At 39.0% G+C, this 288,358-nt stretch overlaps 2 protein-coding genes across 7 annotated transcripts in view; both read right to left on the bottom strand.

Moving 5' to 3' along the window:
* Nucleotides 1–92,759, bottom strand: part of SMC5 (structural maintenance of chromosomes 5) — a 97,380-nt gene extending 4,621 nt beyond the window's left edge. Inside the window, exons 1-22 of one of the 3 annotated variants that reach the window (XM_059924879.1) lie at nucleotides 92,491–92,759; nucleotides 87,618–87,759; nucleotides 78,842–78,894; nucleotides 60,492–60,654; nucleotides 59,345–59,479; nucleotides 57,644–57,784; nucleotides 56,079–56,240; nucleotides 55,226–55,297; nucleotides 42,526–42,781; nucleotides 40,545–40,699; nucleotides 35,446–35,559; nucleotides 26,137–26,231; nucleotides 25,359–25,491; nucleotides 22,507–22,680; nucleotides 21,052–21,221; nucleotides 18,525–18,648; nucleotides 18,060–18,182; nucleotides 4,691–4,816; nucleotides 2,174–2,218; nucleotides 1,636–1,731; nucleotides 1,067–1,171; nucleotides 735–854 (exon numbers count right to left, since the gene is read on the bottom strand). In XM_059924879.1, coding sequence (XP_059780862.1) covers nucleotides 735–854; nucleotides 1,067–1,171; nucleotides 1,636–1,731; nucleotides 2,174–2,218; nucleotides 4,691–4,816; nucleotides 18,060–18,182; nucleotides 18,525–18,648; nucleotides 21,052–21,221; nucleotides 22,507–22,680; nucleotides 25,359–25,491; nucleotides 26,137–26,231; nucleotides 35,446–35,559; nucleotides 40,545–40,699; nucleotides 42,526–42,781; nucleotides 55,226–55,297; nucleotides 56,079–56,240; nucleotides 57,644–57,784; nucleotides 59,345–59,479; nucleotides 60,492–60,654; nucleotides 78,842–78,894; nucleotides 87,618–87,759; nucleotides 92,491–92,690 — 2,904 coding nt within the window. In that variant the 5' untranslated portion in view covers nucleotides 92,691–92,759. Of the gene's footprint in view, nucleotides 1–734; nucleotides 855–1,066; nucleotides 1,172–1,635; nucleotides 1,732–2,173; nucleotides 2,254–4,690; nucleotides 4,817–18,059; nucleotides 18,183–18,524; nucleotides 18,649–21,051; nucleotides 21,222–22,506; nucleotides 22,681–25,358; nucleotides 25,492–26,136; nucleotides 26,232–35,445; nucleotides 35,560–40,544; nucleotides 40,700–42,525; nucleotides 42,782–55,225; nucleotides 55,298–56,078; nucleotides 56,241–57,643; nucleotides 57,785–59,344; nucleotides 59,480–60,491; nucleotides 60,655–78,841; nucleotides 78,895–87,617; nucleotides 87,760–92,490 lie in introns of those variants that run through there. The other 2 variants (XM_059924880.1, XM_059924881.1) reach the window with 2 other exon arrangements.
* An 11,832-nt stretch (nucleotides 92,760–104,591) lies between these two features.
* Nucleotides 104,592–273,174, bottom strand: MAMDC2 (MAM domain containing 2). 4 transcript variants are annotated; one of them, XM_059924875.1, is made up of 15 exons: nucleotides 273,163–273,174; nucleotides 271,436–271,559; nucleotides 270,977–271,093; nucleotides 192,415–192,686; nucleotides 190,832–190,916; nucleotides 187,578–187,715; nucleotides 173,146–173,402; nucleotides 169,456–169,549; nucleotides 163,566–163,709; nucleotides 160,479–160,744; nucleotides 141,059–141,152; nucleotides 139,219–139,371; nucleotides 110,530–110,789; nucleotides 104,976–105,060; nucleotides 104,592–104,836 (listed from the first exon to the last, which is right to left on the bottom strand). In XM_059924875.1, the coding sequence occupies exons 2-15, from the start codon at nucleotides 271,467–271,469 to the stop codon at nucleotides 104,772–104,774; spliced, it is 2,064 nt and encodes a 687-aa protein (XP_059780858.1). In that variant the 5' UTR covers nucleotides 271,470–271,559; nucleotides 273,163–273,174; the 3' UTR covers nucleotides 104,592–104,771. The 4 variants fall into 4 exon arrangements, with proteins under 4 accessions (XP_059780858.1, XP_059780857.1, XP_059780856.1 ...); XM_059924874.1 differs by lacking the exon at nucleotides 273,163–273,174 and having other exon boundaries at nucleotides 271,436–271,931; XM_059924873.1 differs by lacking the exon at nucleotides 273,163–273,174 and having other exon boundaries at nucleotides 270,977–271,090; nucleotides 271,436–271,552.
* Between the last annotated feature and the right edge of the window lie 15,184 nt (nucleotides 273,175–288,358).

The raw sequence follows: 288,358 nt of genomic DNA, 5'->3' as shown, positions 1-288,358 counted from the left end.
CACTCCTCTTTCCCAATTATTTTGAAGCACATCCCAGTTCATCTCTTTACACATTTTTTTTTTTAATATATATATATTTTTTGATGTGGACCATTTTTGAAGTCTTTATTGAGTCTGTTACAATATTGCTTCTATGTTTTGGCTTTTTGGCCGAGAGGCATGTGGGATCTTAGCTCCCCGACCAGGGATTGAACCCATACCCCCTGCACTGGAAGGCGAAGTCTTAACCACTGGATTGCCAGGGAAGTCCCTCTTTACACATGTCTTAATGGAAATCTTATTTTACCCACAACTGCAATGCATGAACGTATAGCTCAAGAAATTAGTACCAAATTTCTAAATATTTTTATTCTTGTGAACTCAAATTTTTGATCAAAAGGAAACCACTGATACTATACTATATTTTAGTTATGTTTGCCAATTTGTTTATGACTCTTCAAACTTGAGTAGTAGATTCAAAAAGCAATGCATTTGCTTACCACACCTGAATAACCATTACTTAGACTGGCTATGAAAAGACTTTGTAAGGTATTAGTCACTAATCTCAAATGTCACCAAAAAAAAAAAAAAGTGAGCCTGATGGAATCCCATATATGGTCTTTTCCTTCCTTTGGACAATTTTTTTGTAAGCAAAATTTTCACAGATATAACTTTAGAGTAAATAAGCAATTTACATGTACTTTTAGCATATAATTAAAATTACTTGCCAGGAAACATTTCAAATGCAATTTTACCTCATTTTCTGTATGGAGATCAATTTCACCAGCACACTGCATGGAACTAAAAAAATTGCTAAATTTTTCATTAATTTTTTCTACCAGCTCTTTTAAAGGATTCAGCCACCTTTCTTTTACCTGCAAGTAAAGGCAATATAAAAACACGATTTAACAGAAGTGTTATTGCATTGATACAAAACTTTATATAAAACAAATTTAATATCAATATCAATCTGGTCATGAGAACATATGCTTCTAAGAAAAAAGCAATGTATCATTTCATTTTGCATTATTCTACATTCCCATATGATTAATGGTAAGCACATGAGAAAAAGAAAACGGTTGATTACCTGTGAAATGTTTTCCCTATATTTATCCAGTTCAACTTTCTTTATCTTTAGTTCCTCAGTTAATTGCTCTATTTCTTCTTCTCTTTTTGTGTACTCCTCAACAACCTGGCAGAAGAAAAAATCTTTAAGATTAATCTACCAAAGGATAAAATTATAGAAAATTTTGCATCAATTAAAACACTAACTGAAAATGCCACTTTTGTTGCATTGTTTGTATGCAGTTAATTTATGTTCTTGTAACATACTGAAAATGCCATTTTTTTATCCTTGAAAAAAATAGACATTGCAGTATTTCAGGTTAGCCCAAGTATTCTTTTTATAAAGAAAAGGCACAGAACGCTGTGTTCCTTAGGAAGAATCTATTTAAAATTCTAATAGATTCAGAATCTGGCATTTAAAAGCACATTGTTCCTGCTGTCTAGCTTATTATTACCAAGAGCTCCAGTACAGAGTGGGAGGCAAGTACTGGAGGGAACTGTGTGTGTGTGTGTGTGCGCGCATGCGTTTGTGTCTGGGGGCGGGTGTGGTGACGCTGGTGGCTGCAGTGGGCATTAGGGAAAGAGGCATACTGTAGGATTCAGTCCTGTGAAGCAAGAAGCTCTTGATCTTTCTTCAGTTAATAAAGCATCAATTTCATCCAAGGTGTTTGGAAGATCTTGGAAAGCCTAAAGAAGAAAAAAATTGTCCATTATTATATATAGTACAGTGAAAATAGTTCAATTCAAATAGTTAAAAGAAAAATATTCTGCTAAGTATCTACTATGTGTTGAACAGCATGCTAGCACACAATAAGGAATCAAAGGAATTATAAACACGGCTTTTTGCTTTCAAAAAGCTTATGCTTTAAAAGAAAACAAAACGTATATACTTAATAACACGGGCTAACACCTTAAGGCAATGTATTGATGTTGAGTATTAAAATAAGCAGTACATATCATACAGGTTATGGAATTCAGAGAAAGGAAGTATCAGTTCATGCTACAGGAGCTACAAGAGAGTAAGAGAATTCAGGCCCAGATTCCATCTCTGGGCCTTAAAGCAAATGGCTAGGGAAAAGTAAGGCAGAGGGGAGACAGGAGCTTGGAAAAAAGAATGAGCACTGCATACCATGGGGGGTGAGGAGTTGTGTCCATTTGGAATGGTGGGTACTTGCTGAATTGGTAGAATGGGTCCAGAATATGTGGGGCATTGAAAGAGAGCAAGAAGTTAGAACTTTATACTGTACTTGTGAAGAACTACAAAAGCATCCTAAGAATCCAATTACTTTGACAGTAGAATTTCACCACAGTACTATCTTCTGAGACCATGCCACAGAGACAAATTAGAAGAGATACTTTACTGTGGGGCAAGGCAAAGCAGTACATTGTTTTTTCACCACAACCTGCAAAAGTTTATGTACTACAATGTACAAAATGAATATTGAAACCTTGAAAAAGATCCTAACAAACACACTGCATTAATCTAATATCTTAACCTGTCTTTTTTTCCTTAACCTTTTGGAAAGCAGTTCAACTTCTATAGGCCTTCAGATATTTGTTAAGTATATTTTGCTGAATCTGACCTGTCCATTGAGATTTGAACTCATGTGCCAAACACTTGGTATCCTCATTTGACTCTTTAATAGACAAATTTAAGATGGTGAAACACAAATCTTCAACTTCCTCACCTTCCCCACCAATTTGAGCAAACTGATTTGTCCTTCAATCTTTTCCATCTCAGTAAATGACCAAATTTAGGGGTTCTCTCTCTTACCCTTCAACTCAAATCCATTAGCAAGTCCTGCTGGTTCTGTCATTAAAAGATACCTCAAGTCTGTAAACTGCTCTGTCTCTAATGCTGCCACCCTAATCCATGCCACAAAAATCTCTTGCCTGGTCCAAAGCAATAATCTTCTAAATGGTCTTCTCGCTTCCACTCTGGTGTCCCTACTTTATTCTCCACATAGCAGTTGCGGTGCTCTTTTACAAACTGAAGTTGTCCTCCCTCTACAACTCTTCTGTTTAAAATTCTCCAGTGGATTCCATCTCAAAATAGAGCCCAAATTCCTTCTATGGTCTATAAGGCCCTACAGGATCTGGCTTCTGCCCTCCTTTCTGCTTGGATTATAAATTGTAGCCCCACTGAGATTCTTTCTATTCTGAAACAGGCAATGTATACTTCTGCCTCAGGAGCTTTGTATGAGCTGTTTCCTCTGCCTGGAATGCTTTTCCCTCAAACCTTCACTTGACTGATTTCTTCTCTTCATTCAGGACTCATCTAAAATAGTATCTTCTCAAAGGAGCCTTCCCTGACACTCTAGCCTCTTACCTTGTTTTATTCTTCTTCTTAGTACCTCTCGCTATCCCCGACATAAGCTGTGTGCTTTTTGATTTGTCTTCCCCACCCTCCAGACTAGAATACAAATTTCAAGAGAGAAGGAAGTATGTGTGTTTTGTTCTGTACATGATATATAGAAGGTAATCAATACATTTTTAATGAACACATGAACTATGTTCTAATCTTGTTTCTTTCAAAAATAGTACCACGTATCAAGGATAGAATCATGCTACTTTCTGAAAGAAAAAATTAGTACAGATATTGTACTAATATTATTTTATAACACAATGTATTCTGGAGAAGTTTTATTTTTAGAAACAATAGCCCCTCAATTGTCTTACAAATATCTACTAAATTCCTACTATGTAGCCAAACAGATCCATTCTCCCTAGTTTCTGGGTCTGATAGCATAAAGCACAATCTTTGAGGATATGAAAATTATAATCCAAATAAGTTTTATTTCCAGTTCTATTTATATCTTTAGCAGACATTTCATTATCTACTGAAATAGGTAACATTCGAAATTAAAAATTAAAAAAGCCACACAAATAGCAGATATTTAAAATTTTATTTCTAATTTTACTTTGACATTATTCTGAGAGAGTAGGTATGTAGGCAAGGTATTATTCCTACCTGTCAGATAAAGCTTTGGGTCACAGGGCTACCTAATTAATGGTGGAACTTGGAAGAAAGGGCAGCATCTTCTCATTTTACTAACTGAATGATATGTCAGAATATAAAATACGCATAATGTAAAGAAAGAAAGGCTCTTTTTTCCCTTTCCTTAGCAACAGATGTCAGCCATAAAGATTCAGCTCCCACTCAACCGTAAGTAAACACCCTAATTTCCAGGAAAACATTTTCATTTTGCCTTCGTTTGTCTAAATATCACCTCTATTTACTGTTCCTTATATATCGATTACTGGTACTATGTTTCCATGAAAAGCTATAACCCATCTCCTGACCCTACCTCTTAAAAGGGTGCTTGGGGAAAAAAGCATTTTACTGGAAGAATGAATGTTACGGTATTAATAATTTTGCAAAATAATACCCATGTTTTAATAACTTTAGTACGAAGCAATAAGACTGACTGGTGTCCAAGTCTGAGTATAGTGAAGAAAATTCGTTGAGCAAAATTACTTTACATACATACTCAGTTTAAAAATGGTGGCAGGGGGGTGGGGGGATCTCATATTTTATGGCACATTGTGTTTTTCATGGCCCAGTACAATGCCTAACACACTTAAAGCTTAAAAATAACTGTCTTAAATATGTTAGCTTGTGGCGTTATATACTTTTTATACTTACTGTCTGATATTCTTGAGGAATGGTCTGCTCTGCACCCAGGTTACATACTTGCCTGGCTCTCTTCATAAGTTCCTTGCATTTCTGCAATAATCTCTGTCTATTTTCATCCAACTCGATGAAATGTTGCTAATACAAGAAAAAGAAATATTTTGAAAATTTGTATGTTACTGTTAAATCACAGGGCTATTTTATTAAACCACCACATTATATCAAATATATTATTGAATTTTGATTGTGATAAGCAAATCATCTGAAAACATATCTCAAACCATGACTGATTTTATTGTAAAGGTTAAATTTGAACTTAAACTTCAAAATATATCAGGACATTAATAATATGGCATTTCTTGACTCCATTAAGAGCTCTGAAATTTAAACTTAACTGCCTTTTTCTGAAAGTTTAATTTAGCTATGTATAATTATACTCTAACAAAATTTGATATATACAGTATGTAGGCTTCATATCCAAACACTCAGCATTCAAATGTAAGCAGAACCTTTAAATAATGTTTGATAGTTTCCCAAGCGCCTTTCATGTAGCTATCATTTATTCATGGACCCATTCGTTCCTTCACCAAATAATTACTGAGAACCTATCAAATGTCAGTATTTTATTATGCACTGAGCATAGAAAGGTGAATAAGAAGAAAGATACACAAAGTCATTACCATACAAGAAACAGCTACTATTTACTGAAAGCTTATGTGCTAGGTGCTTCACACACATTCCCTTATTTCTCACAGCACTGTACAGTATTATTATCACCCCCATTTTGCACATTAAAAAAGAAAGAGGAATTACGCAAGGAGAGTATGTGTGTGGTGCGGGCAAGGGATGGAGGAAGGTCAGAGCGGCCACAGAAGCTATGACAAGTGAATGATCTTAAAGGACAAATAAGAAATTACTAAAGAGGGAGCAGCAGAAGGCATTCCCAGGATAGGTGATTTAACACATACAGGCCATGGAAGCCTCCAGGGCCTGCTTATTTAGGGAACAAGAAATTCAACGTGGCTGGAGGAGAGGTAAGGATGTAAAAGATGAGAGTGGCAAGGTGGGCAAGAGCCAGGTGGCAAAAGTTTCATGTGTAACAAGAAGGGCATCGTGGAGGACATGGAAGCAACCTAAGTGTCCATCGACAGATGAATGGATGAAGAAGATGTGGCACATATATAAAATGGAATATTACTCAGCCATAAAAAGAAACGAAATTGAGTTATTTGTAGTGAGGTGGATGGACCTAGAGACTGTCATACAGAGTGAAGTAAGTCAGAAAGAGAAAAACAAATACCGTATGCTAACAAATACATATGGAATCTAAAAAAAAAAAAAAAAAAAAAAGGTTCTGAAGAACCTAGGGGCAGGACAGGAATTAAGACACAGACGTAGAGAATGGACTTGAGGACACGGGGAGGGGGAAGGGTAAGCTGGGACGAAGTGAGAGAGTGACATGGACATATATACACTACCAAATGTAAAATAGATAGCTAGTGGGAAGCAGCCACATATCACTGGGAGATCAGCTTGGTGCTTTGTGACCACCTAGAGGAGTGGGATAGGGAGGGTGGGAGGGAGACGCAAGAGGGAGGAGATATGGGGATATATCTGTATGTATAGCTGATTCACTTTGTTATAAGGCAGAAACTAACACACCATTGTAAAGCAATTATACTCCAATGAAGATGTTAAAAAAAAAAAAAAGAAAAAGAAAAAAAAACAAAGGGCATCATGGGATGCCTTCTGTGTGCCAACCATGGTTATCACCCCCATCCTATACGGTAATTAATATAATCCTCATTACCATCTTAAAGAAATGTATTACCTCCTTTTTTATATGTGGTTCAGAGATATTAAGATGGAAATAGCAAATGATTAGGTTTCTGAAAAAGAAAACAGGTCTTAGCTTGCTCTTTCCATCAAACTTTGGTCTGCACAAAAAGTACCAGGGCAGGTGTGAGGTAGAGGGAAGATTTGTTAAACAGTATTGATGTCCCAGCCACAAGCCAGATCTATTTAATTAAGACCTCTGGGGCCAAGGCCTGGACGTTTGTATTATTAATAAAGTCCTGAGATAGTTTTTATGCACACAAGTTTGACAGCAAAGAGAGTAAACTAAGACACAAGTTATAAAAAGTAAAAGTATATATATACTGGACTGATCTGAAAATGCAAGCAAGCCTTTATACTGATCAGTTAGTATCAATATAAAGTTTCCTTGAATGGATTCCTTGGCCCCTACACACCAAGAGAAATAAAAGAAAATTAAAGACTCCCAGTCACCCTTACTCTGCTCTCTAGAGCCTATTATACTCAGGCAAATGCAAAACACGGGACGGCTAGACAGAACTAAACACTCCTAAAGTCTTCTCTTCCTGCTTCCTATTCCTCTGGATCTTGCTAAAATGAAGTATTAGAACATTATGGGAAAGAAATATTCCCAAGCTGAATATCTGGGGCTCTGGGCTTAGGACAAAAGCTCATTCAATAGTTTCCTTCTGTTTGGTGGCATATGTCTACTAAAAATCTTTATCAGAGGGCTTCCCTGGTGGTGCAGTGGTTAAGAATCTGCCTGCCGATGTAGGGGACACGGGTTCATGCCCTGGTCCGGGAAGATCCCACATGCCGCAGAGCAACTAAGCCCATGCACCACAACTACTGAGCCTGTGCTCTAGAGCCCGCGAGCCACAACTACTGAGCCTGCAAGCCACAACTACTGAAGCCCTTGCACCTAGAGCCCGTGCTTCGCAACAAGAGAAGCCACCACAATGAGAAGCTCGCGCACCACAACGAAGAGTAGCCCCCGCTCACCGCAACGAGAGAAAAGCCTGCGTGCAGCAATGAAGACCCAATGCAGCCAAAAATTAAAAAAGAAAAAAAAAATCAGAGAAAATGTTTCTATACATACATGTTTGTGACAATCTTCACATAGCACCTGTTCTTCCCCCACCCCATAATTCTTACTGAGTTTTTCTGTGGGGGTGGGGTGCAGAAAGAGTCCAATTATATAAGATAACACTGTAAATTCAGGCTAGTGAAAAGGGCTTATTTACATTCCTTCATAGAATCTAGCCTTTAACAGTTAAAAGGCCATAGAAATAGTTCATCTGTGTAAAACATAAGGGGAGAAACTGGCGAACTTACAAAATATCCCCCACCAACATCTCAGAAAAGATTACTCTGTAGGTACATACCCTGAAAGAAATGAATAAGTATTATCTTTTCTCTGAAAGTCTTTTGATTAAGTTCAATTGTTATGAAAGTTGTACAGAAATACCTTGACACTAAACAAGAAAAACCTTCTCTAAGAGGGCCCTCTAGTGGAAAAAATCAGACTGTTGACAGAATTTCTTACTAAATATATGTTGCACAGAAACTTAACACAGTAAATATTCTACTTAATTTATTAAAATAAGAGTGAAACAAAATGAAAGCCATTTTGGTGTGAAAGGAATTAAACTACGTTCTAGGTAGCATAAACTTTTACTTAAAAACTGGTTGTAGATCAAAACATTTCTTCCTCAATTTTCCTTTCATATAAATACAAGAATCAAACTTCATTCCAATTTAATTGATTTCAAATTCAAATGTTAACCATAAGTTTTCGTTCATGTTGGACTGCATATATATTTTAGAAATATGAAAAGTATTTAATCTTTTTGTTTTAAGCAACTTAAAATTTTAACGTCGAATTTGAAGTTTAGAAATCAGTGGTCTTCACTGACGTTTTAATATATAAGCTTACAAATTCTATTTCAATCAATCTAATAGTAAACAGTGAAGCAGTGACAATAATACTATTTACTTGGGAAAGGATTTTTTCCCGCCAAATACATATATATCATTTAAATTGGAAAAAAAAAGTCTCCTCTGAAGTTCAGTTTTTTGTGGGAGAGTAGTAAGCAGGCAGGCAGAGGAAAGAACATTAGATGAAAGCACAGAATTTCTAAATTTAGTATTAGGATAAATAAATTTAACAACTTCCAATTCTTGATGTAAATCTATACTTCTTAAGGAAATATGGGCTTCATGCTAGGCACACACTAAGCATCATGATGTATATTATTAAATTTACTATCACAAATATCCCTGCAAGTTAGGTATCATAATACCTATGGCTGAAGACAATAGGCTTGGAGTGGTTAGGAACGCTGCCCAAAGTAAAAAACCAAGTAACATGTACATCCATCTGTCCACCTCTGTATCTGGATTCATGTACAGTCAGCTTATTAACTTGTCATAAAAATATTCCAGAAGGTAATGACATACCTCTGGAGATGTTTTATGGGTCTGGAACCCTTTTCCCCTATTTGCCTTCCAATAATTTGAGGAAGTTTCAAACTCAGTGGTGGTTAGTTATCCCTAAGTTCCTTCACAAATACAATCCCTACTGAATTTTTGTGTCAGTCTTCTTTTGTGAACTTGTTTTCATGATCAGGGTAAAAGACAAACCCTGAAGTGGCAGTAATGGTTCCTTAGTACAACCTGCAGTGTGTCCAAAGGAGGAGGGGAGGGAGGGAAGGAAGGAAGGAAATGATTTCTTTTTGTTTCAAATGCAGTAGGACAGCAGAAGAACAGGTAAGAGCAAATATGGGTAAGTGACAGCAAACATGAGAAGGAAAAAGAGCAAATGAAAGAGAAAATGAACTACCATACACTTACTCTTCTCTGTATCTTTTACTCACCATTCTTGACTGTTTAAAATGTGTGGTTGGTGACTCGGATCAGTCAGTAACAAAACTTATCAAAACATAGTGTAAGAAATAAAAGAACCTTACAAAAGGGTTGGTAAGACAATTATGAATAAAAAGCATTTAATAACTTTCAGATCAACATATAAAAAAGGGAAACTATGCTGCAAAATATTGTTGAGGAAATACAAAATAAAGCCGGGGGGTAGTATCAAGTAAGCTTAGTATGGAAAAACCTGACAAGATGTGTGTGTGAGTATGGTAAGAGGCTGACAACTGAGTGGGTATTATTTCCAGGTAACAAAATCTAGAGTGACACGCAGCTAATCAGATTATTTCTCTATACAGTATAATGTGGCCATCTTTGTAAAAAATTAGTGACTCAAAGATTGAGAACAAAACCTCCTCACAAGAACTTTCCTACTCTCCAGAGTAGTCAGCTCAACTCAAAATATTACTATTTCTGCTACTACTAACAAAATGGATGAGTCACAGTTTGCACCTAATCTTAGTACATCTACGTGAACTGAGGCTGCTGAAGAGTATCTCTAACCATGTCAACAGCGGCTGAAGTCTGGGAGAGGGCTTACTCCAAAGCTAACATGATTTTGTGATACTTCTATAACACGACACCCATAATTTTCTTAAGTTCTCACTGACACTTAATTCAAAAACAAAACTTCAGGCAGCAGGATCAAATGCTGTCTTGTGTGACTGGACGGAAAGCTCCATATATCTGCATAAGGGGTCAATTCCTTCATGAAATCTCTTCTATAACACCATACTCAACAACCAGGTTCACAGGCTCAATCAATGAAGAAACATCGGCATGGGCTCTATCATTATTTACCAAGAGAACACACGGTCTGCAGATGACTTCCCTTATGCTTCCACAAAGTATGATGAGCTCTCCGTTGGAAACTTGTTCCACATCCAGCACCTCCCCCCACCCCCACCCCCACCCAAGTTTCTTTGCCGGATCTCTTCTACGTGTTCAGAGTGACTACTGCTACACCCGCTGCCTTCCTGTCTTCCTCCACTCCTTTTCTTTGGGTGGCGTAGGGAGAGGGAAGGAACTTTCCCATCTTCCAACCCTCCGGTTTTTGCTCAAAGTGAACTACCCAACCCTAGGATATGGAACCTGACCTTCAGAACCTGACCTTCAGCTCCTTTTGGCTAGGTGTGTTCATGCTTGCGTACTTTAAGATGCTTACCTGCTAGCAAAATTCTTGTTTTTTTCCCATTTCTTCTAGCCATAAGCTTTTTCAAGAAGCCAGAGAGTTTGAAGAAGCTGGCTTCAGAATAATGAAGCTGTTCTTCTACTCTGATTTAATCTTTCCATTCATCTATGCAATCCTATGGCTACCCAGCCTCTAAAGACTCTTTCCACTGCAAGATACTACTGTAGTTCACTTTTATACAACACGTTAGTTTCTGGTAAGTGTAAAGTGAATCATGTACAGACCACTGCCAGAAAGGAGTATATTCTAGCAAAGTAGAAGAACGGATAGGAAAGGGTACAAGGGGACTCTGAATACATGAACAGTCTTAAAAACCTGCAACAAATATGGCGAAGTGTTACATCTGTTAAAAGGGACAGTGGACACATGGATGTTATATTACTCTTTTTACTCTTGTATATAAAATTTCATACTTGAAAAAAGACTTCAGTGAAACAAATGATAAAATCCTGTTTTTTTCCTTAAATTTTTCAGTTCTGAAGTGTAACTAATGAATAAATAACCTGCACATATATAAAGTGTACAACTTGATGAATTTTGACAAATATGTACATCAGTGAAACCATCACCACCAATAATGAACATATCTGTTGCCTTCAACAACTGTGTATCCCTCTGTAATCCATCCCACTGTACCCTTTGCAGGCAACCACTGATTTATTTCAGTCACTAAGCATTCTGCATTTTGTAGAATTTCATATTTTTTAGCTATTACAGAGACAGTTGCTACACATTTGTGTACCAGTCTTTCATGGACGTATGCTTTTATTTCTCTTGGGTAAATACTGGGAGAGGAATGGCTGGATCACATGGCAGGTATATGTTTAGTATTTAAGAATCTCTCAAATGGTCTTCCAAAGTGGTTATTCACTTTAAATCTCTGCTAGAAATGTATGCAAGTTCCAGATGCTCCACACCCTCACCAGCACTTTGGTCAGTCTTAAAATTTTAAATCATTCCAGTAGGTCTGTGGTGATAGCTCATTATGGCTTTAATTCACATTTCCCTACTGACTAATAAGGTTGGGCACCTATTCATGTGCTCATTTGCTCTCTGTATACTTTAGTGAAGAATATGTTTAAATCTTTGGCCTGTTTTTTTGACTGAATTGTCTTCCTTATATTGATGATTGTTAAGAGTTCTTTTTATACTATCTATCGGGGGTCAGCAAACTTTTCCTATACAGAGCCACTAAGTAAATATTTTAGCTTTTGAGGGCCACATACAGTCTGTCACATATTCTTCTTTTTTTTGGGTGGAGGCTTTTAAAAATGCAGAAACTATTCTTAGCTAGCAGGGACTTCACATAAACAGACCTGAGGCTAGATTTGGCCCAGAGTAAGAGCCCTTCATCTAAATACAAGTCCTCTGTCAGATGTATGTTTTGCAAATACATTTCCCCAGTGTGTAGCCTGCCTTTTCTTAATAGTGTCTACTGAAAAAATTTTTAATTTTGAGGAAGTACAACTTCTGATTTCTTTCCCTTTATAATTCATGCTTTTAGTGTTCTATTTATTCTATTTTGTCAAAACTAAGATCACTAAGATTTTCTCTTATGTTTTCTTCAAGAAGTTTTATAGCTTTAGTTCTTACATTTAAGTCTATGATCCATTATGGTATGAGGTAAGGGTTGTGGTTCATTTTTTTGTATGTGACTATTCAACTGTCCCAGCACTATTTGTTAAGCTATTCTTTCTACATTAAATTTCCTCAGTATCTTTGCCAAAAAACAACTGACTGTATATATGTGTATCTATTTCTGGATTCTCTGTTCCACTGATCCATATGTCTATTTTTACACCAATACAATGGTGTCTTCATTACTGTAGCTTTGTAATAAGTCTTAAAATTAGGTAGTTTCTGTCATACAATTTGTTCTTTTTCAAAGTTCTTCTAAGCCCACTGCATTCTAGAATAAGCTTGTCAACTTCCAAAAACTAAAACCCTTCCAAAAACTCTGCTAGGAATTTTACTGTATCTACAGATTTGGAGGAGCACTGACATTCTAACAAATCTTGAATCATGAACACAATCAATTTCGTTTACTTTTGTAGTTTTTAGCATATAGGTCATATATATTGGGATGGCCAAAAAGTTCGTTCGGGTTTTTGTAACATCTTACAAATCCGAATGAACTTTTTGGCCAACCCAATATATATACATTCCCTACGTACTTAATATTTTTGATGCTATTGTACACAGTATTCTTAAATTTCAGTTTCAAATTGTTCATTGCTAACAGACGGAACCATAACTGATTTCTACATATTGAACTTGTATCCTGCAACCTTGCTAAATTCAACTAGAAGCATTTCTGTACATTCCTTAATATTTTCCACAGAAATGATCATACTTGTCTGAAATAGGCAAGTTTCTTCTCCCTTTTCAATATGTAAGCCTCCTCTTTTTCTTTCTTTATTGCACTGGCTAGAACCTCCAGCACAATGTGAAATAAAATTGGCGAGAGTGAGCATTTTCCTTGTTTCCACCACTGAATATGATATGAGCTATTGGTTTTTGGTAGATGCCCTTTGTCAGGAGGATGAAGTTTCCTTCTATTTCTAGATGCAGAAAGTTTTTATCATACAAGGATACTGGATTTTGTCAAATATTTTTTCTGCATATATTGAGATGAGATGATATGGTTTTTCTCTAGTTAATGTGGTGAATTTACACTTACGAATTTCCACATGTTAAATCAACCTTCTATTTCTGGGATAAACTCATTTGGTTAGGATATACTACTCTTATATATTGCTGAATTTGATTTGCTAACATTTTATTAAGAATTTCTTCATCTATGTTCATGAGAGATACTGGTCTGTAGTCTTCTTTTGTCTGGTTTTGATATCTAAGGCTGGCCTCATATAATGTGTCAAGTATTCCTTTCCTTTTCACCTTTTCTAGACTTTAGGTAGAATTGATATTAATTCTTTTAAATGCTTGGTAGAATTCACCAGTGAAGCCTCTGGGCCTGTAGTTTTCTTTATGGGAAGGCTTTTAACTACAAATATGATTTCTTTAGTAAATATAGGGCTATTCTAATTAGCTCCTTCTTCAGTGATCTTTGATAGCTTGTATCTTTTAAGAAATTTGTTCATTTCAATGAACAAATCCTTTTAATGTCTGTAGGATTTGTACTGTTATGCTCTCTCCTATTAAATTCCTCTTCCCTACATCGTGGCCTGGAAACTCTCCAGGCAATAAGCTAAGGCAATTGTAGACCTCACCTGGTTCTGTTTTCCCTTCTCTTAGGGAATCACTGTCCTGTGCTGCCTGTTATTCAATGTCTGAAAATCTCTGTTTTATATACTTTGTCCCATCTTGTAGTGGTTTAAAATAAGAGCGTAAACTGAGCCCCTGTTTCATGATGGCCAAGAATGGAAGCATTTACTTTTTATTATGGGAAATGTAGAAATATATGAAACAGGAGAGAGAACAGTATAATAAACCTTTATGTATCTACCATCCAGCTTCTTCAAAAATTCTCAACTCATGACCATCATAGTTTCATCTACACTCCCTCCCCACACGGCCCCCTCCCTGGATTATTTTGAAGCAATTCCAAACATTAGTTTCTTTGTAAATATTACAGCAATGTATTTCTAAAAGATAAATCCATAACCACATTATCAAACTTAAAAAATACTATCAGTAAACTCTAATATTATCAAATATTGAGTCAATATTCAAAATTCCATTTCTTAGAACTTCTTAAAGTAGTTGCCTCGTTCAAATCAGGATCAAAATAATGTCCACACATAGTATTTGGTTAGTACGTTTTTTAAGTCCCTTTTAGCTTATACATTTCCTCTCCCCTTTTTATCTTAGTTATACAGTACTGCACTGCCCAATAAAGTAAGGCACAAGTCATATGTGACTAGAGTTCTGAGAAACTAAATTTTTAATTTAAAATAATTTAAAATTTAAAATCAATATTCACTTTAGCCACCGGAAAATGTTTAGAATAATCTGAGAATATGAATTTACTTTTGCAACTCTTAAAGTTTTTATAAAATCTAATATTTCTGATGGAAATTTATCATCTGAATTCACATGTGTTGTAAGTATTTATTACAGTATTTTGAAGGCTTATTATAAAATTGTAAAATATCTCAATAAATTTCCAATATTGATTACATGTTGAAATAACATTTTAATTTATTGAGTTAAATACACTATTAAATGGATAGATAATTTTACCTATTTCTTTTTACTTTTTAAAATTTGGTCACCAGAGACTTTATAATGACATACAGCTTGCACTATATTCCTATTGGACAGTGCTAAAGTAAATGATTGATTTGTCCCTATACAGTCCCTTAACGTTCTACATTTTGCTTACTGTATTCCTGTGGAGTCATTTAGCATATTTTTTGTTCCCCTGTATTTCCTGTAAACTGGTAGTTTTAGAGCAATGGTTCTGAAATGGGGGCAATTCTGCTCCCCAGGGCAGTGTCTGGAAATATTTTTGGTTGTCACAGCTGAGGGAACAGTGTACTACTGGCATCTAGCAAATAGAGGCCAGGGATGCTGGTAAAGACAGCCCCCCACAAAAAGAATTATCCAGTTCAAAATATTCATAGTGCTGAGATTGAGAAACCTTGTTCTAGAGGCTTAATCAGATTGAAATTTGATTTTTTCACAAGATTAGTTCATAGGTGGTGTTGTGTTATGTCCTTCCATCAGGATACACATAAATAAATATCTGGCTATCTTTTTGTGATGTTAGCAGCTAATGTGATCCACTGATTCATTAGCAGCTACAAGGTGGTGATATTCTAACAGTATAATTCCTTCTGCATTTATTAACTGAAATACTTCTGTAAAGAAAAACTTCCCCATCTCATTTGTTTATCCTAAATAGTTCACATAAAAAAGCCAGCATAAATGCTAGATTCTTTCTTTGCCATTTTTCAAAATCATGAGCTTGTTCCCTAATATCCTCCAAAGGTGACCATTATTATTTTAAGCATCAATTATGAAATTCATAGGTTTATCATATTTTTGATAAATATTTTGAGTCTTTTTGACCCCAAAAGATCCCTTGTGCTCATTGTCCTTTCATTTTAAACCTTTTTGAATCTCTTTCTTTTAGATGTACCTCTCATATTATGCATAGTATTGGAATTTACTTCAAAAAACTTTTTAAAAAGATAAATTGTCTCCATTTATATTTAATGATATGACTGATTGATGTTTGGCCTAAGTTCTGCCATTGTTTTGTCTTAATATGTATATAAATTAAATATCTAATCTTCAGTGATGGTATCTGTTTTATACTGTCCCCTTCTCCCTTTTTCGTCTATTTCTGGAATTTAGGAAAGCTATTTTTATTTGAAAGATTATGTGCAAAATATCTTATACAATATCCTTATGGCCTTAATATCTTTTTTGAGATACTGGTTCCTACTATAAACAATATTGAAATTCTCCCTCATTTCCCTCTCCCAAAGCATCTAATCTGAAGTAGTACCCCCTTTTATTTCCTGATAGTACCTATAGGACAATCAGCAAATATATTCCATTTTACTTACACTGTCTCCCTTCTCCCATGTTCAGAGTGTTGTGCCTTTAGCTACTGTGTCAGCCTTATAATCACATGATACATGCTTACTATCTCCTTAGTCTATCCTGTAGTTCTAGTTCTCCTCAGTAAGCAGCTTTGTTCTGCAAAGCAGTTTCGGTTAATTTGAGAGTTCACAGGGCCTGAACCACCACCCCAGCACCACCTGACCTTTCTTGAGTCTACAGTCACCTCCCAGTTTCAGCTGCTCTCAAATTGGTCTGCTGAACTTTCCACACCAAATGGGGCCTCTTTTCTTTAGAGATGAGTACCTGTTGGTGACTTGATTTTTGGATTCTTGGAGCCTTCCCTCTGCTTCTTACCACATACTTTTGGATACCATACCAGTCTTGATGCTGCTGCTGATTTGATCTTACCCACCTATATTTTGGAGTTCATGGGTGTTGTAAAATATAGAATTTGACTGATGTTTGTCCCTGGTTCTTGGGAGGAAGACTCTAAAACCCTAGGAATTGTCTGAGTGATAGGAGTGTCTGTCTTTGTTATTCACGGGCCCCTACTAGGATCACACCTGACTTTACTACGCTAAGGAGTGACTGACCCAGGATGGGGGAAGGCAATGCCAGAAAGACAAATCATGTGACTAGAGGGCTGGGGCTTTGAGTCTTATTATTGTCCTCCCAATCTCTTGAATTCCAGGGAGGAGGGCTGGAGATTGAGTTCAACCACACAGCCAATGATCCAATCAATCATGCCTAGGTAATGCAACCCCAATAAAAATCGTGAACACTGAAGCTCCATAGAGCTTCTTGGTTAGTGAACACACTGATGCTAGGAGGGTGACACATCCTGATTTCACCAGAAAAGTGTACAGAAACTGTGTTCAGGACCCTCCCAGACCTCACCCTACATGTCTCTTCATTTGACTAGTAGGGATTTGTATCGTTTATAATAAAACTGTAATTGTTAAATATAGCCTTTTCTTCAGTTCTGAGTCATTCTAGTTAATTACAGAACATGGGGGAGTCATAAGAACCCTTGAATTTGTAGTCATTTGGTCAGAAGTGCAAGTGGCCTGGGGACCTCTGAACTTGCAGCTAGCATTTGAAGTAAGGGTAGTTTTATTGGAGACTAAGCCCTTAACTAGCCTGATGTTAACCCTGGGTGGTTAAGTGTGAGAATATACTGCAGTACACCTATAGGGATACCTTAAAGCTTGGTTTGTTGTATATGTTGTCCATGGGTTGTTAACTGTTATGTTATCCTAGTTGCTCTTCTATTTTTGGGAAAGGATTTGGAAGACTCAAAAACTATGCCACTGTTATACTAACTCATTTTGTTGCTAGTTCTTCCTTGGAATTTATGTTAACTTAGTACATCACCCCCGACCCCCCACTATTTCAATATTTATCATCGTTTCACAGATATTAACAGACGGTTAAATCACCAAGATTACACACTAAGGCCACTCTTAGTGTTGATTAGAACTCATCTGCAGTTTACTTTATGGGATACAAACTGCAATAAAAGCTACTGGTTGCTGCTTGGTAACAGTAACAACTATAATTTATATTGGTTAAGAAAGCAGACATGAGACTTTGGTTTTCAAGTGACTAAATCGGGGACTCTAATTCTCTTTTTTGATTATTACCACCCCTCCCCCAATCAAATAACATAAAATGCAGAATACATACAAAGGGTTTAAAATATTGCTTCCTCATCAGCAGGATGCATTAAATTTGTAAATTAAAGAGCATAAAAAACCTGCATATTGCAAGGCATGATATATATATATATATATATATATATATATATATATATATATACACACATATACGTATATACACACACACACACACACACATTTTCAAACTGGTCTGAAGCCCCAAAATAAAAAATAAAAGCAAACATTTTACCTCTGTGAGACGTAGCTGTGATGAAGCAGCCATATAATCTGATTCTAATTTGTTCTTCTCGGAGATCACTGTAGTATTTTGAAGAATTAAATCTACTTTTTGTATATGCAAAGAAGTACAAATCTAGGAATAAAAACCCCTATGAGTTTGTTTTACAACTAAGAAAAACAATACAGTTTCTTTTAAAAAACAAAATTATAAACCATGAAAAAAATAACATTTTTCTAATGTGACTGATACCTCTCTCAAATAATTATTCTAAGAGAATTTTAAAGTTTTCTTGTATATTTGAGTCATCTGGAATAAAATAATTTAGCTTAATGAGTGCTTTAAACCAATTTACTGATCTATAATGAGAAATGTCAAACAACAGAGAGCTGAAATTACTGTTGAAAATCTCTTGCTAAGATTTTGCTGTCGACCTGCAACAAAAAAAATATGACTAAAATTAAGAAAATGGCTTACCTTTATCAGGTTTGTTAATTCAGTAACAAGTTTGGCTTTTTGAACATTTATTTCTTTGATTTTGGTACTTGCTTTTCGCTCTTCCTCTTCAAGGTTGCAAGTATCCTGTTCCATCAGCTTTAAACTGTATGAAATGCATAATGATGTGGAAATCAGAGAAAACACAAGGATTGAGCCCAAATTCTTAGGTCCCCTGCTGCTTTACGGGTGAGCTATTTAGCAATGCTACTCAGATGTTAACTGCTAGCTTCTAGATTAAACAATCGTTTTATGCAACCACTCAAGATTGAAAAGTATTTTTTGAGATAGAGTGTGTGCCCAGCATAGTCTAGGTAATGCTAGTGGCTAATGGTATAGGATCTGGAATCAGAGAGATGGATTTAAATTTCCTCTTTGCCACTAATGAGCAATATAACTGAACAAGTTACTCTTCTGAGCTTCAGTTTCCTCATCTATAAACTGTAAATAATAATAGTACTTCTCCTGCAGGGCTCTGGTGAATACTAAAAAAAGGCAAATTATGCAACACAGTATAGTGTCTGGCCCATAACTGATAAACACTGTTTATAAATATAGTCCCTTCCCTTACGGAGCTTAACTGTGGAGATCTGATTAACAGGTAAAAAAAATATAATGAAAAGGCAAATACAACAATCCTAAAAGTTAATACTTCGCTCTTTAAGATGAAGAAACTAAGGCTCAGAAGTTGTTACCTAAGATCCCAGCTACTAAGCTGTAAGATGTGTTTGACATCAAAGTCCAGGTCTTTCCACTACATCATGTTGCCTCAAGGGAAAAATCAAGAACAAACGATGGAAGCAATAATAAACAAGAATGAATAAGTTCAGTGGATGCTGTAGAGAGTGGACTGAATGGTACATGAAGAGACTGGGGAAGACAGGGAGGAAATAGAATGGGTGGAGTGAAATAAGATTTTGAAAAACTTGAAAGCCAATCTAAAGGAAAGCAGTATTTAATTAAATTTCATGTAGTAAAGGTAGGACGCTATAACAGATATTCTTGAAGGGGGTAGGAACATGAAAAGAAGATAAACTGGATGACAGTATTCTGGATGCACTGAATGGAGAAGGAGACTAGTCAAGTAGAGACCACTAACCATGTCACCACTGCAGTATTCCAAAGTGAGTAACTGGAGGTATGAGACAGCAGGATGACAATGGATATGAAAGGTTACTGCACTACAAAAATCAACATTACTTTATGAGGAGAAAGTTTAGCTTTAGACAATGAGTTCAATACAGCAGTCCAACAGTAAACGTCTTGTAGATGACTGAAGATAGAAATGAAGAGTTAAAGTAGAAAAAAATTCTAGGCAGTTAGACTAAATAGTTATATCTTGCTTTAAGCAACCAAGGTACATTATTTAAACAAAAGTTAATGGGCAATTGTTTGCTTAAAATTTTTTTTTTCTTAAAGCATTTTAAATATGATTTAATTTATGAATGTGTTTAGAAACACTATTATATTAGATCAAGGTAAACTTTTACCTTATTCAAGGCAATGAGCTGTCATTTATTATGTTATTAATATCTATATCTTTATTCTATAGCAAAGAAGCATAAAAGAACAATCACAACAAAAAGGTCTGTGCTGTGTCATGACTGACAGGACATGGGAAAAGCCTTGAAACTGGAAGCCACAGTTCCTTTCCCCTAGACTGAACACCCTAATAGCTTTTATCCCATCTTATATATTCCAAGTTTCTACAAAATATCTAAATTCAAAATAAAACAATAAGTTCTGAGAACAATTGCCTGGGATCTCACAGTAAGCTAGCATAATGTAACAAAGTCATTCATGGGTGAATGATGCACTTAAAGTAATGTAAGAGTGCACAACTTCACTGATGAGTTCACATTCCATGTTGCAATTAAATTTTCACAAACCACACCTTGGCAAGTTTTGATGTACCATTAAAGAATACATACACTGAAAAGTCTATTAAAGCACTTCTCCCTTTTCCAGCTGCATATCTATGTGAGGCCAGATTTTCTTCATATACTTCAACCAAAACATCTCACAACCAAGTGAATGCAGAAGCACATATGAAAAACAACTGACTTCATCTAAAGAGATTTACAAAAATGTAAAAACAATGTCATTCTTCTTGCTAAATATATTTTGTTTGGAAAACTGTTTCATAAATATGTTAATGTATGACTTTATTATCATTTTAATGAATTATTTAATTTCTAATTTGGTAAATATCAATAGATATAATCCATAGAAACAAAACTTCCTCAAGGTCCTCAATAATTTTTAAGAATAGAAAGGGGTCCAGGGATGAGAACAGCAGATCAGGGAACAGAAAAACTCACACCACTTAAGATTCACCTCCCTTTGTCCCATGTTTTGGGTAGGAGGAGGGTGTAAGTTTGAGAGAGAAACTGTACACAGAGTGCTGGTGGGAATTGTGTCATCATTACAATGTATAACTAATAATATCCTTATAGTGCTTTTGTACCACCCACCCAACCCCCTTACCCCAAAACAGGCTGAAAGATACCTTCCTAGTTTGGAACTAATTTTTTGTTCCAGTTGTCTTTTCTTGGTGTTCCTTTCAAGAAGCTCCTTCTTCTTTTGTCTAAGTTCATTATCTTTGTGTTCTAGATGTTTGTTTGTCTCACGTAAGGCAGTCAACGCTGATTCTACTGCTTGCAATTTTCTATTAATTTCCTATGGAATATGCAATATTGTTAGTATATTTAAAAAACAGGCTAAAGTATTATAACTCCAGTTAATATTCTTTATTAATACTCAAATCGAAATAACCAATCTTTAACTTAAATATAAGACATAACACCATACATTCTCCCGACATAAATCATACCAATGTTTTCTTAGGTCAGTCTCCCAAGGCAATAAGAAATAAAAGCAAAAATAAACAAATGGGACTTAAAACTTACAAGCTTTCGCACATGAAAGGAAACAAACCATAAACAAAGTGAAAAGACAACCTACGGACTAGGGGAAAATATCTGCAAAGGATGCAACTGACAAGGGCTTAATTTCCAAAATATACAAACAGCTCATATAACTCAAAAACAATCCAATCAAAAAATGGGCAGAAGACCTAGATAGATATTCTCCAAAGAAGATAAAGATTGTCAACATTGCTAATTATTAGAGAACTGCAAATTTAAACCACAACAAGGTACCACCACATACCAGTCAGAATGGTCATCATTAAAAAGTCTACAAATAACAAATGCTGGAGAGGGTGTGGATAAAAGGGAACCCTCCTACACTGTTGGTGGGAATGTAACTTGGTGCAGCCACCATGGAAAACAGTATGGAGGTTCTTCAAAAAACTAAAAATAGAGTTACCATATGATACAGCAATCCCATTCCTGGGCATATATCCAGACAAAACTATAATTTGAAAAGATACATGCACCTCAATGTTCATAGGAGCACTATTTACAATAGCCAAGACATGGAAACAACCTAAATGTCCATCAACAGATGAATGGATAAGGAAGATGTGGTACATACATACAATGGAATACTACTCAGCCATAAAAAGAACAAAATAATGCCATTTGCAGCAACATGGATAGACCTAGAGATTATAAGTGAAGTAAGTCAGAAAGAGAAAGATAAATACCATATATCACTTATATGTGGAATCTAAAATATGACACAAATTTATTTACAAAACACACTCACAGACATAGAGAATAGATATGCGATTGCCAAGGGAAAGGGGGAGGCAGGGGATGGATGGATTGGGAGTCTGGGATTAACAGATGCAAACTATTATATATAGAATGTATAAACAACAAGGTCCTACTGTATAGCACAGGGAACTATATTCAATATCTTGTAATAAACCACAATGGAAAAGAATATGAAAAAGTATATATCTATAATGAATCACTTTGCTGTACCCCAGAAACTAATGCAACATTGTAAATCAACTGTACTTCAATAAAAAAAAATTTTTTTTTAAATGACCAACCTTTAGCTGTTCTTCTAAGTGTCGTCTTTGCTCTAGATCCACAGTGACTGTGAGAAACTGGGCTACCTTTAGGGATGTGTTACTAGAAATAACTTTGTTTGAATAAAAAGAAGTTTTCACCACAAACTTTTCTTCTGCTGTATAAATTTGTTTTAATCGGGTTTCTTGTATTACCTATAATGTAAAATAAGCATTCAGTGCACATCTAAGAATAATTATGATATATTTTTAAAAGGACTAAAGAATTAAAAATACAGATCTCATGAACTTTAGAAGATCAAAATATACTAGATATACTTTCATTTATTTTTTAAAAAATGTACCCAACATCTCTAAAAAGGTGAGTGATAAAATTCAGGTTATTATTTTGGAAAACAACACTAAGGAAGAGAGAACTGGGAGAAAACCAAAACAACAACCAAAGTTGGCTATACTTCTACTTCACTATACAATCTCTCCCAAGTAAGTGTACTTTTGGGACTTTGTTTTATCTACAGAAGAGATACCAGGAGTCAGCTTCCCAGTAGATTGAACTGTGTTATCTCAACTAACACATTTACTCTCCCCTCCCCTCAGTTATATTGTTCAAAATAATCTTATATTTAATTCCTGTATATTTGGGGAATACTGAACGCACACACTTTTCAAGGACTTCAAAGACTTCTTTTCGCATTTTTTGGAGATCTCTTCTCTCAAGAATTTATTTAAGGAGTTTCATAAACTAATGCACATTCTAAACACCCTAACATTGGATTTGTTACTGTTATTTATAAAGAATAGGCTGTTGTAGTTTTTTCCAGTCTCTAAAGGTTTATTACCAGTATTCTTGTGGCTTGTTTCTCTCTAGAAGTTTAAGTGAAGAGATAAGACATATTTAAGCATACTTAGTTTAATAGGGTATAAACTGGCATCCACAAATGCTGAATAATTTGAAATGAAGGGAAAGCCTAGATGAGGTTAGCCTACCCACGTTTCATGAAAATAAGTTTTAAGCACACTGAAACTGACAGAGATGGTGGGAGTGCTCTCAGAAAAAAGAACATTGTTAAGCTAAGGAGGTCAGCAGACAATTTAACCAAAGAGACCAGTCTTGGAAATTAATGAGAACAACTGCATAAATAGAGTATAATCATTTACAGAATCCAAAATGTCAGGACTTGATAATAAAGCAAAACTTACACTAAAGAATGTTATTTTTATTCTAAGGAAGAAATATAGCCATTATTGTCATTAGGTAGACATGAAACATTAAGACAGTGAATTTTCTCAATGAAGGTTTGTATCTTCTGAAAGATGGCTAAGACAATGTCAAGGGCTTTATTAGGTGTCTGACTTTGCTTTACTCTATACAATGTTATTTTTCTAGTACAGACAGTAGAGTTAAAGCTCTCTAGATGACTCAACCAAAATGTTAAAAAGTAAAGTACATAAAAATAATTCAACTTGAAGCACTGTTCAAAAAGTGAAAGGATTTTCCAAGTGCAGTACTGTTCCTTTCTGCCCCAAAGTAAAGCTATGAAAGTCCTTACCAAATTTTCTATAGTCTTTCTGCAATAGTAAAGAATGCCTACTCTCCTAACCTTCAGAGATAGCGCCCTACCTACCCCTGAAGTTATGACAGAAATTGGATTGGTCTATGTATATAGTCTTGTCCTCTTTTTTTTAAACCCCATCTATGAAGACCGAAGAGAGAGGTACACCCACATGGAGAGTTGTAGTTTTGCTTTCCCCAAATGGTCACCATAATACAATTTTTAATCAAAGACACAGGCAACTTACCATAATTAATAATTTGCTTGTCTGTGCAAAATGGGTTAGTAATGAGCCCGCATTTCTATCTTCTGTTAATGAGGTATATAGAGGCCCCGAAATTACAAATGAATATCCTAGGGATACTTGTGGAATGCTTGTTAAAAAATGTAAAACACATTCGCTAATAAATTCACTATTATAAATAGCACTTAGGTCTGTAATTGGGTCCTACAAGCAGTATTAATATGGCAACTTGGTATTATGGAAAAATCTGTTCTAGAAGAGACTTCTTCCCTGTTTCTCCCTTTGATAAAAGCAATGAAGGTGGTTTGGAGTCTTAGAGATTACTTGTAAGGAGAAGAAAACTCCAAGCAGCATTAGCAGAATATAGGAACTTAAGAGTTTATGTAGCTGTACTAGACAGGAAAATGAAATCCTATTAAGGGTGGTCATTCACATGAGATAATCTTAAATGGAAACTTTAAGGGGAGGGCTTACCAAAGCAGTTCCATATCCTAGCCTACCAGCCTAAAGTATAATTTGTCTGAAAAATAGAATACAGGAATTTAAATGATTAAACCATTAATGTTTGAACAAATGTTTGTCAAGCAAGGCAGAATCACGTAAGAGAGCCAGGTGTCTCTTCAGGTTTTAACTTAACTACCCTACAGGTATTAAGTTATTTATTTACTCTAGGTCAGCGGTCCCCAACCTTTTTGGCACCAGGGACCAGTTTCGTGGAAGACAATTTTTCACAGACCCGGGTTGGGTGGGTTGGGGGGATGGTTCAGGCAGTAATGCAAGAGATGGGGAGAAATGGGGAGCAGCAGATGAAGCTTCGCTCAGTTGCCCACCGCTCACCTCCTGCTGTGTGGTCAGCCTCGGGGTTGGGGACCCCTGCTCTAGGTAACTCCACACCACTCCTGTCGTAAAGTATTAGTCAACATTCACCGTCCTATGTCATATTAAAAATGGAAAATACCAAGATAATTTCTGTATGGTTAAAAACAATGACATGTTTCTTTAAATTACAAGTTTTCCTTGACTTTAAGCTAAGAAGTTTTAACTACATTTTTGGTACTGATTCAGTACTTTCTTACCCGTTCAATTCTTTCTCTGGTTCTTTCAGTTCCTACAGGAACTTCATGAATGTGATACTGGCAGCAAAGGTAACTCATGACAGGATCAGGTGCATCAAATAACTCTCGCAAATAAGAGAAAAATCCATATTGTCTGAAAGGAAAAGCAACTATTAGGTTTTTCTTCTTAAAATATCATTAAAAAAAAAAATCTCCTAGTTGACATGTGGTGACTAAACAATAAATAAAATATAAATTAACGATGGTACAGAAAGTATTTTCTTTGTATAGTTTAGTCACTTAATATTAAGTGATTAATATTCAGATTTATTTCCTTGTCAGAAAAATTTAATATTTATAATTACGAACTATTAATCTCTTCTTTTGTTGTTTCTACCATTGCTTTTATACAGAATTAAGACTTTATTTACTTATAGCTGTTTTATAATTGCAGTTTTTCCATTTGATCCTTCTGGAAATTATTTTTATATTATGAAGTGATGATTTACCCTTTTATTTTCCCAATAACTAACCAACTATTTTAGTAACTTTTACTAAGTAGTCCAGTATTATTCCACTGATTTAAAAAATCACCATCATATACTAACTGATACCATGGTCTGTTCCTGGGCCTAGATTTTTCCTTATTTTAGACTTAAGTAGAGATCCTAAAAAGGAATAATACAGCCTATAAGAAACATACGTATGTGACAAAGAAATAATTAAAATATATTTGAGAGAAATGATTATTCAATATTCAAAGTAACAGCTTAGTTCTAATAATATTTTCAAGACTTACTTGAGTTCATTCAATGGTCTTGAAGGTGCTTTGTCTGCATATGAACTCTTAGGAGCAATAACAGCATTCACTCTTAATTTTTTATGGTCATGAACCTTAATATAAGGAAAAGAAAATATTACTTTAATTACCATATACTATCAATCAAAATGATTTTTATAGTTATGGTATTCTTTTTTTTTTTTTTTAAATTTTTATTTATTTTTTTAAAAGTATTTATTTATCTATTTATGGCTGTGTTGGGTGGGTCTTCGTTTCTGTGCGAGGGCCCCCTCCAGCCGCGGCAAGTGGGGGCCACTCCCCACCGCGGCCCCTCCCGTTGCGGAGCACAGGCTCCAGACGCGCAGGCCCAGCAACCGTGGCTCACGGGCCCACCCGCTCCGCGGCATGCGGGATCCTCCCAGACCAGGGCCCGAACCCGTGTCCCCCGCACCGGCAGGCAGACTCCCAACCACTGCGCCACCAGGGAAGCCCTAGTTATGGTATTCTTACTGGCATTCATGGGATGATCAGAAATTTGAACACTGACTAGCTATTTAATGGTACTTATAAGAAAATTTTTTAGTGTGATGATATTGTAGCTATGTGTTTTCACTAAGAGTACATTTCTTCTATTATTTCCACTGATAAATTCTATCAAACAGATAAGGAAGCAGTAATACCAAAAACCCTTTTCAGAACAAGAAGGAAGGGACATTTCCCAAGTCATTTTATGATTCCAGTATAATCCTGACAAAAGTATTACAGTATCCCTCATGAACACATATACAAAAATCCTTAACAAAATATTAGTAAACAGAATCCAGCAATATACACGACCAAGTAGAATTTATCCCAGGAATGTGAGATTGGTTGATTTTGAATGCTACATCACTCCAAGTTATTGTATTATCAGAATAAAGTACAAAAGCCATATGATTTTCAGCAAACTAGGAATAGAAAGAAATTTCCTCCACCTGGTAAAGGGCATCTATGATAAGTATACAGCAGACATAATACTTAATTGTGGAATATTGAGTGCCTTCCCCCTAAGCCTGGGAACAAGCAGGGGTATCAAATCACAGCACTTCTTTTCAACATTGTCCTAGAGGTACTAGACAATGTAGTGAAGCGTAATAAAGAGGTAAAAGATTAAAAAGGAACAGGTAAAAAGATCTATTTGCAAGGGTATGATTTTCTACACAGAAAGTCCTGTGGAATCTATAAAGCAACTACTAGAATTCAAGAAGTGAATTCAATAGTGTCACAAGATACAGATCAAATGAAAAAAAATCAAATTATATCTATGTACTAGCAGTTAACAACTGAAAAATGAATTTGAGAAATCCATTTCTAAGAGTGTCAAAAATCCATAAAATACTTAGGAACACATTTAACAAAAGATGTGCAAGACATAAACACAGAAAAAATAAAACACTGCTGAGAGACAAGATGGGATGGCGGAATGGAGGAATTTCATGGTGGCACAGATTAGCAATGTTGAAACTACTTTCACAGCCTAGAATGCTGTGACTACTTTCACAGCATTCTACACTTGAACAAATTAGTAAATAAATTGATGATAAGGGGGAGAAGGAGGTGTTTTTCACTGCTACAGTAGGAAATTACAGATATGCAAAGGAGAAAGAGTAGAAGGTACCCTGTTGTGTTCGACTGTAATTGGAAGCATCAGTGTGAATTCATGGTGCCCTTATGCACTCTTGTTCTCCAGATAAATACAGAAATAAATATAGATATAAGGGTTAGCATGCAAGGGCTAAGAAGCAATGAGACACTAGCAGCAATGCATACATCTAGCACACAGATCTTGGTTTCTAAAAACTAGGGTTCTTTGGGGAAAAGCCTGATTGTAAGGCCCAGACACAGCAAGGTAAAGGTATAAGTCAACACCTTGCTCTCCCCAAAAGTAAGCAGTGCTCAAAATATGTTGGCAAAATAACATACAGCGGTCAAGCTGAAGGTCTCACTGGCCAAATGTGGGACAATTTGAGCATTAAAATAAATAATGATAGTAATGGATTAAAATCCATAAAACATAAAATTCTATGAATTTTATATGATATAATAAATGAGTAAATAAATGGAGAAGAAAGGGCTCTTCCTTACAGAATACCAACTAATAAATATAGAAAGAATGATGAGAATCATTAATGGTTCTTAAACCTACTAGGCAGTTACATGAGCAACAGGATATTTTTAAAGGCTCAAAGTATTTCCTCACACATAATTACAAACAGAAAAATAGTTTTACTGTAATGCTTGTTTTGAGGACAAATTTATTCCAAGCAATTTATATATTAGGGGACAATTTAAACATTATGTGACTCTCACATTTGCTTACGTACAATTACATCCATAACAAATATAAGGTTTTCTCTAGGTGAATGCAAAAAAATTGCACCCAACTGAATGGAGCTGTGTAGGAATAGACATAATTTGTGCACAAATACACAGACACACATACACCTCTCTCAAACATCTACCAGCTACCTGAGTTCACTACATATTATGAGCCACCCCTCAACCACATCTGGTGTTATAACTTTCCATCCAATTTTAGATAAGTGCTTTATAACTGTTTTACCTACTACACAATTCACATACGGAACCCTTCCAACGCCTACTTCCACAAGCCAACTTCAGGTCTTTCAATAAGGCACAGGGTTGTAACGTACAGTACAGGGAATATAGTCAATATTTTATACTAATTTTGTACAGTGTGTAATCCATAAAAACATTGAATTACTATCTGTACACCTGAAACTTATAAGTCAACCATACTTCAATAAACAAATAAAAATGAAAAAGCACATTTATTGTATCTGCATATTTCTTAATAATTTAACATATGTAAAACTGTGCTTCCCCCTACCACCAGAGCCCCTGTGGGTTATTATACAATTTTGCATAGTACAGTAATTTTTAGGAATTATATATTGGTTATAGCAAAACCACCTGTACTTTGCTATGGAGAAATAATAAAGCAGGAGGAGACAAGACAGAGGAGTAGAAGGATGTGAGCTCACCCCCTCTTACGGAAATACCAAAATCACAACTAACTGCTGAACTACCTCTGACAAAAAAAAATGCTGCTACCTACCAAAAAAGATACCCTGTATGCAAAGACAAAGAAGAGCCACAACAAGATGGTAGGAGCAGTGCAATGGCAATAAAATCAAATCCCATACATGCCGGGTGGGCGACCCACAAACTGGAAAATAATTATACCACAGAAGTTCTCCCACAGGAGTGAAAGTTCTGAGCCCCACGTCAGACTCCCCAGCCTGGGGGTCTGGCAACAGGAGGAGGAACCCCCAGAGAATGTGGCTTTGAAGGCCAGCGGGGTTTGATTGCAGGAATTCCACAGCACTGGGGGAAACAAACACCATTCTTGGAGGGCACACACAGGGCCTTGCGTGCACCAGGACCCAGGTAAAAAAGCAGTGACCCTCATAAGAAACTTACCTGCTCGTATTGGAGGGTCTCCTGTGGAGGTGGGGGGGGGGTGTCTGTGGCTCATCGTGTTGACGAGGACACTGGTGATGGTAGTTATGGGGAGTACCCATTGGCATGAGTCCTCTTGGAGGCTGCCATTTTCTCACCAAGACCTGGCTCCACCCAACAGCCTGTAGGCTCCAGTGCTGGGATGCCTCAGGCCAAACAAACAACAGGGTGGGAACACAGCCCCACCAATCAGCAGACCAGCTGCTTAAAGCCTTCCTGAGTAAACAGCTGCCCGATAAACACACACACCCCTTGACACAGCCCTGCCCACCAGAGGGGCAAGACCCAGCTCTACCCACCAGTGGGCAGGTACCAGTCCCTCCCACCAGGAAGCCTGCACAAGCCTCTTAGACAGCCTCATCCACCAGAGGGCAGACAGCAGAAGCAAGAAGAACTATAATCCTGCAGCCTGCAGAATGGAAACTGTAATCACAGAAAGTTAGACAAAATGAGACAGCAGAGGAATATGTCTCAGATGAAGGAACAAGATAAAACCCCAGAAGAACAACTAAGTAAAGTGGAGACAGGCAATCTACCTGAAAAAGAATTCAGAGTAATGACAATAAAGACGACACAAGATCCTGGAAGAAGAATGGAGGCACAGATCGAGAAGACACAAGAAATGTTTAACAAAGACCTAGAAGAACTAAACAACAAACAGAGATGAACAATACAATAACTGAAATGAAAAATACACTAGAAGGAATCAATAGAGTAACTGTGGTAGAACTGATAAGTGAGCTGGAAGACAGAATGGTGGAAATCACTGCTGTGGAACAGAATAAAGAATGAAAAGAAATGAGGACAGTCTACGAGACCTCTGGGGCAACATTAAACACACCAACAGTCACATTACAGGGGTCCCAGAAGGAGACAAGAGATGAAAAGGACCTGAGAAAATATTAGAAGAGATAATGGCTGAAAACTTCCCTAATATGTGAAAGGAAACAGTCACCCAAGTCCAGGAAGCACAGAGTCCCAGGCAGGATAAACATGCCAAGGAGGAACATGCCAAGATACATGGTATCAAAATGACAAAAATTAAAGACAAAGAAAAAATATTAAAAGCAATAAGGGAAAAGTAACAAATAATGTACAAGGGAACTCCCATAAGGTTATCAGCTAACTTCTCAGCAGAAACTCTGCAGGCCAGAAGGGAGTAGCACAATATATTTAAAGTGATGAAAAGGAAGAACCTACAACCAAGGATACTCTACCCAGCAAGGCTCTCATTCAGATTCGATGGAGAAATCAAAAACTTTACAGACAAGAAAAAGCTAAGAGAATTCAGCACCACCAGACCAGCTTTGCAACAAATGCTAAAGGAACTTCTCTAGGTGGAAAAGAAAAGGCCACAACTAGAAACAAGAAAATTATGAATGGAAAAGCTCACTGGTAAAGGCAAACATACAGTAAAGGTAGGAAATCATCTGCATACAAATATGATATCAAAACCAACAATTATGAGGAGAGCACAAAGGCAGGATACTGGAAATGCATTTTAAATTAAAAGATCAGCAACTGAAAACGATCTTGTTTATATATAGAATGCTATACCAAAACCTCGTGGTAACTGCACACTGAAAATCTACAATAGATACACACGCAGAAAAGAATAAGGAATCCAAACACAACACTACAGTTAGTCATCAAATCACAAAAGAAAAAAAGAGGAAGGGAAGAAAAAACACCTACAAAAACAAATCCAAAACAATTAACAAAATGGCAATAAGAAGCTACAGTCATCAAAACAGTATGGTACTGGCACAAAAACAGAAATATAGATCAATGGAACAGGATAGAAAGCCCAGAAATAAACCCATGCACATATGGTCAATGAAACTACAACAAAGGAGGCAAGACTATACAATGGAGAAAAGACAGTCTCTTCAATAAATGGTGCTGGGAAAACTGGACAGCTACACATGAAAAAATGAAATTAGAACATTCTTTAACAAGATACATATAAATAAACTCAAAATGGATTAAAGACCTAAATATAAGACCAGATACTATAAAACTCTTAGAGGAAAATACCAGCAGATCACTCTTTGACATAAATCGCAGCAATATCTTTTTCAATCTGTCTCCTAGAGTAATGGAAATAAAAACAAAAATAAGCATGGGACCTAATCAAACTCAAAATCTTTTGCACAGCAAAAGAAACCATAAACAAAATGAAAAGACAACCCACAGAATGGGAGAAAATATTTGCAAACAAAGAGACTAACAAGGGATTAATTTCTAAAATTTACAAACAGCTCATGTGGCTCAATTTCAAAAAAAACAAACAACCCAATCAAAAAATGGGCAGAAAACCTAAATAGACATTTCTCCAAAGAAGACTTGCAGATGGCCAAGAGGCACACGAAAAGATGCTCAACATCGCTCATTATTAGAGAAATGCAAATCAAAACTACAATGAAATATCACCTCAAAAAAAAAAAAGAAAAAAAAAAAAGGACTTCCTTGGTGCCACAGTGGTTAAGAATCTGCCTGCCAATGCAGGGGACCTGGGTTCAAGCCCTGGTCCAGGAAGATCCCACATGCTGCGGAGCAACTAAGCCCATGTGCCACAACTACTGAGCCTGTGCTCTAGAGCCCGCGAGCCACAACTACTGAGCCTGCGTGCCATAAGTACTGAAGCCTGCGTGCCTACAGCCCATGCTCCACAACAAGAGAAGCCACTGCAATGAGAAGCCCATGCACTGCAACAAAGAGTAGCCCCTGCTTGCCGCAACTAGAGAAAAGCCCGCACGCAGCAACAAAGACCCAATGCAGCCAAAAATAAACAAATAAACAAATAAATATATTTTAAAAAAAGAAACATCACCTCACACCAGTCAGAATGGCCATCATCAAAAAGTCAACAAACAATAAATGCTGGAGAGGGGGTGGAAAAAAGGGAACCCTTTTGCACTGTTGGTGGGAATGTAAATTGGTATAGCCACTATGGAGAACAGTACGGAGGTTCCTTAAGAAACTAAAATTAGAGCTATCATATGATTCAGCAATCCCACTCCTGGGCATATATCCAGAGAAAACCATGGTTTGAAAGGATACATGCACCCCAATGTTCACTGCAGCACTACTTACAATAGCCAAGACATGGAAGCAAGCTAAATGTCCATCGACAGATGAATGGATAAAGAAGATGTGGTACATATATACAATGGAATATTACTCAGCCCTTAAAAAGAATGAAATAATGCCATTTGCAGCAACATGGATGGACCTGGAGATTATCATACTAAGTGAATTAAGTCAGACAGAGAAAGACAAATATCATATGACATGGCTTTATGCGGAATCTAAAAAAATTGATACATATGAACTTATTTACAAAACAGAAACAGACTTACAGACTTAGAGAATGAATTTATGGTTACCAGGGGGGAAGGGCGGGGGGGAGGGATAGATTAGCAGTTTGGGATTGACATGTACACACTGCTATATTTAAAATACACAACCAACAAGGACCTACTGTATAGCCCAGGGAACTCTACTCAATACTCTGTGATAACCTAAATGGGAAAAGAATTTGAAAAAGAATAGATACATGTGTATGCATAACCGAACCACTTTGCTGTATACCTGAAACTAACACCACATTGTTAATCAACTATACTCCAATATAAATTAAAAATTAAAAAAATTAAAAAATAAAGCAAATAGGGCAAAATGTAAATAATTATTGTAAATCTGGGTAAAAGGTATATAGGATTCATATGTATGACTCTTGCAACTTTTCTATAAGTTTGACGTTATATCAAAATAAGTTATTAAAAAAAATAGAGGAGTGGAGGTATAGATGAAACAATATTGGCCATGAGTCAATGTATCAATGATACTAGTATGCAGAATTCATTTAAGTTTTAAAAATCTATTGTTTTAGTGGTGGCTACACTAAATAAAATTGAATTACACAATGAGAAAGTAATTTCCTTTTCAATTCCCTTTCAATATTTCTAATCATACCAATGAGTAAGTTACATATGGTGTTATCATGTCTTTAACTCCTTATTACCTCCTTTTAAAAAAATCATATCATCTGCTTTCGAGAAGCAACAGTACAGATCTCGGATTTACTAATACTGCTTTTATTGTCTTTACTGTAATGTAAATTATGTTTTTCTAATTTGGTAATGACATTATACTTCCTTTCAGAATATTTCATTTCAGTAACAAGAAGTGAAGTGATTTAAAGAAAAATTTTAAATAATAATATAGTTAGTACCCAGATATGGCAAAAATTGTGATGGTAGTACATGGTAGTATGCAGAAATGGCAAACACCATGAAGAAGGTTTGTAAGTTACTAAAGGATGGGAAATGGTACTCTAGTAGATATAATTACAGGAGGAGGTTATATACAATATATTTCAAAATTTAAAATATACACACAAAAAGTGATACATGTAAGAGGAAGTTCTAGTCCTAATGATGAGCCCCTATGGAAAGTTGTCACAGTATAAGAAAAAAAAAAAAAAGTCAAATTTCCAGGAACCTGTCATATTATTAATATATGGTTCAAATTCTTAGCACAGAGGAAGAAGCATGAGTTTTTGAGGCAAATCCAGTTACTCAGTGTAGGCTAAGCTGGCCATTTGCAAAATAGAAATCATCTAATTACACCTGACTCCAGGCCCTTCACACTATGCCATGTCTCATAGACTTGTAATCCAAGTAACCTACTTCTTCAGTGACATCAGTTCAAGAACTCACTGTTTAGGCTTAAATAGTTCTGAATAACACAAATGCTTAACTTTTTGGAGACCATTTTATAATTCTGTAGATTCAACTTTTTTATCCAGTCATCTTTTATTCACATTCCCTGTCAACTCCCAAACCAGAAGGAGGGCAATACAGTAAAAGTCAAAGAAAGTAAAGATTCTTTCCAATCACTTGTGTACCAGAGAAATAGAGGACTACTTAAGCTGATTCATGGTCCTGTCCTCACTTAAGACTTACTAGAAAAAGTTTAAACAAAACAAAATCTAAACCTCATCTTTCCAGGGCTTTTTAAAAAGTAGAAGGCGTATTGCAAAAGGAAAAAGTAACCTTACTGGCAAGGATAGTAACATACATAGCTAACAACATATATTATATAGATATATAACAATATATAATAAAAACAATAGTGCCCAACGCTGTTCTAAACTTTTTCATTTAATAAATTATTTAATCATCACAACCATCTTTTGAAGTAGATATTATCTCCATTTTATAGTGAAGAAATTAAGACACAAAACATTTAGTCAACTTGCTGAAATCAGCAGTAAAGTCGGAATTCAAAGCCTGGTAGCCTATCTGTAGAATCTATACTCTTAACTAAGCCATGCTGTCTTCCAGTGGCTTATATTCTTGGTCAGTGGTGTTTTTCTAGTCAGATATAGAATTCTCATTCTTTTTAAAGTTTTTTATTTATAATAAGCTACAACATTATATTCCCCTCCAAAGAAAAACTGAGTTCATTCCAATACATTTCCAAAAAGGATGTCCAAGACCAAAGTCTCATCATTATGATGTTTCTCTTAAAACAATGTGACAGAATTACTCTTCACATTAATTCCCAATGGTAATTTCAAAAAATGTTAAAGATGGAATTATAGGCTGTTGTTCCTCTTATAAAACTAATTCAATCCTCAGTGGTATAGACAGAAAAGAAATTAGCAAATTTGAATGATTTTACACAAGAGTTACTGCTGGTAAAATAGGTCATTATCATTTTTTGCTCTAGAATGAGGTTGAAAACTCAAGCACTGGAAGCTAAGTGTGAAGTGAGTTAAAATATTACAGTACTTGCCTCTTTGAGGAAAACCTCCATATCTTCTTGACTTTCAAACACAAAAGCTCTCAAGTCATTTGATGGAATATGATTTTCAATATATTTGGCATTTTTGTTATCTTTCATATTGATCTAAACAAAACAAAAGGAAAATAAAAGTTGATTTTCATGAAATCCAAACTGACTACTAGAACATAATTATACTTAACTTAGATTTATTTAATTAGGTTAAATAAATCCTCAAGAAAAAAGCAGACCAAAAAAGAACAGTTTGGTATTGAAGAGTCAACATTTTAAAACGGCTATTTAATTTACTGTCCAAGACATAGTAAAACAAAAGCCAAGACTTTAACAGCACCTAACGCATATTGATTTTGATACTGTCTAAGAAATAAAAAGTTCCTTTCTGGTCAACTCACTGAAAACATTTGAAATAGGGTTAGATTGTAACCTGAGTATAAACATTTCTCATCTGTCCCCAAACTTTTAATATTTTTCTTCTTAATCTTTAAGAGGAATTCATGCTATACATGGCAAAAACTAATTAGTATAAAAATACAAAGGCCTAAATAAAACTTTATGAAACTAATGAAAAAAACTTGCTATGGATTAATTATAACTATGGGTGCTTTCAAGAGAAACCCTAGGTTTGTACTACTAGAGCATAAACTTAATTACTTAATCAAATTAGACATTTGATTAGACATTTAATTAGACATTTTTGCACTTGAGGCTCAGTGCTATGTAAGATACTAAGACAGTTCAAGATCTAGGGCTCTGGGATCAGACAGATGTCACTTCCATTCCTATGTATGACCTTAATCAAGTACCACCTAATCTCTGAAAGCTTTAGTTACTTCATCCTAAAATAGGTAGAGTAAAACAGTCTATATCTCAAAGGACTAAATGTGGATTAAAAGAAATAATACAACAAAAAAAATCAGTAGACTGCTTGTCATAAATGTTGGTATTATTTTAAATTACAGAATATTGATCAGTATAGAAAGATGGGAAAACTAATAAACAAGCAAACAAATGAAAAAATCAAAGCCATATAAAATACCATCCCCCAGACATAAACACTACAGACATTAGATGTCTACTGTTTCACAATTTTTTTGGTAACAAGTTATTGGGTTGGCCAAAAAGTTCATTTGGTTTTTCCATAAGATGGCTCTAGCGCTTAGTTGTCTTTAACTTCGAAACAACTTTGTTAGACTATATTGTGACAGCTGTCATACCAGCATGTATTTTTAAAAAAAAATCAAAATTGGTGAATCTTTGTGTAGCCATTTTAATATTGAAGATGGAAGAAAAAAAGCAACATTTTCGGCATATTATGCTTTATTATTTTAAGAAAGGTAGAAACGCAACTGAAACGCCAAAAAGATTTGTGCAGCATATGGAGAAGGTGCTATGACTGATTGAATGTGTCAAAAATGGTGTGCGAAGTTTCGTGCTGGAGATTTCTCGCTGGACAATGCTCCACAGTGGGGTAGACCAGTTGAAGTTGACAGCTATCAAATCGAGACATTAATTGAGAACTGACTTTATACCAAGCAAGAGATAGCCGACATACTCAAAGTATCCAAATCAAGTGTTGAAAATCATTTGCATCAGCTTGGTTATGTTAATTGCTTTGATGTCTGGGTTCCACTTAAGTGAAAAAAACCTTCTTGACCGTATTTCTGCATGTGATTCTCTACTTAAACGTGATGAAAACGTTCCATGTTTTTAAAAAATTGTGATGGGCCATGAAAAGTGGATACTGTACAATAATGTGGAACAGGAGACACTGTGGGGCAAGTGAAATGAACCACCACCAACCACACGAAAGGCCAGTCTTCATCCAAAGAAGGTGATGTTGTGTATATGGTGGGATTGGAAGGGAGTACTCTATTATGAGCTCCTTCCGGAAAACCAAATGATTAACTCCAGCAAGTACTGCCCCCAATTCAACCAACTGATAGCGGCACTTGACGAAAAGTGTCCGGAATTAGTCAACAGAAAATGCATAATCTTCCATCAGGATAACGCAAGACGGCATGTTTCTTTGATGACCAGGCAAAAATGCTTATTGCTTGGCTGGGAAGTTCTGATTCATCCGCCATATTCACCAGACATTGCACCTTTGGATTTCCATTTATTTCAGTCTTTACAAAATTCTCTTAATGGAAAAAATTTCAATTCCCTGGAAGACTGTAAAAGGCACCTAGAACAGTTCTTCGCTCAAAAAGATATAAAGTTTTGGGAAGACGGAATTATGAAGTCGCCTGAAAAGTGGCAGAAGGTAGTGGAACAAAAGGGTGAATACGTTGTTCAATAATGTTATTGGTGAAAATGAAAAATGTGTCTTTTATCTTTACTTAAAACCCAAAGGAGGGCTTCCCTGGTGGCGCAGTGGTTGAGAATCTGCCTGCCAATGCAGGGGACGCGGGTTCAAGCCCTGGTCTGGGAAGATCCCACATGCCGCGGAGCGACTGGGCCCGTGAGCCACAATTACTGAGCCTGCGCGTCTGGAGCGTGTGCTCCGCAACAAGAAGAGGCCACGATAGTGAGAGGCCCGCGCACTGCGATGAAGAATGGCCCCCACTTGCCGCAAATGGAGAAAGCCCTCACACAGAAACGAAGACCCAACACAGCCATAAATAAATAAATAAATAAATAAAATATTAAAAAAAAAAAAAAAAAAAAAACAAAACCCAAAGGAACTTTTTGGCCAACCCAATACTTTGTTGTAAGGAATGGTACAAATGAAAAAAAAAATAAAGTGGGTGTTTGCTACAACTTACGGAAAGGGTAAAGTAACCCCAATATCACCATAGGAAGTCATCTTTTTTTATAGTTATGGATAAGCCAGCATAGGACTTAGCTCTCATTATCACTCTCCCCCAGGGTGCATTTATCAGAGACATTCTGCCATATCAGATTCTGGGGCCCACATCTTGTATAAGTTGGTTACCCGGTCATCTAATTTTTTGATGAATTTCACCTGCTCGTTTAGGTAATGAGTCTCAGAGAAGTCACACAAGTAGGGGTCATTTTTGTCATTGGTCAGTTTGTGCATTTACAGTAGTGACTGATTCACAATTTTTTCCAAGTGTAATACACACTCCATTGCATTCATTGTCTGGTTTCCTGATATCCTGAAGGAAGATTTGGCCACCTTGTTGGTTCTGAACCTTCATCAGCTTCTTAGCGAGCTCCTTCTCCTCATGAGATTGGTGAAGAGAATATCTGGCAAAGTTCTTCAGAGCCACGTCTTTACAAAGTAGTAAGACACAGACAGGTAGACATAGGAGGTGTAGCTTTCCAAGATGTTCTGGTGGTTGATGGCAGATTCCTGTTTCACAATTTTTTTTTTTTTTTAGAAATTCACGTTCTTTTATTTATTTATGACTGTGTTGAGTCTTCGTTTCTGTGCAAGGGCTTTCTCTAGTTGCGGCAAGTGGGGACCACTCTTCATCGCGGTGCGCGGGCCTCTCACCATCGCGGCCTCTCTTGTTGCGGAGCACAGGCTCCAGACGCGCAGGCTCAGTAATTGTGGCTCACGGGCCCAGTCGCTCCGTGGCATGTGGGATCTTCCCAGACCAGGGCTCGAACCCGTGTCCCCTGCATTGGCAGGCAGATTCTCAACCACTGTGCCACCAGGGAAGCCCCCACAATTTTTAAAAATGAAATCTTTCTATATATCCTATCCTGTAATCTGTTTTATAAGTCATTAACATATCATAAATGTCCCTTTATATTAGTAAATAGAGACCTATGGCAACATTTTAAAGGCCTATGGAGGTGGTACAACGCATTTCAACTAGATTTTGAAGGGTTAGGTAAGTGTATGGGCAGGATACAGTTGGAAGAAGGTGGTCGGAAAAGTAAAAGGTTGTTCCAGGAAGGGTAAAATAACAGAGTATCTCCCTTTATCTCAGACTCAAATGTAATTCAAAAAGTAAATATATGCCAGCTAGTAATCTGACTTGGTGATAGGCTACTATCAGGAAATCAAGTGACAAGAGGATGACAAATCAAATAAAGACTAGAAGTACTGTTTTGAGGTTAGCATTTTAATGAAAGTCTGTTGAAAAATTACACTTGCATTCTAATTTATAATACTAAGGGTCACAGTATTTCTTCTTTACTGAATTAATCAAAACAGTAATATCTGCATCCAAAATAGGTATTCCCTTCTTGATCAAGCAAAAATATTCTAATAATTCATACCTGAGCAAGGAGAGAATACAGTATTATGCACACTAATTTTGCTAATATAATGCAAACTATATGAAATGATTTTGAATAAAGCATAATATAAACAGGAGTTACAGAATATAGAACTTTTCATGAATCCTACAAGGATCTACAGTGAATTCTTTCCAAAAAAAAAAAAAAAAAAATCATCTAGCAAAAATAATCCTTTTATTATTTTGGAGTTTTAAGTGTGTGTATGTGTGTGTATGTGTGCGTGTGCGTGTGTATAAAACATGTCATTAGCAAAGAATGTGGTTTTTACTTTTTCATTCCTTCTCATGGCCCAACTTACCATTTAAAATATTTTAGATGGAAATCCTCCTAGTAAATCCACACCCACATTTCATTAAATGATTTACTAAATACAGCTTGCCCTATTCTTGATGACTCATGATCATTAATAAGACTTATCAAATGTTTATAAGGTCAATAAATTGTTGGTTTCATTCTCAGAATCCTCAGAATGCTTTATTTTTGTAGCAGATGATTTTGTTGTCTATCCTGTCAGGTGTTCCATATCAAATGCATTTATTTATAGCAGTTTTCTACCCCTTTGGCAGCATTTAATATATTGCCTGTTGTAACCGAAGAATAGCAATTGCCAGAAGGAAACCAGCTAACCAAGTTTACACATGATTCTTGGTCAATAAGTTGCCAGTTTCATACTTCTATCAAGAAAAAGTTCATAGGTTTATTATCAAGGACCCTTTAAAAAGCACATGTATGGATTCAGCAGCATACCAGATGTCACAAGTCTACTAATGGAAAAGCAGGGTGTTAATAAGACTAAGAATTCTTAAAACAACAAAACCTACAATGATTACAATAATAAAACTAACAGATACTACTAAGATGAACAAATTTCTTACCGTGAGCATTATGGGTTCACAGACTCTTTGCTTAAATTTGTCTGTGTTATTTCTCAGCCATAAAACAGCATCATATGTATCACGGTATCTCTGTCTCAGCTTATCTTCCTTTTGATTCATAAGATTGTCAAAACGCACAATATGATCATCCACACCTAAAATTGGAAAATAAAGCATTATTCCTCTGAAAACTTTAATTAGCGAAATAATCTATTAATAACATAAAAGAATATCTTAGATCTAAAGGTTATAAACACCACTCAGCAAGTACCCAACACAGTGAAAAAGACCCACCCTGGACAAATCATTCTTAAATTTGTAAACACCTGGGATAAAAGATGATATTTAAACTATCAAAAATAAATAGGTCACATACAAAATAATGAGAAAACACTAGATTTCCTATCAAAAGACAATGGCAATAGGCCTTCAGAATTCTGAAAGAAAAATTATTTTCAAGCTAGATTTTTATAAAATGAAAACGAAAAAAGGGGATAATGAAGTAAAGGTTTTTCAGGGATGCAAAGACTCAAATTAATTCCCAAATATCTCTTCTTAGGAGGTTATGTGAATATGTACTCTTACAGAACAAGGAAGTAATTTAAGAAAAATGAAGACACAGAATTCAGGAATAGCTTTTTATCCAACACAGAAAAGGTGTGAGACAAGTCCCAGGTAACAGCCATACAGGAGACCTTGAGAACAATCAGTTTAGATGGGAGGAGGATGGAAGGTCTCAGAACTCAAGAGAATGCCTGATAATTTTTTTTCCCAATTTAAGGAAATGCTAAAGTAAATGGTGTTTCTAAAAAATGGTAAATTAAAATCCTAAAAAAAAATTATCAATGAACAGAAATTAGATCATAATGCACTACTCGGCTCTGCTGTGAACAAGTTTTATTGTTGTAATAACATAAATAATACTTAATATTTCTAGCTATTAGAATTAACCCATAAACAGACCATATAAAACTTAATTATGGTTCTCAATAAAATATGTTTTCAGCCTTTAAACTATAAAACCCAGAGTACATATTAAAGAATTAAAGGGAGGAAAGTAAAAAGGAAGGCTAGGAGTACCAGTATTTTTAGCTTATAAGTGTGCATTCAAGCATTATCAACAAATGTTAAATGACAAAAAAAAGTAAGAATATTATTGGTAATAAATCAACATTAATAAATGTTAATGATTACTAATATTAATATAATAATCCCATTTGAGGAATTACCATAATAGGTAGGGGAGCTATCATGAGTTGAAATCCACATCTAAAGCAACAAAATATTAAAAGATGATATCTAAAGTTGATTAACCAAGCCATGGTGAAATAAAAATATGATTAAGATATATGAAAGACTATTAGAAAAAATTACTGAAATAGTTAAGAGTGCTTACTCTTGACAGTGGGTCTGGAAGTTGGAAAGGCACTGGGCTACCCTTCTTGTCTAGTGTTATTATTTTTTTTAAACCATACATGTAGCATTTTGCTAAACATATAAACAAATTTGTTTAATAACTGACCTTAGTCATATATACTGAGCAGACAGAATGTAAGATCTCCTCTAACTAAATAATGCTATAGATCTAGCCACATGGTCTGCAGCAGAGAAAAAAAAAGATGAAATTGGACAGGCTTCAAGGAGCAAAGCTAATGGAAGGTTATGAAGGCTAGAATGAAGAGCTTAAATTTGACCTGAGAAATAACAGAAAAGTGAGTGACTGTAAAGAAAATAAAATAAAGTAGTTTTAGATAATTAAATCAACTGCCATAATCTGACATAAGACAACGGTCTGCTCGTGGCAAATCATTACACAATAGATATAGGTAATTAAGACACTAAAATGGAAGAACTGAACTGAGCTTCCTCAACAAGCAGACATGAACACTTAGACACATGATCAGGGAAGAAGAAAGCCCATCAGCAGAGACATATCTCCATTTTATAAACATGTCTTTACTATAAGTTTAAAAAAACTTACTCTTCTTCTCCTTCTCTAGAGTTTCCCTCTCTCTATGCTTATCAATTATCTCGCCTTCACATAATGCCTTTTCATCTTGAACTCGTCTCAGATCATTTGTAATGGCATCAATTTGGGGTTGAAGGTTCTCACAGTTTTCTGTGGTCTTCAGTTCACTTTGCAAATCTTCTATCATTTTGCGGGTATTACTTATTCTCCTCTGTCGATCATGCTCTTCATTTTGTTTTACTGTTAAAGCCTGCTGAAGCGCCTCAATCTAATAAAACAAAAGCAGGTTAGCACTGGAGATTGTTTTTTCTCCTGGTTTATTAGGCTTTTATAGTAAAACAGTTTTAAAAATGCAAACAATCTAAGAACATGGGTTTTTTCCCTCATTAAAAGGTATCCTATTAGAATTAAACTGTTACTCCTACCAGACTACCTGTCTCTTTATTTGTTCAGCAATACATTCCAAGTACCTAGAGCAGTGGTTAGCATATAGTTAGCATTCAGTAAATATTTGCTAAATAAATAAAATATTTATAAAGCCAATCAGTAGATTTCTAAATATTTATAGGAAGATTTCACATACTATACATCATAAAACTGAAAACAGTCACATGGTATACCACAGACTTTCAATAAAGCAGCAATAGAAATGATGATGAAGATTATGTCACTCTACTAATTTAAAACCACAATAAACTATTTTCTTTCAATTAAATTATTTTCTACTAGCACTTCAAATTAGTATTTTAAGATTTTAATCCTCAATCTGTATGTTTATATTCAGGGTAAATCATTAAAAAAAAAACCAGATCATGCAACTTGCCAGTGGAATTTTTATCAAAACCATACATGGTCTACCTAAAACAGAGTTATGATTTTCTTCAAGACACAGATGCATACACCCAATTTATTTTTTGCAAAAATAGAATTTTGTGTTAAATGAGATAAGGTTAACATATCACATAATTTGCTTATTAGTTACCTTTCTTTCCAAGTCAAATTTACTCCCTCTTCCTCCCCATTATAAATGTATATTTACAACATATCCATTATAGAAAATATAGAAACTTAAAACAAATAAAAAACACCTAAAATCTTAAGGTCCTTAAACATTTACATTTCAATGCCAGCCTATATCCATCAATAGAACATATACGTTTTAGCAAATGGCATCACTAAAAATTTATTGAGAGCAGTTGCTCATTACCTCCATGTCCTTGCAAAACAAAAATTTAATACCTGCATAATGTTCTTTTATATGGATATACCACATTTTATCCCATTCCCTACTGCTGGAAATTTGGGTTGTAATCAATTTTCTTTTCTAAAAGTTTAGCTTTGACAGCATCAAGATAATGAACTGAACACATGCCAAAATCCCCTCTCCTATAACAAACATGCAGAAGTGAAAGGTAAAATATTATGTTTGAAAAAATTAAGATTGTGTGTGTGTGTGTGTGTGTGTGTGTGTGTGACTGAAAATTAACAATGTTCAATGGGCCCAGAAGAAGGAAGCAGACAAGAAGCCACAGTGTTCAGCCAGGAAACCCATGAAGTCCAAGGCTTTTAGAAGAATAAACTGGCATGTCATGGGAGACAGAGAGAGAATTAAGAATCACCAAACACATGAGGAAGTCCAAGTCCATAAAAAAGGGACAAGAAATTTAACAGATATAACCTCTACAATCCCAGCAAAATAGAGACCACCAAGCTACCAAAAATCACTGGGCTGCTGAAGAAATTTTATACCAAGAGGTCTTTGTCTGATGTTGACCTGAAAAACTGAAAAGCAGCCTGATGGTCCCATGTCCTTCTAGCTAAATTTTCTGAGTTCTAACTTTAACTCATTTGCCACCTTCATCCAAGAAACTACCATAACTAACTAATTCCATCACACCCATGTTTAGCTCAGGCACAGTAAGTCCAAGCCTCCTGGATCATGCATGTTCGCTAGGATACCATCCCCATTACTGCTCTCTATCTTCAATTTCTCTGAATGTTCTCTCTTCTTGTTCTACCTAAAACTTGGCTATTGGAAGATACTTCTCCCTAGAGACCTTTCAAATGGTGACCTTTTCCTGCCATAATTCTTCAGAGCACTTCAGGACTCAGAAGTGGGGAGGGTATCCTCATCAATCTCCGCTGTACTACTTCCTCCGTTAATTGAGCCTCACTTCAGATCTTTGAAGATCATATGATCAGACTTTACCACCCATTACCTTTGCTATGTTAACTACCCTCCTCAAAGTCTTTCCTCACCCTCTTCATTCATTGATGCCTTTAGCACCTGACTCACTGTCTTTCTCTCCATCATTATGCTGGCCATAATGGAACTCCAACATACATACAGAAAACCAGTCTAACTCTTTGGCCTCTGTGTTCCTTGACTTCTTCAACTGTCTTTTCCTAAACACCACCTCAGCCACCTTCTCCTACAGTTATGTTAGATTATATCTATAGTTATATCTCTGACTAGATCATGTAGATCACCAAAAATCATACCACCTCTGAAAACTATTTCCACAATCCTCCTCTTTGATCACCATCTCCTTTCCTTACATTTTACTTACTATGGTCTTCCTACTCCAACTATCCTTTGACTGCATAGGGTCCTGTAATCCACTGACCCTACTACCTTTTCACAATCCACCATCCCCCTCATTTCTTTCCTTAACTGGCTGAGGTTCCACAACTCTAGAATCACTCCCTTGCAAAAGCCTCTTGAACTTCCACCATTCCTATGTCACATTAGCAAGGAAAAAGCTTAGTCCTTATTAAACCTAAATATATACTTTCTATTTATCTGTATCTAAACAACTGAACTAATTGGAGAAACTCTTGAAAACAGGTCTTACTTCAAATTTATGGCCACAAAACTTAAACAGGCACTCAGAACTCTCAGAAAAACCTACTACATTTTTCTAATAAATGTATGCTCTCATTCTGAGATGAATTCACATCTTTTCCTCCTTCCTCAATCTTATATTGCTAAAGGCTCTCTACTCACCCAGCTAATGACCCTGTCTCATATTTCATTAACAGCAGTGTTAAAATCAGAGTACTCTGATCAGAGTACTTTTCCTCCTTTCAAAACCATCAACCTACCTCCATCTGTACTCACTCTGCTTTATCTTATACAATGTAAGGAGAGTTCTTGTAGCTACCTAAATCTACCCCTCCAGGGCTACTCCAAGCAGTGTTTCTCAAATTATTTATGGTGAAGAATCATTAAAATAATTCTAAGTAATCACAAGTCAACTTTTATCAATTACAACTACAAAAAATTGCTAATAATCATTTTGGTCAATTAGCAATAATCAATTGCTAATAAAACAGTTTGGCAATTCCTTCAAAAGTTATATGTACACCTATGATAGTCACTTCTAGGAAATTATCCAAAAGAAATGAGAGCATATGTTATATTACATAAGAACTTGTACAAGACTACTCACGGCATTTTTTGGTAATAGCCCTAAACCAGAAACAACCTAAACGTCCATCAACAGATGAATGGATAAACAAATTGTGATCTCAAGAAAAGTGGAAAAAAAAAATCAAAGTGAACAGAGATAAAAATACAACATATCCAAATTTGCAGGACACAGGTAAAGCAGTGATGAGAGGAAAACTTATAGCATTAAGTGCATACACACAAGAAAAGAGGAAAAGTCTCAAATCAATAATCTGAGCAGAACCTGGAAAAAGAGCAAAACAAACCCACATCAAGCAGAAGAAAGGAAGTAATAAAAATATGAATGACCTTAATGAAATTAGAAAAATAACAGAGAAAAGCCAATGAAACAAAGAGCTGGTTCTTTGTAAAAAACAATAAAATTAACACACCTCTAGCAAGAATGATCCCCACCCTCATACCCCACCAAAAAAAAAAAAAAAAAAAAAAAAAAAGACAAAGTAGACACAAATTACCAACATCAGGAATGAAACAGGGTTAACAGTATCACTATAGAACCTACTGACATCCAAAGGATAATAAGAGAATTTATGCACACATAAATTTAACAATTTAGACAAAATGGACCAATTCCTTAAAAAACCCACTAATTACCACAATTCAACCAATACGAAATAGATTATTTGAATTGCCCTGTAACTATTAAGTAAATTGAATTCATAATTTCAAAACTCCAAAAACAAATCTCCAGACCCTGATAGTGTTATTTGAGAATTATTCAGAATATATAAAGAAGAATTAACACAAATTCTACACAATCTCTTCCAAAACTGAGAATAGGAGGGAACACTTCCCAGTTCATTTTAAAAAGCTACTTATTATCTTGATACCAAAAGCAGACAAGTATGAAAAGAAAACCATAGAATATCACTTCTGAAGATAGACACAAAAATCCTTTAAATGTTCGCTAACAGAATTCAACAATACGGAAAAGGAGTTATAAACTTATATACCATAACCAGGCAGAGTTTATTTCAGAAATGCAAGGTTGATCTGATATTCAAAAATAAACGTAATCCATCATTTTAACAAGCTAAAAATGAACATGTGCATGATCATATCAATAGATATGGAGAAAAAGCATCTGACAAAATCCAACACTCACTCATGATATTCTCAGAAACACAGGAATAGAGCAGAACTTCCTGAACTTCCTCATCTATAAAAAACCCTACAGCTAACATTATACTCAATAGTGAAAAAATGAATGCTTTCCTCCTAAGACCAGGAACAAGGCAAGGATGTCCACTCTAACCATTCTTATTCAACACAGTGCTGGAACTTCTAGCCAGTGCAATAGGCAAGAAAGGAAATAAAGGGCATAAAAATCAGAATGGGAGAAATAAAGCTGTCTCCATTTGTAGATGACATGACTGCTTATAAAGAAACACCCCAAGTAAACCATTAAAAAAATAAGGAACAGAGAAAAAGAAAAATCAAAAGAAAAACTTGGGTATAATCCAACAAAACATAAGAGAACTTATATGCTGAAAACTACAAAATGTTGATGGAAAAAAATCAAAGATCTAAATAAATGGAGACATACCGTGTTCATAGTTTGGAAGATTCAACATAGTAAAGATTTCAATTCTCCCCAAATTGACATACGTTTAATGCAAGTCCCATTAAAATCCTAGCAACATTTTTCTGTAGATATAGAAGAGATTTGGCTGTCAACAGGAATGGCAAAGGAACTCTGAAAATCCTCTCCTCCAGAAAAGTAATGAAAACATTGACAAAAATTATCAAAATTAACTCTTTCAGAACTCTGGAATTTAACCAAAGGCTTTTCAACAAGCCGGAGGGCATTTACTCAAGAAAAATGCTCGAATCTTGGTAAAAACAACAAGCTTTGTGGTGTTTTGAACATGCCCTATTCCTATTCCCCTCTCCTCAGTTCCTTGGCAGCCTTGAAAACCAACAGCCCACAGTCATAGTGAAATCAGCAGCCTAGGAGCTATGGGAGAGATCACAAAGTTAGAGAACTTTCACATTCTCAGTCTCAGAGAACTATCGTTATCTGATCTGTCTGGCAGTTTCCAGGAAAACCTTACTTGCAAGCCTTGTCTTCATTTGACCTGACTCCATAGCTTGCACACTGCAAAAGACCCTTTTCCTTGGAGGAAGCTGCCAAAAACAATCAGTGGCAATTGTTTAACAACAGAGCTGCCTGGTGTGAGATAAGTGTGGCAAACAATAAGCTAACCAAAAAATTTAAAAAGAAAAAGCTGGAGAATACGATGCCCATAGGAAGTTTTGGTAGCTCCTGGGAATCTAGAAGGCCATATGCATGCTTGAGTTCGGACTGTGCATGGCCAAGGCTGTATGCATGCCCTAGAAAGACCTGAGGAGGCCCTTATCTCTCACAACATTCTGTGCAAACAGGAAGTGAAAGCTGAAACAGAGTTGTAAACTAGCACTGGAAGTTAACCAAAGCTTTCAACAATTCAGGGAGTATTTGAGGACAGAATCTTGGTGGAAAGTGAAAACAATGCCTGGCTGAGTGTTGAAGGTGTGAACCAACATGCAATCAGAGACCCTCAACAAAGACTGGGAGACATACTAGATTGGGAGACATTATAGTCATTTGAGAAAATGCTTATCCAATAATTAGCTGACCACTAACTAACTGAGCAGAGACTTTAGTAGTCACATATGACAAAGAATACAGAATTCACAGCGTTAGGAAAGTAATTAAAAAAAAAAAACAGCAACAACATCATCAGCAAACAAAAATAACACAAGCCTGGGTGAAAGGAGGACAACTGATTTCAGAGTTGCCACATCCTGCTATTTAAACTTTACAGTTTCAACAAAAAATTAAAACACAGTCAACAAAACAAGAAAGTATAACCCATACACAGGAAAAAAAGCAGTCAACAAAAAATGTCCCTGAGGAAGCCCAGAAATAGTTACAAAATAATGACTTTAAGACAGCTATTTTAAATATGTTCAATGAACTAAAGGAAAACATGTCTAAGGAAAAGAAAGTAAAAGAACAATGTCTTATTGAATAGAGAATATCAATAGAGAGAGAAATTATAAAAAAAGAGTCAAGTAGAAATTCTCAGTTGAAAAGTTCAGTAACTGAAATAAAAGATTCACTAGTGGAGCTCAATGGCAGATTTGAACATGCAAAGCAAAGATTAAGTGAGCTTGAAGATAGCTCAATTGAAAGTATTCAGTCTGAGGAACAGAAAAAAAGAAAAAGAAAAAGAAATAGAATGTAGGACACCATTAAATATATCAAAATATGTGTAATAGGAGTCTCAGGAGGAGAGAAGAAAAAGAAAGAAGCAGGAAGAATATCTGAAGAATAATGACCCTAAGCTTCCCAATTGTGATGAAAAACATTAATCTACACATCCAAGAAGCTCCATTAATTCCAAGCAGGATAAACCAAAGGTGACTCACATCTAGAAATTTCATAGTTTACTGCTGAAAGAAAAGGAGAGAATTTTGAAAGCAAGAAAAAAGTAACTCATCATGTACAAGGGATCCTCAATAAGATTAACAGCTGATTCCTCATCAAAAACCATGGAGGTCAGAAGGCAGTGGGATGTTATATTCAAAGTACTGAAAGAAAACCAAGAATTCTATACCCAGCAAAACTATCCCTCCGAAACAAAGAAAAACTTAACACATTCCCAGATAAACAAATATTGGTAGAATTCATCATTAGCAGACCTGCCCTACAAGAAATACTAATGCAAGTCTTCCAGAATGAAATGAAAGGACACTAGACAGTAACTTGAATCTACACAAAGAAATAAAGAGCACCAGTAAACGTAACTACATATGTAAATAAGAGATAGTAAAAATGTATCTGTTGTTTGTAACTCTTCTTTTCTCCTATCTGATATAAAAGACAACTGTTGTGGTATAATAAAAAATATATACTTGGTCTTTGTCCCCAGTTCCTGACTCAGAGGTCTTAAAAACCTTAGAATTTCCTGAGTGACAGAAGTGTCTTTTGTTATTCACACTAAGCCCCTTTTGCAGATACCTGATTTTATGCTAATAAGATGACTCTTGGCAGGGCCCCTATACAGCTTCAGAATAGAGACTGATTGCCAGAAGAACAAACCACATGATTAAGGGGTTGGAACTTTCAGCCTCACCCCCTGCCCTCAAGGAGTAGAGAGAGGCTGCAGATTGACCTCACTCACCAGCAGCCAATAATTTAATCAATCATATCCAGGTAATGAAACTCAATAAAACTCTTGAACAACATGGTTATGGAGCTTCTGGGTTAGTGAACATGTCCATATGGTGGGAAGGTGGTGCACCCAGAAAGGGATTAGAAGCTCTGCACCACTATAACCCCCCATACCCTTGTGCTATGCACCTCTTTCATTTGGCTGTTCCTGAGTTGTATCCTTTATGGTAAACTGGTAATTGTTAAGCATAACATTTTCCTGAGTTCTGTGAGTCGTTCTAGCAAATACTGAACCTGAAGTTGGCGGTGGAGGGGGGTTGTGGGAATCCCTGAATTTGTAGTGAAGTCAGAGAGAAGAGTAGGAAATCTGAGGTCTGGGGAATTGAGACTGGCATGTAAAGCCAGGACTGTCTTGTGAGACTGAGCCATGAAATTGTAGAATCTGCTTTAATTCCAAGTAGTTAGTATCAGAACTGAAATGAATTATAGGACACAAAGTTGGCGTCAGAGAATCACACAATTATTGCCACAAAAATGAAACTATATAAAGAGATAATTATAAAACTACGTTGATAGGCTTATAATGATTAAAAATGTAACTGGTATGACAATAACACAAAGGAAGGAGAAGGGAATGGAGCTATATTGGAGCAAAGTTTGTATACTACTCAAGTTCATATTAATATGAAATAGATTATCATAAATTAAGATGTTATTTGTAATTCTAAAGGCAGCCACTAAGAAAATAGCTCAAAAAATACACAGCAAAAGAACAAGGGAATTAAAATGGTACAATAGAAAATATTTAACACAAGAGTAGCCCCTGCTCGCTGCAATTAGAGAAAGCCTACACACAGCAACGAACACCCAACACAGCCAAAAATAAATAAATGTACAAATAAATAGAATATATGAAATACTGTTTCTCTATGGCTTAAAAACTTTCAAAGCCTTCTTATAGTTTCTCACTGCATTTACAATCAAATTCAAATTGCTTTCTTTTTTCTTCAAGGGTCTACCTAACATAGTCTCTGCCTACTTCTCATATCTGCTACTTTTCAGGAACAATACACTTGTCCCCTGGTATCCTCAGAGGATTAGTTCCAGCACCTCTCCATTCCCCCCACCCTCTACAGCTACCAATATCCACAGATGCTCAAGTCTCTTACATAAAATGGCATAGTATTTGCATACAACCTACACACATCATTATGGGATGCAAAGGTACATCATTATTGTAGTTTTAAAGCTGTACATAAGACATACTTTGTTTTTACTGTATGCTTTTACGGAGTGATCTATTCCCCATCCCAAAGCAAACATAAACAAAATTAGATTAAATGTAAAAAATTTTTTAAAAATCATCTCTAGTATAATGTAAATGCTATGTAAAAAGTTGCTGGTGTATAACAAATTCAAGTTTTGCTTTTTGGAACTTTCTGGAATATTTTTTTTTCCCAAATATTTTTGCTCAGTGGTTGAATCCACGAATGCAAAATCCATGGACATGGAGGGCCAACTATATTAGACCCAGGAAGACACTGAGGCAGACTGTCAAAGTGCTAAGGAAAAAAAAATTTGTAATTTAGAATCCAATATCCAGCCATATTAATATTCCATAGTAACTGCAAAAAAGATAGTTTGCAACATACAGGGACTCAGAAAGTTTATCACCCAAAGAACGTCTCTAAAACACCTACAGAAGATAGCCAGTAAGAAAAAAACCCCCCAAATTCCTACCTCTTCAAAAGAAAGAATCATAAGAAGTGTGATATAAGCAGTAACATGATCAAATAAGTCAATAAATATATTATTAAGTCTAAATAAATACAGATAGTAGAAAATAACATCTTAAAAAACTGACAAGTAAAATTTCTGATGACACTGGCATGAAGTGGAGAAAAAAAGAAATAAAAGCCTGCTAAGATTCTGATCTTAATTAAGTAGAATGAAAATACTGATTAACTTTTTTTATTAAGAAAAATATGTTATTTAAACTTTAAGAGTAATCAGTAGAATAGGCTTAGAATATATAACTTTAGGGGAAAAAAATGGAATAAGAAAACCTTAATCAACAGCAACAGAAAGTAGAAAGGGCAATAGGAAGAATCAAACAAAAAGCATAGGAAGTAGAAAACAATGGTAAATGTGAACTGGTTAAACTCCTTTACTGTATGAAAAAGTGTCTCTCACACCAAATTGAAAAAATTACAAAGCAAAACCCAGTATATGTTATTTTAAGCAGATAAAATAAAAACATGATGCAGAAAGAACAAACAATAAAGCTTTAAAATCTAGAAAGCAAGAACTAATACAATCACAAGGAAAAATAGACAAATCTACATTCACAGAAGAAGGTATTGATACTTTAAAATGGATGTCAGGTTGGTAAGAAAAAGAACTAAGTAGAACATTTGCATAATTATAGTAGGCCTGATATATATATAGCTATATATCTATATTTACAGGTATAAAAAACCACCCCTAAAGACAGAATACATTCTTTTTGAATATATGAAGAATACCTACAAAACCAAATATAAAAGTCCAAGAGAGGTTTCCAAAAATTCTAAAATAAAGTCATAAAGGCCACATTTATTAACCATAAAGCAATATAACTGGAACTACACATTTTTTAAAAAGCTTAAAAATTCCATATCCATGTAAATTGAAACAGTAAGAACTCCTATGTAAGCTTAAACAAAAACATTTAAATGAGAATTATAAAATCTTAAACAGATAAAATTATGATTGAAACCATAGGCCAAAGTTTTCATAGTACTTAATGAAAAACTGAAAAATTTTGAGTGTAAAAGTTGATGAGAGATAAGGGAAAATATTAGCAAATATTTATATTCTAGTTACAATGAAATTTAAGTTGAAATTTTACTTTGTTTTAGTCTGTATCTTTTCATCATAAAACTGAATTTCTCTGTAGGTTTGCTTATTGAAAGGGACAAAGAGCTTTCTTATAATGTATAGAGCTTTGCTTTCACGGCTTTCTTCTAAGAACTAGTAACCAGTTACCTTGAACCTAGTATGTTTGTTACAGAAAACTACATTTGTTAGCATGCTTTTTTTCGGTAGTAAATTGTGTTTGTTCATTTAAATTTGATAGCTATTTTGTCATAGGAGATTGAGTTGCTCACCAAGCTTATCTGTGATAACTAATTGCTGTCTATGGCCTCCTTGATCTTATAATGAACCCAACCAGAACATAAAAAAGGTAAAGTATCTGAAATCTATCCTCTTTGTAAAATTAATTTTAGTAAGTAGAGTTAATGAATGATTCTAACAGATTAACTTTAAAAATAAACCAAAAAATCTCAAAAAAAAAAAAAAAAATCTTAAACAGAAAAACAGTACATATCACACATATGAGATGTATAACCAAATGATAACCAGAAAAAAAATTTATACCCTAAAATGTATTAAAAATTAAGAAAGGCTAAAAATTCAAGAACTTACAAAAGTGACAAACTGGCAATTATGATAAGGGAAAAAAAGAAAACATTGGTTTCAGGAGTACTAAACTACTTAAAAGGTTGGCATAACACTAAAAAAAAAACCAGTTAAGGATGGAATAAAATAAAATTTTAGGTCAATCTCAGATGGTGCAAAACAATCCTAAAAACAAGATTTTCTATTTGAATCCAGGAACGTATTAAAATACCAAGTAAGATTTATGACAAAATGCAAGGATGGTTCAATGTTAGACAACCTATCAACTTAGTATTCCCGTTTGGGGTTTTAAAGGTGAATCTTTGTGCCTTTTTCCTTCTAAACTCTAACTAAATAACAGAAATGGAGCAAAAAGGGCTCAATCTCACAAGGACAAAAGGAGTAAGGGAGGAGACATCAATAACTGGAGATTTCAATAAATATTCAGAAGAGTAAAGGTAGTAGAGGGACAACTAATTTAGCAGCCTATTATAGGAACCACAGTGTAAAGGGTGAGTGAAAGAGAAAGAAACAAGAAAAGAACTGACTCTTCTTTAAAAAAAAATATCCTGGAGACTCTTAGAACTAGGAAATTTCAAGTATAAAGACATTACATATTAAGTAAGATTTTTATGGAAAATGTTATTTTATATTGGGGAAAGTAGAGTGCGGCACTGGGAGCCACTTCTGAGTTCTGCAAGTCGTTTAATTTTGTGGAGTCTCTATTTCTCCACCAGCTATTTGTATACAATGGTGACTGCCCTGTACATACTTTAGAGGGATTTAGAGAAAGGAGATTTTGCTATAAATACATTATTGTTGAGCCTTCCAAAGTAAATTAAAAAAAAAAAAAAAGAGAGAGACACACACACACCCCACATAGAGAATTACCCCTACCAACCCTACACTAGCCTCCTACCGCAATGCCTTCACACCACCTCTATGCACACACCTTGAGCACTAATGCTAGCAAGCAAGCTTCTGTCATGAAAATGTGAGGTTTATTCTCTGGAGAAGTTAAATGAAAGCGGATTGGAACTTGAAGATAAAGGCATAGGAAAAGGGGTGAGGCTGAAAACTGAGAGATTAACGTCATGCTTTAAACACCAGGAATGCTTCAAGACATGCATCTATCCCTAAGAAAGGTAATTCAAACTTTAGTTTCTGAATGGTCCTGGAGAACAGAACTCCAGATAGATTTGGGGATCCGTTAGCTAAAAAGCCCACTTTCTTGCCCAATTATCCTAAAATAATTTTGTCATCAAGTCCCATCCATGCACAATGAATTTATAATCAGCTTTTTAAATACCCAACTCTTAATATAAACAAACAACAGAATAAATCCCTTATAATTTAATTTCTGCTATTAAGATAACTAAATCCAATTTTACCATCACCCTATTAAATACATATCTATTGCACCCTATAATGCATACCTATGAGTAGTTTAGAGCCATTTTCCCCATTTATCCTCTGTGCAAGTGCTATACTTCCAAAGCTTAGTTCCCCTCACAGATTAAGAAATAGAGAATGAGGAGGATCTCAGACAATTCCCAAACAAGAAGGTGTCTCATAATCTACACCTGAACACAAAAGTTAGGGCAAATTAACATAACAAAAATTTCAATACAAGATCTTACATGTTTATCTTTCCTTTCTATAACATCTTGCTTTTGTTTGCATTTTTGAGATGTCTCCTTAATATCTGTTGCCTGTAAGATTGAACCAGAAGAGGGGAAGTTAGTTAAAAATTCAAGCAAGGCAATTATGTGATCCCACTCATCCAAATATTAAGTTGCTATGTAAGTTTACCCACAATGATTTTCCATTATTTCTTTCAAACTAAATTCACAATTATCACCCAAAATACCAACAATTATTTGAAAATCTATGAAAGGTTATTCATATAGATATTAAAAACAGCTGCAGCAATATGCATACATATGTTTCTGTATCTCTTCACATTTATTTCCTCATGTTATTTTATCCTAGAAACGATTATATAGAATTGCAGGGTCCATTCTCAAAACAATATCTGACTCCAAAATCTCACCTAAACGTTAAAAGCCATGATCACAAAAAATTTAAATTTACATTTTCAAAATATCGGGAAAATTCCATATGCCATTATATTATTTATTCCAAGAAACATCAGGATTTTTATATTACATTCCTCCAAATGGGTATATAGTTACAAAGCATGTATAATAAATTCACAAAAGGAGTTAAATGTTTCTAGGAATACTACTCTGATCCTCCTGTTATTAAAAACAATCACATTTCATTTTTCTCTTTTTATATCTTGGAATTTCTATAGAGTAGCAAGCGATGATTAGGACCTTGAAAGACCTGTGGTAGTAGAATTCCTAGTAAAAGAACTTAAGGAACTAAAGTTAACAAGTAAATCTACAAAACATTTTAAAAGACCTGCAAAATATTTTTGTATTTGCTAAAATAAAATACAGGAAATCCAAAATTGAGCCAGAAAAGTACCTTCTCTTTGATTCGAGCCTCCAAATTGTGACGCTGCCTTTCAGTTTCTTCAATACGTTGTGTTATAGGAATCTGCCCTTCTTTAAGTTTTCTGACCTCATCCTTTGCTCGGTCCCGAGCTAATTTTACTTCTTCATATTCCTGACGAACATTTTCATATTCCTTGTAACGAATTCAAGAAAGAGAAGTTAATGCACTCCTAGCTTAAAGTAACACAAATACTAAAATCAAGGTACAAGCAGAAACCAAATCTATGAAAAAGACAGTTTTGAATCCCTTTGGCAGGTCTATTAATAAAAAATTTGCCCTCTGAAACAACTTCAGAAATAGTAAATACCAACATAATGATTAACTCAGTGATACTCACTGAGCACTTATCTCTATCACTAGGGCAGACTCTCTGTCTTCCATCCCTTCCTGTTATTGAAACTTACATCCTAACGGCTTCTAACACTAGGATCTCCTCTAGTCTCTCAATAAAGAAGGGATTCAAAAACATATAAAGAACCAAAAGAAACTCAGTTATGAAAAATAAAAATGAAAAAACAAAAGTAAAATGGCTCAAGAGAAAAACAAAATATAGCATCCAGGTGAAAATGATGCTTGTCACGTCACAGGAATTAATAAATATTTGCTAAAAAAATTAAGTGGAGTGCTAAGAGAGCATATAGTAAGAATGAATGGGATGAAGAAAGGTAAGAAAAGAATACAAATAAACATTACAGTAAATCAAAAAAAGGAAAAAATGAAAAAAGATTGAAATCAATCTTGAAAGAAAAGGGAGAAATCAAAAGACTTCAAAAGACAAACATAAAGCAGGTGCAAGAATAATAATGGACATAGGATAAACCTAATCAAAATGAGCTGAAGAAAGAAAAAAGTTTAAGAAAATGGAATTACGGAAAAGGATAGGGTGAAGCAGGGGTGGTGGGGTTAGGGTGGGTGGGAGAAGGTTCACAAATAAAGCCACATATTTCTCCAATCTAGTAATTATTTCCATCCTAGCCTTAAAAACATTATTAAACTTTCTTATTTTGTTCCACCCACTGAAAAGTAATGTACTGAGGGAAATGAATCTTTGGCCCAAACTGGTTTTAAACAGTATACATCACAGAGTGACTAAAAACAGGAGCCTCAGTAAGCTTATGAAGCATAATGAGCAGAAGATTACAATTAATATCCTTCAACTTTGTCTGTAGCTGAAGCTGATATTAGTAGCACACTCAAAGTAAATTCTGTGACCTGAGGACACTCAAAGATTTAATTTTTACATATGTAAACATTTTTAGCTCATTAACATTTTATAAAACAAAACTATCTGTTGACTCAAATCTGGAAAAATTAAGGGCACAGACTTAATCAACTGTTATCTGTTATGCAATAACAACAACATAGAACACAGTTATATAATAACACAAAGAAAGAGATAAGTGTTACTATGTATGATATACAAAGCAAAAATGAACAAAAGCACCTAATTTGAATACACAGTAATTAATGCCTTCTTTATAACTTTTCTGCTAATTAAAGAATCACTATTTTCACCTTTAATAACTCACACTTACCACCCATGGCCTTTTTGCTTCAAGCATCTCAATCAAATCTAAATGTCGCTTACGTTCATAAAACCTCTCCACATCTTGTTTATATCTTTCATTCCTCTGAACCATCTTCTCTAGATATTCAGTTTTCTCTTTGCATGAGGTCTAAAATAAATATTTATTTAACAATTAGTTTAACTGAAGAAAGACAAAAGGTCAAAGCTTTTAATAATGAAAAATGTACAGTGCTAGCAAAATTTCACAATAAATGATTCCATAGGAGTTCTTAAGAACTGTGTGAAACTAATGTGCACACCTGAATTCTGGTCTAGGTTCTACTATTTATTAATTATGGGACTGTGAGGAAGCCCTGACACAACTCTAAGCCTGGACTCTTCTTGCCTAAAGAGAAGAGAGGTATCTGCCCCATTCACCTCAAGGGTAGAAGCAACTCAACTTACTATAGGTGAAAGCTCAACAAAAGCTCTAACATCACATACAAATGAAGAGTGGTATTATTATGATTACTATGTTATAAATACCAATGACTGAAGGACTTAGAAATGAGATAAAGGAAAGCTAAAATTCAGCCTTTATATTGTGAATTAACAAATGCCAAAAATGTACTCAGAGCTTAGTAGAATACGTTTGTTTTCTTTCAGCGTTTGGTAGGTAGTTTCAGTGAGTGTTTCAGAGGGGTGTGTTAAGATTGTTTGACGTGGGGAAAAGTAAAAGGACCGACAGAGTATATAAAGTAGGATAAAATAATTATGACTCCTTTGGCCATTCACTCTGAATAAGTATAACAATAAAAATAGTATTAAATTATAATAAAACTCATTATCAAGTATAGGCAGTTACAGTTTAAGAGCATTTGTTTACAAGACTTCTCATTACAAAAATTTACTGAATTTATTTTAGCTGCTGAGATATGGAAAATGATTCATTAAATAAAACACCTTTTCAAATGATATGATATAAAAGAACATTTTAATTTATTTATTAAAGGTGAAAATAAAAAATCAAACACTGCAACTAAATGTACAGTTCTTTTACAAAGTCCATCCTCACACAACTGAAAAAAATATGAGAACTGGCTCAACAGAGACACTATATTAAAAGCTACATATCTGCTGTATTACCCAAAGCCTTACACAGTGCCTGGCATACAGCAGGTGTTTAGTAAATACTGAATGAATAAAAGAATAACACTGAAACTTACTGAGAGAAAAAAAATACTTTATAATACTATTATTGGTTCTTTAGAACAGGGGTCCCCAATCCCCAGTCTGTGGACCGGTAGCGGTCTGCGGCCTGTTAAGAACCAGGCCGCACAGCAGGAGGCAAGCGAGTGAAGCTTCATCTGCTGCTCCCCAACGCTCGTATTACTGCCTGAACCATCTCCCACCCCTCACCCCGTCCATAGAAAAACTGCCTTCCATGAATCCGGTCCCTGGTGCCAAAAAGGTTGGGGACTGCTGCTTTAGAAATTCAATTAATAACATATATTTGATGAAATGATAGTCAAAAATGTCAAACTTTATATAAAATCCATTCCCACTTTTTGTCACCTAACTTAATTAATGTTAGCAACAAAATCCTAGGTGAAAAAAAATCACAAATATATGAATACACTCAATGAATCAGAACTACTATTTACTTTCCCACATTTTGAGACATAGAAGTCAATGACAGACACAAAATGAGTTGTCTATTTATAAATACCTCTAGTTGTTTTTCTTTCTCCCTGAAGTTTTTGAGTTCACAGTGGTATTTGTGCATTTCTGGAGGACCAATTGACTTCTCAGTAGCTTCAAGGAGTTCAATTTTACTGAGTTTAGCAAATTCTCCAACTTTATCCTAGAGCAAAAACCTTAAATATCAGTTAATATTATCGTTTATAAATATCTTCAAAACATTTTTCACTCAGTGATACTTGTCAAGAAGAAACTCATTTAAAAGAAAAAAACCCTTTATTTTGAGATGTGAATCTTAATATAAACCCTGTCCTTCATATATCATTCTTTAAAATAATAAACTTAGGGTATAAACTGTCATCTTTTTGAGAACCTTAAAAAATTTCGATGTCAATATTTCCAGGTTGAAAGTTCTATACACATTTAACAAATAGTTTGGAAATAAAAGAAAAAATACTCCCCTGGACTGAAATGATTATCTACTACACATAATTTGGAATGCAATACTAGAAGTTAAAAAAAAAAACACAGAGCAATTTTAAACATCTACTTCTGTAGATAGTCTTATATCAGCTGATAAATACTTGCAAATTTTAACTTCTCTTTCACTTGGACATAGTAATCAAATCATCATTGTTTCTGAAGAAAAAAATGAACTATAATTCAGTCACTAGACTGCATTCAAAGACAAATTTAAAAGATCTGATTTTAACATATAACATGCAATATCAGGATGTTTTATTTTTACTAAACAAACTTAAAATATGAAAGGTTTTTAGAAGGCACACCTATAGATTTAAAAGTCTTAGTATATAAAATATTTTATACAAATACACTGATTAAGAAGTTGTTTATTAACAAAATTTTACGAGTCTATGAATGGGAGCACACAGCTGTTCAAGTTACTCTCTGTACTTAAAAATAATACCTTTATTTCCTTTACAATACTTTAACAGACTTATTAATTGATTATTTCCAAATTACTACAAATTAGTAAGATTATACTGTAAGAGATGAGATGCTACCTTTTACAAAGAACTGTTAGTATTAAGACCACTATGCTCATTTTAAATAGTAAACATTACAATACTCTTAAAAAGTATTTACATTCTTATATGACATAAAGAGGAAACATACACAAAATTTTCCCACCTTTACATTTAATTCTCTCATACCTGAGGTAGAAACTGGCAAAGATTGCCCACTTGAATATTTAAGGCTGCAACCTGCTCTTCTACTACTTTCTGAGTTGTAGATTTTTTGTTGATGAACCAAAAGGACTGATTTTTTGCCACATCAATCTCACGAGTGATTACAAGATTTCCAGATGTCCTGAACCTAGTTAAAAAATAAATTAAAAACCTTTATACTCAAAATACATACATTATTTTAGAAATAAAATTTCTAAAATTCTCTTGCATCAAAGATTGCCACATAGGATTATTATTATAATTTTTACTCCTTTTGACATTTTGGCCCCTCCAAAGAAGGAAAGCCTGACATTTTATTAGTGATAATACGTAACTGACCACCTGCAGGTTATTACTCTTTCAACATTTGAAATTATTTAAACTGTTAAAATAAAAACAAATGCCAATACTAATTCCCAAACACTGCCAGAGGAGTTATTTATCCTTTAATCATTATGCTACACTCCAATCACGTGTGTTGACTACAATTTTAAATGGGTTGGTATATAAAAACATGTAACAGTTAAACCTCGAAACTCTCTCTACTTGGAAAATGTATGAATGAAAACTAACTCTTACATATGCATTTCCAGACATCAAAATCAGCCTGCCCATACAGGTGGCCCATGGTTTCCTCATCTTACACTCCACCACTCTGAATTCAGAGGAGACTGTACCACATGACTATAAGGAACATTAAACAACAGAAAATCTGAAAGAAGGGTATTTACTTATTTCTTGCTTTTAAAAGTACTACTGCTTCACACCTCCTATCTATTCATCCATCTTCTTCACTGGCAATCAGCAGCATGGGAAGAAGCCTGGGACCACCAGAGAGACAAGGTGCCATTGTTGGGGTGTGTGTGAGGAGAGGGGTGGGACTGCCATAGAAGTTCCTTTCTCTGCACGCGTGCTTTCAGGCGGCAGGGCACCACCTACAAGAGCTCCAGGGATGGGTGTGAGCTACCACTGCCATCTAGGACTCCACAGATGGGTATGGAGTGCTGCCGCTGCCAAGGGTCCCATGAGTGGGTGCTGGTTGCTTCCCCCACCTCCTGGAAGCGTGCACGGGCAGTGCACCTGCATAGCCCCTATCAAGGGATAACAGCCAGTACATGCTGAGGAAAGAGACGGCAAGCATCCAAACCAAAAGCAACCCTCACACCAAAAAAATATTAAATGCACACAAGCTACACAGGGACACTCCTGCATATAATTAGCCCTCCAAGACTACGGTACATAATTGTTTCTCCTAAACACACAGAGTAAGAGAGATATAAGAGGAACCATTCCCAGTGAAAAGACCGAGAGAATTCCCCTGAAGGAACAATGAAACAGACCTCTTCAGTCTAACAGACACCAAGTTCAAAAAGAAGGTAACAAAAATACTGAAGGAATTAAGAAAGGCTATCAACAGAAATGCAAATTACTGTAAAAAGGAAGTAGAAACTATAAGGAAGAGACAAGAAAAATTAGAAAATTCACTTGCCGAGACAAAAGTTGAGCTAAAGGCAATGAATAGCAGAATGAATAATGCAGAAGAAAGAGTAAGTGATCTGGAAGATAGAATAATGGAAATTACCTGATCAAAACAGCAGACAGAAAGCCAAATGGGAAAAAAAAAAAAGAAAGCAATATAAGAGACCTATGGGATAATACAAAGCATGCCAATCTACACATAACAAGGATTCCAGAAGGAGAAGAAAGAGAAAAGGGAATTGAAAATGTATTTGAAGAAACTAATGAAAACTTCTCAAACCTAAAGAAGGAAACAGATATCCAGATACAGGAAACAGAAGGTCCCAAACAAGATGAACCCAAACAGACCTACATCAAGACATATTATAATAAAAATGGCAAAAGTTAAAAATAAAGAGAAGATTCTAAAAGCAGCAAGAGAAAAGCAAAGAGTTAATATCAAGGGAACCCCCATAAGACTATCAGCCGATTTCTCTACAGAAACACTGCAGGCCAGAAGGGAGTGGCAAAATATATTCAAAGTCTTAAAACGGAAAAATCTGCAACCTAGAATACTCTACCTAGCAAGATTATCGTTTAGAATAGAAGGGGAGAGAAAGAATTTCTCAGACAATCAAAAACTAAAAGAATAAAGCGATACTAAACCTATCCTAAAAGAAATATTGAAAGGTCTTCTCTAAATAGAAAAAAGCAAGAAGATATAGGAAGGAGGAAATCACAATTGGAAAGTAAACCACTTAAATAAGCCAGTATACAGATCAAAAAGAAAAACAATAAAAGACCTATTTGTGAAAGCTACGATAAAGACAAGGAACAGCAAAAGTATAAACATGAAGATGTAAAAAAAGGACATCAAAATCATAAAATGTGGGGAAGAAGAGTAAGAAAATGTAGATTCTTTTTTTTTTTAGACTGTGTTTGAGCCTGTATGACTATCAGTCTAAAGCAAGCAGATATAAGAAGGGGTTAACATACTTGAAAAACAGGGCAACCATAAATCAAAAACATACAATAGATTCACAAAAACCAAAAAGAAGAGAACACAAGCATAAAATAAAAGAAAGTAATCAAATCACAAAAACAAAAAAGGAAAGGAAGAAAGAAGAAACATACAATCAACTGGAAAACAAGGTTTAAAGTGGCAATAAATATATATGTATCAATAATTACCTTAAATGTCAATGGACTAAATGCTCCAAAAAAAGACACAGAGTGGCCGACTAGATGAAAAAACAAGAGCCTACAATATGCTGCCTACAAGAGATCCACCTTAGGGCAAAGGACACAAACAGACTGAAAGCAAGGGGATGGAAAAAGATATTTCATGCAAACGGAAATGACAAGAAAGCGGGAGTCACAATAAGCGTATCAGACAAAATAGATTTTAAAACAGAGGCCATAAAGAAAGATAAAGAAGGATACTATATAATGATAAAAAGGTCAATACAAGAAGAGGATTTTACACTCTTCAACATATATGCACCTAATATAGGAGAATACAAATACATAAAACATACTAGCAGACATAAAGGCAGAAATTGATGGGAATACAATAATAGGAGACTTTAACACCCCACTCACATCAACAAACAGATCTTCTAGACAGAAAATCAATAAGGTAACAGAGATCCTGAATGATACAACAGAACAGTTAGACTTAATTGATATTTTCAGAACATTACATCCAAAAAAAACCCAGAATACACATTCTTTTCAAGTGTACATGGAATATTCTCTAGGACTGACCACATACTAGGGCACAAAACTAACCTCAACAAATTTAAGAGTACAGAAATTATTTCAAGGATCTTCTCCAACCACAATGGCATGAAACAAGAAATCAACCACAGGAAAAGAAATGAGAAAAAAAAATTACATGGAGACTAAATAACATGCTACTAAAAAATCAATGGGTCAATGAGGAAATCAAAAGGGAAATTAAAAATACCTGGAGACAAATGGCAATGAAAACACAACCATACAAAATCTATGAGAGGCAGCAAAAGCAGCTCTTAGAGGGAAGTTCACAGCGATACAGGCCTTCCTCAAAAAATAAGAAAAACCTCAAATAAACAACCTAACCTACCACCTAAAAGAATTAGAAAAAGAAGAATAAACAAAACCTAAAGTCAGCAGAAGGAAGGAAATAATAAAGAACAGAGAGGAAATAAATAAAATAGACATTAAAAACACAACAGAAAAAAATTAGTAAAACCAAGAGCTGGTTCTTTGAAAGGGTAAACAAAATTGACATGTCTCTGGCCAGGCTCACCAAGAAGAAAAAAGAGAGAATCCACATAAACAAAATAAGAAATGAAAAAGGAGAAATCTCAACCGATACTGCAGAAATACAAAAAACCATAAGAGAATACTATGAATAATTATATGCCAACAAAGTTGACAACCTGTAAGAAATGGACAACTTTCTAGAAACACAGAGCCCACCAAAACTGAATCAAGAAGAAAGATAATTTGAACAGATCTATCACTAGAGGTGAAATAGAATCTGTAATTAAAAAATAAAACAAAACAAAAAAACTCCCTACAAACAAAAGTCCAGGACCAGATGGCTTCACAGGCGAATTCTACCAAACATACAAAGATCATACTTATACTGATCCTTCTAAAACTCTTTCAAAAGACTGACGAGGAGGGAACACTCTCAAAGACATTCTATGAAGCCACCGTCACCCTAATACCAAAACCAGACAAAGACATCACCAAAAAAGAAAATTATAACATCTTTGATTAGTATAGATGCAAAAGTTCTCAACAAAATATTAGCAAACCAAATCCAACAATACATAAAAAAGATCATACACCATGACCAAGTGGGATTCATCTCAAGTTCACAAGGATGATTCAATATATGCAAATCAATCAATGTTAATACACCACATTAACAAAACAAAAGTCGAAAACCACATCATCATCTCAATAGATACAGAAAAAGGATTTGACGAAATTCAACATCCATTCATGAGGAAAACTCTTACCAAAGTGGGTATAGAGGGCACATATCTCGACATAATAGTCATTTATGACAAACCCACAGCCAATATAATACTCAGTGGTGAAAAGCGGAAAGCCTTCTCACTAAAACCTGGAAGAAGACAAGGATCACCACTCTCAACTCTTCTATTCAACCTAGTATTGCAAGTCCTAGCCACAGCACTCAGAAAAGAAAAAGAAATAAAAAGTATCCAAATTGGAAGGGAAGAGGTAAAATATTTACTATATGTAGATGACATGATAGTATACATAGAAAACCCTAAGGACACCACACAAAAGCCACTAGATCTGATAAATGAATTCAGCAAAGTAGCAGAATACAAGATTAACATTCAGAAATCAGTTGCATTTCTTTATATTAACAATGAAATATTAGAAAGGGAATGTAAAAAAACAATCCCTTTAAAAATTGCACCAAAAAAAACCCTTAGGAATAAACCTGACCAAGGAGGTGAAAGACTTATATGCTGAGAACTATAAAACATTAATAAAGGAAATCAAAGAGGATTCAAAGAAATGAAAAGATATCCCATGCTCTTGGAGAGGAAGAATTAATATTGTTAAAACGGCCATCCTATCCAAAGCAATCTACAGATTTAATGCGATCCCTAGCAAGTCACCCATGACATTTTTCACATAACTAGAACAAATAATACAAAAATTTATACGGAACCATAGAAGACCCAGAATTGCTAAAGGAATCCTGAGGAAAAAAAACAAAGCAGGAGGTATAACCCTCCCAGACTTCAGACAATACTACAAAGCTACAATAATCAAAACAGTGTGGTATTGGTACAAAAACAGACATATGGATCAGTGGAATAAAATAGAGAGCCCAGAAATAAACCCACACACCTATGGTCAATCTTTGACAAAGGAGGCAAGAATATAAAATGGGAAAAAGACAATCTCTTCAGCAAGTGGTACTGGAAAAGTTGGACAGTTGCATGTAAATCAATGAAGTTAGAACACACCCTCACACTATGCACAAAAACAAACTCAAAATAGCTTAAAGACTTAAATATAAGACATGACACCATAAAACTACTAGAAGAGAGCATAGGCAAAACATTCTCTGACGTAAATCGTACAAGTGTTTTCTTAGGTCAGCCTCCCAAGGCAATAGAAATAAAAACAAAAATAAACAAATGGGACCTAATCAAACTTACAAGCTTTTGCACAACAAAGGAAACCATAAACAAAATGAAAAGACAACCCACAGAATGAGAAAATATTTGCAAACAATGTGACTGACAAGGCCTTAACTTCCAAAATATACAAACAACTCATACAGCTCAATAACAAAAAGACAAACAACCCAATTGAAAAATGGACAGGAGACCTAAATAGATATTTCTCCAAAGAAGACATACAGATGGCCAGTAGGCACATGAAAAGATGTTCAACATCACTAATTATTAGAGTAAATGCAAACCAAAAGCACAACAAGGTACCACCTCATGCCGATCACAATGGCCATCATTAAAAAGTCTACAAATAAATGCTGGAGAGGGTGTGAAGAAAAGGGAACCCTCCTACACTGTTGGTGGGAATGTAATTTGGTACAGCCACTAAGGAAAACAGTATGGAGGTTCCTCAGAAAACTAAAAATAGAATTACCATATGATCCAGCAAGCCACTGCTGGGCATATGTCTGGAGAAAACTATAATTCAAAAAGATATATGCACCCCAATGTTCAGAGCACTACCATTCATGATAGCTAAGACATGGAAACAACCTAAATGTCCATCAACAGATGAATGGATAAAGAAGATGTGGTATATATATACACAATGGAATACTACTCAGCCATAAAAAAGAACAGAATAATGTCATTTGCAGCAACATGGATGCAACTAGAGATTATCACACTAAGTAAGTCAGAAAGAGAAAGACAAATACCATATGATATCACTTATATGTGGAATCTAAAATATGGCACAAATGAACCTATCTACAAAACAGAAACAGACTCACAGTCATAGAGAACAGACCTGTGGTTGCCAAGGGGGAGGAGGGGTGGGAGAAGGATTGGCTGGGAATTTGGGGATAGTAGATGCAAACTATTACATCTAGAATGGATAAACAACAAGGTCCTACTGTATAGCACAGGGAACTATATCCAATCTCCTGGGATAATCCATAATGGAAAAGAATATAAAAAAGAAGGTATATATGTGTATAACTGAGTCACTTTGCTGTACAGCAGAAATTAGCACAACATTGTAAATCAACTATACTTTAATTAAAAAAAAAAAAAAGAAACAAAAAGGAAAAAAGAAACCATCCCCAAAAGGCTATACTGTCACTGTGAGGGTAAACTAGAATTACTCCATTACCTCCACCACCACCATCACCCACAGCAAGGCAAACTTGCCTGTATCAAACTATGACTCGAACTGGAAATGAAGAAAAATTTTACCCTGAGAGTTACTAACCCCAAGTCACTCTCAAACAGATTTGTATCTTGAAGTTACATGACAGACGTAAGGAGGTTCAAAAACCCTCAAACTGAGAATTCTGTGTATTGAGATACTGGTTTAAAAGTATCCAATGATCTCTAACAGAAGTTAACAAAAATTCTCTCTGCAGGAATCTACCTTTATCATCAAAGAGTTTAACACAGATAAAGTTCCAAGAGAAAGGAGAAGCTCGCTGGAAACACACACGCAAGAAAACAAAGCTTCAAGAGTAAGAACTAGCAGAAATAGAAAGTAAAATCATATTGGAATCAAAGGACTCAAGTATAAATACGTTTATTATATTTTAAGAAATAAAAGATTGAAAATATAAATAAATGATATGAAAAAGAACCAAAGAGAAATGGATCTAGAATGCAACGTAGACATAAAAAGATGAAAAATATGAAAGATGTTAAGAGACATGGATGACTAAGAAAGCCTAACATCTGTCTTGTAAGAGTTCTGGAAGGAAGGGAGGCCAAGAATGGGTCAGTGGCAGTATTTGGAGAAATAACAGATAAGAATTTTCCAAACTACAGATTTAAGAAGAAATCACAGCAAAATAAATAAAAAATAAATCCACACATAAATATATGTGAAACTATAAAACACCAAAAACAATTACTAACAAAGAAACTAAGATTAGATTCACAACAGAAGACAATAGAATACTTTGCATGTGCTGAGAAAAGATCTATCAGTGTAGAATTTTATATAAAGCAAGTACATTTTTCAAGATTTAGAGCAAGATATTTACAGACAAAAACCGAGTGTTAGAAGAGCTTCATTAAAGGAAACTTTAAAGAATGTCCTCTGGCAGAAAGTGATCCCAGAGGGAAGAAAACAAATGCAAGAAAGAATGAAAAGCAAGGCAAACAGAAAATATGTGGTGTAATTCTAAACAAACATTACAGTTTAAGTTAATAATAGTTATTATGTCTTGAAGAGTTTAAGAAACAAGACAGAATTAAAGTAGCATATAAATTCAGAAAAAAAGTTATAAAAAGCACTCTAAGATATTTATTCAGTAGAAGATGAAAATTTAATTAAGTCTAGACTCTATTAAAGTATTTGTTAAAAATTCTAATAACCATTAAAACAAGAGAACAATGCATAATTTCCAAAACAATAAAAAAAGAAAAATTAACCAAACAAAAAAATCCAAATGAAGGCAAGAGAGGAAACAAATACTGAAAAGTGGGCCAAATTAAAGGCACAGAATAAGGCAGTAAAAATAAGTCCAGATGTATAAGTAATTACAATAAATGAACTGTATGTATTATTTAAAAGACTATATGAAAAACACCACCCAGCTATCCTTGTTTAAATAAGATAAAAAAGATATTAAAAACTTGAAATTAATGAAAGATAACCAGGAAAATATTTAAAGAGAAAGCTGCTAAGTACATTCATTAATAGCAAATTAAACAGATTCTAAAGCAAGAAGCCTCGAAAGATGAAGAAATCAGCACATAACAATAAAGAATTCAATAATGTCCTGAAAATATATAAAGCAAAAATTGACAGAGAACAAGGGTAACTGATGAATCTACATAAAGGGATAGTGTAATACACTTTTCTCAGTAATTAAGGAATTGATCTGACAACTGCAATCAGCTAAAATACAGAAGATTTAGCAATATAACTAATAAGCTTGAACTAATGGACAAATACTGAACATTGCACATACAACAGCAGAATTCTCATTCTTTCAACCAAACAAGTAACAATTACAAAAGCTCAGTACAAGTAATAAGTCTCAACAAATTTCAAAGGATTGAGAACATAGAGACCATCTCTCTCTCTCTCTCTCTCTCTCTTTTACCACACTACTATCAAAGTGGAAATCAATACTAAAATATAACAGGAAAATCACTACATTAGAATCTGAAACAACTTTTAATTTATGAACTCAAAAAGAAAATGAAAAAAAACATTCACAACTGAAAAGTACGAAAACACAATATACCAAAATTTGGGAGATGGAACTAAAGCAATACTGAGAGGGAAATTTTTAACCTTAACTATTTATATCAGGGAAAAAACAAAAGACTGAAAATTAGTACAATAAATATCCATTTCAAGAAATTAGAACAAAAGAAACCAAAAGTTTAAAGAAAAATTAGTAAAGGTAAGAGTAAAAATTAATGAAATAGAAAGCAATGATGTAAGACAGAAATAACAATGCAAAAAGTTAATTCATTAAAAAAGACTAATAAAACTAACAAATCAATTTTTTCCAAATCATGAAAAAAACATGAATGAAAGAGGGGAATACAACTACAGAAGACACTTAGATAATATATATTATATATGAGACAACATAACACAAATTTAATAAAGTTACATAAGAAGCTATTATTCAGCCCAATAAAATTAAAAGCTAAGACGAAAAATTCTTTTAGGAAAGTATAAACTACCATGATGATTCAAGAAATAGAAAAACTAAATAATCCATTATCATTAATTAAATTAAATCAATAGTTAAAAAATTAAAAAACAAAAAAACTCGAGGCCCAGATGATTTTATCAGTAAGTTTAACCAAACAACAAATATTTCACAAACAAAATACAGATGTAAAAATCCTAAATAAAACATTAGAAAAGCAAATCTAGCAATGCAAAAATTATGACTATACTGCATTTATTCTAAGAATGCAAAACTGGGTGAATATCAGGAAATTAACTGAATTTAACAATTAAAATAATATGATCAATTCAATAGATGCTGATAAAATTCATTAGCTAGTCATAATTAAAAGAACACCAAATCAGGAACAAAAAGTAAATGGTATCAAGGAACCAAGTAAGTGGTATCTTCCAAAGTCCTACAACAAATACCTCATTTCACTCCAGCCACACTACCATTTTTCTGTTCCTCAGAAACAACAAATTTAATTCTGCCCTAGATCCTGAGCACAAACTATTCCATCTGCCTGGAATACTCTACTCCCAGTTCTTATGGTTCTCATTTAGTTCTCAACTCATGAATATTCTCAACAGGCCTTTCCTGAACATTCAACAGAAATAAATAAAAGCACCACCTCCCCTAAACCTTGCCAAGGCCTACAATGAGCTAAATCTAATTTAAGTTCTTTGTCTTCATTTTACTCGACCTATCAGCAACACTGGACACATATCACTCCCTCCTCCTCAAGCCATCGAGCCATTCAAAGTACTGCTTTCCAGGTACTATATTCTTCTGACTCACTAGCATTCCTCCCAGTTTCCTTTCCCTATATTCAGCCTCTAAATGCTGCAGTACAACAGGGTCTAGCTCTTAGACTTCTTTGCTTTGTATCTTCTCCCTTGGAGATTTCAATCACCCTACTGCCAACTCCCCAAATGCATTATCTTTGGCCCAGACTTCTCGCCAAACGACAGGTTAAAAAATCCAATTGCCCATTCAACATTTCTACCTGAATGGCTATATAGGCATCTCAAACTTTACTCTGTATTTTACTGACCCTGAAAAGCATCGGTTTTTGTTATTGTTCTTTTCCATCTTAACATTTCTGAAACTGGGTTGCGCATTTCAAACCGTGTCATAGTTCAATTGGAAGCTGCATTTTACAAATACTGCCATCTTAATTTGATGAAATATAATTTACTCCAAAATGAGCTTCTGATCTTACCCTAAAACATACTGATGCAGGTTTCATTACCTCAGCTAACAGAAACTCCACTCTTAAGCATGCCAGATTATCTATATATGTACATGTCCTCTTTGATGCCTCTCTTTCACACCCTATATTCAATTTGTGAGCAAATCCCAAGCTATTTTAATTTCTCTTAAGGTTATTATATTCATCACTACATTGGTATCCTTGCTTTTGCCTCTGTTTTCTATTTTTCACACAGCAACCTAAATGGTCTGGTTAAAATTTAAGTTAGATTATGTCACCTCTCTGCTCAAATCCTGGTGGCTTCCCATCTTATTCAAAATAAATGCAAATTCCTTACATTGGTCCACAAGGCCTTATGAGCTGGCTCCCTCCCTGATATTTTCAGAACTTACCTTTTCCTGTTCAATGCAATCCAGTGACTCTAGGTACCACTTCAGAGTCTTAGCATTAACAGATTCCTCTACCTGAAATGCTGTTTCTCCAAATATCTCCATGCTCATCCCCTTATTCTCTTCAAGTCTTTGTTCAAATACTTTCTCAGTGAGAACTTTCCTGATCACCTTATTCAATACTGTAATTTCCACTCTAGCATTCCCTATGTTCTCTTCCTGCCTCTACTTTTCTACATAGTGCTTATCACCATCTAACATATTTTATTATCTATTTGTTTATGTCTCCTCTTCGCCTCTAACCATAAATTCCATGATGGCAGAATGCTGTATCCCCCAATGAACTAATAAATATTTGAAAAATGATTGCATAAATGCATGTCAGAGACTATTCTATCCACCGTTGCCTTCAATGGATATGTGGTCAGTTAATGCATCCGTTCAACAGCAATGACAATTCCAACAACTAATAATGAGCCATTTTATGTCTGGTACTCTCAAAGCCACATGGACCCTAATGGAACAAGAGAGCACAACATAACCATGTTGAGTATGGGGAAAGGGAAACCTCCCCTTGTGCCAGACTTGGTAACAGAACTCTGGTTAATAGTCACTGGTTAGATTATTAGAGCAAGTAGCTACTGCACACCAAGTAGTTAACCTCTTTAGATAACTAAGAAGACAACTGGGCTTTGGTGATTCAGAGTAGAAAGTCAGGAGTGCTTAAGATCTGCAGCCATCCATAATGGACTTTTGAAACTTAAATATTAATACTTCCTCTGTATTTTATAAATATACCTGGCTTAGTATACTTTTTCAGTTTCAATATCTAAGAAACCATTGTGATTCATCAATGGTACCAAGGCTAACCCAGGAGTATCTTTGGCAACAGGCATACCTCAGAGACATTGCGGGTTTGGTTCCAGACCACCACAATAGAGTGAATACTGCGATAAAGTGCGTCACACGAATTTTTCGGTTTCCTAGTACTTATAAAAGTTGTTTATACTATACTGTAGTCTACTAAGTGTGCAACAGCATTACATATAAAACAACAATGTACCTACCTTAATTAAGAATACTTTATTCCTAAAAAATGTTAACCATCATTTGAAAATGCGGGGTTGCCACAAATCTTCAATTTGTAAAAAAACAAAAACAAAAACAAAACACAGTATCTGCAAAGCACAATGAAATGAGGTATGCTTGTATTTTTTAAAATTGAGATATAATTCACATATCATACAATCTACCATTTTAAAGTGTACAATTTGATGGTTTTTAAAAAAATGGTGGTAAAATGTATAAAATTTACTAGTTTAACCATTTTCAGGTATACAGTTGAAAGACTGTGTGTATCAACAATGGTTTTTAAATGCATTCACAAGGTTGTGCAACCATCACCACCATCTAATTCCAGAATATTTTCATCTCCCAAAAGAGGAGCCCATACCTGTTAAACCAATCACTCCCCATTCTTTCCTCCCCTCATACCCCAGCTACCACTAATCTATTTTCTGTCTCTATGGATTTGCTTATTCTGGACATTTCATATAAATGGAATCATGCAATATGTATTCTTTTGTGTCTGGCTTCTTTCACCAAGCATTATCTTCTCAAGGTTTACCCATGTTATAGGGTCTATCAGTACTTCAATCCTTTTTACGGCTCAATAAAATGTCATTGTATGGATATATCACATTCTGTTTACCCATTTATCAGGTGATATACATTTGAGTTATTCATAATTTTCATTATTAAAATTAGGAAAAAGCTACTTTTGTGTCAATGAGCAATCAATCTCTACAATAATGACTGGACCAAAGAATATTTGTATTTAATATTTGATAGATGCTGCCGAATAGGATATAGTGCCTATACTCCCACAAACAGTGCACAACAGGATTCACTTTCCTATACCTTCATATGACTGAATTTTATTTTAAAAATTTTCTAAGCTGAGAAGAAAAGAATCCTCACCTTGATTTCCTTGCTAACTAGTTAGGTGTAGCCTCTTTTTATACTTACTGGCCATTTACTTTGTATTAAATTTCTTTGCTTATTTTCTATTAAGTTGTTTATAATTTTTACTGACTTGATGAAACATTGGTATTTTGGTAATTTTGAGACATGTACATGCTATCTGTACTGAAAATGTTTCCTCCCATCTGTCACTCATTTTTAACTATGGCACCATTATATTTAGCTAGATTTCTATGGAGCCTAAATTTCTTATTTTCCTTTATTTGTTTATTTTTTTCGAGGCAAGGCTTTATTGGGTCTAATGCTGCAGCATAAGGGGGTGAAAACAAGAGTCAGGTGCCCATGCTCACTCCACAAGAGGAAGTGCTTGGGTCCTTAAAATGGGTAACAACAGGGGCAGGTACGTGGGTTGGGCAGGAGGTACAGCTTAGGTAACCTGCCCACTGCCTTGGTGGTGCTTTGTGCAGGGATTATGCACAGTGCCCTGCTTTTGCTCCTGGCAACTCAACTGGTTTGTGGCTTTTTTGTATCTTATTGTTCATAACTGCCCCAACTGCCATGTGTGCAGTTATTTTTAGTCCCTTACAGTTTCTTTGTATTCTGTTGTTTCAGGGGAAGTTTGTCCAGGTTCAAGTGCTCTGGTAAAGGGTCCCAGGTCCCAGCCTATCTCAAGTGGAGACCTGCTGTTCTCAGCCTAGCTTTCCATGTGGTTTGGCAGAGGCCATGTAGTTCCAGTCACCAAAGCCTTCTCTTCCTTAGAGCTCTTCCTATCTTCCTTTATATGGTTATTGGCTATCCTGTTCTACTTAGAAAGGCCTCTCCCTTTCCTGAGATTTAAAAAATATTCTACATTTTTTCCTATCATTTTCAAAGTTACATATTTTTTTCACTCAGCCTTTAACACATCGAGATTCTATTTATGTACAGGGTGCCTGATAAAGCTCTATATTTATCCATTTTAAAAATTAACAGCTAATTATTTCAACTCAATTTGAGTAATTTATACCCGATGCTTAAATTGCCACCTTTACAATAAATTAAATTTTTATGAGGAAAACATAGGAAGAACACTCTTTGACATAAATCACAGCAAGATCTTTTTTGATCTACCTCCTAGAGTAATGGAAATAAAAAGAAAAATAAACAAATGGGACCTAATGAAACTTAAAAGTTTTTGCACAGCAAAGGAAACTACAAACAAGACAAAAAGACAACCCTCAGAATGGGAGAAAATATTTGCAAATGAATGAATGGACAAAGGATTAATCTCCAAAATATATAAACAGCTCATGCAGCTCAATATTAAAAAAACAAACAACCCAACCAAAAATGGGCAGAAGACCTAAATAGACATTTCTCCAAAGAAGTCATATAGATGACCAAGAAGCACATGAAAAGCTGCTCAACATCACTGATCATTAGAGAAATGCAAATCAACACTACAATGAGGTATCACCTCACACCAGTTAGAATGGGCATCATCAGAAAATCTACAAACAACAAATGCTGGAGAGGGTGTGGAGAAAAGGGAACCCTCTTGCACTGTTGGTGGGAATGTAAATTGATACAGCCACTATGGAGAACAGTATGGAGGTTCCTTAGAAAACTAAAAATAGAATTACCATATGACCCAGCAATCCCACTACTGGGCATATACCCAGAGAAAATCATAATTCAAGAAGACCCATGCACCCCAATGTTCATTGCAGCACTATTTACAATAGCCAGGACATGGAAGCAACCTAAATGCCCATTGACAGATGAATGGATAAAGAAGACGTGGTACATATACACAATGGAGTATTACTCAGCCACAAAAAGGAACGAAATTGGGTCATTTGTAGAGACGTGGATGGATCTAGAGACTGTCATACAGAGTGAAGTAAGTCAGAAAGAGAAAAACAAATATCGTATATTAACGCATGTATGTGGAACCTAGAAAATGGTACAGATGAACCGGTTTGCAGGGCAGAAATTGAGACAGATGTAGAGAACAAACGTATGGACACCAAGGAGGGGAAAGTGGTGGTGGGGTGGGGGTGGTGGTGTGATGAATTGGGAGATTGGGATTGACATGTATACACTAATATGTATAAAATGGATAACTAATAAGAACCTGCTGTATAAAAAAATAAATAAAATTCAAAAAAAAATTCTTATATACATTTAGAACTGTTCCTATTTTCTCCATTCTGCTCCTCTAATTTTCTGTACGAATACCATACTATCAACAGCTTTATTAACTAGACAGCCACATGTAAAAGAATGAAATCAGAACATTCTCTAACACCATATATAAAAATAAACTCAAAATGGATTAAAGACCTAAATGTAAGGCCGGATACTATAAAACTCTTAGAGGAAACCATAGGCAGAAGAACACTCTTTGACATAAATCACAGCAGTATCTCTTTTGGACCCACCTCCTAAAGTAATGAAAATAAAAACAAAAATAAACAAACGGGACCTAATGAAACTTAAAAGCTTTTGCACAGCAAAGGAAACCATAAACAAAACGCAAGGACAACACACAGAATGGGAGAAAATATCTGCAAACAAAGCGACCAACAAGGGATTAATCTCCAAAAATACACAAACAGCTCATGCAGTTCTGTATCAAAAAAACAACCAACCCAATCAAAAAATGGGCAGAAGATCCAAATAGACATTTCTCCAAAGAAGACATACAGATGGCCAAAAAGCATATGAAAAGAGCTCAACATCACTAATTATTAGAGAAATGCAAATCAAAACTACATGAGGTATCACTTCACACGGGTCAGAATGGCCATCATCAAAAAGTCAACAAACAATAAATGCTGGAGAGGGTGTGGAGAAAAGGGAACCCTCCTACACTGTTGGTGGGAATGTAAATTGGCACAGCCACTATAGAGAACAGTAAGTAGGTTCCTTAAGAAACTAAAAATAGAATTACCATATGCTCCAACAATTACCATACATCCCACTCCTGGGCATATATCCAGAGAAAACCATACATGCACATTTGAAAAGATACATGCACCCCAATGTTCACTGCAGCACTATTTACAATAGCCAAAACATGGAAGCAACCTAAATGTCCATTGACAGAGAAATGGATAAAGACGATGTGGTACCTATATGCAATGGAACATTACTCAGCCATAAAAAAGAATAAAATAATGCCATTTGCAGCAACATGGATGGACCTAGAGATAATCATACTAAGTGAAGTAAGTCAGACAGAGAAAGACAAATATCATATATCACTTTTATGTGGAATCTAAAAAAAATGATACAAATGAACTTATTTGCAAAACAGAAACAGACTCACAGATTTCGAAAGCAGACTTGGGATTGTGGGGTGGGGGTGGGGGACTTGGAAAGAGATAAATTAGGAGTTTGGGATTAACATATACACACTACTATATATAAAACAGATAATCAACAGGGACCTACTGTACAGCACAGGGAAATCTACTCAATATTTTGTAATAACCTGTATGGGAAAAGAATCTGAAAAAGAATGGATATATGTATATGTATAACTGAATGACTTCCCTATACACCTGAAACTAACACAACATTGTAAATCAACTATACTCCAATATAAAATAAAAATTAAATTTTAAAAAAAGCCTTATTTTACACTTTAACATCTGTTACATAAATGTCTTATTCATGATTCTACTTTTCAAGACCTCTTGGGTTTATTCTTCCCGATGAACTTTATAATCAACTTATAAATTTACCTGTTGAGACTCTTATTGGAATTATATCAAATTTATACATTAGCTTGGAAAGGACTGACATGTTAATGGTGACTACAAATTTATATATATATATATATATATTTTTTTTTTAATAGCTACTTTATTTATTTATTTATTTATTTTTAGCTGTGTTGGGTCTTTGTTTCGTGCGAGGGCTTCCTCTAGTTGCGGCAAGTGGGGGCCACTCTTCATCGTGGTGCGGGGGCCACTCTTCATCGCGGTGCGCGGGCCTCTCACTATCGCGGCCCCTCCCGTTGCGGGGCACAGGCTCCAGACGCGCAGGCTCAGCAGTTGTGGCTCACGGGCCCAGTTGCTCCGCGGCATGTGGGATCTTCCCAGACCAGGGCTCGAACCCGTGTCCCCTGCATTAGCAGGCAGATTCTCAACCACTGCGCCACCAGGGAAGCCCTAAATTTATATTTTTAGAACATAATATGCTTCTCCATTTATTCAGGTCTCGGTTTTGTATCCTTCAGTAAAATACCACCATTATATTTTAATAAGTTGAGTATAACCTCTTTAACTGTTTTCTTCCATGTGTGCCTATTTCTCATCTCTACATAAATTCTAAAATTTTCAACAATTTTTGAATAAAGATCACTTCCTCATTTCCTATAAAATAAGGCTATTAGATAATCTTTAAGAGCTATTTCAGCTAAGAAAATTCAATAACTTTCTATAAACTCTCCAAAAAACAACACTCTAAAAACCACCTAAGGGATGTGCATATTCATATATAAAAGACAAAGTATCTGCACCAAGGATGGTCAACTGGTTTCATCTTGAAGAGTAACTCTCATCCATCAGAAATGACTACCAAGAGTGGTAAACTGAGAACATCTAGGTTTAAGGGAAAAGAACACCATAATGAATTATCAATTTCTACCATGAGGGAGGGAATGGAAAATGGTGACATAAATGCCCAGTATCTGCCATACATGAAGTTCACCAAACTACTAACAGTGGTCGTTTCTGCAAGTGGAATTATGGCAAGAAGGCTTTCATCTTTTTACACTCCTACACTGTTTGCATTTTTTTTTTTTTAAACAAGTGAATATTTTGCTTTCAAAATCAGAAAAAAGAAAGCTTAAGTTTGTAAAAAATACTGCAACTTCTTAATGAATATTTAATAGTGGTATATTTCTATTTCATTATCTCCCATAAATTTCTAATTTCCTTAAGAATTTTTCCAGAAGAAAGTTCTTACAATTCAGGCTTTAAAAGATGCATTAAGGGACTTCCCTGGTGACGCAGTGGCTAACGCTCCATGCTCCCAATGCAGGGGGCCAGGATTCAACCCCCGGTTGGGGAACTAGATCCCACATGCACACCGCAACTAAGAGCCCATATGCCACAACTAAGGAACCCGCCTGCCGCAACTAAGACCTGGCACAACCCAAATAAATAATAAATAAATAAATATTTTTAAAAAAAGATGCATTAAAAAAACCAAAAACAAAACAAAAAACCAACAAAACTTACTTGTCTGGATAAAGTATCCCTTAAATATTATTCCCAATACCTATGCCATAATACTGTATTATTACTCTTGACTAAAGTCATCAGGAAAGCATGAACATAAACGAAGAAATTATGTAGGAAAATGTGGTTTTAGCGCTTTTAACACTTACAATTCAATTTCAACCATGCCTTTGGAACATCCTCTCTTCACAAAAAAGCCAACCTAAGATATAAGAAAGACAAAGTGAGCTGTGTGGTGACATTCCCAGGTTAACAATGAGCAATTTAGCAAAGTCATTATTATTTGTCAGATTCTTTCAATAACTACTCTATTCATGCCCATCACTTTCTAATTGTACCCTTCCCAGATTTAGACTCCTCCATTGGTTCACTCACAGATAGTAATCATCTAAGTTACCATTTACTGAACCTTCTATGTGCCTAATAGGCTCTTAACAAAGTTCATGACAGAGCCAGTAAGTAGTGCAGAGCAAGGATCTGAGCCCAGGTAGCCCAGCTCCAGACTCTGGGTACTTCTATGGAGTTGCATAGATTAAATATTATTAACCATCACTCTAAAAGTACTCATCCTGTTATTAATTACGATACACCTACCACCAAGCACTTAAAAAAAAGAGCAATACACACAGTAAATACAATTTAGGTAAGTACAATTTACATAGTATAATAGACATATTTAAGCTAGTTCCTATATATTTGAGCATAAGTATGAAAAAAGACCCTGGGCCTAAAAAAATCAGATTGGATCTTAAATTAGACTATAAGTAAGTAAAGCTAAAAAAAGGCAGAAAATGCACCTTGCAAATAATTGTCTTTTTAATAGTGGCAATGACAGTGATGATGACAATTATAACCACAACAGTTAACATTTATTAAGCATTACTAAATGTTTCTGTGGTAAGCACTTTATATACAATTTTCTCATTTAATACTTATGAGCAAAGTTATGAGCTATATGTTATATCCATTTTATAGATTATGAAACTGAAACCCAGAAATATGAAAAAGCCTGTTCCTGTAACAAGAAAGTACAGCTAAATGATCAAGAGTACAGGCTTTACCATGTCTAGTTCAAATCTCAAGTCTGCCATATACAAGCTGTTTGACCTTAACCAGGTTACTTAACTTCTGTTTCAGTTTCTTCACAGATAGGGAAAACAATGGCATTTTTGTAGGAGTGGGTCGACTGCTCATTAGCTTGCAACAATTAAAATACTTGGTACCAAATGGAAGAAAAGATCAGGAGGAAGTTTTTATTATAAAGTATCCGTACAGGTGGTACAGAACATGCTTGTACTAAATTTTTATGTTAGCATTTAAATAGAAATACAACACTAAAAAGTTTTGCTAAGAACTTGGACATCCCCTAAACACATCTATGGATACACAAAGGTCTGCAATCTGTCATCTAAGAAACACTGCACTGCACTCCACAGCTTCCTTTAAAAAGCCTACCACTCAAGGGTGAGGAGAAATGTGTCTTCTTTATGACACAAATAAATAGAAGATTGGTGAATATTGTTACAGCCCAATCCATTCTGACCATACAGCCCTTGGAGTACAATCCAGCAGACCATTACACAGAGATAAGGATTTAATAAATGATTTCTGAAAATTACATATCAGGAATTCCCTGGCGGTCCAGTGGTTAGGACTCTGTGCGTTCACTGCCAGCGGCCGGGGTTCGATCCCTGGTCAGGGAACTAAAATCCCACAAGCCGAGCAGTGGGCGGTGCGGTCACAAAACAGACAAAACTACGTATCAATATTTATAAAAATCTGAGTCGGTCCTTGGAAATTATCTACTCCAACCCCTGTTCTTTGAAATAAAGAAAAACTGAGTTCCAGACAAGTGACTAAGGTTACAAAGCCAATCATTAATATAACAGTATCTTTTCTACCTCATAAATGCCTCCCACAGAGCATTAAAAAAATCATATTTTGAATAGGTTATTTATAATCATAAGGGGTATATAACTCAATCTTGTAACCTACATTAAATTTTAAGCCTGGCTAAGAAACCTGTAATATCATTTTGATAATATTGCAATATTTACAACAGTTTTAGAAAAATGAATCATTTCAAGTTTTAAAAATATTTTACAGTGAAGTAACAACTCAACTTTTAGACTTTTTAAAAAAAATTTGTTTTATTTATTTTTGGCTGCTTTGGGTCTTCGTTGCTGCGCATGGGCTTTCTCTAGTTGCAGTGAGCAGAGGCTACTCTTTGTTGCGGTGTGTGGGCTTCTCATTGCGGTGGCTTCTCTCGTTGTGGAGCACGGGCCCTAGGTGCGTGGGCTTCAGTAATTGTGGCACGCAGGCTCAGTAGTTGTGGCGCACGGGCTTAGTTGCTCTGCGGCATGTGGGATCTTCCCAGACCAGGGATCGAACCCATGTCCCTTGCATTGGCAGGTGGATTCTTAACTACCGCGCCACCAGGGAAGCCAAGCCCCTAGACTTTCTTCTTAAAACATTTTTTATGTGAAATACATACCAAACAGTAAATACGAACTTCATGCACTGTTTAAGAAATAACAAAACAACCATGTATCTACCTATTTAAGGAACTGATCACTACCAGTGTATCTGACATTCCTTAACTCACGCCAATTACGGCCTTCTCTCTCGACAAATGTAATCTCTAAATTGATTTGCTGATAATTCTTTCGCTTTTATTTTTACTGTATAAATCTCCAAATATTAAATATATATTTGACCATTCCAGAAACAAATTCACATTACATGTATTTTTCTGTGATGGCATTTTTCCTTAAAATTATGTTTTTGAGGGGCTTCCCTGGTGGCGCAGTGGTTGAGAATCTGCCTGCCAATGCAGGGGACACGGGTTCGAGCCCTGGTCTGGGAAGATCCCACATGCCGCGGAGCAACTGGGCCCGTGAGCCACAACTACTGAGCCTGCGCGTCTGGAGCCTGTGCTCCGCAACAAGAGAGGCCGCGACACTGAGAGGCCCGTGCACCGCGATGAAGAGTGGCCCCCACTTGCCGCAACTAGAGAAAGCCCTCGCACAGAAACGAAGACCCAACACAGCCAAAAATAAAATAAATTAAAAAAAAAAAATTATGTTTTTGAGATTTAACCAATGAGCCAAAGTTTGCTTTTACTGTCATATAATATTCAATTTTATTTGACTATACTAGAATTTATTGCAAACAATACTTCTATAAATATTTCCATAATTTCACCTAGTATAAATGGACACAAGCTTACTAAGGTACCTAGAAGTAGAATTTTTGAGGGACTGGATATAGGCATTTACAGATTTACTAGGTAATGCCATATTTTCCAAGGGGGTGTACAAATTCATATTCCCACCAAGAATGCATCAGAGTTCCCACTGCTTTATATCCTTATAAGCCACATGGCACCACAAGAGTTTTTGTGAGTCTAATGGATATACCATGCCAGGGTTAATTCGTGTTTCTCTGATAATTAATGAAGCTGAGCATATTTTCATGTATTTACTGGCTGTTTGGGGTGCCTCTTCTGTGAGACATCTGAGCATATCTTTTGCTCATTTATCTTGAGTTGCCATTATTTTGATTATGTAGTCTGGATACCAATCTTGTTATATGTGCTATATATACCTTCTCTCATTTGTGACTAGTCTTTTCTCTACAAGGTGTCTTCTGATGAACAAAAAAGTTCCTTAATTTTACTGTAGTTGAATTTATCAACCTTTCCTTTGCAGTCTATATTTTTGTTTAAGAAATTCTTCTTTAACCTGAAGTCACAAAGGTATTTTCTTCTACTACCAATCTTTTCTAGAAACTTTCTGGTCAATCACATTTAGATCTTTAATCTATCTGGAACTGATTTTTGTTAAAGTGTGAGGAAAGGACTCAATTTCATTTTTTCCTATACCGATAACCAATTGTCTCAGTACTATTTATTCATCTCTTCTCCACTCATCCACAATGTCAGTTCTGTCATAAATCAAGTTTTTACTAATCATGGCTTTGTATCTCGGCTCTTTATTCTGTCACATCACACTAGTCTATCCTACACCAATACCACCATGTCTTAATTTACTGTAATTTTGTATTGTCTTGATATCTGATAGGCAAGTTTTTCCATTTTGTCCTATTTCTTTAGAAGTATCTTAACTATTTTTGGCCCTTTGTTCTTCCACCTAAATTTTAGAGTCAGCTTGTAATTTGTATAGACAGTATAGGGATTTTGACTGGAATGACAATGAATATGTAGAAGAATGACATTTTTATATTAGATCTTCTTGTCCATTAATATAGTGCATCTCTCTAAACTTCAATGTTTTTAAATAAAAATTGTAATTTCTGCATATAGGTCTTACACGTCTTTTATTAATTTACTGCTATGAAACTTGTACTTTTGTGGCTATAATGTCCATTTTTAATTGCATTTTCTGTTCTTTGTTAGTATATAGAAATGCAATTGATTTTTGTTATACAACTTTTTTCGGGGGGGGGTCTCAGTTTTTATTTCTAATCTGATAATTATTTTTAAGTTTATTATTAATTCTAATCAATAGATATAACTCACAGAAACAAAAGGCTTTGGACTCCTCAGTAAGTTAAAGAATGTAAAAAGGTCCTTGCCTTAGTCTGGGCTTCTATAACAAAAATACCACAGACTGGGTGGCTTTAACATTTATTTCTCACAAATCTGAAGGTTAGGATGTCCAAGATCAAGGTGGCTACAGATTCAGTGTCTGTGTTATACAATCTTATATCTAGTAATCCTGATAAATTTGCATATTGATCCATCAGGAGGCTTATCTGGAGTTTCTCTGTGGTTTTTATGCAGACACTCATATAATCTGTGAATGACAGTTTTCTTTCTTTCCAACATGTATCTTTTCTGTTCTACCTAGAGCTGCCAGTACAATGTTCAATAGTAATGGTAGTAGGTAACCTTGACTTGCTCCTGAACTTGCTGTACATTTTCAGAGATATCTTTTGTGAAATTAATAAAGGTCCCTTCTATTCCTAGTTTGCTAAGAGCTTTTAATCATACATTACTGTGGAATTTAACTGAATGCTTTTTCTCTGTCTACTAAGATGACCATGGAGTTCTTCTCCTTTAAAATGTGGTTGATTATTAGGAAAAAATTAACATAGCACAACTCTCACTCCTTGAATAAATTCAATTTGGTCATGATATGTTATGTATTATTAAATTCAAAATGCTAAAGTTTCTTTTTTGTGTGTGATTTTTGCTTCTAGATTCATGAGCGAGACGGGCTTGTAATTTTTTCATTCTATCCTTGATTGATTTGGGTACCTAGGGTCACATTCTCTGTGTAAAACAGAAACTTACTGCTATTAGGACTAATCCACAATTGTCTTTGTCTTTCTCTCTGAGAAAAAATTTACCAGCTTATTTATCTTTTCTACTTAGTCAGCTTTGATAATTTAAGTAGTTGTAGAAACATTTATAGTTACAACTTTTTAAAAATTTAAACTTGAGTGGCATAATGATTCTCATAATATTCTTTTTTTTTTTTTTTTTTAAAGATTGATTGATTGATTGATTGCTATGTTGGGTCTTCGTTTCTGTGCTAGGGCTTTCTCTAGTTACGGCAAGCGGGGGCCACTCTTCATCGCGGTGCGCGGGCCTCTCACTATCGTGGCCTCTCTTGTTGCGGAGCACAGGCTCCAGACGCGCAGGCTCAGTAGTTGTGACTCACGGGCCTAGTTGCTCCGCAGCATGTGGAATCTTCCCAGACCAGGGCTTGAACCCGTGTCCCCTGCATTGGCAGGCAGATTCTCAACCACTGCGCTACCAGGGAAGCCATCTCATAATATTCTTATATAATCTTTCAAACCTCTGCTGCATTCTTGTAACGCCCTTGTGGTAGTCATCAGGGCAGTTCGTGAATATTCTGATTCTCCTTTCAAGCAAAGGACTGCACTTGCTCTTTCTCTCTGATCCAAGTTATGGCTTCATGACATGCTTTGTCCAATGAAATATGAGCTGAACATACATATTTACTATTGAAAAATATTCACATATAAGTGGACCTGCGCAGTTCAAACCTGCATTCTCCAAGGGTAAACTGTATATACTGAAATGAAGATTCTATAAGGCTAAAGTACCTAAGTGGCCACAAAGGGCCTACACTGGATAAGCAGCAAGAATTAACCTTTTGCGTATTTAAACCACTTAAATTTGGGGGTTTTCTGGATCACAATATAACATATCTTAACGATTACTTTTTGCCATTCCTTATATTTTTTTCTTCCTTTCTCTCCCTGTCCCCAGAAGTTACTGATTTAAATAGTACTTTTGAAAAGTTTAGTTTTGTGGTTCCTACTGAATCATTGTTTATTATTTTATTAATTTCTGCTCTTACTTTTCAGTTTCTATTAAAATTTCTTCTTTGACCTGTGTATAATATAGAAGTACATGTTTCATTCTGAACAAATGGGAAAATTTTAGTTATCTTCTTTATTATTTCTATCTTAATAGCACTGTGGTCAGAGAACATAGTCTATGTGGTAGCAATTCTTTGAAATTTTTGATATTGCTTTATGGCTCAGTTTATGGTTAATTTTAAGAAATATTCCATTTTTGCTTAAAAAGAATGCGTGCTCTACCAATTGTTGAGTGCAGTGTTTACAACATGTCCATCAGTTCAATCTAACTGTTGTTCATACCTTCTATACTCTTATTAATTTTTTATCTGATTGGATCTATTGATTACCACTAGCTCTTCCACTATAATTCTGGAGCTGTTAACTTGTCTTTAAGAACTCTGTGATTGTGCTTATATATTTTGTAACTAGATAATGTGAATTTAAGTTGGTAGGTGAATTATCTTCCTGCTGAACTGAAACTTTCATCAATATTTAATGACCATCTTTATCTCTAAAAGTTCTTTTTTCCTGTACATTCTATTTTGCCTGGTATAAGTTCAGCTACACCTACTTTCTTTTGTATAATATTTGCCTGGTATGTATTTTTTCATCCTTTTACTTTCAATTTCTCCGTAGTTTTTTATTTTAGATATGCTTATTGTCAACAAAACAGAACTGAACTTTGTTTTATTTATCTACTCTGACTTTCTCATTTAACAAGAATGTAGAGCATTTATTATTATTGTGAATGTATTTCCACTATCTTTTTTATGTTTTTTAATAATATCCTTTTCTATATTTCTCTTTTCTCTTCCTCCTCCTTTCTTGAGACTCCTTCTGGGTTGTTTGGGCAGTGGTTATTTTTTCTCTACTTCTCTCTTCCTACTTTAACCTTTCTTGTTTGGAGGTTATATATTTCAATTTTTTTACTGGCTTACCCTAGAAATTTTAACATGCATATTTAGCTTAATAAACTCTGAAGCTAACCAATTATCTTAACTTCCTCCCAACAATACAAATTCAAAGAATACTTCAACTGTGATCACTTCCTTCCTGTTGTCCAGGAAGGACAACATTTAGTACAATCTTCTTTGATTTAAAAACTTGACAAATGAGACATTAGTATTATTTTACACAGTTTACTTCCCTACATGTTTACCATTTTTTTGCTCACCATTTCTTCTTACCTCTCAGACTTCCTTCTGGTATCATTTTCCTTCTTCCTAAATTATATACTTTCAAAGTTTCTTTATGAGCATCTCAAACTGTTCTTTTCTTTCCCCCTCTGTTCCCATTCTGAGACCATATTACTACTATGTTTGGTATTCTGGAATTTACTACCATGTGTCTATTTGTGTATTTCTTTCATTTACCCTGTCTGGGATACATTAGGTATCTTGAATCTGAGGATTCAAGTTTTTCAACATTTCTGGAAAATTCTTAGTCATTCTTTCTTGAATATTGCCTCTTCCTTAGTCCATTAACTATCAGGTCACAATCTTTATTTCATATTTTCTCACTTTATCTCTATATTGCATTTTTAGAAAAACTGTCAAGTATTTTGGTTCACAAATTCTCAAATATGTCTGCTTTGTTGTTTTACCTGTCCATCAAGTTTCTCTCCCATGTACTGTTATTTCTTTATGTTCTATTTGATTCAAATTTACCTGATCTTTTTTGTTACTTATTCCTTTTTTATACTTGCAACCTTCTTTCAGTTCCTTAAATAAATTAAGTATTCCTAGTTTACATTCTGTATCTACAAGTTTTGTAGGTCTGATTGTATAGTCTGTTGTTTTTGTTAGCTCTCATTTTTGGTGATTCATTTCCTCCTATGCTTTGTCATTTTTTTTAAGGTATGGATTCATGAATTTCTTAGAGCTTTATGTTGAGGACTGGATTGAAGGTATTTTCCCTCAGAGGATTTGCATTTGCTTCTGCCAGAAGAGAGATGTTACTAACTGGGACCACTTTAAACTAAAATTACAATGTATGTGTTATGACTTGTTTGGAAGATTTTCTTTTTTTATCTACTGTATTCACAGCTAACAATGAGATAAGTAACCTCACTGTCCCACTTTGTGATTTTTTTTTCTTCTGCTACATGAAGTGCTTGGCTTCTAGTTTTATCTACTAACCCTTCTGCACCTTCAGGACCCCCAATCCTATGCAACCAATTCAAAGCCAGGCTTTAGGGTGCAAGGTAAAGCAAATACCCCTGGGTAAACAACGCCAGAGCTTGCAGAAATCTTTAGATCCAAACTACTTTGTTTGTGCCCTTTGTAAACTTACTTCGCCTTTCCACAAGCCCAGCAATACATTTAAAAAGATAGATTTTACACTATTTCTAAGGTTGCAGGTGTTACATACTTGGAGAATTCTCTAGGTATATAGTGCACACTACTTCTGGAAATGGAAATCTCCCCACAGTGTCCCTGCCAACTTCATTATTTATATTCAAGCACAACACATTTGCTATACTCAAGGAACGGAGATATAGAAATTGATTTGTGACTAAAAGCAATTCATGGCTTTGAATTCTGTTAAAACGTACATATGTTAACTCACCTTATCTGCCCGTCCCATGAAAGCAGGTTTGCCTGCTAATCCAAGGCAAATGGCACACACGATGCTGGACTTCCCTGTTCCATTGGCTCCAATAATCATATTCAAGTGGGGCCCAGGAGATACTTCACAGATATCATATGTTCTAAATTATAAAGAGGTGACATTACTAAGCAGAGATAAGAAGTGAAGAATATTTTCTTACCAAAGCACATTTTCTTCTTTTACCCTTATCATTATCTACAGGCTTCCTCAAATTCTTTTAAAAACCACCTAACCTTACAAATTTAATGTAAGGTTAATTTATAGGTTGTTAATAAACTAGAGGGAAAAAAATCTGTCAGTGGGAGAAATGAAGAAGTGATAATGTATATCTAAAATAAGAACATTCATGGGAAAATAAGACTTCATGTGCTTTTTTTCAAATATTAAGTCTGCTGAATAAAGCAAAGTTTGATACTATTTACTCTTTAATAATTACAATACATGAGAGAGTACATCAAAGTTACTATACAAATAAGATAATTTTTATCCAAATTATATGTAAGTGAAGCCATGGCTCATACTAAATCTGTGGATTTTACGTTTATATTTCTCTTGAATTAAAATGCTTACTAGCAACTTCTCATAGTCAACCAAATTATTTTTATTCTAATTAGAAAACTGAAGATATATCAAGCCAATAGTTTAATTTTTATTATTACTTAAAAAATAACATCCAATTCCTTTAATATGCTGCCATTCACCAAATGATCTATTTTTAGTACAAATTCAAGTAAATTTTATTCCTATGGGAGGAAACAAGAGTGAATCATCACCAAGCACTTCTGTAACATTCCCTCATACTAGAAAGCAGCATGCTGTCCTGCACTCTACATGCAACAGTAGCATGTAACCCGTATTAGTACTCAGGGACAGCTACGGCAAAATGTGAAGCGGACTCTGACTCACATATCCTTCTACCTTGTCTTTGAGTACTCTGAATTGGAACCCATAAATAATGTCCTGTTCCCACAGGGTTTCAGTTAGCTGCCAACTAATTCCCCAAGAGTAAAAAAAAACCTTAGCCTGCTACTAACCTGCTAAGTATTTAAATAATTTAACCAAGCACACTTTAACTTTAATACTCAAACAAATTAACAATTCTGAAATGCCAGGTGGTAATAAAATAAATACAGGTGGTAAAGAGAGGTATTTTCTGGCAGGTTTCCAACCCCACATCTCTGTACAGCACCTATCTATCTTTTCAGAAGCTTTATTCTAGTAACAGCTGAGTTTTAAAGCAACCCTTTACATAGGCTAAAATAAAACTAGTTTGGGAATTTCAGACATCTGGAAAAGTATCTGACTTGGAACTTCTTAATCCCAACACATGAAGCCCCATTCTATTAATACTGGAATTTCCTGCTGTGAAATCTCTGTGTGACTGTCTTACTAAAACAGTGATGCAACTGGTATTTAAGCAAACAATAAATACAACGGGAAAAAGCATGAGAACTTCTGGCCTATACTATACACACAAATATTATAAACAGGAAAAATTGCCAAAAACAAAATAAAGCCTCTGCATTTTAAGAAACCTTTCTAATATGTTTACTGGGAATGCCCTTTTTGTGAGTTCCCTTTGCTCTGAGTTCGCTCTGAAAGAGCTAACGTCAGAGGCCCACCCTCTTCTCAGTCTACATACTTTGCCTAGTACCTCATGTATTCTCCATGGCCTCAGGTAGCATCTACATGCTTAAAGTCAGTCCAGATGACCTATATAAATGAAATTCCCACCTCAAGAACTCTATTTGGATAGAGTCACCTCAAACTTAACACATTCAAAATTAAACCCACCATCTTTCCCATCTAAAACCACTCTTATAGTCTCTTAGTGAAGGATATCATCATTCATCCCACTGCCCAAGTCAGAAACCTAGGCATTAGTTTTGCATCATCTTTGATTCTTACCATCTCCTTCACCTCTATCTGCACTACCCACCCACCCATCATCCAATCAATCACCAAATCATGTTGGTAGACAAGCAAATCTGAAATAACTTGTTTTAAAGAAAAAGAAGGACTTTCCTGGTGGCGCAGTGGTTAAGAATCTGCCTGCCAATGCAGGGGACATGGGTTTGAGCCCTGGTCTGGGAAGATCTCACATGCCGTGGAGCAACGAAGCCTGTGAACCACAACTACCGAGCCTGCGCTCTAGAGCCCGCGAGCCACAACTACTGAGCCCATGTGCCACGCTACTGAAGCCCACACTCCTAGAGGCTGTGCTCCGTAACAAAGACAGGCCACCACAATGAGAAGCATGTGCACTGCAACGAAGAGTAGACCCCGCTCGCTGCAACTAAAGAAAGCTCGCACGCAGCAACGAAGACCAAACACAGCCAGATGTTCATACATACATACATACATACATAAAGTTTAAAAAAAAAGAAAAAAAAATAGGACCCTTCATAACTTAGCTCTAGCTCATTGTTTTCTACTTTCTATCTCCTTCCCCTATTCTCTAATAAGGCCTCTAAATTCTAACTATAATGAATTTCTTTCAGTTTCTTGACTATCTTATGCTTCCTTCTCCAAGCCTTTTCACATGCTATTCCTTCTGCCTAGGAATCTCTCCCCCCACTCTCGATCCCATTCGACTTGGTTAACTACCAGGAATCCTTCCCTTGGCTACCCTCTTCCAGGCCATTTCGGTTCTCTAAGCCTACTCTTCCTACTTCATTCCTAAAATTCAAAGTCCTCTCATTGTAAAAATAAACAAAACCTCCCCTAGTTCTGCACTTTCCAGCTACCTTTTCTTTCTCCTCTTCACATCCAAGCTTTACTTCCTCACACTCATTCATTCTTCTATGACTGCAAAGTTTTCTGCTTCCACTACTTCAAAGTGTCAAAGACTTCCTAACTGCTAAATGCAGCAGGTTCTTTTCTGTCCTGTTATCTGACTTCAATGTAGCAGATGATATTTTTGAAGCGCTCTTTTTCCTTGGCTTCTTTGATAATACTCTCCCACGGTTCTCCTCTTACTTCCCTGAACAGTTCCTTCTTAGTCTGTGAGTTCTTCTGCTCGCCCTTAAATGTTGGCATTCCTTCAGGACACTGTACTCAGCCTTCTATTCCTATTTATATTCCCTTTTGGGCAATCTCAACCATTTCTGCAATTTCAACAATCACCTATATGCATGATTCTCAAGTCTCTCACCTCTCACATTTTCCTGTAAGCTCCAAACCCTTAAAACTACTGACTATAAAAGATCTTTAAGATGTCCCACAGGAAACTTCAATTCACAGGATCCAAAAGGTATTTATTATTATCCTCCCCAAATTGCTCCTTCTTCTGCATAGCACTATATATGACCAATTAGCCAAGGCAGAGACTTGAGAAAAATGCTCCATTCCTCCCTTACCCTCATGCCTCACAATTAATCTGCAGCCAAATCCTGTCAAGTCTCTTCTTTCTGATCCTACTTCCCACTGCTAGGTTCAAACCCTAATCAATCATCTCTGCCTTCATATTGTAAAAGCCTTCTTGCCTCCAATCTTGCACCCTTTCTAAATCATCCTTCGCACTGCTTCCAAAGTAATATAAATCACATGTCATGCCCTGCTTAAAATGCATCCTGGCTGCCTACAGGATAAAGTTGGAATTCCTCAGCAAAGGAAACACAGACCCTCAACATCTGTCTACATCTTCAGTATCTACTCTGTCCACATACTAGCTCACATCCTATGTCCTAGCCATACTAAAATACTGGAAATTTCCCAAATATAGCAAACTGTTTCAGGCAGTTCCTTGCTCTTCCCTTCTTTTAAGACTTTCATAACCCCCAGTACAAAGCCCTTCTCACAACTGTGGACGAAATTAATCATTTCATCCTTTGTGCCCACACGGCATCATGATGCATATACATTATTATGGCAGGTACTTCATTTAATTATACTTATCTTTCCTGATGTGGATTCAAACAGCAATTCAGCTACTTATTAGCTGTGTAAACGTCGGCAAATTAACCTGTCTAAGCTTATCTATGGAGGTGATATAAAGAGTTGTTATGAGGAATGAATGAGGGCACTGTGTAAATAAAGCACCTACTTCTATACCTGGCACATGACAGATTCTTGGGAAAAAAAAAATGTCCCTATTGTTACTGCAATTCTGTTTTCCCTACACCACTCTGTGCAAGCTTTAAAAAAAAAACCAAAAAACAAAACAGACCTTGATCAAACGAACAGCAAGGTACTAAACGGATACACGGTATTTGTGTTAGAACATATTTACTCAATTCTGAAGTATTATGGTTAGTTGTCTGAAGGGTAAGAAAGGAACCAGGGAAGAAACCCAGATTTCAAGGAGTCAAGGGTCTGTTGGGAGGCGCAACAACTGAGAGTAAGGCTCAATGTTCCTGTATATTTCAACCTCCATCCAGAACAACCTTCACCATCTTTGTCCACCTGGCAACTGCCTACTCCTCACGTATCTGCCGCAGCATCACTGCCGCTCTGATTTAACTGTTGCAGCCTCTAAGTTCCCAGAACGCATAGTTTTGTGAATTACAGATTATGTCCTACTTCTCTAGGCCGTGACTCCCAGCGGGCGAAGATCTAATTCCTACTACTTCCACGGCCCGCCATATGACGCCTTCAAACAACGTTGGCATTAAGAATTTAAAAACCGCAACACACACCTACCGCATCAACACACACGTCGATCTCCACGGCCCACAAGTAAATATCCTCACGGCAATCCCGGCAAGAATTTACTGTCAGACGCACAAGCCAAGCACACATCCACCCACCCGCCCCCGCACGCACTCAGCCCGCGGCCCAGTGTGCGGGCCCGCTCGCCTCCTCCGCCGCGGCACGGCCTCCGGCCACTCACAGGAAGTTCTCCATCGCGATGCGGACGATAGAGCCTTCCACGAAAGGCCCGGACGACTGCAGCGGCAGTGGCGGCGGCGGCGCCGCCGGTGGGGCCGAACTCTTTTTCTTGTTCGGGACTTCCGACGAGGGGTCTCTCGGGAAAGCTCTCTTGGGGGCCAGGGGACTTGGGGTGGACGTTTTCCTGCTCGGTGTCGCCATCCCGGCTGCCTCTCTTCCTGGCTGTGGATTCCGTTCCCACAGACCTGCAGCTCCAACGCTCCGGCGCCCCACTCCCGCGCGAAGTGAGCGGCGCGCGACTCCCTCGCGAGCCCGCCCCGCGCCTGCGCAGTCCAGCCCCGTAGCGTCAGCGGGCATACGCCGCCCCTCCCACCGCCCTGTGCAGGGCCTAACTTGAGCCGGCGAGAACGTGGGGGTGGGGCTTGGGAACTCGCGGGAAGCGGTTACGGGATTTTCTGCTCTGTATTTTCAGAGGTTTTGTTTGTTTTCAACTCAGGAAAAGATGTCAGTTGCATTTAGTATTTTGAAAGCCTTTTCAGCGCTCCCAGGAAACAGATCCGCGAGGGGACGGAGGGCGGCGTTTGCGGTGGCACCTGGGTGGGCCGGGGTCCCGAGTGCGCCGGGACTCGCCGGTTTGGAGTCCGGCGAGTCTTCTTACCTTGCTTTCAATCAGGTCCCCGAGTCCAAAAAAAAAAAAAAACACAAAAGAAAAAAAAAAGACTTTCAAATGGCTCTATGCCTGCTTCTCCCCTAAAACATCACGCGAGGGTCTCCTGCGCTCTCCAACAGATGGAAAGAGTACACCGCAAAGGTTCTCCTCACTGACTCTCCACCCCCTCGCTCCCTAATTCTCTATTAAGACTTCTTCCCCTGAGGTTTCTAGAAATCCCCGCTGGCGTCATTGAGAGGGTGTTTCCACTTAAACCTACTCACATTCATCTAGTTAACTCCCTTACTGAAGATGAGGTTCCCTGAGGCCTACGTAGGTCTTCACTCACTCAACTAATAATGTCTAATCTACGAGAGGCTGGGCTGCGGCAGTAAGTGATCCAGTCAATGCTGCATGCCTCAGAGCTTACGTTCTGGTGTGTGAGACAGGAACAGAACAAGATAAGCTACATATGATCAGGATAATTTCAGGCGGTGATAGGTCCCAGGAAGAAAAAACAGAATGAATGTGATGGAGAGGCAGGAAAGGCCTGTCAGAGGAAGTGCTATTTAAGCTAAACCCTGAAGGAGAAGAAGCCAGGTGCAGGTGTGGAAATGAGAAAGGAGCATTCCAGGCAAGGACAGAGACTCTGAGGTGGGAACCAGTGGAATGACGAACAAAGGGAAGGCAGCGAGGTTGCAGTGAAGTGAGCAAGGTTGCTTAGGGGAGCCTTGCCCATCGTGCATTTTATTTTGAAAGCAGTGGGAAGCCATTGGATGGTTTTAAGCAGGAGAGGGACGTGATCTGATTAAAGTTTTTAAGTGAGCACTCTGCTGATTCGACGGGGTCAAGCATGGGAGTGGGGAGGCCATTGAGAAAGCTATTGCAGTAGAACCCTGATTCCTGACTTCTGGACAAATGCTCCTTTCCCAGGCTCCTGCTTCTTCCTCTCACACAACTGAAATCTGCGCTCTCTAAAAGAAAAGTAAAAAGAAAGTAGAATAAAAGAAAAAGAAAGTAGAAATAAGTTTAAAAAAAAAAGTGAACTTGTTATTAGAAAATTTTTAAAGTTTAATGCAAATTAAAATAAAGTAGAATACCTTTATAACTGTTCGAAAGGCAGGAAATAAAAAAATAGTGTTTAGGAGGGCACTGTACTGTCATTTGCTACATTACTAGTACAAATTTTTTGAAAAGTGACTTGCTACCCTGCTTCAAGAGCCTTAGAAGAGTCAAATTCTTTGAGGAAATGATTACATTTAGGGAAACCTATCCTAATGGAAAAATAATGTAGGCGTAATGGGAGTTGAGAGCAAGGAACATATCTAATCATTTTATATCATCATTAGTTCTTTAGTGAACTACTCAAATTGTGCTCATAAACTTGAAAGTTGGGAAAGAGCCCCTGAACTTGTGATGACCCCACGAATGCACACACATTATGAGTTCTTGTCTAGACAGTCAGCCAGTCATACTCTACCATCATCCTTTTTAAAGGAAAATGTTACTGGGTTTCACAAATGCAATTTGTGTTAAATGCAGAAATTTGGGGAACACAGAGAAAAACATACACAAAGGGGAAAATTACTCATAATTCCTTTACCCAGACTAATCATTGTTAAGATTTTGGTGTATGTTTTGACATCTTTTTTCCTTGTATATGTATGTTATGGCCCTTTTGTTAAAAAAAAAATAGGATTATACTGCACAAATTATATATACTGTTATTTAACCCCCTTTTTCTCACTTATTATTATCTTTCTATGCCATTAAATATTTTTCTGTAACACAGTTTTAAGTAACTATATAGTATAGTGTAGTATATAGTATTCCATCAAACAGATTTAAATACTCCTCTTTTGTTGGACTCTATGACTGGAAGTTAGCATGAACCAGAGAGACACTGGCAGGTTATACTAGCTCAGTGCTTCCTAATATTCTTTAACAATTTCATACACCCATAAAGGTATACACATTTATTTATTAACCAGCCACGTCTGGTTTCTTTAATTCCACTGGTGAAAACTGTCTTGAAAGGGGTTGTGTTAAAGAGGCAGAAGGAGGTCTTTGGAAATAGAATATCAATTAACCAGAATCTGATGCTAAAAAATGAGTGACTGAGCCAAAACAGTTAATCTTACACATCCATGATTTAAAGTCCAGTCGTCAGCTCAATTCATCGTGCCATCCTTGCTAGGTAATAGACGTGGCAAGGCAACTGTATTTAACTTTTTATTGACCAAGGAATAAGTGACCATCGAGTCATCAGCTCAATTCATCGTGCCATCCTTGCTAGGTAATAGATGTGGCAAGGCAACTGTATTTAACTTTTTATTGACCAAGGAATAAGTGACCAGGGGCCATTTTAAGTGATGACCTTCCAATTCTGCAGAAACTTTAAAACTGACACAAACAAAAACCTGGCAGACAGGGGCAGGGTCAAGGATTATAAATATATTTCACCTCACCATTAGAATATCATATTCTATGTTCTCTTTCTTGGCTTCACTCCAAGCTTTGGATAATGATACTGCAATAGCAAGAAGGTGGGGGCACGATGCATGGAATGGGACGCCGCTGAGGCCATCTCTGACTGAGACAGCTTTCTCTTCCAGTTCTAACAAGAACCCTCACAGGTTAACAGGAATACTCTCCTCTGGTTTATATACCAAGTGAGAGGGAATATTCCTTTTGCTTTTGGTAAATTCATAAAGTAGAAAAGTGAACCCTCATGGCTTGAAAGGGAGGGAAGAAGTCAGATACTAAAACCTAAGTCCTTGGCTCCCAGGAACAACGCTCCCCCCTCTCCCCGCTCCCAGCACACACGCACACACACACGCACACACACATGCACACACACATGCACACACACACGCACACACACATGCACACACATATATACACACTTTCTCATCAACCTAGTTAAGGAACTGATGGGAAAGATCTAGGCAGGGATGAGGGTTTCTGAAGAGAATGAGCACCCTTCCCACAGGGAAGTGAAACCCCATGAAACAAGTTCTGCTAGAGGTAAGAATACCTTATCTCTACAGTTCTTAATTTTTAAAAATTTGTTTCTAACATCATACAAAAGTTGAAAACAATCAAAATGTCTGCTGCTTCTTGGTGTAGCAATATTAGTATTGGAATTGGTTGTAATAATAGCTATCGTATTAGTAGTAATAGCTAATACTAACAGCATTTACCATATACCATATACCAGCTGCTGCTCTAAGCACTCTTTCATAACTCATTTTTATATTCTGGATCAATGTCTCAACAGATTTGTCTCTTTCTCAAATTTCCATTTATTGAATACAAAAACCAACTGAAAGATTAAAAAAATCATTAGGAATTAATATTAGGTTTCAGGTGTTGTTTGTGATGTGTCATGCTAGAAAGCCTAGAGCTAAACAGGCCTTCCTTCATTTCTTTGGAGGATATAAATTGGGAAAACAATATTAAACCACTCCAGAAGGAATTTACGCTCAACTTCAAGTCTTTGTCGAATGAATTGATGGTCCTCCTTGCCCAGGCTGGGTTGGGAGCCTCTGGGGGGGAGAGCAAGCATTTCCCCTAACACCCTGTTACTTCCTAAAGGAAAGAAAGTTGGTAATTGTCAGCATGGTGCTAAATCTGTTGAAATCAGCTTCATAAATTATAAAATGAATCCTTTGGTATCAGGAACCGAGAGTGACATTTCATCCCAATATCTCCACAAGCTGGGGTGCTGAACTCTCCCATAACTTGTTAGTTTTAAGTTCAATTATATTTCAAAAACAATAAACTCATAGAGAAAAAAATTCAAATTTGTGGTTACCAGAGGCAGGGGGTGGGGAGAGGGGGAATTGGATGAAGGTGATCAAAAGGTACAAACTTCTGGTTATAAGATAAATAAGTAGTAGGGATATAATGTACAACATGATAAATATAATTAACACTGCTGTGTGTTATATATGAAAGTTTTTAAGAGTGAGTCGAGTTCTCATCACAAGGAAAAAATTTTTTTTCTTTCTTTTATAGTTTGTATTTATATGAGATGGTGGATGTTCACTACACTTTTTGTGGTCATCATTTCACGATGTATGTAAGTCAGATCATTGTGCTATACACCTTAAACTTATACAGTGCTGTATGTCAATTATATCTCAATAAAACTGGAAGGAAAAAAAGAAATTAACCCTGAACAATTTGGCATGATTTCATTGTCTTTTTTTAATCTATTTAAAAAAATTACATATGAAACATTTGAACAGATTCTTCTCTTAAAAATTAGAACAATACAGATAAAATTAGTATGCACTTGACATTTTTTTCTTCAATCTTGTTGCTGTACTCCTTATCCCTCAGAGTTAACTACTCTTATACACTAGTTCAGTGTGTAATGTAATGCCTTTTAAGGCCATTTCAATATTTTTTTTTTTAAGTTTTTAAAATTATTTATTTATTTTTGGCTGTGTTGGGTCTTCGTTTCTATGCGAGGGCTTTCTCCAGTTGCGGCAAGCGGGGGCCACTCTTCATCGCGGTGCGCAGGCCTCTCACCATCGCGGCCTCTCTTGTTGCGGAGCACAGGCTCCAGACGCGCAGGCTCAGTAGTTGTGGCTCACGGGCCCAGTTGCTCCGCGGCATATGGGATCTTCCCAGACCAGGGCACGAACCCGTGTCCCCTGCATTGGCAGGCAGATTCTCAACCACTGCGCCACCAAGGAAGCCTGCCATTTCAATATTTACATGCATTTTATCTACAGAAAATATGTAATAATATTTTGAGTGTGAATGCATTATGAAAATGTATTATATAAACACACAATGTAGTACATGCATACATATGTAAATGTATTAACATAAAAATATGGTAAGAATAGTTATGCAACGGCTTTTTTGTTTAAAAAATATATTCCTGTGATATATCCATGTTGACAGATATAAATCTGGCTCCTTTTTAACTGCTGTAGAGTTTTTGTATGAATATATCACACTTCATCCATTACTCTACTGATTTGAAATGTAGATTGCTTCCAGTTTTTCATTTTTACAAACATTGCTTCAGGGAACATCCTCAGACATGTCTTTATGTATGTGTACTAGCATTTCTCTAGGACAGATACCAAAAATTAGAATTGCTAGACCATATACCACACTAACTACTTTCCTTCAGTTTCTTGGAATTGTTGCTTGTGGCCAATTTCTTAGTCACTGTGATTATTTGAAAATTATGTCTAGACAAATTTTTCTCTTTTTCCCCCTCTCTCTAGCATTGGCTTTGACTCAATGATCTCTCTCTCTCTCTGTCTCACACACACACACACACACACACACACACACACACACACATACACACCCCTCTCCTCTACATGGTGCCCTCTCTTTCTCCCACCAGGTCCAGGTTCTGTGGGGCCTGAAGCTTATATAAATTTTGAAGCCCTCTCTGAAAAAGTACCAAATTACACATACAAAATGAGGAGAGTGATCATTTCTTCAGCATGAGAAAATAAACCACAGCCTCAGCACCACTGACCATTGACATGCTGGGTACAGTTCTTTGCTGGCGGGAGAGGAGGCAGCTGTCCTGTGCATTGCAGGATGGTCAGCAGTATCCTCGGCCTCTACCCACTAGATGCCAGTAACACCTCCCCAGTTTTGATAACCAAAAATGTCTCCAGACATTGGCAAATGTCCTGTGAGGGATAAAATTGCCCCCAGTTGAGAACCACTGCTCTAATCCTACCCACTCTTTCAGAGAATAGAAAAAGAAGGAAGATTTTTCATTCAGCTCATCTTATGAGTCTAACCTTGTCTAAATCCCCTAATTTCTAAGGAAATTGAAGAAAATTTTCTGTCATTCTTTCTCATGAACATATTTGCACATATGTAGCAATGTTCAAAAAAGTAAATGTCGGGCTTCCCTGGTGGCGCAGTGGTTGAGAGTCTGCCTGCTAATGCAGGGGACACGGGTTCGAGCCCTGGTCTGGGAAGATCCCACATGCCACGGAGTGGCTGGGCCCGTGAGCCACAACTACTGAGCCTGCGCGTCTGGAGCCTGTGCCCCGCAACGGGAGGGGCCGCGATAGTGAAAGGCCCGCGCACCGCGATGAAGAGCGGTCCCCGCACCGCGATGAAGAGCGGTCCCCGCACCGCGATGAAGAGTGGCCCCCGCTTGCCGCAACTGGAGAAAGCCCTCGCATGAACCGAAGACCCAACACAGCCAAAAATAAAAATAAAATAAATAAAGTAGCTATAGAACGCAGCTTTAAAAAAAAAAAAAAAAAAAAAAAAAAAAAAGTAAATGTCATTACTTAATTGGGTTTACTACAGGAATTCAAGGGTGATTAAATATTAGCAAGTCAAATCAATTAATATGATTCTTCATATTGAAAGATTTCAGGAGAAAGATTGAAGCAGGAAAAAAAAGTATTCTCAACACACATTCATGGTTAAAATTTCTAGAAAACTGTGAGTAGAAGAAAACTTCATTTAACTAATAAAAGGCAACACCAGAAACCTTCAGCAAACTCATATTTAATGATGAAATGTTTAGAAATGTTCTCAGGTTCTGGAACAAGTCAAGGATGATACTATCACTGCTTCTATTTAGCACTATATTGGATGTCTTAGCCTGCCAGATAAGAAAATAAAGCAGATAGAGGAGTTGAAAAGGAAAAATGAAAACAGGCCTTTTAAAGAGATCTGACCTAATAGCAAAAGAAAATTGTGGTAGGCAGAAAAATGGCTCCCCAAAAATGCCCACATCCTAATCTCTGGAATTTGTGAATATATTACCTTCCATGGCAAAAGGGAATTTGCAGATGTGATTAAATTAAAGATCTTGAAATGGGGTGATCATCATGGACCATCCAGGTAGGCCCAATATAATCACAAAGGTCCTTATAAGAGGGAGGCAAGAGGGTCAGAGATGTTAGAGTGATGGCACAGCTGGATGGGGGCCATGAAGTCTTGGGTATCTAATTATGCTGTTTGTTGGCAGCTGATTTGTGCTTCTTGCGGACTGTTTCACTAAATGTTTTGTGCTTTTGGGTTGTGAGTCCTTCCGTGCAGTTTTATACATGGGAAACTTGTACAGCCTGGGTTGAATGCATGGCCTTCCAAAGAAGCTTTATATTTGTTTTTACCAGGTGCCCCAGGTGGCCAGTGACATATTTTTAAGTTAAATTTTTAGTGTGTGGATTCCCAGACCATGAAATTTTGATGGACCAAAGAGAATCTTTATATCCTTCGTGATTTTTGGAATCCACATACATATTTGTACTAAACTAAGTGTCTTTATTGAGAATTTGTTTATTTAGTTCAGCAATATTTGTTGAGTATGCTAGGCAGAGTGGGTACATAATTGAATATGCAACCATTCTTGAGGAGATGGACGTAAAAGCAAGAATTTAGGTTTAGCATGATAAATCTTGCAAGGGGTATGAATACAGGTAAGCAGCAAAGAAGAACCATTAACAATGGCTGGAGTGGGAAGGGCAAACTGGGCATTGCCCAGGTGCTGGTTAAAATGAGCCTTGTATTGCGAGTAATAAAAAAAAAAAAGATGATAAAATGACAAAATCATATGGTTGCTTTATCCTTAAGATGGCACTATAAACTCACAATTCCTTTGTAGAGAAAGGATACATAAAAATAACTGTGATTTATCCAAAAATTTCACTCAACCCTTATAATATAAACTAGAAAGGCTTTTGTGTGTCAGACACTAAGGGCTTGTATGTATTATTTTCATTTAATCTTTACAGCACCCTTAAGAAGTAGAGACAAGTATTTGCCCCATTTTGCAGATTAGTAATAGGAGTCAGAGATGGTGTGACTTGCTTTCAGTCACAAAGCCTATAAGTGGCAAAGCCAGGATTTAAACTGAGACAGCCTGAATCTGGAAACCGTGCACTTAATCACTATGTTTCCCCTCTTTATAGTAATCTACGTGTTGAAAATGCCACAATATTAGAATGACCAGTACAAAAACCCTCCCCCCACCTCCACCGGCCCCCGTTCTGGTTAAATCACACAGGAAAACAAGTCCCTTGCATGAGAAGAAGTCAAAGAACCCATGCCTTAGCCCCCAGAGAGTGACAGAAGACATCGGGCACCCGGAACACTGTGTTAGTGCTGGTTCTCACCGCTCTGCCCAGACTGCAGTTGGAGGCTTGTCCTGCCCTCCCTTGTCAGATGCCCCTCCTAAGCCCTCCCTGGGCATCTGGTCTCATCGAACTTAGCGCTCTGATTGTGCTGACAGGTTTACATCTCTATTTTCCTCACTAACATGTAATCTCCATGCTTAGTATAATGCCTGGAGCATACATTTCTCAACAAATCTTTGCTAAACATTTTCTTCTTCCACATTAAGCCAGACCTTGCATCAGAGTCACTATTTTCCCAGTAGCCTCTCCTTTGCACCCTTCTATACATAATCTCCAACCCAGACAGCAAATTATAGGAGAAAAGGCAATTTGTGTGAAAAAGTAGTTTCCATCTGAAGGACCTGTGTGTTTAGGTGAGAATTGGAATAAATGCTAACCCTGGGTTTAAATGGTTAAGCAGTATTTATTAGCTGGTATGCCTTCCCCTGGGGCATTTCTAAACCTGAGAAAACTATACTGTGCTTACCGTTCTTGCATATTTTCATCCAGGTGAAGTACAGTTAAAATGAAGCCCAAGGCAACCTGGAAAAGGAAGAGAAGCATCCAATCAGCGAATCCTGCAAAAGGGAAATGAGGAAGGGAGGGTAAGTTCATCTGCTCACCTTCCACTTCCTCTCTTCTCTTCTATGAACTTCAGGTTGTTTCTCAGCAACAATTGGTAATAGTTACCTCCTTCCTTTTTGCCCTAAGTCAATAATTAGCCCCCAACCCCTACTCCCCACCCCACTTCCCAAAGCTAGTGCTCCAAGTAGTATCTCTGGTTTGGCAACCTTCAGAGCAATTTTGGTAGCCAATAAATCCTCTTGAGTGAGGGAAACTTGGAACCTTTGGTATTGGGGATGGAGTTGGTAGGAGAGCTAGGAGGTTCAGGAGACAGTCTTGTGAGGATTAGAACACAGGTTTGGCAGTGTTGAGTAAAAATTCAAACGAGTCGATTGTAAAGATCTAATTGGCTCTATTGAACAATTCATGAATTGGGCAGCAACCCATCTAGCAAGTGGAGAAGAGCTCCAAGGAGTTGTATGAAGTGGAAGGCTTTTATAGACAGGAGGGGAAAGGGAAAAGGAGAGAGTGGATTACTTCATCTTCCTGTGAGGGATGGGAAGGGCCTATGTGGCTGATTACCTCATTGGTGCTGACCAGAAAATTCCAGACTGACCTGTTAAGACTACAATCCTAGGGGAGGTTATAACTGCAGTTAGGTTACCTACTAAGTCTTGGTTTGCTGATGTGGGGCTTAGCACAAGTGACTCTGTTTTGGGTCTGTTGTTTCTTTTTTTCAAGAACAGTGAAGCAGACCAAGGTACAAAGCCAAGCCCTACACTAGCTGCTGAACTTGGACAGATTTAGTTTTCCTACTTACAAAATGGAAATATCACTAGCTCTACCTCACGGATTGTTGTAGGATTAAATGAGCAAATACATGTAAAGGTCTTTGAACAATGTCTGAAAATAATAAGTATTCAATAAATGTTAGCAATGATTATTACCATGGACTTATGTAATCTGTAAGCAAGGAGTCTGGTGAATGACTTCATTCCTTCACCACATATTATAAATCCCTTATTATGCACTACATACTGTGTTAGGTCCTGACACAATCTTCAGTTCTTTATTCAGCAAATATAACTAAGCTCTGGACAGGAATAATGCTTTGAAGAAATTATAATGTCTAATATGCTGATGAATTAGTCAACATCTTGAAATCTTCCTTCCCCAGTGTTTCAACTCTGTTTAGGGATGTCCCCCCATAGGTAATTAATCATCATAAATAGAAAGGATTTGAGTTACAAAATTTTGCTTTACTATAAAAGTTTCTTTTATTTTCTCCATGAACTTCAGGATGTTTATTTTGTATAATGGAGTATTTTTTGTTTTCTAAGTAATGTGGCATTTGAGGAGCTATAATGCTTTTTACAGATTAATTTACGGGTTTTGACATTCTTGAGTGGGAAAACCTCCCAAATCCATGAGCACAGTGGATTTTTGGCCACACAAAGCAATTAAGAGGTTTGGGCTTTAGGGTCAGAGAGACCTGACTGTTAAATTTCTCCACTTAACAGTGGTAAAATCTTAAGTAATTTTTTCACTCTTCTGCACCTTGGCTTCCTTATCTATAAAAAGGGATAATAATATATCCTCTTTGGGGGATGTTTGGTGGGTTAAATTCATTCATTCATTCATTCAAGTATTTATTTGTTGAATACCTACTATATACCAAGACATTCTTCTGGGTACTGAAACTGCAATAGTAAATAAAACAAGAAAGAGTTGTTGTCTTCACAGAGTTTACATTCTAATAAGATAAAATTTGGGAGAAAATTGAGATTATGTGAAATAAAACACTCCTTAAAAATTAATTATTGCATCCATGTTTGCAATGCTTATGTCACAAATAAAAAGGCTTAAGAAGCATTTAAGTGTGGCAGAGTAGAGATTCAAATTAGAATTGGCAGTTATACAGTGAAGATATTCTGATAAAGAAAAATAATGTTGAAAAAAGTTAATTGCTAGTGAAGAGATTTTCAAATTATTTTTTATTAGGTAATCGTAATTTCACAACAGCTGTTTGGGTATACAAATATGTATATACAATTTTCTAAACATGTAAATAAAAGGCAGTAGTCTAGTATATCTGCTTGAATTCATATTACTCAAAATATTACCAAAACATTTATTTAAAAAATCAGTAAAATTGTTTAACACGTTATTAAAATCTGAGGGTATGTGTACATAAACATTTTTAAGCTTGCTTTACAAAAAAAGAGTGCAATTTCTATCCAAGTGTTCAGAGTGACTTTCAAAAGTAGTTTAAAGGGGGAAAAAAGAAGGTAGCATTGCCTTGTAATACAGCATTAATTAATACTGACTTATACCTTGGGACATTCATGAAAGATCCTTTGTTATCACATATGGTAAAAACATTTAAAAATTAATACTCCATTTCTATGAATAAAACATAGAAAATAAGACTTTATTTTCTTAGATTAACTTGTTACTGTGAAAAGCTGCATTCATTCTGCAGATATTACTGACACCTCACATTATTACTTCAAAAATATTTATGATACTTGAACTTCAAAAGGAAACCCACAAGACCTATTCTCCTCCCAGTACATTCACTGAATGCAGATTTAAGTGAGCACATCTCATTTTGATTGTGCCCTTTATTTGCATACTTTAAAATGACTGCAATATAGTACATTTGTATTTTTAACTGGCACCAAAATTAAGATGAATGATCTAGGCAAAACCAGCAGCCTGTACTTCTAGTAACAGTTGTCATATGCAAAAAAAAAAAAAAAAAAAAAAAGCCCTGAGTCAGTATTTTTTGCAAAAGTAATGAAAAAGAGTGCTCTGAAGTCATTTTATAACTTATGAAACGGTTAAGACTGTCCAGTATTCATTCATTTTTTGTTTTTTTTTTCATTTTGATTGAAGAGAGGTATGGCTTTGTTTAGTTAATCCGATTCAGATCATTCCTTAATACTCAATTTCATTTAAATCCTCAGAATATCCTGATGATTGCTGAGTTATAGCTTCCATTTCTGTCAGGAAAGACAAATAGACAATAATAGTTTTCTCTATTTTTATTGCAGAAAATACTTAATTTGCATTCTTATGATTTGAGACTATTGCAAAATCCCTTTTCAGTCAAACTTATATAATTTGTAAAAATATTGTTACCCGCACAGGATCCTGCTTGAAATTTAACATCATCAATGGCAATATCACTTCTTATTGACACTCCCCGAATGGCTTCAAAAATTATCTGAAAAATAATGAAGTTTGAATTTAGAAATAGAGTCATCCTGATAAAACAATGCTGGTCAAGGGCAAATCCAGGCTGTATGGGTCTGGAAACCTAGATTGTTCTCAGGGGCCCCCTTTCAGGAAAAGAATACAAAATCACCAATTCAAATTTAGGTACAAAAGGGAATATTTATTTGAAATTTAAAGAAATTCACAAAAATTACTAGAGCCTTGGAGTTTCAATTTCCTTTCTTCTGAGACCTTTTAAGGCAATTTCCCAGAAATGCCCACCTAGAAATGCCTCCTGGGGGGCTTCCCTGGTGGCACAGTGGTTGAGAATCTGCCTGCTAATGCAGGGGACACGGGTTCGAGCCCTGGTCTGGGAAGATCCCACATGCCGCGGAGCAACTAGGCCCGTGAGCCACAACTACTGAGCCTGCGCGTCTGGAGCCTGTGCTCTGCAACAAGAGAGGCCGCCATAGTGAGAGGCCTGCGCACCGCGATGAAGAGTGGCCCCCGCTTGCTGCAACTAGAGAAAGCCCTCGCACAGAAATGAAGACCCAACACAGACAAAAAAAAAAACAAAAAACCCAACAACAACAACAAAAAATTACTTTAAAAAAAAGAAATGTCTCCTGGTGGTGACCTGGTTTCCCTCCCCACCTAGAATATTCTACCCCCGGTACTCACAGGGTCTATGAGAGTGAGGGGCCCAGAGCCTAATCTTCCTTAGGCTCTCCCTAAATCTACCTTCGTACTAGTACTAGGTGGGAGAATTAAAATGACGGATGAGACCCAAGTATGAACAGCAACGTATAATAATTAAATTTACCAAAAAGACAATGGGTCACTTATCATGTTAAATACCATAACATCCAAGACACAGCCCAAGAAAAAGAGGAAACCAGTTTCATGACTTTAGATCCTAGAAGAAAATAACTGATCAAATATTCAGGTTCTAAGGAAAATAGATCATATTACCAGCTCTAAGGCTGCTCTGATAATGGTTAATAAACCACCGAATACTCCAGGGAGGCTTGTAGGTAATGAAAATCGTCCAGAAGACACATTTGCTCTACTCATTTTATGAGCAAATTACTCCCCATTGGACTAGTTTATGATTTAAACTAAATCAAAGACTATAAAGTGGATAATTAATAAGCATATGAAACTATCTTGAAATTAATGACTCAAAGAAGCTTTAATAATGGAAATGTTGCAAAATAACATTAATAGAAATTCTAAAGATATCACCCTAAACAAGAATCCAAATAAATGGCAAAAAGAGGAAAAAATGTCCTAGCACATCTAGATAGGAGGATATATGAGTGTAGTTAATGTGTTTTGGTTTTCTGGAAAACAGTAAAATCTGTTTTTTGACCTCTACCTCTGCAATGGAAGCATAATAGGAAAATCACCTGATGGAATTATATCCTGAATTGTCTTTGGTTGGGCCAAACACTTGATTTCATACAATCCTCTCCTTTGAATTTCCTTCATATTTGAGTGATCACCATTTTATAGCATTATGATTGCCCCTTTGTATTATTCCCCTATTTGTAGCTGTAGAAATTCTATTAAATAATTGTGGTTATTTTAGAATTAGATAAAAATATTATTTTTTCTTTCAGTTTAAATATATTATTTTTTTCAAATGGTTACTAAGTCATTAGCACATAAATACTTATTGTTGGGACTCCACTACTTGATAAATGGAACATTAGCTATCTTTTGGTCTAGGGTCACCAGGAAAAAAATTACTGAGATTAAGGGTACCATGAATAAGAAAATTTGAAGACCTGGTCTTAGCTCAGTACCCAGCACATAATAATTCCTACTAAATGTTAGGCAGTATAATGAACAATATAAATGATATAAATATTTCATTGAGCTGAGAATTTGTCTAACACTCTCTTTCAATGGTATCAAAATATAAGAAATCAGGGAGGAAAACACCTGAGAGCAGAGGAGGAAAGGTAAGCAAGGAATCCAAAGGAAATAAAATCATTTTGTGTTTGTGATCAATGGCGAGTCAGGTTCTGCTTAGCACTTTAATAAATCCCTTAGGAAAGGACATGATTGAAATTTTGCCACTTAATGCATTTTTTTCTACAAAGAAAAAATTCTGATGACTGGAATATCATCCAGAGGCCACCCAGGTATTTCCCCTATAGGATAAATGTCAAATGACAGCAGTACTACAGCATTCTAAAAATCACCTACACCTGCCCACCACCACTGACAATGTACACATTTACTTCTCTAGTTGTGTGCATTTTCCTGATCTCCAGTCTCATAGCCTATTTTTTACATGACACACCCACTTGGATGTCTGATAGACATCAAAAGTTTTGCGCATCAAAAACCAAACCAGACCAAACCAACTGTTAATTTCCCTCCTGCACATACCGCCCTCACTCCTCCAGATCTGCTCCACCTAAGGTCTTCCTCATCTCAACAAAGAGCGACTCCACTCTAGCAGTTGCTCAGGTCAAAAACTTTGGAGTCATCTTGACTCTTTCTCTCAAAACCCACATTCCACACGGAAGGAAGTCCTGTGGGCTTCTGATGACAACTCACCTCTGCTGCACAGCCCAACCCACCACTCCTACTCCTCCTGCAGGAGCCCCCAGAGTCTACTCCACCGCAGCCTACGTCCATGTAGTACCCAGAGTGATTGTTTTAAAATATAAATCAGACCGTATTACCTTAAAGCCATCTGATGGTTTCTCATTGCTTTTGGAATAAATTTCAAACTCTACCATGTCACCCAAGGCCTTACATGAGTATTCCCTGATACTTCTTTGACCTCATTACCTGATCAGCTTGACTTATTCTTTTTCATAGCACTTATTAACACCTGATGTTACATTGTATATTTTTGTTTCACATTTTCTACCTCTCCGCCACTAAAACGTAAACTCAAAAAGAGTAGGAACTCTATGCTATGTGCATTGCAGTATCCTCTGCACTTAAAAATAGTAAATGGTCAATAAATATTTATTAAAAGGAGATATTTTGGCCTCATACTATAGGATCTCAGTCTGGATGCCTGATGTAGCTATTGAGATTACCAGGTCTGCCATGGTTATAAAGACCAGAGAGATTTGGGAGAGAATATATTTTTAGAAACAATAATATTATCTTTTTATAGTTTGGTACTTTAAAGTTTATAAACCCTTTCACAAACATAATCTCATTGGACCCTCACTCTAACTCTGGTGATATCAGCACGGCAGGCATTATTACCCCATTTTGAAAATGTATAAACAGTCTCAGAGAGGATAACATTTCTCCAAGATCACTCAGTGCTTGTGGCACCCAGGGCAATGAGTGTATTTTGGGACTTCTGTGGTGGGAGGGAACGTAGAACAGTGGCTTAGGGACACAAACTTTGGAACCAGTCAGATCTGGGATTGAGTTCTCACTCTGCCACTCACCAGCTGGACATTTGGTTTTCCCCATCTTTAAAGAGGAGCTATGATATCAATTGGAAGAACTCATGCACAGCTCTCAGCCCTGTAGGTACCTGGTACATAGAAGTGGCCATTTGCACATGAGTGTCTCTGTGTTTTATTAGACACTAGGATGTTTTGGAGAACCTAGTTCATCGTGGTCTCCAGACAGTCCTGAGGGAATCACAACATCAAGAAGAAAATTCCTCATGGCAGATTCATATCTGTTCCATTCTGAGCCAAAGGGAATGGTCTGGAATCTTCTTTCCAAATTGAGAGCTGAAAGTCTCTCAGGTCATTCCTCACCTTTGAACTTGAACACCCCAAGATGCCACCCCAGGTGCCTCACTACTTTGTGCTCAAAAATATTTTCAAACAACAAGCCACCTAGCAAGTCTAGTATATGCAAGGACCTGTACCTGGCCCCCAGGTTAGATGCTGGGAAGTCACCTGTTCCATAGAACTCAAATTCTAGAGCTCTTCTGCATCAGCATCATTTGGGGGTTTTAAAAAACATCAGTGCTCAGGCTCTACCTGAGAGACTCAGATTCGTTTCGTCCAATAACAGAGATTCTTCATCTTTAGAGTGCATCAGAATCACCAGGAGGCTTGTTAAAACATAGATTTCAGGGCCCTAATCCCCAGAGTTTCTGGTTCAGTAGTTCTGAGGTGGGGCCTGAGAATGTGTATTTCAGGTGAAGTTCATATCAGGTGCATATGCATTTCAGGTGTTGCTGCTGGTCTCAGGACCACACTTTGAGGACATTTGAATAGGGTAGGAGTATGAGTGCCCTGATAGCCTAAAAAATTAATTCATCATCTCTGAATGATGATCAATGATATCAATAAGTTCCTCAGTGATCCATTTTCCTTCTGTAAGCAGATATTAAATCACTATCAAAATTATTCCTGGGGCTTTTTTTCTTTGCTAAAGTTTTAGATAATTTTATCCATGCCGAGATAATGGGCCAACCGTAAATAATGGCACATCTTCCCTCTGTCATTTGTTCTTAGCAATCCAGCACCCTAGATGGCACTGTAACCTGGTCACCTGAGCTTCTGCAATTCATTCCCATTTAGGTCTGCAGAAAATTAATTTTGGTTAAGGGGTGGTGTAAAATAATGTCTTTCTTTTGGATACTTCTTCCTTAAATCTTCCTTTAAGATTTGCTTAAACCAAGCGGCCGGTGGTTAAAGTTGAGGGGTCCTGGTCCAGAAGCAAGGATGAGGAGGAAGTAGGGCTTTTAGCTGAAGGTCACACCTGGAATTCTATAGAGCAATTTCAGGAATAGTCAGGGGTCTAATATTATCTCCCCAGAGCTTTCTGGAGCCTTGGCTCACGGTAGGCAGGTGAAGTCAGTGGCTTTCAGGAGGCTGCTGCTGATTTCTAGACTAACTGGCTGCTCAATCTCACCCATTGGAATTGAAAAGGCTCTTTCTTACTGCTGTCCAGATTCCCTTATCATTGGGATCCTGTAGGATGGAGGTCTTCTACCGCCCATGAGAAGACCCAAGGGGAGACCCAGGACATAGGATCAAGACTAGTTTCTTCTGCATCAGTGCAGACAGAGGCTTAAAAATTTACTCTGGACCACATACTCTGTTAAATAGAAGCTTACAACAAAAGCCCTTGCGTGTGGCTAATGATGAGTGAAAGATGCAGCTGCAACAACTAATTAGGTAACGCCATGTTTAGAAGAAAGAGAGACTCTATTTTGGAGGTTTGCAGGATACACAGAATATACTTGACACTCATAATGCACCAAGACAAAAATAGATACACTTTCATCACTGAGTTGCAAAAATCACTTGATGCATAAATACCCAAAGCTTTCTCTTTCTGCCTAATTTCCCATTCACTGGTTAGGTTCAGTCAATATAGACTAATTATTTTTACTCTTAAACAAGTACTACCTTTATCTATGACCCTGAAAAAGAACAAAACATGCTTGATGGTAGCAAGAAAAAGAAGAGAGTATCAGAAGGTTAAAGGAATATTTCCCATCACTTGATTCTTATCTCTTTTGGCTTACCTGGTGTCGCCTCTCACAGGTGTATTCAATCAGCGCTCGTAGCCAGGAGATGCTCTGCTCACCTCTTCTTCGCCATAAGAGGGCCTCTTCACTGTCACCTTCCTTTTTCAAATAAACATTCAGGAGGCCAGTCCCTGCTCCATACATGTGGTAGAAAAAAGTCAAGCAGTGTTTTCCAGTGACTCCTCGTAGAGGCCTGGACAAGAGTCGTGCTTTTTGTCCGTACACCATGTGGGAAGCCTCGATGTACATGTAGTAGCCTTGAGAGCAATGCAACGTCAGGTATTGTTAAAAAGGACACTAATTATATTCGCTTCTTTCTCTTATATATACATGTATATTTTTTCAGATTATTTTCCATTATAGGTTATTACAAGATATTAAATATCGTTCCCTGTGTTGTACAGTAAATCCTTGTTGCTTATCTATTTTATGTATAGCAGTTTGTATCTCTTAATCCCATACTCCTAATTTATCCCTCCCCTCTTCTTTCTCTTTTGAGTAGTGTTCTTGGAAACAAATCAGAGTCAATGGATGACTTGACTACAGTACTGATAAAGGATTTTATAATTTTGGAGAATATGTATAATCCAAGGAGGATAAATATGCTACAAAATTTAGACCATCAAAATAAGTGTTTTCATGTAATAATTTATAATTCAGTTTAATATACAGGAGGTAATAAATATACTAGTATTGTGCCACTGAGGTGGCAATTAACATATCAGAATTTATCCTACTAATTCGTGGACAATATTCTGAGCTTCTAGACATTAGTTTAGGGGAATAGTCAGGTAGATCTGGGTTCAAGTCTTGGCTCTAACATTTGTTGTCTGTGTGACTGTGGTCTAATGGATTATCCTCTCTGAACCTATTTTCAATTTAAAAATAAGGATTAATAAACCTGTGCTACAGAGTTGTGAGAATTAAATAATGTGTGCGACATATGCTCACATGCAATACATATTCAAATATGAGTTTCCTGTCCTGCCCTCTTTCCTGAGGTTTTCTGTGACACTTCTTGAAAATATAATTATATAATATTTAATATAATTATATATGACATTTTATATATTATATATCTTATACTATATACTATACATCATATACTACATGTTAATTATATAACACTTTACATTTCCATTTTCCTTTCCTAATTTTAGTTTGCTTTTGAATTTGCTGGTTTCAGGCAGAAGCAGAATTAGTTCGCATGTAAATAAGGCAGTGGTGTGTTGGGGCCTGTTTCCACTGGCTCCCAGCAGTCAATTGTGTGATTTCTGTTGGTAGGTCCAAATGGCTTCACATTGGTAGTTTGAAATGGGCCATGATGGAAGTATTTACACCACAGAAATGGGACATAACTACAGATCAGCCCCCCCACAAAATACAGCTGGTTGGTGTTAAATAATTACCATGAAGCTACTGAAACAGGCAATATATTAATAGTAATTTCTAGAATAATACAGCCATAATATAATTCTGTGCACCTGTGGCTCATTTTAAAAAAAGCCTTGCACTCTACATAAGTAGCTCTTAATCTTTGCTCATTTGATGAAAAGTTTATATCTTTTCTACCTGAAAAAATATGCACAGGTTTTTGTACGTGATTTCATTGTCTTCTTTGCCAATATTGATTTTTTTACATACACAATGTAAAAATAATTTTTACATAGTGTTATCTATTATTTCATGCAGAAATTAACGGCCTCATTGAGGGAAAAAAGATGTCCTAAATAATGCATGCAAATGAAATGGCTTCTAGAGCATCTTTATAGTTTGAAGCTTAATCAATGAGGTCTATTCATTTCCCAAAAGGCAGTGCTTGAGATAGCCCAACCAGAATTGATCAGAAGCTCCACCTATGCTCCTTCAAGGAGCATTCCTTTCCCTCATTTCCATAAAGACCTGAGAATCCTACATGCTATTAAAAGGGTGGGAGAAGGAGTCCTGCCCAATTTGGTCTTATCAAATAGTGTGCACTGTGCAACCCCTTCCCCCAGCGTTTCACTCAGTAAAGTTATCACCCTGAAAAACTGGGCAATCAGAGTCATGGGGTGTGGGCTTCGTCAACCAGTCATCCCCATGATCAGCTCTAAAATATTGTGAAAGTACTGTCATGTTTCTGGTGTGCTCACCAATGACATCCTCATTACTAAAGCCAGTGGTCAATTTTCAGTCCTTGATGACAATTCTTGTCATCAGTAGCATTGGACAGAGTAGATCACTCCTGCCTCCTAGAAGGACTTTCTTATCTTGGTCTGTGGGACTCTGACCTCTCCTGGTTTTTCCCCCACCTCACTGCTTACTCCTTTGCTAGTTCACCCTTTCTTCTCTGACTTCTTGACCCTGGAGTGCTCCAAGGCCCAGTTTTTGAACTTCTCTATTCTCACTCACTCCTTTGGTGATCTCATCTTGTTTCATGGCTTTAAATGCTCTGTGTTGTCATATCTCAAATTTAAATTTCCAACCTCTTTTCTGAAATCCAGACTTGTTTATTTAAAGTGCCTAATAGACATCTTCACATATTGTCAAGTAGACATCTCAAACCGAACATGGTCAAAACGAGGCTCCTAACAGCCTTGCCCTAAAGCCTATCCTACCCTTTGTAGTTGACCAGGCCCCAAACCTGGCCATCATATGCCACTCTTCGCCTCCTCTCACTCTTCACATCCAGATGGTCAGGAATTCCTGTTGGTTCTACCTTCAAAATATGTCCAGAATCCAGTCATTTTTCTCCTCACCACCTTCATTGCTACCCCCTGGTCTGAGCCAGTATCATTTCTCAGTTGGATTAATACAACACTTCCCAACTAGTCTGCCTGCTTTTACCCTTGTTCTCTGCAATCTAATCTCAACATAGCATCCACAGTAAACCTTCTAAAACAAAAGCTAAATTTTACCATTCCTCTGTTCAAAACCTTCCATTGGCACAGCATTTCACTCAGAGTGAGAGCTGAATGCCTGAAAATGTTTAGGGCCCCATGCGATCTCCGGCTCATTCTCTTAGCTCTCTGATTCCTATCACCTTTCTGCTCACTCACTCTGGGTTGTGTGGTCACACTGAGTTCCCTACTGTTCCTGGAATACAGTAGGTATACTATCACCTCAGGGCCTTTGTGTGTGCTAAGCTCTGCTTAGAATGGCTTTTCTCTCATATAATCTCAGGTCTCACTCTCTCACCTCTAACTCTTTGCTCAGCTATTACCTTTTCTATTAGGCCTATTCTGACTACACCATTTCAAATAGCAATTCCCTTGCTCTGGCACCCCTCTTTCTCTATACCCTAATTTATTACTTTCCATACCATTTAATTGCCTCTTAACATACTGTATGATTTTCCTATTTTTTATGTTTGTCTCCTTCCTCTGGAACACACAAAGGCAGAGATATTTCCTTGTTTACTTCACTATGCCCCCAGGTCCTAGAACAGTGCCTGGAACATAGTAGATGCTCAATAAATATTTGTTGAATGAACAAATGAATTTTTTCCACAGCTCTAAGCCACATACCAGTTTGACCATTTCCAAAGCACATGGCTCTACCAAGGTCCCTCCAGTTGCATGAGGATCTTGGCAATGAGACATGTACTTGACTAGGATGCTCCAAGGCAAAGCTGGAACAAGTCCAAGCTTTGATAAAATTAAAGTCATATCAAAGCAAGTGTTCTCAAGCTAGTTCCACACCATCTGATGTATTTTTTAACCAAACACACATTCTTAACTTCATTATCTTCATTCTTTCACTGGCAATAAAATTGCTACACAAGAAGCACTGGGGTTTTTACACCTTTAGCAATGAGAGGAAATTTTATTGTTCTTTTCTCTAATATTTTCTAACTTAAGCGAGGCTAGATATAAACAAATACAGATACACAAAATCCTTACAGAAGGGTGTATTTAATTTAAGTCCATGGAAAATAAGGTCAAAGCATGAAATGACCATGGTTTATCACCTACTATGCACAAAGGTATTCCATACTATCCTGTACATAAGTTAGTATAGCACAGTGAACTGAAACCCTACTTTAATGCATGTTTAAATTAAAAAATATTTCCTCCAGAGATAATTCTTAGGTAAATAAGAAGAAAGTCAAAGAATAATAACTTTGGTGCCTGGCTTTGGGGCTCTCATAAGCCTACTTGAATCCTAAGAAAAGGACCTTGGCTAAAGATGAAACACTCAGTTGTGGGGCGGGGAGGGCTCCTCTGAAAGATGCTGTCACTGGGAAACTGGAAAGTAGAGACTATTGTGGGTCTAAAACATGAAGTCTTTTCAGAGTGGAAAGGAAGCAATAGATCCATCATAAGTGAGAGATGACCCAGGAGGTATCTTCCGTCTAGTGATGATAGTGTGCATGCCAGTGATAACGACATGAGTCCTGGCCAAAATAGTCTGAGGTCCTGGAAGAGAGGTAAACCTCTAATCACCTCCAGGATTATCTAACTGAATTTTTTCTTTCGTGAGTACTGTGCACTAATCATTTAGCCTCAACTGGATGAAGCATTACTCTGGTAATGCTTTCAGCTCATGCGTCTCTGGGTCTTGGGTATCAGACTGAAGCCGTTACCTAAGGTTTCCAGTTCCAGAGATTGTTGTGTTTAGTACCATGAAAGATGAAAGGAAAGCTCCTAAGGTGTTTGACATGTGTAATTGTGCTGCTTTTGGAAGAGAGGGGTAACATCCAGGGGAATGTCAGTATAACTGTGCCTTTCTGGGGCACTGGCACCAGTCTGCTTTTCTTGAGTAATGCTGACCATTGCAAAAATCCTTCAGGTTTTTGTTTTTTTCAACGGTTTCTATTTTAAGCACATATGCATATTCCATAAGGCAATACTGATTTAGACTAATCTAGATCAACATCTATACCTAAAAATAATTGTAACATATTCGTCAACTGATCAGAATTTGTCCCTTTGATGCCCAGACCAATTATTCCTCTTGATTCCAAGTATGTTTTTTTTCTTGACTTGCATGTGACATTTCCTTTCCCCAGAAAAGATCACAGCTTCATGGAGAGCCAGTCTGCCTCACATGTGTTTGGAAAGCAGAGAAAAGCCCAGTGTGTTGACAAGCTTTGCCACATTCCAACTCCAAATGCTGTCTGTCTCAGCAAACAAAAGCTATGGATTGGAGCCAGGAGCCCCAGTGCTGAAACCTCAGACTGGCTCACGTGTTCCTGCACATGAAGGATTCCAGTCTGCGGAAGGGATTATTAACTAGAGAAAACAAATCACTTTCTCTCTGTTGATCACTGTTTAACATTCAAGACAGTGGTTCCAGTGGGTCTACTGGGAGATCAGGGTCCCATCTGTTCTTTGCTCAGCAGCTGTGATGTGTTGAGACACACCATATTTGTAATTTGGAGCAGTGAAGCAGCTGTTCCTCTAGTCCTGCAGCCTCCTCTCACCAGGGCCAGGAAGGAGTTGGGGGCCGTGTGGAATGAATAGCTAGCTGCTTCATTAAGCTGAAAGAGGATTCTTAACAATCAGGGAAAAAAGATATCAATGCTTTGGGAAGAACAACTGCTAAATGCGTCTCTCTAAAATTGTTCTTTACTATATCTTTTAAATGATTTTTAAAGCTCTGTCATAAATGAGGAGTTATTATTTATTGGGTACAGAGTTTCAGTTTGGGAAAATGAAAAAAATTTCTGGAGATGGATGGTGGTGATGGTTACACAACAAGGTGTATGTATTTAATGCCACTGAATTATATATGTAAAAATGACTAAAATGGTAAATTTTATGTTATGTATATTTTACCACTATTTTTTTTAAAAGCTTGTCATAGAAGCTTTCTCTTGTGTAAGTAGGGTCTGACAATATCAGAAACTAGTGTGATAAGTTATGAAAAGATTGAGGGAGATTGGAGATTTTAATAATCTGGAGCTAATTGCCCTGATAGTTACAGCCTAGTTGGGTAGCATCATTACATGTCTGGATATTAGTACCAAAATTCTTAAAAGACAAGGACTTGAATGAGATTGCTATTAAATTTCAGCTATATAACCAACACATTAAATATATAATTTTGAATTTCTTTCATCTGACAGCACACTTTTATAAATAAATGTCATTATTTGGTATTTTAATGTATCATTGATATTTCTACCACACAAGAAGGGGGTGTTCTTAGAAGTGAATAAGACTCCTACGTTTAGTAAGTAGCGTGTTGGAAGAGAATTTAATTGTCAGAAGTACAGAAGATGTATTGAAACACTGAACAGTACCACAAAAGAAACTGATGGTGTCTCTTTCTTTGGAAATTAAGAAAATGATGAATAGCTACTTTTCTAGGATTTGGTGGTAGGGAGAAGAGAGGGAGGACTGGATGACTTTTAATCTATTCACTGGTAGACTCAGTGAGCTAGGAAATGTTACAGTTGAAGGCGTTTTCTCACTAAACTGGATAGCTATCTGTTGCTTTATTTATTCTACTATCTTTTGGCCACAAAAATCCATGTAAACTCCAGGGCAACTAAAACAATTGTTTAAAAAGAATTCTGACAGCATGGCATCATATAAATGTTAAAAAAATTTCAATAGCCAATAAAACCCTTGGAACTTTGTTAAGACTTGTCTTTATTATCTTGTAAAGAAATAGCATTGGTGGCAGGTAACTTTCTGATTCTGCCAGGATAGAGCTACTCAAGTAGATGGTGACAAGAAATGGATAGACAAATCCGCCAGAGTCCATCCCAGCTCAATGCAAGTCAAGATTTATCTGTCACAAGTGCCTTTATTATTTTATTAAATAAGGAACCAAATGGTGGAGCTAGAATTTTTTTTGTCTTTGTTGTTGTTCTAGTAGAATGACATATTCTATGAGATGACTGACTTAAACATTGGAAATGTTTCCCCAACTTTAGTCACACAAATACCACCATCATGATATATGTATTTACTTATCCACATACTACCTGCACTGTTATTCATTTAATATTTTTCTTTAAATAGATTCCAGTTTTGCTACTTAAATCCATTTATTCAAATAGGAAACTGCATGTTAGCATGAAAACAGAAAACAAGCTATAAATGGTTTTGCTGTACTGATTGTATATTTTTCTTATACATATTACTATCAAAAATATTCATCCACTTACCCCTTAAATTACCCAGTGGTACTTCGGAAAACATTGGTTTAAGGTCTACCAAACCTTCTGGTTTCTACTAAGTCATTTTATTTGTAAGCATAGGCCATGATTTTCTACTTATAAAAGCACAAATGACACAAAACACCGAGTCCAAGTAAGTATCCCAGAGATGAACATCAGATTTTGTAAACTAGTCACTCATTATAAAAATAGTAATACTGTTCACTTCAGTGGAGCTTATATAGTATCAAGCCTTTCAGAAATATAACCTCAGTTAATCATCACAGCAGCCCTAAGAGATTAGCAGGGCATCCACTGTTATATTTATTTTACACATGAGGAAACTGAGGCTCAGAGAAGTTATGTGACCATTTTCCAGGTTATGCAGGTAGCAAGTGGCAGAGTCAGCTCACTGTGTACCCCTTGGTCTTTCCACTAGACCACATACACCATGCTACACCCTAGAATTGCAAACTGCATCAGCAGTTAGTGAGTCAGGAACTACGGCTCCCTTGGAATTGCTATGTAGGATGATGTATTGATTCTGATAGACACACAATAAACTATATCGTAGCCTTTCTGAACTTCTTTTTTTATTTAATGAACCTATATTTACTGACCATCTAATGTAGTTGTCTGTAAAATAGCTTTGTATGCCTCTCCTCTTTCTATTTTCTCTTGTATATGTTCTTCCAAGTGTACATTGACAGGCTTTAAGGATGGGAAGTAAAAAGGCAGAATGCAGTATATGAGTACAGGTATATCCTCTGAAAGTCCCAGAACGCATTGCATTCAAAAAAGATTCTGCTGTCACTAACACCTAACAAATACCCTCCAGTCATCAAAGAGAAAGATACTGTTGCTGGTCCAGCATTTGAGCCTATCACTTTATTAAAGTATAGAATAAGAAATTCAGCCATTTTTGTACCCTGCCATTATTTTACTGCCTGTATTTGAAAAAAGATACATAGAAAAGATTGTTAGGACTAAATGTAAAAAAAGCAAAAACTCAACAATGCAGGCAATAGAAGACCTTTTTGGATGTAATTTCATTATTGTTTAAATTGTACATCTAATCACAGGCAGGTTTGTTATTGCTCTCCCAGGAACCAAGCAGACAATAATTAAAATTACTTTGAATGAGTTTCAGTGCTTTAATATTTAAAATGTGTATGTTGTCTTAACTGATCTATAAGATCTTGTCTACCTCCAGCACCCTAGAAATCTATGAACTGTTACTAAGCCAATTAAATTTTCTTATTACTTCAGACCATATCCCTGTTGAAGAGAAATTCTAGTGACATTCATCTAAGCAACAGTAAGTACATTTACTATGTAAGTCACTTCTTTAAAAAAAATAGAAGGTGGACTTCCCTGGTGGCACAGTGGTTAAGAATCCGCCTGCCAATGCAGGGGACATGGGTTCGAGCCCTGGTCTGGGAAGATCCCACATGCCGCGGAGCAACTAAGCCCGTGCACCACAACTACTGAGCCTGTGCTCCAGAGCCCACAAGCCACAACTACTGAGCTCGCGTGCTGCAACTACTGAAGCCCACGCACCTAGAGCCCATGCTCCGCAACGAGAGAAACCACTGCAGTGAGAAGCCTGCACAGCACAATGAAGAGTAGCCCCTGCTCACCGCAATTAGAGAAAGCCTGCCTGCATGCGGCAGCGAAGACCCAACGCAGCCAAAAATAAATAAAATAAAATGAAAAAATAAAAAATAAAAAAGTAGGAGGTAATTGTTAAGTGGTTTCTACCATAATTAAATTTAAAAGGCATTTGCAGTATTTTTTTTACTATGATAGTTGTCCCCAATATTTATTACTCAAGATTGAGAGTTATAAAGGGAAAGAAGTAGAATAGTCTCTCAGACAGTTCATAGCCAAAGGCAGTATAAATGTAAATTTTAATATTCTGCTTCTACTACTCCTTGCCAAAGACAGAACACCGTGTAATAACATAATATCAGATACAGCAAGACCTTGGGTAGAACAGCCAGGAAATATCAACAAAAGAATACAGTTGAAAGAGACCAGAGACACATAGAGCTCATTCAAAAACATTATGATGGGTTGGTTTGTAGTGCAGAAGAAAACAGCAAATGTCTTCAAATTTTGAGTATAACAATCATGCTCTTAAATATACGATGCTAAAAAATGAAATACCAGGGACATCCCCTTGTGGATATGTTGAGTAACTTGTAGCTGACCTACACTTCTGCTGAGAAAAATTATTTTAAAAATGGATAAATTTTTTTTAGAAAACATCTGTTTTGAAGTTGTCAGAGAGCTTCCCAAGCAGCAAGAACTTGAGGGGCCAAGATCCCTGAGACAAGGGAAGGTCAGTGAAGTGAACTCAACATTCTTCAAGCTGCTTTCCCCGCTGGGGCATTTGCCTATTCAGTTTAGAAGTTAAGCAGAGGGCAGCTAAGAGGCAGAGAAACCAACAGTTCTCACTGTGGGATGATAAAAACTGGAGTTCAGGGCTGCAAAAGCAGCCGGGGCTTGAGGATCAAGTTTTGTGAGAAAAGATACACACAGCAGAGTGAGCAATCTTCCCTTGAGGCATGTGCCAAATTCTTTTTATTTATTTATTTCTTATACAGCAGGTTCTTATTAGTTATCTACTTTATACATATTAGTGTATACATGTCAATCCCAATCTCCCAATTCATCCCAACACCCACCCCCCAACTTTCCCCCCTTGGTGTCCATACATTTGTTCTCTACATCTGTGTCTCAATTTCTGCCCTGCAAACCGGTTCATCTGTACCATTTTTCTAGGCTCCACATATGTGCGTTAATATACGATATTTGTTTTTCTCTTTCTGACTTACTTCACTCTGTATGACAGTCTCTAGATCCATCCACGTCTCTACAAATGACCCAGTTTCGTTCCTTTTTATGGTTGAATAATACTCCGTTGTATATATGTACCACATCTTTTTTATCCATTCATCTGTCGATAGGCATTTAGGTTGCTTCCATGTCCTGGCTATTGTAAATAGTGCTGCAATGAACATTAGAGTGCATGTGTCTTTTTGAATTATGGTTTTCTCTGGGTATATGCCCAGTAGTGGGATTGCTGGATCATATGGTAATTCTATTTGTAGTTTTCTAAGGAACCTCCACACTGTTCTCCATAGTGGCTGTATCAATTTACATTCCCACAAACAGTGCAAGAGTGTTCCCTTTCCTCCACACCCTCTCCAGCATTTATTGTTTCTAGATTTTTTGATGATGGCCATTCTGACCGGTGTGAGATGATATCTCATTGTAGTTTTGATTTGCATTTCTCTAATGATTAATGATGTTGAGCATTCTTTCATGTGTCTGTAGGCCATCTGTATATCTTCTTTGGAGAAATGTCTATTTAGGTCTTCTGCCCATTTTTGGATTGGGTTGTTCGTTTTTTTGTTATTGAGCTGCATGAGCTGCTTGTAAATCTTGGAGATTAATCCTTTGTCAATTGCTTCATTTGCAAATATTTTCTCCCATTCTGAGGGTTGTCTTTTGGTCTTGTTTATGGTTTCCTTTGCTGTGCAAAAGCTTTTAAGTTTCATTAGGTCCCATTTGTTTATTTGTGTTCTTATTTCCATTTCTCTGGGAGCTGGGTCAAAAAGAATCTTGCTGTGATGTATGTCATAGAGTGTTCTGCCTATGTTTTCCTCTAAGAGTTTGATAGTGTCTGCCCTTACACTTAGGTCTTTAATCCATTTTGAGTTTATTTTTGTGCATGGTGTCAGGGAGTGTTCTAATTTCATACTTTTACATGTACCTGTCCAATTTTCCCAGCACCACTTATTGAAGAGGCTGTCTTTTCTCCACTGTATATGCTTGCCTCCTTTATCAAAGATAAGGTGACCATATGTGTGTGGGTTTATCTCTGGGCTTTCTATCCTGTTCCATTGATCTATATTTCTGTTTTTGTGCCAGTACCAAACTGTCTTGATTACTGAAGCTTTGTAATATAGTCTGAAGTCAGGGAGCCTGATTCCCCCAGCTCCATTTTTCGTTCTCAAGATTGCTTTGGCTATTCGGGGTCTTTTGTGTTTCCATACAAATTGTGAAATGTTTTGTTCTAGTTCTGTGAAAAATGCCAGTGGTAGTTTGATAGGGATTGCATTGAATCTGTAGATTGCTTTGGGTAGTAGAGTCATTTTCACAATGTTGATTCTTCCAATCCAGGAACATGTTATATCTCTCCATCTATTTGTATCATCTTTAATATTCTTTCATCAGTGTCTTATAATTTTCTGCATACAGGTCTTTTGTCTCCTTAGGTAGGTTTATTCCTAGATATTTTATTCTTTTTGTTGCAATGGTAAATGGGAGTGTTTTCTTAATTTCACTTTCAGATTTTTCGTCATTAGTGTATAGAAATGCAAGAGATTCCTGTGCATTAATTTTGTATCCTGCTACTTTACCAAATTCATTGATTAGCTCTAGGAGTTTTCTGGTAGCATCTTTAGGATTCTCTATGTATAGTATCATGTCATCTGCAAATAGTGACAGCTTTACTTCTTCTTTTCCGATTTGGATTCCTTTTATTTCTTTGTCTTCTCTGATTGCTGTGGCTAACACTTCCAAAACTATGTTGAATAATAGTGGTGAGAGTGGGCAACCTTGTCTTGTTCCTGATCTTAGTGGAAATGGTTTCAGTTTTTCACCATTGAGGACAATGTTGGCTGTGGGTTTGTCATATATGGCCTTTTTTATGTTGAGGAAAATTCCCTCTATGCCTACTTTCTGCAGGGCTTTTATCGTAAATGGGTGTTGAATTTTGTCGAAAGCTTTCTCTGCATCTATTGAGATGATCATATGGTTTTTCTCCTTCAATTTGTTAATAAGGTGTATCACATTGATTGATTTGCGTATATTGAAGAATCCTTGCATTCCTGGGATAAACCCCACTTGATCATGGTGTATGATCCTTTTAATGTGCTGTTGGATTCTGTTTGCTAGTATTTTGTTGAGGATTTTTGCATCTATGTTCATCAGTGATATTGGCCTGTAGTTTTCTTTCTTTGTGACATCATTGTCTGGTTTTGGTATCAGGGTGATGGTGGCCTCATAGAATGAGTTTGGGAGTGTTCCTCCCTCTGCAATATTTTGGAAGGGTTTGAGAAGGATAGGTGTTAGCTCTTCTCTAAATGTTTGATAGAATTCACCTGTGAAGCCATCTGGTCCTGGACTTTTGTTTGTTGGAAGATTTTTAATCACAGTTTCAATTTCATTACTTGTGATTGGTCTGTTCCTATTTTCTATTTCTTCCTGGTTCAGTCTTGGAAGGTTATACCTTTCTAAGAATTTGTCCATTTCTTCCAGGTTGTCCATTTTATTGGCATAGAGTTGCCTGTAGTAATCTCTCATGATGCTTTGTATTTCTGCGGTGTCCATTTTAACTTCTCCTTTTTCATTTCTAATTTTATTGATTTGAGTCCTCTCCCTCTTTTTCTTTTTTAATTATTATTTTTTTATTTTTTAATGCTATTCTTGTCTGCTTACATTCTTTTTTTTTTATGTATGTATGTATGTATGTATGGTATGGCTGTGCTGGGTCTTCATTTCTGTGCGAGGGCTTTCTCTAGTTGTGGCAAGCGGGGGCCACTCTTCATCGCGGTGCGCGGGCCTCTCACTATCGCGGCCTCCCGCTGCCGAGCACAGGCTCCAGACGCGCAGGCTCAGTAATTGTGGCTCACGGGCCGAGTTGCTCCGTGGCATGTGGGATCCTCCCAGACCAGGGCTCGAACCCGCGTCCCCTGCATTGGCAGGCAGATTCTCAAGCACTGCGCCACCAGGGAAGCCCTCCCTCTTTTTCTTGATGAGTCTGGCTAAAGGTTTATCAATTTTGTTTATCTTCTCAAAGAACCAGCTTTTTATTGATCTTTGCTATTTATTTTATTGATCTTTGCTATTGTTTTCTTTGTTTCTATTTCATTTATTTCTGCTCTGATGTTTATGATTTCTTTCCTTCTACTAACTTTGGGTTTTGTTTGTTCTTCTTTCTCTAGTTTCTTTAGGTGTAAGGTTAGATTGTTTACTTGAGATTTTTCTTGTTTCTTTAGGTAGGCTTGTATAGCTATAAACTTCCCTCTTAGAACTGCTTTTGCTGCATCCCATAGGTTTTGGATCATCGTGTTTTCATTGTCATTTGTTGCTAGGTACTTTTTGATTTCCTCTTTGATTTCTTCAGTGATCTCTTGGTTATTTAGTAATGTATTGTTTAGCCTCCATATCTTTGTGTTTTTTGTCTTTTTTCCCCTGTAATTGATTTCTAATCTCATAGCATTGTGGTCAGAAAAGATGCTTGATATGATTTCAATTTTCTTAAATTTATCAAGGCTTGATTTGTGACCCAAGATGTGATCTATCCTGGAGAATGTTGCATGTGCACTTGAGAAGAAAGTGTAATCTGCTGTTTTTGGATGGAATGTCCTATAAATATCAATTATCTCTATCTGGTCTTTTGTGTCATTTAAAGCTTGTGTTTCCTTATTATTTTTCTGTCTGGATGATCTGTCCCTTGGTGTAAGTGAGGTGTTAAATTTCCTCACTATTATTGTGTTACTGTCAATTTCCTCTTTTATAGCTGTTAGCATTTGCCTTATGTATTGAGGTGCTCCTATGCTGAGTGCATATATATTTATAAATTGTTATATCTTTATTCTTGGATTGATCCCTTGATCATTATGTAGTATCCTTCCTTGTCTCTGGTAACAGTCTTTATTTTAAAGTCTATTTTATCTGATACGAGTATTGCTACTCCAGCTTTCTTTTGATTTCCATTTGCATGGAATATTTTTTCCATCCCCTCACTTTCAGTCTGTATGTGTCCCTAGGTCTGAAGTGGGTCTCCTGTAGACAGCATATATATGGGTCTCATTTTTGTATCCATTCAGCAAGCCTGTGTCTTTTGGTTGGAGCATTTAATCCATTCACATTTAAGGTAATTATCGATATGTATTTTCCTATTACCATTTTCTTAATTGCTATGTTTCTTTTTGTAGGTCCTTTTTTTCTCTTGTGTTTCCTACTTAGAGAAGTTCAGTTAGCATTTGTTGTAGAGCTGGTTTGGTGGTGCTGAATTCTCTTAGCTTTTGCTTGTCTGTAAAGCTTTTGATTTCTCCCTTGAATCTGAATGAGATCCTTGCCAGGTAGAGTAATCTTGGTTGTAGGTTCTTCCCTTTCATCACTTTAAATGTATCATGCCACTCCCTTCTGGCTTGTAGAGTTTCTGCTGAGAAATCAGCTGTTAACCTTATGGGAGTTCCCTTGTATGTTATTTGTCATTTTTCCCTTGTTGCTTTCAATAATTTTTCTTTGCCTTTAATTTTTGTCCATTTGCTTACTATGTGTCTCGGCATGTTTCTCCTTGGGTTTATACTGCCTGGGACTCTCTGTGCTTCCTGGGCTTGGTGGCTATTTCCTTTCCTTGTTAGGGAAGTTTTCAACTATAATCTCTTCAAATATTTTCTCGGGTCCTTTCTCTCTCTCCTCCTTCTGGGACCTCTATAATGTGAATGTTGTTGCATTTAATGTTGTCCCAGAGGTCTCTTAGGCTGTCTTCATTTCTTTTCATTCTTTTTTCTTTATTCTGTTCTGCAGCAGTGAATTCCACCATTCTGTCTTCCAGGTCACTTATCCGTTCTTCTGCCTCAGTTATTCTGCTATTGATTCCTTCTTGTGTATTTTTCATTTCAGTTATTGTACTGTTCATCTCTGTTTTTTTGTTCTTTAATTCTTCTAGGTCTTCATTAAACATTTCTTGCATCTTCTTGATCTTGCCTCCATTCTTTTTCCGAGGTCCTGGATCATCTTCACTATCATTATTCTGAATTCTTTTTCTGGAAGATTGCCTATCTCCACCTCATTTAGTTGTTTTTCTGGGGTTTTATCTTGTTCCTTCATCTCGTGCATAGTCCTCTGCCTTTTCATTTTGTCTATTTTTCTGTGAATGTGGTTTTTGTTCCACAGGCTGCAGAACTGTAGTTTTTTCTTGCTTCTGCTGTCTGCCCTCTGGTGGATGAGGCTATCTAAGAGGCTTGTGCAAGCTTCCTGATGGGAGGGACTGGTGGTGGGTAGAGCTGGCTGTTGCTCTGGTGGGCAGAGCTCAGTAAAACTTTAATCCGCTTGTCTGCTGATGGGTGGGGCTGGGTTCCCTTCCTGTTGGTTGTTTGGCCTGAGGCGACCCAGCACTGGAGCCTACCCGGCTCTTTGGTGGGGCTAATGATGGACTCTTGGAGGGCTCATGCGAAGGTGTACTTCCCAGAACTTCTGCTGCCAGTGTCCTTGTCCCCGTGGTGAGCCACAGCCACCCCCTGCCTCTGCAGGAGACCCTCCAACACTAGCAGATAGGTCTGGTTCAGTCTCCTATGGGGTTGCAGCTCTTTCCTCTGGGTCCCAATGTGCACACTACTTTGTGTGTGCCCTCCAAGAGTGGAGTCTCTGTTTCTCTCAGTCCTGCCGAAGTCCTGCAATCAAATCCCTCTAGCCTTCAAACTCTGATTCTCTAGGAATTCCTCCTCCTGTTGCCAGTCCCCCAGGTTGGGAAGCCTGATGTGGGGCTCAGAACCTTTACTCCAGTGGGTGGACTTCTGTGGCATAAGTATTCTCCAGTTTGTGAATCACCCCCCCAGTGGTTATGGGATTTGATTTCATTGTGATTGCGCCCCTGCTACCATCTCATTGCTGCTTCTCCTTTGTCTTTGGATGTGGGGTATCTTTTTTGGTGAGTTCCAGTGTCTTTCTGACGATGATTGTTCAGCAGTTGGTTGTGATTCCGGTGCTCTCGCAAGAGGGAGTCTCTCATCCGCCAGGATGGAAGTTCTTCTGGACTCTGCTGTGTACCTTCTACTCTCTCCTCTTCAGAAATAGAACAGCCAGTAGTCCTCCCTCCAAGGAAATGGCGAGCTAAGTCGTGACTATACAACAAAGTCTTTTTTACTCCATTGGAATTGCTGTTTAAAATTTCATTTTGAGGTTTTACATTTCCTTACTGGTCTCAACAATAGAGGATAGATTGAAAAGATAAGGCAAAACATTTAAAGTTATCCACATTTAGCAAAGCAATACCCTTCCTCTCCTCTGCCTTCCCAAGACTAAGACTACCCCAAATTCTTTTTTTCCTTTTTTTAAAATTGAGATACAACTGTCAATAAACATTATATTAGTTTCAGGTGTACAACATAATGATTCGATATTTGTATATATTTAAAAATGATCACCCCAGCAAGTCTAGTTAACATCCATCACCACACACAGTTACAAACTATGTATGTGTGTTTTGTGATGAGGACTTTTAAGACCTATTCTCTTAACAACTTTCAAACATGCAATACAGCATTACTAACTATAGTCACCATACTGTACATTACATATCCATGACTTTATTTTATAGCTGGAAGTTGATAACTTTTGACCACTTCACCCATTTCACCCACCCCCCCACACCCCACCTCTGGCAAACATCAATCTATCTATATATCTATGAATTTGGCGTTTTGTTTTGTTTTTAGATTCCACATGTAAGTGAGCGCATATGGCATTTGTCTCTCTTTCTCTAACCTATTTCACTTCGCAAAATGCAACCAATGTCCACCCATGTTGTCGCAAATGGCAAGATTTCATTCTTTTTTATGCTGAACAGCATTCCAGTGCCATATCTATATATCTATATACTATATAGATATATATTCACACATACATACATACATACAGAAAACTGTCATTACTTGACCTGCTTGGCAAGTTTCGTTCTCACACCTTGTCTTTATTTAACCTGAATGAGGTAAACCTTATTCTGTATGAACAGCCTTATCTCACGGGCATTTGCCAAGAACAATCAAACAATTGTTTAACATTGCAATTGCCTAAGGTGCTATTAACAATGGAAACTAACAAAAGGCTGACAAAAAAATTTTCAAGAAAAAATTAGGGAATGGTATGTCTGTGGGGGGCTTTGCAAAACTCCAAAATATTCTTGTCAATCTAGAAAACGATGCACATGTGCAGAGATATGCACATACCCAGGAGAGAACTGAGAAGGTCCTAAGCTGGCTGACTTTGAGTCTCTGAACAAGAAAAAAGTGAAGGCTAGCAGAGATGTAAACTGTCTACTTGAGCATTGAAACCATGCCCCAATACAAACATAGAGAACCTTTGCAAGGGCTGGGAGATGTATTGGTTCAAGTCATTTAAGAAAAATCTCTCTTCAATCGTTAGTTGATGGTTAAGCTGAGCATATTTTTCAGTGGCCACACAAAACAAAGAATACAGACTCTATATAATTAGTTCAGGAAAGTCACTAAACAAACAAGTAGCAGGAACAACAGCAATAACAACAACGATAACAAAATGTTGGGAGGAGGGGAAGCTGTCACATTGCAGTATTAAAAATAACCAGTTTTCAACAAAAATTATGAGACACATAAAGAAACAGGAAACTGTGGCTCATACACAAGATAAAAAGCTGTCAATAGAAACTGTCTCTAAGGAAGCCTATAACTGAACTTACTAGACAAAGCCTTTAAGTCAGCTATTATACATATGTGCAAGAAATTAAAAGAAACTCTGTCTGAAGAATTAAAAGAAAGTATGAGAGTGATGTCTCACCAAATAGAGAGTATGATTAAAAAGAAAATTTACAAAAAACCAACTAGGAATTATGGATTTGAAAAGCACAATAACGGAAATGAAAAATTCACAAGAGAGGCTCAACAACAGATTGGAATTAGCAGATGAAAGAAGCAGTAAACTCGAAGACAGGTAAACTGAGATTATCCAATCTGAGGAACGAAGGAAAAGGAATGAAGAAAAATGAACAGAGCTTCAGAGGTTGGTGGGACAGCATCAAGTGTATTACCAAATGCACAATGGGAGTCTCAGAAGGAAGGAAAGAGAGGAAGGGGCAAAAAGGACATTTTAAAAATATAACGCCTAAAAATATTCCAAACCTGATGAAAAATGTTAATCTACACACCCAAGAAGGTCAAACAACTCTAAGTGGATAAACTCAAGGAGACATACACCTAGAAAAATCACAGTTAACTGCTGAAAGACAAAGACAAAGAAAACTTTGAAAGCAAGAGAAAAGTGACTCAAGTAACTCATTATGTACAAGGGATCCTCAGTAAGATTAATATGTGACTCCTCCTCAGAAAACATAAGAGACCAGAAAGCAGTGAGATGACATAATTCAAAAGTGCTGAAAGAAAACCAAGAATTCTATATCAAGAAAAACTATCCTTTAAAAGCAAAGGAGAATTTAAGACATTCCCAGACAAACAAATACTGAATTCATCACTAGCTACTAAAGGGAATCCTTCAAGCTGAAATGAAAGGACACTAGACAATAACTCAATCCACATGAAGAAAGAAAGGGCACTGATAAAGGTAACTATATAGGTATATATAAAAGACAGAATAAATGCATTTTTGTTTCTCTTTTTAAAATATCTGATTTAAAAGAAAACTGCATAAAGCAATAACTTAAAAATCATGTCTATGGGCTTATAATGTAAAAGATATCATGTACATGACAATCATGACAAGGAAGGAGGTGGTTTTGTATACCATGAAAAAATTAAGTCAATGTTAAATATAAACTAGATTGTCTTAAGATGTTAATGTTAATCTTTAGGGCAATACTAAGAAAATAACTTTTAAAATATATAGTAAAACAAACAATAAGGAGATTAAAATGTTATCTTAGAAAATATCTATTAAACACAAAAGAAGGCAGTAATAGAGGAATAAAGGAACAAAAAAAAACTGTAATACATACAATACAGAAAACAAATAGAAAAAAGGCAGACATAAATTCTACCTTATTAGTAATCACATTAAATGTAAATGGACTAAACACTCTAATCAAAAAGTAGAGATGGGTAAAATGGATTTCAAAAGATTCAATTATATGCTACCTCCAAGAGACACACATTAGATTCAAAGACACAAATAAGTTGAAAGTAAAAGGCTGGAAAAAGATATGTCACTCACACAGTACCCAAAATAGAAATGGAGTGGCTATAGTAATATTTGACAAAACAGACATTAAACAATGAGATACCACCTCATATCCATTAAGATGGGTATAATCAAAACGAGAAACCAACAAGTATGATAAGGATATGGAGAAATTGAAACCTTCACACACTGCTTGTGGAAATGTAAAATTGTGCAGTCACTTTGCAAAATAGTCTGGCAATTCCTCAGTGTTTAAATATAAAGTTACCATATGATCCAATACAACCAAGAGAAATGAAAACTTATATTCACACAAAATCCTGCATGCAAATACCATAGCATCATTATTCATAATAGCCAAAAAGTAGAAATAAACAAAATGTTCATCAACTAAATAATGGATAAACAAAATGTGGTATTTCCATGCATTGGAATATAATCACAATAAAACCAAATGAAGTGCTGATTCATGCTACTAGGATGAACCTTGAAAACATTATGCTAAGTGAAAGAAGCCAATAAAAAACTACATGTTGTATAATTGCATTTATATTAAAGATCCAGAATAGGCAAATACATAGGGACAGAAAGTAGATTAGTAATTATCTAGGGATGGGGGTGGCAAGAGTTGGGGAGGGAATGGGAGTGAGTGCTAATGTATACAAGGTTGCTTTCTGAGGTGATAATAATGTTCTGGAATTAGATAGTGGTGATGGTTGCACAACTTTGTGAATATGCTAAGCACCACAGAATTGTATACTTTAAAAGAGTGAATTGTATAGTGTGTGTATTCTATCTTAATAAAGCTAATATTTAAAAAAATGGAAATTTTGTAACTGAAAAATAGAATTACTAAAATTAAGTAATCAATCATTGAATTTAACAGCATACTGGACACAGCAAAAAAGACTTGCAAACTAAAAAAAAAATAGGTCAATAGAAAATATCCAAACTGAAGAATGGAGAACAAAAAGAAAGAAAATCTTTGTAAAAGAGCATAAAGGATATATAATACATGGTGAGCTCTTTTAATGTACATGTAATTGGAATCTCAGGAAGAGAGGAGATAGAGTAGGGCAGAAGCAATATTTGACAAGATAAAGGTCAAGAATTTTTGAAAACTCAACCTAAAGATTAAGGAAGTTTAATGAACCCCAAACAGAATAACTACAAAGAAGACTACACACATGCAAATCATTTTAAAATGCTGGAAACAAAACATGAGGAGAAAATATTAAAAGCATCCAGAGAATAAAAGTACACTTTCAAAGGAACAACTAACTATATGACTGAAAACTGACTCAATAGAAATGATGGAAGCCAGAAGACAACTGAATGACATCTTTAAAGGTCTGATTAAAAAAATGATTGTCAACTTAGAATTCTATTCTCAGCAAAAACATCCTTCAAATGTAAAGGAAAAATAAAGACATTCTCAGACAAACAAAAACTGAGAGAATTCATCAGCAGTGGACTTACACACACACACACACACACACACACACACACAAAACCCCAAACCAAAAACAAAACAAAACAAAACACTAGATGCAGAAGAAAATACTTCTGGCAGAAGAGAAATATTTCCTAAAAAAAAAAAAATTCAAGAGAGAAACATGGAAATGCAGGAAGGAATGAATACTAATGGAATGGAGAAATAAGTGAATAAATATAGAAGAAACCAAACCAGGCATATCTTCTGGGGTTTAAAAAATACAATTTCTATATGCCTAATACTATAGGTTCAAAATATATACAAGCAAGAATTGATAGAACTGAAAGGAGAAATAAATTCACAATCATAATAGGAAACTAATACACCTCTCAACTGAACAGAAAAAAAATCAGTAAAAATATAGAAAATAGGAAGAGGATTACAAGCTTGATTCAGTCAACATTTACAGACCACTTCATACAACAACAAAAATATACATTATTTTCTAACACATAAAGAACATTTACCTAAATTGACCCTTTTTTGGGCATTTCAACAAATTGCAAAGGATTGCAATCATTAAGGGTATGTTCTCTGAGCATAGTCGGATTATCTAGAAACAAATTAAAAACAGTAACTAGAAAATTCCCAAATATTTAGAAATTAAGCAATACACTTATAAATAACCTATGCATAAAAGAAAAAAGCAAAATGGAAATGAGAAAATATTTTGAACTGAATGAGAGGGAAAAAACAACTTATTAAAACATGTGGGTTACAGCTAAAACTGCATTTAGAGGGAAATTTGCAGTACTTTTCGATGTACATGTTATACTTCAGTAAGTATTTTACTTTGAAAAAATGAATAGCAATGTACTTTTCTAGCAGTATCTAGGAGATCCCTGGATGGGTATTTAGGGGTCCTGGATTACAATCCAAGTTCTAAACTAATACTGAGTAGTTGTCAAAGTAAGGCTAAAGGAAAAGCATCTCAGTGCAGGAAGAGAGTGCAAAACTGGGTGTCATGATCGTCTGGTTCCAGTCCTAGACTCCCCTTTAATTAGCTATGTCAGTTTGTTGAATCAAATAACCTCAGTTAGGAGGTAAAACCTGGGAGCATCTGAGCTAAACTTGGTTGCAGATACTTATCTAGGTATCACAATAATTTCGTAAAACTTGATTTTGAGTACCTTTAGATGATGCACATACATCAGCAAACCACAGTCCCCACCACACTCTGTTACATAACAGCTCTCCTGCTAAAGACATGGTTTCCTAACACATGACTGCATCTGAATTTGCAACCTCCGGGCCATGTGTTTTCTAAGGTCCTTTCTGGTTTTAATGTTCTTTGTTTCCATGACTTGCACTCAAAAATATGTCCAAAATCTGGACATACTTCTACTAAATATTATTCATTGTTTATCTGAAATTCAAATTTAACTGGGTGTCACATACTTTTACTTGCTAAATTTAGCACTTCTACCATCAATGCAAGCGACTTTACAAGATTCCACAATAATAACCCGTTCAGGAGAGACCATTTTGAAGGTTGATATAATCTATGATAGATTGTTTGCAAAAATAGCCATAATTATTCCTTCCCTATATCCAGCAGCTCCTCCCATCAAGAGATAGAGTCCATTTCCTCACTCTTTGAATCTGACCTAGCAGAACAAGTTATCCCAGTTGAGGCCCCCCCTAAACTAGCCAGCTCCTCACTAACCTGGCAGATGGCTTCAGATGCATGAATGAGCCCAACCAAGAACTGAACTGCCCAGCTCAGCCCAGATCAAATTGCCACCTTGCAGAATAGTGAGTGAAATAAGTGGTTATTATCTTAAGCCACTAAGTTTTGGGGTGTTTGCTATACACTAAAAGCTACCTGATATAGAACCAATTCTAATCCTAATAAAGGAGTTAGATGTGATAATCCTTTTTCTTATAATGTTTTTGAAACCTGGCCTCTGATTTATGAAGCTGATACTCTTTCATATTGTACAACATTCAGCAAAAGTCATTCATTCATGGTATTGGCCTGTTTCTTTTCAAGCTGATCTGAATATAAATGCCCAAGACCTCACCTTACGTATCACCTGAGCTGAAGGCGGCATCAAGAGAACTGTGTTTGAGTCCTGGCTCTCGTCCCCAATTTGCCTCTGTCTACCTTCATCTTTATGAGGGAGCCACTAGAGAAGGGTTTCAAGCCTTTTTCTGAGATGGAACTGCTTCTCATTTTCCCAGACCTTTGTGATCACTTAGACAGATGTTCAGGATAGTGTTAGATGTAAAGCCCTTAAGCAGGATGGCTAAGAAAGTGGTGCCTACTATGATGTCTATTGGGAAAACTATCAAGTAAAGCTTCATCATTTTGCTTTGGGACCACTAAAATGGTCCATTTAAAGCCTTTCAATGAATGCTTTTTCTACAAAGAGTGAACATGCAAATTCCTTAACATGTAGACGAGGCTCTTGGTGATCTGGTTCTCATCTGACTGTCCACTGTCATCTCCCACCACTTTCCTAGATGTGCCCATACGAGATGCTTCTGTTCACTACTACAGATTTTCTGTCTCACTGGTCTCTTATTCTAGTTACCATTACTACAACTAATTCTACACAGTCTTTAAGCAGTTTCACTCAGATGCACCTGATAGATGCCTTGTCTTAGGCCCATGCCTACTGCCTGTTACTTCCTGTATTTGATGCTGAGTTTTGTGCAGTCATTTTGGGCTTGGCCCTCGGCAGAATCACTCAGCACCCATGCAAATGTAACCTAGAAATAAGGGAAGAGTGAGTAGCCAATGCTGAATGGACACTTATCTTTGGCCAGTGCAGGAAGGGAACCTGTGGACAAATGCTTCTCCCTTTCTTCCCCTGGGTGATGGCTCTGAGACATACTTCAACATGGTTTCTCAGCTGTTCCCACCAGATCAAGCAGCCAGATGGTCACAGCAGTGGCCAAGTCAGGGATGGATCCTCGTATCAGCTCTCCCTCTTTCCCTGCTTTGATGCCTTTGCCCCACACTTGTACTCCTTGGGATCACATCTCCAAATGTACTACCTGCATACAAGCCTATATCTCAGACTTCACTATCTTGGGAATTCTGGTTGACAGTATCCTACATGGCAGCCAGGTAGAATCACTTGCAGTTCCCTGAAGCTGCCATACTGCTTAATGGCTCCATGCTTTGCACCTGTCATCCCCTCATCCTGAAATGCTTCCCCACCCCCTGATGTTCTTCTTGATGAATTCCCACTCATTCTTTAAGACGCTTCCAAGGAGAGCTAACTGTTCCTCTCTGCGTGGTTCCATCATCTCTAGAACTTTACTGTTATTACCTTACTTATCGTAATTCTGCGGCAATTATGTGGTGCCTAATGCATAGTGGGTCCTCAGAAAATATGGAATAAATCAAGATCGTAGAGACCCTACACTAAATAACATTTATGGTTGCCCCCAGTTCTAAGATGTTTCATCTTACATTATGCACATGTAGCTTATGACACTGGTGGTTTTAACAAATAAACAATTGTTTAAAGGGCCTTTAATTGCTTATGCTTTAATTTTTGAATGGGTGATCCTTGTCATACTGTAATCTGAGAGCCAATATATCAGCCCACATTAGGCCATTAGAGGCCAGGAAAAGGGGAAGCCACCCTTTGAAGGTTTAGGATACACAGTGGGTGTGTGGGCTGCAGTCCTGGAGTTAAACTGACAATATTTGTTCACCGACACTAGAAACAGGTCAGAAAAAATTTAGATACTTTCTGCTGGATACATTTCAGTGGATGTCTAAAACTACCATCAGTTTGAATATATCCTTTCCAAGAGCAGACACCCCTTTTTTGTGTGAAGGGTAATAGGGGTGAGATTACGCTATGTGAAGAATTGTGCTTTTCACGTATAAGCTGTCACAACTGTTCCAGGTCATGTGTGGTCTCTTACTATCATGTAGGCTGGGAAACTCTGGTGGTGAGGCAGTGTGGAAAGAATATGGACATTAGAGCCCAACATTCCTGAGATTCAGTCCCTACTCTACCACTTATTGCTGTGTGGCCCTGGAAAGGCACTTCTCCAACCTTCAGTTTTCTCATATGAAAAATGGGCACTTTCACATACTTTACAAGTAGTGGTAAGGATGTGTTATCAACTGAATGTTTATTTACTGAAATTTATATGTTGAGATCCTAATCCCCAATATGATGGTAATTGCAGGTAGGATCTTTGGGAGGTGATTAGGTCATGAGGGCCAAGCTCTCATAGATGGGATTAGTGCCCTTACAAGAGTCCTCAGAGAGCTCCCTTGCCTCTTCTGCCATGTGAGGACACAGCAAGAAGACTGCTGTCTATGAACCAGGAGGTGGGCCCTCACCAGACTCCGAATCTGCCAGCACCTTGATCTTGAACTTCTCAGCCTTCAGAACTGTGAGAAATAAATGTTTATTATTTAAGCCTCTCAGTCTATGGTATTTTTGTTATAGCAACTCAAACTGACTAAGACAGGATATAAAGGTCCCAGCACAGTGCCTGCATGTGGTAAACGCTCCATAAATGATCACTAGATATTATTATTTCCCCAGTAGAATAACTGTTAAAGTAACTTAAAGAACAAAACCAAGACATAAAACTCCAGTGCTATATCTGTAGGTACCCTGGGCACCACATAGCAAAATTTGCTACCCCTCTGCATTGTTGTACATAGGAATAAAAAGATACAATCTGTAAAAAATTTTATATGGTTAGAGAATTGCAAGGTGTCTTGAGAACCTTTAGGAAGTTAGCATTGAAACAGATGAAATGAAGGATGGAGAAGGAGGCAAATCCTAGAAGCAATTTACTGGGAAAAAAATTAATACAAAAACAGAATTCTCTGTGTTGTACATTGTGTCAATTATTTTCTTGGAATAAGTATTGAACACACTAAGAAGTTTTTGCATTACAATTTTTGTTATGAAGTTTCACCCCAGCCAGCTGAAACATTCTTCAAAGTTTTCAAAGAGACAAAGCAAACACAATCATATAATTTTCTTTAAACAAAGCCACACCAAGTTAACTAACATGTGCCCTTAAACCAGGAACAACGTAAATAAAGGAGCAAAATGATGAGTAATGGAATTTCTACTGCATGCGCTTTTGTAAGACTTTCATAGATTTTGTGTATGGGGAGGAGGTGGAATGTCATCTACAAGTTAAACAAGTTTAAACTCAACCATCCTTTGAAGTAAGCAAACAGATAAGTAGCTATAATTATTCTCATTTTCTAGATGACATCACTGAGACTTAGAGATTTTAAGTAACTTTCTCAAGGTCTCATACCTAGTGAGTGGGGAGCCTTGACACCATAGTTCGTGGGTCTGTTATAACCAGGCCTGGTGACCCTCCTTCCTTTTCAGAGACTCCCTCTCTCCACTGCTCACTATTTTTGTTTTGTCCTCTCTTCCGTGTCTAAGACATGGCATGGCCTGTTACCCAGAGAATTCCCCTGTGGTAGTCCACCACAGCATGGCCCTCTTCTCAGATCTGTCGTTGCTAGCCTTTTTGGTGTTCCTGAGAAATGGAAGAAAAGCTGTCAACTCCCTCCCCCAGAAAAACATACATACAGACAACATCGTGATTACAATGGACTCGAACTAAAGCTGATTTATTCTTTTTTTTTTTTGTTTGTTTGTTTTTTTATACTGCAGGTTCTTATTAGGCATCAGTTTTATACACATCAGTGTATACATGTCAATCCCAATCGCCCAATTCAGCACACCACCATCCCCACCCCACCGCAGTTTTCCCCCCTTGGTGTCCATATGTCCATTCTCTACATCTGTGTCTCAACTTCTGCCCTGCAAACTGGCTCATCTGTACCATTTTTCTAGGTTCCGCATAAAAGCTGATTTATTCTTGATCTTTCTCTACTCCTCTTGTAATTTAGTTTCTCCCCATTATCACATTTTCTAGGGGTCTTGCTAACTAAATGGTTAGTTATTCTTATATACATCAGTGAAGGCTTGTAGTTTCATTTATTCACTCCATGGACATTTTTGAGCCTCTGTAGTGTATAAGGTACAATAGTAAGCCCTGTGGGGATTCAAACAGGAATTTGAGAGTACTCTGCCCTCAATACACTGCCAATCAGAGCTAATGAGACTCATTTTTTGTTTGTTGGTTTGAGTTATCTCTTTTCACTAGATTCAGTGTTGAAAGGCCATGAGGCTGCAGCTGCTGTAGCTTCTTGCTACCATGAGAGGAGAGCCTGTCTGAGATTGGAGCCAACTCAGAAAAACCAGAGCAGAGAGATGGAGAGAGAGACTGATCCCAGTGACATAGTTTTATCCCCTACATCAAGCTATGCCTGAAGTCAGCCCTGAAATGGCCTTTCTTTCTGTTACAAAGGGTAACAAACTGTTCCCAACCAAAATAGTCCTAACATATACAAGTCTTTTTTATCATCTCTTTTAACTTCCTTGTCTTTCCAGATATAGTCTCACACACTCTTAGAGCTCTCTTAGAATCTTCTACTCAGTGCTGGAACCTGGTCGAACCAAGGCTGAATCTCTTCAACAGCATCCCTAACTGATGCAACACTGTCCCAGACTCTCTGAAGCAATAGGAAGGAGAGAGAGGTCAGTGGGAGGACCAAGCTGCACATCTTCTTCTTAGTCAGGCAAAGGTGCATTTAGGATCCGAGGCCAAATGGATACTCACTGGGAAGGTGGCTGGAACCAAAGGCTCTCGAAAGGACCCAAGTCAAAACTGCCAGGAGGAACGTAAGCAGAAAATCTGTGTGAGTTGTACCTCTGTAGTGCAAGCGCTAGGGGAAGAGCCATAGGAGATCAGCCAGAGAGTACAGTGCCAAAAATGGTAAGATGCAAAAGAGGCAGGATTTAGATACCTTCTCCAAAGAGCCAGTATTTAGATATCTGTCATAGCAGAAGGTATTCAATATCCAAGAAAGAATTTGAAATAGCACCAAACATTTTAAAAGTTATTTTCTTTTAATCCCTCCTCCACTCACCCTGGCTAAATGATCATGAAGATGAGGGGCAGAGGAGGAAGTTAAACACAGTTAAAGCACAGAGAGTCTTCCCTTTTATCATCTCCAAACTATGAATCAGGCCCATGCTGAGGGAGAAAGATGATTTGATTGAATGAGAAACTGAAGTTTTAATTTGAATTGGACTTTTTAACATACCTGAATGTGTGACGGCTCCTATACCTCAACCAGACTGAGAAGCTATGGGATCTGCCAAGGGGTGGGGAAGGGAGAATTCTCCAGGGTATGTTTGAAGAGAGTGTTGGAAAGAAAAAACAAAGCTGTTCCTGATTGCACCCTACCAAATTAAGCCAATTCAATAAATAGGTTGTGCTATAGGTTGCTCTGTGGTGTTATTCCCTAGACTTATCTTGAGGTAGACCATAAGAAACAGCACTATGCAACTCTCTGTAAGGACCCTTCAGGAAATATCTCTATAATCTTAGTACCAGGGATAGTTCTTTTTTTCTGGACCAAATGATGTGCTGTTATCCAACTGGTATACCAAGTAAAATTGAGAGGGTCAGTGAGAAAGGTCTATTCTTTAGGGAGTATTTTTATCACTGACATTGTTTACAATTGCTGACACATGGTGATAATAAGAAGTAGATCAACTTTTAGCCTAGTTTATTGTAGTTTATACATTTTCTACAGAAAATGCACCTCCTTATTGCTTCCACCCATTGATGGACTGCTTCATCTGTTTCTATCCTAAGAACACTGTAAATCATGTTTTACAGATGAGTTTTCCATCTTTTTCAGTTTCTAGAAAGTGAGGACTCAAACTGATATATCTCCTCCCCTGTCTGCCAGCATATTTCTATACTAGGTCTCAGTCCTGGGCTTAAGTTTAGATCATCATATACTTTTTTTCATTTTTGTCCATCTCTCTTTTATTTTTAAACCTACCTCTAATTAAATTATCTTTGTGTGCATATCTTTGTAAGCTCTTTAAATCCTTTTTGCAGCAAGATATATAAGCAATGTAATAAACAGAAAGAATGATTTTAAATGCACATACTGAATTACCTACCCTACATGTGTAGCATCCCACGTGCAGTTCATTCTAGACACATCATTTTTCCCATTTCAAAATGCAGTAAATGACCCCTAGAATGCTATTTCTGGTTTCCTTAGGAAACAGCACCATGTGGCATAACTCACCTACCCCAGTGGTGTGATCTCCCTTTGGTCCTGTGTAGGAGGTAGGAGTTTCTCCCCTCCTCCTGTGCCAGCTGCTCCGGTTCCTTCTCTCCTGAGTAAATGCACATTCATCTTGTTCGAAAGTACACTCTCCAGGTGGAGTTGGAAGCTTCTCTGCAAGGAAACAGCAGGTGTTGCGATTGCTGAGGCTCTTTCAATGAATACGTATTCCAAGGCTCACTGGAAGCACATGCTGCACGTATGGGTGTCGTCTGGCCACACGTCCCACATGAAGAGGCAGCCCCCTCACCAGAAGCCCACCTAAGCCACACTGGTGTCTCCAGCTAGAGGCTGGACTCCACCCTAGGCTCTGCCAGAGAGGCAGAGAACAATCAGAAATCTAGATCCAAAAGTATGGGAATACTTTGAGAAAGACACTTTCTCTGACTTGTGAATTTATTTGTGTGAATGAGCTTATAAAGCTCTGAAAATTGGAGGTACGTTGCCTTTATGGAAACATAAAAATAATAAAACGGTATGCAGGAGCTTTCTTCAGAAATCCAGAATGAGTGAAGGGAATCCTCAGAGCAACTCTATAGCTGCTTTGGAGGAGGGGGGGAATGTGAAAGAATTAAATGTGATTTTGGAGACATAGCTTAATATGCGTGGAGCAGGTTACTGAATTTTTCTCTGCCTCAGCATTCTTATTTGTAATGTGGGAATATTAACGGTATCCACCTCAGGGGGTTGTGAGGCTTAAATAGGATGATGTATGTAAAATATTTAGAACATGAAGTTCTCAATAAATATTAGCTAAATATATATTAGAACTTGGTGTTTTGCTACCTGGAGGCTTATTTTCCATTTCCAAAAACAAATGTTTATGTCTTTGGGTGCTATCTTCAATAACTGTAATAATGATTATTATTAGAGTGGTGTCACCTCCCAACTTCCTGGGGACTTCTTTGGTTGTACCTCCCTACATCTAGATTCTCTAAAAAACAGCCTATCTTTTCCATCTCTTGCATGATAATTATTTTACTTCATTTTATTTTATATACACTACAAGCTAATGAAGCCTCATTCCCTTTTCTACTTCTTGAGTGTAGAGATTTTTATCTTGTTTTATGTTGTTCTTGCAGTGCCACACAAATCGACTAGAAACAAATTATCTTTTAATTAAATAAACATGGAGATTATTCTCTGGTGCCAAATTGATGCCACAATTTGCCTGTTTGTTAAAGAAATGGATACCCTGAGACTTAGGATGCAGTGGTAATTAGTAGAGAGAAACCAGTGATTTGGGTTGAGGTATGCACAATTTTCTCATTAGACATAATGTCCAACACACAGCCACAATATTTGTCACTATCATCAATGCTTGCTCCATTGTTCCACTGTCATTTAATTCACTTGGAAAATATTTACTTATTATCATTTAGAAATGATATGTTTAGCCTAGTCTATGTATAATAACAATTTCATCAATATTTCTTAAAAATCTGCATGCATATGAGGCAACAACAATAATAATAACAAAAGGAATTATAATAGAAGGTATTTGTTTTTAAAGCACTGTTTTGTGCCAGGTCCTACACTAGGGAATTTATGTGTATTATCCCCACTTTTCAGGTAGGTATTACCACCTCTCTTATAGATGAAGATACAGAGGTCAAGTCATATGTACAAAGTCACACATTGCATTCAAGGCATCATTTCTAAATGAGAGAGGCACTTCTGGCAAGAAAAGCAAAGGACAGACTAGCACAGATTAAATGTACGTGGTATGTTCTTAGAGAAACAGGACACGCCACGAATCGGCCAGGGAGACAAAAGAAAGCTGAAATGACCGCCCTCTTACCTGGAGACCAGCAGCTTCCCAATTCTATTGTAATGTCATCCAGGGCTACAAGTCCACAGTCCCAAAAACTTTTGCACAGGCTCATGAAAACCACCTGCAATTCAGAAAAGTAAAACTGTGAGTTCTGTCAACTGAAAATTGGAAACTCTTACGACCTGGGATGTACTTGACACAACAGATGTGCAGAAGCAAACTACAGGCACCTCTTCATTGTTTGTGAACCACAGATCACAGTGGCATGAGTAATGGTTAACCATTTATATATGACCCTGGGACTACTTCTCTTATTTTTTTCAGCAGAATCAAGCTCACAATGATATGTTGTGTACACTAATGCTGAACTTAGTTTGCATTCTTTAAAACACTGGGAGAGGAAAGCAAGAAGTTAACTAGGTGGCAGAGGAAAACCAATCAACTTTTAAATATTTTCCCCAGATAATCCACAAAGTGCATACAGGGTGGATGGCAGTCCAAGCTTTTTTACAAACATTTCCAGTGTAAACACACTATTGATTTTTTGGAAGTGACTTTCTGGCAATGTGCTTCATTCATAGAGTGAACAAAGTCCCAGTGATTTGCTATCTGGAGACCCAAGTTCCATTTCCAAAGTAAAGATCTATGTCCCTGAGTGTTATCACTAATAAAAGCCCTAAATGCAGTTATTTTATCAGGCCAAACATTTTTACTGTTGTATGTGAAGGAAAAATAAATCTCTACTATAAATTATTAAATTCACTGTGCCAAAGAGAGAGAGAAAAGTCTTGGATTTCTTTCCATTAAGCCAATTTAAAAGTCTCCTTTTCATGTATAGGATGAGCAAAGAGCACTTTTCAAAACATTTATACTAGATTTTCACTGTACTTTGCAGTTTACAAAGCTGCTTCACAGGTATAACCTAATGTTTAATGAGCACAAGGTCATTCAGTCCATGGCCAATCCCTCAAATACAAATCTTAATTCAAAAAAGACAAAGAGATATTACAGAAAGTACAACCCAAATTATGAATAATGAGAACATTTGATTTTTTTTAGGTTCTAATATTCAGTATGCTATGTCTTCAATTTATCTGTGTTATCAATAGGATCTATTTGCTCTTTAATGATCAGAGCCACCAGAATATAGAATTTATTTAAAAAGAAATTGAAAAATCTCATGACAGTTTATCACTAGGCAAAATATAAAATGTCTTAGGCCAATATCTTCAGAATAACTCCTAATCGTAAGATGTGTGAAAGTTTACTTGGACTGTATTCATATCACTTTAAATTATAAAAAGGATAGTTTGGAGATGTAATAATATATAACTATATATATTTACAAGGAACAAAATAAAAAGGGCGTTTTGGGTTTTTTAATTTAACTTCCATTAATTTTCTTATCTTTTTAAATTCTAGAGATGATCTGACTATGTAAAATATTTTACTTATAGGATTTATGCGTGGGAACTTGTTCCCCATTTGCAAAGCAGAGGTCTATGGCATCAGCCCTGAGTACAGTTACATTTTATCAGCAATTCTTCCTGTTCTATGGGAAGGAATAGTAATCTGTCTCGTAATTTACTGAATTAATTGTGCTGCAGCGAGAAAAGACTTGGCTCTCTTTTCGTTTCTCTTCTTTAAAGTCTATTTTTGACATGAATAGTGAAAAAGTACTTTTTCAAAATGGTTCTGTGGTAGTGAAATGATTCACCATGTAACTTATTACCTAAACAAAACTCAAACATTTGGCAGGTAAACGTATCTTAAAGAGGAGAAATGTAAACATGCTTTCACATGTTTACTACAGCATTATTTTATAATGACCATAAAACCAAGCAAGCAAGGAAGCAAACAAATGAAAGAACCCAAGATTTCAAAAACAGAGGAAATACACAAACCATGGTGCTACAATCTAAGAAATAGGCAATCATTAACTCTGATAGCTTGTGAATATTATTTAGTAGTAGAGAAATATATTCCTCTCATAATGTTAAGTGAAAAAAAGCTGGTTATAATAGATAAAATTAAAATAAAGCAAAATAAAATAAGATAAATTATATAGAACTCATCTAAAAATACATAGAAAAAAACCTTGAAAATTTACCAAATGTATAACAATTTTGTTAGGTTCATGAAATTACGGGTATTGAATAGAATTTCCTTTCATTTTCTGAACATTCTTTAATTTTGCTATATTTATAATTGATAGAAAAGAAGAAGGAATCAAGATATCTATTATGAAGATGTGGAATAATGAGTTACTGTTTTTCAGCTTGGCACTGTTTATTATAGTAGCCACGAGGACATGTGGCTATTTAAATGAAAATTAAATAAAATTTAAAATTCATTTCCTTAGGTGCACTAATCACATTTCAAGTGCGTAATAGCCACATGGAGCCAGTGATCAAGTGAGCTGGTTATGGCAGATATGTAACATTTCCTCATTGCAGAAAGTTCCACTGGATAAAGCTTCCTGGCTCCTTTTGGACATTCCAAACAAATCTGTGAACTGCCACAGTGGGTTAAGTGAAATGCTAAAGATGTTCTGGACAACAGCAGGCCACTAGGTTATTCCTATCTTAGAACTCTTTCTACACTTAGAATACTGGCCAGACCACATGTTGTTCTGATAAAAGAGCCACAAAGCCAGTCAGCTATGTACTAGATTCAAACTATGGCCTCAAACCTCAGACCTGTTTGGCAGTTGTCTATCAGCATTCCAACACACAAAAGAAACGTGACAAGATCAGCTTGTTTGGTCTAACACATTGGATTTCCACCCTTCTATAAATAATGCTGATAATGTCATCTCCTATTCTTGTGCCGCCATCTTGCATTTTGAGGGCCTCTTGAGGTGGAGAGGTTATTTTAGGGTAGTTGGTGACTGGGTAAGCTGAGGATTGGGCCTGGCTGACACAGGCGAAGAGAAAGCCAAACATTTCGGTCTGTTCTTAAGAACTCTGTCCCTGGGTCCCATTAAGAATGTGACAAGAAGGAAATTGCCCATGGTCTAAATTCTTAAGGGGATTAACCTCTTGTTTATTTATAGCTCTTTTTTAAAAAACAGTGTTTATTTCATTTTCGGCAGTATTTCAAAGTAAACAGAATATCTCTAAAGACTGGGAAAAAGATCTTAGGCAACTTGAATGTATACTAATATCTATTTAAGAGGGGAGAAGAGGGACAAAGTAAATTGCTGTCCCTTAGACAGGTGTTCTTGATTTTATGCAAATCTCTTAAAAGTTAGGGGCAAATTAGATTTGTGTAAATGAATTTGTTTCAGTGCACTAAAGGTTCCAGTCCTTAGGGACTAGTGATACTTTAAAATTTTTTTGATAGAGAATATTAATTGTTGAGAAAACTTAGCTAGACCAACTTTTGAAATACAAATAGGCAGTGAATGGAGAGAGCTATAAATACATATTTGCAAACAAATAATTTTAAATATAGTCAAGTAAGGATCAAAAACATGATTTAACTTACTTCTTATCATATTAAAATTAGACATTGCACATGCTCATTTATCTACAGCAGGGTGTTCTGATCTCAGCCCTATTGACATTTGGGGCCAGATAATTCTTTGTTGTAGGGGACTGCCCTGTGCATTGCAGGATGTTAAGCATTCCTGGTATCTACCCACTGGATATCAATATCACCCCCAAGTTATAACAATCAAAAATGTCTGCAGACACTGCCAAATGTCCCTTTGGGGAGGGGGGCCAGGGCAAAATCTTTTCTGGCTGAGAACCACCAGTCAAGTAGAAAACTGCTATGTGGATTATCAAACCCCACTTGCTAAATTTCTATTATGTGTATTCCCTATGTGAGGAACTTTCAGATCTGTTACCTCCTTTTTGGATTCTCTGTCAATTTCAACCTGTTAATTCTTCCCAGTCAGGGCAGGACAGTTGTTTACATTTTAAAAGCAGGCTAGATTGAATTAGTTTTCTTTTCCTCTGCACATCACCAGGTGGTAGTTCTAAGGAGCAATGAAATATCCTTAAGCCCTGGAAAGAAAAGGCAAAGGAGCAAAAAAGCAAGGGAGATGGATTGACACTCCAGCTGAATAATCATCCTGGAGATGATCAGGGCTTCACTCTTCCAATTTCCTGCTTCAGAAAACTGCAAATTGTCAAAGGGCAATAGAGTATCTTCTTTGTTTTCACTTGCCTCCCTTTCAAAAAAGAATGATCTACTCCCTCAAAATAACATAATGACAGGGAGCAAATCCTAAGGGTAACCGAGAAAACTTTCCTCATGGTATACAAATTTTAATTCTCTCCTAAAGTTTTTCCCTCCCAGTGGGTGGGGACAGTGGGGTGGAGAGAGAGTCTGTACAGAAACGCAGCCACAAGGCTGGGTTACTCAGAGGGGCTGAACTGCCCCTATACCTGTAAAAGTCCAGAAAAGTTCCTGGTTAAAGCACATAGGAAAGAAAAAGCAGAGAGACAGATATGTCAGGAACTTATTTTCCCAAACCAAATCAGGCCGGAGTTTTAAAATAATTAGAGTTACTCATTATAACTTTATGAAGTGTCATAGTTTAAGTGGTACCCAACACAATGAATAGGACTTTGCTGAGGGAGGGAAGAAATGAAAGCTTTTGCAGGGAACCACAAACCTTTGTTGTGTAGTTAAAAAAACATCGTTGGTATTAAAGAGCTCAACACTGACTTTTAAAGTAGTTTCATGGCCTTCCAGAGAGACATTGTTGGCCAGGCTGTTGGGTTAATCCACCACCACCTACTTTACCAACTGAAGAGCCCCAGCTGGGCCTGTAATTAGTATGTGAATGATAGTTTCCAGAAATGGCCTCCTATCTTCACATGGAAACATTTCAATCCTATGCCAACAATACCATAAATTACCCATGTTCGAAAACAAACCTAGATAGGTTCTTGTTATAAGCAGTGGACCTCAACAATTTACCAGAGGGTTTGATTCTGGGTTAAATTTAACTTCTATTCTGACGAGGTTTGAAATCTTTTGGAATCATTTGCACAGATAAATTTGGATATGGCGACTGCAGAGTTGGTGGAATAATTACTCACAAAATTACTATAATCCAGTCAGTGGAATTCCAGAGCCCTTCATTAAGATGCTTTTGACACAATTGCAGGATATACTATACTATGTAATGCAACTGCATTCATTTAACTGTTTGACAATAAGTTGTAAGAGAATTTTAAAAACATAAAGCAAAACAAAAATTCTGACATTAGACACTTGGCTAAAAGGGTGGAATTTTCACAAATCCCTAAAGACAGGCTGAGTGGAGCTTTATCTAGAAAAATGAGTATAAGACTTCAGTATTTTTAGAATCCCAGCCATGTTTGGGGAAATAGTTGCTAAACCGTAACAGCATGCCTCCTGCAGATACTATATTTGGTCTTCAGATCCCACAAAAGGCAGAATGACCATGTGTTTTTAAATAAGTCTTTAGCTGACCAACACTTTTTTCTTAAAAGATCCATCTGTTTTGTTTCTTCTTTTTTTAAAGACCCATCTGATTTAATTCAGCTCTTGGCTTTCACAAGCAACAAAGACTGAACAGCTTCCGGCTTTACCCAGCATGAGCCCTTCTGCTCATAAGAGCCTTCCATTTTAGGGTAGAGGGCACCCTGTGCTAGATTTGCACAACAGCAGCCAAAGTTTTTCATTGCTATTTGTGTGGTAAATACCCAGATCTCTCAACTCACTGATTTCAGAAATCTGCATTATTTTCAAATCATTTGGTCACTGAAAAGGAAAAGGAGTTTCCAGAAGAGACCTCAGAATCAGATAATTTTTAGAATGAGGAAAAGGCCCAGAGACCCTATGCTATGAGCTCAAGGTCATATAACAGCTAGCTGTAGACCCGGCCATGAAACATGACACTCCGAATATCTGATAGAGCATATTTCATTATACCAATCTGCTCATTTTCTCCTTTTGCTTTAGGTATTTTAGAATATGATTCTGAAAGGCTTGAAACTCCCCAATTAATAGCAGAGGACAAGTATGTCTTTGACCTGTATTTATATTATAACTAGCTTCCTGTCATTTTGCCTTATGTATGTTTATAAAGAGTTCTCCATCACCTGGCACCAGAACCTGAATCTTACATAGATCGTGACTGAATTTCAGGGCTGGTGAGTGTTGAAACCTCTCCTCGTAGGCAGTAACCCCACCTCTCCACAGCAGGTGTTCCCTCACTTCACTGATGTCCTTCTCTTTCTTAGCCGATGACCTTATGTCTGCTCCACACGGAAAATTTAGCCCATAGGAAAGAATCCCCTCAACTCCCCACATCCACACCTTCAATCTTATCTTCATTTGCACCCATTTTCACCTCCTTTCCTTTGTTTTGGGAGTGAGGTCTGTCTGACTCCAAAATTCATGCTCTTTTTTTTGTGGGACATAGATCCTGCACAATCCTGTACAATTAGTATTGAGGGTCTAAATGGAAAATAAACATGAAAAGCCTCTGAAAAAATGAACATTAGAACTAAAGGTGAGATGGTATCATTTTTAGTGTTTTAGGATCTAATTTCACACTCTAATAACGAGAACATTATTATATCAAATTTTCCTATAAGCCTTTCATCGTCACTAAAGGAAACAGGTGTGAATGCCTTCCTGGACATACAATGTGGTTTATCTCCAGCCCACCTTGCTTAGGGAGGACCCCTGGTCAAACACTTCCCTGAGCAATGTAATGTAATCATCAATTTAATTGTCATGCCCAAGGATGAACATCATAATACAGACCTATTGTGACACGTGGATGGAGATATAAAACATCAGTCCTACCAGAAGACTTGGAGAACACAATCAATTGCAAAAAAAGGCAGAATCTATGTCTTTGCCTTGACTCTCAAGGGCTCACCCCTGCTCTGGATGAATTTCTCTGGGTCAGGAGAAGACAGTGACTTTAGCTAATATCCAAACAGGAATAATGACTTCACTCTGCTCATGTATGAGACATAGAGACAGTGTGGGTCTTATTTTCATTAACTCCCAGGGCAAAGCGGAGATCCTGACTTGAGGCAGAGCTGTGGCTAAAAACTTGTATAATGTTAAGCCCTTTTTAGCTGTGTTACAACTTATTCAACCAACCCCTACTGATAGATAATTGGGCAGTTTCCAATTTTGCAATATTACAAATATTGCTGTGATGAATATTGGTAGATAAACCTTTGTGCATAACCATGATTATTTCCTTATGATAAATTCCTAGAATTAGAATTGTTATGTCAAAGGATATGCATGTTTGGGGTCTTTCTTTTTGATACAGGTAATTGAATTGTCATCTAGTAATATTATATCAATTTACCTTCACACTAGAGCTTATGAGAATCCTATTTCCTTGAATACTCACCTCTCCAGGGCAATGTTTTATATATAATATACTTAAATATGTAATTATATATATATAAATATTTAATAAATGAAATTTAAGTATATATATAACTCTTATATTATATATACATCTATATATTTTTGGCCTAAAGTGAAAGATTTTTTAATTGATAAACTGAACAATACAAGCAGTATGAATGCAGCTATTAATATAAATATCATACTCCAGAGTATTATGTTTTAAAAATATCTTTATCAAAAAAAAAATATATATCTTTATCCATTTGATAGACAAATGTGCTATTTTATTACTTTTTAAATTTCTTTGATTATAAATGAAGTTGGACATCTTTGTGCATTTATTTTCCAGTAATATTTCTTTTTTTCTGATTTGCCTGTATATATTCATTGCCCACCTTCCTACTTCTTAGTTCATGTTTTGCTTATTGATATATTAAATTTAAAGCTTAAATGTATTAGGAGTTTGTCATATACGTTGCAAACTATTTTTTCTGGCTTGACATTTGCCTTTCAGATATGTTTATTAGGCAATCCTTATTTGGAGAAAGAAACTAAGGGAGAACTAGATGTCTTGGTTCAGAGACTGAGATGAAATAGGCAGGCCACAAATAGTAATGCGTCCTGAGCATTGCCTACATTCACACGTAAGCCAATGTTGAACAGAAAATAGGAGCTCATGATCCTTCAGGGTGTGGTGGGAGATGCATAGGGATGTAGCTTGTTGACTACCTGGAGAGAGACTTCTACTAGATGTAGATACTGCAAAGACAGAGCACAGAATACCCAGAGAAAGCCACACAAGGGAGGGAGAAAAAGGTGGGGATATCTATGCAAAAGGAAATAAGGTATTCTTCTGTGGGAGAAAGTAGGGAGTCTTTACTAATGTGTGAATTGTCGATTTCCAAGTAAGTGAATTGAGCTTATACCTAGAGTGTCCAGCAAATACTTACCTGGTCTATGAGCTCAGGAAACCAGAGGATCCCCAGAGAATCTCAAAGTACAAATTAGTCAGTGTTGCCTCATCCAAAAAACCCGGGAAAAGATTCCCTATAAAGGCAGCCATTGTGAGACTGTGAAATACAAGATTAGGAATCTGGGAGTGTGGAGGGAGGCAGTGTTTTTAGGTTTATAAACAATCTTTGGAATACATTTTTGCTTAATTAAGCTTACGAATAAGACTATGGGGCAAGAATGTCCCAGATATCTCCATGGTGCTGGGAGGACAAACGTGGTAATCCAGCCATATTCTATGAAATTAATTCCTTGGGAAAGTCATGAAAGAATGCACTGACATAAACACCACATTCATGTAAGCTGTGTGTTAGCAACTACCAGTTGTGCTAATCAGTCTTTCCAGTCATTTCCCTATAAATTGACATGAAACACAGAAACCCAACAACAAATATCTGAAAGGAAATGAAAGAGAAGGAAAATCAGAGTATCTCAACTCTGCCTTACTCATATTTAAAGTAATTTATAATTCCTGGACTGACAGCTGACGCTGAGTTTTGCTTGGAAAAACTCAACAGCAGGCTCCTTTTCCATACTTAGCTCCTCTATCCAATTTCACATTAAAACATATTCCACTTGACAGTATAATTTTCCTGGCTCTGTGTATGGAACCACCTTAATCTGTTCTATAATGTGTTGATTATTGTGTCAGAAATTAATGATTTTGCAATTTCTGCTTTGCACTCAGCTGCACTGCTTTAATTATGCTGGAACATTAATATCCTGGAGCAGCCATTTCCCAGTGTTCTCAGACATCATGAAATGTGATAGGAAATTCATCTTTTCTCACGTATCTTATCTACACATTGGTTTTCTGATTCCTTAGTCCTTTTATAGCAGGGTGTCTTGTCATTAAATAGCCACCTATTTATAAATCTCTCCAGAAACTTACTAGACCTGCTCTTCTATCCAAGCGAACTGCTAAGTGTTGTCTTTAAAAATTTTAGAACCCTAGATAGTTTACATCTAGTTTCATTTTCATTATTAAAGGGCAAAGTGAAAAGGAAGATTTTAAAAGCAGAAATCCAAATCACAGACAAATTTCATTCACTTTTTGCTAAAACGAGAAGATTATTGCGAGAGGAAGTAAAGAAATAGAGAAAGTTATCCACAAGGACTGTGCTGCACAATATTAAAAGACAGTTCCCGACATTAAGATGTCTAAAAATATAATAAGAATTAGAACAGACTTAGTGGACATCTTAAAACATGTTTTTATTTCATGGAGAGGTGACATGACATTCTGATTTGTGCCATTTCATGCCAGAGTCAAGACTTAAAGCCAAGTCTTCCTAGCCCTGACCTAGGATCTTTTATTATACAATCTCATCCCAACAAAACACAAATTAATGACTTATACAAGATTCAAAGAGGAAGGGGCTCTTAAGAGGGACTTTGAGAGAAGGGTAGGAGTTTCTCAGGTATGATGATTCCTGCAGCAAGATCAATGGGAAATATTTGCTGTTGATAAACCCTTGAGGGAGCAGTTGAGGGGGAAGGCAAGGATTTGAAGAATGAGAAACTGCACTGGTTCCTAGCCAGTAATTGAAGACACGTGTTCCAGGGAGTTTGAAGATTAAAGGAATGGGATAGGGTGGCAACTTAAATGGGTAAAAAGGTGAAAGGAAGGTTTGCTGTTCATTTGTATGACCAGCATATGTTGGCAGCATGCAAAGGACTAATGGAAATTGAAAATTTATGAGAGAGGGAACAATTTATGAAATAAGGTCCCAGAGGAGGCAGGATGATGAAATCAAACGTATAGATGACCAGTTGGTTTTGACTGAGAAACCAACCGTCAGATTCAAAGAGAGGCGAGTGAGGATTCAGAGAGGAACAGAATTGAAGGGGTTTGTGTTCAGTGCCTTCATTCTTTTGGGAGTTGAACCCATGAGGTCACATCCTAAGAATGAGGCAGGTAGGATCGATTTGGAAACTTGCGAGTGAAAATGGATCTGAATATCTGGCGTGGGGAACGAGAGTGGAAGTCAGCGAGAGATGATCTGAATAAAAGGCTTTCCCAGCAGCATGGATCCCAGCAGCCTGGAGGGGACAGTAGAGATTAATCTTATTTTCTCCAGCTGGGCTGAGAAGCTTAGGGAAAAGAAGATGAAAATAGCTGCTGAGGGTTCCCAGGGGTTAAGAGGACCAAGGTAGGAGAAGCCAGAAGGACCTGTGGGTGGGGAGACTATGATGTGGAAGTGAGTGCTCCATGGACCACAGCACAGAATGGAGGCTGGAGAAGCTGTGTTGGGGGACAGGAAAGGGATCAGGAAAATCAAGAGAGCTGGGAAAAGCTCATATCAGTCTTTGGGAATAGGGAAATGGTGAGATGTAAGTTGTTCCAAAGAAAAGAGTTACAGCTTTTGGTTTTAATAAATATCATCATAAAAAACCCCGAACCAGACTTGGCATATATGTGTTTATGTGCATCCTTATATCCACTCCAGCAGGATGTTCCTGCTTTTAAGTGTTCACATTCAAATTCCTTGCAGGACCAATTGCACAGGTGCTGGGTTATAAGAGATTATGGTTTATATGATTCAAAGGCAGAAACAGTTAATCTTCCTTCTTCCTTTGATGTATTTACATTGTTCTTCCTTGCCATCAACACATATTCATTGAGAGTTCGGTTCTCTTTCCAACTATTTATTGAGTACCCACTCTGTTCCAGAAATTGTGTTCACATAAGAAATAAAAAATAAATAAGATATGGATCTCTGTTCTCCAGAAGCTTACAGTCTGATGTAAGCTAATGTAGGTAGGCAGGTAAGTAGACAATTTCCATACAATACATAATGCTATGATAGTAGTATGATGCACAATGCAAGGGTTCTATGTCAAGTACTCTGAGGAAACTGCCACCTTACACAAGGTTGAACAGGATTCTTTAATGTAGAACTTACTAGAGTTTCTAACATGTTACTGTGCAGGGTGAATCTTCATGTGTGTATGTGGAAGTAGAGATCTAGCATGCAAAACTTCCCCAACTCATTTGACCACAGAACCCTTTTTCAATGGAATAACTCAAGGGATTTGTACTCCATGGGACATACTCTGAGAAGTGCTGACATAAGGTTCTTGCCTGGTCAAAAAAAATGTATTTATATTTTTTTCAGATGGGGCCAGATGGGGGTTTTCTCCATCTCCATAAATGACTTTTGAAGTTTGTTCTTTAATCTTACAGCAGAATAAAGATGCAGACTTAGAAGGGTTTACCATGCAGACTTTAATGACTGCTGAGCTGATCATTAAGCCAGACCCAGATGAAAGAGAATGCCTGGTCATGCTCTCATTTATGGGCCATTTAACATTTTTTCCAAAAGAAATATTTAATGAACATGATATTGAGTTCCTCCCAGTGCCTCTAATTAACAGACCACTTAATGGTCTTTGTTAAAGGGAAAACTTGCTTCAAGTCAAAAGATATTGCAGGACCTGATATAGGTGCTATAGTGACCAAGCGTAACGTCAGTCCAAGGATTTGAACATAAGAGATATGGGAACATATGTATATGTATAACTGATTCACTTTGTTATAAAGCAGAAACTAACACACCATTGTAAAGCAATTATACTCCAATAAAGATGTTAAAAAAAAAATTCAGGGACCAAAAACATGTTTACACTAGGCTCAAACATTTTTTTCCTACATTAAAAGAACATCAAGCCATCCAAAAAAAAAAAAAAAAAGGCTAATGTTTGTGCTTCATCATTACAGACTTTCTGACAACGACTCTTTAGTCTCTCCTGACATTTAGCTTTCAAGAAAAGCACTTTGGAGTGAATTGTTCCCTCTCCTCATTACCATCTCTAGTGTGTGAAAGTCTCAAGGTAACTCTTGATTACCTGCTCTCTATTTAGTAACATGCTGAGGAAAAACAGATCAAGAAAACCATTTCATGATTCATGCCCTTACAAAATGTTTCTAAAACGTTAACAAATATACTGTCGGCAGTTCATGATTGTGTAAGTGCAGTAGTCTAGTACTATTAAAATAAAGATTTAACTCGGACCTGATTTTAATTTAAAGAATACTTCACAGAAAAAGCTCAGGTACAGAATTACCCAGGTACTAAAGAGATGTTACCTATGAAACCTTATGAGGATCAGGACCTAGAAAAAAAATTCTTTAGTCTCTTTGTCATTCTCTCTTTTCTCTCTCTTGCTCTTGCCTTCTCTCTCCAGCTACATTAACGCCAACTATGTGCCAGGTACTATGCTAAGGGTTTTACATGATGCAGCGTAATCCTATGAGGCATGTACTACTAATACACTCATTTTGCTTATGAAGAAAAGCGAGGCTCAGCAAGATCCACAGAACTAGCCCCAATTATAAAGGCGTAAGCGCCAGAGAGCCCACAGCCAAGTCTCTTAAGCATTATGCCATACTTCCCTCTACCCCACAGATCTCCTTTGTCTGTGCTGAACCACCTTGAATTTTGACCCCTCCTAGGAGCCAAAGTGATTTCTAAAATAGAACAACAGAGAGTTAACAATAAAGCCCTAGAAATTTGTTGAAGTCTTGAGTTAGGGCTGGCTTCCCCTTCTTATCTGATCCTACACTTTCCACATTAGCCAGGAGAGGGCTGGGAGGGGGAGCATAAAGGTATGGTATAAAAAGCATGGATTCTGGATTGAATAAGACTTGGATTTAACTCTCTGCTCTGCCTCTTAATAGCTGTGTGCTGTTGAACAACGTCCTTAATTGTCTGCACAAGCTTTCCTCATCTGTTAAATAGGGCTATACAGCTTTCCTTCCTAGGGTGCTGCAGCATCAAATGAAGTAATGCATGTCAAGTGCTTAGCATAGCGCCTGGTACATGGAAAGTGTTCAATAAAAGCTCCTCTTGCTGTTGGCAGCTGTGACATTACACAGCCATCCATATGGCTATTTTGTTAGAATGGTCTCAGGGAAACTCTTACCACTGCTATCATTCCTTAAGTAGAAATATATATTATAGTTTCCATCAAACATTAGACTGTATAGGGGAGATAGCAGGGACTTGTTAGTCGAATCAGCCCATTGTCCTTAAAATGGTCTGGGTAAGAACTAATGTGGAAATAAAGGTAAAGAAACATCCAGAGTGGGAGGTACCCGGGAAGGCACAGGTGAGCTAGTGTGTAGGGATTAGGATCGAGGCAGGAGAAACAAAGGGAAGGAGGCCGCAAGTTTTGACTTTACAGTTCTGTCCAGGCTGCCCGTCACTCCTCTGAGCTCTGGTCTCACATGACAACTCACTGAGAGGTGAAAATAATGTTCACGGAAGCAGGCTATACTGAGAAGCAATGTGAAGGGAAGAGATTATTGTAATTATTTTGTGCAGCACAGATACTCAAACATATCTACCAAACATCTCCACCAGTGAAAATTCACACCGGGATTGGGATTAGGCCAGGTGTAGTCAAAATTCAAATACAAGGCTCCCAGCCAGGGAACAGGTGTGAAAAGGCAGCCATTTACTCTCGGTGAGTTGGGCCTTGACCACTCACGCTTGACTGGCTTTAGGAATGGCGTGGTGAGGACGTGAAGCAGAGACAGGGAAGGGTCTTCCCCACAACAGTGACGCACATTCAGTGAGCTCTGAGTTTAGGCATTCATTGCTAGTAGAACGTGACCTTGGGTTAGTCTAACTTTGTATTCTAGAATGCCAAGAGCACTAAAATGAGATACGTTACCTCCCTTATGGGAATGCTGTGAGAATTAAATAAAATAACAGGCGGTGCCTATGCCCCAAGGCACGTTGGGAGCCTCACTTTTTCCAGCTGCACAAGAACAGGCTTTCCCCAAGACTGGATGGAGACCTTGAGCACCCAAAGATACCTGCGGCAAAGGGCAGGCTTCAGACAGTCTATAGACCACGGTTAAAACCCCAGCTCTGCCACTTACCAGCCTTAGAAAGTCCACTCTTTCATTCTTTTACTTATTCCTTTTTCATTGTTATATTTTTATGGGAAAAGAGAAATGGACAGTGAACAAGTAGACAAACAAATCAGACAATTTCAGGTTGGGGTAAATGCTATGCACAAAAGAAGCTAGGAAATATCATGGGGAATAACTTGGGGATGGGAAAAGCAGTTACAGACTGGGTGGTCGGGGAAGTTCCTTTCTAAGAGGAGACATTTGACTGGGACAGTAGAATGAGAACGGGGCTTGACATAGGATAGATGGGGGCGGGGCATCGCAGGCAGAGGGGACTGCAAGTGCAATGGCCCTGGTGAAGGAAAGGCCTTGGGACTCAGGGGACAGAGAGAAGGCCGGTGTGACTATGGGGACTGTGTGACTATGTGATCACGGGCAGAGTGAAGGGAGATGAAGTCAGCGAAGGAGGCGGGGACCAGATCGTGCATGGTCTCATAAGCCACAGGAGGGAATGGAGCTTTATTCTACAGACAATAGGACAGTTTCATGCAGGAGAGTGGCCTGATCCTATTTCTCTTTCAAGACGATGATTCTGGTGGCTGCATGAGAGCGTAGAGAGAGCAAGGTGGAAGCAGAAAAACCAGATAGAAAGATACGAAGCAGTTTAGGTGGCTGGGGAGACACAAGTGGGCATATTCGAGATGTATTTTTGAGGTATAACTGTTAAGGATTTTGTCTGGAATTTGGGGGACAGTGGCAATGCGACAGCAAGAATAGGACTATTTTAACTTTTTGAAACTTCAGTTTCTTCAACTGTAAACTTATAAACACGCAGCATGGTGAGTATACTTAACAACACTGTACTGTGTATTTGAAAGTTGCTCAGGGAGTAGATCTTAAAAGTGCTCATCAGGGGCTTCCCTGGTGGCGCAGTGGTTGAGAATCTGCCTGCCAATGCAGGGGACACGGGTTCGAGCCCTGGTCTGGGAAGATCCCACATGCCACGGAGCAACTAGGCCCGTGAGCCCCAACTACTGAGCCTGCGCGTCTGGAGCCTGTGCTCCGCAACAAGAGAGGCCGCGATAGTGAGAGGCCCGCGCACGGCGATGAAGAGTGGCCCCCACTTGCCACAACTAGAGAAAGCCCTCGCACAGAAACAAAGACTCAACACAGACAAAAATAAATAAATAAATAAATAAATAAATAAAAGTGCTCATCACAAGAAACAAAATTTGTAACTGTGTGAGGTGACAGATGTTAAGTAAACATTATGGTGATCATTTCACAGTACATACATATACCAAATCATTATGTTGTACATCTCAAACTAATATAATGTTATATGTCAATTATACCTCAATTAAGGAAAAAAACTAAGATTGCAAAGCCATTTCAGTAGTAGAGTGGAGATTTGAAGCCAGAGAGACTCTTGTGTCATTATCCCTAATCGCTGTGCTATCCTGTCTCCAAGACGACGCAGGAGAGGCCTAGGAGGCCCAGGGCACCCTAACCTATTCTGGGCAGTGAGCCAGAGGAGGGGTCTCTGTGGAAGGGACGTTCAAGCCGTGACTGAATTAACAAGAGTCTAGGCAGAGGAGATGCGTGCAAGGGCTCAAAGTGGGAGAGGGCAGTATGTTCCAGGAACTGAGTGCAGTGGGATTAGAATGGAGGGAGTAAGCGGCCAAGCTGTGGAGGGGATCATGTCAGAGCATGAGAGCCTTTTCCCGCAGAGCAACGGGAAGCCAGGGGGTCACTGCACGGGAGGCTTCCTCATCATCACTCTGCCTCTGGGCAGAGCGCAGATCGGAGGTGGCAGGCGTGGACTGCAGGTGGGGTTGGCTCTTAATTTCAGTTTTCAGAATCAGCTTAGAGAGCAACAGTTCTCATCTGAGAATTGCATGGCACCTCTGGGGCCATTTGGAAATGTGTGGAAATAATTTGGGTTGTTGCTGTCACTGCAGATGTCAAAACCCCAACCGTGTGAGGCATGGCCCCCCACAAAGACAGAACTGTCCTCTTCTAAATGCCAAGGGGACCCATACTGGGAAATCCTGCCATTGGCAAGGCACTGAAGGCTTCACTGGAGGAATATAAATGTTTTAAGCCATGACCGTGTAAAAGCAATTGTACAGCTGAGAGAATTGAGAGGTGGAGCGGGCAAGCAAGGTGAGGGGAAATAGAGGGGTGAAAATGCACTCACTGCACATAGTGGGATGTCAAGGGACACTACCTAAAGTTTATGGAACCAAAAACAGATGGTTAGGTGTACTAAAGTTACAAAGGGAACCAAGAGAAAAGTTAAAAATATAACTAAAAATTGTGAGGAGGAGAGAGAAAAGAAAAGGAAATAGTGTAAATAAGCTAAATTTCTTATCTTTCATAGCAGGGAGTCAGCAGATACTGCTAAGGTTAATGCAGCAAGAAATGAGGTGGAAATAGAATATTTAGAATTATAGAGGAAAGCATCAGAAAATCAGGAAAAACCCTTTAGAAAAAGAAGTAGAACTGGAGTTTGAGTTCAGGGGTGGTTAAGGGAAACTCTGGCTTTTCATTTTATCCCTTCTCTGAGATACTGTTTGTATGTTTGTTTCCACCTGTATGTGTTACATAAGTCAGTGAACTTTAGTTTCCCGCCTTACTTTATGTTGCCTCTATGGATGTCAAATGGTTCTCTCACTCTCTGAGCTGGTTCTGTTTAGAAGGGACCCGCCAAAAACTACTGGCCACCTTCAGATACGTGTCCAGAGTTTTCTGGCATTGAACTGTACCTACCATCTCCTCACCTGCACTGGGGACAAATCCCTGAATAGGCTATAAGAATTTCTCTGCCCCCACTGGGTCTAGATCCAGTTTTCCTGAAGTGGCTGGGGAGGATCTGTGTGGTTGCTGGGAGGGCTGGAAGTCAGCCAAAGAAGAAAGGGCCAATTCTTTGGGGCACCCTTATTTGCTGGGGGGGCTTGCTCCCATTCCATGGAAGTCAGGTAAGAGCAGAGACTCACTCTGAGGAGCAGGCAGATTACTAACACCCACGTTTTGTGAGTAGCGGATGGCGGGGAGGGTTGGGGGCAGGGAGGGAGGGTTAAGCATTGGGGAGAAGGGAGGAGTGGGGGGGGGGAGGCATGAGCAGGAGTTAGAATCCAGCATGGCCTGAACCTTAACCCTCCGAGCACCAGGTCAGCTGGGCCTCTACTAATCACTATTTTTTATATGTCCAATTGGTAGAACTACTCCTCTATTTTTCTATATAGCCCTTCTGTGAGACAGTGAGATTGTACTGTTGTTAGTTATTTTACGTATCTGTATCTTAATGTTCTATCATCTGTGATCTCATTCTCAGAAGTAGGATCTGAGCCTCATTCATCTTTATATGCCCTGCACTGAGCATATACCTAATAAATTATGGTTGAATTAAGGAATAAATAAATGAATGAAATGTTTATTATATTCTCCTGTCTTTAAAACATTAGCAACAGAGGGTGTGGAGTACAACAAAAATTCTATTATTTTCTGGTGCATCCCTGATTATGTGGATCTGGTGTATCTCTGATTATGTGGGTCTGGTGCATGTTTGCTCTGTGTGTGTGTGTGTTGCCATAGCTACTTGAGAGAGTTAAATAATTGGTAATGGGGAAAAAATGTAAGCCTTTGGGATCCCTAAGAGGTGCAGGGAAGGACTAAGAGATCAAAGAGGAAATGCAAAAATGCTGCAAATGTGAGATGACATTTACAGAAAGATAGTCTCATTCAGGAAATGTTTGGAACTGGCTAGGAAATAGGCTTAAAAAACATAAGCCTAGGCTAGGAGTTGGAACTTGGCACCAGAAACATCAATTTGTTTCCTCTGTTGCTCAGGGGGATGAGCCAAATCTCTCAGTTTAGTCAGGTGACCAAAATATGATGGGATTAAGAAGGGGATACTTACAACAACCTATTTAGTCAGCATAAAAACAGTACCATCAGTGCTTGTAAGATTGTGATAAAACTTGTGTGCTTATATTCTGCTACGGGTATCATAAATTGGTTTGACCCTTTTAGTAATCAGTAAGTAAAGGAGGCTGCCATGTCATTATAATCATAATTTCTTCTTGCCTAGCAATGAAAAAGAACTTTGTAAATATTTTCAAAGATCTTTGATTAATCATTGTAAAGATTTAATCATGCTTTGGTGGGTATTCCAACGAACTAAGAGTAACCAAGCAATATTACGATGGGAATGGTGTACAAAATTTCTTTAACAGGAAGTTATAGACAAAGCTATGGTTCTGTCCAGATGGTTATAGCTAAGAGAAGTTTGGGCCATTAATGTTTATGAAGAAGGTTCTACTGCTCTGCTAGGTATGTATCTTTCCCTGGGGAGCCTGGACTTTGGGTAATTCCTAGTTAATGAACATGATCAACTGACCCATCCATTCTTCAGTGATATCTATTGAGCTCCCATTGTGTGAGGCATCTGTTTGCAGGAAGGGACCTTCTTTTAGCTTCTTTTTTGCACAGAGGGTACATGAGAGAGATCTTCTGACCAACTGACAAATGAAAGAAAATGGATTTTCCCATTCTAATTTCATCTGGGTTAGTTGACAGAATTTATTGCACCTGTAAAGCTTAAGTTTAAGTTTATGAGTTGTAAAATTCAGAAGATCACAGTTTTCTTTTGTATTTTCGCCACGAAAAGATCTCTTTTCTTATTGTTATCAAATACGCTGCTGATGGTTCCCTTATTTAAATTCTCTCTGTCTGGGTTGGCTCTCATATTTTACTGAGTTTCCCCATCCTGTGTTCAGCTAGAGGTTTAGGTTGTTGACCTTAAAGCCTCAATGTAGAACCAGGCTCACTGATTTCACATTTTGAAAGTACTAGCATTCGTGTGTGTGTGTGTGTGTGTTCGTGTGCGTGTGCATGTGAATTGTGGCTTCGAAGTAAAGTATAGCTGTTGAACTTGGATTATTCACATATTCTCTGTCTTTGGACTATCCTCAAGGAATCTACGGACTAAACAAGCAAACTCCCTAGGTGACCATGACTCTGAGAGACAGAAAACTGAAAAGAACTGAAGGATATAACTTGCGCACGGCTGTGGATAGGGTGTGGGAGTGGGGCTCTCAGCTTGAACAGAAGAAAAACAACGCATCACCAGTTGAAAATAATTAAACAGAAATTCACTAACCCAGTTTAGCAACTGAAAATTGCAGAAAGCTTCTACTGTACCTTGGTAGGCATGGGCTTCTTAAAGGTGATTTCAGCTTGCATCCAAACGCCCCTTGGGGACTCCAGCACAGACCAGATCTTGTCTTGAACCATGTGGTTCTCTTCAAAGATATAAACTGCTAGGGTGTCACTCATTTTTAAAAACCCATAGATGGCATAGTAAAAACGCAAACAATACTGCAAGTTTCCTGGCAGGGAGGGACCGTAGAGCCTTCCAATGTAGCCAGGCTGAGACGTAAACTTTGTGTTGGCCATCAAGAAATACCCTGCAAATAGGACAAAGCATTCAGTGCATCAGCAATGAAAAACCTAAATAATTCAGCCCAGATTATCAAGTGCGAAAATTTGGTTCAAGCAGTGGAGTTTGCCAACAGAGACTATTTCTATAGGCTTTAAATGATAGAAAGCATTTAAGATATCGAAAATATCTGTGTGATTCTATTGCTAATAAACCTTCTCCATTTTTAAGTAAACCTGTACAGATTTCCAACTGCATATGTCCAGGTTCTAGTCATCAATCAGGATTTATATTTCTTTTTTTTTGGCCGTGCCGTGGCTTGCAGGATCTTAGTTCCCCGACCAGAGATTGAACCCCAGCCCTCAGCAGTAAAAACATGGAACCCTAATCACTGGACCGCCAGGGAATTCCTAGGATTTACACTTTTCATGAAACAAAACGGATGTAATCATCTTGGGGTTCCCCACTTTTTGGACAACCAACTGACAACTAGGCTGAGTAGTACTGAGTCATAGAGAACACAAGGCCCAGAGAAGATTTTCCTTCTTACTCCTGCAATGACCAGTGAAGGGGGAGAGGTTACAGGGCCTGGCAGTCCTTGGGGGGTGATGGGTGGGGGGTGGTTTGTGTATCTGAGCAGAGCTTACTCTCTTGTTCATATGTTAAACCTGATCCTAAAGAGCAGGTGTTTAATTAGACAGACCCTCCCAGGTGCTGAAGATCTGATCTTCCCCAATTTCTCCTAAATAACATGAAAAAATAAGATCAAGAACCTGCCCTCCCACAGGCTCCACCAACCCCATGGTAAACTTAAAACAGTTTACCATGTTAAATTACGTGTCCTATAAAGCTGGGGCAGAAAGAAAAAAAATAATACCTTACTCTTTCTCCTTTCCCTTTTTTGATCCTCCTGCATCAGTTTTCTTTTGGGTGCCTCAGTCTTTGCTATACAGTTTAGTTTTATTTAATCCGGGAAAAGGTTCTTTGGTTATTTCATGAGTGGTATTATGGACTGAATTATGTCCCCCAAAATTCATATGTTAAAGCTCTAACCCCCAATGTGACTGTATTTGGAGACGGGGCCTTTAAGGAGTCAATTAAGGTTAAATGAGGTTACAAGGGTGAAGCTTTAACTCCCATGCGACTGGTGTCATAAGAAGAAGAGACAGCAGAGACCTCTCTCTTTCTCTCTCTCTCTCCATGTGTACACACAGAGGAAAGGCCATGTGAAGACACAATGAGAAGGCGCTTTGGAAAAGGCAGGAAGAGAGATCTCACCAGAAACCATCCCCAATGGTGCCTTGATTTGGGGACTTCTAGCCTCCAGAACTGTGAGAAAATAAATTTCTGTTGTTTAAGTCCCCCAGTCTATGGTATTTGTTATGGCAGCTCAAGCAGACTAACACAGGTGGCCAATACAACAGCCAGAACAATCTTTCTATAAACCTAAATTTAATCCCTCTCTTCTCTACTTAAACCCTTTCAATGGCTTCTCATTTCCTTTGTAGTAAAATCCCAGCTGCTTACTCTGGCCTGCCGCGCCCAAGATCTTCCTCCCTCTCTACCTTCATTTTCCTTCACTCTTCTCCCCAGGTGCAGCCACTCTAATCTTCTAATTCCTGGGAGTATCCAGTTCTTTCCAAACTCAAAGCCCTCACAGATGCTGGTCCCTCTGCCTGGGCTGCTCCTGCTCGCACACATAAAAGCCACGCAGATAAACTCCCCACCCAAAATGTGGTTCCTTATTCTCTCTCAGAGGTCACTCTTCGCATCTCTCGGCACACCCCACAACTGGTAATCTTGAGCCTATTTGCATATATGTTTGTTTAGGGTTTCTCTTGCCTATTGAAATGACAGTCAGTCAGCAAGGGTGGGATACATACCTGATTTGTTCACTATTGTATCCCCCAGGGGTTAGGCTGGCCAGGGTCAGAATAGGTTTTTATTCTGTAATTCTACAAGTTAGCCAACCCCTAAGCAAAGAATACAAAATTACAAGTATGAAATTGCAAGGGCCCCGTGTCAGTGAGGGGCCCTGAAACAAGCTTCATCAGCTTTCTGTTAAGTCACTCCCGTGCCCAGTATATAAATAATTGTTGAATAAATGAATTAGACACTAACCCCTTGAGAATAAGCTCTTTCCACCAGTCTCTACTGGAGTGGGCTTCACAAGGGCTCCCTTTACCGAGATAGGTAATCCTTACATAAGGGGAACTCAAACTGATTTCTAAGAGCTCCTTGTAGGTCCATCCAAAATTTCCCAACAGCTGTGATAGCTTTCATGCCCCACTATATATTATTTATTGCAATAAAACACACATAACATAAAATTTACCATTTTAACCATTTTAAAGCGTACAATTCAGTGGCATTTAGTACTTTCACAATGCTGCACTGCCACCACTATCTACTTCCAGAATATTTTCATCACCTCAAAAGGAAACTCTATACCCATTAAACAGTCACTCCCCATCCCCCCTCCCCAGCTCCCGGCAACCACTAATCTGCTTTCTGTTTCTATGGCTTTGCCTCTTCTGGATGTTTCATATAATTGGAATCTAATAGCTTTTTAAAGGTACTTCTCCATCTAAAGTGAAGAGCAAGATAATTTCCAAAGGTTTGACTATTTAATTAACTGGTAAATACTTCTGCTAGCAAAGCAACTTGAATTCCCGTTTTGAAAAATGGCCAGACACAAGGTTACCTATTGTCTTTGCTTCTTCACAGCTGCTCCCACACCCACCTCCCTTTTTCAAGCTGGTGTCCTGGTGAGAATGGCTGGCGAATGGAGATGAATACAACCCGCTCCCAACCCTCAACATGACATCCCACACAACAGACTGATTTACCTAAGCCTGAAGTGTGGTCTCCCGCCCGGTACATGTTTGGTTTTACTTTCACTCGGGTCCAGCCTGGGCCTTCTTTGTCTTGGTAAAAGTTGCAGAGATCTTCCTCAAAATTGCAGCTTGCTTCTACGGCACTAAAAGGACGCTCTGAGCAAAGGAGAATCAAAGTTAAAGTGAGCCATACCCAAGGATCTCAAAGGACTACATTAACTGATTGACAAATATGTGCACATTTGTACCAGGGGAGCTCAGAGAAGTAACACACAACAAAAATATTTTTACCCTAGTGGCATGCTGACAGGTTAGCATCAAATCCACATTTCAGCATGACAGGAAGAGTATTCTTTTCCTCCCTAAAGGGATGGAAAGAAGGAGCTCTGTTCACATTCTCTACAAAAATGAAGTACCAAACTTCAAAAGAAATTTCCTTTATTGATGTAAAGACTGAGAGCATTTATTCTCATACTTCTTCACAATTTAAAATTCATTCATACAAAATTAAAAAGAGAAAAAGTAAGGATTTTATAGAATTCTTAATTTCTTTCTGACAGATATTTTAGAACTAATATTTTCTAGAAATAATTTTCCTTTGTTGATCAATCTCTGTGTCAGAAGCACAGCCACTGTCTATTTATAATGGACATTAGTAATAGGAGCTGATCTGCTGGAAGAGAATCATTACTCAGTATAAATCACACTGCTCAAACAGTCACCAATTCTGTCACCCGTTCTGCTATTTTTCTGGCTTTTGCTGAGTTCCGATGTCACTTACTCTGGTCTATAAACATCACCTCAACCCAGATTGCCTGGAGGAAAGGGAACATAAAAGATTTCTGCTCTTTCAAGGATGATGTGGTCCTAGCAACAAGTAATTGTAAACCTCACTGTTCAGATTGCCCTCTGTGTCCAGAGGAGATGTGACTGCAGCGGTTTGGGACACATTCAGTGCAGCCAAGTGTAATCTTGTTCTGCACACTGACATACACTGGTCTAGCCTTTTAGGGCCAGAGACAGCACTGTTTTGAATAAGCGGAAAATCATCTCTAGAGAAACACTTGAGTTCTAGGTGCGGGGATCTGATGAAACAGAAAGCTGTTTAGGAACAAAGACTCAATTTGTCAATTTTCAAAGTAAGAAAACATTCCATTGGGCTGAGGAGCTGGCCTGGATAAAGAGGATGAAAGACACATGACAACCAAATGCTACAAGGGGTCCAAGATTCCATCCTGGTTCAGAAAAACAAGTACCTATGGAAGACTTTATTGGCACAATTGGTGAAATTAGTATATGGACTATAGGTTAATTGAAAATATTGTATCAGTGTTAAGTTTCCTGAACTTTATAATTATTTCATAGCATGTTGGAGGATGTCTTTGGTTTTAGAAAATACCCATTGAAATATTTAGTGGTGAAGGGACATAATATCTGCAACCTACTCTTAAATGGTTGATAAAACAAACGTGGCAAAATGTTAAACGTTTGTAGGTCTGGGTAAAGAGCATACGGGAGTTCTTTATCATATTCTTGCAAATTTTGTCTGAGTTTAAAATGATACTGAAGAGTTTTAAAATGCTAAATTAAAAAGAAAAGTGACTAGCACCACATTACAAAGAGAGAACAGGAAGAAAACGTTTCTAGCAAGTGTACAAGGAGAGGCCCCTGATGAGCCAGATAGGAGGAAAGGAAGAGAATTCTCAGTGCTCTGAGACAGGTGGGTTAACCCACACACTGCTCTGTCTGACTCTGTCGGCATCAAGGTGACTCTTTAAGCTGCGAAGATAAAGTCATGAAGATATTCATTTGAAAATGAATATGATGTCATACAAACAAGGATCCTTTGACATCCCCCCATGGAGATTTGAGCCCATGGGAAACCCCACTATGGTCTCCAGTCTTGGTCACCCCTCTGCCATCTGGTAATGAAAAAGCAGGTGGAAATTCAGATCTACAGATGGCCATCTAGCTCAGAAAATGGTGTGGCACTCCCAAAAGCCATGCATAAAGAGAACGGAAGGTCAGTGAAATTATTCATCAGGAATACATCCTAAGGAATATACACCTGGGCATCCACAAGAGAACCATAACCCGTTTCCTCGGTGTGTGGGAGGGGGTGAGAGGTGGTATTAAAACTTGAAAGTAAGCAAGGCTCTGTTGTCTCCATAGTGACAAACTGAGTCACATGGAGAAGATTTTTCTGAGGATGCAATTATATACTTTTGCTAAACACTTAGTCTGAGCAATGGATTTTTCTGGGGTCCTAAGAAGGTCTGATAAAAAGAAAACCTCAAAAGCATAACTCAAAGCCTAAATCTTTTTCACCTAGAATGCTTCTTCTAGCATGAGATAGTACCTAATTTCTGAAGATGAGGCCAGAGGGCCTATGTGTGAGCTTAAAGTGAGCTCCCCAAAGATCTGGGGTGAATGAAGAGCCTTTGCTTCAGGCTTGTTTCAGAAGCATGAGTCAAGTGGCAATCACAATTGTATTTGGGGAGTGTTAATGACATATTTGAAGCATAGGGAGGAATCAGAGGCAGTTGGAAGTCCCTGAGCATCAGCTGATCATCCCTGCCCCATCCAAAAAAAGAAAGTCTCTCTGAGCATCATAATGTACGATTTAGTTTATTACTTGATTTCTGACATTTGAACTTTTTAGAATCAGGAGGCTCTGAAGATAAACTAAGCAGGTAGAGGGTGTTGCAGTTTGAGAAGAATGGTTGGGAGCATTTCTCATCTTTTCCTCTGCTTCATAGAGTTCATAGAGATGAACTCAGTATCAGTCCTCGAGATCTAAGAGGCTTATCAGCTCCTGTAGTGCTAGAGAGACTTTGGGTGTGGTGCTCTTTAGGCTGCTAAAGTTGCACAGTAGTTCTTATTTTAGCACAAGCCAGTCCAAAAGCAAGGTGGGACAGCTCAAGGCTGGCGAGGGAAGAGGGTGAGTAGGAACTAGCAGCAGACTGAGGAATCGTGATGGAGCAGGACTGGGCCACTGCTCAGGCCGTGGAGATCTTTGAGGGCCTCTGAGCTAAGGAAGACTCTGACACCTTTGGCTGTAACCTAGGCAACAACTGGAGCCAGGTTTCCAATTAGACAAGAGGTCTGGGCAGCGTGTTGTTGATCAATGGTCAATATTGGGACTTAGGCCCAGGTAGACATCCTTTCAGATGTATATCCATGAGTGTCAGGATCCTCCCAGACCCTGGCCTGGGTGTGGGGCGAACCCAAGCCCAGAGAGGAAGTTAGGTCTCCATATGGCAGAGCCTGGAACGCTCAGTTTGGGAGTTGGGCGTTAAGGCAGGATTCCTAGACGTGAATGGAATCAGCTGTTAGGCATTCAAGGACTTACAGACTAAGAGGAGAGCTTATTCCTATGATCTAGATTCTAGGCCAAATGTGGCAGTAGATGGGGAGTTTGTGGGTGGAAAAGGCTTGGAAAGGGAAGTGTGGTAACTCAAGTTGGGGGGAATGGGGTGAGGTCTCACTGTCCTCTGGAAGCATCCTGGGGGAATATTTGGGGGGGGGGGGTGGCGCGGTGACAAGCCACTGGTGCTTAATACCTGCAACTCTGAGATGGGTCTCAGGTCTGGGAAACTGGATTAACTGTAAGAGCAACCAGATGGTGGGAACAAGATGCTTCATATGTTAAAATAATTCCTGTCTCAGCCTACTAGGGAGATGAAGGAAGAAACCGCCAGATCCAGCTGGGAAAAGCAGAGACAACAAGTCTGAAGCTAACCAAGATAAAGAAAAAAATGTTGGCACCTGTTTCGAAACAGAAGGCCATAAACTATTTGTGAAATGCAAGAGGAAGTATGAAAACCAGAGGGTTCAGCTTCTGAAACTCAGAATCTGGCCCACAGCTGCTTAATGAAGGGCATAAAGCAGGCTCCAGCTTACATATTCATCAAAGCAGTGCCCTTTGCTGGTTCTCTTTGGTTTCAATCTGACCCCCTGTTCTCTAGAGGAATGGATGGGAACATTTTGAAAATTAAGTAAATAATATTAGGTCTCATGACTAAGCATTTTCTGTGTGCCATACTCTGCTAAGGCTGTCACAGACATTATAAACTCATCATTCACCCGGACAACTCTATGAAACAAATTCTTCCATCCCTGTCCCATAAAGGTGGAAACAGAGTCTCAGAGAGGTTAATTAACAAAGGTTACACAGCTTGTAAATGGCAGAGTAGGGATGTGAGTCCAAAAGGCTGGCTCTCAAGCATAACACTTTGATCATGTAATTAAACCATTTTAAAGCAAAGTTGGTATGTTGGGAAGTTCTGAAGACCAATACAGAACCTTGGTTAACTTTATATAAGAATGTGAATCCCCGGTGGTCCTTATGGAGGGAGGGTCTGGGCTGGATTTTACAGACTGAAGGGTCACCAACTCTCTTAATAAGCGGTCCTTATTTTGCTGGAATCTTTCTTTTCTTTTCACCAGTCAGTAGGAAAGAGCTCACATATATTCTATACATTTTTAAAGGGGAGAACGTTTCTAAACATTCCTTCTAAGGTGGCCCAGTAGATTCTATCACCTTCCAGCTGCTGCTTCACCCCACCTGCTAGTAGAGATGCTGAATAAATACCTCTTCTCCCATATGTATAACTTGGAAATATAAAAAAAAAGTTCAGCGTAAGTGCCCAGTGACTGAGAAGACAAACTTTCTGGAAGTAATCACAAAGATGTTGTAAAACTACTATTAACATCACTGAAATATTAACTGATGGAATTAGGGAGTAAACAGATTTAGAGAAGTAAAACAATTTTGCTTTCTGTGTTCTGTCAAATTTAGAGACTATTTTAATTTTTGATTACAGCTGGATTAAATCATTTTAATGAAAAAATATAAGTATGTAAATCCAGTCTGGTTCTATCTGTTTCACTAGTTTTTTAAAAAAAAAAAATTAGAATTAGTCAAAAATAATATTTGGTTTTAGCTAATTAGCAAGTTTCTCTGTAATTTGAGGGTAACAGTTTAGCTTGAGTAGAAAATATTCTTTCTCAGTTCCCTTGCTTATAGAATATATATTTGAAACCATATTAAATTAGAGACTAACTCTATCTTAAGTGAAAGTTGGACTACCAAGGCCAAGTTCAAAAATTTACTTCCCACACTCCAAAACCCAGAATGAGGGCTCCTTAATAAGACGGATGACCACGGTGTCTCCCTGGGGCGTCCCAAGGAAACAAATTCACTAAAAGTTAAGGTCGATTGCATGTATCTGGGTTATCATTAATATAGTGTCACTCTTCTTATTCTAAAACATTTGTTTTCTAATTCACTTTGAATCAATTTGTTTACCTATTTTCCCAGAAAGTAAAAATTTCCTCTTTTTCCCAAACACCAAGTTTATGGAAACAAAATTGGCCATGATAAAATAATGTGAGGGTTCACTTAGAGAGATTAAATTGAGTATATATTCTGAGGCCAAAAGCCATCATAGAGATGTATACCAAATACTAACATCTTTAAACAGGAGGACATTTAAAAATTAGATTCATAAAATTAGAAAGTTTTTATAAGTCTACTCAGTAGATTTTGAGAGTTTTTTCCACCTACTCAGCCACCTGTCTATGGACCCAAGTTACCCTTTAAAGAGAAAGATGGAGTGGGAGTGAGTTAGCATTATTTAATTTTAATTTCTTAGTAGGTAGAGAAGATAAAAGCTTCTTAACCCATGACAACTGACCTCTGGTATCAGAAAAATTAGATTCACTCTGTGAGAGAAAAAAAGAGTAATATGCCAGAAAAATGACTATTCGGTTAAATAATTTTTAAGGATAAGAGGAAAAGGTAGGGAAATTAGAAGGAATTAAAGCAAGTCTTGACCACAGGCATCTGTTGAGAAAGGAAAATTCCAGATGTGAGGAAGAAGAAAAAGAGAATGCTTACCTGTCTGATTTTGGCAGGGAACAGGAGAAAAAGAAATATCATCCAGGGCAACATACCCTCCTTTGGGACCGTTGAAGGCAACTTCAAAAATAACCTGCAGAGGAGAATGACATATTGCTACATGTTTACATATTTTCTTTTAGGCTTAAGTGCTTGTAACTATGATTTTAAATGGTGTGTCAATCCAGCCAGGTGTATAGGCATTTGGGCAGCTCCCTCCTTAACCCACAGTTTTCTTTTGGGGAGAGTGAATACTAAGCCCTAAGTTGCATTTTATTGGTGGACTTCCCCCCTGCCCCATCCTGCCTCTTGAGTGTCAAAGCACCTGTATCACTTTCTGATAGAACTACAGAATTGACAATTTGCATTATGAACTTCAATTAAAGAAACAACAGCCTGCTTGCAGAAGGCAGGCTAATTTTGCCGCTGCCCTTCACAGAGACCTAGGCCCCTCCAAGGTCCTTTCCCTTTTTCATACATAAAATTCCATGTCCATCTGGACAAAGATGCAGAGATGATTTCCTGATGCCTAAGTCAGAATCAGGCCCAGAAATCCTATGTACGGATATTAGGATTTCAGCATATCCTGGCATGCTCAAATGGTTAAAGAGAACACAGGGTTGTTAATGAGTTCAGCCCCCTTTAGTTATACTCTCTTCTCTGCCACCAACTGTAACTTTGAGTTCAGTGGATGACTTTCTGCTTGTGACCGTGGGGATCAGGTGTGGTGAGCACAGCACTCACCTGTGTTGGGAAAACTACCCAAGTGTGCAGTCCGCTCTGCTGCATTGATAACATGAGAAGATACAGTGTTGAGCAGGGGTGGAAACTCAACTGCCCACCCGGGCCAGGCAGGTAACATAAATGTGTGACATGGGTTTGGTCTGATGCAGCAGGAAAGGGTGTGAAATGGGGAGCAAGTCTCATTTAAAGGGGGCAGCTGCTACCCAGATTTGTCAATTGCTGATGTGTGGGAATTTAGGACTAACATGCCTGGATTTACCAAACTGTCAAGAGGACCTGGATCGCTAGATTTTTATTTGAAATCTTTGGATTTTTCAATGTTAGCAATTAATTCAAAAACTAAAACAAACATGCAAAACAAAAACAAAGAAACAAACATATACCACTACAGCAGCCAGGCAAATCATCATAGGCTAGATTTGACCCATAGGCGTCTAGTCTTCAACTTCTTCTAAAGAGAATGGTATCTTGGCAGCAGATGGACCAGAGTTCAAATCCCATTTCTGTCACTTACCAACTAGGTGACCTTGGGTACATAGCTAACCCTCTTGGGACCTCGCTTTTCTTAGTTATAAAATAGGCATTATAACACCTACCTTGTAGAACTGTAGATGCCATTAAATGAGATGCTGTATATACAGAGCCTAGCATGCAGTCAGGTGCATAACGAGCTCTGAACTAAATCCATGCCTCTTCCTCCTGGGTGACACCCCCTCCTGAACTCACATTCATGTTTGAGGCTAGTTAGCCACTAACTAACTCCAGCTTGTCCCTTCTCCACTCTAGGTCTCAATTTCTTAATTTTTAAAAAAAGAGTTTGGACGAGATGGTCTCTTTCGGCTTAACAACAATGGTCCTTAGACACCTGGCCTCTGCGAAATCTAAGAGGGGCCCTGGAAGCTTGTCTCTGGCAATACAGGAAGGGCTGAGAACCAAGGAAACAGATGTGGACGAATGAGGAGGGGCTAATTAAGTTTACAGACTCAACACAGTCTGTGACATTTCGTTTTCAAGGTGCCAGCTGATAAAGCCAACGACAGAATGTGATCTTACTGAACAGTAAGGGGGAATAAGAATATTTCCAATCATAATTTGCAAATCACAGCCTCTGTGCCATTATGTTCTCTCTTGTTCAGAATGAGGGTCTCAAATGTTTGTTTTCCTTTTAAAAATTCATTTGAGAATATGGGGACCTTAAATTCGCTGATTTCCACAGGATAAGTTTCTTCCCCGCCCCCCCCCCCCCCCACCCCGCAATTACCAAGAGCAAATAATCCTGGCCGTAATGAGTCCCGACTGCTAGGGCAAAATCACACACGTGTGACCCAAAAGGATAGGTATTGAAGTTTAGTAGTGAACTTAAGCAGTAAACAGACATTGTAACTTTTCAAGCATTGATTAAAAAGAAAATTCAGCAAAGTCTCACTTGTATAAACGTTGCCCCAGAGTTTACGGTTGGATGAAAGGAATTTGCTAAGACAATGCCTTCACTGTGCGTGTGACTCATTGACTTTAATTGAAGGAAAATTTTCTGAAGCAGTATGTGTATTTCTTTTCCTCCTTGTAACCCAAACTCACAGAAAATTTTCCACTGGGCTGCAAGAGCCAATCAAGCCCTGGTTAGAGTTTGGGAAAGGAAATAGCACACATACTGCGACAGGCCCCTCTCTGGGGCTGTTTGGGGGAAGGAGGGAGATGGGAAGAGGGAAGGCAAGTGGCAAGCACTGGGCAGGACACATCAGAAACTGAGACTCAAGCCCAACACTCACTGGAGCTCCACATCAGGTGAGCAGATGGCACCACTGAAAAGCAGCCAGAGGATAATCGGCTTCTTTTGCGCTCTAAACGGAATTAGGGAAGATATTGCAAAAAGCGCAAAGTGAAAGCAGGAGACGTTAAAACCCGTGGGAACTAAGACTCTCCTTAGAGTTCCAGATCTGCAACCACAATGTTGCACCCACTGACTCTAGAGGTCCTAGGGGTCCCCGGACAGAGCTGGCCCTCTTGCTTCAAATTTAGGTCAGATTTAAAGTAGGAACTTTTCTCAGTGCCCTGGCACGCACCAGCAGTGTGACCCAGAACAAAACGTCAGACTTCTTGCACTCTCCATCTCCTCCTCTTTCATCTGTAATATGGGGATAATTTCATCTACTTTGTTGAATGGTCATCAGTACTGGACCATCCAACAGACACATACATAGATATGTATTAATATATGTGCTTTGAAAAGAGGTCTGCATGGATAAACACCAAAATGTTAGTAGCTCTTATATTTGCAGGGCTGGCATAGGGTGTTTTCGTTTGATTTGCCTCTCTGAATTTTCTAATTCTTCTGCACTGGACATTTACCACTCATGTAGCTATAAAGAGTTTTAAACCATAAAAAGTTAAAAAACTTTATAGGCCCCCAAGGCTTGTTTCAAATTAGGGCCACAATCGTAAGTTTATTTCTGACTTTTATGACATTATTTATACTGTAAAGGAGAAAAGAAGAAAATAAGTCTTTTTTTTTTTTTTTTTAATTTAGAGAGAGTATTCCCTCAAGTAAGGGAAACCTTCAGTTGCTGTCAGGAATGGAAGTTCAAGAGGGAGTTTCACGTAGAAGGCATTTCACTGATCTCCTCTTCTGAACTCACGTGACCATGGCGCAAGGTTCAGAGGGAGAGTGTGCCCAAGATATCTAGTTGGTTGACTGGCTGTCCCATAGTTGTCCTTATTAAAGAAGACTCTTTCTAGAAAATGAAGTGATAAAGGTGGAAGGCAGAGGGAATAAAGAGGAAGGGAGAAAAGTGGAAAAGGCCAAGGAAGGGAAAAGGAAGATTAAGTCTGAGACACAGCGGAAAAGAAAGAATGAGTGTGAGACTGCAGTATCTCTTGAATTCCACGCCTGGGTGTGGGTGGCATCCCTGTAGAGCGGCCAGGCCAGGGCACACCTGGCACACCTACCTCCATGGGGTACGGGGCGCTGAACTCCACCTCAGCGAGGTTCCAGTCAGCATTCCCTGGATTGCCCGTTTTCCAGATCTCCTCATACAGGCCGGCCGCATCCCTCGAATACACGGAGAAGACGTTGTCATTCCCCTGCTGGAGTTGGTAATAAAACAACAAGCAGCCAGACATGGGGGCCGTGGTCATTGGGGAGATTAGCTGTGCCACCTCCTGGTAGTGCTTGACGTAAACCGAGTCCACATACATGTAGTGGCCTGAAATCACACAGAGAAGACAGCCTAAGACAGGCGGGCGGATTCTCAGATACAACTACATGATCTGGGATTTACTTCAAAATAATCCAGTGGGAGTGAAGGAGAGGAAGCGAATGAGTTATTGAGGAAAGAAGTTTGGCCACGGGTTGATGAATGTTGCAGCTTGGAGATAAATAGTGGAGTTCACTGTGCTCTGCTTAATACAAGATAAGCACCATTCTTTTTCTTCCCCTTAATTCTGATTGAAGTAAAACATACATATAGAAACGTCGATGTGTCATCTGTAAAGTGTTTGAATTTTTACAAGCTGAACACAGCTGTGAAAAAAAAAAAGCAGGACATTACCCCAGAAGTCCCCCTCCAACAAGCCTTCTTTGAGTTGTACGGTTTCTAAGAGCATACCAAACATACCATCTGTTCTTAAAATCGCAGTGACCCTCCTGTACATCTTTCCCAAGTACACAAAATGTCGCTGTGTGTTCTTTGAGTGAAACTAATATGAATTCAAACTAGATGACAATTTGTACCTCTTTAATAGAACATGTAGGTCAGTCAACACTGTTGACAGGGTTAGGATTTGGGAAGTTGAACTTGGGACCCCACTCGTGGCAAGGCTTTGGTGGGCTCCGGACCCAAAGGCTGACTGCATTAGAGGCATTTTGGTGAAAGAGAGAAACTGTGAGGCAGAATGGGGAGAGCTTGGATTGGACATTAAAAGAAATGACTTCGAATCCTGCTCTATATCTTACCATCCCTGGGACTTTGAGTAAGTCACTGAATATCTCTGGGCTTCAATTTCCTGATCTCTAGAATAAGAATCAAATATTTCTCTCATACGGTTGATCTGAGTATTAAATGAGATTATGTATGTGAAGTGGTTAGCATGTGCCTGGCACATTGTAATTTTCTAACATGATTATAATGAAGTAAAGCAATGCCATTAATGTTCTTAGTACCATGCTTTCCCCAGTATGGTACTATTATTGCCAGCAATTTTGTCTAAATTTATTTGAGCTGCAGTGACAGAGGAGTAATAGCAATGTAGCTTTGATAGAAAGGCCTTTCTATTTACAGGCTCAGAACAATTACAGCTTAATGTCTTTGCTTTTATTACATGGTGACAGGTTTATAATCATTCCTTTTATCCTCAGCAAAATAGCAGTAAGGATATTAGGAAGAATATATGCATTCACACACTGGAGACTTACTTTGCATCTAGCACACTGCCTAGTATGTAGTAGGCCCTCAACAAATGGTGATTCAAAACACATACATGGTCTCAGAAAGATCCTCACTGCAACATGGCAGAGGGGAAAGGTGGATAAATTAAAGTTCATTTTCTCCTGGTAGCAAATTGTTCAACCCCTCTAAAAAATCTCCCTTGCTTAAAGAGAATTGTCTGATCATCCTGCCAAGCCATGCAACTTTGAATAAACAGAAATCACAAACTCAGATGATCAGAGCAACCAGCCAGATCAAGTATATGATTGAAGTGGAGTGGGTCAGGGAGAAAATAGAGTGATGAATTAGCTGCCAACATTGGAAATCACATTTTACCAGCAATGAGAGGCAGAAATTAGGCTTCTCTGAAAAAATCAGAAAATCTGATAGTGCTGGGTCCATATCCTCGGGCTGCAACAACGAGCTGGTGGTAAGGGGCGCCAGCCCCGTGCGTGGACCTGTGTTCCTCCCTGAGAGCCCATCACTCTACTTCCAGCTGATGCCCTGACATCCAGCCAGGTGCTGCAAGCTCTTCCCATTGAAACTCAAAATCCAGATTTTTCTGGCAAATCCATTCATTTAAAAATGATACCTCTATTAGTTTGCTAGGGTTACCATAACAGAGCACCACAAACTGAGTGGCTGAAACTAAAGAGACTTGCTGTTCCACACTTCAGGAGGCTAGAAGTCCAAGGTCAATGTATGAGAAAAATTAGTTCCCTCTGATGACTGTGAGGGAGACCTTATTCTATGCCTCTCTCTCCTAGCTTCTTTGGCATTGGCACTCTTTGACACTGACGGATTGATCTCTGCCTTCATGTTCACATGGTATTCTCCTTTCTATGCATGTATCTTTCTGTGTCCAAATTTCCCCTTTTTATAAAGACACCAGTCATATTGGACTTGGGGCCCACCCTACTTTAGTATGACCTCATCTTAACCAATTACATCTGTAATGACCACATTTCCAAATAGGTCACATTCTGAATTTCTGTGGGTTAGGACTGAATTTTGAGGAAATATAATTCAACCCATAACACCTCCCACCATAATTTTTTAAATTTTGTGTGTGCCAAATAAACATATCTGCAAGACTGGAAACAGCTGATGGGCTCCCAATTGGCCACCCCTGGGGAGGGATTTTAAAGGAAGAATCAGAATGTCACGCTGAGCAGAATCCAAGAACCTCTGATAAGGAAGCAGGGCCATGAACCCCCCTCCTAAGCTCGGGTGTCCTCTAAAGCACTGCTGGTGGCCAGGTAGCCCCAACTAATGCAGAACGCGTGTGACCAGCTAGCCCTGTAACACGCCTTTGCTCACTGAGAACGCATGTGAGCGTCAAAGGCAGAGAGCAGGTTTTTATGCCCTTTGTAATTTGTCTAACCGGTGAAACAATCTCTTTCCAAGATATCCAGCCAGGGAGACAGGGTAGAGGAGCTGTCATGCTTTGCTTCCTTGATACGTCACTGCGGGGCCATGCTGGCGGGCTCCTGACGTACTCTTCATTCAGTGTCCAGCTGCTTCACCTTTGGATCCATAACAGCAATGGGTGCCAAGGCCATGCCACACCGGGCTGTCCTCGGCTGATGACCAAGCAGAGCAGGGGTACCAGGGCAAGGCCATTCTGCCTGACAGGGGCTCTTCGGCAACTCCCCATCGGCCTGGCCACCCTCTTTCACAGGTGTTAGCCTTCCACCCTGTGCTGAAGGCTCTCCCCACCCAGGCCGCGTTAGGACTTCTGTTGGGGCCCTAGGTGCTTTTGCTGCTCCGGACCCCTTTCTCCACAAAATATATTAAAATTATATTTTATAACTGCATTCATATAAAGATGAATATGATCTAGGCCGGACCTATTATAATATTTGTTATTATGACATTCATTTTTTCCCTCTGATTTTAAAATAAATCAAATTAAAACATGCTCATGGATTCCTAAAAATGTCAGGTCTCCTAGGCACTGGGACTTCTCTGCCTAATGGACACATGGTCCTGGGCCCCAGCTCCTCCAGCTCTCTCCCCACTTACGCTTCCCAGCCATTTCCCTCAATAAGTCTCTTTCCACCTAATCCCAGCTTAGTGTCTGCTTCTCGGAGGACCCAAACTGCCACAGCCATGAAGCAGGAAATCAGTCTACCCAGAGTGAGGGGCACCTCCAAAGGCTCCACGAGACTCTCAGTAAATCTAGGAGACCTCACAAATCCACTAGAAATTATTCATTCTACTTCCGGAGTACACGATAACTCTGTTTAGGAGCAATGTCTCACACTCCATCCCATTATGAATGTATCTTCCTCACAGCTGACAGATATCTGACAGTGTTCTTTAAAGGCTACTCACTCACCTCCTGGGTGGACAGTATTTTAACCCCTGAATTTGCAGTTAAGTGCCTTGTGCCCATGCACAAGACACTAGGCCAAGTGAGCCACAATCCCATTCCTGATGCAAAAAAACAGCAAACACAATGTGACCTGCTCAAAGTGAGTCAGAGAGCCTGCTGGGAATCAGACCAGGACTGCTGACACCACGTCTCATATGGAACCACTAGACTAGACCACATTCTGTTGCCCCTCCCTTTCCTCTCCATCATTCATTTGTTGCCAAGTTGGGTATTATTTACTGACTGAGTAAGACTCTTTTTCACTAAGACATAAAAGGTAGCTCATCAGAAGTTTATTATCTCAGTTGAAAGGGTGGGGATGATTCAGAAATCACCAGGTGTCTGCCCCAGGGGGCTGGGCCAGAGAAATGACCACCAGCCCAGGCTGAGTGTGTGTCATTGGGTACAATCTGCTCTGAGGAAGAGGAGCCAATGGTTGGGGGGAGTGTGCAGGCACTGTTTTGTGTACCCTTCCAAGGGGAATGAAGAAGGTAGCCTGGAGTCCTTGGGAAATTATGTCTAGTGTCTGATATTATGAGAATTTTCCTGCCCAGCTCAATGAGGCCAACCTTCCTATCTGGTCCAGGGTTCTAGAGCCGGCAGAATCTCTAGAAGAAGCAACTTTTATCAGATCGTTTAAGTCTGAGTAGATGAAACTAGGTATAGATAGATCTTAGGTGGAAAGGATCCTAAAATCAACCAAATCATTGGGGATCCTGTTGAAAGATTAAAACTCTCGGTGATGCCAGCCAAAGCTCAGGCCCCTCTGGCATAATGCCTGCGATAACGGCACATGTACACTTGCTTCTGAAGAGGGCTTTCTTCCTTTCTTGCAGCAGTCCTCTGTACTAGCTCAACTTTTGTTGTGGAACCAGTGGCCCACTGGTAGTCAGCCATTTTCCCTTGAATTAGGAAAAGAACTTTGAGGGCAGCTCCTGAACTTTTATTTTCAAACAGTCTGGCTAACCAGCATTCCACAGAGATTGCCCTTGGCTTGGCTGTGATGCCAATGGCGTCCTCTGACTCATCTATGATTTGGTCCCGTTGGCCACATTTGTGCTCCAGTTGCGACGTCTGCATCTGTGTCGTGGTTGTCTGGACAAGCTGTCTCCCGGGTAAGGGAGAAAACTTGAAGGAACGTATGCCAGCTGGTCTGCTGCCATCGTGAGGAGACAGCACCCAAAGACAGCAAGTTATCATGCCCGCTCTCCAGTCTACGGATCTGACAGTCATCTGCTGAACCTTTAGTTCTAAGGGTTTGGGTAAGTTTTACTATGATAGAGTCTGACTCTATAGTAGAGTCAGATTGAAGTGGAACTTCTCCTAGTTTCTGCTAAGACCTCAGTGCCAAGAACGATGGGGGACAAGTCCCTCTACTTTCTACAGAGTGGTGTTAGACCATCCCTGTTGGATGTGCTACCTTGTGGCAGACCTGGAATCTAAGCCAGCTCTACCAGAATAGCCCATCTCACCACCACCCCCTGCCAGCCTGTATATATGAGAAGGCCAAGGAGGGATCAGAGAGACTGGAGAAAGAGTTCCTTTGAAGAGAGTTGTCACAGAGCTCACCTGCCATGTGTTTCCTTTTGGCCCCCCCAAGGGAATGGGAGAGGATTGCTTCCCCTTTCTTACTTTGATCCAAGGGAGGGGGCTTCAGGGAACCACTTGTAGAGAGGATGGGGGAGGGAAAGTATCATCTAATTTCATCCCCACCCATGCTTGCAAGTTCCTGGGTTCTGTGACTGCCTTGGGCCTTGAGAGGAGTGTGGCAGAGTTAATGGGAGAATTTGATCAGTGGTAACTGGAGTTTGTGGGGTACAGAGGCTGGGGCCTGACTCTTGACTGCATGCAGCTAGAGGTTGTAGGGGCCTGTGAGGGCAGAAGGGAGAGAAAGGATTTTTGTTGCCAGTGAGCTGTACACTTCCAGAGGTTGATGGGGCAAAGATTTGAGTTTTCCCTAAGCCTAAGTGGGCAACTCAGAAGGTAGCTGGGCTAGAGCACCTTAAACAACTCTTCTCAAAGGGACTGCATGCAGGGTGTTAACCCCAACAGAAAGGGGCTGGTGATGTTAAAAAAAAAGAAAGAAAGAAAGAAAGGTGCTGGTATGGTGTACCTAGTGACAGGCACTAAAGGGGATTCATAGATGGCCAGGCATCTGGCCATCTGCAGTGTGCAGATGAGTGCATCATTTCTGTCACTGGCTGTGAGAGAAACGGCCAGCACCTGGCCATCTGCAGTGTGAAGGGCATCGACTCCAGATTAAACAGCACGGGTCACATACAACCTTTTGTCTCCTTCCCTTCCATTTCTGTTCCACCCGCATCCTACCTTTCCCAACCTTGGAGGAACTAGAAGCAGCAATGTGAGTGGGGAAAGAGGAAGACAAGAGCAAAGGGAAGAAGTAGGAAGAAGTAAAGCCCAATCCCTTCTCTGATGCTGCTCTGTGGTCTGGGCTGGGGGAAAATTTGAACTGGAGGAGAAATTGGAGGTTTGACTTGACCGAACTTAATCCTTAAAAATGAAGCTATTTGTTAATACTTGAAAGTGCCTGGAAAGCCATGGTAAAGTCACCCAAGGACAGAGAAAGGAGATCCAGCAGAGCTTGCACAAAGGCAATGGTCAGAAAATTAATAAAGCTGCTCCCCTACTGGGTGCTTATGCAATGAACCAAATGGATCAATGCAGAGAGAGAATGAACAGGTGCTGTTAAGATGATGCTTGAACTCAACCCAAACCGAAATGGGAAAAGAATGTCATGAGTTATGGAAAGATGATCCATCCATCTCATGGTCTTTGATGGAATAAAACAGTTCTGACCTTATTTTACATTTTGAAACTTTGTTCAGCTCCTTCTACGGTGGCACCATATGCAGACCTGATTTTTAAAAGCTCAGCAAAGAAACAGATTTCCCTCATTATCTTTCCAGCAATTATCTTCCTTTTGCTAAGGCAGGTAGGAGACAGTCATGATCTGAGCTGTCAGTAGGTTACCCCCTGAAGGATTTTGTTTCACTTCATAAAATATTAACAAAGGAAAAAAAATCCATATGTGATGAATTCGAACTGAGTAACAAAAAGCAACATAATATCGCATCCCCTTCAGTATGCCACCACAATCTTACTGCGGTACTCATTTCCACCATAAGACAGGAATTTGTAGACACAGTGCTCATTTGAAAACTCTGACTCACTGTTTGGGGCTGTTAAAAACACACAGCCAAATGAAGGAAAACTTATATCCACATAATATTTTTCAGATATTACATTCACCGTTCCCTTTTCTATAACACATAAGCCAGAGCCTCCGGGGAAGACTTCCTTCAGCAGCTCTGCAGCTCTGAAGTTTCTGAGCAGGCACACAGCTTCCCTCACCCCTGCTGTTTGTTTCTCCAGTTTTCACCTGAAAGCAAAAGCATAAGCTGCTTCCAGGAAACGAGTGAACAGGAGATGAGTTTATATAGAGACAAATCTGCTGCTGCAGGCAGACATCTGAACCATTTAATCTTTCCTTTGCCACCCAAACTGATGGAGCTCAGGGAAAATCAATATACCTGGTAGAAGGCAAATGTAATAAGAAGGCAACCTCTCTCTTGTTTAGAGCATTGGAGGTTTTTTTTTTCCCCCAAGAGTGATCTCGGTCAAACCTTTGAGTCATATGAGCACAGAGCTTTTCAAGTAAAACATTTTAGAATTTTTAGAACCCATCTTTTTTAGCCCCGTCCTATGCAGGGGGGAAGTCTTACATAGGAGTCTATGTGCGAGGAGTATGAATGAGTGTGTGTGTGTGTGTGTGTGTGTGTGTGTGTGTGTGTGTATTGGGTGGGAATGAGAAGGCTCTTTGGCTACTGATTGGGCAAAACCTCACTCCAAAAGTTGAAGAGAAGTCGAAGTGAAATAGCAGAGAAGAGCTGGAAGAAGTGAGTGGAAGGTAAGTAATCAAGATTCCTGCTGATCATAAGCAGAAACATAACCTAGGATCTAGGGCCTACTCTGCCATCATCTTCCATGCTGGCATTCTCAAATACTCCCCAGACATCAAAGGAACCACCCACTCTCATGCCTGTACACCTCTGCATATGCTACACTTATCTTCTCCTTATCCATCAGGTCAAATTCCAGTTCTGACATGACTTCCTATAGAAAGCCTCCCCTGAACCCCAAAACCAAGGTGGTCTTTCACTTCTCTATGATCCCATATCATTTATTTCATACCTCTATTGATCATACATCACTATACATGTTTACATAGCATTTCAGTATTTGAACACTTTGAGAAATGCCATAATATACATTAACACAGAACTATATTAAAGGCACTGAGAAGTCCTGAAATAAATCTGTTTAGCTTTCTTGAGCTCCAGGTTTCCACAGTTTATTTGATCATATATATAGCCCTTCTTCTCTCATATAAAGACTTTTATACTCAAGTACTGGTATTCTAGGGAATAGAACTTTGGAAGAATTGGTTCCTGTGATCTCTTTGAGGTCAGTGACAGTTTTTGTATCACCAGGATATGCAAGAATACCTGACCTATAAAGAGTGCTTATTATGTGTTTGTTGAATGAATGAATGAGTGATCAATGAAGAAGCCTCATTCTGATGTTCAGGCTCTGACTAGGCTGACTATAATCAGATGCTTTGCTGGAAGGGAGATAAAAGTCTTCCTAGATTCCTTCCCTTCAGGCTCAGGGTCAAGGACTTCTTTAGGCCTTGGTATTGATGTCAGGGGACTAAACAATGCTAGAGGGCAAAGCTGCCTGCCTTTGGTAGGTGTTTTAAAATAGCCAAGGAAGAAGAGAAAAGATAGAAAAGATGGAAAGGAGGAGATGGGATGGAGAGAGGGAGGGGAGAGGAGAGAGGCAAGTGCCTACAGCAGGGGTGATACACCCTACTACCAAGTCTTTGTGCTTCTCAGGGATGACCATGTCATCATGCCTATCTCTTGATATAGATATTAGAAAATCTCCTGGTCGAGATATTAGAAAGGCCAGGTCCTCTTTTTCCCATTCCTTAGTCCCTTTAGTCCTCCTTTTTCTTTTTTTCTAATGCCAAATGCAATGTATTTATATGTACTCAGGAGGGACCCAAAGCACTTTTTTTTTTTAAAATAGATCTCTATTGGAGTATAATTGCTTCACAATACTGTGTTAGTTTCTGTTGCACAACAAAGCGAATCAGCCACATGCATACATATGTCCACATATCTCCTCCCTCTTGAGCCTCCCTCCCATTCTCCCTATCCCACCCCCTAGCTCATCGCAAAGCACCGAGCCGATCTCCCTGTGCTATGCTGCTGCTTCCCACCAGCCAACTATTTTCCATTTGGTAGTGTATATATGTCAATGCTACTCTTACTTTGCCCCAGCTTCGCCCTCCCACCCCATGTCCTCCAGTCCATTTTCTATGTCTACCTTTTTATTCCTGCCCTGCAACTAATTCATCAGTACCATTTTTTTTTTTTTTTTTTAGATTCCATATACATGCGTTAGCATACGGTATTTGCTTTTTTCTTTCTGACTTACTTCACTCTGTATGACAGACTCTAGGTCCATCCACCTCACTACAGATAACTCAATTTCATTTCTTTTTATGGCTGAGTAATATTCCATTGTATATATGTGCCACATCTTCTTTATCCATTCATCTGTCGATGGACATTTAGGTTGGTTCCATGTCCTGGCTATTGTAAATAGAGCTGCAATGAACATTGTGGTACATGTCTCTTTTTGAATTACGGTTTTCTCAGGGTATATGCCCAGTAGTGGGATTGCTGGGTCGTATGGTAGTTCTGTTTTTAGTTTTTTAAGGAACTTCCGTACTGTTTTCCATACTGGTTGTATCAATTTACATTCCCACCAACAGTGCAGGAGGGTTCCCTTTTCACCACACCCTTTCCAGCATTTATTGTTTCTAGATTTTTTGATAAAGACCATTCTGACCGGCGTGAGGTGATACCTCACTGTAGTTTTGATTTGCATTTCTCTAATAATTAGTGACGTTGAGCATCTTTCAATATGCCTCTTGACCATCTGTATGTCTTCCTTGGTGAAATGTCTATTTAGGTCTTCCGCCCATTTTTTAACTGGATTGTTTGTTTTTTTGATATTGAGCTCCATGAGCTGTTTGTATATTTTGGAGATTAATCCTTTGTCTGTTGATTCATTTGCAAATATTTTCTCCCATTCTGAGAGTTTTCTTTTTGTCTTGTTTATGGTTTCCTTTGCTGTGCAAAAGCTTTTAAGTTTAATTAAGTCCCATTTGTTTTTGTTTCTGTTACTCTAGGAGGTGGGTCAAAAAAGATCTTGCTGTGGTTTATGTCAAAGAGTGTTTTTCCTATGTTTTCCTCTAAGTTTTATAGTGTCTGGTCTTACATTTAAGTCTTTAATCCATTTTGAGTTTATTTTTGTGTATGGTGTTAAGTGGTGTTCTAATTTTGTTCTTTTACATGTAGCTGTCCAGTTTTCCCAGCACCACTTATTGAAGAGGCTGTCTTTTCTCCATTGTATGTTCTCGCCTCCTTTGTCGTAAATTAGGTGCCCATAGTGCGTGGGTTTATCTCTGGGCATTCTATCTTGTACCACTGATCTATATTTCTGTTTTTGGGCCAGTACCATACTGTCTTGATTACTGTAGCTTTGTGGTATAGTTTGAAGTTGGGGAGCCTGATTCCTCCAACTTCGTTTTCTTTTTCAAGATTGCTTTGGCTATTCGGGGTCTTTTGTGTTTCCATATGAATTGTAAAATTTTTTGTTCTAATTCCGTGAAGAATACCATTGGCAGTTTGATAGGGATTGCATTGAATCTGATTGCTTTTTTTTTTTTTTTTAATATTTATTTATTTATGGCTGTGTTGGGTCTTCGTTTCTGTGTGAGGGTTTTCTCTAGTTGTGGCAAGTGGGGGCCACTCTTCATCGCGGTGCGCGGGCCCCTCACTATCGTGGTCTCTCTTGTTGCGGAGCACAGGCTCCAGAAGCGCAGGCTCAGCAGCCGTGGCTCACAGGCCCAGTTGCTCCGCGGCATGTGGGATCTTCCCAGACCAGGGCTCAAACCCGTGTCCCCTGCATTGGCAGGCGGACTCCCAACCACTGTGCCACCAGGGAAGCCCTGATTGCTTTTTGAAAGCACTTTTGAAATAGATTTCAATGGGTGGTGAATTTGGAGATTTTGATGTACAGTATTATGTAAAGAGAGAATAGTAAAATATTAGAACTCAAAGCCATCTTAGGGATCATGGAATTCAAATTCCTTATTTGCAAACAGGTCAGTGGAGACCCTGAGAAGTTAAGGGATTGCCCAAAGCCTTGCAGGACATTTGGTCCTATCCAAAATGTCCATAAGACATTTAGTCCATGCCAAAAGGTCCTTGATATTTGATCCTGTCCAAAACATCCATAAGATATCTGGTCCATAAGACATTTGGTAGATGCCAAAGGTCCTTGATATTTGATCCTGTCCAAAACCATTTGGCATGGACCAAATATGCTTATGGATGTTTTGGAGAGGACCAAATTTCAAGGACCTTATGGCATGGACCAAATGTCTTACTGGACGTTCTAGACAGGACAAAATGTCTGCTGATCACCCAAAGTAATACAGGGCTCTGATAACTAACTGGGTCTGGAGCACAAGCCTTCTGACTTCTAGCCTAGTCCTCCTTCTCTATCTCTTATTGATGCAAATATGGTCAGAATGTTCTGTGCTCACAAATGAGAGTGAGGAAGAACTAGTGGTGATGCATTCTTCAAAGAATAGATGATACTCAGGTAACATAGTCAAGTGGATGATTTGACACTAGTCCACAGGTCTGCTGTCTCTCCCAAGAAATACGTGTTCTCCAAGCCACCTGGTCCTTGCCATCATTGAGAATGAAAAATGACGCACTGAGCAAGTAATTACTAGGTCATGACATTGGTTACCCAGAGGATCTGACTTTGGAACTAATTTTTAAGTAATTTGGGAACAGTTGTCTAACACTGAAGCTTGTACCTCTGTGATAATGACACCAAGGATTATTGTAATTTTAATGCATTAGTCTTTCAAGATTCTCTCTATTCCTTGCACTAGAATTTTAAAATATGGCAGAAAAACAATCTCAAAATCAGTCTACTTCCATAATTAAGAAAATGTCATCTGGCATTTCTTTTTGAAACCCCAAGACATTGTTAGTTGTTTTATTCATTTAAACAAAGGTTTCAAGAGGTAGTAACATTTTATTGTTTTGAGTTAACCCAACTGTCATTTAAAATACTCCTTCAGATTCATGGATTGATCTGTCATAACAGCTTATCATTCACTCTACACATAACATTCATTAGCGTGTGGTTCCTACAATGGCCACAAGTAGAGATGGGCTGTGTGTCTTTAGGACCAAAATATGGATATACATATGGAAACCCAAATCTTTTGTCATCTCCAAGAATGCTAAACCTTACCTTTAAAAGAAGGAAGTGAATACTTTTTTGGTCTTTTTCTAATTTCAATTCCTTATGTAAGTGACCATAGATGTATCTAAAGAAATGGCTTCTGGGGCATTTTTCGTTCTCTTGTTCTACCTTTCAGTCCTATATCTACTGAGATAATCACCATCTGGTTAATCAAACTAACACACTGCTGTGATTGCAACTCTCTCTTCTCAAAGACCTCCAATGGCCTCCCATCATCAATGGAATAAAGTTAAAATCGCTTTCCTGGCATTCAAAGCCTTTTAGAACTGCCCCCACACTGTTTTCTCACTCATCTCTCTCTCTCAGCTGCTACCCCTTGCCAGAGGCATCATGGCTCCTGCCTCTCTTGTCTCTGCCTGTCCAAATCATGCCCATCCTTCAAATACACTTGACTTCTCGCATCATGTCTTCTAGAACATCCAAACAGTAAGTGATCCCTCTTGTCGCTGAATACCAAGCACCTTTCTTCTTTTTTTGGAAGCACTCGACACATACTACTTTGTCTTACATCCATTTGTGGTAGAAATCTTTTCCGCTTTCTCAAATGTATGTTCCTTGAAACCAGGCAGGGGCCATAGAGGACCTGACATTTTAATCGTCATTTTTCCAATCATACCTAATACAGTGTTGAATGAGTGAAAATGCTAGATCCAAAGTTGGCTTTGTCTTACACAGGTAAGCCACAGGAGACTCCAACCTTTCTTATATATGGTTACTTATAAATATGTTGTTCTAAGAATCCTGGGCATGTTAAAAAAGAAAAGGAACTTACAAAAAAGGTTGCAAAGTAGAAGTTGGCTAACTGGATCTGCCCTGAAGATGTGTTTGGTTGGCCTTGTGGTGTTTTTTAAGAGAATATTCACCAAGTTAAAAATTGGGAAAATTTCATATAAAACCCATGCCTTGCTGATTATCTTGCAAAATCGAAAGACCTGGTTCCCTGGGCTTGCATTCTCGCATGGCGGCAACTAATTGAAGTTGAGTACTCTTTGTACGTGGTCCATGCTCTCTAGTTTGCCGCTGTCCTCACCCAGCCCATATGTCACTCTCTTTATACCATCTGCCTGGCCCCTTTGGGAAACTGAATCTGAGACTCTGGATATAACGGAGACAGAACAGGAGCAAAGAGAACAATAAGGACAGAATGAAGACTGTCCAAAGCCAAGATAAGCCATAGGATGGACACTTAAAAAATGTTGGGGACGTGCTTAAAAATATTGACATGAAGAGAAACTACAGTGACTGAGGAATGAAGTAAAGAACCATAAAAAGTTGCCATGTCTTCAGGCGGCTGAAGGGGACACACTGTCATCATCAGCAATTTATTGTGACTGAGCAGATCACCTCAATATTTGCATGGCAAAGGACTGAAAGGGAAAATGTTACCGTTTGCAGCAGAACCAACATTCCTATTCTGTCCTTGATGGAAAGCCAGTCACCAGAATCTTCTAGCTGGTCAACAAGAACTTGCAGTTGATGACTGGAATGTTTTGCAACTGTAGGGAGACCTAGGCTTTTATGAAGCCTACCAAGGTCCAGGTGAGAGCTGCCATAACTCACAAGGAGGCAAGCCCTTGCCCTGTCTCTGTGGGGACTTTCTCCTCCAGCCCACTGCTCACTGATTACCTCTCCTCTCCATTTTCCCTGCAGAGAACCAGCCCGCTTGGCCACTAGGGGGCCCTATTGCTCACCTCATTCAGGACTGACCATCAGTACTATTGGCTCCCCTCCCTGCCACCAGGGAAGTTCTTAAAAACGTATTCCCATCACTCCATCTACTTTTAGTGAAAAGTAACCTAGGATTATTCCAGCCTTGTCTTTAGAAATAAGAAATGTTGAACAGAAAACAGAGAAGAAAGTAAAGCATAATATGGAAATGTGAAAATAGCAAGACCAGGTCACAGGGGAAGAAAAGCCGTTATCTGGGTGGCCTTCTCCTTAGTTACAGAGCTCGTGTCTGCAGTTTGCCTCTATCTCACGGCTTACTCTTCTCTTCCACCAGGGCTCTCAGTCCCTACTCACCCTCCTCTCTCTGTCTCCTTCTCTGTCGACAAGCCACAGTCAGGTCAATGTAGAGAGAGATGGCAGAAACAGTTATCCTGGAACAAGGACTACATTTGTCCCCAGCTCACCCAGTTCACTCTTGAAGGTGTGATCCTGCGGGAGAATGGAGTGGGAGTTCCGAATGCTTCCTCCTCCAACAAACCAGTTCACGTTGGGGTTCCAGCGGTTCACAAAGCCACAGAGATGATTTTCTTCAAAGTCACATTCTGGCAAGAGAGAAATAAAAACAGACTTCATGTAGATGTAGTTATGCCTGGGTACACCCAGGCTCACTGCAGTTTGCTATTAGATACTCAGATATGTTTCTCACTCCCTTTGACCACTGGGATCTTCGTACCAGGACCCCTGGACAATGTCGGTCAAGAAGAGAGATCCTGTAATGAACAGAGATTGTAATTCATCACTGCTTCTTTGGATTGTGGCCCTTCCGCCTACTTGCCATGTGGCTTGCAGTGTGACCTCTCCTAGCCTCTATTTGTTCATATGAGAAATAGGGGGACACTCCCCCTGCACAGGGCTGTGGTAAGTGTGGACAGCTGCCAGCACAGTGCCAGGCACATGGTTAGTGCTTGGTCAATCAGCCAACTCTGTGTCAAAGCACTATTTAGAGCTATGCTTTTAGCTCCAGGAAGTTTATCCACCACCTTTCTGGTAGCCCATTCCCCCATCCCCTTCTCTCTTGATAGTAGATAAGGTACTAAGCTAAGGGCTAAGGGGCATGTTTCCTAGATGCTAAAATCATCTGCTTTGCTTATAAACAAGAACCTGGTCAGCGTAGTCGGGACAGGAATATCTTAGGCACTGGGTCCTACTGCAGCTCCTGAGTGGAGAAAAAAAGAGAAGACAAAGAGACTCTCTTTCCCCTTTTCAGTAGCACTGACATGTTTGCATGGATAAATTGTTCCCAGTCAACAGACTCCTTTAGGGGGAACAAGAAACTCACAAGCCAGTTCTTTCATTGACCCCCATAATTATCAATTAAAAATATGAAGTGTGATTGTGCTGGTCATCTCTTATTGGCCCCTCCAGTCCCACCCACCTTTCTTCCACGCTGCTCCATTCTCCAGAGGTTGATGTGTACGGCCTTGTATGGACTTCCCTGCCTTCTGGCTTCTCATTGGATTCAACCAATGGAAGGTAGGAGGAGAGCAAGGTTGGGGGTGTTTATTCCTCCAGCTCCCCCTCTGCCAGGTTGCCATGGGTTGGCTGTGTCCCTTTATTGAGGGACCGTACAGCTACTGTCTCCAGGTTCTGGTAACCCCTTCTCCCTTGCCCCTTCAGACCTAAAGATATTGATGGCTCATGGGTCATCACTCTGACTAGTCCTGGATTACTGCACTAGCTTTGACTAGTTTCCTTCACCCACCCACACCTTTGTAGTCCCTTTAGTGAGTTTTCCTCAAATTGCTCAGGTTGAATGTACTCTGTTCCCACTTTCCTGCCAGGGTCCTGACTGATACAGTTATCAGTGTGCTTTTGCATTAACAAGCATTGAACATTTTTAAGATTTTCATTTTCAACTTTTCCACTACAGCATCCTCTAACCCATGCCCTAGAGTCGGTGCCAAAGGCTGCCGCAGAGTAAAAGAAAAAGCAAAATAGTCCTCAATGTGCCAGGCAGTTTTCTGAGCACTTTATACAAATTAAATTATCTAATCCTCAAAACAACCCTACAAGGTATGTGCTATTATTAACTTCATTTTACTGATGAGGAAACAAGGGAAGCAAAAAGAGTGCACAGAAAGAAAGGTAAGGTGAGAGTATGATCATACAGTTCAACAAGAAAAAATATCAGCGCTCCTTTTGTGTTTTAAACAAACTAGAAGCCATCAAGTGATTTGGAGAAAGGAAATTAACATTTTTGAGTGCCAAGCACTGTGACAATCACCTTCCCATCCCCGATCTTATTAGTCCCCACAACAATCCTACGAGGGAAATATTTTATCCCCATTTTGCCGGTAATGAAACAGAGGCTGAGGGGCGCAGTGCATTGACTAGGCCAGCAGGTGGCGCTCCACTAGGTATGTCCGACTCAAGTCTGTGGGGTGTTAAGATCCCCGCAGCCGCCACTAAGGAGCTCCAAGGAAGATACAGTCTTAACTCACTGTATCTTCAGAAATTGGTCGCAATCTAGGTCAGTTTTCTTTCAGAACTGCCCTTGACTCTCTTGCCTCTTTCCTTTCCACAGCCATTCAGCCTCCAAGTACTGTCAGTGCTGAAAAATCTCTCAAATCTACCACCTTTATCCCATTCCACTGCCAACCCCAATTTTAGACCCTCGTTATGTCCCCTCTGTAAGGTCACAGTCACTCCTAAGGGTTTTCCTATCTCTGACCTATTTTCCTTGTTTCCAACGCATTTTCCATGCGGCAGCCAGAGTCATCATCTGAAAACGCAGCTGCAGGCCCCTCCCCTGATGACTGACTTTTAACGCCTCCCAACCACATAATCCCGGAACCCAAGCTCCACAGCTGGGCTCCAGACTCTTCCTTAACAGGCTCCCTTAACAGTGCTGATTCTCACTTCAAACACTACCCAGCCTCTCGCCTTTGCCTGGACACACTCTGTGCTGTCCACCCACTATAGGGTCTGCCCAGAAAGAGCGCTTTCCTTCCTACCCTGCTCCTCCACCTGACTAAATTCTACTCCTTCTTGAAACTACGGCTCAAATGCATCTCCTGGATTCAGTCCTGTCCGATTTTCTCCCCTCCTCCCTACACCTCCACAGCACGGCTTGTCCTTCTCCAGCAGAATTTGTCATATACAGAAACAGCTTCAGTAGGAGGCAAATGGAAGGTGAGTGACCTCAGGACATAGAGTATGTCTGCTTTTGATGCCCTCTCAGAAGCTGGCACAGAAGAGGCACCTACCAACCCTGCTCAAGTGGAATCTAAGTGACAACTGTGATTATAAAGACAGAGCAATGGTGTGTAAGAGAGAAATGGAGGAAAGTGAGGAAAGAGGTAATACAGAGGTAACAGGATGCCTGCTTTCTGGCAAATGCTGCAAAAAGCTGAATTTGCAGCAAACTGGATATCATGTTTATTAGAATATGTTGAGCTTAAGGCAGCAACTCAGGTTACAGTCGCTGCATCTACTTTTCTTTCATCAACCCAGGCAGTCGAGGCAAACTCTAATGAGCCTTCCTCTGCTAAAGACAGAGAAACATCATACAACACTCAAGTGATGCAAAATTCAAAATGCACTACATGGTGTCGTTTATTAAATGCCCTGCCTTTCGGATGGATTCAATTCCCTCTGGCAACAGGAGATTTTAGAAAAAGATGCATGTTCTGATGCAGTGAAAAGGAAACCCACTTACCGATACAGTAGCCAGTTGTCATCTTGATTTCAAAGACTGCAATGCTGGCTGTATTTCCATGTCCTAGCACGCCTTCTATTAAAATCTGTACAACACATGGGGGAGAAGGGAGTTAGACTTCAAAACACCACGTGTCCTTTATCAGTATTTCAGCTACTTGTCAGGAGCTGTTCAGCGATTCAAGGCAAAACGAGATTGTTTGTCTCAGCTCATTGCTATTGGATACCAATCTCATGATGGACTTTACTGGAAGAAGGCGTGTGTGTGCATGTGTGTACACAAGCTCATACACATATTCTCAGAACTTTGAGGTGAGCAAGGTGTCCAATAAGAGCTCAGAGTCAGCTGGCTTCCATCGTAAATGCAGCCACCACCTTCTCCGGTGCTTGTGGTGGCACCAGCTGGCTGTAGATGGAGAGGAGAGCTTGTGTCCCTGGGGAAATCCATTCTGATACTAGCCAGGAACTGAAGGCAGAGGCCTCAGAGGGAAAAAAAAAAATCCCTTGCAGGAGGAGGTAGGAAATGCCATTTGACTAGTGGTGGGGGATTTCTGCATGAGGTGGAAGAGGCTCAAAACTCATCTTGTAGTTTCTATATTGCTGAAAATTTTACATAAAGAACAGAAAGAAGCATAACAACTTATGTGGCTGATTTCAAGCACTGTTCACAGTAGGTCCTGCTTCTGAAAATATTTGCTTCTCCTTATGTGATTTTAGTCCAATATTTTGCAGCTACGCTGGTAGATTTAGGGTGTGATATACTGTCCGGAGGACGCTGTGAAATAGGGAACTCAGACCTTCAATGCTCCTTCCCTTAATCCACCCTGCTGCCTGATGGGAGGGACCACAAGCAGACAGGGAAAGTAGGAGAATACTGTATTTCAAAGCTTGTTGAGGAAGAAGAGATATGGGATAGGGAATTGAAAAGGGGATTAGGAATGGAGAACGTTTTCTTGAAGGCTCCACTTTGTCCCCCATGACATGTTCTCACTAAATATCACACTTCATGGCCGAGTCCAGATTACATCTTCCTTCCCTGCTCCAATCCACATCCAACTTTATCTTACTTTCTCTACCTTATTTTCCCATTACTTCTGATGGAACAACTTCCATCTCTGAAAAGGAATCAGAACATGTCCTTTAAGTATCTTTCCTCTTTCAATGTATTTTTACTTTTTTATTATAGTTAATGTCTTGTTCAAAATTTATAGCAAACAAACCATTAGGAAGACAACATAAACACATACCACACATAACTTAGGAGGATGAAACAAAATGATAAGAAATGAGAATGCTCCCTAAAGTCCACTGGAAAATAAATTCCCATTGAAGAGGTTGGTTTGAGCCCCTTTTAGAGTCTTACAGAAATCCCACTTATATACACACAAAACAAATCTGGGAAGAAGCTCATTTAAGGAATAAACAAAATATTAATTTACACTACTGATATTTTTCTATGATGCAGCTCCCATAAAATGTCACATCCTAACACAGGAGATAACTAACTTCAATGGCAGAAGTTTTCATAAGATCTTAGAATAGCATAATGCCAAATAAGAAGCCCTGCACATAAATTCTACCTACCTTGAATTTCTTGGAACTGTTTTGCAAGTCCAAGCTGGCTATGAGCCAGCTGTCCGAAGGTTCCTTGGCTGACCAAAGCAAGCGATCAAAGTTTTCATCATCAAATCTCACATAGAGGTTCAGCCGGCTGGGCTCTGATGGAGACCCCAAAGACGTGGTTATCTGGTAGACCAATCGGAGGCAGCTCCATTCCTCAGCCTGTAGATCAGAACTCAGCAGCACGGCTTTCTCCCCCTGCTTGGCAAAGGAGGTGTCCACATAAATGTAATGGCCTGGAAAGAGGAAGGGACACAGAGAAGAGATCAATCTTCTGCTCACAACTCAGGAAAATACACAACTGTGGTCCAGTAAATCTGAGGGCAGATACTGCCTGCAGATGAATTTTGTGGGTCCGCTGAATGTTGCCTGAACATGGGGTCTCTGCTTCTGGTGAAAAATTAGAAGGTCCAGTAACACCGAGGCTACTTTCACATGACACATGACAATAACAATGCAGAGCTGAGTAGTGCTGCCTCTTCAGAGGTGGTATGTGGGCTCCATTTTGCCATAATCCCCACTACTCCCTGTAACCTTCTGACATTGAAGCCAAGTATCTGTTGCCTCTAATCACCTTATAACAGGCCCATTTAGCACATTGCATTCATCTTCCTGGTCCCCATAGGCATATGAGTTTGAGAACCTAGGCTAAGGGGCTTCAGAATCTGGAGGAGCAGCATTCCTCTGCTGGAGTCAGAATGCCTTGGTGGATCCCATCCCTTTCCATAGCTCCCCTCATCCCTAATGACTCAATCTGCATTTGACTTGCCTCATTATTGTAGATTAAATTGATTTGGTTACCTTAGATCTTAGAGCCTAGGCAGAAAAAGTTCATTGCAAGTTCATTAGGCATAAGACTCTCCTCCTCTAGACTCTTCCACAACCAAATCTCATAGTTCTGATAACTAAGTGAGAAAGTACATGCAAAACATGTAGGACAGGGCTTGGAAATCAGTAGACACACTGGGGCCAGCAATCATTATTTCCCTCTCCTCCCTTGTCCGCTTCCTCGCTCCCTCCTTCCTCCCCTTCCCTTCTGTCTTCACCTTCCCTTTTCTCCCATCCCTCTCCACTCCCTCCTCCTTTCCTTTCCCTCTCTTCACTCCTCCTCCCTCCTCCTGCCCCCTCTCCCCTCATCCTCCTAATATTGACAAGGGGTGCTCTGCTGGCTACAGCAGGCTGTAAAATAGCATTTCTATGACCAAAAAAAGGGGTTGGAACTGAGAATTCTCACTTGAGCCTTCCAAATCTAACTCTGGTCGTTGGCTTCCTTAACAGTGATCTGATCTGCCTGTGGGTCTTGGGGACCCTCTGCCTTTCTGACCTGCACCCTCATGCTTGCTCAGAGGTTCCCACATTCGTGGCCAGCATCTAATATGCAGTCTTCTGTCACGTGACCACCCACCCTACCCCTTGCATTTGGGGCTCCCCAACACTAAATTCTTACTGGAAAGGCCCTAAAAGGCCTCTTTGCTTGATGTTCTTCAGCCCCTCTTCCCACACTTGTTGCCCCAAATGCTGATCCCAGCCCCATCCTGTGGCAAGTGCAGACAGGCCAGTGGCAGCTCAGCTGATGATCACCCTCACAGTTAAGGCACAGTTAGGGCGTTGTCTTCAAGGAGCCTCACTTGCCTGTGGAAGCTTTCAAGATCAAGGTCTATCTCCAGCTGGCAGTCTTCTCAACATAGCAACCACCCACTGGGTGCAAATACAACTGCTTCTAGATGCCAACCCAGGCACCCTCTGTGGATAAACCTGGCCCTTGCGGTAATCACCAGCAACACCATTACCTCTTAGGTACAGCGAACACTCATTATGAACCAGGTGCTGCTCTAAGTGCTTCACATATACTTACTAGCTGTGGGGTTTGTTGGGTTTTGAAGCACTAACTAAGCTGGGGTTCTTGATGCCAACCCTTTTTTGAAACATAATGTTGCTTCACTGTGACATGAGGGAATGAATAAGCACCATCCTCCTTGTCCCACTCTGCTACTACCCCAAAAGAAGGGACTCTAAGCAGACTGGTAGTGGGGTGGGGTGGAGATGGGAATTGATGGAGATCCTGAGAGCACTTCAAACATTTTCTGAGGAAGTAGAGGGTTGGTACATGGGATATAAAAGAGGAAAGAAACAAAGAAAGTCTGTGCTGTGTCCTATGGATGTTTACATTGCATGCCAACTTGGTTGCCATACGAGGCCCACTTCTCCCTGGGACACTTGCCCAATTTCTCTCCCTCCTTCCTTTCCCCATTCTAGAAGGGACAAACTCACAGCAGAGGCTCTCAAACTTGAGCCCAGAGTCACCTGGAGGGCTTGTTCAAACCCAGATTGCTGGGCCCACTCCTAGAGTTTCCGATCCAGTAGGTCTGGGGTGATGCTGCACATCTAACAGACCGCATTTCTGAAAAGTTCCAGGTAATGCCGATGCTGCTGGTCTGTGGGTCACAATTTGAGAACCACTGATTTACACATCTGACAGAGAAATAGGACTCATTCTCAGGACACTTCTTATCTATCAAAGAAAGGTCAGGCATGTAAGTACTGATAACATGCAAAGGAGGGAGGAAATAGTTTTACTTGGAGGTAGAACTCAAACTTAAGTAAATGTGTGTTAGAGTAGGCTCAATGAGTACATCTACTGGTGATTATCTTGATTTTTCAGTGAATGCCATAAAAAATCTTTCTTGACATAATCTTTTATTATATCAGATTTTATTATAAGCATATGCTAATGCTCTTATGTTAAAAACCTTTGAGAGCACACAGTATATAAAATGTATTATTTTAAATACCATGATGTTATACAGTATGAAAGTTAATGCTATTTATTGAGTGATTTTGACATCTTGGCCATAAATATTGGCTGTTTCAAATTATTCAGATTTTGCATGCAAATTACAGACCTCAAAATCGCTCTTAGGTCATGCTGTATGGATATGCCTATTAGCTGCATTACAATCCATTCAAAGATTTATCCACCCAAGTGATTTTGCATCCACTCAGCAGAATAATGCATTTTCTTAGATCAAATAACTAGCTCAAGAGCTACCCACCTCCACTACTACTGCCAATCTCAAGACAGATTTTCTTAATTAATCACTACATTTTTTTTTTTTTGCTCAGCCTGGATATAGCCTCAGAATCTTTCTAAATACAGTGTTCCATGTAACCACTACCAATTAATCTGAACTGGCACCTAAGCTGGAACTATTTCTTATCCTTGCTTGTGGTCAGATTACATCTTGTGGTCACATTAGAGCCAAATTGAACTAGAAGGAATGTGGCACATTTTGAAGAGCTTTTAGAAAATTAAGAAAGAATGAGGAAGATACTGACATCAGGGATGGTGCCTTTCCCTGGACTGCCACTAATAAAATTGCTATTCTAGAAAAAATTGATAATGTTTTTGGTGAGTTGTTTTTTTCTCTTACTTTATTAAAAATAATCATTTCAATAAACAAATGGGACCTAATCAAACTTACAAGCTTTTGCACAGCAAAGGAAACCATAAACAAAATAAAAAGACAACCTACAGAATGGGAGAAAATATTTGCAAACAATGCGACTCACAAGGACTTAATTTCCAAAATATACAAACAACTCATACAACTCAATAACAACAAAAAACCCAAACAACCCAATCAAAAACTGGGCAGAAGACCTAAAAGGACATTTCTCCAAAGAAACATACAGATGGCCAGTAGGCACATGAAAAGATGTTCAACATCACTAATTATTAGAGAAAAGCAAATCAAAACTAAAATGAGGTACCACCTGACACGGATCAGAAAGTCTACAAATAGAGAGGAGCTTCAAGATGGCGGAAGAGTAAGATGTGGAGATCACCTTCCTCTCCACAAATATATCAGAAATACATCTACATGTGGAACAACTCTTACAGAACACCTGCTGAACGCTGGCAGAAGACCTCAGACCTCCCCAAAGGCAAGAAACTCCCCATGTACCTGGGTAGGGCAAAAGAAAAAAGAAATAACAGAGACAAAGAATAGGGACAGGACCTGCACCTCTGTGAGGGAGCCGTGAAGGAGGAAAGGTTTCCACACACTAGGAAGCCCCTTCGCGGGCGGAGACTGCGGGTGGCAGAGGGGGGAAGCTTTGGAGCCACGGAGGAGAGCGCAGCCACAGGGGTGCGGAGGGCAAAGCGCAGAGATTCCCGCGCAGAGGATCAGGGCTGACCAGCACTCACCAGCCCGAGAGGCTTGTCTGCTCCCCCGCCGGGGCGGGCGGGGCTGGGAGCGGAGGCTCGGGCTTCGGTCGGATCGCAGGGAGAGGACTGGGGTTGGCGGCGTGAACACAGCCTGAAGGGGGCTAGTGCGCTACAGCTAGCCGAGAGGGAGTCCGGGAAAAAGTCTGGAGCTGCCAAAGAGACAAGAGACTTTTTCTTCCCTCTTTGTTTCGCGGTGCGCAAGGAGAGGGGATTCAGAGCGCCGCTTAAACGAGCTCCAGAGACGGGCGCGAGCCGCAGCTATCAATGCGGACCCCAGAGACGGGCATTAGACGCTAAGGCTGCTGCTGCCGCCACCAAGAAGCCTGTGTGCAAGCACAGGTCACTATCCACACCACCCCTCCCAGGAGCCTGTGCAGCTCGCTACTGCCAGGGTCCCGTGATCCGGGGACAAATTCCCCGGGAGAACGCACGGCGCGCCTCAGGCTGCTGCAACATCACGCTGGCCTCTGCCGCTGCAGGCTCGCCCCGCATCCGTACCCCTCCCTCCCCCTGGCCTGAGTGAGCCAGAGCCCCCGAATCAGCTGCTCCTTTAACCCTGTCCTGTCTGAGCGAAGAACAGACGCCCTCAGTCAAGCTACATGCGGGGGGGGGGGGTGCAAATCCAAAGCTGAACCCCGGGAGCTGTGCGAACAAAGAAGAGAAAGGGAAATTTCTCCCAGCAGCCTCAGGAGCAGCGGATTAAATCTCCACAATCAACTTGATGTACCCTGCATCTGTGGAATACCTGAATAGACAACGAATCATCCCAAATTGAGGAGGTGGACTTTGGGAGCAACAATATATATATATTTTTCCATTTTTCTCTTTTTGTGAGTGTGTATGTGTATGCTTCTGTGTGTGATTTTGTATGTATAGCTTTGCTTTTACCATTTGTCCTAGGGTTCTATCTGTCCTTTTTTTTGTATAGTTTTTAGTATTATCATTGGTGGATTTGTTTTTTGGTTTGGTTGCTCTCTTCTTTCTTTCTTTTATTTTTTATTACTTAAAAATTTTTTTTAAATTATTATATTTTTTATTTTAATAACTTTATTTTATTTTACTTTATTTTATTTATTTTATATTATCTTCTTCTTTCTTTCTTTTGTTTCTCCCTTTTATTCTGAGCCATGTGGATGACAGGCTCATGGTGCTCCAGCCAGACATCAGGGCTGTGCCTCTGAGGTGGGATAGCCAAGTTCAGGACACTGGTCCACAAGAGACCTCCCAGCTCCACGTAATATCAAATGGCAGAAATCTCCCAGAGATCTCCATCTCAACACCAAGACCCAGCTCCACTCAACGACCAGCAAGCTACAGTGCTGGACACCCCATGCCAAACAACTAGCAAGACAGGAACACAACCCCATCCATTAGCAGACAGGCTGCCTAAAATCATAAGGCCACAGACAGCCCAAAACACACCACCAGACGTGGACCTGCCCACCAGAAAGACAAGATCCAGCCTCATCCACCAGAACACAGGCACCAGTCCCCTCCACTAGGAAGCCTCCAAAACCTACTGAACCAACATTAGCCACTGGGCGCAGACACCAAAAACAACGGGAACTATGAACCTGCAGCCTGCGAAAATAAGACCCCAAACACAGTAAGTTAAGCAAAATGGGAAGAGAGAGAAACACACAGCAGATGAAGGAGCAAAGTAAAAACCCACCAGACCTAACAAATGAAGAAGAAATAGGCACTCCACCTGAAAAAGAATTCAGAATAAAGATAGTAAACATGATCCAAAATCTTGCATATAGAATGGAGAAAATACAAGAAACGTTTAACAACGACCTAGAAGAACTAAAGAGCAAACAAACAGGGATGAACAACACAATAAATGAAATTAAAAATTCTCTAGAAGGGATCAATAGCAGAATAACTGAGGAAGAAGAACAGATACGTGACCTGGAAGATAAAATAGTGGAAATAACTACTGCAGAGCAGAATAAAGAAAAAAGAATGAAAAGAATTGAGGACAGTCTCAGAGACCTCTGGGACAACATTAAATGCAAAAATATTCGAATTATAGGGGTCCCAGAAGAAGAAGAGAAGAAGAAAGGGACTGAGAAAATATTTGAAGAGATTATAGTTGAAAACTTCCCTAATATGGGAAAGGAAATAGTTAATCAAGTCCAGGAAGCACAGAGAGTCGCATACAGGATAAATCCAAGGAGAAACATGCCAAGACACATATTAATCAAACTATCAAAAATTAAATACAAAGAAAAAATATTAAAAGCAGCAAGGGAAAAGCAACAAATAACACACAAGGGAATCCCCATAAGGTTAACAGCTGATCTTTCAGCAGAAACTCTGCAAGCCAGAAGGAAGTGGCAGGACATATTTAAAGTGATGAAGGAGAAAAACGTACAACCAAGATTACTCTACCCAGCAAGGATCTCATTCAGATTTGACAGAGAATTTAAAACCTTTACAGACAAGCAAAAGCTAAGAGAATTCAGCACCACCAAACCAGCTTTACAACAAATGCTAAAGGAACTTCTCTAGGCAGGAAACACAAGAGAAAGAAAAGACCTACAATAACAAACCCAAACAATTAAGAAAATGATAATAGGAACATACATACTGATAATTACCTTAAATGTAAATGGATTAAATGCTCCAACCAAAAGACACAGACTGGCTGAATGGATACAAAAACAACACCTGTATATATGCTGTCTACAAGAGACCCACTTCAGACCTAGGGACACATACAGACTGAAAGTGAGGGGATGGAAAAAGATATTCCATGCAAATGGAAATCAAAAGAAAGCTGGAGTAGCAATTCTCATATCAGACAAAATAGACTTTAAAACAAAGACTATTTATTACAAGAGACAAAGAAGGACATTACATAATGATCAAGGGATCAATCCAAGAAGAAGATATAACAATTGTAAATAATTATGCACCCAACATAGGAGCATCTCAATACATAAGGCAAATACTAACAGCCATAAAAGGGGAAATTGACAGTAACACAATCACAGTAGGGGACTTTAACACCCCACTTTCACCAATGGACAGATAATCCAAAATGAAAATAAATAAGGAAACACAAGCTTTAAATGACACATTAAACAAGATGGACTTAATTGATATTTAAAGGACATTCCATCCAAAAACAACAGAATACACTTTCTTCTCAAGTGCTCATGGTACATTCTCCAGGATAGATCATATCTTGGGTCACAAATCAAGCCTTGGTAAATTTAAGAAAACTGAAATCATATCAAGTGTCTTTTCCAACCACAGCGCTATGAGACTAGATATCAATTACAAGAAAAAATCTGTAAGAAATACAAACACATGGAAGCTAAACAATACACTACTTAATAACCAAGAGGTCACTGAAGAAATCAAAGAGGAAATCAAAAAATACCTAGAAACAAATGACAATGAAAACACGATGACCCAAAACCTATGGGATGCAGCAAAAGCAGTTCTAAGAGGGAAGTTTATAGCAATACAATCCTACCTTAAGAAACAAGAAATATCTCAAATAAACAACCTAATCTTACACCTAAAGCAATTAGAGAAAGAAGAACAAAAAACCCCAAAGTTAGCAGAAGGAAAAAAATCATAAAGATCGGATCAGAAATAAATGAAAAAGAAATGAAGGAAACGATAGCTAAGATCAATAAATCTAAAAGCTGGTTCTTTGAGAAGATAAACAAAATTGATAAACCATTAGCCAGACTCATCAAGAAAAAAAGGGAGAAGACTCAAATCAATAGAATTAGAAATGAAAAAGGAGAAGTAACAACTGACACTGCAGAAATACAAAGGATCATGAGAGATTACTACAAGCAACTCTATGCCAATAAAATGGACAACATGGAAGAAATGGACAAATTCTTAGAATTGCACAACCTTCTGAGACTGAACCAGGAAGAAACAGAAAGTATGAACAGACCAATCACAAGCACGGAAATTGAAACTGTGATTAAAAATCTTCCAACAAACAAAAGCCCAGGACCAGATGGCTTCACAGGCAAATTCTATCAAGCATTTAGAGAAGAGCTAACACCTATCCTTCTCAAACTCTTCCAAAATATAGCAGAGGGAGGAACACTCCCCAACTCATTCTACGAGGCCACCATCACCCTGATACCAAAACCAGACAAAGATGTCACAAAGAAAGAAAACTACAGGCCAATATCACTGATGAACATAGATGCAAAAATCCTCAACAAAATACTAGCAAACAGAATCCAACAACACATTAAAAGGATCATACACCATGATCAAGTGGGGTTTATCCCAGGAATGCAAGGATTCTTCAATATATGCAAATCAATCAATGTGATACACAATATTAACAAATTGAAGGAGAAAAACCATATGATCATCTCCATAGATGCAGAGAAAGCTTTTGACAAAATTCAACACCCATTTATGATAAAAACCCTCCAGAAAGTAGGCATAGAGGGAATTTTCCTCGACATAATAAAGGCCATATATGACAAACCCACAGCCAACATCGTCCTCAATGGTGAAAAACTGAAACCATTTCCACTAAGATCAGGAACAAGACAAGGTTGCCCACTCTCACCACTATTGTTCAACATAGTTTTGGAAGTTTTAGCCACAGCAATCAGAGAAGACAAAGAAATAAAAGGAATCCAGATTGGAAAAGAAGAAGTAAAGCTGTCACTGTTTGCGGATGACATGATGCTATACATAGCGAATCCTAAAGATGCCACCAGAAAACTACTAGAGCTAATCAGTGAATCTGGTAAAGTTGCAGGATACAAAATTAATGCACAGAAATCTCTTGCATTCCTATACACTAATGATGAAACATCTGAAAGTGAAATTAAGAAAACACTCCCATTTACCATTGCAACAAAAAGAATAAAATATCTAGGAATAAACTTACCTAAGGAGACAAAACACCTGTATGCAGAAAATTATAAGACATTGATGAAAGAAATTAAAGATGATACAAATAGATGGAGAGATATACCATGTTCTTGGATTGGAAGAATCAACATTGTGAAAATGACTCTAGTACCCAAAGCAATCTACAGATACAATGCAATCCCTATCAAACGACCACTGGCATTTTTCACAGAACAAGAGCTAAAAATTTCACAATTTGTATGGAAACACAAAAGACCCCGAATAGCCAAAGCAATCTTGAGAACGAAAAATGGAGCTGGAGGAATCAGGCTCCCTGACTTCAGACTATACTAAAAAGCTACAGAAATCAAGACGGTATGGTACTGGCACAAAAACAGAAATATAGATCAATGGAACAGGATAGAAAGCCCAGAGATAAATCCATGCACATATGGTCACCTTATCTTTGATAAAGGAGGCAAGAATATACAGTGGAGAAAAGACAGCCTCTTCAATAAGTGGTGCTGGGAAAACTGGACAGCTACATGTAAAAGAATGAAATTACAACACTCCCTAACACCATACACAAAAATAAACTTAAAATGGATTAAAGACCTAAATGTAAGGCCAGACACTATAAAACTCTTAGAAGAAAACACAGGCAGAACACTCTATGACATAAATCACAGCAAGATCCTTTCTGACCCACCTCCTAGAGAAATGGAAATAAAAACAAAAATAAACAAATGGGACCTAATGAATCTTAAATACCTACATAGACATTTCTTCAAAGAAGATATACAGATTGCCAACAAACTCATGAAAGAATGCTCAACATCATTAATCATTAGAGAAATGCAAATCAAAACTACAGTGAGATATCATCTCACACCAGTCAGAATGGCCATAATCAAAAAATGTACAAACAATAAATGCTGGAGAGGGTGTGGAGAAAAGGGAACCCTCTTGCACTGTTGGTGAGAAGGTAAATTGATATAGCCACTATGGAGAATAGTATGGAGGTTCCTTAAAAACTAAAAATAGAACTACCATACGACCCAGCAATCCCACTATTGGGCATATACCCTGAGAAAACCATAATTCAAAAAGAGTCATGTACCAAAATGTTCATTGCAGCTCTCTTTACAATAGCCAGGACATGGAAGCAACTTAAGTGTCCATCAACAGATGAATGGATAAAGAAGATGTGGCACACATATACAATGGAATATTACTCTGCCATAAAAAGAAACAAAATTGAGTTATTTGTAGTGAGGTGGATGGACCTAGAGTCTGTCATACAGAGTGAAGTAAGTCAGAAAGAGAAAAACAAATACCGTATGCTAACACACATATATAGAATAAAAAAAAAAAAGAAAAGTTCTGAAGAACCTAGGGGCAAGACGGGAATAAAGACACAGACCTACTAGAGAGTGGACTTGAGGATATGGTGAGGGGGAAGGGTAAGCTGGGACAAAGTGAGAGAGTGACATGGACATATATACACTACCAAACGTAAAATAGATAGCTAGTGGGAAGCAGCCGCATAGCACAGGGAGATCAGCTCGGTGCTTTGTGACCACCTAGAGGGGTGGGATAGGTAGGGTGGGAGGGAGGAAGATGCAAGAGGGAAGAGATATGGGGACATATGTATACATATAACTGATTCACTTTGTTATAAAGCAGAAACTATCACACCACTGTAAAGCAATTATACTCCAATAAAGATGTTAAAAAAGAAAAGTCTATAAATAAGTAATGCTGGAGAGGGTGTGGAGAAAAGGGAACCCTCCTGCATTGTTGGTGGGAATGTAAGTTGATGAAGCCACTATGGAAAACAATACGAAGGTTCCTCAAAAAACTAAAAATAGAATTACCATATGATCCAGCAATCCCACTCCTGGGCATATATATGGACAAAACTATAATTCAAAAAGATATATGCACCCCTGTGTTCATAGCAGCACTATTCACAATAGCCAAGACATGGAATCAAGCTAAATGTCCATTGATAGATGAGTGGATAAAGAAGATGTGGTATAAATATACAATGGAATACTACTCAGCCATAAGTAGCATGGCTACTTTACAGCAACATGGATGCAACTAGAGATTATCATACTAAGTGAAGTCAGACAGAGAAAGACAAATACCATATGGTATCACTTATACGTGGAATCTAAAATATGATACAAATGAACCTATCTATGAAACCGAAACAGATTCACAGACATAGAGAACAGACTTGTGGTTGTCAAGGGGGAGGGATCGACTGGGAGTCTGGGGTTAGCTGATACAAACTATTACCTATAGAATGGATAAACAACAAGGACCTACTGTATAGCACAGGGAACTATATTCAATATCCTGAGATAAACCATAATGGAAAAGAATATTTTAAAATGTGTATATATGTATAACAATCATTTTGTTGTTCAGCAGAAATTAACACAACATTGTAATCAACTATACTTCAATTAAAGAAAAAAAGAAAGAAAAAATTCATTTCACCACTTAGTGAGTTAATGAAGTTTCCTCTGTGTATGAAACATTTCATTTATTCCATCCTAATGAGATTGACAGCTGGAATTTAATCTTGGACATAATTTACATACAATAAAATTCACCCTTTTAATGCAATTCAGTGTTTTTTAGTATACTCACAAAGTTGTGCAACCATTACCACTATCTATTTTCAGAATCTTTTCATCCCCCCCAAAGGAAATTCCATACCCATTAATAGTCATTCCTCATTTTTCCCTCCCCCTAGCCTCTGGAAACCATGAATCTACTTTCTGTGTATATGGATTTACCTATTCTGGAAATTTCATATGAATGGAATTATATAATATGTGGTCTTTTGTGACTGACTTCTTTCACTTAGCACAATGTTTTTGAGGTTTATCATGTTGTAGCATATATCAAAATTTCATTCTTTTTTGAAGCTGAATAATATTCTATTTTATGGATATATCACTATTATTTATCCACTCATCAGCTGATGGACATTTGTGTTGTTTTTACTTTTGACTAATATTAACAATGCTAATATGAACATTTTTGTGCCACTTTTTATGTAGACATAAGTTTCAATTCCCTTAGGTATATGCTTAGGAGTGAAATTGTTAGGTCATGTGGTAACTCTACGTTTAACCCTTTGAGGAGCTGCCAAACTGTTTTCTGAAGTGGCAACACCATTTACCTGTCCACTAACAGTGTATGAGAGTTCAACTTGTCTACATGTTCACCAACACTTGTTACCGTCCATCTTTTAAAAAATTATTATAGCCATCCTAGTAGATGTGAAGTGGTATCTAATAGTGCTTTTGATTTGCATTTTTCTAATGGCTAATGATGTAGAATGTTTTTTCATGTGCTTATAGGCCATTTATATATCTTCTTTGGAGAAATGTCTATCTAAGTCCTTTGCTCATTTAAAAAAATTGGGTTATTTATCTTTTTATTGTTAAGTTATAAGAGATTCTACATAATCTGGATACTAGATTTTATCAGGCACATGATTTGCAAATATTTTTTCCCATTCTGTAGGTTGTCTTTTCGCTTTCTTAATGGTATTCTTTGAAGTACAGAAGTTTTTAATTTTGATGAAGTCCAATTTTCTATTTTTTCTTTGGTTGTGTGTACTTTTGGTGTCATAACTAGGAATTAATTGTTTAATTTAAGGTCATGAAGGTTTACACCTATGTTTTCCTCTAAGAGTTTATAGTTTTAGCTCTTACATTTAGGTCTTTGATATATTTTGAGTTAATTTTTGCCCATTAAATTGTCTTGACACTTTCGTTGAAAATCAATTGAGCATAGATATAAAGGTTTATTTCTGAACTGTTAATTCTAGTCCATTGATCTATGTCTATCCTTATGCCACTACCACACAGTCTTGCTTACTATAGCTTTGTAGTAACTTTGAAATTGAGAAGTGTGAGCCTTCTGACTTCATTCTTATTTTTCAAGACTGTTTTGACTACTCTGGGTCCCTTGCATTTCCATATGCACCTAAAGATCAGGATAGGATAGGGTAAGTTAGAATACCACAAAGTTCACTGTTCTTACTGATATTCAGTCGTTTTCCTTGAATAAATGCTCCCGAATATTGCAAGTCTTTGGCTAATTTCAAGTTCTTAAAAAGCTGACTTTGACAATTGTTGCCCGTGTTTTCTTTGCTTTTATGGGGAGAGGGTTTTCTGAAGTCCTTACTCTACCATTCCTGCAGACATCACTCCATTTCCCAACTTTTTAACCAGTAAGAATAGAAAACAATGCTTCAGAGATGTTAAACACAGACAAGAAAAAGGCAAAGGATGGCAGAAATCACATGTGGACTGGGTTGCTGACTATGACGCATGGGGCCAAGGGTCTGGGGGAGATTTACTAGCCACAGTGTTGGAAACATGACGACAGGAGGGGAGGGAAGGACCCTTTTCAAATACTGCTGCTTAGGTAATTTGAACTAATTTATGAGACAGTTATTGGAAATGATAAAATCTTTATAAGGGGTCAGAAAAGGGCTATAAACTTCCAAACAGATTTTTTTTTTTTAAGTCAGCAGTCAAAACCAATAATTAAACCATCCTGCCAGAATGGTCAGGCTCCACATGCCTCAGGGTCTGAACGTGTCTTCTAGTCACAAGCAGGCATCAGAAAACAACAGAAAAGGCTTTTCTGCTTCAGTGAAGGCAGACATAAAACCTGAGTCTTGAGGGCATCCTCAAATGCTACACATATCTGCACAGCTCGAGCTCAATGTATTAATGACTTCTATTAGCCAAGCCACAGTGTGATGGGACTAAATCCCAGGCCATCACTATGGTGGTATAGCCAGGGCATAAATCACGAGGGACTTCTCGGTATCCCTGCAATTCTTTTCGCTAATGAATGTACTGTCATTCAGGTGTGATAATCATGCCGGGGTGACCATATGGAGCAGTGGTTGCAAAGCATAACCTTGGCTTAAAACTTCATCGTGCATATGCTAAATGCATCATCAGTTTCTTTACCTGCAAAATGGGAATAATAAACAGTGGAGTCCTATTACATATACATTCAATATTTGAGAAATCACTCAGTATACTTAGAAAATGACAAACCAACTAAAGCACTCCAACCAGTGCAATACATACATATTTGTATGAAATAAGTTTTTCATACGAATAGCCACTAAATGAAATTTATTTTATGTATTTCAACACAAAAAGGAAAATCGGCTGTGTTGTACATAGAAATGGTATAATATATAGAAAACCATGTATGCTATACTCTATGTGTAATTTAAGGAACTTTCAAGGGTAATTTTGACGGTATCCAATTTTCACTTTTCATGCTGACTTTAGAATGTAAAGCTCAAGTGAGAAATGATTTCATATCTACAGAGTTGTGGAAACCTGATGAAAATGATATATATAAATATGCCTTGTAAAGTGTAATGTTAATCGTTAATTATTTCTCTTCTCATCATGGCAGCGGGGGTGGGGGGAGTCCTTTAGTTGTTCAACAGAAAGAAATTTATATTGTCTTCTTACTTTTTTTCCATTATGGTTCAGAGATGATATTTGTTCGGGTAACAGACCAGCAGCACATTCACAATGCTGACATGAGAACAGTCTTCATTCATTTCAACTTAGTTGACTCTGCTGTTGAAATCTACACCTTTGGCCTCTTGAGTACTAGGGCTCTCCTGGCTGCCCATCCTCAGCAGTTCCCATCCTCACAGCTAAGCCCTGTGGCTCTCACCCAGGATGAACCACCATCTGAAGTAGAATTCAATATATTTACCCCTGATATCGTTCTGGCTGAAACCTCGTGACCCAGGTCTGATAATGACGCCTACATCTCTGTTTGTTTAGCTCTCAGTGTCTCGCATGTCTAAGACAAGGACACTGCCTTCTTTTTGGCAGCTTCCTTCCCAGGGCTGAAGTCCAGTCCCTGAACTCAGGCAAGGATCTTCTCGCCAGATTTCCTGAATGCCCTACTGCCTGCCTGTCTGGATTGGGCCCTGTCTGTGGAAGCAGAGTGGTTAAAACTCTGTGGTTATCACTCCAGCCAGATGTTGGTTGAAATCCCAAACACACTACTTACAAATCATGTCACTTTCAGCCAGTCACTTATGCTATCTGAGACTCACTTTCTTCACAGGTAAAACGAGGATGCTAAAATACCGGCTTTGCAGAGTTTTAAAGAAGATTAAATAAGATTAGCTCCTGGCACAGTGCCCAAGGGCATGTGGTAAGCTCTTAATGAATGTTAGGTCTTATTTTTCCAAATATCTGATCAGCATGATTTTCCTGATGGCTAGCCCATCTCATCTTCTCATACCAGACCTCCCTGATATTAACTGCTACCAGTTCTGCCTGCTGCCCATTGTCTTGCCCTTCTGACACCGACTTCTGCCCACTGTATGGAAGATCCGTATGCAGCTGTATCCATTCTCCCTAGTGCCTGCTCTACTACTCTGGGCACATCTTTTTCTAGGTCCCAGCCCCTCCCGGACTGCCCTGTCCCACTGCCCAACTATATTTTCTGTTGACAGTCATCTTTAGGCTCCACCAGCTGATCAAAGCAGCCTGGACAATAACACATGTAAAGCATCTGGCAAATGCTCATAAAGTATTTTGCAAAGAACCAGTTTCCTTTCATGGAGAGAGGAGGCTTCCATGCAACTGCATCCTGAATTATGTATCAGCCATCAGCTTACATTTTGAAGGAGTCTTGCTTTCTTTGCACATCAAAGACTTTGCAAAAATTAAAAAGTATAGAAAATGCAATGGGTATAGGGTTCTCAAAAACAGTTGATTGTGTTATTAGAAAATAAATGGTATAGCATTCCCCAAATGTAAAAACTGTATTAAATATTTGTTAATCAATCAGATTGACAATTATTTATAAATGTACTGGTTACCTCTGGCAGAAGAATGTTCTGTTCTGAAAATATCTAAGAAAAATCACAAATGTCTCTGACTTACATAAACTATTCTCACCTTCTGTTTAAAGTTTCCAACTTTACTATTATCCTCTGTAGGTGTTTAGTAAATCACTATATGAGTATTATTTTGATCATATGAAAATGAAGACAGCTTTCAAGAATTCATCTCGGACTTCCCTGGTGGCGCAGTGGTTAAGAATCTGCCTGCCAATGCAGGGGACACGGGTTCGATCCCTGGTCTGGGAAGACCCTACATGCCACGTAGCAACTAAGCCCGTGCACCACAACTACTGAGCCTGTGCTCTAGAGGCCGTGAGCCACAACTACTGAAGCCCGCAGGCTCCACAACAAGAGAAGCCACTGCAATGAGAAGCCCGCGCACCGCAACAAAGAGCAGCCCCCGCTCGCCGCAACTAAAGAAAGCCCGCGTGCAGCAACGAAGACCCAACACAGCCAAAAATAAATAAATAAATAATTTTTTTAAAAAAGAATTCATCTCAAATCACCTGTTAAGAAACAAAGTTCAAAGGGAACTAGCATTCATTGCGCTGCAGGTACTAGATTCTCCACATACATTCTTCTCTCTTAATCCTGACGAATGATCCTATCAGGTGGGAATTACCACTTTACAAGGGAGGAAACAGAGCTTCACAAAGGCTAATTCAGCAGTCCAAGGTCACAGCTAGTAAATGAAGGTTTGGCTCCAAGTCCATGCATTTCCCCCTGCTCCATGCTGCTTCCAAATATTTCCCTGTATGTCTCTTTATTAATTTGCCTTTTCATGATTGTACTAATCTTCCTATGGCAGGAGAGCAAAGTCTTCCTCTTTTTCCTTACACGGGGATCCTGAAGGGATGGATGTTTTTATATGGTAGCCCGTATAGACTTTTCTACAAATGCTATTCCTGTCCATAACACAGTAAGCAGATGAACTTTTCTATCACATTGCCTCACATCTAAAAGGGTTGTAAATACACAGTTTTCTAAAATTAGGGTATGCCTTATAACTGATCCACAGTAGGGCACCTTTCCCCCACCAAAAGGATGTTAACAAATCGATGGTTAGAATGAATGCATACAGGATAAGTTTTTGCACCTGCACTCTGGTTAGTGACAGTGGACAGAGAGACCCCACAGTCTTGGGCTCAGAGGACCCTAGCCAATTTCACCTATAAATATTGCTGGGAAGTGGGGAGCAGGGCAACATGGAAATGAAGGGTTTTCAAGCCACTCAGAATGAGGGCAACATTGACAGACCAGAGACCTGTGAGTACAAGGCACAGCCCAGAATTTCAACCCAGTGTCTTAATAAGTATTTACTAACTTACACAGACCAGAAGGCACCATGTGTGCTTCTCATGGGTAATCCATTTCCATGCTGTATTTGGACCCCTAGGTGCCAGACGACAGGGTGCTCTGTACTGTCTAACATAAAACAAGTCCATCAGGCTCCCAATCTCCCTGCTGGGTTAGAAAGGATCGCTCTACAAATTTTGCAAGTCACATCTGTTTTCAGTAAATGTTTTTGATGGGAATAGCTTCCTTTCTTCTTTCTTTTTGCCATATGAGGTCCTAAATAATGACACAGTTTCAAAAAACTTCTCATTCCCATTCAGTGAAACTGCACGACCCCCCTGGCTTTTGGTTCGCTTCAGTGGATAAGGAGATGAATGAGATTTAAGAGGCATGAGCTTAAATCTAAATCCTCCCAGAAATCAATATACCAAGGGTGGTTGATTTGTAGCACAACTTTATAGACAAGACCCGCTTCTGAAATGCAACTCACGGAATAATCTATAATTGAGAAGTGAGTAGCATTTGCAGTTTTATTTTGGTCCCAAGCGGTAAGAAACCCCTCCCAGAATGAAACCTTCCATGGTGCAGCAAAGAGGCTTTCACGTTAGGGAATATTTCAAATATCACTTTGCTTAAGGAAAAAGGAAAGCCTGCATTTAAAGAGCAGCATAAAATTGCCACATACAGGCTTCAGTGCCATCCCAGCACACGGGGCTGGGGCAGGGCGAACCCTTTTCCTTGATGTGGAAATTGACTTTTCAGTTTTCTCAGTATTCATTTATAAATAAGAATTTGCTCCTCTCACTGAGGGAGCCAGGGCAATGTTTTTTACTGCAAACTTCTGGAGAAACTTAATATGTGGGGCTGGAAGGAACCTTGATGTGCAACAGTGCCATGGAAGGCTTTTTCACTGATGCCACTTAGGATTAAAATTGAAGAAAACTGTGAGGCCCAGTGCAGACCCACTGAACAGTGTCACCAATGATTAGCACTGTCTGCTCTGGTCCTGGGAGAAGGCCAGGGTGGCAGATAGGATCCAACTTCTTCCTCTAACTGATTCAGCAACTTCTCCCACATCTGGGGTGTTCGGCTTTTGGGGAGGAAGGGGAATTTCCACAGGAAGCTTGTGGCACTTTTTACCTTCGAAGTGGCCCTTGTTAATAAAATCTCACGGGAGCAGCATTAACCTCTCTGACCCCCTCTTGGTCTTAAAATGCTTTTTTCCTCTGAATTCCTTGATACCCTTTGCAGTAGTTTTGCTCCTTCCTTCTACTTCTGGGTCTTCTCTGTGGGGATTTCCATCTTTGTTTGTCTCTTCAGGGTTTGTACTTCACTGGGTCTGGGTCTTGGTCTGGTTTCTCTACTCTGATGAGTCTTCCTCATTGTGGCAGGAACTGCTAATTGCACACCCAATATCTCTGCTTCCTCTCTAAAGAACCGTAATTTGATGGGGCTGCCAATGTACCCAGCCACGACATTGCTGTTGCCGTGCCACCCTTGCACGTAGAGGTGGCCAATGGCTGAGCTCTAGACAGAGATGTAAGAGAAAGTTGTTGGATGGGGCTTCCAAGAAAGCTCCTTAAAGAGGGCCTCAGTCAGCTGGCCTGTCTCTTTTGTCCTTCTCCCTTGCTTCTTCTTCCTGTCTGAGGTGTGGATGCAGCAGGTTGGAGCTGCAGAGGCCATCACAAAACTAGGACGTGCAGAGGTAACCGACTCATCCCAGTTAGCCTGCGACTTTCCTGGTTTTAAAATGGAAAGTCTCATGTCCAGGGAACCCCTTCAGTCCCAGGCACACCAACACAGTTGGTCAACCTAGCAGGCAACCCTGAGGATGGAAGCCATTGCTGTGTGTACGGCAGAAACCCAGAAGGAGCTGGATATTCTTATATCGTCGAGTCTTCTAAACATTCTGACTTCCTACCTCTGCACTGTTCATTATGAAAGAGAAAAACAAATCTCAGTTTAAATCACCATTATTTAGGTTTTTTTCTGCTACAGGCTTCCAAACTACCTGATTCACCACTCCTATGTCTTCCAGCGTAATTTTTATACAGGTGATTCCCAAGTCTAGTTCACCAACTGGGTCCCTTATTAACCTCCAAACCCATACATCTAACTTCCTGCTGGGTGTCTCCATTTGGACACGTCATAGACACAAAGTCCTCTCTTTCCTCAAAATCCTGCTCTTCCTCTGTGTTCCAAATCTGAGTGAATGGAGCCCTGACTATCCAATGACCAATCGAGAAATCTCAGTATTTTCATTGATTCCTCCACCTCCTTCCTTCTCCAAAACTGTATCAATCTTGATGACTTAACTTCCTAAATTTCTCTCAAAGCCATCCATTCCACCAAGTTCCCTCCACTGCTCCAGTCTGGAACACCATCCTTTGTCTATATTGTTGCCAGAGACTCCCAATAGGTCTTACTGCTTCAGTCTTGCCCTACTCAAATCTGATCTCCACACTGTGTCCAGAGTGTTACTTCTACTGTGCTTAACTCATCATATTACTTTCTGGCCTAAAACACTTGAGGGGTTCCCCACTGTCCTTGATTTATAAGGCCCTGTTTTTCTGACTTTCATATTTTAACCACCACACTCTTTTCACAGTCTACATGGCAGCCACAGAATTTCTTTTAGTTCTGCTAAGCTAAGGCATCACACACTCTCTTGCTTCCAGGTTTTCTCACATGCTGTCTCCTTTACTTGGGATGCTCTTTCATCTGCTTTCCTTCATACGTTCCACTCCACTACTTCCTGCCTCCTTCCCTAGGTCACTCACCACCACACGTCATTAAGGTCTTAGCTTAACAGAGCCAAAAAGTACAGTTGTGCAATGCACAACCTAGACAACTGTACATGGTGGTCCTGTTTAAATACTGTCTTTTCCAGCAGCCTTTGCTAACCTCCACCTCCAAACCTGGTTAAATGCCTCTTCTAAGTCTCTTTTAGTATCAGTATTAAAATTTTTATTCTTAATTTTTTTGATTATCTGTATTCCTCACTAGGCTTTAAGCATATACGGGCATATACCACATCTACCTGCTTCCTTGTAGATACTTTCTATATTTTAAAATAAATGGGTAATGCCACAGAGCAACTAAGCCTGTGCGCCACAACTACTGAGACTGCGTGCCACAACTACTGAAGCCCGCGCACCTAGAGCCTGTGCTCCGCTACAAGAGAAGCCACCGCAATGAGAAGCCCTTGCACCACAACGAAGAGTAGCCCCCGCTCGCCACAACTAGACAAAGCCCATGTGCAGCAACAAAGACCCAATGCAGCCAAAAATAAATAAATAAATTTATAAAATAAAATAAAATAAAATAAATGGGTAAACTCCTTCCTAATGATAGATACAGTTATGTTTACACATAAAGGATGCATTAAAAGTTTTTTATTATGGAGATTTCTCATTCGGTTTGAACTTCATAAATTACTCAATTTACTATTATTCTGGAAAATATGATATTTAATGAGAGCTGTAACTTCACTGGCAACTCACACCACACTTAATATTTTCACATATGCTCCCACTGTTAATACTTTCTGAAACACAAATTCTCATTATGTCAAGATACATAAAGGATTGTTAAAGTGTATAATTCTTTGCCTTCCTGGAATGCAGAGTCTGTGAGAAGCATTCAGGAGATGTTTCAGTATGTGACATTTCTAGATTAAAGAGAGCTATAGTTTTATCAGCTTCAAATTTCAAGGAGTTCCGAAGTGCAGGGGTCAGCAATACATCGGGAAGTGATGAGGTCAGCATTGCTCAGATGTCTCGAATGTCATTTTCGTTCCCCCTGACAACAGGAAAATTCTTCTTATATCCTGGCTAACACTGCAAAAGTAGTCTTAAAAGATTACGAAACATTAAGCCTAGCAAAAGTAAAACAAATGCCAGGAGGCAATCTCCAGCGTAAACAGTATGCCAACATTTGAAGCCACTACCACAGATGTTTGCTTCACTCTTTTTCACAGGGTCTGGGAAGGGCGTAGCTTTGAACACTTTTGGCCCCAGTGGCAGTTTTAGAAGAGAAGTTTACCTTAGCAACTACCAACAGAAAACCAAGAGATGAGCCCACAGTGAAAGGTCATGGGGTATTTGGAAAGGGAGCTACACTTTACATAGTATTTAATAAAGAAGTATGAAAATATAAGAAAAGGCTGCGTTACCAGATAGTGTTTGTTCTACCAAAGACCAGTTCTCAGAACACATTTTCCACTACATGAATTGCCAAGTAGGTAAGATATTCCTTGGAAACTTGGAAGTGTCCCTCTATTTAAGATAAAGGGAATGCAGAGAGCGATGACATCAGGGGATGGGTATGCATAGGTAACTGGATTCTCTCCTCGGTTTCCCTGAGTGTACCTGGAAGGAAAAAAGTATTCTTCTTCTATGGAATATACGATCATTTACAAGGAAATTTTCTTATTTTGACTTACAAGAGACTCTGACTCTCTATCTTACAGTTTTGCTAATAATAACCACCGAGAGCACAGCTGAATATTTTTGCTTATGCATTATGCAAGGCAATTTTGTCAAACAAAAGGAGTTATACACATTCTAGCTTCATTCAAACCAGGATAAAATAGGAGTGCCTATGAAAATTTCACCACAGTACAGGTAAATAAATAAATCTGAATTTAAACAAATATTTATACATATGTATATATATGTGTATAGATATACATATCACTTTTATTTGCACTTTCTCATTTCAAATTTTGCATTTTACACTTATTATAAAGTATTAAAGCAAGTAGGAACGAGAATGTTCAACTTGAAATTATAGCTGTAGAGGTAAACACATTTTATTTTGTTGCCTTACAGAGAAGATACAACTTTCACTGGTGTGAGCATAATAATAGAAAGAGGAGTTTAGATGAAAGTAAACCTCATAATATCCGTAAAATGAGTGATCTCATCTAGATTCGTGGCTTCTTTTTGTTTCTCTAACATAACTGAACACATATGTCCACCTATTAACAGAACAAAGAAAAGTGGCTGTGACTGTCAGGTGGGTTCAAGAGTTTCATACAGTCATTTGTGGTCCAGGGCAATTTAACCTACCAACTCTGTTCCCTGCCAATCAACCTCCTTTCCAGGGGCCCTAAAACTTGTCCTCAGGACCAGGTGTGGACACCCTGGACTTAAGACAGTCTTGGGTCTCCACAGTACAGCAGTCTAGTACACTACTGACCAGAGCCACTCCCCACACTGCCCACTCCAAGCTGGACTCCTGCTCCTTTCATGTCTGTTTTATCCAGTTATCTGGGTGTTGGGTCTAGTGCATGCATTCACTCTCTACATGTCTGTGTAAGTAACCACATTCACGCTGGCTGAGAGCTTCTCATTTGCCAAATAGACTCTATTGAGTTTGAGCGCCAACATGCTCTACGCTCCTTCTAAGCCAGGAGTTCTTAACACGGGGTGCACCTTGCAATCACCGAGGGAGACCCGGGTCTGCAGTGTAGTCTAGACCTCAGTCCACGTCCTGAGGAACCCCTGCATCTGGACAAATTGGCCTGGTTGGTCACCCTACTAACAGTAGAATTTTCAGAATCCCCCAAGGTGATCTGAAGTCAAGCCAGGCTTGAGAAACACTCATCTTACCTGTCTACCTCTTCCTTTGGCCCTACCACTGCTGAATCTCAGCCAGACCATGCGTTCAGGGAAGTCAGGATCTGTGTCTGTTTTTCTCACCCCTTCCTTCCAACGCCTGCCACATACCGGGTGTTCAATAAATATACACTAATGGAATTAAGCAGTACATTCTGCCACTCAACTTACGGTAAATGTGGTTAAAATAAAGGCAACAAGTTTAAGTCCAAAAACAATAATGAAGTCCCAGTTAAAATATTTTAGAATCCTCCTTAAACGTGAAAATAAATGTATGACTATGTGCCTACGGCTTATAAGAAATCACAGCAAAGTTGGTAGAAAACAAGACAGTGGGTTTCAATAAGTTGTCTGCCATGGGGACTAGAGTTTTGATAACAATGACGCCGAGAGAAGCTGTGTTCATTCTTTACAATTTTAGAAGACTTAGTTATTCACTAAGCACTGGGGCATGTTTAATCCTCACAGCAACCCCACGGTAAAGCTGGAGAGTTATTATCCTTCATTTCATAGATCAGGAAAGCCAGGCTCGGAGAACACATGCGGCCTGGTGAGGAGCCAGGTTCAGGATCCCACTTGGATTGCCAGATTAAGCAATGAAAAATACTGATGTATGTCCCAAATATTGCATGGGGCATACTTATGCTAAAAAATTGCCTGTTTATCTGAAATTCAAACTGAACTGGACTTCCTCTATTTACCTGGCAACTCTAGGCTCCAGGCCAATTCTTTTTCTGTGAAAAGAGAATATTAGATTTGAGGGTCACTGGGGACCCTTTCAGATAAAAAGGCTGAGGCTGTGGCTCTTTTCCCCTCCCCTTCTGACCCTTCCTGAAGGTTCTGCACCTGCTGGCCTGTGACGTGTGCCTTACTCCAGCACAGCAGGGAGCCAAGCCAGGCAGGGAAAGGGGTGGCAAAGAAGGACACGAGCCATGAGTCTCAGGACTCCAGGGCCACACACTCCATGTGGATTCAGTGTTTTTTAATTTTATTATGATTATTTTTGAATAGGTGATACTGAATGGTGCAAAACTGAAAGATATAACACAGTGAAGGTAAGCCTCTCTCTTACTCTCAATTTCTGGGCCATCCTTCCACAAATACTTTATTCATATACTAACACATATATGTATATTTAAACATCGCTTTTGAGTTTTTATACAAATGGTTAACAAAAAATATACTATTCTATATCATGCTTTTTCTACTTAATATATGTTGGAGATTGTTACATTATCTATCTATCTATCTAAAGCTGCCCCATATTTTTAAACTGTTCCACAGCTTTCCATTGTATAGCTATGCCATAATTTAATTATTGGTGCCCTGGTGCTGTACATTCACATTCCTTCAATCTTTAGCTATTAAAGCAATGTGGCAATAAATCTCCTTGTTCCTATGACTAAGTACACATTTCTGAGCATAGCCAGCCCTAGAAATTCCCTTTCTAGGGCTTTCTCCTAGAAAGCCCTAGAAAGGGAATTGCTGAATAAAAGGGAAAATTTGGTTACATAATGCCCAACTTCCTTCTTCACGCTGTACCAGTTTATGCTTCCAGCAGCAATATATGAGATTATTTTCCCCATCCTCATCAATCCAGTGTATGTTATTGAATTTTTGATATTTGTCCATCTGATAGATAAAAAATAGTATGCCCTTGTAGTTGTAATTTGAATTTCTCTCATCATGAGTGAAGTTAAACATCTTTTACATGTTTTAAAGTCATTGATATTTCCTTTTTGTGTTGTCTTTGGCCCATTTTTCTATTCAGTTTTTAGTCTTTCATTATTAATTTACAGAAATTCTTTACATAATAAGGAGATTAACCTAATATCTGTCATTTGTTGCAACACTCCCCAGTTTATCATTTGTCCTTTGATTTATGACTTTTTTAGCATAGAATTTAATGTTTTCTTTTTTTTAAAAAAAAATTTATTTATTTAATTTATTTATTTTGGCTGTGTTGGGTCTTCGTTGCGGTGCGCAGGCTTCTCATTGTGGTGGCTTCTCTTGTTGCGGAGCACGGGCTCCAGGGCTCCAGGGCTCGCAGGCTTCAGTAGTTGTGGCACACGGGCTTCAGTAGTTGTGGCTTGCGGGCTCTAGAGCGCAGGCTCAGTAGTTGTGGTACACGGGCTTAGTTGCTCTGCGGCACGTGGGATCCTCTCGGACCAGGGCTCAAACCCGGGTCCCCTGCGTTGGCAGGTGGATTCTTAACCACTGAGCCACCAGGGAGCCCCTTAATGAGTTTTCAAAACATCTTATATTTACAGGAGCGTAAGACATGTCAAGGTTAGAAAATGATCATTTTCAACAGCACACGTAATTACCACCATAACTATAATAGCTACCATTTTCAGGAGGGCTAATTATGGGTCAAGCCCTAATCATTTAAATGTTTATCTCTTTAAATCATAACAGCAGACCTATGAGGAAGGCACAATTGAGTCATTGTACCAATGGTTCCTAAGATTTATTTTGGGCCTAGAGGTAGACTGAGAGAAAATTACAAAACCATGGGGACTTTGTCTTTGGTGTCTTCCCAAGTTTTTAGTCAACCTTCATCCTTCACCATGGCACTTCTTCATTCTTCTCTCTTCCCCCACCATCCTTACTCCCCTCCTGACACACCCTCCTGTGTACACCCTGAGGAACAGCCTATTTATAATTCACTGGGTTTTCCTGCCAGCTCTCACCTGTTCCCTACTACGGTGTAAACTATATGGTAATCTCAAACTTGCAGAGCAGGAAGACAATTTTCTTGAGATGCAAAAATTCAAACATATATAAAATTAGAGCTATAATGATGAATTTATAGGATAGAGGACAGGGAGTACTCGCAGAGTCAGACAAAGTAGGAAGCTTCATGTCCTGTCTGCTCATGTGTCCAGCCCTGTCTAGGCTGTGAAGAGCATCAGAAAGCCCCTCTGGAATTTGAAGCACTGTGAATTTTAGAGAAAAACCTGCCAGGAGTTGAAGTCGGAAGATATGAGGTCCTGTCGTGGTTTTACTTTTCTGTCAGCCATGAGTCCTGGAGTGATAGTGTTGTTGGTGGAAAGAGCATGGTTTTAGAATCAGGTAGTTCTTACTTTAAATAACAACTCAGCCAATAACTGCCTGACTTCAGAAAAGTTAATTAACCTCCTCTAAGCTTTAGTTCCTCAGGTGTAAAATGGGGATTAAAAATATGTACCTTGAAGGATGTTTGTAAAAATTGAAAAACCTCATGCATGGGAAGTGCCTAGCATAGCAACTGGTGTAGTGTATGTTCTCAATAAAATGTGGTCTCAGATTTCATATTTGTCAAATCATTATTATACTACTCTAACAAAATTTAAAAATTTTTGAGGTTATGTATATCAGAGTTTTCTTAAATTGTATAATTCATGCACCACGTTTGGGGTTTTTCCACATCTGTGTACCACAGGTTCTAATGTTATATTATGTTTTTCTTTAACTGTACTCATCTTTGAAAAAATATAATACTTATTTTATCTGGTTCCTTAGCAATACTGTCCATGAAACTGGGGAGTTGCTGTGCTGGTTAATCTAGTATACATACATAAATTATATGTCAAATATATCTCAATAAAACTGGGAAAATACATAATTATCAAAATTAAAAAATATGGCCATGTGCCACCTAAAATAACCTTATGAACCACTATGGCATGCATACTACACTTTGGAAAACACTAATTTTTATCAAAGTTAGTTGTTATTATATTTGCAACCTTTCCTTTTAGAAAGGAAACTAAGACCCAAAGAGGGTGAGAAATTTGATCAAAGTCAACCTGATAATCTATTGCAGAATTGAGACGAACCCAAGTGTCTGCATTTCCAGGTCCACATCTCCATTAATCAGTCTCCTAAAATACCTCTAGTTGAAACCTAAATTAGAATCCTGCTGTAAAACTACAGGATTAACACTGAAATATCCTAAAGCAATCTTGTTCTTTTACTACTGTTATTATTTTGTCACCTAGGAAACCTGAAAGGCAGCCTTTCCCTGCCAGAGTGTGTACACCTGAGCCGACCTAGCTATGAGCCTTGCTCAGTTCATAGCCTTGCTTGGTATGGGAAAGTATTCCATCCCAGCGGGTGGCGGGGTGGGCGTGGGGGGCGATAGACAGAGGAGAGCAGAGCAATCTGGGGTTATCAATACTACGTACCATTTAGATACTTTTCTGGAAATTTTCTGACCTTGCTCTGTCCTCTCCCAACCAAACACTCTCAAATGTATCAAGCCTTCTAATGGATTATCTGGACATCTCTACCAACTGCCTCCAAAAATATAGGGTACGTTTAAACTCTGTGCTTTTTTAAAAAAAAATCAAGAAATCCCTGTATGTTCCCCAACTGTGTAATAATAAATAAAGAGTCCATAATAGAGGTGGGTCTGGGGTCCTACAGAAGTAGCAACTGTGCAGGCAGCTAGCTCTGTGGCGAGCCCTCTCACCTCTGTTCCTAAGTATCAGTCTCAAAAGCCACCTAAGAGTTGAGGGTATTTCAGTAGATCCATGTTGTTTTTACCTTCCCAGCATCCATTCCCTCCTAGTTCTGGTTAACAGAAACCTGTTTCTTCCCTGAGAAACCAGCCCTTCCTTATCTTCAGTCCAAATGGTTCGACTGGGACTGACCTCAACCTCCCGTTGCAGGGGTGGCCACTTGACCCAGGCTTGACCAATCAGATCATTTAAACCCTTCTGGCCACAGAGGTTGGTTCAGGAATGAGCACACAGACCAACTCAGGTAAATGAGGCTCAATCATGAGAATTCTGAAGAAGTTAGGAGAAACTTCCTTTTCACAGGAACTATCAGTTATAAGAACGTTGGATGCCTCCACCTGCTGGAGTCCATGATGAAAAGCCCCTTGGTAATGAAGCTAGCACAACAGAAGCCAGAACCAAGAGCTATGAAGACACAGAGATTGAACTGGATGGAATTTTTTAAGCTTCTAGTTGCGCCTGAAGTCAGATATCCCTGAACTTCTAACTTATGTTAGGTGATAAAGTCCTTTAATTGAAGCCAGTTTAAATTAGAGTATTTTTTGGTTGAGGACAAAAAAGCCCTATCAATACAGAATCCAGAGTGAGTGCATTATGTGTGGTTTCGACCATGAGGTGTCAGGGAATGGGAAGGGAAGAGGCAGAGGATGTGAACTGGGCAGCAGAAGGTGGTCAGGAGACGAGTCTTTTGTCTCAGCTTTACTCCTACTTAGCTATGTGGCCTCGAACAGTGAGTTCATCTCTCCAAGCCTGAGTTTACCCATCTGTAAAGTAAAGGAATTGAACAATCAGTAGTTCTCAGACAGAGCTTTGTGGAGCCCTGTAGTGTCTCAAGCGATGGGAGGGTAATGGGAACCCAAGTTCCCAGACTTTCCTTTGTGGAGCTCAATCTCCTTTTATCTATATTATTCACCAGGATCTCTAATAAGGTTTTATTGGAAGAGTGGGCTCTACTGCTACGACGGATTAGTTGACCATTCCAGTTCTGTTTATATTGAAGTCTAAAATGAGTCAGGGCTTGGGACTTCCAGTGGTAAAAATCCGCCTTACAATGCAGGGGACGCGGGTTCAATCCCTGGTCAGGGAACTAAGATCCCACATGCCGGGGGTCAACTAAGCCTGTGCACCACAACTACTGAGCTCATGGGCCTCAACTAGAGAGCCTGTGTGCCACAAACTACAGAGCCCATGCACTCTGGAACCTGCGTGCCACAACTACAGAGCCCACGCGCCCCGGAGCCTGCGCATCACAACTAGAGAGAAGCCTGGGCACCGCAATGAAAGACCCCGCATGCCTCAACGAAGATCTCACGTGCCACAACTAAGACCCGATGCAGCCAAAAATAAATAAAAATAAATAAATTAATTAAATAAATAAAATGAGTCAAGGCTAATCTGGGATGTGGTCCCTCTATGCTAAGAGTTGGTCAGAAGCCAAGGTCAAGAGCTCAGTCCCTGGAAGGCTTATTAGCTTCATACAGACATAAAAAATTGTTAATGGCAATGATCTGCACCCCTAATCTTGAGAACTGTCTTAGAGATGTGGGTCATTGGTCACACAGGGACTGGGAAAAGGAATGGACATAGTTCCATATAGTCATTAGCTTTGCCATAAATGCCAATACAAACACCACTGGTAATACTCAAGGCAGACAATCTCTTCACAGCTAGAAAACAGAGGCTGTTGTGCTTGGAGGTTTGTTTGTTTTTCTTTCTCAAGACAGTGCGATCATTGCAGAAGAAGCTGAAAAGAGCAGAGTACTTTTTACACAATCAATTGCACAACACCTGATGTGTATCCACAGTGCTATAAGTGAATATTTGCTTTTCCTTATAGAGACAACATACACATGTAGAGGAAATCAAATGAGACAATTTTTATGAAAGTACATAAAAGCATTTTTATGGGAACATAAATTACTAATTTACATTAAAAATATATTAACTTCTAGGCAAATTTGACACTGCATATAAATTTGGAGTGTTCCAAATATTTTTTAAATGTATCTTAAAAATACATTTTAGCACCAATTGCCAGAATGGGTTGTCTACTACTATAGTCAAAACAATTCTCTTTGTTCTATTTCACATAATAATTGCAAATGTGACTAGAGTCTGTATGACAAATATATGTTCCTAGAATAATGTTGATCTTGCCCACAGTAGCTGAATATTGAATTTACTTTAGCAAACGTGCTGAAAGACAACAAATTAAGAATGAAAATTATTTCTCAGTGTGTCCTTCTAGTCTGTATACCTAGAAGTTTTCTCATTAGAGAGCTTTTTTTCAACCATATATATCAATAACTTAGGCAATTTATATTAATACAAAAATAAAATCATATATATCTTGAGGTTTACTCTCTCTTACTGATTAACTTCTGATTTATATTACTGTGCTTACATGTGTTATAGATACAGAAAGCCCAGATGGGGAACAGGGTGAGAGAGGACAAGAGTTAAGTCAGACTAGGCAGAGTCAAGACAAGATGCAGGCAAAGGGTTAGTTGAGGGCAAGCTATGAATGTGTCACAACACATCTCAGGATTTGGAAGCAAGTAGTGGTCAGGAAGGATCCAAATTGGGAAAGACAGATTGTTTCAGGATTAGACAAATGCAGAAGGGTGAGGCTTAATAGAGGCAGGAATATATGACAATACTGGGACAAAATATTCAGATCTACCAGAAGACAAGGAGTTTCAGACAGCACCTTGGATAGCTCCCTGGGCAAGAGGTGCTCTGACAAAGCTAAGACCCTAAGAAATGAAGGATCTCATCTTCTATGCCCCAGAATTCCCAACTGGTACCATCCCTGATGGAATGAACTTGGTCCCTGGAGGCTTAGGGAACCAATTGCAACACTCCACTGGAAGGTTTGACTTAAAGCTCTAGGGATGATGCCTACAGCCTTTGGTAATAGCCTCTTTGGTGATGGGCCAGGCAGGCTGGAGGGTTGGGGAGTGGATGAGGTTGTGACAGGAAATACTGTCCTCTCAAAGTTCAGAATATTTGTTTTTCAAGAGTCTTTCCCACTTAATTTGGGAACAGACGTTCATCCTAGGACCAACGTTGCTGTGAACAACAAGGGGCCCTGTGGTGCAGTTTTAATGTGTTAATGTTCACCTTTGACTTCATATTGACTCTTCTGGGCACCTACACTTGTAGATTAGAGGAAATGGGATATAGTATTTATTAGATGTTAGAAGGTCTTATATTAAAACAAGTTTAATTTTTCCCATTACTACAACTTCACTGATAGTTCATAATAATAACAATCCCTGGGTGTGACTTTTATGCAGGCAACTGTTCTAGACTTTATTCGCCTCTGACCAAGTACTATTAATAGTGTAGAAAAGTTTGCTTCAGTTGACTCCTCACTAGTAGAGCCCAAAGTCTCTTGGGTTCAAGGACAAGCAGTATCATTTATCTCAAAGTTCTTTGGCTGTATTCGCCTTACGGAGTCAGTGGATCATAACAATAATTGGGAAACCAAACTCATTCCAAATGGCTTATTCACTAAATGAAAACATGACATTTAGATTATTAATTAAGTGGATAGGAAAGTTTTATAGATTAACCTAGGAAACGAATCAGGCAGAAGGAAGAAAAAAACAGGTTGTAAGTGGAATAATAGTTGGGCATGGGGTGGGGTGGTAACAGAGAAGAGAATGACTGGTGATACCTATCCAATGTGTGATTGTGACTATGTGGGGCCCAAGACATCATGATGTGGTGCCAGCTCTGAGTTCAACAATACTTATTGAGCATCTACTCTGTACCAGGCACTGTTCTAAGGTCCTGGACATATAGCTATAAACAAAATAGATGCTCATGGCATTATTTACTCCTTTCTGGTGAGCTTAAGTCAGGTCACCTTGAGTGAGAGCTGTCTGAGTGGCAACCCTTCAAAGACTATAGCCAAGATACAACATAAAGAGGTGGCAAAATAAGAGGTGGAGATGTCAGATCTGGCAGTGGGGGATGTGAGAGACCTGGGTAAGAAATTTAGGAGTTATAAGTCCCTCACAAAAACCAGCCCCACATTATGTAAGTTGAGAGTGTGCAGAAGAAGGGAAGTGGGTTCTAGTTGGTATTTTGAAGCCCAAGGGGACTTGACATATTAAAGGAGATGTCGGTAATACCTAGTTGGGTTTCTTTGTAGGGTTTCTTGGAGATCACAAAATATTAACATTAGAAAAGACTTGAGATGTCATTGAGTCCAACCCCCTCTGTCAACTCTTCTTAAGTCTCTCAGCTAATTAGTGTTAAAGCCAGAACGTGCTCATCTTTACTGCAGTGGAAGCAAGATGTTTCTCGGTATAATTTTTACATTTTAATTGTGTCTGGCTAAAGAATCTTCTCACTAACAATAAGTAACAAAATCCACATTAATAAATATAAACTTGAGGGGCTACAAGGCAGTTGTCTCTGTTGCTTCCTCAGGTCCCTGAGAGACTGGGCTTTGGCTTGTGATGAGGAGTATAAGAAAGAAGAAATCATGGGTAAGGAGGGGAAGAGGAATGAAGCCAAGGGAATGGAATGCAAGGCCTGATCTGGAGCTGGCTGGCTTCCCTCAGTGAGAAAGATCATCCTTGTCTTCAGTTACAACTCGCTCTGGCCTGGGGATTGTTACTACTCTTTAACAGAAGAGACTGTCATAAGTGATCCATCAGACAGGATTTGTTTTGGCTTAGAAGACATATTATGTATATCCATGCAGAAAAATTGTCACTGAACTCGGAGTCCTTCACTGCTTTGATTATAGAACAAACAATACTTAAAATCAAAAACTGAAATGTGCGCTATTTTCCAAAAATTCAGCCCAAAACAAATATAACTTTGTGAAACTAAAATTAGAGAATCCCTTAGATATACACTTTTAAGTGAACATATTAGACTAGATTCTTTACTGCTAAACCAATGGTGCAACATGAATATAGAGAGGTGAGGACAATAACAAACAAACCACCCATTCATATCTGAAATTGTTCTCATTCTTGGGAAAAGACAATCACAGCCACTGCTCACTTCCATGGTTTTCAAAACTTGGTCACACTGGCTATTCTGGACGCTGATTTTACTCATAAAATAAAATGCCCTATGTTTCCTTTCTGTTAATTCAATCCTTGGCGGGAGATGCTAGGACATAAAAAAAAAACAAACCCATGCTTTGAAATTTCGCGATGATAATGTCTCCTAGAATATTCCTATGGTAGTTAAAAAATATATATATATATATATATTTTAATATTTTCAACATTCCTCTGGTGCAGAAGGGTTGGCATTTATTAGAAAGTTCCGATTTGCAGGTGGTGTTGTATTAAGCGCCAAGAGTAAACCAGGTAGAGGAAATTGCTTCTTAAGCTTGCAGGTCTGAAAGAGGGAATTGCCTCTCTTCAAAGAAAAGTAACTTCCATGATTGGCATTGTTTTCTAAACAGGAATCATGCCAAAGACAGACCCAAATCTGGACTAGGTCACTTGTAGCAGGCTCTTTAGATGTAAGGCTGCAAGAACTCTTGACTTGCCTTTTAAAGGGAAGCCCAGCCACCTCTTTGAATTCTTGGATTAAAAGATGGAGGATTTACATATACAGAAAAAAGTATACCCCAATATTTTTGCAGAGATTAAAAGAAAACACTCCAAATCAGAAATAATTGAGGCAAAAGCATAAAAAAACTAGTGACATTAGATGAGAGAACATACTTCTCACCAACTTTTCTAATATGTGGATAACAGACTTTCATGGGAAAATTACAGTAGACTGAAGCTAGGCTTTTCAAGACAGCTGTTTTTAGAATTTTTTTACCTAATGAATTTTGCATTCTGGAACAAGTAATAACTATAATTCACAGAGCTTTCTGAAGTTTACATAGAGCTTCTGCTCACACTCTTTTATTTGAGTTTTGCAATAATCATTTGAAGTTGCTGTCATTACTCCATGTTCTTTATATCTTAACACTTCATGGTCTGTTTCAAGAAGCAAGATGGAAAGTACTATTTATCCTTCTCTTGGCATTTTCCCCTGCTTGTTAGGCTTAAGCCACACCCAACTCATGGGTCTCGCCAGAACTGGGATAGCCTGGTATGCCCAGGCAGGATATCTTTTATTTTGCCTAGAAATGAGGTCATCACAAGTGAGAACATCCAGAACAGGCATAGTAGGGCGGAGGCAAGTATTAGGTAAATCAAGTTTATTTGGTCAGCTTACTTAGATATTCCTGGGAGGAAGTTCTGGCCTACCACAAGGACTTCCAAAACAAGATGATATTTTGAAGCTTGTTAGTGGACTGGGTCTTGGGCTGGCTCATACTATGAATTACAGGACCTCCAGATTGCTGAATCTATCCACAAGCTTCGATAGCATTTGAGAGACTGGCTAATATTTTGGAGGCCACCAAGAAACTCAGGAAGACTGAGGACTAGGAAGGAAGTTTCATTGTTCTTGAAGGGTTTTTGAATTGTTCCCCAATTATATTTTTCTTGATGGATCTGTGGAAATATGTGGTATGTATATACATACACAAAAATCAGACTACAGACCAACTCACAGTATGAAAAATTAGAGTTTTGTTTCTATTGTTCTGAATATTCTTTGATGCATAGAAACCTGGCAGAACAAACTATAAAAATAAGGTATAACAAACTCATTCCATGCAAGGGGCAGGAGAGGACGGTCCCTCCCAGTTCATCAATCACAGTGACACATAAAAGCCCCAGTCAGCTTCTCTACTCACTGATTTGGCCATTCCCTCCCTGCCCTCATCCCACCAGAAAGGTTCTTGTGGCTTTCCATTGCTCTCAGGCCCAAGATAAACATCCTCAAGATCTGATTTAGCATCTATCACTACAGCAAACTGAATTATCTCATTTTCCTGGTCTCCTCCTAATCCCAAATTGAATCTTATGCCTGGGCTGTCCTTTCCCCACTGTCTCACCGAGCCCTCTTCTCTGCATCAAACAAACATCTAAGAGCAAGACTTTTTTTTTTTTAATGGTACTTTTCAGCCCTGTGTAAGTCCATTTAGCTCAAAAGACATTTACTGAGTACCTACTTTAAGCCACACATAATACAAAAATATATAAAGAGGCCTACCTCAGTGAGCTAACAGCCTAGTACAGAAGTACTATGTTAAAAAATATTCTCAGTCCTTGTGTGCAACGTAAATACTCAAGGGAATTTTTAAAAATTAGGTGTTTCCACACTATTTTTCACAAAATAAAAACTAGACCTGTCTTGCAATTAAAATCTTCCTGACCATTTAAAAACTTTGCAATATTTTCCATTCCTCGACGTTCAGTTTGCGTTTGGCCACAAGACATGGTTTAGGAAGAGTTGTTGGCTGCCAAGTCACACAGATTGGCAAGGACACACGGAAACCTAGGAAACAGACCTTGTAAACAAACAATACTCCCAAATGCTCACGCAACCAACCAACTATCCCTTCAAGCTCTACCAGTGTAGAGCAAGGCACTTTTCTCTTCATTTTCTCTTAATAAAGGGCCTTAAGATTAAAAAATACATATTTTAAAAAAAATCACCAGTCATGTGAAGGACAGAAAACCTAATTAAGAGGAGATTAAAACAAACTGAAGGTCAAAATGAAGTACATGAAAAAAATCATAAAGCCAAGGTAACAACCTTTGTTTTTGTCTTTATCACTTAAGAACAGAGGAAACACTACAGTGGCCAGCAATGGAGAAATGATTAAATAGATTATGGACCGTATTATAGACTACTAGGCAACTACTAAAAAGAATGAGGTATCTCTGTATTGACTTGGAAATATATCATATGTATAAGTACTGTATATGTAAATATATGTAAATGTAAATATATATATGTAAGTATATGTAAATATATATATATATATTTGTGTGTGTATATAGCCATAGCATATGAAAGGCATATTTGTGCTTTTATAAACTATAAAAATAAGAATTTATATTTCTACCCACATAGAGGGATTGCGAAAAGTTACCTGCAATGCTCTACGTTAACATTCGTTACCTCAAGAAGACTTAGTCATTTATACACTTCTGTATTACTTGAATTGTTCTGATCATTTAAAGCAAAAACAGGAGACTGGGAAAATATTCTACTTTCTACAAAATGCGTGATCAATTTTAAATGTTTCAACATATACAAAGTAAATCAGGGTAATATTTAGCAATAACACTTGTAATTGCATAACATCTAACCACCAAGGAGCTCTGTTTGCAGATAAACATTCATTGGTTTTAATCTACTGCAGCTGCACACGTTCCCACTCAGCCAGATAAAGAGCAGGTGTGTTTTGCCTGTGTTGGGGAAGGCTGAAGGCACACCTGGCCAAGACTTCCTCAAGGTTGTGCCGTGGGCTGTGGATCAAAGGGAGGGACTCTAATCTCACCCAAGAGACCATTCACATGTCCATGCTGGGGCTCTGGTTTGTAAAGGGTGGATATATTATGACATCTGAGAATAAACAAGTAGCCATTTTCCTGCCAAAAATCCAAAAGTGGCCATTAAACGTGCAGTTTAGGATCAATTAGTCAAGTGCTCACTAATAACATGCAGAGGTTGACCAGAGAACAAACCCTCTTGGCTTTGATTCATAACCCCCATCAGACCACCCACACTGTATGCTCAAGGATCATGTGTGCTCATTAACAAAACAATAAGATCTGAAATTCTAGGGCTGTTTATATTCATGGCACTCTGCTGGGTGTCTCACTCAGTAGGAGATGAGAGTAGTTAATGTCATTATAGCAGCTTGTAACGTGTTATAAATTTGTTCCTTGAATAAGCCCTTTGGAGAGCTTCTATGTCCTAATGTCACAAAATCATCTTAGACTATTAAGTAAAACTCATGAATCTATGCCAAGAGGATTCAACTCTTTCAGGAGTTCTAACAACTATAGTAGTTACCTGTCTATCGCATGTTAGGGCTTCCCCTTAGGGGGTCAAGTAAAACATTTGATTACCAATGGGCATGCATCAGAAGCCAAGAGATGGTGGCCCAACACTAGGCCTTGACCACAAAGCACACAGGCTAAGTGGAGGCTGGAGTGAAGACTAGTTCTGGAGGATGGCTCCCTCTGTGCTAACCCTGGAGGCCTTGGGACTCCCAGATGGACAGTCTTAGGAGTAAAGGTCAGCAGGAGCTGAGGATCTGAAGCAGGCTGGGTTTGCTCTGGGCCATCGAACCTCCCCACTTCCTAAGGAGATAGAATTCCTAAGGAAAAAATGACTAGACCTATATCTTAAAAATTCTGGAGCCTAGGCCTAGAGATGTAAGTGTGTGAGGGTTGGAGATGAGGACTTTTGTTGGCAGGACCTGGTGGGTTACATGATGGGAGGCTCGACTATGCGTTGTCTCTTAATCAGCAGCATAAAAAAAAAATTAGGTACCAGGTGATTTGGAAAATATCACTGAATGGACTATGATAAAAGATGAATACTCTGAAGGGAGAAATCGGAGGTAGGAGAGAGTGATCAGATTGACTTAGGGTTAGTAAGATACACAAGATTGAATGATGTTTGCTTTTACAAAGCCACCTTGGATATCTACACTACACACAAGACTGTTTTATAACAATAAATTAGCCCCTAATTGTTATAACCACACAAACTGTGTGCTACAGCAATTAGTTTTTTTCTATTTTCTGGTAAAAATTATAAGCAGGAATGGGTGGGCTTGGGTTTTATGTAAGTCAAGGCAAGTCCCTGATATTAATGAATTGATTCTGACTTTAAAGGAATACACACACACAAAAGAGGTGTTCTCACTTCTGAATATCAGGTGCAGTGTTGTGATTTCACACCTTCTGTTGTTTGAGCAGCGCTTTCATACCCGTCTGCCTCTCCAGGGACTGAATCCCTGGTTTGATTCTTGCAAATGGACAAACACAATCAAAGAACAGCTTGGCACTGACATCTCTGGCTCACGGAACCCAGTAAGGAAGTTGGGATGGCCCACCCCTCTCACAACGTCCAAAAGGGGGAGGCAAGGGTCAGTTATATCTATTCTATAAGACGGATAATGAACGCACACAGCACTAATATGACATTACCATCATCTTAATTTGGCATAAAGGAAGAGTTCAGAAATCATAATTCCTGACTCCTCTTCCAAGCTGTGGGAGCTGCGCTATCCAAATGGTAGCTGTTAGCCATTTAAATGTGACTATTTAAATTTAAAGTAGTTGAAATGAAATACAATTAAAAATTTGGTTCCTCAGTTACACTAGCTACATATCAACTGTTCAATGACCAGTGGCTATTGGACAGAACAGGTTCACAACATTCTCATCATCACAGAAGGTTCTACTGGACTTGGCTGGTCCAGATTAACCTTGGATATAACTTTGGGCCTTTGTGATGAGAATCACCTACCAATTAGAGCAATTAAAGTGCCAAGGTGAAGCCTGAGGGGGTGGTGAAGGAGAGCTTTACCTCTACTGTCCATCAGCTACCCCTTCACTCTTTGACACGGTCAATTTATACTTCTTTGATCTTACATAAAGGGCCATGAAAATGCAGCTTCAAGCTCTCCCCACTCCACATTCTGGAACCACTACTGGCCATGACAGAACCCAGAATAAATTAATTCAGGCCCCAAACACAGGAAGCTACAGAATTTTTATTGTGCTAACGGATCATGTACTATTTATCTACTTCTTGATGCCAGAGTTTTTTTTTTTTTAATACTCTGAGAAAATTTATTCATTACTGTTGTTAAATAGTTTCATGCAAAGTAAGAAAAGCAAAGCAAAAAGATGACCCCAAGGCTCAATGACAAATGGACATACAGCTAACTTTTAAAAATATTTATGAATCATCCTTTATCAACCTCAGACTGTTATTCAATATTTGAATACACATACATGTGTATTTGCAACAATAACGAGTTCGCTTCAGCCAGAGTATTTTTTAATCCTTATTTTTTAAGTAAAGAAAAAAAAAATTGACTTGTCATTTGGGTTTCTCTAACTCATGAAGAATTCCAAGTTCTGCCTTCCTGGGGTTTCACGGCCATATATGACAATCTCCAAGGGAACACTCTGTGCTGCTTTTGCTCTAATAAACTGCTCTACTAACTCTGAGCTTTGACACCTAATTTAACGGGAAAAACTGAGGGGACTATTTTTAGAGAACAATCTGTTATTGAAACGCCCTCATATTTCCAGTCAAGAGTGTAAGCATTCTCTTAGGTACAAAAGAAAACACCCTACCAGGAGAGAGCAATCCGAATTCAAGAGGAGACAGGCATCATACGGAGCTAGAAGAAGAGCACCAATCATCGAAAGGCACTTAAAAAAGAAATACATAAAGTTTGTTCCCCCCCAGTCCAGTCCAGGTCTGAGGCAGCAGCCTTTCCAATGGGAAATGATGAAAAAGTTCGTGCAGTCTCGGAATCCTTCTACACTCAAGAGCTAGGTTTACTGTTTCCAAGAGATGTAATAGGATGATTTCCTTTGCCGTGGAACTGATGAATAGGACCCACCCTGCCTAGGGCAGAGAGGCCCTAAGTACCTCCATTAATTCTAAAGACAGCTGTCAGGGAGCCATCAGCAACCTAGGGCTTACTAAGAGGGGCCACAGCTGACTCTACTGCCCGCACCTGCCGTGCCAGCCCTGAGATCAGAGTTCATAAAGAGAGAATCGTTTGCGGGAGGTGATTCTCTGTTGAGAGGTGATTCTCTGGCCTGTCTGCACTATGCACACTATTGGCACTGTTTTCTTCACCTCCCAAGATGTCCTAGAGCTTCCCCTACCTCAGAACTTAGTGTTCTTCCTCATTCTGTGCCACTGTGTGGAGTGACTTGGCCAGCTCTCGACTGCTGGATGCCTGGGCTGCTTCCAGTATTTTGCTATGATGAACTATGCCACCACGAACAATCTTGTACCTCTGCCATTTCATACATGTGTAGGTCTATTTGTAGGATAAATGTCAGGAAGTGGGACTGCTATATCACAGGGCCAATGCATCTGGAGTCTCGGTAGATATTGCCAAATTCCCTTTCACTGGGTTGTCACCTTTTGCTTTCCTGCCACAATGTATTAATATGAGTGTCCCCTTCCTCATAAATTCCCAGACACACTCATCTCGGGAAGCTTACTGTAAACTAAAACTTTTGAGCAACATTCCTTAAAGTTCCTAAGAATCACCTGGAGGAATTTGTTTAAAATGAAGATTCTTGTGATCCATCCTGAGATTCTGATTGAATAGCCTGGATTAGAGCCCAGGAAGCCACATTTTAAACAAGCACTGTAGCAATTCTGGTACAGGTGATCCCATGACCTAACTTTTTATAAGATCTTCACTGTCTTAGTAAACTGGAGCATCCCTGTTGAGCCACAGAGGGTGGTTTTTGCTGGCTAAGCTGCAAGGGCAGTGCCACACAGGGATCCTGGACTTAAAATCCAAACTGCCCAAGTTTGAATCCTGGCTCCGTCACTTGCTAGACATGTGTTCTGGGGTAAGTGATTTCATATCTGGGTGTTGCTGTTTTATCTGTAAACTGGGGCTAATAGTACTATTGCCTTCAAGATTAAATGAGCTAAAAGTTGTTAACACTTTCAATAATGCTTGATCCCTGGTAATTATTTTTAGTGTTATCTTACAAGGTGGAAACTGCTAGTTATCTACCCCAATATCCATTATCCCCCATCTTGCATGGTAACAGAACTCCTGATTTGGGGCTGGGCATAGCCACCCAGAACAAAGATTGTATTTATCAGTCTCTCTTGCAGCTCTTTGTGGCTGGCAAGTGAGACAGAGCAGGACTGACTACATAATTTGAAGGGTTTGGTGCAAAATGAAAATGAAGAGCCTTTTGCTGAAAAGGCAGGAAAAGGGTGCTATTAAAGGTATTAAATATAAAGCTTTTACATTTCTTCTGAAATTTCTCACTTGACCTGTCAGGATGATTTTTATTTGCTGTTTGATGTTGCTCCCTGGGGCACGCAGATACTGGTGGGGAAGTGGACACACTCAAAGGCACCAGGAGGACAGCCCAGAGGCTACTGGGTTCCCCCTCTTGTTCAACACTGGGGGCTGGGAAGTCAGGCTAGGCATCTGCTCTTCCCACAGTCCCGCTGCCCCCGCCCACTGCAGATGGGGGACCCCCAAGTGTGTTACGACCTCTACGTGCTGGGATGGCCTTGGTGTCTGTGGTGAAGGTGAGTGCGTTGCTAAGCCCCCAGTGAGCCCTGCTTTGCGTGCTCTGACACTGGCGCCTCAGGGTGGGGACCACAGTCGCCATGCCCTGCTCCAAGTTGCCTTGGGACACTTCACCTGACACAAATCCTCCCTAGACGCATAGGCAACTGCAACTGGGTGCAGAGGGCCACAGCAACTGCTAGGTGGAGATGGAGATGGGGAGACTGGGAAGGCCCAGGGCACCAGGGGGAAAGGGGTCAGCTGTGGAGAACTAGTCCTGGGGAAGTAAGAGGAGGCAGTGGGTGGGACCCTGCCTGAGCTGAGGCCTCAAGCCCCCAGCATGTTCTCCATTGTTCCAGTGAACTTCACTTACAAAACACAAACATGAATTTATTAAGAAATTCAAGATGGTGGCTACAGAGCCCAAAACCCAAACCAAAAGGTCTCATGTAACTGTACCGGTTGCATGCCCATGGAGCTAGTAAGCACATAAGCATATAAGTATATGTCGTATGGGCAACTTTTGGGAGATGCCCTTAAAATTATCTTTCCCATCCATCTTCCTGCCTTGGATGCATTTACAATGGCTGGAATATTTGCCACTATCTGAGGCCATGAGGATAAGGGCTACAGCTGGGGATGGCAAAGTGTGAGCTAGAAGGAGCCTGGATTTCAAAATAGAGCCTTTCATTTAAAGTTATTAGGGCCACGGTTCCTACCCTGGGTACTGGGATGGTTTCAGAGGTTCATGACATTGTAGACAAACCATTATGTGTCTGAATATTTTGCTGGGAGAGAATTCATGGCTCTCATCAGATTCTCAAAGAGGCCCATGACCCTAAGCGTTTAAGGACTGAGCTTTGAGCAGCTGGGGACATAGTTTTCTTTAGCTGTTTACCTGTTGAAGTAATACCAAGGCGCTAACCAGAGCCATGTAAGATGTTGAAGTGAGCAACATGGATAAGACATCAACAGGACTGGAATGATGAAAGAAGGGGATTGTGGCCAGGCCAGGAGAGAGATTCTAACCCCTTTGTGCCCAGCACTGTTTTGGTGAGATGAGATTCATGGTTTACACCAGAAATATAAAGGACTTCCACTTGATCGTGATCTGAAAGTTGCCAGGTCCCTGGATACAATTCATTATTCAAAAGCTGCTGCACACTGTCTATAAATCACTGCAAAGTAGTGGCTCTTTCCAACAAGTCTTTTCAATGTCCTTGGCCAAAGGCCAGAGTTTAAGAATCCCTTCCGTAACTTCAGGGGAGGCATCTGAACTACAGGGACCATACTGACATTTGGAGTGGCCAGCCCGGCATCTAGACAAGACAAAGTCAGCCGTCTGCTCCCACAGGAATTTTCTGTTGCCTGGATGGAAGTCTTCCTTTGGAACGAATCAGCCCTGACACCAGCTCTTGGTTTTATTTTGGTTTTAAACCAATTAGGACAATTTATTACAAATACTCAGTGCTGCTCAGGTACAAGATGTACAAGTACTACAAATTAAAACAAACTCAGCTTGTCAAAAGTGCAAGCCTTCTCCCTTCTAAACCACATATTTGCACATACTTAAGCTTGGAAATGAGAGCTTCACTCTTTTGTAGCCAATTTTTCATTCCCTTACACAAATTTGTGTTGCATCTTAAACAGAAGTAATAAAAATATGTTTTCATCTTTCCTCTTAAAATGTGCCTCTCTCGCCTTTAATTTTTGGTGTACTCTTTTTATCTCACTTTTCCATTTTAATATGGCAGAGATAGAAACAAGTACTATTTTTTAATCTTCCAATATTTCAAAAGTTTGGGAATGCAAGTATTTAGAGAGACAATACAGTCTATTGGTTAAGAACTCAGTTGCCTAGATTCAAATCTAGTTCAGTATAATCTAAGCAAGTTACTTAACTTTTTCATTGTGCCTTAATTTCCTCATCTGTAAAGTGGGAATAATAACAGTACTAATATCCAGCTCATGGATTTGTTGTGAGGATTAAATGAGTTATGGCTGGTATGCAGAAAATGTTTGATAAGTGTGAAGCTACCGCTATTATCCTAGCACTCACACTATCATAATTCTAAAATGAAAAGAATTTATAATCTACTTTGGAAGGGACTAGAATTCAGGGTCACTTATTGAGAACTTATCCTGAGGAAAGGGAGCCTCAGCTAGAACCGGACATTTACTCCTTGGGAACTTGGGATCCAGGCAGATGAGTCACACAATGGTGGGACCAGTACAATTGTGAACCAGATTTCTTTGAGATTGGTTTTATATGGAGATGGTGCTGCTGGGCAGGAAATCTCGATACCTTGTTCTTGTTGAGAGAATTAAAAACAAGATAAACTAGATGAGGGTCAGCATCTTCTGCCCTTTCCAACTTACCATAACACTAAAGACTTCCTAATAATAAATGATTCTTAAATTATTATTATCAGTCACAATATTGATGGCACCTACTTAATGGGCAGCCAATCTTTAATAAGCTCTATGAGGTTTTAATCTGAGCAGTTCCTGAAATAGTTGAAATGAGGGCTCTTTTAAATATTCCACATTTATATTTTAAATTTAGACTTGCAATGTACCTCCTTCATATTGCATAAGTTTACTTTGTGATATATTCCCAGGAATTTTTGGCAAGTAAAGAAAAACATCAGTTTCATTTTGGTCCTTCTTTCAGCCTCTTTGTTCATCTATTTAAAAACAATCTTCTCTAAGCCCAGGTGCTCCCCTTAGGCTCCGCAACTTAGTTTCTTTAATATCTTCACTTTGCTTTCTTTCTATAATTGCTGACTCTTGATTTCTTCCCCTATCGGCAACTCCCCAATGGAAATGATTTCAAACAGTGCTGAAGCAAAAAATTACCCAAATGTTGTATGTTGCATTTTCTTTCTTTGCCTTTATCTTACCAATAAGTAAAAAATAAAAATAATAATACCTCAAGTGTCTACAGAATATTAAGTTTTAGAAAACATTTTATATCTCCCCTGTCTCCATTGATCTCACAATAATCCTGGGAGGAAGGGAGGGTATATGATAATTCAGAGAAATTAAGCAAGCAGCTCGGTGCTTTGTGACCACCTAGAGGGGTGGGATAGGGAAGGTGGGAGGGAGAGAGATGCAAGAGGGAAGAGATATGGGGATATATGTATATGTATAGCTGATTCACTTTGTTATAAAGCAGAAACTAATACACCATTGTAAAGCAATTATACTCCAATAAAGATGTTAAAAACAAAAACAAGCAGGCGTTTTGACCTTATAAAATTTGAGGATCATAAAATTTTCACCAAAAACCCTAGACTTATGACTCCTGTTATGTTCCTTAGCTAATTATTTCTACTTGAATGGAAAGAAAAATAGAGCAATCTCTTAATTCTGGAACCCCTGGGATGTAGCATGGTCCCCATCAGGGAATTTCCTGATTCATGAAAAGAAACTATGACATCTTGGGTAAATCAAGTACTGCTTTCAAGTTTTCCTTCATCTCACAGTTGGTCTCCTTTATGAGGAAGAATGGGTCAAATTGTATGGTAAAATACACACTATTGACCCAATGTAACCCAAGTTAACTATCAAAACTAGTGTCAGTAAGTGTCTCCCACCCTGGTAGACCAGTGATCTCCTTCTGAACCTCTGAAAATCACTGTTTATGGAAGGATTCCATTAGGTTCTTTTTTATTTCCTCAGTTTTACAGTGTTCTAAACTTGGGATATCTTGTGTTAAGAGATTAATTGACCATTGATATGCAAATATTTAATTGGTCATGATTTTTGAACACCTTTCCACACTATTTATTGAAAAAATATTTTACTGACATTATATATTAAATTTCAGAATATTTACCATAAAAAGCGGGGAGGAGACAATTGAGTGTGGAAATGGCAGATGAATATATTCTGCTAAAATGGGAAAAAGAGAAAAGGGATAAGACAGTGAGTGTATGAGCCAAGGATCGATGGCAAATAAATGCCTATAAAGAGTCTAGAAATGGCCTGGAGTTTGAATATAATTTACTACTCAAGTTCCAGGCCCGAAGACCACATTATATGTAAAATATATTGTTATAAGATCTTCTTGTCTCCCAAATCAATCAAACATGCAGTCAGTAGGAAGTTACTGGACACCGATGATGTGTTCAGCCCTGTGCTTTCAGTGACTCAAGTGCTGGATATTGCTCAACACTTGTAGCGATTTACACAACACTAGCAATATGGGGGCAGGGGGTAGAGTTGAAGGTACAAACTCCCTACCTCTTAACTTCCTTATTCCAAAGGATTAATTAAAATTAAGAGAAAGAAAGTCCACTCTCCAAAAAAAGAGGGAAGCTCCTAGAATTTATGATAATGACTGAGCCACAATTTTGAAGTAGTGGAGCTTTCTGAAGTCCACAAGCTCATGTTGGTTTAGTCTTCCTTCTCTTTCTTCCATATGCTTGTATTAGTAAAGGTCTGGGCCCAGACACGCATAGGGTGAGTCTAGATTTCGTTTCCTTTCCTCCCAAGGAGCAGTCAGGCCCATGCCCACTTTGTACCTATGTGTTACTCAGGAACCTAAAGAAATCAAGCGGTCACTGGGCAAGGAAGGATATGGGATCTCCCAAAGAGCATGCCTCTTTCTAACAACACACAGTGAAACTATGACCCACCAGCAGCCCTCACTCACCCTACACCATTTCCAAAAGTCAGCTTATCCCTTTTGAAACCGTCTCCCCCATGAGGGACGTGGGAGGGACATGACTTCGAAAAGGCACATTAAGACCATTATTCTTAGTTGAGGAAAATGTTAAGAGGAATAAATTCTTCTTCAGCCAACATCATGCTGACTTAAAAATGATGTCCTAGGAAAAAAGGGGAGAGTAACCAAAAGGACAAATGTTTCTGGCTAAAATTCTTTTTTTTTTAATTTAACATATTTATTGGAGTATAATTGCTTTACAATGTTGTGTTAGTTTCTGCTGCATAACAAAGTGAATCAGCTGTATGCATACGTATATCCCCATATCCCCTCCCTCTTGCGTCTCCCTCCCACCCTCCCTATCCCACCCCTCTAGGTGGTCGCAAAGCACCAAGCTGATCTCCCTGTGCTATGCGGCTGCTTCCCACTAGCTATCTATTTTACATTTGGTAGTGTATATATGTCCATGCCACTCCCTCACTGCCACTGCATCCCAGCTTACCCTTCCCCCTTCCCGTGTCTTCAAGTCCATTCTTTACGTCTATGTCTTTATTCATGTCCTGCCCCTAGGTTCTTCAGAACCAGTTTTTTTTTTTTTTTTAAGATTCCATATATATGTGTTAGCATACGGTATTTATTTTTCTCTTTCTGACTTACTTCACTCTATATGACAGACTCTAGGTCTATGCACCTCACTACAAATAATTCAATTTCGTTTCTTTTTATGGCTGAGTAATATTCCATTGTATATACGTCTGGCTAAAATTCTTCTCCAACTCTTCCTGTAACTCTTCAGGAACAAGAAGTTCCAGAAAGCAAAGCAGTTCCCTTCCAGGTGCTCCAGTGTGGATCAGTGCGAATGCTAAATGTTCTCGATCATCTTCAAAGAGTTCCCCATCTCAGCAGTAAGAAACATTGTGCTAGTCACTAAGGAACAAAGTAACGTTCAATTTATACAAACTTGTCAGGTATCCTATTCTAAACAAGTTATCAGAAGTCTGTGTAAATTCACAATTTGCTTCTGAAATGTTGCACCTATGAAATGTTTACAAAGACAAGCCCTGGCTATTTGACCCACAAAAGTATGGAGGATCCTGAGGCTTATGTTAGCCTATCATCCCAGAAAGCAGGCTGCACAAGAAAGTTGTGCTATGATTAGAAAAACACATTAAAAATACCTGTGGGTATAATAAATGTAATTTCTTATAATATTTTCAGTAATTATATGAGGCTTTAACTTGACCAGTAAAATAAAAACTAAAGTAACAGAAAAAAAAAATCCACAGGGACAGTAAGAATAAAGATTTTTCTGGTGTGCATGGAAATAAAATGCCACACAAGATGGAACAACTGTGGAAAAAAGAGAAGGTAATATCCAAGAGACTCACTCAAGACTGAATCTGGGGTTTCTTTCAGCTCATCCCTCTTACTCTCACACTCACACTCCTTCCATCCTTCCCTGCCCTTCCAAGCAAATATCAAATCGTATCCATTCCGTCTATAGATGTCTCGAAAAGGCACCCTCTGTGTCCTGCTTCCACCAGCCCTTCCATAATTTCTCCCTGAGAGACTAGGGCTAGAGCCTCAGCACTGATCCTAGGCCTCTTTGGCCTCGCCTTTCCCCGGCTCTGCCTTGCAGGGGCTGAGTTTCCTAGTTCAGCCAATGGGAGGTGCTGGAGAGAGGAGTTTAGAGAGCTGGGTGGAGGGAGGAGCAGGAGCATCTCTCCCTGTCCTTCTCTGCCTTAAGTGATGTCACCTGTATGGCTCCAGCATGGCTCCAATGTGATTCCAGTTTTGTCAGTGACCTTGATCCCTAGGCTCCAGCATGACCTTTTCTCTTTATCCCTCCAGCCAAGGGGTGGAAGCAGCTTCTTGGGCTGCTTCAATGGACCCACTCTGGCTCCTCAGTTCCTATACCACCTATGTAACCTATGCATTCTCTCCACTAAATCTCCTGGCTGTAAAGACTTAGAAGGACTTCTGTCTTCTTGGTTGAACACTGACTGATAGAGCCCACTAAAACAGGATTCCACATATTTCACTGCTGGGCCCTCTAATCGACCCCAAATGTTGAGACATAATTAACTTCCCTACAGAGTATGCCTGACCATGCCCCTCCCTTTTCTAGCAACTTGAACTGCTTCCCATTGCTCACCCAGTGGATCCTCAAACTTTCAGCATTCAGAAACTACTTTCATGGTTTTTGACATATCAATATACCAAATGTACTATTATTTACTTTTTCTTTAATAAAATTTTTCTTTAATTTGACACACTTTAAAAAATATAGTAGTGGCTTCCCTGGTGGCGCAGTGGTTGAGAATCTGCCTGCCAATGCAGGGGACACGGGTTCGAGCCCTGGTCTGGGAAGATCCCACATGCCGCGGAGCAACTAGGCCCGTGAGCCACAACTACTGAGCCTGCGCGTCTGGAGCCTGTGCTCCGCAACAAGAGAGGCCGCAATAGTGAGAGGCCCGCGCACCGCGATGAAGAGTGGCCCCCACTTGCCGCAACTAGAGAAAGCCCTCGCACAGAAACGAAGACCCAACACAGCCATAAATAAATAAATAAATAAAATAAATAAACCCAAAGTTAAAAAAATATATATATAGTAGCATTCTAAGTAAAAATTTCCATAATCAAGGTTTTGACATGCTAAATACATATTAAGATAAATATATAACTTTTCAAAATTGGTGGGCAATGTCTGAAGAATCTATTGTCTCGTTAGTAGTCCATGTGCCAATTTGGGGGAACACTGGTCTACTGAAATAAGAGCACACTTGTACCTGCTCCTAATAATTCCATGGTAGTGTAACCCCAGAGGAGATATTCAGTCTCATTTCAGCTTTTCATCTCTTAGAATCTGGGAATGCAGCATAGCACAGTGGTCTAAAGTTTAGACCCTTGAATAACACTGTTCTGAGTTCAGGTCTTGCCTCAGTCACTTATTAGCAGGGTGACCATGGGCAATTTACTCAACCTGCCTGTGCCCCACTTTGCTCATCCACTCAATGGCATCAATAATACCTGTCCCATAGGGTCACTATGATGATCCCCGAAGAAATATGCTTAATACCTTTAGGACAGGTTGACATGCAGTAAGCACTCAATAAGTGTTAGCTATGATAATTCTCCCATTTTGACCTTTGCTCCATTCATGCTGGACCACTCTTATACTGGCATAAACTTTGCAACCTATCTTTGTGTCTTTGCCCTGTACCTGGCTTGCCTTACCCAACTTTCAGAATCCTATTCATCCATCACAGCACATCAGAAATTTCACCCCTTTAAGAAAACGTCTCTGCTGCCTTCCCTTCCCTAACAAAACTTCTCCACTCTTTGGACTCTGTGAACCTTTGTATCTCTTCTGTTACACATACCACATTCCATCCTGGGATCTGGATGTTTGCCTCCTATTCCCTATTGGCTTGTAATCTTTCACAGGAAAGATCCCTGTCTCCATCATGGCTGAATCCTGCCTAGCCCAAAGCCCCACACCCCTGCAGAAGAGATACACAATAAATGCTATTTCCCTTGTCCCCAGCTCCAGGTGGTACCTCGGAATACAGGCTGTGCTAGATTCAGAGTTATTAGTGTGCTTTTTAAAAAGTAGCATGTGTGCCCTGAATATTCATAAAACAGCCTTTTGCCTAATTTACAATTTAACTAAAATAAATATTTTCCTTACTTTTATAGTGTCTCATACTTTTGAGTTGTCAAACCGTCAAGCTTAATTCAGCTCTGGATTCTCTTTGTAAGTCTTTTAACAGCTCACAATTGTATAATGCTTTACAGTTTGTAATGTTCATCCACTCAAATGAGTTCACATAAGCCTCACAGTACTCTTTATGGGAATTCTCCTCCTTCTGCAGATGTTGAAGATAAGACTTAGGATAAATGCCTTGTATAAGACCACATGGCTGAGCACACTCAGACCCTGGGTGGGGCGTGCATGGTGGTAGGTTGAGATCTGGTTCTCTGAGGCAGCTTCTGGTGAGGAGCTCTTGTCACAGTGATACCATACTGGTGATCCATATAATCAGGCAGTCTATTAGAGCCACAAAGAAAGGCTAAGAGGTGTCTTCCTCATACACAAAGTGATTTTCTTAAGTTATCCAAAAGCACTGCATCTCCCACTTGAGTTTTCCACTTGTATCACCCAAGAGAAAGATCCTATCTTTAAATAATAAACTCATATAAAGGCCATACCAGCCAATGACTGGCCCCAAGGACCACCTGAGCGCCTTGCCAGATAAAAGACCTCTGAATTCATTACTCTTTTGCTCTGTGTATGGTTTTCACCCTTGTACACTCTAAGCTTGCTGAGGCTAGGAGCATGGGCAACTGCCACCCAAAAAGTGTAAGTCAAACAGGTTTCATTGCACAGCCATGTGAAACGTTTACTGGTATCTGCCTGGAAATCTGCAGGGGGCTGTATCTGAGCAAGTAGAGAAGAGTACTATGATAGTATGCATGCCATAGACACAGGACACTGAGTGTTTTCCAGACCCTCATCAATAGCGTCTTCTGTAATATCCTAAAAAATGACCAAATCAATGAAGCTGATTCCATTTTACAAGTACAGTCTCAGATCAGAAGCAATCTTGGAGGCAGAATGCCTTTATCTCAAGCTACCTGGGACCACTATTCTAATCTGATTCAACTGGGTGCATTTGGGAATGAGGCGGAGAGTTATATGGATCATAAAGCTTAAATATAAAGTAGTTAAAAGATTCCTGGATTCTAACCTGCCTCTATCATTCTACTTTTCCAGGCTTCTGTTTCCTCATCCATAAAATAAAGGGATTACCAACACCCCTCCATCTGGGCCATTCCACGATCCCAATAATTTCAAAATTAATAGGCAAAAAAAGCAATAAGTACAAGTGAAGAAATCGGACTCTGGTTTGTTTTTGAATGAAACGGAAGAAAACAAAAACTGGTTAATTTTACGCCAGAGAATGCAACCATTTTCAGTCTGCTCGACAGTGGAAGGAAATTTGTATATTTCTCTGTGTTCCAAGAGATAAAAATTTACAGATGACTTCAGGAGGGGTCATGAAACTTGGCTCCCCCCGCCAAAGGGAAACTGCTCAAAACTGCTTTCTCTATTCTACTCAAACTGTTCTTGCCAAGATCACCAGAAACCTTCAATGTTGTTCCAAATCCAATATTTTCTCTTTGTCTTCATCTCACTTCTCTGCTGCATTCAACACAGTTGGATACTCCCACTAGAAACACTCTCTTCCTTTAGCTTCTACAGCATCCCCCTGTTTTGACTTGTCTTCTGCTTACCTGGCCACCTCTTCTTAGTCCTCCTGGTTGGCACCTTCTCTATGTCTCCACTCTAAATCTTGGAACATCCTCAGGGCTTAGTCTTCTACCCTCTCTCTCTTCTTTATCTATATTATTTTGCTAGCTGATCATGTAGTCCTGGGCATTAAATACTAATTGCATGCAGATAATTCCCAAATTTTTGTCTCACCATCAGACCTCTACTCTGAACTCCAGACACCCATGTCGAATTGTCTACTGGACATCTTCATTTAAAGCTCCATCAGGGGCCTCAAATGTAACATGTCAAATCAGAACTCTTGATTTTCCCTCTCCTCGTTTTGGCCCTCTCCCATCTGTCCCTCTCCCATTCTTCTCCATCTCTGTAAATGGCACATCATCTATCCAGTTGCTCAAGTCAATTATCTACAGATTATTCTTGATTCTCCTTACTTTCCACATCCAATGCATTAATGAATCCTGTTGGCTTACCTCCAAAATATGTCCCAAATCTACTCTTCAACTCTACAAACTCTACCAGTATCAAAACCACTATTATCTCTTGTATACATTACTGCAAAGGTTGGTGTCCTAACTTCCATTCTCACTGCATATTTATTCTCCACAAAGCAGAAGTGTGACCCTTTTGAAATAGAATTCATACTTAAATCCCTTCAATGGATGTCCACTTCAATTATTATAGATTAAAATCCAAATTTCTCACCATCGCCTGAACATCTCCCCAAGGTCTAGCCCTACCTACCTCTCGACCTCTCTCCTTAGCTCATTGTGCTCTGGCCACACGGGCCTCCTTTCTGTTCCTCCATCACACGCAGTTCATTCCTACCTCAGGGCCTTTGCAATGCTGACCGTCCACCTGGTATATTCCCCGCCCTGCCCCCCGGTGCATGGCTGCTCTTTCTCCTCACTCTGTTCTCAGTTCAGCGTCACCAGAGAAGCTCTCCTAACCATTAACTGTAGCAGGCAGTCCCATCCTTCATGATTTCTCATCACCCTCTTTCATTTTATTCATAATTTACCTAAACTGACTTCATTTCTTTGTTTATGTGCCCATTGCCAAAATTCCCCACCAAATTATAAGCTCCACAAGGGCAGGATTATGCCTGGCTTCTGGGTATCCAGGGTCAATGCACTAGCCCTTCTCCACCTAGATGTCAGAGTGACCTTTATAAAACAAAAGTCATATCAGGTCATTACTTGCTAAAAACCTCCAGAGGCTTCCATCTCTCTCAGAATAAAGTCATAAGTCCCCATGGCCTGCACTAGGCTGACATGATCTGGCCCCCAGATTCCTGTGTGGCCTCATCTCCTCTCCCTAGCCCCCTCTCTCACTAGGCTGCAGCTACACTGACCTCCTTGCCTTCCCCAAACATAGCATTCCAGCCTCAGGTCAAACGTTTCCTCTCCAGAGAGTCTTTCCCTGCCCACCCAAACCCACACTTACCCTGTCCCATTTCTCTCCATGAAACTTACACCTTCTGCCATGTTATACTGTTGTTAGTTGTATCATTTATCTCAAGCTCTCCCCGCCAGGATGCATGCTCTATGTGACATGGACTATTATTTTGTTCACTACTGAATCCCCAGCACTGGGCATATGTAGGTCTTCAGTAGGTATTTGTTGAATGAATGAATAATCTGGTCTTCTGAAAATTGCTTAGTCTTTCTAAATTGTGCCTGTCTAGGTAGATTATACATAAGCATAGAAAGATTTATCCTAATGGCAATTGTTCTTCTTTTCAATGGTCTAGGCCCAGAGCAACAACACCCAAGCTCCAGATAGGACAGCTACACCTGAGGGAAAGAAGAGAGATGCCTCTACCCAATTCCTCACTGGCACAGCACCAAGGGCACCTCTTTTCCCTGAAATTTCCATTTCTAGTTGGTCTCACCATTTGTGGACTTGCAGCTTGTTTTCAACATTTTAATTCTATGACTTTGAGAGACATGTCTCTGAAGAGAGACTAAAGTTCCCCCTGAAAGTGGTGATTCATTCTGTAATGAGCATGTTTGCTGAGATGAGAAGCTGCCCAATGGACACTTAGACCCCCGATTTCTGTCTTATTAGTTGCTACTGTGAATGACAAAGCAACTGCATTCCACTTACAGATTCCTCACTTGGCTAAGTCTTCAATGTTCCTAATACAAATAATGAAAACAGCATGAAAAAATAGGCTTAACTTAAGTGAAAACAAATTAAACCTGCTGCCCTTTTTGGTATAAAGCTTTTTGTCAGCTGTAAAATGGTGACTTCAGATATTAATTTAATATCCTCAAAATTAAACTATTCTTTTTCCTCCAGTCCATCTCCTACAGTCCAATTAGTAAATTCACAAATATTTACTGAACTTATTATAATCTACTGAGCCCTGGTGGAGGGATGGGAACAGTGGGAGAGATGTCGATACACACACACACACACACACACACACACACACACATATTTATATAACTCACATATTTATGTATCTTACAGTGTGTCCTTCCAAAATAACTATTCTGATTTCTTTAAATAACAAGAATAAGGAAAGTGGGAAAATAACAAAATGAAAGAGAAATTCCAGGAACTTCAGAATCTTAGACAACCAAGGGCAGTTTTTAATTTAGAATTGCTAAGAAAACTCCCCCTGTTGGGTAGACTGCTGCTCAGACTGGTAGGGAAGCTGGACTCTGGTGGCTCTTCCAGGCTTGGGTGAGTGTGACCAGTACAGCTGAATCAACATCTTTATGGACAGACTGACAGCAAGAAAGTCCAAGAGCTTTAGTCCATCTGATTCATCAATGAGTTCTGAATGGTAACACTTCACTAGATCATTAATGGCACATTTAGCTCACGTGAGCCAAACACCAATTCTACAGTCCATTCGTTTAATATATTTTAAGTGCTCCTACAGGGCTGGGACTAGGCAAGGGAGGCCAAGTCCAGGGTCGGAGTCTGTCTTTATTTAAATTTTAATATTTTCTTCATCATGGAATTTTTGCATTAGTTTTACATTTTTAAAATAGATATTTTTCAAAAGAAGACATACAGATGGCTAACAGGTACATGAAAAGATGCTCAACGTCATTAGTTATCAGGGAAATGCAAATCAAAACCACAATGAGATGCCACCTCACACCTGTCAGAGTGGCTATAACCAAAAAGACCACAAATAACAAGTGTTGGCAAGGATGTGGAGAAAAGGGAATGCTTGTGCACTACTGGTGGGAATGTAACAAAACAGTATGGAGGTTCCTCAAAAAATTAAAAATAGAACTATGACCCATATGATCCAACAATTCCACTTCTGGGTATTTATATAAAGAAAAATTAAAACAGTAACTTGAAAAGATATATTCACCCCCATGTTCATTGCAGCACTCTTTACAAAAGCCAAGATCTGGAAACAACCTAAGTGTCCATCAATGGATTAATGGATAAAGAAGATGTGGTATGTATATACATATACACACAAACAATGGAATATTATTCAGCCATAAAAAAGAGCAAAATCTTGCCATTTGCGACAACATGAATAGGCCTTGAGGGTATTGTGTTAAGTGAAGTAAGTCAGACAGAGAAAGACAAATACCATACCATGTGATCGCTCTTATATGTAGAATGTAAAGGAAAAAAACAAGCTCATAGACATAAAGAACAGATTGGTGATTGCCAAAAGTGGGAGATGGGGGATGGGAGAAATGGGTAAAGAGGGTCAAAAGGTAAAAACATAAATAAATATTATTATTATGTATTTTGATGACTGAGTTTTTATGGTGTCCCCTTAACTTTTACAGCCATGGTGAGTGCCTCACTTACCTCACCCCAGTCCCGGCCCTGATTTATTATGTGCAGGGCATTTGGTAAGGTATATAGGGGATTAAGAGAAGGAAGAGACATGGATGCTAACTTCTAGAATCATAGCATAATAGGAGGGAAAAGATATGTTCTTAAATAAGGCCAATAAAATGAAAGAGCGATAAATGCTTTAAGAGAGGTTCAATAATACTGCCAGTGCTTTGGGAGTGCTGTGGCAGGACAGATACCATGATAAGCCTTCTTGCCCCAGCTCTGCCACTTCTAGCTGTGTGAGGTCAGGCAGACCACTGAGCCACTAGAGACTTCCGTTTCCTCACTTGTGAACTAGAGGGAATGTCACCCACCTCAGAGGGTGATTGTGAGACGAAATGAGGTGAAGCACACAGGGGCCCAAAATAAATGACAGCGATGAGTAGTCATGGTTCTAAATGGGCCTGGGGAACACAGATCTAAGACCTTGGTTGTGATACTGGTTATCACATGCCTCCAGAGAGAGAAGGGTGGAGAGATGCAACACGCTGTGTGCATTTTTACAAGAATGCATGAGAGCTACAGCCAGACAATCACATCCATTATTTGGGAATTTCTTTTCAAACTGCTTCAAGGGCTCCACATGGAGGTCTGTGTTATTGGGATTGTAAAAGAAAAATCTGTGGTAAGGGAGAATGTTTTCCACATGGTCTGGAATCTGATTACCATGATGGATTTCAGGTATCAGCTTGGCTGATCTTAGGGGAAGAGAAGAAAATTACAACAGTTGCCTGAATAATTTACACACAATCTGTACTAGAAGGAACTAGCCAGTTTTCTGAAAAATCACTCTCGCACCACAGACTACCTAAGGATTTATTCTTCACACACAGGCATACACACACACACACACACACACACACATGTGCCCCTTCTTATTCATGTTTGGGCAATGTCTTAGAATTTAGTTTTTAAATGTTCTGTATCTTTCTTTGTTCCACAAATTGCTTTCTACATTTGTCAAAAGAAGAAAATACTATCCTGTGTCTGGGTGATAAATCTCTGTTCTCCAGTAAAACACTTGCTCAAACTGGCAGACAATGGGAGAGTTGGTGGCACCATAAAGGCAGGACCAAAACGTAACTGAAAAATTCACCTTTTCTATCTGATGTTTCTGCCTAGACACATTCTTGAGGGAAACGCATTACTCATACAGAATGTCTCTGTGATGCCCAGGCTCACCTGGTATTTCTTTTCATTCAGCAAATCCTGATAATGTGTTGGCCTTCGTGCATTTCCAAGGCAGCAGCACCGCAGTGACTAAGATTTGTTCATCCACAGGTCAAATATTTATTGAGTACCTTTCTGGTGGTAAACACTGTGTTGGGCATGGGAGAATCCACAGAGACACAAGTGAGACAGGTTCCTTGCTATTGCAAAGCTTACAGTTTAACAGGGTTGGCAGACAATAAATACATAATTAAATAAACAAGAAAAATATCAGAGCTAATGTGCTACAGAGAGAATTAAAATTGGGCGATGTGATAGTGACCATGAGGGAGGTCATACCTGAGGTATGGGGTGCCCCGGGAAGAGGGTAACATCTCAGCTCAGGCTGAGATGATGAGAAGGAGACAGCTACAGGGTCTGGGGGAAGAGGGTTCTAGGATAGGAAATGGCACTACTGAACATTCTCGCCTATTTCATTTATCAGTGAATTAAGCATGTCCTGAGCTCCAGTAAATGGATCTTGTGAATTGGTATTAGGTGTGGGAGGGCAGGCTTCATGGGGACAGAACCGTTGAGCCTTGTAAGCATCTCTTCTAGCTAATAGAGCTATGAGTCATCACGCTGTTCCTGGAGAAAAGATGAAGAAATCTGTTCTTCAAGGATTGAGGACCAAAAGAACTAGTGGGCAAAAGTTTTCTCTTCACTTGAACTTTACCAAAGCTGGCTTTGGGAAGTGGGACATGATGGCGGTTTTATGATAGCAACATTAGGTCCCCTGAATGATTGAAGAAAGAGCTAGTTTTAGGTTTGGGAGAGCCAGTCATAAAGGACCGAGAGCCAGTGGGAGAAACAAAGAGGGGAGGGGATCATGAAAGCTGAGCTTAACAGGAAGGGAGGGAGGCAGAGGAGTTGAACTGAGTTCAGTAAGCCCTCCCTAAATGCCCACCATGATGAGGCCAGGTGCTGGGGACACAAAGCAATCCCCAGCCCCAGTGGAGTTTGGGAGAGATGTTTATGATGGATGATGGCAAAGGCCAACAGCTCCTGGCAAAGGCAAAGAGGTAAAGAGGCTGGTTTGGGAGAAAAGGTTGTCAAAATGGTCAACATCTGAGAGGTTGGAATCCTATTCACTACTAGAGGGCAGAAGTTAAGTCTTGCCCTTGTTTGAAAGCCCCTTCAGCATCAAATCCAGCGCCAGACACCCAGTGGTAATATAGTGGAACAGACACTGGCTTTGGAGCAGACAGACGTGGACCCCATCCTGCTCTGGCTGTGTGACCTGGGGCAAGCTGAGTCACCTTGCTGGGTCTCAGTTGCTATATCTTTAAAATAGAGATAGCCACACAGATCATACAAGGTTATAATAGGGTTTAGAAATAATATGGGCATGGTATCTGCAGCATAGTGACTAGCAGTCATTATTATTATATCATGGCTGAGGATCTCACTGACAAGTAATTTTCCATACTGTATATTACAGCTCCACAGAAATAACTGACCAGTCATATGCTGAGCCTCTTAGCATATTGTCCACCAGGCCCTTGCATTTTGTTGACAGATACGAACTCACTGATAGACTGTCTAAGGCTACTCTTTCACTGCTGACTACTCATGAGTTTATATTTTTAGTCAAAACTCAAGACCAAATATCACTTATATGTGGAATCTAAAATACAATACAAATCAACATATCTACAAAAAACAGACTCACAGATATAGAGAAGAGACTTGTGGTTGCCAAGGGCAGGGAGGGGAAGGAAGGAATGGGAGTTTGGGATTAGCAGAGGCAAACTATTATATATAGGATGGATAAACAACAATGTCCTACTGTACAGCACAGGGAACTATATTCAGTACCCTGTGACAAACCATAATGGAAAAGAATATGAAAAAGAATCTATATATATGTATAACTGAGTCACTTTGCTGTACAGAAGAAATTAACACATGGTAAATCAACTATACTTCAGTAAAAAAATTTTTTAACATCTTTATTGGAGTATAATTGCTTTACAATGTTGTGTTAGTTTCTGCTGTAAGAATGGCCATCATCAATAAAATTTTTAAAGAAAGAAATTAGACATTCAAAAGTAAACAAATACATACATAGTCATGATTGAAAAGAAAAAAAAAAACCTCAAGACCGAAATGCATTTCTTTCTTTAGCTAAGCTAAAATGTAAGTTTTATCAAGGGGTCATTTGTTGCTTTTGTTCCAAGGTTGAGGGATTTTCATTGTCCTTCTGCTTGTTTGGTGTCTCCTGCTTATATCCCTACTGATTTGAGTGCCTAATGTCTTTTTCCATAACCCAAGCAGACAGATATTACATTTTTCTTTCTTTTTTTTTTTTTTTTTTTTTTTGCATGAGGATACTTGACATATTTTTAAAACAAGACCATAAGATTATGAAGGAACATAAGTTCTACTGGAATTTGTCCAGAGAATGCAGGGCAGTCGTGGGGATGCTTTGAGTGTGAGACTCTCATAGGAGTTCCCAATGTAATCTCATTTAGAACTTGGAACCAGGCAGGAATTCTTCTGTTGCCCCAGGGTCCTGTGCCATTTCTAAAGGAAAAGATTGATTTAAAATTTCCTCAAATTAGAATTTATTTGGTGATAGCGCCCTTGTGTATGGAAGAATCTGGAAGAAACAATGCCCTTTCATGGTTCTCTTAGTCATTCACATCAGAACTTAAGTAGAAAAGTTTCTCACCTCAAAGTGCAGTGGAAAAAAATGAGTATTATAATTGCTATTTCCTTCACAGAACACAGACTGGAACCAGAAGACCTGTTACAAAATACAGCCTTGCCACCTGGGATCCCTGTGACCTGCAAGTTATATTATCTCTGTATGCCTCACTTCCCTTAACCCTAAAATGAGGATGAAAATAAGACTCAACTCACTAAGCTGTTGGGAGAATTAAATTAGTTAATAACATCAAATACAGAATAATATATAGATGAGTATTTACAAATTAGCTATTATTATAGCTATCATTATTATTTCTATCACAAAGATCCTTTGAGACCCCATGTTAGGGGACAGTGGGGAAACAGAAATAAAATAGCAGAATGATTCTTTTCTTAGTCTTTGGAGACAAATGTAGGTTAAAATCCAGGCTCAATCAATCACTTGTTCCATGACTTTGGGAATGTTTAAAAAACCCCTCCAAATCCCAGTTTCTTCATCTGTAATGAGTATCCCCTCATTGGGTTATTGTAAGAATTCAATGAGATTATACATGCAAGGCATCTAGCACAGAGCTTGGCATATTAGAATTGCCCAATAAATGCTAGATAAAATAATTATCATTACTTATCTACTGGGTCTTCTAGCTCAATGCCAACACATTACCCAGTGCTCAGTAAATGCTTGTAAATGGTCTTTGAGTTTTAGAAACTCTGAATAAAGATCTAAGGATAAACATAAAAAATGATCATTGATGTGTCCATTCTCAAAATATTTAAATAAAATATGCCAGGCATCATCCTCAGCTCCCAGCTGAGAGTACCTTGATGGCAAGTCATTCTGCAATGCAGCTGGTGGTTGGTGATCAAGACTGAAAGGAGATCGGAACTCTGAATCCCTGCAGTTTATTCTTCAGGATTTTTCCTTTGTCAAGTGTTTCTAAGGAAAAGTTCTTAAATCATCTGAGCCTCAAATGCAGTGTCTACCGTGCATGACCATGTTTCATTGCACATTTGGATAGAATGATGGTGAATATTATCTATTTTTCCAAGACCCATTAATTTTCTAAGAAATCTTAGACTACTAGGCTAATATTATGCTCAGCAAGAGATCATCCATTAATGTATCCAAACTTATTTTATGACAGAATATTGTCACAAAATTATGAATGACTTCCCGATCACCAAAATGACAAATGAACAGAGTTAATTAAAAATATAGACTATTTCACACCCTTTTCATGTCCCAGAAATTTTTATTGTGAGTAGCTGAGTTTGTGGAGAGGCAAGAGGCTTGAGGGATATTCTGAGGGACAGAGAAATTTTCTTAACAACTAAGCTGTCCGTTTTCAGCTGTTACACAAACATGTTGCCCTCATCCTCTCTCAAAAGTTGCTTAATGACATACTTGACAGACAAGAGGCCCACGTGGATCAAAATTGAGCATGACATCATTGGTAATTATTGATATGTTCTTTAAATGGAGGGTGGTCTAGAAACCTGGGATTTATTCTCTATAGCTACTAGAGTTTCCTTTTACATTCAACACGCTTTAGAGCATACATGTATGGAAAGCAAATAAGTCCTACTTCACAAGCCCAAGATTAAAAATGAATCATGTATGCCTAATAGCCAAGATATGGAAGCAACCTAAGTGCCCATCAATAGATGAATAAAGGAGATGTGGTGTATATATACAATGGAATATTACTCAGCCATAAAAAAGAATGAAATAAAGCCATTTGTGACAACATGGATGGACCTGGAGGGTATTATGCTAAGTGAAATAAGTCAGATAAAGACAAATATCATACGATTTCACCTATATGTGGAATCTAAAAAACAAAACAAATGAATAAAACTAACAAATCAGAAAGAGACTTATAGATACACAGAACAAACAGGTGGTTGCCAGAGGGGATGGGGGGTGGAGGAATGAGTGAAATAGGTGAGGGAGATTAAGAGGTACAAGCTTCCAGTTACAAAACAAATGAGTCATGGGGATGACACGTACAGTGTGGGGAATACAGGAAATAATAACGTAATATCCATGTATGGTGACAGATGGTAACTAGACTTACTGTGGTGATCATTTTGTAATGTACAAAAATAACAAATCACTATGTTGTGAAAAAGGAACTCACATGGTGTTGTAGGTCATTTATACTTCAAAAAAAACAAACACATAGAAAAAGAGATTAGATCTGCAGTTACCAGAGGTGGGGTTTGGAGGGAAAGGGAATTGGGTGAAGGTGGTCAAAAGGTACAAACTTCCAGTAATAAGATAAATACATACTAGGGACATAACATACTACATGATAAATACAATTAGTGCTGCTGTACGTTACATATGAAAGTTGTTAAGAGAGCAAATCCTAAGAGTTCTCATCACAAGGAAAAAATATTTTTTTCCTTTTTCTGTTATTTTGCATCCATACGAGATGATGGATGTTCACTACACTTACTGCAGTAATCATTTCATGATATATATAAGTCAAAACATTATGCTGTACACCTTAAATTTATACAGTGCTGTATGTCAACTACATCTCAATGACACTAGAAGAAAAAAAATGAATTATAACTCATGTGAATACTATGCATCTTCACATATGTCATCTTCAATATCACTTCTCTTTATTACACAATATTCAGTAGAGAACCACCCGTAGGTAGGTTACTGACTATTTCATGTTGACAACAAAGATGAAAATCTTCAGATAAAACATATAACCTATGATATATTAGGGCTTTTAAAATGTGAGTTAAAAAGGGTCTGCTCGAAGAAAGAAAAGAGAATGAAAAGAATTGAGGACAGTCTCAGAGACCTCTGGGACAACATTAAACACACCAACATTTGAATTATAGGGGTCTCAGAAGAAGAAGAGAAAAAGAAAGGGACTGAGAAAATATTTGAAGAGATTATAGTTGAAAACTTCCCTAATATGGGAAAGGAAATAGTTAATCAAGTCCAGGAAGCACAGACAGTCCTATACAGGATAAATCCAAGGAGAAACACGCCAAGACACATATTAATCAAACTACCAAAAATTTAAAAAAAGAAAAAATATTAAAAGCAGCAAGGGAAAAACAACAAATAACACACAAGGGAATCCCCATAAGGTTAACAGCTGATCTTTCAGCAGAAACTCTGCAAGCCAGAAGGGAGTGTCAGGACATATTTAAAGTGATGAAACAAAAAAACCTACAACCAAGATTACTCTACCCAGCAAGGATCTCTTTCAGATTTGACGAAGAAATTAAAACTTTTACAGACAAGCAAAAGCTAAGAGAATTCAGCACCACCAAACCAGCTTTACAACAAATGCTAAAGGAACTTCTCTAGGCAGGAAACACAAGAGAAGGAAGAGACCTACAATAATAAACCCAAAACAATTAAGAAAATGGTAATAGGAACATACATATTGGTAATTACCTTAAATGTAAATGGATTAAATGCTCCAACCAAAAGACATAGACAGGCTGACTGGATACAAAAACAAGACCCGTATATACGCTGTCTACAAGAGACCCACTTCAGACCTAGGGACACATAGAGACTGAAAGTGAGGGGATAGAAAAGGATATTCCATGCAAATGGAAATCAAAAGAAAGCTGGAATAGCAATTCTCATATCAGACAAAATAGACTTTAAAACAAAGACTATTACAAGAGACAAAGAAGGACACTACATAATGATCAAGGGATCAATCCAAGAAGAAGATATAACAATTGGAAATATTTATGCACCCAACATAGGAGCACCGCAGTACATAAGGCAAATACTAACAGCCATAAAAGGGGAAATCGACAGTAACACAGTCATAGTAGGGGACTTTAACACCCCACTTTCACCAATGGACAGATCATACAAAATGAAAACAAATAAGGAAACACAAGCTTTAAATGATACATTAAATAAGATGGACTTAATTGATATTTATAGAACATTCCATCCAAAAACAACAGAATACACATTCTTCTCAAGTGCTCATGGAACATTCTCCAGGATAGATCATATCTTGGGTCACAAATCAAGCCCTGGTAAATTTAAGAAAATTAAATACGTATCAAGTATCTTTTCTGACCACAACACTATGAGACTAGATACCAATTACAGGAAAAAATCAGTAAGAAATACAAACACATGGAGGCTAAACAACACACTACTTAGTAAGCAAGAGATCACTGAAGAAATCAAAGAGGAAATCAAAAAATACCTAGAAACAAATGACAATGAAAACACAACGACCCAAAACCTATGGGATGCAGCAAAAGCAGTTCTAAAAGGGAGGTTATAGCAATACAATCCTACCTTAAGAAACAAGAAACATCTCAAATAAACAACCTAACCTTACACCTAAAGCAATTAGAGAAAGAAGAACAAAAAAAACCCAAAGTTAGCAGAAGGAAAGAAATCATAAAGATCAGATCAGAAATAAATGAAAAAGAAATGAAGGAAATGATAGCAAAGATCAATAAAACTAAAAGCTGGTTCTTTGAGAAGATAAACAAAATTGATAAACCATTAGCCAGGCTAATCAAGAAAAAAAGGGAGAAGACTCAAATCAATAGAATTCGAAATGAAAATGGAGAAGTAACAACTGACACTGCAGAAATACAAAGGATCATGAGAGATTACTACAAGCAACTATATGCCAATAAAATGGGCAGCCTCGAAGAAATGGACAAATTCTTAGAAATGCACAACCTTCTGAGACTGAACCAGGAAGAAATAGAAAATATGAACAGACCAATCACAAGCACTGAAATTGAAACTGTGATTAAAAATCTTCCAACAAACAAAAGCCCAGGACCAGATGGCTTCACAGGCGAAGCATTTAGAGAAGAGCTAACACCTATCCTTCTCAAACTCTTCCAAAATATAGCAGAGGGAAGAACACTCCCAAACGCATTCTACGAGGCCACCATCACCCTGATACCAAAACCAGGCAAAGATGTCACAAAGAAAGAAAACTACAGGCCAATATCACTGATGAACATAGATGCAAAAATCCTCAACAAAATACTAGCAAACAGAATCCAACAACACATTAAAAGGATCACACACCATGATCAAGTGGGGTTTATCCCAGGAATGCAAGGATTCTTCAATATATGCAAATCAATCAATGTGATACACCATATTAACAAACTGAAGGAGAAAAACCATATGATCATCTCAATAGACGCAGAGAAAGCTTTTGACAAAATTCAACACCCATTTATGATAAACACCCTCCAGAAAGTAGGCATAGAGGGAATTCTCCTCAACATAATAAAGGCCATATATGGCAAACCCACAGCCAACATCGTCCTCAATGGTGAAAAACTGAAACCATTTCCACTAAGATCAGGAACAAGACAAGGTTGCCCACTCTCACCACTATTGTTCAACATAGTTTTGGAAGTTTTAGCCACAGCAATCAGAGAAGACAAAGAAATAAAAGGAATCCAGATTGGAAAAGAAGAAGTAAAGCTGTCACTGTTTGCTGATGACAGGATACTATACATAGAGAATCCTAAAGATGCTACCAGAAAACTACTAGAGCTAATCAGTGAATTTGGTAAAGTAGCAGGATACAAAATTAATGCACAGAAATCTCTTGCATTCCTATACACTAATGATGAAACATCTGAAAGTGAAATTAAGAAAACACTCCCATTTACCATTGCAACAAAAAGAATAAAATATCTAGGAATAAACCTACCTAAGGAGACAAAAGACCTGTATGCAGAAAATTATAAGACACTGATGAAAGAAATTAAAGATGATACAAATAGATGGAGAGATATACCATGTTCTTGGATTGGAAGAATCAACATTGTGAAAATGACTCTAGTACCCAAAGCAATCTACAGATTCAGTGCAATCCCTATCAAACTACCACTGGCATTTTTCACAGAACTAGAACAAAAAATTTCACAATTTGTATGGAAACACAAAAGACCCCGAATAGCCAAAGCAATCTTGAGAAAGAAAAACGGAGCTGGAGGAATCAGGCTCCCTGACTTCAGACTATACTACAAAGCTACAGTAATCAAGATAGTATTGCACTGGCACAGAAACGGAAATATAGATCAATGGAACAGGAAGAAAGCCCAGAGATAAACCCACGCACATATGGTCACCTTATCTTTGATAAAGGAGGCAAGAATATACAGTGGAGAAAAGACAGCCTCTTCAATAAGTGGTGCTGGGAAAACTGGACAGCTACATGTAAAAGAATGAAATTACAACACTCCCTAACACCATACACAAAAATAAATTCAAAATGGATTAAAGACCTAAATGTAAGGCCAGACACCATCAAACTCTTAGAGGAAAACATAGGTAGAACACTCTGACATAAATCACAGCAAGATCCTTTTCGACCCAGCTCCTAGAGAAATGGAAATAAAAACAAAAATAAACAAATGGGACCTAATGAAACTTAAAAGCTTTTGCACAGCAAAGGAAACCATAAGCAAGACCAAAAGACAACCCTCAGAATGGGAGAAAATATTTTCAAATGAAGCAACTGACAAAGGATTAATCTCCAAAACATACAAGCAACTCATGCAGCTCAATATCAAAAAAACAAACAACCCAATCCAAAAATGGGCAGAAGACCTAAATAGACATTTCTCCACAGAAGATATACAGATTGCCAACAAACACATGGAAGAATGCTCAACATCATTAATCATTAGAGAAATGCAAATCAAAATTACAATGAGATATCATCTCACACCAGTCAGAATGGCCATCATCAAAAAATCTACAAACAATAAATGCTGGAGAGGATGTGGAGAAAAGGGAACCCTCTTGCACTGTTGGTGGGAATGTAAATTGATACAGCCACTATGGGGAACAGTATGGAGGTTCCTTAAAAAACTAAAAATAGAACTACCATACAACCCAGCAATCCCACTACTGGGCATATACCCTGAGAAAACCATAATTCAAAAAGAGTCATGTACCAAAATGTTCATTGCAGTTCTATTTACAATAGCCAGGACATGGAAGCAACCTAAGTGTCCATTGAAGTGTCCATTCACTTAGATGAATGGATGAAGAAGATGTGGCACATATATACAATGGAATATTACTCAGCCATAAAAAGGAACGAAACTGAGTTATTTGTAGTGAGGTGGATGGACCTAGAGACTGTGATACAGAGTGAAGTAAGTCAGAAAGAGATAAACAAATACCGTACGCTAACATATATATATGGAATCTAAAAGAAAAAAGAAAAAAAATATGCTCAGAAGAACCTAGGGGCAAGACGGGAATAAAGATGCAGACCTACTAGAGAAGGGACTTGAGGATACAGGGAGGGGAAGGGTAAGCTGGGACAAAGTGAGAGAGTGGCATGGACATATATACACTACCAAATGTAAAATAGATAGTTAGTGGGAAGCAGCCGCATAGCACAGGGAGATCAGCTCAGTGCTTTGTGACCACCTAGAGGGGTGGGATAGGGAGGGCGGGAGGGAGGGAGATGCAAGAGGGAAGAGATATGGGGACATATGTATATGTATAACTGATTCACTTTGTTATAAAGCAGAAACTAGCACACCATTGTAAAGCAATTATAGTCCAATAAAGATGTTAAAAAAAAAAAACTATTCCAAAATCACCAAATAGAATACTGAATATTTTTAAATAATTTGTTCACTTTTCTATGTATAGAACTGTATTTACAACACAAAGATATGTGAAACTAATAAATATTTTACCACCATTAGAAAGTATATGCCCTAAGCTAGTAGTAAGTGACAAGAAATTTTCGAGAAGTCACTTCTTTAGTAAATGCTTGTATGTTATAATGACTTTTGTTGGAAGATTTGGCTGACTTTTTTTCCATGAAACTCAGTTTCTAAAGATTCAGATAATAAGTACTCTGTAATGCAGAGTGATTGTTTTATAAAAAAAGATCAGTGTCACTTGGAAAATAGGCTTGGATATTTTAGCTTTGAGTTCCAGCTCTGTCCCTTACTGTTAATAATAACATTTGTATATAATAACTTGATATACAAAGTTATCACCTGATTAACTCTGGCAAAGTATATACCTCCAAACTGTTTCCACCTCCTGAATGAATGATTTCATATCAGTGTGACTGAAATTATACCAGCAGGGATATTGACCATGGAATTTAACATGGAATTAGTATACGGTAATGTGAATTTTGGTTCAGATGACCAAAGAAGTAGATGCCCTTTGAATTGAATGGACAGATCATAACTTAGAAAAAAGACAATGAGTAAAACAAGAATATCAGCAATTGTTATATATAATTGATGAGTGCCAGACAAACATCAAACTGTGAAGGACTTGGTTATTTCTTGGAATAGGTGTGCAGATAGAGGCAGAATGAAGAGATAAAATTCCAAGTATATACACATGGGTTTTAGAGACTTGTTAATCCTGTTTCTTGGATCTGAGTGCACTAACAAAAAGGCACAATATTTTATTATCTATATTTTGGTCTCCTATGGTAGGTTATTCCTGTAGAAGGGATTGTGTCTGATGAATACTCCTCTGTAAGACAGGACTTCTCAAAAAGCCAAAATGTCTTCAGGACATTAACAGATTTTACCTAAAATACCCATGATCCTTTAAATATAAGAAACTGTGAATTAAACAAAGGCTACAGATTTTAAAAAAACAATAAAACAAAACAAAAACAAAAACAAAAGGGTCTGCTCTTCAGTGTTGATTCTCAAAAAAAAAAAAAAAAAAAGGTACTAATGTGTAACTCACATTTTCCGCATCAGAATTTGTGGAAAAGGGAAAACGTTTTCAGATGCGTATTCCCAATTTTCAGGATTTATAGTGGAAAACCAAAGGCTTTCCATAAAGCTTATATTTTAAAATGGGCTAATGCAGAGTCACAACACACTTTAAACACGCTCTAGTCTATTACCCATTTTTCATAAAGTCACAAAATTAAAAGAAATCTGCAGAAGCTTAAAAAAGAAAACTTATTAAGTTATGGTATCAGACAACATGGTCTTAGTCATAAAATATTGGTAAGCAAAGAAGGCAGCTTCTTGGTGAAGTTAAAGCATATTAAAGTCATCTTCATTAAAAACGTGGCCTCAAATAACACTTCAGCTCTCTTTGGCAGTGAGGCAAAAGTTTTTCAAATAAGGAATGGAAATTTCTCTGAGCATAGAGCTAAGTTATACATCACAATATTATATAATGTTGCTGGATAGCAACACTGCCATTCTGTTAGGAGTAATGGAATGAGTGAGTACCAAACTGCTCGTGTAGTAGGGCAACTGGCTTGCAAAAACACATTTATCTGTGTACTCTTTTAATTCGTTCACAGTACACATGGATGAATTCGAAGTTCAGGAGTATTCCTTAAGACTGCCAAAGTATTTTAGGTCAAGCTGTAAATTTTCCCCGAAGTTCTCTGCCAAGATAATGCTGAGGACTGAGAAGAGAATCCTTCAAATGGTTCCAAGAGTAAACTTTAATCTGTTATGGAAAAAATAAGTAGAAGTATATTTCCCTATCTTGGCTTGATGCTTGCTTGGTTCCAAAGGCTTCCCACCACATGGCAGGCATGCTGGTTGTATCTGGGGCCTGGAACCCTGGGGCAGGAGTTGGAATATTGGGACACCATCAGTATTTTGCAGAGGTTTCCCACTACCTCTAGGGAAGCATAAATCTTGCAGGTCTGTCTTCCTCGGTGGTGACCTCTGGAAGTATGAAGGTAACAACTTACTCTCTGATGGGAAGGAGCCTAGGGCCCAGTGAAGCTCAAATCTTTGGAGCCACATATGCTTCAGTCCATATCCTGACTCTTTGTGTTGCCTTGGGCACGTTACCTTAGTCTCTCTGTCTCCTACTTACGCATCTGTAAAATGTTGATAATAACCACCTCCGGGACTGTTGAGTGTTGTGAAGGTTACAGACAATGACGATAAATGTACTCGACAGGTACCATGAAAGGCCACCTATGGGTCACAAACCATGGCTGCATAGGAAGCTATATTGTGTAACTCTTTCACTAGGTTTCACTTCACACTTCTCGCTGGGAACTATTCCTATAACAGAAATAGAATATGCTATGCTGTTAAAGTTTCCTTATACCCAAACATTCTCCTGTAGCCTATAAAAGGTTTGGTTTTGCTTTTTAATAAGTATGTTCCAGGATGCATCCTAATTACCACAGGTTCAGCCCAATCTCCTACATCCTCTGCATTTACAGCACAAATAAAATTTCACACATTTTGAAGTTGACACAGGTGTTATTGAGCCACTCAATGGAGCGATCTTGGGTTATGTGTGTCCAAGAAACCTGTATGTTCTTGAGGTTTCTGAATTGTCAAAGTGGAAATTGGTTCTAGTGCAGAGCTAGAGCCCCCCTGTCTCCTGAATCTTCTTTCTTTACTGATCCCTTCCTCTCACTTCATAAACAAGCTCAAGTCTCCCTTTCCTTAAAAAACAAAAAACAAAAAACAAAAAACCCAGCAAAACAAAAACTCTTTCATCTCATGTTTCTTTGGAGGTATGGTCAAACCTCTCTCTGAGAAAGAGAGAACATCCGAACTTACTGAGAACTCTGCTAACTGTCTACATTCTCCCTTCATTCTTCCACCAGGGCATTTGGGGTCTGTCCTCATCATTTCACTGACACTGCGCTCATTCGAGCACCTAATTGTCATTTCCAACAGACAAGTCATACTGTGCCCACCTCTCTGCTGCTGGGTCCTGTTGATCACCTCCTCCTTTAGAAACTCCTAAGTCCTTTGGCTTCTGTGGCCCTGCACTTTCCTAATTCTCCTCCTCCTCTATGTCTAGTTCCTTCTGTTTCATTTATTCCACCATCTCCTTCCTATGCCTAATCCTTAAACATGAATTTAAGGCTCCACCCTCAGCTTCCTGCTGTTACCACTTTATACATTCTCTTTGGGTGATCTTACCTCTTCTCAAGATTTCAACCACTGTCTTTATGCTAAGGATTCCCACAGCCATAGTCCTACCCAGACTGTACCTGACCTTCAGCTTCCTACATCAAAGTCCTGCTGGAAACCTCCACCTGGATGTTTCCCAGGTAACTCAGAACTGAACACAACTTCTTCTACCCTAACAAAATTTTCAGTTTGAAATTCACTCAACTGTTGACACCCTCAAACAAACAGCTGTCCAAACTAGAAATCTGGGAATCACTTTCCCTCTGACTCGATACTCCTGCCCAATCAATAAGCAAGTCCTGTCAATTTAGTCCCCTTTCTGGTGTTTTATTTACTCTCTCCCTTTTACCCCTACTCCCCTTGTCCTATTTCAAGGCCTCATCATCTCTTAGCTAGACCACTGCACAGTTCCCGAACTAGCCTCCCCATTGCCAATCTTCCTCAAATCAATCCTCTTCTCAGCTACTGGACTGGAGAGCAAGCCATATCACTACTCATTGTCTACAGAATAATGAACAGGCAGGTCCAGAAGCACAGTAACAAATATCCAGTGGTAAAGTCTCACAAATGCTTCCTCCAGTAGGATCTTGCCTACAATATGTATCTCTTTACCCTTGCCCAAATATAGCTCTCTAGACTTCCTTCTGATTCTGAGAGCTAATTAATACCCTTCCAATAAATTTCTTTTCTGCTTAATTTAAACAGCCTACTTATGCTGTTTGCAATGAAAATCCTGGGCTAGTATACAATTCCTTTTGCTCTCTACCATAATTACAGATTTGTGTTTCTTCCTGTTGGTCTATGGTGACCACAAAGGTCAGGGACCATGACTGTGTATGTATTTCATGCACTCTCTGTACTCCAACAACTAATATAGTGCCTGATGGACAGTGGGCACTCAAATGTGTGTTGATGGAATGAATATTATATTTTTTTAAACAGCTTTATTGGAGTATAATTGCTTTACAATGGTGTGTTAGTTTCTGCTTTAATATTCTTTAGAAATTTTTTCTGTAAAACATATGATTCATTCATGATACTATGACATTATGGCACGATACCACTTGTTTTGGTTTATTATTTTATTCTAAACCTCAGAATCCCCCAAAACACAGAAAAATGTCTCAAAAAGTAGAAAAAGCAAATATTCTGGCAGATAACACTGAATCATAAACCTAATCCTTTGGTTTCTCCACAAGTCACCACAGTATGCAAGAGCTGCTTCCAGGAGCAGACAAATAGCCCATCAGGGTGGGTACTATACTGACGTCTCGCACTTGAGTTCCTTAGAAACAACAGCTCTCAATAGCTAGTTCAAAGTCTGTTCATCTTTTGCAAAAAATACTTTTTAGACCAATCAGTGTCACTCTCAAGGCTGCATTATGATTGTTTGTGATGGCAGAGGATCAAGGGATTCAGGCAGCCCTGATGGGTAAATAATTCAAGGGCTATTTGTCCATGGGTATGTCGGGGATGAAACAAATCACACATTGGTGAGGCAAGCTGAAATACTGCCTCACTGTTATATCTGGAAATTACAACAAAAGCCTCCAAAGTCTTTGAAGTCCTATGGTAGGAAGGATTATTAAACACAACCTCTTTCTCTACAGGGGAAAATGTCAAGAGTTTTGTTTTGTTTTTTTCTTTTTAAATCAATCTCAATAAGGGCTTTAGAGATTGATTAAATCCAAAACGCTTGTTGGTACCACACACCGTCTGGCAGGTGTTGTGGGAAGTATGTGATCCCTGTTCTTAAAGTGTAACACTGATGAGGTGAAGAGGTGGGGACACCGATAAGGAGACACTAAGAAGATTTACATGGTGGAACGTGAAGAGAGCCATGGGAAGGGAGAACAAAGAGGAAAGGGAGAGGTTCATTTACTTGGGAAAATCAGGGAATGTTTCAAAAAAGAGCCCTACATTAAAGCACAGATAGATTCAAATAGGCCGGGATGGGGCAGGGGAATGGAAAAGCAGGATAACACAGACGTAGAGAACAGCACAAATAGAGCAGGGAGGCAAGAAAGTAAAGAGGTGTTGAATGAACAGCACGCTGGGGATTAATGGGAGGGAAGAGTAAGAAATATAGCTGGGGGCAAATCACGAAGGCCCTTGCGTGCCAAGCTAGGCAGTTTGCACTTTATCCTGTTGGCAATTGGTAATCATTAAAGGATCCTTAATAAGAGGATATTCCTTCTTTTTACATCTGGTCGGGGGGAGATGGGGGGAGTTGGCCATTCTTCTAATCACTGTCCTCAACCCTGGCCGCATATTGGAATCACCTAGGGAGTTTGTTCATTTCTTAGTGTCTATTTGTTAACAACACCAAGTCTGGCCGCATGTCTGGCCAAGTAAATCAGAGTCTCTTGGGGTAGGGCTGGACACAACTATTTTTAAAGAAACTTTTAGGTGATTTTAATGTCCATTCAGGGTTGATAACAATTGGCCTAATGCACAGGTGTGAGAATTTCTCTATAAATTCCTATTTTTTGTCAGGAATGTTTTTTTTTTTTTTTTTAGAAGGAATCCTTTTTTTTTTTTTTAAACCAGATTTTATATTTTATTCAAATCACATTTATTTTAAATTTATTTATTTATTTATTTATGGCTGTGTTGGGTCTTCGTTTCTGTGCGAGGGCTTTCTCCAGTTGCGGCAAGCAGGGGCCACTCTTCATCGCGATGCGCGGGCCTCTCACTATCGCGGCCTCTCTTGTTGCGGAGCACAGGCTCCAGACGCGCAGGCTCAGTAATTGTGGCTCACGGGCCTAGTTGCTCCGCGGCATGTGGGATCTTCCCAGACCGGGGCTCGAACCCGTGTCCCCTGCATTGGCAGGCAGATTCTCAACCACTGCGCCACCAGGGAAGCCCGTCAGGAATGTTTTATTGATATTAGGTATGACATTATGCTTTCCTTAATTAGGTATGGCCTAATGGATGTGATAGAAATTTCTGATATATATTGTGAAAGTTCTTTGCTCTTAAATAACTTCTTCATTTATCACCAGCCATATGTTCTTCTGTGTTAAGTACTACCTTCTTCCTGTAGGTATTTCATATACATACCTACATATATATGAAATTAAACATATAATCAAATGCTCCAAGAGCCTAGATCTGAATGCATGAATACACTTATATGACTGAATTGATTAAGACAAGCATAAGAGAAATTGAGGAACAGTGGGTGGGATAACTGGTAGAAGTAAAAATCAGGATTGACCAGCCAAGACGCCCAACACATGTTCAACTACCTGCTGGGCTTATATATCAAGATGCCCATCACTTCTGTTAACATAAATAGGTTTCACTCAAATTCTTAAAAATCAAACATTGTTTAACAAGAGACAGAAGTAGGACTGTTGCTGGGGTGACCTACCAAAGAGGTTCTGCTATTTTAAGAACCAGGATTTTTTATGAATAGCATATCCCAAAATGCAAGTCATAAAACCTGGGGACTGTGTGCTAAGAGATTTGAAGATGACAGTGAAAGCAGAAAGTCCTATGACAAGAAATTACTTTTTCCTCCCAATATATTGTGACCACAGCTGACTTCTGCAATTATGGGAAGGAAAACATCCCAAAAATCCTGGGCGCCTTGTCAGGGATCAGACCAGGAGCTGGGTAGCAACTTCCCATTCAGCAACTCTAATTTGAGTAGGGAGGAACCCAGACTGGGTGTTGGCCTTGATAGGAAGGCCAGACAGAGCCTACATCCAGAGAAGTGAGTCACAGCAGAGAGGAGCAGGCAGAGATTACCATTCCAGGTAGGTTAAGTCCCAAGTGCAAGAGCCAGGTAAGAGAACCCAAGAACTCAGATTGATTGACAGGGAGGCCATGGGTTAGGGACCTGCCCAAGAGCTTAGGAGATGAGAGCTCAGAGGTCTCCTAGAAGGGACCAGCATGGAACTTGATTGATGCTGAGGCACCAGCTCCGTGGGACAGGTAAGTAGGGAAGAACAGGCTGGGGCAGGGACCAAAGCATTCCTGACAAAAACTAAGAATTTATAGAGAAAAAGGTCTAAGTCATAGGGAGAGACTGTAAACCAAGTGTGAAACTTAGTCTTATTACTTTATGTCCACACTTCAGTCAGCCACACAAAACTTAGATGGCCCAGGAGGCTAACAGATGATTAAATTATTAAATAAATAAATAAAATAGAGCCAAACAATAAGAAAAGGAAAGCTCTTCCTCTGGGTGGAATAGAGAACAAATGGCAAAACTATAATGAAAAGAAAAATACATTCTCCTGAGCAATCCAGAAGCTGTGTTGGAAAGCTGTCTGAATTGAAGAAATAATGTTTGATAAAATACAAAACTAGTAATAATAAGAGTAACAATAATAATAGGCTACATGTATAAAGTGCTCACTATGTGTTAAATATATTAATGTATTTAGTCTTCATAACAATCTTAGGAGATAGGTGCTTTAATTATCTCCATTTTACAGCCAAGGAAACTGAGACACACAGGGGTTAAATAATTTGTCCAAAGCCACACAGCATGTCAGGGTAGAGCCTGGATTCTAATCCAAGCTGTCCAACTCTAGAGTTCATATTAACCACTAGGCTTACATTGTTTCTCATGCTAAGGAGCTACCTTTGAAGGGGCAGAATGAACCAGGGGCACACACGAAATGCATAAGGACTTTTTAATCATCAATATTGAATTTATTCCTTCAGCAAATTCATTTATCCAACAAATATTTGTTGAGCATCTACTATGTGCCAGGCACTCTTTTATATGCTAAAGATTGCAGGCAGGTGGGATCCCTACACATCTGAGTGAATAAATGCATGGTCTGGCATAAAATATAGTGTTTTGTTGTGGGTTTGGTAGGCCCAAAGCACTGCACCTTTGGAACCCATGTTCTTCCACATGTATGAAATATAATTAGATGTTTGATGAAGAGTTTCTAACACGTTGCAGAGTTTAATTAACACACCAAAGTGTCAAGGTCCAGGAGCTGGTGAAGACAGGGACATTGGGAGAGGCAGCAATACTAGAAGAAAGAAAGGTGAAGAGTTGAGGAAATGAGGCCCTGCCCCAGGGCTGCCACTGACTTGGTCATTGACCCTGACTGGGAGCCTGTCTGGGCCACAGTGCGCACCTCCGTAAAATGAGGAGGTTGCACTGGATGAATTCCAAGGCCCAGCTCTAGGATCTAGGATCCCAGGCAGAGCCAGGGCAGAACCAAGGCCACGCTCAGGCACAGCTCACAAGAGCCAGATTCAACCTGACATCAGTAGTAGCCAGGGCGGGCCAGGGAACGCCACATGGCATTGCAGGAAGAACTCGGCCAATTCCTGGGGTCGACTGTTTCTCCGAGAGGCATCTGAGGAACACCCCAGACTCGTGCTGCTCTCAGCCTCTCCACAACATGGGGGCTGTGTTTCTGCATAAAGGGCATCAAGAGACCAACAAGCAGAGGCGATGCAGGTTTAAGCAGATCCAGAGGGTGGGAATTGCCTGATGAACTCCTGATGTCAGGGTGGGATGCTGAGTCAGAAAGAGAGCTGTAACCCACAGAGAGGGAGGACTGGTCCTCCTCCTCTAGGAAGGCCCCCTGGGATGCTGGCCAGACTTCTGGCTCCAGCTGGGCCTCAAGAAATATCAGGCAGGATTTATCAGTATTAATAACTAGCACATGACTGAGTGAAGAAGTGAAACTCAGCTGACCAAGTAACTGAAAGTGTCCTTAAGAGAGAAGGAAGGGGTTTGGGTGAAGAAAGGGGGTTGACAGGAAGAGACACATGCATATACTTACATTAAGATATTGGCCTACTCTACCACCCGCCCCCCATTGGTTATGCCAAACTTCTAGCTGGCCAGCCTGCCTCAGATACCATCACTTGCTCCTGGGTACAAATACCATCCAAATTCTTCCTGTATTAGGCAATTCCTCAAACACTGACCCCCACTGTTGTAGAAAAAAAAAATACTCTCTCTACAAGTGCTTTGAATTTCCTTTTTTACCTCCTCTTAACCTGACATGTCCACATCTACCTTCCTCTCTGGGGTGGCTTAGTGTTCCAAACTTCTAATTAAGGAGCAGTACCTGGGTTTGGATTTTACCCCCTCCCTCCCTCAGTTCCTCCAATGACTTCCTCAAAGAGCCAGCTTAAAGATGCTAAACCAAGGGGTCCAAAAATTGGAATGAAACCAAAACCCAACCGATGACTAGCCTGAACCGTGACCATTCTGATGTGAGGCCAACTTTACAGTGTCCAAGAATCCTCAGCCGAAGGGCTTCTGCCCCCCCACAGCTGGCACTGGGGAAATGGAACCAACAATGTTGATTTCAGCTGAGGACGACTGTTCAAAGGGGTTCCAATATTCTCTGAACTGCGAATGAATAAAGATTTTTTTAGATGATAAATGAATGAATAAGGAAGATTTTTGTATGATAAAATAGATCTCTTCTTCCCAGGATTTAATTCAAACCTAAAATTTAAAAGCAAGTTCAAAGTTTGATTCTGACACAATCTCACTTGCCTTGACAAGTGAGAGGAAATTAAAATATTCTACCGAAAACATGGAGGTAAATCAAGAAAACAAGAAACTGGAAAGTAGACAAGGCTAGGTTGCTGTGCCCAGTCACCTGCTCTGGTGCCATCCTCTGTCCCTGGGGGTACCCTCCCTATGGTACGCAACCCAAGTCAATGCATCGCCTTGTCAAAACTCATCCATTTTTTGCCCAGTGGAAATCAAGCATATTTCAAAATGGCCATGAGCTAGGGACATTGGAATTGTAATTGGAGAGGCTTAGAGACCTAATACTCTAAATAAACCAAAGGAGTGGACCTCAAATACAACTTTGGGCAGCTGGGAGATATTTTGAGACAATGACTCCCGATTTGAATCTCCTGTAATGCAATTCTAATTGGCAGATTTGTTTCTCTACTTAACTCTCTTCACTGGGCTTTAGCATTGATCTCTCCACTGTAAATTAACTTACTGACCAAGGACATCTAGAAAGTGCTATTTGTGTTCCAAATACTTGTGGGCAAAAGTCACTGAAACCTATCATTTTCTATACCGCCATACAATACACGGAGGTGGATGGAACCAGTTTCAAAGGGTTTTTGCAGCCAGATGAAGTAAATTTGCAGAAAGGCTTGTGACCAGATTTCAGCCTGGGACACTTGTATTGTCTTTAATCTACCAACCTAGGAATGGCTTTTTACCGGAAATTCTTAGTGGTGGCTTCTCAGCAGGCAGCAGCAGGGGCTGCCACACCCCTACCTCGCTGCGCCTCTGGAGTGGACTGTTATGTCCAAGTTCTGGCCTCCGGAAAACGTGATACATAAGGATGGAAGCCTAACCAGCCTGCTCCCCCGGGAATGCTCAGAGGAGAATGAACGAACTTCCCCCAGCCTTGAGCCAGAAAGCTGTGGCTGTTGGAAGTTAGAAAGAAAGCAGAGGAAAGCAACAGTGTCTTCATTTTGCTATAAACCACAATCACCTTTCCCTATAAGCATCGTCCTGTTTTCCTGGCCCAACTCAGCAGAGAGCACTTCCTGTGGGTCTGGGCGGCAGTTGAGTGCAGCGAGCTGTGGCCTGCCCACTGACCCAGGAGCAGGCTGCCAGGGGGCCACCATCCTGACGGAGGCCTGGCAATGGGGGCGCAGGACTGAGGCTCCTGGATTAAGGGGTGATGTTGATTTCCTTTTCTCAGGGCCAGGCTAGGACGAGGCAAGAGGGGTGTCTAGGGCACAAGATTTAAGGAGGTCTTCACTCTCAGGGTCATGCAAGTGGCTCTTTCACCTTAGTCCTAGCCCTGCACAGGGCCACCAGCAGAGGTAGGGGATCTCAAAGGTCAGTGGTTCTCAAAATGTGATCTCCAGACCAGCAGCATCACCGGGGAACTTGTTAGATATGCAAATTCTCAGCCCCATCCCAGACCCACAGACTCTGAAACTCAGAGGTGGGGCCCAGCAACCTGCGTCCTAACATACCCACCAGGTTATTTTGATGCAGCTAAAGCACTGTGTTAGAGAATAATGCTCTCCAAAGCCAGTCATGTGGTCCAGGTCACGCCACTGCTCAAAATGCTTCACACACAACCAGAACAGGGAAAGGGGTAGGGTGGTGAGATGAAAGAGACTTCCCTAAGGCAATCAGCAAGGTAGGAATCCTTCAAACGATACATCAGGAATTGATTTTTCCCAGCTACCCCTAAGTACTCTGTAGGAAAGACTTGGCAATTGTTGGCAATAAATAAAGCTTACTACTGAGTAGTTCCCTCCTGTTTTTTCCCTGATCTAGTTAGCTCAGAGCTGGCCACTGACTGATAGCTTGGGACATGGGCCAGCCATTTGAATATTCTAAGACTGAGAGTCCCTCCTCTGTAAAATGGGGCTAACATCACCTCCCTGCCAATGTCAGAGAAGCTAGTATATGCAAAGCCCCAAACAGAAGCCCAAGGCAGAAAAGCTGTGATGACAGTTCCTACATCCTAAGCAGGGGTTCTGAGCCTCCACCTTCTCCAGGGAGCTTAGACAATCTGGGGGCCTGAGGACAAATGAGATTCCTGGGAAGGAGGCTAGCTGATCTCTTTTACGCTGCAGTGTTTTTTAAAGGAGGCTATTTCTCAGTCCCAGTGGCCTGGGGCATCAAGCTTCTTAATGGGGTGGCACAAGTGAGAGATAAGGGAAAGAAGGGAAAGAAGTGCCTGCTCTTGGGCATTAGAGAACTACTTATTTTTTACTAAATAAATGAAGGGCAAGAAGCTATATCTGAAGACCCCACATTTAAACTTTGTCACTAGAACCCAAACGGTATGAGTGGTAAGACAATGACCAATGCCAGCCAGCTGAGAGACCTCAGGCACATGGCCATGGACTTGGTTTCCTCTTTCGCCAAGTACTGGATTATAAACACAACAATAACATGAGGATGATGTCATGCAACAAAACGCTGTCAAGCACAACATAAATGTGAGGTTTAGCACTGAGGTCCCATCACAGAATTAGGGCACCATTTCTGCAGGACGAGAAGAAAACTAACCTCACCCAACTTTCCCAGCTCACAACGGTGTCTACTGAGGACCAGAGAGGCTGTTGACCTGCAGAGGGCACACAGCTGGTGGGAGACAATCATCAGCTGTGCCCCCTTTCTCCCTTCCATGGGGGGAGGGGGGCGGGCAAAATCGCAGAGCTTCTACCCACAGGCCAGGTAAACAAAGGGCTCCATCTCGTCATTGGCCAGCCATGCAGCACAGCTGAGAGTCGGAAGGATGATGCATGACTCACACTTTTCCTCCTGAGAGTACTTAACTCCAAGATGATAACATTACCCATGCGAAAGAGGCAACCAGCAAAAAAGGAAAGTTCACCTTGGGCCCCTGTGCACTGACCCCCTTACCTTCCTCGTTTAAAATCCACGGCAGGAACTCGAACACCGAGTCAAAGCCGCAGGTGCTCTCTTCGAACGCGCAGGATCCCGCGGGCAGGTCCAGGGCACCGACAAGCTGCAGGGCTGCTGGCACAAAGCGGGTTTCAGTTCAGGCTCGGTCTCGGGAGCGTTTACACCAACTCAGGGCACCCCGGGGAGCCACCTGGTGAAAGTGAGAAGGCGTGCGGGAGGGGACGGGAGAGGGAGGCAGTATTGCCGCCCCCGCCCAGGGCGCTTGCACTGCGCGACCCGTGCGCAGTCGCTGGGCTCGGGGAGGGAGGTTAGCGGCTGTGGAGATGGATCCGTAGGCGCCCTCGGACGGCCCAGCCCAGGACCGCGAGCCCGACTACCAGGGCTGCGGGATTGGGAGAGGGCCACGAGAGCGCCCCTCAGAGGTACCCCCCCCCCCACCCCGGATCCAGGCCTTACCTTGCACTGCCAGCAGGACGCCCCTGAACAGCATGGTCGGGGAGGAAGACTGGACAGGGGTGCGAGCCGCCAGCCCGCTGGGACAGGCTGCTCCGGGTGGAAGGAGCGTGGGAAGCGGGGGCGCCTGGAATCGGGGGAGGGAGAAGTCGGAGGCAAAGCGTGCGCTTGGAGCTGCCCAACTTTGCAAAGCGGCCCCGGGAGCAGAGCGGAAAGCCGAAGGTGCCTGAACTGTGAGCGCCGCGCGGTGCGCTCGCGTCCTAAGTGAAGCCGGCCGGCCGCACAGCTGGTCCTGGGCGAGGACGGGGCTGGGCAGGGAGGAGACAACTGCACACTTTTGAAAAGCCAGCCAGAACTGGCTGGGAGAGGAGAGGTCGGGATGCAGTGCCACGGCTCGGATTTTTAAAGCTTGGGACCAGACCCCTGGCAGATACTGGAGAGGGCAGGCCTCCCGGGAACCCCTCGGCTGAGCTGGGACTGGAGGCGCCCCGCCCCGCCCATCCTAGTGGGAACCAGCTTATTTCCGGGGACAGCCTCCCTCTATGTGGAATGCCAGCCCTGCGGGGCTCGCCCTAATCTTAACCTTTTCTCCCCAGAATGGAAGAGGGTGGAATTCTCTTAGGAAAACCTAGAGGAAATTTTGGGAAGTGTTGGGTGGAATAAGATTTACATCTAGGAGTTTCAGCATTTATGGCCCCTTAACTCTAACCTTGGAATACCGCCCCCCCCACCCCCGCCTTTATTTAGCAGTGGAATGTTTGGCATGTCTGGTGCTCAGCATTCCCTCTGTCCGGTGAAATGGGGGCATTCCTCCTCTCCAAAGAGCCATGATAAATTAGTAGAAGGTTTCTAAATTGGGATGGGGGTAGTGATGTCAGGGAGGGGGTTATGGTGAAGTACCCATTGGCTACAAATTTGCTTTGAGCACTAAGTGGGTCTTTAAAAATAGTCTCCTCCAGTAAAGAAAGTGGTGACAGGGGTAGGGGTTCTTCTTAATGCTCTTTATTATACTGGGCAGGCAATTTTATGCCTAGGTCAATGATTCTCAAATTTTAGGGTACATCAGAAGCCCGCCATCAAGAGTTTCTGATTCAGTAGTTCTGGTCTGTGGTCCAAGATTCTGCACATTCCTAACAACTTTCCAGGTGCTGATGCTGCTAGTCTGGGACCACATTTTGAGGACCACTGGCCTAACAAACTCTTGTTCAACCATCAAAGCCCTGCTCACATGCCTTCACTTGGTTTCCAGACTCCCTGTGTTTTCCTTGTCCTTCATTCTTCTCCTTGCTGTTTCTTTTTCTCTCTCTGACCCCTGGATACTAGGGTGCCTCCAAGTTCTATCCTTTCAGCTCCTGTTTCCCTTTCTCCTCACTTCCTCAGTGATTTCATCCAGTCTCATAGTTTGAAACACCAACTAGAACCTGATATCTCCCAAATATTTTTCTAGTCCAGACGGCCCACTGCCTCCAGACTCTTCTGTCTCACTGCCACCTCAGCATTTTCATTTGGATGCTTGAGAGCTATCTCATACTTAACAGGTCCCAGCATGAACACCTCATATTCCTTCCCAAACCTGTCTCTCCCCTGCATCTTCCTCATCTCAGTTAAAGGAACCTTTCCCTTCCAATTGCTCAGGACAAAATACTTAGAGTTATCCTTGACTCTTTTCTTCGTCTCAGGACATTACCAAATTCTGTCAGTTCAGGATTCAAAACATAGCAGGTACTGACCACGCTCCATGCCCACATGACTGCCCTGATCCCAGTGGCCACTGCTGTTTGCCGGGGATGCTGCAGTAGTTTCCGAAAGGTGGTCTCCTTGCTGCTTCTGCCTTGCGCACCTCCATTCCATTCTTAACACGGTTGTCAGGGCATCCTTTTGACACAGAAATCGGACTATGTCACGCCTTGGTTCCAGACTCCTAACAACTCCATCAATCATTTAGCAGAATCCAGACTCTTCACAATGGCCTACCAGGTCCTACAAAACCTATCCCCACCCACTTATATCTCTGACCTAATCTGCCCTGCTTACTTCCCTCCAGCTACATGGACCTCCTGGCTGGTCCTCAGACACAGTCTAGCTGTCCTCTCAGAACGTCGCACTGGCTGTTCTCTCTATTTGAAATGCTCTTGCCAGGAGAGCCACATGACTCATGCTGGTACTACCTCTAGGTCTTGACTCAGATGTCATCTTCATGATGAGAAAACTTGAAAGCCTTCTCTCTAATAAGAAGAAAGCTCCTGGATCCTTTTAAAATAAGTTTAGACAAGGTTTCAGGAGTTTTCTGTAGGCAGTGGCTCAAATGATCTAAAATTTGTTTAGTGTGTGTGTTTATATGCTTTGCCTCAGGGAGTAGCTAATAATAATAAAAACATTTATCATGTTTACTATTAGAAACCTTTTAGATAGATAATCTCATTTAACTTTCTCAAAGACTCTATGGGGTATGCATCATTATTATCCCCATTTAATAGATGGGGAAACTGAGGTGCAGAGTTCAGTGACAGCTCAGTGACAGCACGTGGTAGAGACAAGATTCAAACTCAGATCGGCTTTATTCCAAAAGCCTATTTTCTCAACTGGTACAGTAGCCTATCTCCTTTGTCTTTCTTTTTTGATTTCTTGCTCACAGATGGTGCTAAATATCTGATGAATTTCATCAAATTACTTAATTAAAATTTTAAAGATGGATATGAATCCAGTTGAAACTTCAAAACACTATTTTCAACCAAACAAATTTTCAGCAACTATCAAACCGGTTCTCCTTTTCCCAGGTACCTATGGAGTATTTCAAAGCTTTAGGGTTGCCTTAGATTCATTTACATGTTCCAGGTGTTAGGAAAATGAAAAACTTCAAGGCCCTAAAGAGATCTCCAAAAATTTAAAAATACGATTTAATACTTAAAGATGACATCATTTATTGCCACCTATGGGAAACTGAATCATTACACCTAAGTGCAGAATTAGTTGGAGTAAAATTTCTATTTCACATATAATTGCATGATCCCAAGAACAGATGACCCTTCCACATTGGCACAGACTGGGGACTCTGGAGAGCAGACTCTGACTTGGAGTTTAGTGCACAGAATGTTCACTAGGGGGCGCCCTTGGGATCAACTCCTGTGGAAGGGAGTGGGAAGAAGCAGGACTGGGCCCAGGGAGAAGTGACAATGCAATCAGGTCCCTTGAAGCCCCTTCTGACCCCACAGGAAACTCTGGAGTTTAAATGGCCCACTTGACTTGCCCCATGTTAGGTTAAAATGGCCTGGCTCTTTATACAGCTGCCTCCATCTGTCACTGGATGTGGCCCACACTGGGACAGTGAGCTCCAATGAGGCGGCTCTCTACACGGAGGCCAACCCAAAGGGGCCAACAGCTGAAGGCTGTTTGATGACAACACTCCCAGCAGCTGGGACAAGTCCTTTCCTGAAGACATTTTGCAGGGAAGGGAAAGGATATTGTATATGGAGAGGGCCAAGGAAAGAATCTGGAAAATCTAGAAATGATGTGTGTCAACCCACTTCCTTTCATCACTAATCACAAAGCCACATGGCCGTTCTCTGCCACATCATTTGGGAAAACAGCATAAGACCCCAAGGTAAGAACTACCTGGGCCTCTCTCCGTAAGATGTAGCTTAATTGAATAATCAAATAATGCACGTAAAGTTCTGATTTTAGAAAGCACTCAATAAACATTAGGTAGTGTAGTGGGTTGAATGGTAGCCCCCCAAAAAGATATGTTTGTATCCCAGAACTTGTGGATGTGACCTTATTTGGAAAGAGGGCTATGCAGATGTAATTAAATTAGGGATCTTGAGATGAGATCATCCTGGATTATGGGGTGGGTCCTAAATTAATGGCAAGTGTCCTTATAAGAGAGAGAAGAGAAGTAACAGGCAATGTAAAGAGGGAGGCTGAGACTGGAGTGATGCAGCCCCAAGGCAAAGAATGAAGCTGGAAGAGGCAAAGAACAGATTCTCTCCTAGAGCCCCGGAGGAGTGTAGCCCTGCAGACACCTGGATTTCAGACGTCTGGCCTCCACTGTGAGAGAATAACGTCCTGTTGTTTTAAAGCACCCAGTCTGTGGTAGTGTGTTCTAGCAGCCGTAGGAAACTAATACAGAGTGTTATACATCAAGCGAGCACACGCCTGGCACTCTACGTGTGTTATCTCATTTAATCCATGCAACATTCCTATCAGGTGAAGACCACTGTTATCTTCACTTACAGACAAGGAAACGGGACCAGAAGGGTCATTTAACTTGTCCAAGGTCACATGTCCAGCCAGTGTGAAGCTGGAATTTGATGGCACACGCTGCAGTGCCCCTAAAATCTTCCTCTTTACAAAGGCCTGTCTCTCCTCACAAGGGCCGCCTACACCACAGGCAGGCAAAGCAACCCGCTGTCTCTGTGGGCAGGAGGCTGGCCTGTCACAGAGCCTGGCACATCCTCCTGCTCTTCGCTGCTTTGTCTCTGTCTCTGGGTCTCTGTAGGTCTCTGTCTGGGCTTGCCTCTACCTCTCGTGCCCACTCTACCCTCAGTGTTTTGCTACCTTACTTTCACATTGTCTCTCTCTCCGCACATACACACAAACATGTACACCATCAGGTTGAAAATGAGCTGGTAAAATAATTCCAGGCTCTGTGGCTTGTCCTGCCAGTGACCTTCGTTGCATTCCAGCAGGAGGTGTCTGGGGGCTCTGCCCCGAGGCTGGCTGGCATTGTCCCTTGCTTCCTGACCAGCACCAGCTGCCTCTCACCCCTGAGGAGCAGTCACATGCCTGCTGTGGGTCAGAATCATCCCCTGTGAGGGAACAAGGCCCAAGGTTAACCAGTTATTACAGATCTCCTTTTATTACAAAATATATACCCCACTGTTTAAATTGCTACACTCAAATGACCTGAACTGGGAAAGTAGATATTTCTTTCAGAGTGAGCATTTAAAAGGAAATAGATATTGAATAGATACTTTCTCTCCATCATTAATCTCTTCTTCATCAGCTTACTCTGAATCCTAGCTTGGTGTCAGACATCCTTCATTATGATTTGAATGCAACCTTTTGATTTTTTTTTTTTTGGTCAAAGTTCCCTAGGCTGACTCATCACAGTGATGATACCACCTTTTGTCGAGTGTTTATGATGTGCCAGGTGGTTTCATGCTCAATTTATGGAGGAAGAAACTACAGCCAAAGCATTGAAGCCACTCGCCCAAGGGTAGGGGGGCTGGATGTAAACCCAGATCTAGCTACCAGCAAAGCCCTCTTGATCTCTCTAATCTTCCAACACAGGGGAGGTGTGAGCAGACACTTTGAAATGTCCTGTTCCTGGATCCCTCACCTCCTTCCTCCACCCTACGCTGGGCTGAGGCCAGAGAGGCAAATTTCTCTCTGTCCCAGTGAAGTGTCGATACCCGGAGTCCTGCTGGAAAAGCCCTTTGTAATTAGAGGCCCTACCTCTCCATCCCACGTCCATCCCACCCTAATACCTGTGCGCCCACTTCCCTTTCTCAGACTGTGTCCTCTTATCCCTCTCACGTGTTCACACGTGCTCCTTTTTGTTGAGAATCAGAATGCCTTCGTCCCCTTCCCTAGTTGGTAAAGTCCTTATTATGGGTTGAATCATCTCCCCACACCCACATTGATCTGTTCAAGTCCTAGCCCCCAGCACCTCAGAATGTGACCTTATTTGGGAATAGGGTCATTGCAGATGTAATTAGTTAAGAAGAGGCCACATTGGAGTAGTGTGGGCCCTAATCCAATATGATTGATGTCCTTATAAAAGGGGAAATTTGGACACAGACACACACAAGGAGAACGCCATGTGAATGAAGACAACGGCAGAGATCAGGGCGATGCTTCTACAAGCCAAGGTAAGGGAAACATTGCCAGCAACCAACAAACTAAAGCTAGGTGACAGGCCTGGAACTGATTCTCTCTCACAGCCCTTAGAAGGAACCAACCCTGCTGACACTTTGATCTTGGATTTCTGGGCCCCAGAACTGAAATTTCTGTTGTTTAAGCCACCCAGTTTGTGGTACTTTGTATGCAACCCTAGGAAACTCATGCACTCCTATTCATTTCTCAAGACCCAGTTCAAATGTCCCCTTCTCCATGCCTGTTCTTCACTGTCCCCCCCCAACCAAGATGCAGCGTGTGTTGCACTGTATCGCAATGACTTTATTTATGTCTCTGTTCTGCAATGGAGGCTGAGATTTCAAGGGCAGAGAACACATCTGCTTTATCTTTGTGTCTGCTCCTGTGCCATGTCTGTGCACAGCTGATTGTAGGCGCTCAATAAATGTTTGTTGAAGGAAAGGTTAAGGACCGGCATAGCTCACTGGTCCACACAGCCCGGAGGCCTGCCTAAGCTTCATCCCTGTGGTTGGAAGAAAAATAACTAAATGTAAACTGTAGGTCATCCTGGGGGATGTTTATAGAAACGAATGAGCTACACAGATGTGCAGTGTGAACAGGGCGTCAGAGCAGGCCTTCTGGTGTCAGAGCAACACAGCTGGGACTGGGGAGCGGGGAGCGGGGAAGGCTCTCAGAGGCCTACTTTCATGAGAGGCAGACGAAGCTCCAGAGGGAGGGCTCGGCCCCTGGAAGGAGGCACCAAGCCTTGGGTGTTGCAGGGAAATAGAGACGATGCAACAGCCTGCATCCTGCCTCCTGGGTTGTCCCAGCGCCCCCTGTGGACTCTTGTCTGGGTCCAGGAGGAAGGCTAGGCTGTTGGGAAAGCCAGGAAACTCTCTTCTCTACAAAACACTGGGCCACAAAGAGCTCTAGACCCCTGTGGCCATATTAAGAAAAGAGCAGGAGAGCAGTGTCCCAATGCACTTCGCCCCAGACCCCCAGCCCTTTGGCATTTCAGGGTTCAGGGCAGCGAGAATGGGTACAGGTTAGTTTGTGAGGGTGTATGTGCTCCCTTGGGACATTCCCCCTAGTCCTGGGAGTTGAGGCTCTATGTCACCTGTTGGGGCTAAGAGGGAGCTGAAGGACATTGGAATTTGATTTATTACAGTTAATGGTGGCTCCAGAGACTAGTGAGGCCCATGGGCAAGTTGGGCTAAACCCAGGTGATATGCTTTCTCCTCAAGTTTTGTCTGAGTGCTGTGGCATGGGGAAAAAAGAGGAAGAAAAAAGCATTCTGTAGCCAAAAATATTTCCGAAAAGAGCAGTGAAATCCCAGCTTAGCCTCTGACGTTATTCATGTGTTAGATTGGGGATCTACATATTATGTGATTTGGTCTAAACTGAATAGGGGGGACTTCCCTGGTGTTCCAGTGTAAGACTCTGGGCTCCCAATGCAGGGGGCCCGGGTTCAACCCCTGGTTAGGCAACTAGATCCCACATGCCACAACTAAAAAAGATCCCACATGTGGCAACGAAGATCCCATGTGCCGCAATTAAGACCCAGTGCAGCCAAATAAATAAATATTTTTAAAAACAAACAAACAAACAAACTGAAGAGGGACAAGATAACATTCACAACCAGTAAGTCCTGGGCACTGAGACACAGAATGGACACCAACTGGGAAGGTGACAGACAGCGAATATCAGCTCTAAACAGGCATATGAGGTGTGTGCATGCATGCACGAGTGCGTGCTGTGCAAAGACACATTATCCACGGGAAGCCAAGTCACACTATTACTACTACTCTGGAAGACTGAAATGCAAAGGGCTGAAACACTGGGGATTTAAAGGCCCAAGAAATTGGTGATAATGAAGAAATTCTACCACCAGGTATCGCAAGATGCCTCAATGAGCTAATCCAGGGCATCGTGATTCCGGATGCACAATAGAACCATCTGGGGAGTTGCTTCTTTTAATACAAAGTTTGGGCTCCACCCGACCAATTAAATCATAATTTCTGAGATAGGACCAAAGCATTGCTATTTCCTTAAAGCTCTCCAAGGTGATTCTATTGAGCCAGGGTTAAGAAGGCACTGACTTAATCTTTTCATCATCAGCAAAATTAAATACTTTTAGTGTTAACAAGGGGGAAAAAGCTGTTCTAAAAGAATAAGAGAGTGTTGTATCAGAACAGGGAACATAATTTTGTCATTGAGACTGTGGACTCTGGAGCCAAACCACTAAGGTTCAACTTGTCTTCTGTCACTATCTGTGAACCTACCGTACATCGTTTGGTCTCTCTGTGCCTCAGTTTCCTCTTCTGTAAGATGAAAATAATAATAGTACCTATCTCACTGGGTGGTTGTGAATACGAGATGAGTTTATATTGTTAGAATACTTAAAAGAGTACCTGGCACTCTGTAAGCACCATATGAATATTTACTATTAATTTTCTACCCACCTAAGTTTTTCACAGGTCTAGGCTTGTAGTTGAAACTGAAGATGTAGTCTAGTCATCAAAATAGCCTTTCACATAGTGTCCTGCCTTTGGAGGTCGAGTACAGGGGGTACAGAAACTAGAAATGTAAATTGAACTATTGGTAAACTATAGCTTTGATGTTCTATCAGAAGAGAAGAAAAATCTAAAGTATTGAGTGAATTCCATTATAATTACCAACAACTAGAACATTAAAAATAGTAATGAAGAAAATAGTTTTAGTCTAGGGAGGCAAGAATATACAATGGAGAAAAGACAGTCTCTTCAACAAGTGGATCTGGGAAAACCGGATAGCTAAATGTGAAAGAATGAGATTAGAACATTTCCTCATACCATATACAAAAATAAACTCAAAATGGATTAAGTTCCTAAATGTTAAGACATGAAACCATAAAACTCATAGAAGACAACACAGGCAGAACACTCTTTGACATAAATCATAGCAATTTTTTTATGGATCTGTCTCCTATGGTAAAAGAAATAAGATCAGAAATAAACAAATATGCAAGGGGGAGGAGATATGGGGATATATGTATAGCTGATTCACTTTGTTATAAAGCAGAAACTAACACACCATTGTAAAGCAATTATATTCCAATAAAGACGTTAAAAAAAATAAACTAAAATAAACAAATAGGACTAATTAAACTTAAAAGCTTTTGCACAGCAAGGGAAACCATCGACAAGATGACAAGACAACCTACAGAATGGGAGAAAATATTTGCAAATAATATGATCAACATGGGGTTAATATCCAAAAAATATAAACAGCTCATACAACTCAATATTAAAAAAACAAACAACCCAGTCAAAATATGGGCAAAAGGGAGAACGAGATGTGACTATGGAGGCAGAGATAGGAGTGATGTGGCCATAAGCCAAGGAATGCCCTCAGCCACCAGAAACTGGAAGAGGCAAAGAATGGATTCTTTCCTAGTCCCTCAGAAGGGAGTTTTGGTCCTGTGTTACCAGTTTTGGACTTCTGGCCTCTAGAACTGTGGAAGAATAAATTTCTGTTGTTTTAAGCAAAAAAACTCAAAATGGGCAAAAGACCTGAAGAGACATTTTTCCAAAGAAGATATACAGATGGCTAACAGGCACATGAAAAGATGCTTAACATTGCTAATTATTAGAGAAATGCAAATAAAAACACGAATGAGATATCACACCTGTCAGAATGGCTATCATCAAAAAGTATAAAAATAACAAATTGTTGGAGAAGATGTGGAGAAAAGGGAATCTTGTATACTGTTGGTAGGAATGTAAATTCGTGCAGCCACTATGGAAAACAGTATGGAGGTGCCTCAAAAAACTAAAAATAGAACTACCATATGATCCAGCAATGTCACCCCTGGGTACATATCTGGAAAAAATTAAAACACTAATTTGAAAAGATACATGTACCCTAATGTTCATAGCAGGACAACTTACAAGAGCCAAGATAAGGAAGCAACCCAAATGCCCATCAACAGAAGAATAGATAAAGAAAATGTGGTGAGATATATATATGTTTATATTTATATAAATGGAATATTACTCATCCATTAAAAAAATGAAATTCTGCCATTTGCAGCAACATGCATGGAGATAGAGAATATTATGCTTAGTGAAATAAGTCAGACAAAGACAAATACTGTATGATATCACTTAGATGGAGAATCTAAAAAATGATACAAATGAATGTATATGCAAAACAGAAACAGACTCACAGATATAGAAAACCAGCTGGTGGTTACCAAAGGGGAGAGGGAAGGGGGAGGGGCAAATTAGGGGTATGGAATTAAGAGATACAAACTACTATGTATAAAATAGATAAGAAAGAAGGATATATTATATAGCACAGGGAATTATAGCCATTATGTTGTAATAACCTTTAATGGAGTATAATCTGTAAAAATACTGAATCACTATGCTGTACCTGAAACTAATATAATATTTAAAATCAACTATATACTTAAATTTAAAAAAAAAGAAGATAGTTTTAGGATTAAAATAGAAATCTTTATTTGACAATACTTGAGGTGGAGCAAACAAAATGGAATGGAATATATCAAGAGGCATCTTACAGGACTCTGTTTCTAGAAGCTAAAGGAAGTTATCTTGGGCCCTGGTTATAACATAGCCTGAGGGGCAAGTCTGTCTGTGTCCAGTAAATGTGTCTTCTGAGAAAAAGAAACAGAGAGAAACTTTTAAGTGAGACATATTATTTCTGAATTGCTGGAGCCCCCATAACTCCTCCCAAAGTGAAAAGGTGGTTTTTTTCATGACCCATTTGACAACTTTATATGCACATTTTAAACTTATTTTGTTATGAAGAGGTTTTATTTATTCACTCACCCAGGTTCAAATTAGACTTCTGGATATCTACCTCATTGGAGGCAGAATTTCTCTCATGGTGGTGGGGGATGGGCATGTTCCATGGGGAAACTGATTCCCTCACCTCTAGGCTTCATTCCAGAACCAGGCAGTGGACTGGGGTGGCTTCCTTCACTCTAGCTTTGGAAATGCTTTACAGTGGGGGCTGCCTTCTGTCTCTTTGCTAAGTTTCCATACTGGGCCAAAGACATCCCCACATTCTTCCAGAAGATGTGGTACATATATACAATGGAATACTACTCAGTCATAAAAAAGAATGAAATAATGCCATTTGCAACAACATGGATGGACCTAGAGATTATCATACTAAGTGAAGTAAGTCAGAAAGAGATAGACAAATACCATATGATATCACTTATATGTGGAATATAAAATATGGCACAAATTAACTTATCTACAAAACAGAAACGGACTCATAGACATAGAGAACAGACTTGTGGTTGCCAAGCAGGGGAGAGGGAAAGGGATGGACTGAGTTTGGGGATAGTAGATGCAAACTATTATATTCAGAATGGATAAACGACAAGGTCCTAATGTATAGCACAGGGAACTATATCGAATCTCCTGGGATAAACCATAATGGAAAAAATATAAAAAAAGAATTATATATGTGTATAACTGAGTCACTTTGCTGTACAGCAGAAATTAGCACAACATTGTAAATCAACTATACTTCAATAAAAAAATAAATAATAAAAAATAAAGACATCCCCACATTCTTCCGGAAGGGAATAACTTCCCCATAGGTGGCATCCACCTGGATCTCCACCAGGCTCCCAAGTCTACTGATTCTTGCAGTCCGTGCTTTCCTTCAAGGTTCAGTTTCCTGATTTTTGAAATATATCCTTTAGTAACCTTTTTCAGCAAAGATCTAGAGAGGTCTATTCTCCAAACCTTTGAAAACATCTGTCATAAAAAATAGTTCAGTTGGATGTAGGCTTCTAGATTAAAGTTCTGGGTAAAGATGGTGGATTGGACATACTCATCCAAATTTTGCTTCTCCAGAAACCATATAAAAACCACAATGAGTAGATAGATATTATTTAGAAAGGTACGAACATTTAAGAATATGGAGAATGGGAGAGGAGACAACAACAAGGTTTTAGAAGCTAGAAAGAAGACGGATAAATAAAAACTGACTAAGTAGATCAAAGGAAGTCAGATTTGAAGCTGGCTTGGTTAATTCTGCAACACCATCAACAGTCCAGGAGATGGTGACACCAGGTAACATTAGAAACGGGCATGAAGAGGGTGGCTTAAAATAAGGAGGGTTAGAAAGCCATTTGGGAAGCACTACCTTCCTCGATCCCCTCCATACTCCATGCTATGGATGATTTGTCCTCCCCACCTGTATTAGTCAGTTCTCCAGAGAAACAGAACCAAAAGTATATATACATATACAGAAAGAGATTTATTATGAGGGATTGACTCATGCAATTATGGAAGCTGAGAAGTCCCATGACCTGCTGTCTGCAAGCTGGAGGCCCCAGAGAGCCAGTGGTAGAGTTCCAGTCCAAACCTAAACCTGAGAACTGGGGGAGCCAAAGGATCCACCTGGTCCAAGTGCAAAGGCCTAAGAACCAGGATGCTGACGTCCAAGAGCAGGAGAAGATGGATGTCCCAGCTCAAGCAAAGAGTAAATTCACCCTTTCTCCACATTTTCTTTCCATTCAGGCCCTCAACAGATTGGATGATGCCCACCTGCATTGGTGAGGGTGATCTTTTTTACTCAGTCCACCAATTCAAATGCGAACCTCTTTCAGGGACACCCTTACAGACACATCTAGAAGTAATGTTTTACCAGCTATCTGAACATCTCTTAGTCCAGTCAAGTTACACATAAAATTAACCATCACACCACCCTAGCAAAAGTATGGATGTTTATTCTGTGGAAAGGGAAAAGCAGAAGTATATTGGGCTTGGATGACACAGACCCTGTTAAGAGCAAGAGTACCATACTGAAATCAGGGCGAGTAGATGAATATGCAGACACTGAAAGCTGAGTGGGACCCCACCTCCAAACCCTGTTCACCCACCTACCTTCCAGAATGGTTATGACCAAACGTTTTCTCTCCAGGTGGAAGAATTAGAAGAAGAGTTATCTCTGGGATATCTGACCCAGAGGAAAAACTTAAGATACTGATATTGAGGTTTCCCCCAACAAATAGTCCAGCCTTATCACCCTCCAATGAAACCCACTCAGATCTTCCAATCAGCTTTTTTACTCACCCACAATTAAACATAAGCAGACACCTAAATATTACCAGACAGCTGCAGAATGCCTCTAATAAATAAGAAAAAGATCAAACAAACAAACCACAAAGACAGAAAAACAACTTGGAGGAAAATTAAACTATGAAGGGAAGAGAAAACTTCAAAATAAAACTATTATTAATATCTTCAAAGAGATAAGCAATGATACTAAATCCTAGAAACAGGGTCAGAATGCTATTTAAAAAGGAACATTCAGAGAACATAAAAGAGCCCTTAGAAATTAATAACATGATAGCAGAACTAAAACACTCAATAGAAAGTTTGGAAATTCAGGTGAGTCAATCTCCCCAAAAGCAGAGCATAAACCAAAGAAAGGGAAATACGAGAAATATATAAAATATTATATTATGTTACATAAATTTATATTTGCGTGTATTTTATATAGAAAATATAAACCCTTACATTATATTATAAAACATTGTATAAAACAGTCTAGGAAGGCCAATATCTGAATAATGAGAGTTTCAGAAAGAGAAAACAGAGAAAAGGAATGAGAAAAAAATGAAAGAAGTAATTTGAGGAAAAATATCCAGGGAATGGATGTAACAGAATCTTGGTGGGACATGACCTAGTGCTCAGAGATAAAAGAGGTATGAAATGCCCCAGATTTGAAAGAGAAATGAAACCAAGTGGCACTTCTTCCAGGGATTATTAAGAAGTGGCTAAATGGGCTCTGGAACTCTCAGCCTCTGCCCCACATGCCCTTCCACCTCTAGTTTATGTAAGAGAAGATCAGGGAGAGAAAGGAGAATCCTGAGAGTGGGGTGTTGCTGGTGAAGGATGAGAGTACTGTGGCTTTTCCCTCCTCTCCCCTTGGGAGAGAAAAGGGAAGCTGCTTTTTTCCAAATCCCCACAATGTGAAAAGGGCTCCAAATATGAAACTCTCAGAGATCTAAAGTGTCTTATTGACATCTTATTCCTTAGCTTGGCTTCTGTTTATACCGTGTGCCTGCTGATCTGTGCCCTGTACCTATATAAATAAATGAAAAAAGATGGCAGGGCAGAGAGGATGCAAGTGTGTAGCAGTCTGTACTCTCACTATTTGGTGGGGGCAAAGCTGTGTCAGTTTCCTGTGGGTTCGCAAGTAGCCAGGCTTGAGCTGCCTTGCTAGCACCCCAACCAAGAGGGTGAGCCATCAAGCAAAGACTCCAGTAGCTGGAGTCTGTGGGGTGTTCTGTCATGGACTATGCTGGGGCTGGGGGTGGGGTGGTAAAGTCAAGTCTGAGTGGATCTCTCAGGTCAGCAGATGGGTTCGGGGGATGTGAGGAGCTGGAAGCGAGACTTGCATATACAAACAGGGCTCCCAAATGGAGGCATCTTCAGTAACTAGCATGTTAGACAACCTGAATTCAGAGAGGCATAAATATAAACTGGTTTGATTCTTTTTCCATTTACTGCCTTCAACCATGCTTTACTGAATCTCCCTTGGGTATTCTTTCATGACATCTTGTGCAGATTCCACAGCTCTCTGGTCACTTGCAATAGAAAAGTCCACCACCAGAGGACCAGCATTTAGATCCAGGCCACAGACAGGGTAATGCTCTCTGAGAGGGAACCACAAAGGCATCAATTAGGTGAACATTCTTTTTTATCTTTATCCATCCTCCCTGCTCCTGTAATGCAAGAACTTAGACTAGAGGAAAAAGACAGAAGGAAGCGTGAACATGTAGACAATGCCCTTTCTCCACTCAAAGGCCCCCAGGCAGAAGCATAGCTGGTAGTATGGGGCAGGGTGAAGACAAATAATCAATTGGATATGCAACTAAATTAGATTGTAGTGGACTTTTTTGGTTGGAGAAATAGGCTTGAGGCTGGGTTTCCAGGAACAATGCCCAAAATCATGCCCTAGAAATAGCTTGATGAGGAAATTCCACTGTCACCCTAGACTTCAGGAACTTGACAGCATTGGACCTGTGGCCACTGTGAATGCCCCCCAAAGCCAGGCTCCATTGCCACCACTCAAGCCAACAAATGGAAGCACTGAACTGAGCTTATATTTTTTATTAGTCATTTAGAAGTTAAAATCTTGCATAGGTGCATCTGATTAATGGATCATGCAAGGTCCATTTAGCTGCAAAAGAAGCTGGGGATTTGAACTCTGAGATCTACATTGGAGAGGTAGAATTTACAGAAATTCTCCATATTTAGAAAAGCTATTCAGAAGATGGGTCACTGCAAATGTGACACATTCCACTGTAGCTAATATTGTTTAAAATCAAATTGATTATCCACTTCATACTCATTAGGATGGCTGTTACCAAAAAAACAAAATAATGAATGTTGGTGAGGATGTGGAGAAATTGGAACCATTGTGCATTGCTGCCAGCAATATAAAATGGTGCAGCTGCTGTGGACAACAGTATGGTAGTTCTTCAAATTTTAAACATAGAATTACCATATGATCTAGCAATTCTACTTCTAGATATATATACTCAAAATAATTGAAAGTAGGTACTCAAATAGATATTTGTACATTAGGGTTCAAAGAAGCATTATCACGATAGCCAAGAGGTAGAAAGAAGCAGCCCACATGTCCATCAATAGATGAATGAATAAATTAACCATGGTATATGTGTGTGTGTGTGTGTATGTATATATGTAATGGAATATTATTCAGCCTCAAAAACAAATGAAATTCTGGTACATGTTACAACGTGGATGAACCTTAAAAACATTATGCTAAGTGAAATAAACCAGACGTAAAAGGACAAATAGTACATGATTCCACTTAAATGAGGTACCTAGAACAGTCAAATTCATAGAAACAAAAATAGAATAGCAGTTAACAGGGACAGTCCTTGAGCAATGAAAAAAGATTTAAAAGGCCTGAATCAAGAATAGGAGAATGTGCTTTATTGATAAGAAAAATATCAGAAGCTGGTTTTCTTTTTTTTTTTTAAGATTTTTTTTTTGATGTGGACTATTTTTAAAGTCTTTATTGAATGTGTTACAATATTGCTTCTGTTTTGTGTTTTGGTTTTTTGGCTGTGAGGCATGTGGGATCTTAGCTCCCCAACCAGGGATTGAACCCACACCCCCTGCATTGGAAGGCGAAGTCTTAAACACTGGCCTGCCAGGGAAGTCCCAAAAGCTGGTTTTCTTTTCTAAAAGGTCTTCAGACTCACTCTCTCCAGCTTAAAATAAAAACCAATTATTAATATATGCATAAATCAGAGAGAGAGAGAGTAACCACATAATAATTAGCCCAGGAACTTTGGAGCCAAATATTCCCTGATCTCCAGTTGACCTTGAGTGAATCACTTAAACTCTCTGCTCTTCAGCTTCCCTGACTCCACAATGAAAAACATAGCTTCCCCATAGAAGTGTTAGGAAATTCCCTGAATTCACTGTTGTCAAGTAAATCCATGGCATGCAGAAACCCAGGGGAGATATTCTGTTTCTTTCAAATTTATAGAAAATCTAAAAACAGTATATTGAGCTAGAATCATCAAGTGTTCATTTTGGGCACATAATGCTCCAAACAAGAAAATAGACGCTTTATATACAACTGTTAGTTTTCTTTTTTATGACTCTCAGAAGTCAACACACATTGGTTGCCAGTTGCAATGCAATTCCACCCTCTGTCTCTTTGCCTTTTGTTGTCCTGGTGACTTACTGTATCAAATACTGAGAAGAAAAAGTAGTTGAGCAAAGGGGCAAAAGTGCCAATCTTCTCCTTTCTTGCCAGCTCTCTTGTTTTTTGTTTTTTTTTTTCCCCCTAATCTCACTCATCCTAGTGCAATTATGGTGCAACCCTGAATCCAAGCGTGTGTTCCCAAGAACCTCTCAAGTGCGTGATTTACAAAGACTGCTTTGGAGTTGAAGCAAGTTACCTTGATCCTTTAAATACGAGTGATATTGTTACTTTAAGAGGAAAATAATAAATCTATCAGAAGGACTTTTAGGCTTAAATTCTTTTTCAAGG

This window comes from Balaenoptera ricei, chromosome 6 (genome assembly GCF_028023285.1).
Source record: "Balaenoptera ricei isolate mBalRic1 chromosome 6, mBalRic1.hap2, whole genome shotgun sequence".
In the NCBI taxonomy this organism is placed as follows: domain Eukaryota; kingdom Metazoa; phylum Chordata; class Mammalia; order Artiodactyla; family Balaenopteridae; genus Balaenoptera; species Balaenoptera ricei.
This window is presented reverse-complemented; position numbering and strand designations above follow the sequence as displayed.

Coding starts and splice junctions, on each gene's coding strand:
- MAMDC2 (XM_059924875.1), bottom strand. CDS start 271,469: ATGCTGTTCAGGGGCGTCCTGCTGGCAGTGCAAG. Junction 187,716..190,831: donor GACAACTGGCTACTGTATCG/GTAAGTGGGTTT, acceptor CTCTCTTGCCAG/AATGTGACTTTGAAGAAAAT. Junction 141,153..160,478: donor AGAAGCCCATGCCTACCAAG/GTACAGTAGAAG, acceptor TCTGAATTGCAG/GTGGTTTTCATGAGCCTGTG.